The 219,388-nt window shown below is 50.9% G+C and overlaps 1 protein-coding gene and 1 long non-coding RNA gene across 17 annotated transcripts; one reads left to right on the top strand and one right to left on the bottom strand.

The window, feature by feature from the left end:
• Window positions 1-8,374: 8,374 nt before the first annotated feature.
• Window positions 8,375-180,923, bottom strand: Dab2ip (disabled 2 interacting protein). Of its 16 annotated transcripts, none has more exons than NM_001114125.1 (17): window positions 180,757-180,911; window positions 95,378-95,481; window positions 77,744-77,877; window positions 31,568-31,721; window positions 30,457-30,555; window positions 28,997-29,551; window positions 26,359-26,503; window positions 26,119-26,263; window positions 23,864-24,100; window positions 22,097-22,298; window positions 20,431-20,609; window positions 18,628-19,516; window positions 17,956-18,108; window positions 16,147-16,340; window positions 11,856-11,943; window positions 11,241-11,311; window positions 8,375-10,258 (listed from the first exon to the last, which is right to left on the bottom strand). In NM_001114125.1, the coding sequence occupies exons 1-17, from the start codon at window positions 180,794-180,796 to the stop codon at window positions 10,249-10,251; spliced, it is 3,399 nt and encodes a 1,132-aa protein (NP_001107597.1). In that variant the 5' UTR covers window positions 180,797-180,911; the 3' UTR covers window positions 8,375-10,248. The 16 variants fall into 16 exon arrangements, with proteins under 16 accessions (NP_001107597.1, NP_001277566.1, XP_006498368.1 ...); NM_001290637.1 differs by lacking the exon at window positions 180,757-180,911 and adding an exon at window positions 156,320-156,529 and having other exon boundaries at window positions 8,375-8,945; XM_006498305.4 differs by having other exon boundaries at window positions 8,375-11,311; window positions 180,757-180,923.
• On the top strand, window positions 180,667-189,835 carry Gm13446 (predicted gene 13446). The gene is made up of 4 exons (NR_045894.1): window positions 180,667-180,913; window positions 181,001-181,135; window positions 184,177-184,948; window positions 188,953-189,835. It is a non-coding gene; the product is annotated as a predicted gene 13446 (long non-coding RNA).
• Window positions 189,836-219,388: the final 29,553 nt, after the last annotated feature.

Below are 219,388 nucleotides of genomic sequence, written 5' to 3'. Positions count from 1 at the left end.
CCCCTGCATGTTCAGATACCCAAGTCCAAGGCTGTTGAAGTCATGTATGTAAAATGGTGCAGTGCCTGTATAGACTGTGTACACACTACCCCTTCATGTTTCAAGACCCCATTACACTATCTACAGTGCCCAGCACAATGGAAAGAGTTGTCACATAAATTGTTTAAGGAATAAAACCAATAAATATATGTGGACAATACAGACATACTTTCCCCAAACATGTTTACATGTTTGATATTTGATAGTTAAATCTATGACTGTAGACCCAGAGGATCTAGAGTACCAATTTGATATTTGATACCCAGTACTCATACATTCCCATATTCTGTGTGTATGTTCTCTCTCTCTCTCTCTCTCTCTCTCTCTCTCTCTCTCTCTCTCTCTCTCACACACACACACACACACACACACACACACACACACAAATAAGAAAAATAAATCTTTAAAAAAATGGCCCTTCCTTTATTGAACTTGCTATGAACCAGGCATCACGTCAGGTGTTAAATACATAAAGTTAAATAAACTTAGAGATTAAGTAAGCCAGGCCTGACAACCTGACCGGCTGCTGCTGTCCAGTGAGTCCCTGACCCTATGTGAGCGTCAACATTTAACAGCTCATTTTTTCTCTTCTTAGGTTGGTCTCCTTTTTGTTCCTATTACTCAAACAGGAACAGCCAGGAACAAAGGCAACGTGCCTGCTATTGTCATTTGCTTTTCTAGAATTATTAGTGTGCATGGGCAGCTGTCTGTTTGCTTTGACACAAGGTCTCTTATAGCCCAGGCTGTCTTCCAACTCTGCGTAGCTGGAGATGGCCCTGAACTTCTTGATCCTTCTGCTTCTACCTCCCAAGTGCTGGGATTACGGGTGCAAGCCACCCCACCAGGCTCTTTTCTGGGCTACTTCTCTCCTGCTTTTCTGCTTGGATAATTAATGGCCTAATTTTTCAACTCTTCAGGCAGAGCTGGATCGCTTTGCACAAGTATTTTCAACATCATCAAAGGTGAGAGGCAGCTCAAGGTGACTGATGGTTTTAAGCAGTGTAGTGCGATACTGACGATGACCTTTGAGACCCATGAAGAGGCTTCCACATTCCCTGCAGATGCTGCCACACAAGTGCCATCCGTGGATGCGAAGCAAAGCACACTATTGCTCTGTGGAGACCAAGGATCAAGTGGGAATCTCCCTGAGATGTTGCATCTTCTCTCTCTCTCTCTCTCTCTCTCTCTCTCTCTCTCTCTGTGTGTGTGTGTGTGTGTGTGTGTGAAAATTCAGATACAACTGTAGACAGAGGAGCCAACTTGCAATTTCTACCAAGTGTCTCTGTAAGGACGTAGAATGTTCCTGATCTTGGCCAGTTAATGCCATTTCCCAAGGTTGCCAGGATGGAGCAGGGATGGAGCAAGGGAGGAGCCTGGATGTCAGGTCAGACAGTGAAGACACATTCAGAAACAACGCTGGGGTACATCAGTAGGCTAGGATACTGCTTGAAGAGGCCCCCAGGGACCACACCTGCAACTGTGGGGTAACCCTGAGGAATGAACTCTATCTCCAACAACAGGAAGCATCAGTCCCATGGGGACGGTGGGGAGGACCTTGTTGAGGGCCCAGTGTTAAGTGAAACTCAGCACTGGAAAGGCACCCTTCCCAGCCATCTCTGCACAGCCATCACTGCACGACCCAGTCAGCTAAGAAATGCTCCAGCTGCCGAACCCACAGGACACTCTGACAGAAGCCCTGCTTTTATGGCCTCTGTGTGCTGCCTCTCAGGCTGCTAAGTTACAAAGAGGGCAAAACTACAACTAAAACCAGCACCTCCATGAGTGGAGAAAGAAAAGGTGAAACACTGACAAGGAGCCTCACCAACCAGGAAAGACAGCCAGGCCACGGGCAGCGCGCCTCCAAATGTGTGTCTCTCCAAAGACTCAATATGCCCTGTGCAAGACAGCCAGAAACTGGTCCTAAAGACACACCAGATACACCCAGCTTTGTCTCCATTTGTTACTGATGTTGCTTTAACAAGGAGCCAGGAGTGTGACTGATCGTATTTCTCCTGTCATCACAGAAAAGACCAGAAAAGGCTATGGAAAGTTCCAGATTAGACAAGGTTAAAGAGACATGGCAACTGAATGCAATCCCTGACCTTAGACTTGGGTGTTGGGGGGAAAGAATATAGAAGGACATAACAGGGTCAACCGAGGAAACTAAAAACCAAGCTGAGAGCTGGAAACAGCACCAAGGTTTAACTGGGAGCGCCGGAAGCAGGGAAGGATCAGGGGAAGGAGCCGTGGTATGTAACTAGCCTTCAAGGAATTCAGGAGGAGTGTGTGTGTGTGTGTGTGTGTGTGTGTGTGTGTGTGTGTGTGTATGTGTGTGTGTGTGTGTGTGTGTGTGTGTGTGTGTGAGAGAGAGAGAGAGAGAGAGAGAGAGAGAGAGAGAGAGAGAGAGAGAGAATAATGATAAAACAGACAGGGTTAAACGTTCATGGCATTTTGGGGAAAAAAGCCACACAGTGTTCCTTGTTGTTGATTTCAACAGCTAATCTGTAAGTGTGAAATTATTACCAAAGCGAATGTCCAAAGAAACACAAAATCATTCAGAATTCAAGGTGTGAAAGTTTAAACCATCTGCAAGTCTAATCATTAAAAATAATAATAAAGTAACAGTGAAAGGTGATATTTGTAGAGAACTGTGTCCACAGTCTACTGACACGTGGAAAGAGCAAACCTGTTAGTGCAATACCAAGAGCGCATCTAATCAACATCGGCTACTCAGGAGGACTCCAGGCAGGGGCATCTTGAATGTGGTACTAGCCTGGGCATCATTTCAATTAGGATTTTTGTTGTTGGTGGTGATGGTTTTGTTGCTCTGGTTTTTGTTTTGTTTGGTTTGGTTTTGTTTGGTTTGGTTTTGTTTGGTTTTGTTTGGTTTGGTTTGGTTTGGTTTGGTTTGGTTTGGTTTGAGCTAGGGTTTGGTCATGTGAACCTGGCTGACATGCAGGGGTTTGTTGTGTATGCTCTGTAGACCACTAGGCTAGCTTCAAATGTGCAGGGATCCTTCTTGTCTGTCTCTACCTCCCGAGTACTGGGATTGCAGGCATGCCCAAACATGCTTTGCAAAACAAACCAATGAGCATATAAATGGGGGTGGGGGTGGGTGGGAGGGGAGGGGTGGGAGGGTGTAGCGAGGGGGTGGAGGGGAGGTGGTGGAGGACCTGGAGCAAATGCTCAGTGGTTAAGGGCAGGGACTGACCCACAGCACCCATTATCAGGTAGGTCACAGCTGCTTGTAACTCCAGCCCCAGGGCTTCTGTGCCATTTCCTGAACTCCAAGTGCATCTTTGTGCACATGTACAAAACACATAGGTATACATACATACATACATACATACATATATACATACACACAAAAACATAGACACACACATATACATACACATAACTATAGACACACATACATATATATATATACACATAGACACACACATACACAGAGACACATAAATATATGCGTAATTTAAATTTAAAACCAAACCCAAAACTATTGCTAGAGAGATGGCTCAGTAGTTAAGAGACTGGCTGTTCTTTCAGAGAACCTTGGTTTGATTCCCAGCATTACATGACAGCTCAAAACCATGTGTAACTCCTGTTCCCAGGGACCCACACCCTCCTCTGACCTCTGTGGGCACTAAGCATGTATGTGGTACACATATATACATGCAGGCACTCACCCACACTCATATTTTGTTTTTAAAAATAAACATTAAGGATCTTTTTAAAATTGATTAGTACATATCATGGTTCTAATTTTGCCTTTACAATACTAGTCTGGGCTATGCACAGCAGCGCACATCTGAAATTCAAGAACTTGGGAAAAAGGAGTTGGGGGATCTCAAGTTTGAGGTCAGCCTTAGCTGCATGCATAGTGAGACTTTGTCTTGAAATAATAAAATGGAAATTAGGTTGTATGGGCAAGAGCAAAGCTATCTTGATGGCTGTAAACAATAGATTTGTCTATACTGAGAGGGCTTTGTAGGCAGTGGACCCCTTTCAACATGACTTCATCCTGCTTAGTATTTGATTGTTTTAAAAGTTTTAAATTATGTGTAGAAGTAAGTATCTGTGTGCAAGTATGCGCACATGAGAGCAGTACTCATGGGGGCCAGAAGAGGGCAGCAGAGTCCCTGGAGCTGGAGTTTACAGGTGGTTGTGAGCCTCCTGGTATATGTGCTTAAATTGAACTTAAGTCCTTTGCCAGAGCAGTGTGTGCTTTTAAGCCCTCCAGCCCCCAACTTCTATTTTGTTTTTGTTTTTTTATTTTTAAAGCTGGTTTTAGGAAAATACATGAGATTTCAACATCGGCAAGGTGAGTTACAAGTCTCCGGAATCTGTATCCTGCTTTTCCTTGGCCTTGAATTCCTTTGGTGTAAGTTCTGAAACGATAACACTCTGTGATCTTTGTCCTGCAGAATAAATGGTGTCTGCTGGAGTGCCCTGGAGACAGACTGACTTTGCATCTATTTGTAAGATTTGTTTTATTGAAATTACCAATTGTCTGTACGCACAGCTCTTTGAATTCTCCTCTGAATTGGCTGTGACAACTGACTGGATTCTTCATTAATTAGTGAATTAAAAAAAAACACTAAACATATGTTCATCTTATATTTGTGTGTAAGTCTTGGTTGTCAAAAAAAAAAAAGTCTGCTTTCACACAATTGCTACTTTCTGTCATGAAAGGGTAAAAGCTGTAAACATTTTGTAAGAGACCTTTCTGAGACTGAGGCCTTCTCCCTCCAGACTCGAAGAGTGTGGAGTCCCCTGACCTCATGGGTCTCTCTGTGGGCAAAGCCAATCTTCACACATCAGCAATGTGTGGGCTCCCCCTATAACTGCAGGGCCCCTCTCTAGCCCTCAGGGCCTCGGTGCCAACCTTTTGGCTGGTGGGAAGGACAGGCAGAAGGGCAGACCTTGGTCCCCAGAGAATCAGGTGATTTGAGTAGCTGGACCTTTGAAGGGCTGTTTGTCTTCTTATTTCAAGACACTCAGAAATAAATGACAACCAGGAGTCACAAAGATAGCAGTCAATTCTAAACATGGATGTGGAAGACATGACCATCTTCCTATGAATTCAGCAGACAGTGTAATATAGCCATAGCTCAGGATTTCGGTGTGCCGCAGACCAGCAGACAACCCACCTTGGTCACAGGTCTGGTAACTACTCAATCCAGACAGTGTGATGCTCACTGGGTTGGTCAGGTTTGAGAAGCCCTGTATGCCCACCTCTCTCCCGCCGACACCAACCACGCCTTCCCTCCTGCCAGCTGCTGGGGAAAGCAGCATCTGTCTTGTATCTTTATTTTGTATTCTGCCACTTCCCTAAGCAAAGACCATTTGGGGGATGGGAAATTTTAAGAAAATCCCATTTTGTTTTGTTTTCTTGCCCGTGTCCCTCGGGAAGTACAATGAGCTTCTTTTCTGCCGTTTCTTCACCACCTCTTACTTCCTTCCCCATTAAGGAAGTGATGGGGGGGGGGGTCTAATGCTTCGCTTTTAGAGATTGTACTGACTTTTTTCAGTGCAAGGCAAGCCCTCTACCACTGAGCTCCAGGTATTTTTTAATTGGATTTTCATCATAAACACAAAAACATGTTGAGGGAAAAAAATGTAGAGCGCATACGTAAGCCAAGAGGACCACACTCAGCATCCCTAGGTCAGCATCTGATCCACATCTTGGCATTTCTCTCTTTGATGATCCCAAGTGTGACTTTAGGTTTTATTGTGAAATTATTCTTCTTAAAGATCTTATTTTAAGCCATGTGCTTAAAAGTGTTTGCGAGCTGCTCGATGTGGGTGCTAGGAACCAAATCGAGGTCCCCTGCAAGGGCAGGATGCACAGTTAACCATGGAGCCGTCTGTCTCTCCCGTCCTTGGAAATGCTCCTCGATCCTCCTATAGTCCTATAAAGACCACTTGTTTGTTCCTCAAATGCAGTCCTCCCTGAAGACGTCCCTGCAGTACAGGCACTACCTTCTTCATTTTACAGCAAGGAAACTAAGAATGGAGCGCTTTTCCATGATGCTAAGACCATGTTGCCAATCAATAGCCATTAAGGCTCAAAGCCCACTCTCATGCATGTCCAAACTCAAGCTCTAACCTACCAATTACCATTTCCCAACCCAGGTGTTATTGTGAACATGGTCTAAAACGCTAAACCAGAATCCTCCTGGACATATAATTCCGTTATCAGCGTTTACACTTAATACATTATTTACATCTTTCAATGTCATTTATTATTCTTCTACAAATTTAATGGCTGCACAGCGTTTCATTATATTGGGTATGTTTTATTTATTTTTAAATGGCTCCTCCGTATCCAAACGAGAAATAAAACTGGCTGTAAAATATTCAAACAGCACAAAGGAAGAAGAGAAAGCAGAACACTGACGTTTCCCTTCCCTCTCCCCGGAGCAAACTGCCACTGACGGTGGGGCACGTTGGCCTGTGGTGGGATTCATTGGCTGTTCTTTAAAAGAATGGGGGCACACTGATTGAGAGCCCACTCTTCACTCAGAAGGGCTCAGCAACGTCATTCTAAATCTGTGCACTTCCACTAAGGCCTGAGAATCGAGAATTCGCGTTTAAAGGAAGTCGCGCTTAGCCCTTGGCTTGAACAAACAGTAGAAGAGTTGTAACCGGGGGGTGGGGGGTGGGGGGGGTGGGGGGGGTGTGCGCTGAAAAATGAGGAAAGGAACAAGTTTTAGAGGCTTCAAGCTCAAGAACTCTATTTCAGACAAATCAAGTTTGATGTGAATGAAATCCTCAAGTGGCAATACCAAGCGGGCACATGGTTCTGGTGAAAGTGCAGTGTGTGTGTGTGTGTGGGGGGGGCATTTACATGGAGCAGAGGGTGCGGCAAGGGTCCCTGCTGCTTCTAAAGAGAGCCTATGTTCATCTGTACTTTCCAGTCCCCTTCTCCACTGTCTCCAACCCTGGGTCCGCGTGTCATCCGCCCTGGTTTCTTGCTATGTAGCAGATGGCAAGCTTTCAATGGCCTCAGGGTCCTGGACTACACGTGCTCTCCGAGGGTGTACGCACACAGCCCGGGCTTCTTCTGGAACAGAAGCACTGTGACTCAGTCCTTTCATTGAGGAAATCTCTCTAAAATGAGCAGAAGGACCGAGGCCGGGCTCACTTCCCCTTTTCAGCCCTGTGGCTGGTGTCCCCAGGTCAGAACTCACTGGGTTCCATTTCTCCAGAGAATGATGGCCAGCATATAGTACCGTCCTTTCAGGGCTCTGCGGGGCAGCTGTCCTGGCTCTGACTATACGGTTGTCTATGCTTGGGGGCTCCCACCTAAGCCTCTGGGTAGGATCTGGGCAAGCAAACCTTTCCCGTCAGCTTCCAGTTGACAGTTAAGCAATTTTCTTATCTCCTCGGATCTCCTCCCACATTAATCTTGTCAGTACAATGATGTTTGGGGAGGAGACGAATCACATGTGATCAGGAATCCTCATTTAACTGCAAGACTCGTTTCTTTTAAAAAAAAAAAATCCTGGTAGTGTTATCTGCTTGTTTTTTATACATTTCTCACTGTAGCCTAAACTGGCCTCTGGGTAGGCATTTTCTTTATGTTTCGGTGTAGCCAAGTGTAGGCAATTTCTCATTTGCAATCTGACAGACAGATCTGTTCTCACGAGGGTGAATGCTTGATGGTCCTTGCTTATTAGAAGGCCTAAAAACCCTCCAACTGCTTTTTTCTTTTTCTTTTCTATTTTTTAGGGGTCTGGAGGTGTTTTTGTGCCAGTTTGCTCTGGGCTTCTGTGTGTTCTTGCCCTTGTAAGGCTGAACTGCTCATGTTCAACCCAGGGTTATCGCACATCAGAAGACAGGATCCCAAACACTGACAGATGCGGGACAAACCGCTGGGGACGCAAGGCACTCACTCATCCAGCAGGTACGGCTGAAGTGCTCTCAGTGAGTTCATTTCCAGCTCAGGAAAACCTGACCCTAAAAACCAAGCACTAGATGCGTGGGGTCAGCCAGCCTTAGCCTCCCCTCACTGGTAACCCTGGGCAGAGCAGAGCTCAGCTCTTCTCTCATCAGGTTGCAGATTAATAGGGTCGACCTAGAACCTCTGCAGCAGGAAGCATGGCAGCTCTCAGCTCCCAGGAATCACTGGGGCTCCCAGCCTGTGCAGGTCGGGAGGGCCTTTAAGAGGTCAGCTGCTCCACTCCCAAGCACAGGGCTTTCCACAGAGAGGAGGGGCAGTCCCAGGTCACCCAGGTAGGGGTCATGACTAGAACAACAGTATTAGGTCAAGATCCAGTTACCTGTAGGAAAACAAGCCAGGACACAGATGAAGAAAGGCAAGTCAGGCTTAAAATAGCTAAATAAATCTTTAATATTTCTAATTGCAAATGTACAGAAATTGCACAGCCACACGGAGTCTTCGAACACCAACAACTTCTCTGTACATTATTACAGGGTTAAAAGTCTCGACTGGAGGGAAGGGCTCCGGCCGATCCAACCTTTGCATTTTTCCTTTTCACATACTTACAAAAGGGGGAGCTGGGCACAGTGGGGGATCGGGTAGCCTTGTGGCCGAGTATATAGAAAAGAGGGGCTGGTTCCCTGGACAGTCTGGCTCCCAGACCTATGAGTATGAGGGAGGAGTGTCCCTCGGGCAGGTGCTGGGGTACACGTTGAGCTCTGGCCCTGGTCCCCACCCCTACTCCTGGGCAGTCAGAGGTCTTCACTCAGAGGAAGTTTGGCAGTTTCCTTCACCCTAACACACAAGTTGAACAAAAAGGTCAGGTGTCTGTGTTGGCAAGGGTGGGGCCGCTCTCTCCATCAGATCTTGGGTGTCAGTGGCCAGGGTCTTCCCAGAGCAGGGCCTCTGGCAACTCCAGCCCTTGCTGTAAGCAGAGCTCAGACGCCCCAAGCCGTTGCTGTGGGCAGGAGGATGCTTTACTGGCCCCACTGGGGCATTTGCCCCCATCAACCTTCCACCCAAACAGCATGCTTGAAAGCCAACGAATCAATGCCCCGGGCAGGAAACAGACAGACAGACACCTAGACTGCAAAGCTCTTTGTCCTGCCCAGCACCGTTCTCCAGGCTCTAATATCAACCGTGAGAGCAGTGTCCTGGCCAGCCCTCGCAGCACCAGGACTAAAGGACTATGTACATCCCTTGGGTGAAATAGTTCCATTACAGTCAAACACCAAGAACATTTACAAAAAAAAAATTTACAAAAAAAATATTGCAGACTTGCAATTAAGATAAAAATCTGTGGAGAGTCTGTACACTTTTACAGTTTTTGCACTAGGTAAATAAGGCTCTCGGCCTGAGAGCTAACAACCCCACCAGAGGGGGCCATTGCATCTGGCCCTGCGCTCTCCTGTCCAGGCCTGGGGACCTCCCCATATTGCTAGGAGGCGCTCAGACAGAGGTCACTTTACGAGGCATGGGCGAGAGTGTGGGTGAGGAGGAAAACAGGGCTCCCTGGGCAGTGGAAGGGCAAGACCCAGGCCAGGCCAGGCCAGGCCAGGCCCTGCCCAAGAGGCCACCCCTGCTGAAATGCATGGGAGCAGGGGTGTGGACAGGAGTGGGGCAGGAAGAGGCAGTGGCAGGCCCTCAGCCCCACCTCCTTCCTTCCTGAGGTCTCTGACCCTTGATAGCCACGCCCTCTCCCAGCATTGGTCTGCAGCCTAACTGGGTTCTTTTACCCTTGCCTGTCCATCGTGGACTGAGGACAGGGCGCAGCCTAGCTAGGCCACACCTCAGGATGTCCACGCTTTCTAGTGAGGACTCTAGGAGCATTAAGTGCAGCTTGCCTAGCCCCATTCTGCTGCCTGGGCAAAGCCTAGCTCCTGCCCTAGGTGACTCAGAACCAGGGCTTGGAATCTAGAGTGTGGGAACAGATGGGGACCCAAGAAAGACCCAAGCTCCTGCCCTTCTCTGTCCCACAAAGGGGGGGGGGGGAGGGACAGATATGCTACAGAACAGCCTAGAGCTGGGGAAAACCAGCCCCAGCTGTGGGGGATGCCCCTCCCTGCCTGCAGTGCCTGGGTCCTTGGCTGGGGCTGGGAGGGTGAGGAGAGGCGACTGCACACGGGGCCTGGTGCAGGCTGCTGCTGTCTTGGAGAGGGAGCAAGTCTAACATCCTCCAGGGCCGCTATTTCCCATGCAGTGCGCTCGCTCAATTTAAAAGGCCCCTGTGTTCCAGCAAGCGAGCAAGCGGGCTTTTGTTTCTAATGCATACTGTGAAAGGAAAAAAAATCACAGTTATCCACCTTCTCAGGGCCGGCAGGCTTTAGAATTCTTTCTTAAACTATCAGAGAAGAGAGATCACCTTTGCAGGGTGAGCACTGGCTGGCCTCTCCCCACAGGGCCACTGTGCAGGCCACACTGGGACCCTGGAGAAGGCAGCTACAACGCATGGTGCAACCTGGCCACCTCTGCCCAGCTCTCTGGCTTCTGGAGTTCCAAGAGCATGAGCCAGGCCCGCATGTGAAGTGTGGGAAGCTATGGCTCCTCCCACGGGTATGAGGGCCCAGCAGAGAAAGTGCAGTGCTGTCTGTTTGGCAATGCAAGGAAGGAAGGGAAGGAGGGTGGAGGGTGTCACGTCTGGGATGGGCATAGGACCGAGGTTCTGTTCTTCAGTTCCTCACCCCCTGGAAGGGTCCCTGACCAGCTGCATGCAGTGGCAGGGGCTCAGGGCAGAGATGAACAGGGGCCACTCTGCCTGTCAACTACTCCATCAGGTCCTGGGGGCCATGGGAAACCCACAGCAGTGGCCCCTAAACCTTCCTTGAGCCCTTTGCAGGTAGCTTCCTCCATGGGAAAGGGTAAGGAGGGGTACATGCACCTGGCTGCTCAGAGAGAAGGTGCCACATACCAAACTCAACAACCAGAGACACATTCGGCAGGCCTCCCTGCAGACTGGCCCCACTCCCCAGTGCAGTCTCCGCTGCCTCTACCCACACCCACTGTTCAGGTGGGCAAAGAGAAGGGGGGCCACTGTGCCCTCAGTCTCACGCTCCATCAGTCTTACGCCCCCTCCACTGCAGGCTAGCCTGCAACTGTGGGAGTCTCCTGACGGAGACCCTGTCCCGGGCCACCACAGTCCCCCTCTCCTCAGGCAGGTTAACAATTGCTGCTGTTTCTGAACTCGCCGTTCTCAGTAATCTGCAATTTGGTGGGGTTGGTGGGGGAGACGCCGTTACGGGCTTGCATGCTGTACCTCTCTTTCAGCTGTGTGAGGGCACTCATGAGGCGGGCATTGGCAGCATCCAGCGAGGCAATGCGCTTTTCCTGTGGGCAAAGAGGGCATTAGTGATGCTTGAGGTGGGCTCTAGCCAGCAGTAGCCAGCAGAGAGCACCACGACAGGCCAGAGAAGTGTGTTAGGCCCAAGCTGTGGAGTAGCTGGGCAGGTTCTGTGCTATCACAGACTGGGGCCTTATAATTTGCCTCCTACCTATACAAAGCTAAAGCGGAGCTATAGCACCTGAGCTCGAAGGCAGAGCCTTTCCTCTCACACTGTCACACACCCAGAGCTCCTTCCTAGGCTATGTAGCTTACACTCTAACCAAACCTGCCAATTCTTGGGGCATTCAGAGAAAGGGACACAGCTGTGAGTGAAGGGGCTTGGGGACCAGAGCCCTTCTGCCTAGCCTTCTTTCACCTTCCTAGTCCTGCCTACTCCACTTCCATAAGTCCCTGGTTAGCATCCTCAGAGCCCAGAGACCTTGGTTCCTGGTCCATGGTTTTTACACTGAGGTGTAACCAAGGATACCAGAGAAGCTAGTTACACTCGAACTACCCCAAACTCTGTAACACTGTAGCCAGAGCCCCAACCTGGGCATCGATGATCTTCTGTTTGGAATCTACAGCTGCTTGCATCTCTGCATGATCCTTCTTCAGTTCTTCTTCCACTGACATCAACCTGTGAACAGAAATGCAGAGTCAGGAGCACTAGGAGGAGGAAGTATACTGTGGGGCCTGTGGGAAACCATCCTATCTAGAACTGTCCCCCAAGCAGTGGCATGGCTGGGCTACCCTGTCTTGACCTCAACTCTCCCTCTGCAACTCTGCTCTCTGGGGCTATTTCCATTCCAGTGCACTTCTAAGACCCAAGGAATGTCATGTTATAGGATCTGTGGCAGAGGATATGGTGAAGGCTCTAGAGAAGGCTCTAGACCCCCTTCTATCATGTTTCCTGAGGTGGTATGGACTTTGTGAAGGCACAAGGTTCAGGGGCTCACTACACCAGGAACTTCACACTAGGTTGTAACTACAGCCTGCACAGCAGCTGTAGTGGGGTGCTGGTATCAAAGTGATGAGGGAGTTCAGGAAGGACAAGGTGGAGGACCTACAGGAGCTCCAGGCAAAGGTGGACCCTACCAATTCACCCCAAATCTCTGTAGGAATCCTAATTCTTCCAAATTCTACCTGGGAGCATCCCACAGGCTAGATGTGGGGGGAAAATGGGCCATAGGGGGCCATGAAGAATTCTGGGAAGGCAGCTACACTGTGGAATGGCCAGATGAGACCAAGTCTGAGGCCTTCAGGTCCCACCCTAGTGAAGCTCCAACGTGCCTGGCATCCCACCAGAGCTGCCAAGGATGCAGAGATATAAGGAAATAAAATCTACAACCAGGAGACAAATCAGTGAGAACAGCTGAGATGTCAGATGGGAAGTAGGTGACGCTGTGAGGCAGCAACTGAAGGGACATTCTACATGCCCAAGAGACAGTCTTAACCATGAGGAAAGTAGAAGAGGTTTAAACCACAGTGAAACTCTAGAGACTTGAAGGAGCAAGGGCTGACTGCAGGCACCGGCACCGCAGAAACGTTGGTATGCCATTCAGATCACATGTGAACCAGGCCTAGGCACAGGCCTGTAACCCTAGCTAGCTATCTGGGAAATTGATGCAGGAGGATGACAGCAAGTTCAAGACCTTTTGGGTTGTAGGCAAGTTCAGGGAGAGCTTGGAAAATTTACTAACAGACTGTCTCAAGTACAAAGGTTGGGGTGTAACTCAGTGACAGACAACTGTCTAGCTTGCCCAAGGCCCTGGGTTCAATCCTCACCCAGGAATATAAAAATGTATATAAAGTAAAACTCAGAGAACAATGGAAAAAGAAAACAACTGTGGGGGCTGAAGAGATAGCACCATGGTTGTGAATACCTTTTGTTCTCACAAAGGACCTGAGTTCAGTTCCTGGCACACACATGGCAGCTCAAGCGCCTCTAACTCCAGCTCAGGAGATCCGAGACAGACCTGCATGCAGGCAAATCACCCATCCATATAAAATAAAATAAAAGGGAGAAAGAGAAGGAAGAAGAAAACAATGAAGGAACAGCGAAATGGGAGACAGTACAGAGGAGCCCACTGTACCTGAGGGCAGGCAACGGGAGCCCTAGAGGAAGAAGTAGGAAGCAGAGCCATCCACCTACAGATCTCAGCCCAGCAAACCCAAGAGAACCACAGCAGGTGAGACTGTTGACAACATTTAATGAAAGGAACACTGTGAAGAGGCTTAGAGACTTGAGATTAATCTCCAGAACCCACGGTGGAGGGAAGCCTCCTGGATGATGTCCTCTGACCTACAGCCCCCCAGACACCTACATAACTATACAACCACACACACACACACACACACACACACACACACACACACACACACGAAACTGTCCTCTGACCTACACCCCCCCAGACACCTACATAACTATACAACCATACACACATGCACACACACATACATGAAGCTGTCCTATGGCTACACTCTCCCCCACCCCTACATAACTATACAACCACACACACACACACACACACACACACACACGAAGCTGTCCTCTCCTCTGACCTACATCCCCCCAGACACCTACATAACTATACAACCCCCACACATGAAATTGTCCTCTGACCTACACCCCCACAGACACCTACATAACTATACAACCATACACACACACACGAAGCTGTCCTATGGACTATTTACACATGCCTACACACCTAGCCCTACACACACATACATATATGCCCCAGTAGTAGATAACATTAAAAAAATTTCAATGTTATGGATCCAACCAAGGGTCTGTGCACGCCAGGCAAGCATTCCAACAATGAGCAAAGCTCTAGCCCAGGAGAGGTACCTTAAAAACAGCGAGAGAAAAAGGAGACTGTAAAACAAAAAACAAAACAACAAAAAACAAAGACAGGGCAATGTTCTTGCCACTGCAGCCAGGGAGGGGTCACATCAAGCCACCGCCTCCTCTGTAAGCCCTGACATCACCCAGCTCTGCTGTGAGAGCAGGTGAAAAGGAGCAGCAAGATCATGTGGCCTGCACAGCCCGGCACGGTTCCCACCTGCCCACTGAGGAAGACTGTTGACTAACACCCAAAGCACTGGGGCCACACAGCATGGAAGCCAACAGAGATGCTGAGGACTAAGATACAGTCCAAGGAACGCAAGAAGGAAGGAAGGAAGGAAGAAAGAAAGAAAGAAAGGAAGGAAGGAAGGAAGGAAGGAAGGAAGGAAGGAAGGAAGGAAGGAAGGAAGGTGCTAATGCTACATATAAACAGGAAAATAGCTTTAAGATTAACAGGCTTAAAATAATCACATTAAAAGTAAATGGCTTAAACGCTCCAATTAAAAGGCAGAAGTTGTTAGACAATAAACAGACCTAACAATAGGAACCTGTAAAATAAACTTTGTGCACAACGATGGGTACTATGGTCTGAAAGTTGGTGTCCACACTCAAATACATGTACACTGAAACTTAACCTCTACGGTGCTACCAGTTGTCCTCTGGGAAGTGATGGGTTACAAGATATTTCTGCCTTCAAGAGCACGGTTAGTGCCCTTACCAAAGGAGCTGGAAGGAGCTCGTCTCTAAGGACATGGCACCAAGGTATATCTATGAAGGAGAGCTACACTAAATCTATTGACACCCTGATCTTAGACATGGCAACCTTCAGAATGGTGAACAGTACATTTCTCTTGTTTATAATCACCTGGTGCTGATATTTTATCATAGAAGTAGAAATGGATCAAACAATGGTTTAAAAGTATATAGGACAGAAAATGATACACTGTGCTATCACCAGAGAAAGAGTATCTACACTAGAAATAAGATGGAGGAAAGAGTGTAATTAAAAAGGACAGTTTGTTAATGGTACATGATAATCCTAAAAGAACACCCACCCAGGACTAGAAAGTATCAATGAAACAAAACCAACAGAAATAACCCTGGAGAATCATGATCAGATAGCTCAGTACGGCTATCTCAGAAGCCGACACAATAACGCAAGCACGCAGGCAAAGGAGCAGCAAGGACATGTTAGACCCAACTGTCCTGATGATGTTCACATCCCCGGACACAGGGAAGAGGTGATGGCCAGGCACCAGGGGAGCCAAGAACAGAGAGGGGTGCCAAGCAGCTGGCAGGCGTCCAGCCACCTGGGTTCTGCTCTGCTAATCATCTGTAATGAACAGAAGCTCAGGACAGGACACAGCCACCAGGCGGGCAGAACAGGAGATCTGGGAAGGGTTTGTGCTGTGGACAAAACAGAAGGCTAAGGGGGAATTCCCTGCCTACCTCACACCTGCTCAGTCCCAGGTCTCAGCCAAGGATCAGGCTATCAATCACACTCCTTACACACTGCTGTGAGGTAGATGCTCCAGGACTGGGACATAGTGAGTGGCTTAGATACTGTACTGCCTGTGTGCAGACTCCAAGGACAGCATGCCCACCCCATCGGGGCAGAGATAGAGGGAAGAAAGCTTGTTACCAGAACCAACTGACCTCAGAAACTCTTCAGACAAACCAGACTCTGGAAACCCAACAGACCCCATTCACCATACTGGCATAGCTCCGCCCCTCTTTCCAACCCAAACTCCTCCCTACCCACAGTGGGCACCCTGACACACATCCAGATGGCTGTCCATTTTCCTGCCCTCAATGGCTTCCTCACTGTCTTGCTTAGCATCTCAAATCATTTCCCAATTTCCCTAGAGCTTGGCAGGATGACTCAACTTCTTTTTTTCTTATAGGAGCTCCCCTTTCCCCACCGCCGCTGCCGGGCACCGGCTTTCCTCTCGTCCCACAGAGGCCCTGTGGACAAATGGGCAGCCTGCTCACCTGCTGATGATGCCTTTCATCTGGATATCCTTGTCTTCCTGCTGCCGCCGCAGCCGCTCCTCACCTTCTTCCAGCCGAGCCTGATACTCCAGCACCAGCTTCTGCGTCGTCTCCTCCTGGCACTTGAATAGGGTCTCATACTCCTCCAGCTTCTTGGTGGAGATCCGTAGCTTGTCTTGTAGCACTGCCAGATCCTGCCAGCAGGGCAACGAGCCATGGGCCAGCACCCAGGAGAGAGCATAGCCTCATCAGCCTGAGCAGAGCACAGGCTAGGTACGAGCTAACAAGGATAAGATTCAACTCTGTGGCTGCCAAAGACCTGCCCCCTCCTCTCCCAGACCAACCTGTGCATCAGGAGCAGGGTGAAGACTCAACCCAAGTCTCAAAGACTGAGGGTTTAACTTGAACTTGCTTTTTTAAAATTTTAGATTTTTTTTAAAATTCATGAGTGTTTTGCCTACATGTGGGTATATGCATGGCGTCGTGAGTTTAGAAGAGGGTGTCAGATCCCCTGGAACTGGAGTTTCAGGTGGCTGTTAGCTATTATGTGTGTGCTGGGAACTGAACCCTAGTCCTCTGCTGTAAGAGCAACACATTCTCTTAACTGCTGAGCCATCTGTAACAACACTGAACTCTTTAGAGGAAGCCCTGGATGTATGGAGAACACTTGACAGTACCCTGAGAGCTGGTGGCACTGCAGGAAGGACATGAGGCTCAGACAGGTCACATAAGAAGCAACTGCCCAATGAGATGAGCCCCCAGGCACTATCCGAGCACAGGAGTGGGGTGTAGTGTGGGCGGCAGTGGGAGCGAGGGGGAGGGGAGGAAGCAAAACAGGTGTCTTGGGATCTCCAGATGTGACTCAGCCTCTGGGGAGAGGGGAGGAGGAAGGAGTCTGCAGGAAGCTAGACCTCCTTGCTCTCTTCCTCATCATGGCTCTGGTGGCACCATGTTCCATGTCCCCAGGTTCCCTTCACATACTGGGGAAAGCAGGTGGATGCAGTGAACCAGGAATGGTGGCAGGTAGCAAATGTAGCATGGAGATGGGTTCCCTCCAAGTAGGGCACAGGGGACACTGCCACCCTGACCAAGGGGCTGCTCATGAGGCTGCATCAGCTGTCCTAGGATTCCAGGGTAAGGGGGAAGTGTTTGCGGTGGGCTGCTCTAGCACATCCATCTGCCTGGGGTTTGGTATGCAGGGAAAGGTAGGGACCACCATGGATCCAGGGCAGCTGCCATGAGTACTCAGGACTGGGGAGGGCAGCTGAAGCACACTATTGACCCAGAAACAGTGGATACATGGTGAGCTGAGACTGGGAACTGTAGGAACATCCATCCCACTGGCAATATGGCTTCAACAACTATGCTGTTCCTCCCTAAGCTCTAGGGAGGCCTAAACCCAGGGGAGGAGACTGGGTGGGTGGCTCGCCTATCAATCATGGGACCCCTGCCTCTGGCTCCTTATTCCCAAGGCTCTCCAAGGGTCTTTAGTGGTCCCCTGGCATCTTGTTTCCAAGCCTCAGCTCATTAAATGTCTAGCAGCAAGGGGATCTCTTCAACCTGTGTCCCAAGGCTGCATACAAGCCCTCTCCAGGTAAGTGATGTGCAACCTATAAGGGGAACCTTGGGTCCATGCTAAGGTCTTGCTGCTTTCCTTCCAGTCTCCAAATGGGCAGGGGAGTGGCATTACAGGACAGGAACGAGTGGTGTCGCTCCACTAAGGGCTCTGGAGAGACCCCCATCCCAGCACTGGTGGAGGCAGCCCGCCCCGCCCTCCCAGCCCAGGTCCAGGTCTAGGTTCAGTTTTACCTTTTCTGCTTGGCTGAGTTCCTCCTTACTCCTTAGCCTATCCCTGTGGGGGGGATCTGGGCCCAGACCCTCGTCTTCTAACAACTGCGCGTTCATGGTCAAGAGCCAAGCGGCCGTGCGGTCCAGGGCATTGGGACTGACGGGTGAAGGGCCCTACGATGAAACACAGCTGTGAGGGGCTGTGAAGAGGCAGAGATGGTAAGGCAGGGATGGCCACTAGGGAGCCACAGGTGGGAAGGGAAGGACCTCTGCTGCCAGAGTGCCTACTCAAGGACATGAGCCTTCTAGACAGCAGCCAGAGCCAAATGAAAGCCCAGGTGGTAGCTATGTCAGGAGCAGGTTCAGCCTATGTGAGTGCTTCAGGAGTGAGGCCAGAGCAGGACAGGTGGCCTCGGGGTTTGGGAACTTCACTAGGCCACACTAGAGATGAAAAGAAACAGCCCTTGTTGCCTTCCTGGCCTATCCCTGGGGAACTGGTAAAGGAGCCTGGCTTTGCTTGAGGCCTTAGAGGTCCCGAATCCAGAAAAAGGAGTTCATATGGTGGGCCAGTGGATGGGGCGGGACGTAGCCCCATTCAGCATGGGATGACAGCTGGGTGCAAGTGAGGTGAAATGACCGAGGCAGAGCATGACAGACTGTGAATCTAACGAGAGCCCCGCCCATGGTGCTGACCTGCTTGTGCATGGCTCGGGGCTTCAGCTCTGGGCTGTCTCCCTTGGAGGAGGAGGACTGTTGCCGCAGCCGGGTGCCAGGGCCAGCCCAGTCGGGGGATGCTGATGCCAGGGTTCCACTTGAGGGTCGTGGGTACTGTAGGGTGCTCAGCAGGGTAGGAGGTGTCCTGCCCCGGGGAGCAGGAGGCGGTGGTGGTGGTGGCGGTGGCGGCTGGTCAATCCTCCGCTGGGGACCGGCACTATTTTGCCTCGGCACTGTGGGCTGCCCACCCTTCTCAGTCAGTGACATCTGCCTCCGTGCCAGTTCTCCAGGCCGCCTTGCCAGCTCCTCTGCAGCAGTGCTGAAACTTCCTAGTTTGGCAGCGGCTGCCAGCTCTTCACTGTTGCTGTGAGAGCTCAGGGAGCTGTGGCCTTCAGAGCCTGAGTCACCAAGGCCACGGGGTGACAGTGGCAGGCCGGCCGCCATCTGGTACACAGGATTCTGGAAGGAAAGTGGGGCCAACAACTGGGGCCGTCCTGGTGCACCCTCGGAGGTGCCTGGTGTGGTTGGTGTTGGCACTGCCCGCCGCACTGTGGCCAATCCTGCCAGGCTCACTGGGGCTGCCCTGGCTGGCCACCCAGCCAGCAGCTGAGTCGCAGGCACCTGCCCGTCAGCAGGTAGGGCGTCTGGGCCCACTGGGGAACCTGCCTCCCCATCCAGCGTGCGGGCGTCCTGGAGGTCCACCATGGACAGGCTCTTGCTGCCATTGGCCATCTGCAGGTCAGGTTCATTGGCTTCTGAGTAGCTTGAGCTGCGGGCAGGTGAAGGCTGGACCCCGGAGGACCTTGTGACAAAAAACAAGTCCTTGTTTTCGGGGGTTGGAGACGGTAACCGGGTGAAATCTATCAGACTGCAGGGAGACAAGCACACACAGGGAAAGAAGGGAAAAACCGTGAGTCCAGACCAACAGCACCACCATCTGCAGGCCTGGCAGCCTCAGGCAGGTCTGCAGATATGGCTGGGTGGCAGAGGGGCTAAGAGTCCCAGGATCACTGGTGAGGTAGCTGGTCCAACAGAACTGCTCTCTAGGGACCAGCCCTGCAGGAGCATCTTGGGACAATGGCTGTCAGGGTCTAGAAGTGCCCCACGGTTAAACCTAAGCCCACCCTAAACCTAGCTTAGTATCTCTCTGCTATCCCTGGGCTCTGAACTGTATCCCCATTTTCACAGTTACCGAGGCTCCCTCTGCCTCCTCTTCTGTTCCTAGCCAGCCTGGTAACTCTAGTGGGGGCCTAGTGAAACCTCCCCTGCCCTGCCTCCTTATGCTACCCTTTTTGAGTGACAGGCGGGGGCTGACATTCCTGGCAAAAAACAGGGTATCAGAGGAGTTGTCAAGGACACGAGAGAAGCAGGCAGGCCTGAATCTCTGCTGCAGGCCATACCCCCTCTCACAGCAGTCCTCTTGCCCTGCCTCCCAAGTATTGGCACCACCACGCGCAGCAAGAAGGGGTATTTTTAAGAAGCACAGGTCCCGAGGAAACGTCAGGGATTGGGGTCAGTAATTATCCCTAAACACAGACTTTCTCAGCCCTCTGCTCGGGATCGACCCTGAACCCAAGAATGTCTTTCCTAGACATGCACCTTTCCCAAAGAGCAGAGGCATTCCTCCTTCAAGAAGCCTGCTCTGATTTATCTCAAATGGAGCTCATCTCTTAAGTTTGCTCCACACACTCAGGGTCTCACCAGGCTTCTTGTGAGTGCATGTATGGGCATCATTTCCTTGCTGGCACAGCTACCCCGCCCAGCACAGCCCGCAGCTCTTACCCAGAGAGGTCATTTTCAATCACCATCTTCTGAAGCCCAGCAGAGACGCTGCTGCTGCCGGAGCCCGGGGTGGAGGCCAGGTCATTGGTGCCAGGGAGCTGCCCACTGCCAGGAGTGCTCAGTGCTGTGTGGACATCCCTCAGGATACGAGGCAGAGGTCCCAGCTTCGACACAACGCTCTACAAGAATGGAAACAGGCAGTTGTCACCTATGTCACAGAAACTCAGAGCCCTGACCCCCACCGGTCAGACCCAGCAAGAGAGTACTGCAAATCTGCTTTGTCATAGCCCCCAATCTCCCAGCCTACACTTCCCTACCCAAGAGGCATCTCTGGTAGCCCCTCAAATTACCTACTTCATCAAGGAGGTGGGCTAGCACCCTCTGATGCCTGAGCCTGTAGAGGCCAGATACAGAACAGATGCAAGGTGCTGGTCTAAGAAAGGACAGTGCCTAGGCCCAAGAGAGGAAGGCCTAGTGCCTTCTGAACCTCCGTGTCACAGCACAGATGTGTAGAGGATTCCAGCTGAGCTGAAGGAGCGGACACTACCATGCAGTGGAAAGCCCTGAAAGAAAGAGCTGGCAACCCCATGGCAGAGCTGTGGGGGCAACAGTTCCATCTCACATTCTTGTCACACCCTATTGCCTGTGTGACAACACTGATCATTTTCTGTACTTCCTGCCTGGTTCTGAGACCCATGGGACAGTGACCAGCATACTGGCTCAGGAACGGAAGGAGGGAGGAAGTCATGAGCAAAACTGCATTCCTGCAATTTCAACAGCAAGAGTGGCAGCGAGAAGTGGGTGAGATACAGTGTTCCCACTACAGGATACTCCACTGCACTAAAAGGCCAGAGGTAGTGGTGAGTAACGTGACATGGGAAGACACTCACAATGTGGATGAGAGGTACAACAACCATGTACAGCTAAGTTCTCACTGGAAAACAAACTGAAAGGCAGAAACCCACATGTACTTGTGCCTGAATGTAAGGATGTGTCTATGAGATGGCAAAGCAATCACCTCCAGGATGGACAAGAGGCGGGTACCAGCCTGGGGTCAGCAATCATCACTTGTGTAAAGTGATTCCCTAGCGCCCTGGAAAGCAAGGTGAGTTAAGAAGTGGTTCCTGGTAAACACAGTAGGCTACAGCCACTGAGATCAGCAGGGCTCCAGGCTAGGGAAGGGTTTCTTGGGCCAGGTAACTGAAGCAGCGTCAGGCATGCAGGGACTAATCCTGTCCACTGACAGCTAATGGCAATTATGAAACAGTTTCTTTTTTTTCCTGAATTTAGGACCAAACTCGGGCCTTGTACATTGCCACTGAGCTCTAAGTCCTGCTCTACAGAGGTTCCCAAGTCTGATCTGTCACATGGAGGACCTCAGTATCCTTTCTTTCTCAGTACCTACAAACCAAGAGCACGGGCTTTTTCAGTAAAGCAACTAAGTCAGACCCTCTCCTCTCCCGCTTGGGTAAGGAATGAGCATCACTGTGTACCTGGGCTATCAGAGCTGAGCACACAGGGGTAGACCTGGACCTAGTACGCAGAGCTAACGGCTATAACGGCTGGGGAGTGAACATCCAGAGAGAGCCCCACTACAAGCTGATTGGCCCACAGGTGTAGGGCCTCCAACCTAGCAGATATACCATCTAACCCAGGCAACAGGCACCTGATCAAGCTGGCTGACAGCTTCCCAGAGCAGGGAGTGCAGGCTAGAGAGCTCCCGGCCCAGGTCTATGTAGCCCTCGAAGCCTGCTGTGTTGGAAAGGGTCTCGGGGTTGGAGATCTCCAACAGGAAGCGCTGCATGTTGGTCCACTCGTGCTCCAGGAACTGGTTCATGAAGGACATGTATTCTTCCTTGCTGCCAAACCTGGACAGAAAAGGGTGGCCAAGGTGAGGCCCTTACCTGAGTCAGATCTCATCTCCTTCCTCACCATGGCTGCTGCCAAGCAAGGTTCGGAGTCACTAGGGCCTTCTTCTCAAGGCCAAGACCACTCTACCCTCTTCAGAACGGAAGTCACTAGAGTTTTCCGTGTTTCCTCTAACACTGCCCATTATGGGCTCCTGCCTCTTCTCCTCCAGATTTGCAAGCCAAGCACAGAGGTCAATTTCAGATCCACACTTGGCTCAGGGTTTTAGTCATCAGGAACACCCCCAAGACCAGTGCCCTCCTCCGGATTCCCCTTTCTCAGGGAAGAGACCATCATCCACTGGACAAGTCAGAGGTCTGGCAGTGCTGTCAGCTCCCCTTCGGCCTGCTGACCTGATCTTCTAGTCACCTACTATCTGTCCCTAGGCCACTGCCTCCCCTCCCCCATGCCTATCATTTTTAACTGAAACCTGGCTATAGCCTCCCTCAGTCTCTCTTATCAGCCATACCATGTTCAGTGGAGATCCTTTTCAGGATCCAGAAGAGGTAAGGGCCATGTTGTGTGGTCCATCTCTGCACCATGTGGCCTTCAGGTTCCTGTGGCCCCCATGGGTTACTTCTCATCTCTCCTAGACTCCTTTGGTACCAGGCCCTTGCCATCATGCCAGCCTCTGTTCCTTATCTGAGCTAGATGATTGGCCTTCCTGTTTTTTCTCCCCACAAGCCTTTGCTCCCCTGAGACTCTGTCATTCGTCTTGGTCCCACCCTTTTCTCTACTGGACTTGCCTCATGCCTGATCATGTCTACAGTCAGGGCCCAGCTCAGACAGACCTGGGCAAGGGCTCAATCCAACTATGAATTAATTATAAGACTACCCAGCCCTGCCACTTTAATCTACTCTGTCTATAATGGCAGCCAAGGGGTTCAGAGAGATGGCTCAGTGGTTGAGAGCACTTGCTGCTCTTGCAGAAGACCCAGATTCAATTTCCAGCATCCACATGGTACTTCACAGCCATCCCTAATGTACTTTCTGTGCGTCTGATGCCCTCTTCTGACCTCTGTGGGCACCAAGCACTCATGTGTTATACAGACAGACATGCAGGCAAAAACTCACACATAAAATGATTAAATCTTAAACAAACAAACAAACAAACAAACAAAACTTCTACAAAACCACCAGAAGTGCTTTACAGGCAATCATTTTGGCAGCATTAACCCAAGTGCCCAGCTACTCAGGAAATCAGCCATTCATTGCAAAGTGGAGCTTGGTGCTAAAAGACATACGAGAATCCTTATGGCATATTATGATAATATGTTAATTCAAAAAAGCAGAAGGAAAAAATATCTTCTCTTCCCACCTCTGAAACCCAAAGAAGCATACCAAACGGCACTGCACCACTGGGAGGGTGGCTGTGGGGGAGGGTTTATTCTGAGGTAAGTGGCGGGGGAGAGACTAAGGGGGACAGAAACAAAACCAAGGCCTACTTCACTAGTCCAGGCCAAGGTCACACATGCACCAAGTTTCTGTCCCTGTGTACTTCAATCCCATGGGACACAACACTCACTTGGCAAAGTTGGCCAGGTTCTGGGTGACTTTGGCAATGAGCGTGAGGGTGCGAGCCGTGCGGTCGTCAGGATACTCCTGAAGCAGGTTGAAGAGCGAGGGTGACATGATGGCAGGGCACAGGAAGCGAAGGAAGAGGGAGGCGCTGATGAGCCGTTCACTGATATCTGGCCGGCCTCGGCTGCTACACTCCTGCCGCCATGAGGCGAACACCTCCTTAAGCTCCCGTGGGAAGACGCTGCATAGGAACAAAGATGGGCCTGGGGGTCAGATCTGTTTGAGTCACATGGAACCCTGAGTTCCAACCACAGCTCTATGTTGATGGTGGAATGAGCTCAGGGCTCTGCAGCCACGAAATCTCAGACATTTAAGGAAACAGCCAGCCAGGGTGGGCAGAGAGGCTGCTCAGCAGACAGGGTAGACTCTCAGTGAAGGGTCCAAGTGTGCTGAGCGTGGAGGCGGGTGGAACTGGCTCCATGCCAATATAAATAGCAAGAATGCCACTACAATCGCGCTCGTCCTCCCAAGGGGAGCACCTCTTTCTGCTCCAACAATAGGCTTCTGGGTCTAGAGGCATGAAGAAAGCCACAGGGCAGGCAGATCGCTGTTCCTTGGGCTCCTATTTCTGGCTATCAAGACTCATCCCTCTGCCTGAATGATGTCATAGGAATCTGGGTTTCCCACAGAGCTCATGATGACTGGACAGGGAGTCTCCCCAGCTAGCGAGAACACAGTCTGTCATGAACTAGCTGGGGAGAGAAACAAACTTTCCTGGGGTGACAGTTAAGAAGGCACTAGCACAGAGTTCTTGGCTCCATTGAATACCCACTTTAGGTGAGTTTCCTACCTTTTCACCCCAGGGCATACCAGACCCCAGTGCTCCTTGGACCTAGTCTACTACCGACTCTGTCCTGAGCCCAGCAGACAGGACGTGGGGCAATAAATGAGGCAGAGTCAGCAAGGCTGCCTAGTGAAATGGGGGTAGGCAGTCTACTGCCAGGTGATGTCTACTGATGGTCTTGTCCAGAAGAGAAGTCTCTTCTAGATGACAGAAAGAAGAGACTCCTATCACAGAAGGTCTTCCAATGGAATGGAGAGCAAAGGTTGAGAATGCAGCTTAGTGGGGAGATGACAGTGTGTTCCGAGGGTGCTCAAGGCTCTACAATTGTCCCCTTACCCCAGAGAAGCATCGCATGCAAAACAAGCTGAGGGACCAGGACAAGTGGGCACTACCACAAGCACTGGCCACACTGACCCCTTCCTAAGGTCACGGTTTACCCAGGAGGCCTGCCTTTGCCTATCTGTTGGGAAAGGCAAGCACTTCCTGTGGCACCTCTGAGCTAGTGCTTCTGACTGCAAGGGTATGGACGATTAGGTTACATGTAGGGCCAGACTATGTAAGATCAAAGGAGACGACACGGGAGAAAGAACCAGACAAATGTGGAGATATGGCTTTGGAGTGGCTTGGGCAGGACGAGCATAGCTCTGAGCTGAGATGATGGTACAGGCACCTAAGTAGCTTCTCTCATGTGGATACAAACTCAGCACTGTGGCTGGCAGCAAGGCCTACAAGGTCAGTCCCATGTGTGCTAAGCACAACCAGGGTTAGCACCAGGCCAGCAAGGCGTCATAAATGCAGCAGGTGCCTAGGAAACCGGCCTTAAGAGAAGCTTCCCAGGAACGAATTCCAGCCCCATTTGTAGCCCCAAACAAGTAACTCATTTCTACTGTAATACTACCCCTTTCTTCTCTGCTCTGTTTCAGTCAGAGGACTAGCTAGTGCTCCCTCAGTTGATACAAGGGTAATAATCGTCAGGGACAGGCAGATGAGGAGCCACTGGAGCAGTGCCAGGACACCAGGGCTCTAGCTCCATGTTGCACCGGCGCACTGACATTCGCCTCTGCGTGTGCAGGGTGCTCACCAGTTGTAGGTAGAGAAACAGCCATTTCCAGGTTTTACACTCTCTCTCTCTCTCTCTCTCTCTCTCTCTCTCTCTCTCTCTCTCACACACACACACACACACACACACACACACACACACACACACCTTACAGGTATTCTTGAGTGCTTTCCTATATTTAAGAACTCAAAAAGGGGCGTGACAGGAACCTGGCCGTCCAACAACCCAGTGGAATCAGATGCTGGCACCCAGGGCAGGAGTGGGGGCATTCAGACAAAAAAAGATAGTCAAGATGAATGGAAGGGAGGGATTAGGCCAAAAAAGGAGCACACAGCTCCCAACAGGTGGCACTAACCAGTAGGAGTTGATGATCTTGCAGAAGGCCAGCTCACAGCACATCTTGAGGTTGCCCTGGTGCTCAGGGAGGTCAGCGGATGAGCACTTGCTTGGGTCCACTTCACAATTTTCATCTGACTCATACAGAGCTTTGATGAACTCACCTGTGGGCGGGCGGGTGAGCATGGAGAAAGCAGTGAGGGTCTGATGAGCACCGCCCAGCCCTTGCCACCTGCTGGCCCTGTAATGTCCCCACTACCTAGTGCGTCCTGCAGGTACTTCTGGCCCACAAGTTTGAGGTATTCCTCGATGGCCTTGGTGGCCAGTGTGTTCTCCCGGAAGATGAGGTGCTCATTGTCCCCACAGCGGTCCACCTCTGACATCATCAGGTCTGTTAGAAAGTCCTAGGGAGGCAGAAAGGGAGCAGAGTGGAACTGAACTGAGCTGAGCTGGCAGAACCATCACTGTCCTTGGCTGCTGGACAGCCCAGCTGACCATGGGAAGACACTGGCAGAGGAGCTGAGCTGTACCTTGCCTCTGGCTGTGGTATCTGACAGGATGAGAGCTCCCTTCCTCTCAAGCCCAAAGTCTACAGGGCAGGAGACGATGCCCAGCAATCTAGCATGGGCCAGGGTTTCTGGAGTTCTCAAAACTCATTTCAATGTGCCCAACTTTTGAAGATCTTTTGAAATACAGAATTAAGACCTTAATCCAGGAGGCCAGATGACCAACAAAAGGAAGGGCTGAGAGATAGGTGGGTCCAAGAGGAAGCTATGGTTGACAACCCCCACCCCCACCCCACGCACATCTTGGAAATACAATCAGAGGTAAGGACCCATCCCTGCTGAAGCAGCACCATGACTTCTATCCAAAGCCACCATCTTCCTGAAGTTCTGTAACAGCTCTGGACCTCAGCACTGGGGTAAGACATGAATCCTAAGAGGTGGGCAGCAGAAGAGAGAAAGCAAGGCACAGAGCAGATAGACAACCTGCCCAAGGCCCCACAACCATCTGGGGTCACGTTCTGCATCCAAGATCACAGAAAGTTCACTGAGAGGGGAGTCCTAGGATGGGAACTGGAAAAGCACACAGCTTAGACAAGCAGGACCTAAGAGCGAGCAAGAGGTGTCAGGACTCAGGTCTGGGGCCCTCGGAGTGCAGCTACATTGGGAGGGCAGTGTCTCACAAACAAATAGTCTTCAGCATGAGTTCTATCTGGTTCAAGAATGCCCTGCTAGTTCTAGATTGTTCCTGAGGCAATAACCCAGAGACATCAGTTACTTCCTACCCCTTCATTCTCTGTGTGCCTCTTGGCTACTTCATATATCAGCTTCCCAAGCCATAGCAGCCCTTGGGACTGGGAGCTAAAAAGACTCAGCAGCAGGGAAGGTTAAACCTTCCAGCTTACTCTCTTCAAACTCCCCAGAATCTCTAGCCCACCACCACCAGCAAAGCCAAGCCCGGCTGTATGGGCTGGAGAGCTGGTTCAGCAAATAAGAGCACTGGCAGCTCTTCAGAGCCAGCTTTGACTCCTAGCACCCACATGGTGGCTCACAATCGTCTGTAACTCTAGTCCCTCTTCTGACCTCTGTGGGAAGCAGGCATGTATGTGGTGCTCAGACATACATGAAGGCAAAGCAAAGTCCCTGTACATATAGAATTTTAAAAATGTAAAAACCAGACTATAACAACAACAAAAACCATGCAGTATTTCAAGAGTTGGCCTAGCTGGCAACCTACCCAGCCAGCCTGAAGGCAGGCATATGGGGAAGAGGGTCCTGAAGACATGGAAGAAGGCAGCACTCTCCCTAAGGAAGTCCTTTTCCCTCCCTGTCCTTCTGCAGGGCCAGTCAGTCCAGCAGCCAATGGAGGATGCAGAGGACAAAGGGCTTCCAACCAGGGCCTCCCCCTGCCAGGGCCTCTAGGAAGAGGTTAAGAGTTGATCAACGGTTCATGGAGTCTTAGACCACTGAGCTCTGCCCACTGAGCATCCAAACCCAGTTCCCCTCTTGGGCCTCCCTGACTACAATAGGCTGGGGCTTAGGACATTACCTCAAAGTGACCCTCTACTCCCATCCTCATACAAGCCTTCGTTCTCAAAACTTTATCATTCCCTGGCCCGTTACCTCAAGTCTCCCATAGTGCAGGGGCTAGTAGAGCTCAAGTCCTTTCCTCTGACTCTTTGTGGACAGCAATTCCCAAGGGACAATGAGTGGTGACTGGAAAGCATCTCACCACACTAGCAAAGCCCGTTAGAACCATGCGCTACTGAAATGGTGTGCCTCCTGGAGATATTCCGTTCTCTAGACCAGTTAGGTGGAGCCAAGCTGTGTCCTTTCTGGACCATGATCAAGAGTGGCAAGCACTAAAAGGTGGCAGCAGCAGCAGCTGGGTACCTCTGGCTCTGAAGCAGAGCCCAACTGCACGGCTTTCTAATCCCTATTTCTACAGTCACCAGGACCATGTCTGGCTGTGCATACTTAGGAAGTGTGCATACTTGTACACCTGTGTGTAAAGCTCCATGTGAAGGCGTGGGTTGAGACCAGGGCTCTGAAGGTAGCTCATCTGTTGGGAATAGCTGCCAACCGGTATCTCACTGGTATGTGGGTTTGGGCTTACATGCTGGAAGAGTCCAGGCACACTCCAGCACGAGCACAGCAGGGGAGCCCACTCAGCGCTACTAGTTCTGGTCTATTCTCTGTGCAAAGTGCCTTCAGGGCGCGGCACTGCTACTGGTAGAGTACAAAGTTTTCCCAACGCATGGCACAAGGCTCAATTTTAGGGAGCCCATGTGGCTGAAATGGATATACCCCAGTCCTCCGAAATGAAGCAGATCATAACACCCCAGATCCATCAAGCGTGGACAGCCGGCCTTCCTGCAGCAGCGCCACACTCACCTTCACCTTTCCCGTGCTCTGCAGGATGTGCACCAGAGCCGACGCCATCTCCTCCTTGGTCTTGGCACTGAGGATGGGTTCCAGGGCTGCGCACAGCCCCAGGTAGTGGTTAGTGATGTGCTCCGCAAACTCCTTGTACATCTCCATAGGCAAGATGCTGACGGTCTGGTAGCGTGCCTTGATTCGGATCATGGGCCCAGGGCCTTTGCCACCCTTGGGGTTGGGTGTCACCACTGGGTACCACTTCTCCACAAACTGCCGCCCAGCCACAGAGGCGGCAGGCAGGCTCACCAGGCCCAGGTAGCTGTTGCGTTCCTTTTTCTTTTTCTTGTCAGTCTCCCGATACAGGTGCACAGTGACTGTGCGTAGAGGCGGCAGGTTATGGAACTCAAAGTGCTCTCCCCAGAAGACATTGTCCGTCTTGAGCTTGCTTGTGGTACGGGCATACAGCACATCGTCCAGGCACAGTTCACATAGATACTTCTTCTTGGCCGGCAGATCCTTGGCCTCAATCACCCACAGCTTCAGGATATGCTCCACACGCCGGCTGTTGTCCTGCATAAGAGGGGTCTGGAGTGGTCAGTTGCGGCTGTTACCTATCTACCTGGCCAGCCCAGAGCCTAGGATTCCTCCAAATTCCAGGATGAACTGAGTGGTGAGATGTATGTGGCTTCAACTTGTCTGCCCTCCTGATCACTAGCTGGCTTACCAATGTAAGCCCCCTGGGCCCAGGCTTGCTTTCCCAGAAAGCAGTACTAAAGTAGCCCTGCCTCCAGGTGAGACAGGGGAAGGAAGCCAGCACAGTGCTTCCCCCTTACAGGTGGTGGCACCAGTTCCTCAGCCTCCTGGTCTACAAAGCAACTTTAGAGATGACTGCTGCTAAGACCCCTTCTTTAGTGATGTCATGGTAACCAGGACTTAACTTAGACCCACAGTCATCTGGGAAGGTAAGACACAGGAGCCCTAACAGCCTGGATTGCAGTTAGGACTCCAAGCAGATGGAAAAGTCCAGGGACAGTAGGATGTAAGAGGACACAAGGGGCACCATGTGAAGAAGGGTGTGAATGTTGGAGCTAGAACAGAAGTACTGTGGTTGGCTAGAAGGAAGTGGTTCTGAGGACCCCACTTCTAAAGGGAAACCCAGCTGTCAGAAGTACCTAACAGCTGTCATAGCTCAGCAACTCCAATTGGTCCCAGGCCCGCTTGCCCCCTGCCCTACTCAGGAGTCATACCCGTTCCTTCGAGTTGCCCCTGCCCCTACTCAGGAGTCATGCCCGTTCCCTCGAGTTGCCCCTGACCCTACTCAGGAGTCACACCCGTTCCCTCGAGTTCCCCCTGCCCCTACTCAGGAGTCATGCCTGTTCCCTCGAGTTGCCCCTGCCCCTACTTAGGAGTCATGCCTGTTCCCGAGTCTGGGCTTGGCCTCCTCTTTCATGCCCCACAGGAGCAGGTACAGGTACCTTGTTGGGGTGCACTGCTCGCCTCAGGTTCTCCATCCACTTATCGCGCTCAGCGGCTGACCGGCAGGAAAAACACTTGCTTCCTGATGATGTTGTCACCTGTCAAACAAGATGGTGTTAGAGGGGAAGGGACCACAAGGCTGGACACCTACAGAAAGCACGAGGCCACCATGACTGCATAGCAGCCTAGCAGCCACAGGAAGAGGCAAGGAGGAGCTGCCAGAAACCCCATGAACCACAGGTGGCACACTGGACCCCACTGTGTCCCAGCAGGTCAGCAGTGGGAAAGTGGCGAGGCTTCTGCTATGGGCTTTGGGGCCTGCTTCCTCATCCCTGGCCTCCCTCTCCTAAGAGAGGCAGAACGGTGTGCCTGTTAAGAGTCAGAGTGCACACATACCCAAGCACAGCCTCCCTAAGGCAGACCATAGGTTCCCGGAGATAAGCAAGGGTCAGATTTATCTAAACAGACCCCTCCTGGGGTTTCCTTTGCTAACCAACAATGACAACAACATCATAAAATGCTAACAAGTGCTAATCTAGAGAAAAGAGAGCTGACCTTCACCCTCCACTGCTGGTATGAATCCTGTTCACTTCCCAGTTGCAACCCCAATGTTTTCCTGGTGTGAGGAATTTGGCCAGAATTGCCTTCACTGACCAGGCTACTCCCAGCAAAATGCAGGTTCCACTGGAGAAGGCAGACCCACATCTAGGCACTAGTAGGTGTGATCATTCTGTAGCAGCCTTTGCTGAGACAAGAGGGTAGACCCCAACCCTCTCAGGCTGTCCCAGATATGGACACTTGAATCCAGAGCCAGTGTGACATGGCCTGAGTCTTAACCCAGAAGAATAAAGGGTCACAGAATACAGTAGATGCCAAGAGGATTCCACATTAGACTCCACTGGGTTGTCATTACTAGGCTCATTCCTCTACCAGAGGGTTCCCCCCAAAGTATAATTATTGGGAGTGAGGACAGTATATAACTTGGAGTAAATTGTAGACTGTTCCCAAAAGCCTGTAAAGTCTATGACTGCCAGAGTCATAGAGCCCTCCAGGAGTCTGCGGAGCAGGCCTGGCCAATTTGAGTAGGGTAGAGCTGTGGTAGACACCCACCTCGAAGCAGTAGTCCTGACCCAGGATGCTGCTGTGAACGGGCTTGATAATCACCTCCTCCTCCATGCTGAGGTCCAGGGCCTCCACTGCGCTGCTGGGGCTGAGCAGGGACTCGTGTGACCGAGACTCCTTCAGCCTTGGCATCAGATGGGACCTGAGGAGGTGGTTAGCAGGGATGTCACACAGGGCCTGAGAATACCTGCATCAAACAGGTGTCCATCTGTCCCTTTGTCTTGCCTTTGCCTCCAGTGCTCCCAGAAAAACCCTTCCTCCCAACCCCCACACGCAGTCTTGCAACAGACAAGTCCGGAGGAATGTTACAGCTCCTTTACCCTCCACACTGCAGTCTGAGTAAGGATTCCTTTGTCAGAGAGCAAGCTGTTGAGGAGTCTGTGTCTACTTGGGTTAGGGGCAGGATCTGGCCAGGCTCTAAAGTGGCCCCACAAACCTGCAGGAAAGAGCTGTGACCTTGTAGTTTTCTGGGGCCTTTTCTACTCTGCCCTCTGTCCAGGCCTTTGTCACTGCCAGCAAAGCCCTTTCTCATGCACTGCCCCATCCTGCCAGCCCCACAATAGGCAGGGGTTCTCCCATAGCCTCTGGATAGCAAGGGCCTCAGTGTTCTATACAGCAACAGAAACACTGACTCTAGGTTAGGGTCTGTATACCACCTAGTAACAGGTAAAGACAGGCTCAGACTGGCTCTTGCTAGGCTTGGCCCTGTAAACGTTGTACATCTCTTATGCAGCCCCAAGTAAGCCATCTCCACTTCCCCAGACCCTTGCATGAAGAGCCATCCAGGCAACCCCAGGAGACCCACTCAACCTTTCTACAGAGACTCTCCAACCAGTAAAAACGTGGCTTTCTGGGGGCTCTGAAGAGATGGGCAGACCCAGAAGGGAGCTGAAGCAGGTTAAAGTTGGTCAAAAGTGTACTTCATGTTCCTTCAGCACTCCCCCTGGGGGGTGGGGTGGGGTGGTGACCTGGCCAGGCCCTGTCGCCCAGGACCAGAGGGTGCCAGGCTCCTGCAGCCCACCAGCATGTGCCTGAGAAGGCAACTGGGGCTCAGGAGAGAAATGGACATGTGTTTCTGTCCTGGACCTAACAGGTCCATCTTGTCATCCTCTCCTGGGATGCCCCATGTTACAAAGGTGAACCATGGTCTACCTGCCCTGCAATGCAACTCTCACGGCTTAGATGGGCTTTTCTTTAAACCTGAATCCTGGCTCCAAACCCTCACCCCAGCACTGACCACTGCTGTAAGTGGGCAGCCAACCTCACAAACCATGTAACTCCTAACTCAAGGGAGGATACCTCCTGTCTCAGATGCTGGGGAAGTCAGTTGGCCTAAGAAAGAACCAAGACCCAGCACTCCTTTGATCTGATAACCAGGTTGTAAAGCAGCAAGGTGAAGTCAGGATGCTTTCTAACCCAGCTGGGAGCCAGATATGATGATGCGGAGCCTGGTCAAGAAAAGGGAGGAGCTGGAGAGCTGGGATTACCCTCTGGTGCTGGAGACAGGAGTGTGAGGCATGCTTCACCACCCTATGCCTGCTCAAATGAACCTAGAGCCCAAGGAACCCAACAGGCCAGACCCTATAAACAACTAAGGCTAGACTCAGTGGTTGTAAAACCTTTACCTCCACCCCACTTTTATTCCCTGTGCTGTCCCAGTCATGATCCAGCCGACCTGGGCTGACCTGGGAAGATTCCTGGGGAAACAGAGCTGAAGGGAAGCTCAGGGCCCTTAAGGCTTCTAAACTAGTTCAGCCCAACTGGCTATAGCTGAGCAGTCCTGGCTTGCCTATCTCCCCAAAGGGTAGCCTGGAGCAGAGGTTACATCTCCAAGGCCTCCCTGGCCACCTGCTCCTGTGTAGTAGGGCCCTGGTTGGTGCTGGCAAGACTCAAATGACCATACATCTGTACTTCCTTTCCTCTGAGCTTGGCGTCAGTCTGCCCTCCAGGTTTCTAACACATACCGATCTCAGGTCTTACTCTACACAGGCCTAGAAAAAGCTGGGTGCTGCAACCAACTAAGGTATGGCTGCAGGGACAATTGGTAAAATGAATAGACATTTAGTAAGAGAAATACTCATTCAATCATGTCCTAGATCTGGCAGGACCATCTCATGGCTTCAGAGCAACCTCTCCAGGAAGCCAGCCCTGCCCTATGTCTGCAGCACCTCTGGGTACTTGTCCCATCAGTCTGAGCCAAGTCTATTACCCTACCATGCCTTCCACTACACACAGAGTTGGGCCAGTTCTCTCTCACATCCAGCCTCTGACATGCCAGGCTGATCAAGAAGTTGATCTGAGTCAGGGAGGAAATTCGCATCCCCAAATTACCCTGGCTCTAAGGGGTTAGTGAGTGGTCACAGCTTCCCCTATTGGAATACTCAGGTGAAAGGTGTGCTTAAATATGCCCCACTAGCCCAGGCTGGACACCTAGCTGGTTCATCTCACACACCCCTACCAAGAGCTTCAGCTACCCACCTACTTTCCAGAAGGAGAAGGTGGGCTCAGGAAGCTGTTTGATCTGTCGGAGGCTTCCCGCAGGAAGACCTGCTCACTCCGGTTCTCAGGGCCTCTGCCACTCCCCACTCCTGGCTGACCAAGCTGGGTGAAGCCAGAAAGCTGCCAGTGGCATGGCCATCTAGCTCAGGCTCGTGGTGACTTCCTTCCCTGACCTCTGTATAGTTGATGGGGATCCGAGCCTTAGTCCTGGCAAAGTGACTCTAGGGGAGGCAAAATGCCTCCAAGTGGGACACTGACCTGGGGATCAACTCCAGCCTCCAACTGGGCCTGCACCTGAGGACCAAATCCACAGTCCAGGTCTGAACATTTCAAAACAACAGGAATACTGTGTGTGGTGGTTTGAATATGCTTGGCCCACAGGAATGGTACTGTTAAGAGGTGTGGCCTTGCTGGATTAGGAGGTGTGGCCTTGCTGGAGGAAGTGTGTCACTGTGAGGGTAGGTTTTGAAATCCTCCTCTTAGCTGCCTGAAGAACTCAGTCTTCTGTTTGCCTTCAAAACAAGATGTAGATCTTCTCAGCTCCTCCAGCACCATGTCTGCCCAGATGCTACCATGTTTTCCCCCTCCCATGATGACAATAGACTGAACCTCTGAACCTGTAAGCCAGCCCCAATTAAATGTCCTTTATAAGAGTTGCCATGGTCATGGTGTCTCTTCACAGCAATAGAAACCCTAAGACACTGTGCAACTACACTGTATTCAAAAAAAACTTAGGTGTCTATAACAGGCCAAGGTCTCAAGCCATATGCCTACCTTCACAAGAGAAGAGCCAGCACCCTAGGAAAAGCCTTAACCCTGGGCTACCAGCCACATTACATACATCACCTCAAAGACTCTTCAAAAGCCCAAGGGACAATGCTGACCTCAGCCTACAAAGAAACAGAGGCCAAGATTCCCACCCTTGAAGTGTTCTCTCGTCCGTTTCCTTAGCTGAGAAAGGAGGGACTCTTGTCCCAAGAAGAGAACAACAGGACTGGGCACACAATGAAGAACAAGATGGGGACTCACTTCCTAGGTCTTTTGAGTTGTGATGGAGGTTAAGAGGTGTCCCCCTAAAAACCACAAGCTTCCGTTCCAGCCCTGGTCCCACACTCTGGGCTGCTGGCTGGCATCCCTCTGCCTGTCCCGCCTGTACAGGCCCACTGCTCACTGGCCTGCCCCACCCCAGGGACTCCTGCCATATGTCCTCAGCAGGCTTCCAATGCCTGACTACTCTGCCTTGGTTCAACCAAGTTCAACATCCAGCTTCAAGACCTTTCTTCCATCAAGTGTTTCTCAGATCCCCTGAGTAAACAGGGACATCTGCCAGGCCATGTTGGGAAATGTATCACGTTGTAGTTCCTTTGCCAGGTAGGGGACTTCCTGTGGGTAGGCTGTGTTTGTCTTATCTTAGCCCCAGTGCTCAATGCCCAAGACCCCAGCAGCCAAGTTCAGCCATATCTGATGGAGGACAGATCAGCTAAGAGAAGAACAGACCGCCTCAGTTCAGATGCTGTTGAAGGGGCCATTCACTAGGAGAGGTGTTAAATATGATTCAAAAGTAGGTGAGCAAGATACTCTTTGCCTGTTCAAGGCTAATTCCTAAATTTTCCCTGAAGCCCCCCATCTGAATGCTCTTTATCAAAGAGAAGACCCTATGGGGCTCACTGAATCTTCTGTGGCATTATTTTGGTCCATCCACCTGGTCCTTTTGAGACCTTTTCAAACTTGGCAAGTTCTGTTGCCCCACAGTAGCTCTAGGAACAGAGCCTAGTCAATGTACATTCCATCGAATGGAGTCACACACTTCCTGGGAAACAGATCTTCAGTCGCTCACGGGCTAGCCAGATCACATAAGATCTACACTGAACTTTGCTGCTAAGCAGGTCTGACCAGGGCCTACAGCCTTCAGGGAAGAAGAAGGGAGTGATTCAACAGCCATCCCCACCTGCAACAGTCTACTGAATTTGCTCTTCTACCTAATATGGATCAGTCCATTTCCTCCTCTCTCCCCTCACAGCCCCTGTGCTAATCAAGCCCCATAGGTCCCAAGCTAATAGCCAGACACACATCAAAAATCACTTTGGCAAATGAACAAGACACCTGCTACCACTCTTCCTTCACTTCTAACAAAATCCTATCATTTAACGCCCAGCCCATGTAGTCTCTAATCTCTCTAGGCAAGCAGCCCACATCCATGTTGCCTATGGCCTATCCACGGCACAATGCCTGCCTGTGTCCCTCTAATTCTCACCACGGCCTTGTCAAGACTAAGGCACAGCACCCTATACAAGAGAAATAACTTGCCTAACTTCTTGTGGGAGATCCCACTATAGCTCAGAGGAGCCCAAGGTTGACTCTGTTAGTATATGCGACGGGCCCAGCCTGGCCTTTCACTCACTCCATAGAAGCCATTGGGCACTAGGGAGGACAAAGGCAAGAGGCAGGGCTCACCGCTATTTGTGAGCCACTCATTCCACAGTCCAGGAAACGTAGGCATGGGCAAGGGGGAGCTGCTGTTGCAGGCAGAACCAGCCCCAACAGCAGCTTATTGTAAGGCCCAGAAGCAGGAACAAGGGGGCATTGTCTGGCTCCTGGGGCACAGCCTTATCCGATAGCCTGCCCGCCAGCCCACAAGCTGTTTTTCAACTCTGATCTTTTTCTCTTAAAAGGTTAAAGACACAGAAGTTTCCCATTATTTCAATGAAGGAGGGGGGTCCCAAAAATGAAAAACAAAACTTTTAACAATTGAGAAGGTCACTTGACCAGGAGTAGGCTCATTGGCTATGGGGTGGGTGGGTTTACAGTAAGACTGTTGGGTAAAGGGGGGAGGGCTCAAGGTCACCTCCAAACCTAAAAGGGACAGAGAAAGCAGTTGTGTGTGACCCAGGACATAACTGGGATGGGGAGAAGCCAGCTCAGTGCAGGCAGGCTGTCTGCAAACGGGGTAGTGAGAGGACAGGAGCAGGCCAGGAGACCCTTTAAGACATTGACAGGGGCAGGAGAGATGCGTCAGAGGTGAAGAACATTGGCTGCAATTCCAGAGGACCTGGGCTCAATTCCCAGCACTCACATGGCAGGCAGTTCACAATCATCTGTCACTTCAGTTTCAGGAAATGCAGTGCCCTCTTCTGACCCCCACTGGCACCAGACACACATGTGGCGTCCACTTATGCATGCACATGAAATACTCATGGCGGAGCAGCACCTGCACTACCGGGTAACGGGGCAGACAGGTAGGAAGTGAGCCTGGGGGCAAACATGCCCACGTGAAGGAACACTACTGGATGCCAGCGGGCAGCACAACTGGTCTGAGGATCAGCTGCCAGCTGTAGCAGCAAGCCCCGTCCACACCTAATAACACTCTAAGTGCCTAAGTCGTTTGACCTGCTAGACCTGCTTCCCATCTCTCAGTAGGGGACAGACACAACACTCATGGAGGTCACTCTAAAGTCAAATGAGACAGTACAGGGGGTGTGCTCCAGAGAACAAGCCAGTGGCAGGAATCGCCATCGGTCACTTGTAGCCATCCCCTCTCTTTACCCACCTCTCAACCATGCAGGCTTCAGGAAATGAGTGAAGTCAATTCCAGGCTGGGCTACCCTTCTGGCATTTCCCAAGCTGTTACCTATGCATCCCTAACCACACAACTTCCTTACTTCCTCATCTGAGGAAAAGGGCCAGCCTTAGCTGACTAAACTCCAAGGATGCCTTTAAAAAAAAAAAATTATTTTTTTTCCTGATTTTTCGAGACAGGGTTTCTCTGTGTAGCCCTGGCTGTTCTGGAACACACTCTGTACACCAGGCTGGCCTCGAACTCAGAAATCCACCTGTCTCTGCCTCCTAAGTTATGCCTCCAGAGTTGATGCCCACCCAAAGATTAGAAGCCTGACCAGTTCTGGAGTGAGAGAGCCCAGCAGACTCTCTTGCTATCTGTGTAGCAGGCAGGCCCAGGCTATAGTCCTGGAGCGTGTCAGGACAAGGGCACTGAGCTCCTGGGAATCCAGGGCTGGACATAAGCCTTGTTGGGGACATCTCTTCCCAGCCCTGTTAAGCCTGAGAACCAGCTAGCTGCTGAGGTCTGATCCAGCAGAAATCCCAGTGGGGGGGTGGGGGGGGGGAATTCAGCTGCCTGGTGGCTGCCTGGGTCCTGGGATAACAAACAACACCCTAAAAAGGCAGAGGGGTTGGCCAGTCAGCCTGGGGAATTTCCTGGGAAGAAAGCCTGGAAGAAATTGTCCCTCTCAGGCCTGGGTTCTTCTAGCCCAGGACTTGAAGTAGTAGTCATCAGGAACCTCCCTTTAGATACGTACTGGGCCCTAGCCTTCTGCTTCCACACTACTCCTAAGATCTCCTCACCACAGGGCTGAGAATGTAAAGAGACCGCAACCAAAACAGGACAGTCCATGACTGGCTACAAAGCAACTAAGGCCGGGCACCAACAGTGTCCAAAGGATGCTGACATGCTTATCCCAGTACACATATCATCTCACAACCTTCTCCAACAACCACACACAGAAGGTGGCTTCCTAAGCAGACAGCACAGCAGGGCTTCAAACAGGCCCAGTGAGCCCAAGCTCAGTGGTAACTGCCACACACCAAGACTCAGACAAGGCATGGCTTCACAAGTCCAAACAGAAAGCTGTGAAAGTGGTGGTCTAGTCACCCTGTCATCCTAATGTCTGTACCTCCCATCTCACACAGCAAGGCAGAGAACCAGGCCAAGGAGCTCTGGGTTCGTTCCCCTTTTAATTCCACCCTTAACTGACCTGAGTCCTCAGGTCAATCAGTTTTCCCTCAGGGCCTACAAACCCTAAACAAGGCTCTTCTCTGGGTTGTTTTCCTTATGTGCTGAGCTAATCACCCCCATAAGTAAACGCAGGAGATGGTCACCACTCCTGGGGCTGCGCTCTTGCTTCTATCAGCACCAGTGCTGCACTAAAGCCTCCCTGCTGCCTGGTGGGGACTTAGGCCAGTGTAGCCAACAGACTCCATCCTACCCTTCCCAGGACTCAGCATACCCAGTGGAGGCTGCAGACCTCTGAGACCACATTTGCCTTCACAGCTTACTGCCTTGATCCCGGGATGGGGCAAAAACAGAAACCTTTCCGTCTAATCCCCCCATCATCCTGCAGTCTGAATAATTTTGGGTTTTTAATCAATAGCTGTCAGACTTGTCAAATTACTTTGGGGACCACAAAGAAGTTTTTAAACATTCATAAACCTCAGTAGAGCAGCGAAGTGCCCTGAATTTTAAGAGAAGCCAAGAACACTCACGGATCAGGAGGAGCAGAGCAATCCCAAGGAGAGCTGAGGCCCAGTGGCCCCTGCTGCTTAAGCTCTGCGCCCTCCCTGGTTCCCTGGAGAAAGCGCCAGGCTCGGTCTGCCACTCAGAGACCAGCGAATAGGGCATTTCCAACCTCTCAGCCTGCCTGTCTCCCCAGAGAAAGTGTCTCCACCTGTGTCCCCAGGCAGAGTCCAATATCCATGCATGGCACAGCAGACACCTCAGCTTGTCGTCCTGCTGCCACCATCTCCTCGGACTGTTCTTAACTCTGAGTGAGCTCAGGGGACCACAGGTATGCCCAGGGATACCTAGGTTTCCCTTTAGTCTGGTGTGGGATGGTTCCTGATTGCCTCCCAACCCTGCTACAAATACTTCCAAGAGCAGCCTCTGTGGCCCTGGAAATGAGAACGCTCGTAGAGAATGATCAAAAAATAAAAATCAACTAAAAAGGGAGTATTCCCATTTCATAGAAAGCAGCTTAGCACCTTGACTAACCCAATCTGCAATCCTTCACATCTGGGAGGCCTTCCCTCCCTTATGATGGACTATGGGGATGCAGACAGCATCCTCCGCCTCATCTTCTCTACTCAAGACCCAGGTGCCATTCCATGTGGTTGGTTGCTTCATTAGAGTGACAGTTAAGCTGAGGACTGCTGCTCTCTCCAAACCATTGGGCCATACTTCTGATAACTGGCTGAATGTACTGATCTCCTGCAAATCAGACTTGGGCATGGAAGCACAAGCAATCCTAGAACTTGGGAGGCAGAGGCAGAGGCAGGTGGACCAGGAGCCCAAGGCCAGGCTCTACCACATTAAAAAGTTCAACAACAAAAACCAATAAGCAAAACACCATGACCTGGCCCAAACTAATAAGCCAAGTGTTACCATTTGGGCCCTGTTGTTGCTGAACAAGTTAGCCAACAGTGTGTTCTGGGTCTGTGGGCTATGGTCAGCCCTGAGGCCTCTATGCCCTGCTTACACCTGTCCACTTCTCCAGCACTTCTCTGATGCTCCTGGTTTCCCCTGGCCCACTGACATTTCCAAAAGTCTTTCTCTACTTGGTCCAGATCTTTCCTCCCTGTTCCTACACCAAGGATCCTAAAAAAAGCTTCTTTCCCAGACAACGTCACCAGCTCTGCTCCCTCACTCCCCGCCACTAGCCACGTATCAAAATAGGCTGAAAAGGACAGGTCACCTTGGACAGACATCGTAAAGATTTCTATTTATGGAGGACACATCTTGGAATACGCATGTACACTGAGACTCCAGCCACCAGTTCCAAGCAGGCGCCTCTTCAAGTCTAGCCATCACCAGGGATGGAAGACTTTGTGGCCACACAAGCTCTGTCAACAGCCTCGAGGAGACAGATGCAGCAGACATGATGGGGAAGGAGCAGAATGAAGGAAATGTGGGCCAGCCTTCTCACCTATCAAATGGGCTATCCTATGGTTAAACTGCACTGGCACCTATCCGTTCTGAGCAGAGACTACAATAGCGGAATGCCTCCCTTATATCATCCCTGAGCCTGCAGATCCCCAGAGGACAGAGCTACCACACCTCAAACTCTAGGAAGAGGCATCCAGGAGCACTCACTGGTAGCAAATCAGTAAGAGGGCAGCTATCAGCAAGCCATGCTCCTACACTACAATCAAGACTAGAAACTCAGAGGGAAAAACATGTCAAAGAAAAGCAGGGTGCTCTCAAGTCCCTACAAAGCCATTTGCTGCTAAGCCACAGGCCTAGGAAGTACACCAAGGCAATGGCTTCACATTCCTTTTGACTCTTATATACCTGACCATGGTTAAGCAAACTGAGGCTTGGAGATGGCCATCACAGTTCCTCTTTTTCCCACACTAGGGAATGGATACACTTACATGGCCATTTGCCACCTGGTCCAAGGTATCCCAGCAGATCAAGCCAATCCCCTTAAAGCAGGAAGGTGTATACCTGGCCAGCAGCTGGGCCAGCTCAACCCTTCCAGTAACCACTCTATGGGCAGCCCACCTGTGCTCACGGCGAGCCACTCCTGGTGGGTACACTCATTTCCTGTCTGAGCCCTGTTGAGTGGGCACTTGTCCAGCACAGTGGCACACACTTGTTATCCCAGCACTCAGAAGGCCAAGGCAGGAGGAGTTTTAGACCAGCCTAGAATATAGGCTACGGAGCAAGATGCTTTTGCAAGAACAAGAGAAAAAAGAAGGAAGGAAGGAAGGAAGGAAGGAAGGAAGGAAGGAAGGAAGGAAGGAAGGAAGGAAGGAAAAGAAAAAAGGAACAAACAAACACAGATCCTACCATTTCCACAGGCCTCTCCAATTCACACTGAAATGTGGCTTTAGCCAGTATCACAGTACACAGGCACCACCAGAGCAGGGGAGGCTTGGGTAAATGAGCTCCAATCCCAACTCTTCTCTGCTTGTCTGCTGATGCATCAGATTTTCGCCAACCCTATAGAAACCGTGCGCTGAAATGTACCAACTATCAAGTAACTACAGGTAATAACAGGTCCCTGCCCTGTCACCTGGTAATCCTATCTGGAACACAGAGAGAAGGCTATCTTGCAGGAGTCTTACCTGCCCCTAGCATGGTAACAAGTGGGAGATGAGAAGGCTCCCACTGAAGACTACGACAGCAACAGGATCTGGTTTCTGACAACCTCTCCAGCTGCAGCCAACAAACTCAGCACTAGACAAAACACAGGAGCCAGGCAGAGGGAGCAAGTCTGCTGGAGGGGAGATGGTAAGGTCCAAGTGTGAGCAAGCTCAGCTCCACCCAGCCCAGCTGGACAACCAGAGCAAAGGCCAGACTCCTCAGGGATCAGAATGCTCCAAGCAGTTCCTGGCATTCCCTGTTCACAGGCCATGGGGCCTGCAGAAAGCAGCACTGCCACTCTCATCCCTAAACTAAAAGCAGCTGCAGCAGCAGTAGCAGCAGCACCAGGCCCACCCCACCCCACCCCACCCCCTTGTTGGTCTCCTGCTTAAGCCAGACCTATCCTAACTGCTTCCAAGTTCTGGGCTAGTAGTAGTGCCTATCTGGGTGGAGCTGCCATTACTGGAAACTTGAGTCCCTCCCAGGCCGGGCTTCTGTGACAATCAAACCATCTAGTACTGGTAGCAGCCCCAACCCATCCAGACCTCTTTGGGCCCAGGGGGATTAAATGGCTCCCTTCAGCTCAGCCTCTGCTAAGGCCACTCACCAAGTGAACAGAGGCTAGAGTAGCCATCTAGCCACTGGCTGTTCCCTGCTAACCTCAGTCAGTCCAGCTCTGTGCTCTAGTTCAGACACAGCACTCTAATCCTACCCACTGGGACCAATCATGGCTAGTTAAACAAAAAGCCAAGTTCCAACTCTCTGTAATGTTCTCTTAAAGGGCCAGTATCCCAATCCGGTCTGCAAGAACTTAAAGGTACAGATCCCCTTTTCTTTACAGGAAGCAGGAAAAGTGAAATAATAGCCCATGAGTCATGATCAGATTAGCAGCCTTAGGCTTCTAACAGAGACTTCAGGCAACACTTGTAAGAGTCACAATCTAAATTTCACTTAAAGGTTCCAAAGCATATGAAACAGAAACAGTAAAACTAATTCTCGTGTAGAGACTATAAATGGGAGGGAACACTGCCAGTTCTGAGAATTCTACTTAGCACAAGACAGCACTCCTAGCATTGCCTGCTTCGCTCCCCACAGAAGGCAGCAGCAGCATCCCAACTCCCAAATGAACACCCTGAGGTCCAGAGGAAGCTTCTCCAGGATCCACCGCAGACGTCAGACATCGGCTCGCAGTGAGCCGAGGCCCCCAGCCCTGCAGCAGCACCCTTCCGAAAGACCAACTCTCTCCTGTCCCAACCTTAGGTCCCGTGAGACCACAGCCTTCAGTACCTTTCTCTTCTACTAAGAAAGTATGGCACTAAGTCGTGTTTCTAAAGTGCCTGGACACTGGGCTTTCAGGTTGAGCCATAAAACCCTGAAGTCACTTCTGCTATTTCTTCTATCTTACATTAGACCCAAAAGGAGACAGATGCCGGGCAGAGAGTCACAAAAGGGAAGAGGATGGGCTGCGGGTTCTGCAGATGCGTGGGCATCCTCACAGACCCCCAGTTACTCCACAAACAGGTTGTGTGGACAGAGCAAGAGGTGAGAGCCAATGTCTCTTTAGCCCAAGAGTCAGACACGGAGTCGCCCATGGGGATGGAGTAGAGCCACAGAATGGGGTGGGTGTGGGGGTGGGTCTCCAGCTTGGCTGAAGGAGCTGGGCATGTTAGGAAACACAGGTCGGGGACAAGCTTCCAGGGCAGTGACTGGGGCAAGGCATTACCCCCTTGGGAAAGAATTTTCAGGGACCCCTTGCAGGATGACTACAATAACTGCCTTTCCCTGGAGACAAGAAAGCCAAATCCTTTGAAGCAGCAAACAGCCCGCTTGGTGTCCAGCCCAACTGAGGCCCAGTGAGTAGGCAGAAGGGAAGAAGGAGCTCTAAGCCTGGGGCTTTGGGGGGTGGGGCAGGACAGGACTTCACTTCCCCAGGTGGAGCCTATCTCATACCTGACTTTTGGTCTTAGATCAATTAGTTGTACATATAAAGTGCTTCGTAAGCCACAGGAGCACAGCCTAGAGCTGTTGGGCATAGAGCCTCCCTCACAGCCAGGGGGCCCTTCAACACAAACACCCCAAGGCCTGCTGAGCTTGAGGTCTGAGGCTCCTTGGAACCGGATGCCTCTGATTTTCGTGTAGGGCAGATCCAAGGTAGCAGGAAGGCCTCCATTCCTCAACTGTGGCTGATTCCTGAACCGCAACAGGAGACTCAGCACTTGACTCGCTGGTGAGGGCCTTTATGGCTCAACCACAACTCTGGCCATATTTCTTCCTTAGTAACTGCAAGCCCTTCACGTTCCGGTGACTCAGTTTCCTCGTGTATAAAATTAAATAATACAGCCCCACCGGAGGACAACACAGGTAAAAGCAATGGTATAGCATATGTAGAAAGGCACTGGACCAAGCAAATAGATCCCAAAGACTCAGACATCTGTTATTCACTCTACAGGCACTGAGAACCTACCAGGGCCTGTTGCCCACTAGGCTACAGGCTGTCCCTCACCCTGCACAACCAATCAAACACATCCTACACTCTCCCCAGAGCCAGCAAGGCCTTGGGACAGAGGTAAAGGAGCTAGCAACCAAAGTCTGTAAAGACCTCAAGTTCAGCCGGAAGACCTCTGCAGAGAGCACAGCTGTAGCAGGCCCAGATGGAGGCCTGGGATCCAGGGGAAAGCATGGAAGTAAAGAATGCGGTGAGGGGCAGGGGCTTAGTGTCCTTGCAGCTAGAGAACCAGCTGGAGAGCAATGAGAGCAATGAGGGCAGGGGAGGGAAATTTGTTGTTGACACTCGGGGGTAGTCTGCACTAGTCAGGCCACTGAGTAGAGTTACATCACCTGAAGGACACAGGTAGGAGTCATTTAAGAAGCCATCAAGCTTCCCGCTTCCTGCTCCCTTTTCTATTCAACAAATCAGGCTTCTGACCACCAGAGGTCTTTGGGTCGCTATAGCCAACATCAGGCCTTTGCCCACACCAGGGACCCTCATTCTCCACATGTCCCTTTGTCCTAACTGTCCTCCAGTCTCTTCAGGGCTCTGGGTTTGGAAGAAGATGCTTCCCTGTGGTGATGTCATCCACATGGAGCTTTAAATACCCCAGAGTGCTCCTAACTCCAGCTCTGTGCCACATCCTCCCAGACTCCTATCTCAAGTGGGAGGGATAGCTTCATGCCTCAGAGAACCTCGGGCCTAAAAGGCCCCTCTATAGGAGCCCAGAGAGCCAGTAGCCTCTCTGTACTAGACTTCCCCACTCCACAAGGAAGTCAGAAAGCTCACTAGGAAGGCAAAAGACTCTTCCAATGGGGGCGAGAGAACTGGCTCAGTGGCTAAGAGCTCAGTCGTCCAGTGCTCTTACAGAGGACCCAGATTCGACACCCAGTACCCACATGGTTGCTCACAACATCTGTGACTGCAGTTCCAATGAATCTGGCCACTGTGTACACCAGGCACATGGTGCACAGACATTCACTCACATACTATGTGATAAAACACTCACACACATTAAATACAATCAAAGTAAAACGACAACAGAAACCTGGTGATTCCTGGATAACTGCAGTAGGACCAGGCAAGCTCTGACCCTTCCCCAAGCCAGAGGGGCTGAAGTCTGCTCTAAAACCCTTTACTTTTTAATAGTGTGTGCCTATGCTGGCCTTACCCAGCAAGGCTGAGGTTCTTGGGTCCCTACCTGTCTTGAGGATGCTGTACCTGTGATAAAAGTTTTTACTCTTCCCATTTTCAAAATAGACTGTTCTTGTCCTGTTGGAATTCACTCTCCTTCCTGGACTCAGCCCGTGCCAGGTCCTGCCCTGCCTCCTCCATCACTCCTCAGCAAACACCTGGCTCATTTCAGAGCATCTTGTGCATTCGCCAACAAATATTTACTAGGTCTTAGCTGTGTGCCAGGTCCTGTTTTAGGCACTGGGATACAGGTGCTAAACAAAGGCAGCCCCAGGCTTGCAGCCAGGTACAGCTTACTTATTTGTACCTATGTCTTCTATAAGGGAAGCTGTGTGTGTCCATGGGCCATGGTTGTCACATCTGTCCTGAGAGAGTGCTTAATATGATGTAAACTCTATTTATGAACCACCAGATGCAAATCAGTTCCCAGAGTAGCCAAGGAACCAAACCCAGAAAGCCAAAACATGCAGAGCCCACACCACCCTCAGGCGAGAAGGCACACTTCAGAGCTGCAGAAGCTTGGTGGCTCGGTCCTGGGGGAGGAGATGCACGCGTGGAAGCTCCGTCTAGCTGCTGGAGAAAAGGGCACTGCAGGCCAGAGTGCTCAGAGAAAGTCAGTCCTAACCCTCAGCCTACGGAAAAGGAGAGAAGCAAACTTTTGTCTTAGGTTCTGATGTTCTTTGCGCAAGTAGGTAAAGGAGAGTCTCTGCTCTGAGAACCCTCTGACTTCTTGTTAGTGTTTTCATCAGAACAAGTTTCACAAGTAAAGCTTCTCTCCTCCAACACTGACCACAGAGACAGACTAAGACTTTTAAATCTGTCTCCAAGAGGCTACAGCAGGGAGAGCCGGAGGGGCTGGGGGAGCGTGTAGCTTCGCTGAAAGCCTTGGAAGAAGCTGGTCAAAACCTCCTTTTCAGAGGTTGCCTTCCCAACCTGCAGCTTCTCTGGACCAGGATCAAGAGCCAGGGCATAGGGCACCCGACTTGCAGGTGCCCCAAGCTTCACCTGCTGGTTTCCTGGTCCTTGTTCCCGGAGGGCAGGGCTTGGCTCTTAAGGCATGAGAACCATCTACCCAGCAACCCCAGCCCCACGCCTATTCTCTAGTGCTCTCTGCCAGATCAGGCAGTATATAGAGAGATCTGGGTTAGGCCTCAGTTCTCCATTGCAGTATCTGCCGACCATTCCTCCTATGGCCACACCTTCAAGGAGAACTAGCCCTCAGCCTCCAGCCCCGCCCCACACCCCACACCTGGCTGAACGTACAGGACAGGGAGCAAGAACCTGTGTCCTCTTCCTCCTTCCCTACACATCCAGTCACAGACCTTGGCAACGATAGGAGTGTAGGCCTCTCTGCTGACCTGGGCATCTGAGGCCCAGCAGCCAGATGAGGCTTCCGAGGATGGCTGGGCCTCCAGAGAGTGGCACCTCCAGACCAGCACAGGATCTTGCCAAGGTTGTCACCGAGGAGTCCAAGGCCACAGAGGCCCATTCCCAAGGGTGGTGCAGATCCAGGTGGCCAGGGTGGACATTTAAGAGGTGAACCCTTTGGGTTCCCCCTTACCACAGAGCACACACTATGTCTGTGTCCACCACGTTGAAACTCTCAAAAATGTCTTAAGCACACAGAGGCGACAACATCTAGAGATTTCCGGGTTCCCCAGAGAACAAGGAAAATTACAGTCTTCCACACAGTAGCCTCCAGGTCCAAGAAGTTGGAAGTTGAAAGTAAGCGGCTTCTCCTGGCCAGCGGCAGGAGCCTTCCAGGGCCTGTGGTGGGTGCAGGACTAGCAGGAGCCACTCCAGGAAGCCAGGAACGTTGGCCCAGAGGTCCCACAAGCACCTCCCCTGGAGTGCTGGCTCTGCCCTCTGGAGTCCCGCCCCTGGCCTTTGTGCTAGCCAATGCCGGGCAGCTCCAGCTGGATGCTGGTCTCAGATCAAAAGATCAGTGTTGGGAGGGGAGGGCTCTCCCCACCTCCTCCCCTCAGCCATTATCACCCTGCTTCATTTTCTTCATAGCAGGGATCTGAGGTAATCCTGCTTTTTTGCTGGAGTCCTCCCCTCCCCCCAGCCCCGCCCCTCCTCAAGAACCTTACCAGTTCAGGCCAGTAAGCCCAGAACACTAGAACACCTTGCTGGGCAGCTGCCAAAAAGCAGAAGTTTGATAGGCACTTGGAATCTATTTCCCTAGCTGGTCTGAGACCTGCCAGCCAGAGCTAGATTAAGGAGTTGGAGCAATCAGAGATTTGAGGGAATCCCTGGACCTCTCATTCTCTCACCCCACCCTCAGGAAGTCCAACTTCCACCAGGCTACACTGCTCCCAGGAACTCTATCCAGGCCAGAAGTAACTGGCCCCGCCTTCTCTTCTCCTAAGCCTCAAGAGGGCTTTTCCCCTCTTCCCAAGCCAGCTGTCTTCTGTTGCAACTGGCTTGAGACATGTGGCTGCCCTCCAAAGCAGGGGGAGATGAGGATGGGGACAATTTGGAGGGAATGGGGGGGGGGCTGGGAACTGGGGCTTCATCCCCATGTGTCCCTGCACCCTCCCCAGGCTCCCGTCCATCCCAACAGCACTTTTCAGCTACTACGCAGCTCCAAAACCATAGTCTGAATTCTCAACACTGCAGAGGGAGCTGAGACAGACGCGGGCCCATCCTGGCTCACACCACACAGCCAGAACAGCCAGGCAAACACCCCTGTCTCTTCCACTGCTTCCAGTCAGACATCTTAAAAAAGCAATACAACAATTTGGAGAAGGATAGGGAAGGATAGGGACCACAGTCACTGGGGACAGATGTACAGAGGAGAAGGTTAGTCCCCAACCTCTGCCGTGGACGTAGTCAGGAGCCCTCCAGTTGAGAAGTCTACTGAGCCTCAGACAACTGTCTTAGACACAAATTCTCCTTTTGGGGTGGTTTCTCTACTGCAAAAAGTATCTGGCTGGGCCCACAGGGCAAAGAGAGAGTTAAAGGCAGGCAGGCAAGCTGGAGTACAACTGCCACCATTCGGAGGTGTATCCTCACACAGGCCTCACTGTAACAGGTATCTCTGGGAAGGTACCCTCAGTAAGCAGACATTTTTGCCTGGATGACCCTTTCCCATACCTCAAAGGCAAGCCACAGAACCAGGCTCCACCTATTAAACCCCTAGTACCAATAGGTCCACCTTCTCTTTCCCTCAGAGCCACCAGGCAGGAGGGCTTATCCAGTGCTTCCTCTAGCTTGTGCTTACAGCTCAGGACTTCAAGAGCTTCCTCGACCAGAAGGAAGCTGACTGGGGAAGGCCCCTGCCCTGGCCATGGACCCTATAATCAACACCACCCCAGTTCCGTCCCTGACAGTCTGCCTAGACTGTCCAGCATCTACTGTGCGCAGCCTCTGCAGAGACAAGTGCAGGACTGGTGAAGAGGCTGTACTTGGGCCCCAGACCTGGCCATGTTCTGGACATGCTGGCCCAATGGCACCCCATGTGGCCACACCTGCCCATCCCTCCAACTACACAGCAGGAAAGAGTCCTATCCAGCTGCAGCCTTCCTCGGCAGCCTAGGTCTGCTCTCTCAGTTTCCAAGTCTTAGTAACATTTCCTTGTGGGGAGAGGTGACAAATTACTCACACAGAACATGGGACCAGAAAAGGGCTCTTGGTTTCACAGTGGCCAAGCCAACAGGAAATGAGCAAACAGAGCCCATGGAGTCCATGCTCTAAGCAGCAGGGTGTGACTCCAAGACGGGCCTTCTACCACCAGTTTCATGGTCCTGCATGGGGCAGGCAAGACAGCCACTTCCAAACTACAACTGAAAGCAGATGTGCTTCATTCAAATGCTCCTCCAACTGGAAGCCCTCCTAGATTTCTTCCAAGCAGGAAGCCATTCCCTGACAGTGGACTTGCATTTTTGTTCTGAGATAAGACCTCAATCTGTAGCCCAAGCTGGCCTTAAATTCAAGATGCCACAGCCCCAGGCTCTGGAGCATGGCTTACTGTGGACACAATGAGCTCTTGCCGCCACTTGTGCTTCTCCTAGTCATCCTATCTTCTTGTAGCAAACAGGGCCCTGGGGCAGGACTATTTGCTCTGTGTGACAGTCACAGGATGGGGTCACAGCTAACAAGAACAGTGGCTGGACTATGTCCTAAGTTGGGTTCCCATCCCCACCAGCTATCTGGCCTTGGAGAAGCTGAATCTTCCACACCCTCCCAACCCTAACTAGAGGTGCACACAGACTTAAAACAAACAGTCCTGAGTACCCAGCCTTCCTGAATAGGCCCTATCTACCTCAGCACTGCCCTCACCTTCATAGCCGTGTCAGCAATTCAGGATTCTTCCCTTCCTATGGCCACACCCTCCTGCCTGGTTACTCTACCTTCCAGAGGCCAGCTTGGACCTTCCCATTTAAGGTAAATCTTCCCCATTTCCTGGCCCCTAGCCACAAGAATATGCCAATACCCTCTCCGCTACCCTGGGTTCTTATGGGGCCTGCATGTTACTTCTTGACCTCCAGGTCTTCACTGAGGGTCTATCCATCTCTGGTTCAAGACTAAGAACTCCATACTACACACTGAACACCCACACACCCCCTCTAGGCCAGGCTTCTCACTGGGCTTGGGGCCCTGGCATCATCTGAAGATGGCCTTACCGACCAGGTAAGGGTCTCTGTAGGACTCTGGAAAGCACCAGCAAGAGCTTCCCTTTGCTGTGTGACAAAAAAGTGAAGGCACTTCGAGGTCCTGCCTTATCCTCGTTGTCACCATGAATAGACTGGGACTGCTGAGGAGGTGCACCTCTGGGTAGGTGGATATTTCCAAGGAGGAGGCACAGAGGGAGAGGAAACTGTCCCACTGGCAGCCTACAGAAAGAAGAGGGAGCCATCTCTTGTACCTGCTTTCTAACCGGCCATGAAGCAAACAACACTCCCCTGCCTGAGTCTATCCCTAAGCCGAGCTTGTCAAGAATCCAGGGGCCAATGTCCAATGGCAGACGTAATACATAATCCGTGACCTCTTCCTCTGCTTGTACCATGCATCTGGTCACAGCAACAGAAAGCAGCCCAGTTACCTATGCTGCTCTTCTTCCCATGGGCTGTTCTTTACAGACAGGCAACCCCTTCTGGAGGAGACGCTGCTACAACCTGGGGACCACCTCAGGATGAGTCTACAAGTCATGCAGGTGAGCACCAGCGAGGGACCCCTGCAGAGGAACCAGCCAGGCTGGGCTGTTCCAGGGCAAGGGCCTCATAAGATACTTTCTATCTACACTCAGCTCCTGGCAGGACGAGAGCTTGATGTTAGATGGAGGGCCGACTCCAGGAAGCAGTTTCCACACACCCCAGCTGTTAATTTATGTGAGCACACCCATGCATGTGTGGCTTTATCATCACCAACAAAAAACAAATGTGTCCTGGCACCTACTCTGTGCCAAGCCCAGAGCGAGGTATTTTACATACATTATCTCCTTACACCTCCAAGGGCTCTAAGCATGGGTACCCACACAACACCTGCCTAAAATGAAGCTGAAGCACAGAGGCATAGGAGTGATACCCAAGGTCACACAGATAGTTACTAGTGGGGCCTATTGTCTGCCTCCAGACTCCCTTACCACGAACTGTGTGGGAGCTTAAGGAAAGTCGGCAGTCTACAGCCCTGAATTCCTTTCCTCTTAGGAGCCCCATTTCCTCTAGAGAAGCCCAGCAAGCTCACAGCCTCTGGCTGCCTCTGCCCCCCACCAGCCTGAATGTATCCCTCACCTGCCAGGCCTCCATATAGGGCTTTGTGGTGATCACTGTGGCTGGCATAGAAACCTGGAACCTTTCCCTCCGCTGAGATTTTAACACATGTTGGCTCTCTAAATGTAATGTTTCCATTAAAGGCTTTCGTGGGAGTAAATCCCCACCCATGTGACACCTCTCCGAAAATACAGAGTAAATTTACTTGAACAAGCCATGAGACATGGTCAGTATTTCCCTTCCTTGGCTGTCACATTGCCAAGTGCTGGGCAGCAATGCACGGTGTGCCAAGGATTAGATTTTATCATGAGGCAAAGGACAGGGTGACCATAATCTATTCATAATGGCTGTGCTACTACCATTCGGTGCTCAATGCACCCCATTCTTAAGTCTGACTAGTGCCTCACTTGTATCCCTAAGTCAGCTGTTACTCAGTCCCCAAATCCTGTCCCTAACTCCACTACTGTGGGTCCCAACCATCACTCTATGTCTACACTAGGCTACAAGTCAAAGTTCAAACACGCTTATTGAAATTCCAATCCCTTAAGCTGTGTCCTTATCCCCAACTCTGGGACCACAAGTAACAATACTATGGGGGTGCCAGGGCAAATCCTGTCACTCTCTCAGGTCTGGTGGCTGCCATAAAGAGTCATTCATCTTGGCATCACTGCCTGGGTCCATGAAAGACAGTGCCCTGCTCCAACACTGGCCAGTCAGAGCTAACGCAGAGCAGTTGTGTGCTGTGTGGCAAACAGACAAGGGCAGGGGACAGCTACAGCTCTTCTTGCTGCTACATGTGGCCAAACAGCTGGTCTGCAAGAACATGGCATTCGGTCTCTCCCAGGACTCCATGGGGCCCTGCCGTCCGTCAGACACCCCTCTTCAGGAGATAGAAAGGCAGCCTGGGACCTGCCGTTTTCCTAGGGTTTTGTGAGTCGTGTGCCACAGGCACTGTGCACAGTGCTGCTGTTAGCTGCCAATGACCACTTAATCAGGAAAGCATCAGAGAGGTATGAGCACCTGCCACCCACCCCATGCACCTCCCCATTTACGGATGAGAGCACAGCTCCATTAGACGAACAACCTGCCCAGGCTACCTAGCTAGGGTTCCAAGCATGAGGGAGCCACCTGCCCCTGCCCTCAGAACACTAGCACCTTAATGGAAAGGTACCCTAAGTTGGTGCAGACTAAAACAACATGACAGACTATGGTCCCAAAGAGACAGCGTCAGTGTCCAGGTATGGGTCTGACCCAAAGAAGGTTATCAAAAGTATGGGGACACTGCAGTGCTGGGAACAGGGAACTGGGATAGGTTACATGGGAGTGGGAGGTCCAGCTCATCCGAGTCCGACGACTCCCTCTAGACTCTGTGCCTGGGACATAGGACACTTCTCAATCCCAGCCAATTAGCCCAGGCTGGCCACTGACATGCCACATCCTGTTTGCAGCAGGACAGTCAGTGCAGCCCTAAGAGGTAGGTGCCCTGGGTGATGATGCTTAGGGCCCCCTCTGTCTGACTCTATACCCAGAGAGTGCTAAGCCTTAGCTTCCCCATCTGCACCAACTGGATGCATGGCACCTGTGTCCTGGAGGTCATGTGCTTTGGGAACCTGAATGGCACCCGTTCAGTGGTTTACGTATCTCTCTCCGCCAGAGCTAGGCTTGCTGAGGATGGCGAACGTTATGGAGCCAGAATCAGCAAGCTTGGTGGCACAGAGCCAGCAGCAGACCCAGAAGTGATGGTGTTGCAGCAGAAACAGCTGAGCACAGCAAATAGAGCCATTGACCCAATTCAGCTCCAGTCTGTCTTCAAGAGAATGATCGCGTTAAAATGAATAGGTCCCCATGTCCCCAGTGGCTTTGGAGGGATGGAATGGAGAAGGAGAAACCAAAAATGGCTCCTGGACCCACTGTTGGTTATTTCTGAGTCATTAGACTAGAGAAAGGCTTCTTGCTTTCTTTGATGGCCAGCAGGGGCTGGACACAACTGGCAAGCAGTGACATGGGCTAGACAACAGGATGGATACCTGCTTCACCAGCAGCTTGATGGGTGGCCCTGCTGACCTCCTCTGATACCTGGGCTCCTTACCTCTAGAATGGGAATCCTACAACCCCCACCTTCCATCACCACTCCCACAGAAAAGGAAAAGCACGCCAGGGAGAAAGGGTTCAGGTGGACGGGATACAGGCGCAGCGCGGCCGAATGTTATTCCAAGGGGATCCAGAACTCTCAACCCAAAGCAATGGTTAAGGTGAGTGGTTCAGGGATGTGGACATGCTTGCTGGGAACCACTGAAGAGAAAACCAGGAAGCTAACACCATTCCACACCATCAGGTAAGACCCAGCCTGTCTGTGGGCTACAGCTGGTCATGAGCCACTGTGGGCCACCTCTAGTTAAATGACAGCATGTGTAAGTTAATCTACCCTGTGACAGTGTCCTCCCACTGGCTTACTGCCTTATCATAAGCTCAGAGGCCAGGCTAGCCCTGTCAGCAGGAGAGATGACCTCCCCCTCCTCCTTTCTCCAGCTATAGGTAGTCTCCTTCAGGACCTGGGGAGAGGGGCTTCCGAGGGGCTGACCCCCACCCTCCCTTCCCCTCCAGATTGTAGGGAGGAGGGCTTTTGCCTGGCCTGGTTTTACTTTAGAAAACATGGGGCCTACTTCCCTCCTAAGGCAAATCTCAGCTTCTTTTTTACTAATATGTAGGCTTCTGAGAGAGCCAAGAAAGAGAAAAGGCTTAGAGACAACAGAGGAGCATTACCAAGTGCCCCGGAAGAAGGAGTACTCAGAGCACAGGCACCTACCTGTGAGGCAGCATTACCCTCTGGGCTCCTAACTGTGCGAGCCCAGGAGTCACCTCACTGCCTCACCACCTCGCCGCTCTCAGCCTCAGCCTCAGTTTCGATACTCTGTGGGACCCAGAGCGCCGCACAGATTAAACGAGATGATCCCTGCCAAGAGCTTGGTAGGATGTCTGGCACATAGCAAGGGATCAAAACCCGATAGGTATTATTATTCCTGTTGTGTTATCTTTAGTGAAAAGCATGCCAGAAAATTCTGAGTGGGTGACTACAATAAAGTAGTGCAACCAGGCAAGCTTGTTAGCAGCTGAGGCCACCTATAATTAGCAGTCATTACATATGCAAATATGCTGCTCTGCAGCTAGAACCAGGATTGTTTGAAGAGTGTTTAAATAACCCTTCCCCTGGCTGCCCACCCTCCTCAAATCTTGCTTATACTATTAATTTCATTAACAAACATTTACTTCATAAAGGCACATAGAAACTCATACATATTTGAATCACAGGTTTTAAGGAGCGGGAATGTGGTTAAGTGATAGAACTACATGCTCCAAAGCTTTCGAGTTCTCCCCAAAACAAAACAAAACACTAGAAAGGTTTTAAAGGTTGGGTGCCTGCTCACCCTCATTGCAGTTATTTGGAGGATCTGGTTCTGGGTTCCACGGCTACCAAAGTCCAGACTGACAGTGATACCTTCCACAGCCTAGATGGGGTCTACCCGAACGAACACCTACACGCATCTGTCTCTTCCAGCAAGGAGGAGCCTTGGCTGGATACAATTCCTAATCACTGATCTGACTACTTGCTACAGGTTAGTGGGCCAGATCTAAGGATGACCCCATGAAGCAGAGTGTCTTGGAGATAGCAGGTCAGAGTACAGCCACCAACTGCTCTCCCAACCGTGCTCATTGGGGGAATGTGAATGGTGCCAGGCCCAGTCTTCCCATGGATGCCTTACAATGGCTGTGTGGAGAATCATAGGAGATGAAGTCATCACTGCCAGAAATAGACTGATTAAAAAGACGTGAGGGCAGTGCAAACAGCAAGGCTGGACGGACACCCCCCACCCCCTCCCCCCCACACACACACATTTCTCTGTCCTGAGAAGCCTGGCCAGGCCTGAACTCCTCTGGGAAACAGAAAATGTGCCAGGAGCCAGAGCCAGCACAAGGAGCCTGAGGTGGGTGGGCAATACTGCTACAGCTTTGGGGTTTTGTTGTTGTTGTTGTTGTTGTTTTTCTAAAGAACAGCTGGCACCTAGGAGAGATTTCAGGGACCACTCTGCTGGGTTCTCAGTCCTAAGCCTCAATAAAGTCCCTAAGATGCAACCTGCTGGCATGGTCAAAACCCCACTTTTTATTACTTCCTCCTTGGCCTCAACCTCTCATTCCCAAGGTAAAAACCTCACCCACCTCTTCTGGGACCCTCACATTGCTATCTGTTCAAGAGGCAAGTCTGACCAGCTGGTGGCTGGGGGCAGGAAGGGTTCCTAGTGGCTAAAAAAGAGCTTTAAAAGCAGGATACTCTGCTCATACCCTACTGTGTGCAGTGAACCCACTTCTCTGAGATCAGTTTCTTGGTCTGTAAAATACAGAGAGCATGTGTCTATCTCAGGGGTAAGTTAGATGAACTGTTCATTCACTGACACCACACCAGCCCCTCTCCTAGGTACCAGAGGCACATGAAGGAGCAGGATACAGCCTATTCTCTCAGGTCCTGGTACAAACGCACAGGGAGTAAGTGAGTGACCGAGAGGACGGTGTGGGAGGAGGTGGGAATAGCAGAGACAGATGCAGCCACTCCTGCAGGGACCAGGACCAGTGTAACCGAGAGCACAGAAAGGCATTTAAAGACTCATCTAATGTTGCCGGGTATGGTGACCACACCTGTAAGACCAGCACTTGGAGGCAGAGACAAGAGAGTGGAGAGAGCTTGAGGGCCCCTGGGATTTTTGCAGAGACCTTATTCAAAAATAAGCAGCCCGGCATGGTGGCGCACGCCTTTAATCCCAGCTTAAAGGAGGCAGAGGCAGGCGGATTTCTGAATTCGAGGCTAGCCTGGTCTACAAAGTGAGTTCCAAGACAGCCAGGGCTATCTATACAGAGAAACCCTGTCTCGAATAAAACAAACAAACAAACAAACAAAAAAACCCAAAACAAACCAACAAAAAGCAACAACAAATATAATCAAAGGAAAGAAGTTCTCATGCTAAGACAGAGTAGAAGGGGAAGTGGGGAGACTAGCCAGGGTCAGCTACAGGCACAAGGCGAATCTTCTCTCAATCTTCTTCTTATCCCTGTCATCCACCACTACCCACCATCCATCCTCAGCACCCTAACACTCACCCCTCCCCCAAAGCTGCGAGGCTGACCCCCCAGAGAGCTCTAGGAATAGGCTGGGCTCCAGTCCACCTTTCAAATGACAAAGAACTTTGCTGAAGCTCTAGTCAGGGCAGGCAGGACCACAGAGCCTAGCCTAAGCAGACATTTAAGGTACACCCCCCCACCCCCCCCCCCCCGTGCGCCAGCCCCCACCCCCAGAGCTCCGCTTCCTATCCAGCTGGTCTTAATCCACACCCATTTCAGAGCTCAAGCCAGGCACTCCTGGGAACCTCAACCTGTGACTCTTCCTCCACGGCCCACCTAAAGCCCAGGCCACCTCTGCCTGGGCCTGGCCTCCTCCTGGAGCAGCAAAGGCCCGGGTAAAGCTGTGTTGAAAACAAACCTCCTAAGAGCACCAGGTACTGCTCCCACACCAACATAGGGAGGGACCACAGCTGATTTCTGTCCTTGTCCCCAGGGTACAGCACAGGTGAACAAAACAGAAATAATTCAATCCTAAGGATCCCTTGAGGGAGTTCTGTCTGCACCAGTGAATGAAACAGGCAACCTGCCTGCCTTGGACTCTGTGAAACTGCTCCAAAGCCATGCTCCAGAACCCCCGCCACTCCTGGACGGACTAGAATACCTAGAGAACGTCCCCAGCCCAGCTGCTGTGGGCTGTAGGCGAGGCAGGAATGCTCACTGCAAGGGTGCACAAACTGCATGGCCTTCCAACCAAGTAAACTGAGGACAGGAGGATGGCACCTGGTCCAGGCACAGGGACAGTATTTTCTGTGAGCCCCTGCAATCTTTCTCCAGAGGAAAGGGTGGTTTTGGTGGGGTGGGAATCTGCTGAGTACTTCTGGTTTTAATTATCTCTGCATTGAAAAAGGCTAAGTGAAGATAAAGAAAGAGAATGGGAGGGCAGAGATGAGTGCTCTGATTAAGAGCTGGCTAATATGGCTCTCATCACCCCTGACCTCTGCCTGACTCAGGTCAGCACCCAGAAGGCAGGGCTGGGAAACACTCAGGAGCCCCACCTCAGATACAGGCATTTGGGAGTAGTAGACCCTTCAAGGCCATACAGGGGCAGTGGTGGGGTGCTCTCCATTCTCCTCCTGCTTCCGCACACTGAGGATGAAAACCTGGCTGTAGGGGTTCCACCAATGTATTAGTCAGGGTTCTCTGCAGTCACAGAACTTATGGGTAGTCTCTATATAGTAAGGGAATTTGTTGATGACTTATAGTCTGTAGTCTGATGCCTTGAGGGTCAGCTGCCTCTGACTCTAGCCCTAAGGCTTCGCATACACTATAGGAATAATTAGTTTCTTAAGCCTGGAGGACAGTCTGAAGGACCAGGCACCAGGTGATCTTCTGTAAATCAAACACAGATTACAGAAAGTGTGACAACCAATGGAGAAAGACAAAAGGGAAAGTTATGCCTACAGGCCCGGACAGGCCTTAGCCAGGCCAGAGGTGATCTAGGCTCTGAGAAGCAGGAACCTACAATGGAAGGTGGAGAGCACGGGGCACAAGGTCCCTGAGAAGGCTCTCCTTAGCAGCACAGGAAGGGCCTGCCCTGCCCTGTTGGCAGGTGCTAACAGCAGCAAGGTCACATGTGTGGACAGTATCATCCCACAGCTGTGTAGCTGCACCACTGCCTAAGAGCAAGATACAGGTATCACCAGGGAGTCTCTTAAGCCACTTTTCTTCTCTGGGCCCTTGTCTGGCCAAAGGGGCATTTATGTAGTAAGGCTGGGGAAGTACCCAGGGGGCAGTGAACATGGCTAGAAGCTCTCAGGGTGGCACTGCACACCACTGGGACCAAGCCAGCTCACAGCCGGGCAAGCACAGTCTACTAAATAAACGGTAGCGGGTTCCGTTGTTTCTGCCCTGCCCCTCTACGAGAAGGCCTGGCCTGGTGCCGTCTAGCCTCCTGGACTCCAGCCAACCATACCATAAAGGATTCTTACTGGAGGGCAGGCTGTATTTGGTCAACATTCATGTTTTGTTTAACCACACAGTATATGACATTTTTAAATTTTGAATCAATTGCCAACATTTAAAGATGCGAAATTTTCAAATGTCACAAAAACCAAGTTTAGAACTTTCTCTTCCATGCCCAAAGTTCTGCCACCAAAGCCCAGCAGCCATCTCTGACCCCAGAAGGACACAACCCTACAAACTGTTGAAATTGTCACCACAGCTGTGAAGCGCCTCAGCTAGGGTTCCTATGTCACATGGGCAAAGCAGGGCCCACAACATACCAACCCTCTCCTAGGGTCACAGTGGGTTCTGACACACAGCAAAGACCTGCCAATGTGTGTGGATAAAGACTAAAACGGCAGATAAATAAGGTCAGCCCCAGCTTTACCCGCCCAGGATATCCTGATTGCAACACTGCTTCCTTGCAAAGCCCTGCCCCCAGCCAGTACAAACTGATTCACTTCGATCCTAGGCCCCTCCCACAGGTGGGTACTCTGACAGCAGGACATATGAGTTGGTAACGTTCAGCCTGTGTGTAGGTCTCTGAGATCATTCACTGTATGACCTTTGTTTAAAGGCTAGGCCTTTGGAGTGTCCAGGCAAGGTTAGCAGTGATCCTGGCATCTCTGCAACTCTGGCCAAGCCAAACAAAGATCCCCAGGACTTCTGTCAAGCTGAAAAAGAGAATTCAACAGCAAGAACTCACAAAGGCAAGGTTTCCACCGATGCTGCTTGCAGGACGCCTGCCCTGCTTTGAAGCTGGTAACCAATTCTTCCCTCTTTCTTTCCACTAAATGAAGCTCCACGGGGTTTTCAAGGTCAGAGCTGCATTGGCAGAGGCGGTTCTCTTTGTTCTTCTACCTCAGACTTGCCCCAAACACAGACAATTGTCCCCAACAACCAATTCCTGCTGGGTGGAGACAAGGACCAGGCAGGTGCTTCCTGTGGCCCCAGGAGTCCTGCTCTCCTGGATACGGATTCTCTGTGGGCCTGGCTTCCTGAAACTCCATCTCAGCATGTAGTTTTGGGAAGAAACAGCTGCGAGTCCCCAGAGTATACCCTCAACCCAGGGAGAGGTCAAGGCTCAGGATGGGCTTGGTTCCTTGCTGGTGGCTGCGGGTGTCACCTCAAAGCCACTCTCCTCTCTATTTCAGTCTCCTTACTTGGAAAACAAGAAAATAAATATCCAATTGGAGAGATTCAACCTCCTAATGAGATCCAGAGGAGCCGTGGGAAGCATGAAGTGCCCTGCCAGAGTTATTATCCCAGCACCTGGCACGGTACACGGCGTGCAGTAGGTGCTCAATGGGTATGCAATAGGTGCTCAATGAATGTGTGTATTTGGCACTTGGGCTGTCTATGAGAGGTCTGCCCTTCAGGAGCTACAGAGACAATGGTCATGGGCAAGGATTTGGGTCTAACAACCTCTACCTCTGGCCTAGTTCAGCAGTGGCCAGGCCCACATGAAGGCTTCACTTGCACATCTGTGTCATCAGTGCCAGGGACCTAGAGATGCTGCAGGACTCTATGTGTCGTGCTCTCTTGGACACTCAGTAGTTCTTACCCATGGTTAAGAGAACAGCCTACCCAACCCAGCCGAGAGGAGATGCCAGCCAGTCCTCAATAGGCTGTGTCCACCAGAGGACTTAAGAGCTGTGAGGCTGGCAGTTCTTTTGTACTAGCCTCAGGACCTTAGATAAGTACAGCAAGCCCTCTACACCCTTTACCCAGCACTGAAGCAAGCTTGCCTCTTAGACTTCTGATTCCGAAAACAAAGCACCTGGCACAAAGAGGCCCGCCATGGGTCCATCCTCTTCCTCCCTCAGTCTCTTCACCTCTCCTTATCCCTGCTCCTGCCTTTAGAACTGCTCCCATTCTCCCAGTACTGAGTTTCCTCTGCACCTCCCGCAGCTTGTTCAAGAACACAGAAGGGCTCTAGACCTCTGAAGCCCTCTGCTCACCCACGGGATTCCCTCTGTCTGTCTGTCTCAGTGAACTGTCCCTGCTTTGTCAGCTGAGAGACTTATTTCTTTCAAACCTCAAATGCTATCACTGCCTCACACTTGACTCCTGAGAGCTGACTTGTCACACTGTGCCACAGCTTGTCACACTGTGCCACAGAGAGCAGTATGAAGCGGCAGGCCAGGTGCTCTAGCCCACTGAGCACATCCCTTCCTCACTTGCCCCCCACCCCCAGCTCCTCTCGGTGGGGCTAATCTCTACAGCCTATAACTCAGCTATCCAGACTGGGGCAGAGGGCCTTCTGTAGGGCTGGCTGCACTCCCACAGTGTCCTGAGGAAGCCCTGCTGTTGAGGAGCAGATCCAATGAGGACTCAAATGAAGAGCTAAAGAGGCTGGGCAAGGGGCATCATGGAAGCAAGCTCTAAGTAAAAGGGTCGGGGATTTGAACGATGGGTAGAGCAGAAGGCATCTGGATAAAAGGGACACAAGGGAGGGGAACACAACATGATAGTGTCCTTCTGGTCTCAACAGCCTGCACCCTGCTGTAAATCTCATCTATTCCTCTCTAGAGGCACTGGAGAACTGCCATCATTCTCATCTTACAGGCAAATGGTAAAGCTGGGTTTGACAACCACCCTCATCTGCATGAGTAAACAGGGGAGCCCAGGGGACAAGGTGGGGGACAGCAAGGACAAGAAGAGTCCGGAGGCTCCAGAGGCCTGTTAAGCCCTTGAAGCCAGCTGTTGTCTCTGCAGATGCACCCTAGTGTACACAGAAGCAAGCCCAGGGGGGTCCTGGCCAGGGCATGAGCACACACATTCTAGGCAGACACACACAGTCTGACGACCCCGGCCCCTCAGCTTTCTTTCACCATTTGCCTGAAACCTGAAAGAGGCGGCTGCTGAGAAGCTAGAGAAAGCAGCCAGTCAGGAGGCACGCTCAGTGGCCACACCACAGGCTGGCGTGGAGCTGTTGCCAGGGCGGCTGAAGAGTCTGCCTTTAGAGGCAGGGAACTTCAGCACATGCTCTCTGTGGGCTACCAGCACAAGGGCCAGCAGCGGCATAGCAGCTCTGTCCTCAAGCTCCTGAGGCAGAGAAATCTAGTGACCACATATGGGATGCCTGCCCCTTCTGCTGGGGTGCTGGGGCGCAGAGGAAGCAGAGCTGAGCAGAGAGTGAAGGGAAACAGGCCCCTACCCAGGTTCCTACCCGGCAGACCAGACTGGCCCGTGGGGTGGTTAGAGTCCCGAGTGCTGCTGTGGACTGTGTATGCAGTGTAACCTGACACAGGAAGATGAATTCCAAATGCTGTGGGAAACATGTGCATCTAGACTGACTCCACCCAAGGGCAGACTCACAAACCCCCTCAAAACTAGAACTCCATGTGCAGGGGTAGCAACCAGAGGGGACAACAGTTTTCTTTAGTGAACTAAAAGGATGTAGCGTCCCCGAGAAGCCTCCCACTGACCGCACAGGTGCTACTACCCTGTCTGAACCTGCCCCAATTTCAAGTAAGTCAGCAAAACTAGTGCTGCCAAAGGCATTCAGGTCCTGTCTGGAGTACTGTCATTTAAACGAAGCTTCTGGCCCCTGCTATGAACACACTGCAGCATGCTAGGAATGAACTAGCCAACACTTGGCGCTCTCCAGAAGACAAGCGCACACACTCGCGTCCACAGCAGTCTACCTGACACCAATGCAACAAGGATCCCTGACCTCGCTGTGTGCCGAGTTCCTGCTCCCTACTCATGGCATCTTCAGAGACTAGAAATTCAGCCACTCTGACCTGCCAGTGAGAGAGAGGCTACTCGGGGCACCCTGAGACCAGGCTCTGAGGACAGCCCACTGCCTACTTGGATCTATACATATTAGCACGGTGTCTGGATTGCTCGCTGGGACAGAAATAGAGAAGAAAGAATCTCAAATCCTCTCATGGTCCAAAAGAGAAGCCACAGAGATGTATGTGGTTGGGTGAAGCCTTGCCCAGGTACCTTCTACTTCACCTCTTCCTGGGTTCTGGCAGGCCCAGGCCTGTCTGCCATGATGAAAAGCCAGAATATGCCTAGGAAGAGACTCGAGATTGGTACCCAGATCAGAGCCGCTATGTGATCTTAGAGCATCACACAAAGATGCCAAGCTGGCTGTGCTGCTTAGTTATTGTCAGCCTGACACCCTAGAATCATCTGGGAAGAGGGAGCCTCACTTAAGATGATGCTTCCCTCGTTCAGTCTGCTCTGTGGGCAGTGACACCCCTGGCTGGGTAGATGTGGGCCTTGGTTATAGTAAAAGCAAGCTGAGTGAACCAGAGAGCAAGCCAGTAAGCACCGATTCTCCATGGCCTCTGCTTCAGTTCCTACTTGCAGGCTCCTGCCATGACTTCCTCCCAAAGCTGCTTTTGATCAGTGTTTATCAGGAGAGGGAGAGGCCTGGCTCCAAAGAGGCAGGAGCAAGACCAGAAGGGAGCCCTTAAGCACCCCTCCTATTTACGGCAGCACAGCAGCACACAGGGGTACTAGGCAGGGCGGGGCAGTCCCACAGGGAATGCCCTGTGTTTACTCAAAGAACTAAGCAGAATATGGGGGAAATGAAATGAGAGTGGGACAGAGCCCTGCCTGGGCTCTTTAACCAACCACATAAACACTTAGCCTCCAGCCATGGAGGGCTGCAGTTCACAGTTGGCAAGGGGCAAAGAACAGCTAATCAGATCCAAGTCTGGGCTGAAACTTGGCATCTAGCCAGCAGCAGGAACCAGCGTGCCCAGCAAGTTCCCACATCTTCCAAAGCTCGGCAACCCACCTGGCTCTGGCCTACTACCTGCACCCACAGGGGTACACTGAGGCCTGCCTCCCAGCACACCCAGTACTGGGTTAGTCTGCAGACTGGGAATTCGACATCTAGGCAGACCAGCATATGACACCATCATTTCCCATCCCCCAGAAGCCTGGACTGTGGGGGAGGAGGAAGGCAGGACTACTCTCTGGGACCCTGATGCTTGAGCAGATCCCTGAAGTACTTAGAACTTACAGGGGATACACACACCAGAGCGGACCTCAGACACGAGGATCTGACCTCCCAGGCTGGGGTTCTTTGCACAGTTCCTCCAACATGAAGACATTCAACTATCTCCAAAAGACAGGGCAGGCAGCATGGCCTCTGGTTTCCTCAATGCCTCTTAATCAGTCTCATAGGAAAGGTCCATTCTTCCCCAACTGCTCCTGCCACTTCGGAAACCCTGGGGAGTCCAGAGATCTCCAGCCATAATCAGCAGACCACACCGCCTCCACCACCTCTGCAGACAGACAGACAGCCCCAGGTGAGCTGGGGTACTCAAAAGGAGTAAACCAATAGGCCTCATGGGAGGGGGAAACATGTTACATACAGAGCCTTTTCAAGACTCCTTAATACACTTGGAATTTATAACATCACAAAACTGTCAGAGGAAGCAAAGACCTAGTAAGGAAGAAAAGTCTGGTTTGGGGATATTGAGGTCAACACTTTACTGGCACATCCTACAGACCCCCAGTTCAACAGTCGTGGGCAGCTAACTGCCAGTCCTGTTGCAGGAATGAAGTTCTTGACTCTAGTTGCAGATGCACCTGCAGGTGCCAGCCTCCTGCAGCAGAGGAGCATCCCTTTGGACCTGGGGATATACAGGCCCAGGTCTAAAGCCAGCCTGTCTTTAAGGGCTGTATCATTCATTAGCTGTCTTCAGCCTTGGTTTCCATACTTGTAAAAAGCATATTTCCTAGGCTGTCAGACCATGGGAGAGGCATAAGCTCTTGTACCTGCCCAGGATGTTTTAGGAACTCTCTGTTTCTACCCTAATCCCACCTGATCAAACTCTGCAGGTCTGGACTCACTGCCACTGGGCAGTGTGACTGTAATTTGCCTGTGAGATGCGTTAATCCCAGCGTATCCCTTGCTAGGGAGAGACGAGGTTCGTTTTTGTACCATTACATCTTCCCACCTCGCTTGATGCCTGACAAATAACTATACCTGAACAGTGCCCCTTCCCTCAAGAGCAGACCATCAAAGTGCCTATGCTGCTGTAAGGCTCCAGTCCCCGAAGTGTCCTACCCAGCAGGAATCTCAGACCTCTCACCACCCAATAGCTGCTGATTCCCTTTGGCCTGAAACTTAGCCTTGTACGACTCTCCAGATTTCTCATAGTAACACCTTCTCAGAGTTTCGGAAGCAAACCAAAGTCATTTGCCAACTATTTTCTCCCATTAATCTCACAATGCGTTTGCTATTTTCCTTCCATAATGACTCATTTAGCAGCAACAGAGCAATTAGGCAGACCACAGAATATTGATTTTCTAAGTGGAAGAAATGTCAGCACAAACATCATTTCCTGCTTGTCTTGGGCCATGTCTTCCTACATGATGGGGTAAACCCTGGGGGTGCTGATGCGGATCTACTGTCAGGATTCTGGGGTCTCAAACACCATCCACTACATAATGAGATAAAAGAATGATAACACAATATGACGGAATGATCACATATGAAATTTCAGGTAGAACTTAAAACCCCAGGGGACCTGTCTCATCACACAAGAAAATGGGGTTTGGTCCAGACACAGGTCTATGTGTCAAAGCAGAATTTTGCTCATCAGTGAGGCCTGGTATGGCTTGTTTTCAACGGAGTGAGGATAGAAATTCCATTCCAGTTCCAGATATATGAAACAGCTGGTCCAAATCCTGACTCATAGCTCCACCTCGGTGCAATCCCCATGCCTAGCCAAGAGCATGTCCACCTCAGGCTGCCTGTCCAACCTCTAGGTTCAGAAAGGGCTGAAGGAAGACAAGCCAGCTGAACATTCCTCCTTTCCCTCCCACCACCATAGTCTAAGACACATTCCTCATAGTTTTAGGATACCTCAAAACATCTGACCCATCCAAAACACAGGGCAAGGGGAAGAAAAAGGTAGATTGTCAGGAACAGCCGGATAAGTAGGGCATCTGGTAGCCTTGTGCTCACACTGATACAAGGTGCCAAAGCCAACCCCACAGTGGGAAAACTATTAAACGGAGATTTTGCTAATCTCCCAACCCTAGATACTCCAAACAAGTGGAGAAGACAGCTGGAGAAGCAACAGGTCCCTACCCTAGCCAACAGACTGATATTTATCCAGGGAGCAAATGGTTCTTGATAGCTACAAGGGAAAGAGCCTAAGGCCCAGCTGGTGAATGTAAATTTGAAGTGCAAACTCTGTGCCTTTGGGTGTGGTAATTACTCTCTCTGGGCCTCTCTAGTTCATCTGTAAAATGGGATGATTCCTGATCTGCCACAGCCTGAAGGGAGGGGGTATGAAAGCCAAGAGGTGAATGACCCTGTATGCGCACTCGCACTCTTCCACATCCCAACACACACACACACACACACACACACACACACACACACACACACACACACACACACTGCAAGCTCAGAAAAGGAGTAGGGGTTTGCCAGGGCTGGCACATTCAGCTATAGCATGATAGCGTGGTCTGTTCCCTATGAACAGGGTGTCCTATTCTAGGGATATGCAGATGGATACTGTGCAGTCAATGTGGGCAGAGGCAAAGCAGCCTGTATTCCCTCTTGCAGATTCAGACACACATTAGCACTTCAAGTTGAGGAGTCGGTGCCTTAAAGAAAGTTCCTTCCTCTGGTTCACTGGATGCTGCCCAGCCTGCTGGCACAATGGGATTCCCTCAGCCTAGCACACTTTAACACCTGCAAGATGGGGAGTCGGGGAAGTGTACCCAGGCTTGCAAAAAAAAGGACCAGGAGTGTGTCAGGGCAGTTCAAAGCCTCAACTTCCATTTCTAAGGAAGAAATGGGAAGAAGCAAGAAATCGCATACCAGAAGGAATAGAGGCAATAAAAAGAACTGGAAATCTCAAAAGGAATCTGCTCCAGGCGACTTTGGAAGTCCAGAGACTGGGAGACTGGAATTCAGGAAGAGGATGCCATGCAGGTATGTCTCTCTTCCTTGCCTCCTGCTTAGAAACTCAGTCCTAGGCATTAGTAAGTATCATGACCTTTCAGCTTCCAGAAAAGGGGGCTAGATCCCCACAACAGCTGGTTGGTCACACATCTGAGAAGACTGGACAGAAACAGAGACACCAGACCGACATAGACACAGACACATGACCCATGTGTGCCAGAGCTCTCATTGTGGGCCCCAGAAGCAGCAAGGCCGGCCTGAGGGCCATGTGGGCAGAACACTGGCAACTCCCCAGAACACTCAGTGTCCCCATTTTTCTCTTATAGAGGGGGCTCCTTGAAAGGTCAAGGACTCCAAGAACCACTCACTGGGTCCTCTGCAAGAGCTCCTGACAAACCCTTCGTGGCAGACCCATCCATAATGGCGCAGATTTTGCTCCCAGCAAGGACAGTGCTTTATTAATTATTCAGAGGACAGTACAATTATGCAAATCTGTGGACAGCCTCTGCCCAACTACTTCCTTCCACAGAGAGCGCTTGAGGGGGATGGGAGACCCAGAGCCAGAGCAGTTGTGTGTGTGTGAGCCACTCATCCCACAAAGGGACAACAACTCCCAATATCCTAGCTAAGATTAGAACTGGTCAAGCCACTAACTCTTGGAAGACAGACAGACAGACAGACACACACACACACACACACACACACACACACGAGACTTGGAAAGTGCTTTGAAGAACAACTCTGAGGACCTTATAATAACTTTTTCCAACACGTCACCCTGCCACTTGAGCCAGCAACGCCATTATGCAAGGCTCATTCCTGCAGGTCCTGAAGGCAGGGAATGCATCCAAAATTCCGTCTTAAAAACATGCTTCTGATGAGAGGGAACACCTCAAGCTAATGTTTACCAAATGATGTTCTGCAGAACACTCCTGCAGATGTCTCCAGCTGCTCCTGGGGCTGGGGTGGGGGCAGGAAGCCCAAGATTAAATAAAGTAGAACTGCTGTTTTCACTGCAGGGGCTCTCAAAGGCTCTAACCTTGAGGTAAGGAAACAAATGTCCCCTGCAGAAGACAATGTGTATTCCCATATTTAGGAACCTCTGGAACCAATTTTGAGGTCATCCCCCCAACCCCAGATGGCTTTTGGCTAGGAAATACCCCATCCCCAACCCATTACCACCAGCAAGAATGTGGAAGTCTTTGGAACTAAGTTTGGGAAACATTCCAGTGGGCTCAGAGTATGGCAGACAGAAGAGCAGGTCCTTCTCCTAGTCTGAAGAGACAGTATATTTCACCAAGACCACTGTAGGCAGCTAGTCACAGCCTGGGAAATACCTTGGAGTAGGTTTTCATGAATCCTACCCAGAGCACCAAAGCTACACATCCAGACTGTAGGGCAAAGATGAGACCACTTCAGGTAAACTGGACCAGGCCTGTGGCCTGCAGCCCACTCAGCAAGCCCTCAGCTCTGCACCCCTCTCACAGACCCACAGTCAAGAGGCTGACTATTCACCAGCACCACATTCTCTGCCCTGATCTTCCAAGGCAGTAACCTAAGTCACATTCATGTTCTGACTTGGAGAGTGGGGTACTGTGAAAGCCTATTACCCAGCACCCCCAACCACTACTGTTAAAATCAGTGCCATCCTAAGAAGACAGGAACCAGGAAGTTACAGACACGCAGGACAGTGAGGTGGGGATAGCAGTGGTCCCTATCCCTGTGCTTCAAAAGGATGAAACACAGACATACTTAACAGACCAAGCAGGGCCAATCTAGAGTAGCTATTCAATGGTGGTGGGTGGGGCCATCCCAGCACCAAGAAAAGCCTGCTGTGTAGACAGCAAGGTCCCAGGCATCTGCGTCCTGCCCAGCTACAATGGTCCACCAAGCTCCAGGGGATTCACGACCGACCAAAGCCTAGCAATGACTTCAACTGCAGGCCCTGCCAGGGTGCTTTATTAAAACAAGGAATTTGAGGCTAGGAGGGAAACATCGGGTGACACTGGGGCCTCAGAAAGGCTCCTGACTCCTCAGCAAGTGCTAGTGTGGGAACTGTAAGGGGCTAGAGCCTGAGGTAGGCGGCCAGGGTCACAAATTTCAAGACCCTGCCTCTAAAGGCAGATCCCCTCACCCTCACCCTCACCCTCACCTACCGTTCATGGGTGAGCTGGGGCAGTCTGCCCACTGGCAGCCACACTCCCCCCCTTGGCTGTGCTAAAAGAGCTCTCTGGTGAGGGCAGGACAACCCTCCAGCCCTAATACACTGGCTCATCTTACCCCAGGAGCTTCTGACTTAATGGAACTAGGCTGGAATTACATGGCTGCCGCTTATCCTGGTAAGTGAAGTCACTTCTCTGCACCTCAGCTTCATACCTAGAACCAGAGCCGGAGTAAGCAGTGAGCTCAGTGACTGGCAAGGGCTCAACGCTGGACCTGGAGACAGCGACAGGTACAGCTCCAGGTTTGCTCTCCCCTCTCTGAGCGTACTCACTGGCTGGCCAGCGTCTCAATGCCTGGCCTCATCCAAGCACCTCCAGGCAGCCCAGAGCACTGGCATAACTCTGCTTTCCAAACAAAGTGGGGGGTTCAATAGCAAATACCAGTGTGAGAAAGTCACCACAGCAGAAGAGCAAGCGCCCTCCTGGCAAGAGGCACAGTCTGCCTTGTGGAGACACTTCCACCAGTGCCGGTCTCGTTGTTTGTTTTTTTCTTTTTTTACCCTGAGCTTATTTCTAACAAGAGGGTTTATGGTTTGGGATATTCTTTCAAAAAGCATTACTGCCTTAAAGCAATTGGCAACTGCCAATAAAATCTTGGTTCTGTCTGGGCTCTGGCCAAGGAATGAACTTTGTGAGCAGGGTGCCCCCCTCAAGAGTGACATGAGGCCACTCAAACATTGGGCTTTAGTTCTACACATCTGTGAAATGGGAAACAATCGCCCACCCCCTTTCTGTGAGGAATCAAAAACAGCACCAGGCATGTCAGATGAGCCACCAGTCGGGTCACAATCACTGCCCCTCTACAGTGGTTCTTAAGTTTGGCAACAGTTCTCAGACTTTGAGGAAATGCACTTACCCAAGAGTGTCATCCAGCACGTCTCGGGTGGGGCCCAGAACCTGTATTTTAGCAGATGACTCTTCCTTTGCATGGAGCATCTATGACAAGTTCCATCCCAGCCACTTCTGGGACTGAGTTTCCTGACCACCTTCTGGGGGTGGGGGAGGGGTGGGGCTGCAAAGAAGGCATCAAGGGAACAGGAACAGGGGGTGGGACCAGGAACCATCCATTAATAAATCTCCCCAGCCAGAAACAGTAATTGTTGAGGCTTGGCCATTCTTCACGTGCTAACAATCTGCAGCTGCAATACAACGCTCTGATTATGAATGTCAAAAAGACAGAGCATGAAATTAACTTCCCCTTAGTCAGTGGGCACAGGGAGATGCTACACTAATTCACTGCCCTCAGCATGAAAACTCCCTACCACAATGTCGCATCTTATTAGGGTGTGTGCTACCCTGGTATCATCTATATCTCTGCCCGGTGTGTTCTTTTACAATCAGGCTGGGCTGACTGTACAATCGAGCGGGTCTCTACTTGTTCAAGACAAGTCAGAACAGCAGGCAGGAGGGGCCAACAGAGAAGGGGGAGTTGCCAGGGCAGCTGAGAAAGGGCTGAAGAGCACCCCAGCTTCCTACTGGGAGTTTTCCCAGTGGATAAAAGAGGAGGGAGACTGAGACACTAGAACAACTCACCTTGCAGGTAACAGTGGGAGATGTCTGTTATTACACCATGGGCCACAAGAGATAAGAAAGCTGAACTCACTCACAGCCAATGCCTGTGAGGCTCACAGCCCCTGTCCACAAGCCCCAAGGTACCCACGAGTGCCAGCAGGTGGTTAGCAAAGCCTCTCAGGTTACCTTTTTGGGGGACACCACAAGGAGCAGGGCCTTGAGGCTGTCCACGGCCCCATCTCTCAGCATGTGCCAAGTTACTCACTGGCAACAGTAAATATTTCCATTCAGGACACAGCACTGTTTGACTGCTTCACATCAGCAACCCCCACCCCACGCCCCACGCCCCAGAAGCACTGTCAGAAGCCAGAGGCACGCAGGCCTCCTGAGCAGGCAAAAGCATTCCTGGCACTGTCAGAATCAGGATTCACCTCCAGCTTTGGGATCACTTAGCCAGAGTCCCCAGGAAGGGTGTCAGGTTGGACACTCTCTTCCTCCTCTCCTGGGATCTTACTCCACTACTTGCCTAGCATAGACAGGACTTGTAGTGCATAAGTGATGGTTTTCACAAGTACCTGCATCCCAAGTTCCAAGAAAAGTGTTTAGGATACATACAGAACAGCACATGAGGTGGACAGCCACATGCCCACAAAGCTATGATGCTCTCTAACTCAGGAGGAATGGGAAAGCCGGTCCAGCAGGGCTGGGAGGGGAAGCTTCCATGTCACACGCATCACAGAGTCACCTCTGAGTCTTTCTTAGGTAAGAGGCACATGGGATGGTAATAAAAGGGGCTACTGAGGAAGACAGCTCATCTACAGGATCCAAGGGACAGGTGATAGCACGTGATCAAGTCCAGGCTCACCTTACTCCGGGACACCACACACAGGTGACTCCACAGTTTGTACTGAAGGGGTTTGAGGGCAAGAAGCTAACTAAGCTCTTGATGGTGCTTGGCCACGGCACCTACCTAGACTCTGCTTCAGGTAACAGAAAGTACCCCTTGCATGGGATGACTAGGAAAAGGGCCAGTATCACTGAAGAAACTCAAGTGAATACATAGAGGGCAGGTGTTAGGCATGTCACCCGGGGGCTCGAAGGATGGGATAGCTTCAGTTCAACCCAGGCCTGCTGCTCACACCCACTCGCAAGGCTCTTACCCAGTGGGATGCTGTTCAGGGGGCCCCTTCTGGACTCATGGGCAGCAGAAATCTGTAACCACCAGCACACCTCTGGGGAAGGGGCATTTTGTCCTTCACACTCGCAAAGAGAATAGGGCTGACAACTCAGACCGGGGAGAAGCTTATGCTGCCGCCCGGGAAGGCACCATGCCAACCAGGGAGGCACATGGCTTTCCTTCTTGCCTTTTCAGTCTCTCTATGATCTCCACTTTGCTTCTGTGGTCTTCAGAAATAGCCGTTAATTAGAGCCCGGTAATTAACTTTCTGGTTCAAATAATATTTTGCAAAGGAATTCCATTAAAGAGTCGATTTGCATAGCCTCTGATATGGGGCCTAGAAATAGGCAAGGCTACTTGGGGGAGAGCAGTCCCATGGTACCCCCGAGGCTGGCTGTCACCAGGACCTGGGCTCTACATAGCAAGTGAGGCTGAGAGGGAGTCAAAGGGCTGGGGCTTGGTAAGTTACCCCCAAGAAGTTAGGCAGCTTGTTCACAAATTGAGCCAGCATGTTTACATGCCCAGACAGAACTGCATGTGGACGGGAACATCCACATGGGCAGACAGACACAGAAAACACACACACACAGAGGACGGGGGAGCATACACACACACACACACACACACACACACACACACATACACACACACACTCAGTAAACACAGAATACATACCTGGATACCACAGAGTATATGTCGACAACACAAGAAGAAAAGACACAATAATAATACAGTAGCCATCACTTACTGAGTATTTAGATTGAATCATTTGCCTATATTTGACCTATAAAATCTTAAAACTTTAGATGGTCTAATCCAACAGGATGTGAAACTGATATGTTGCAAATGTTATATATATGTGTGTGTGTATGTATACACATGTATATACATATATATGCTTATTTAAAATACATATACAAAAATACTTACATGCACATACACCTTCATGAGGACAAATGCATACTTGCAAAATATATAAAGTATGCAGACGTAAATGTGCTTGTTCAAAGAAAGGCTTACCCAGCCTCTGACACTTCAGCTGGGCAGCCTGGGGCTGATCACTAGCTAATTTCCACCATTCCTTAAAATATTACCCAGCTCAGATCTCTAGAAGGCACACAAGGGAGCTGCGGATATAAAAGGAAGGCAATAAAAATGAGAAAGCAAAAATAAATTGGCTGTTCCATGCACCCAGGTTGCAGTCTGTGGCTTCCCTCTCCTCGGGAGACGAGGCTGAGAATTGCGTCCATGGCTCTGGTTAGGCCTGGTTGTGCTCAGGAGACCCCAGGTAAAGCGGTGCACAAGGAGGAATCTGATTACAACATGCCTGGCCTCAGTTTCCCTGGACCTTTCAGCCCCTTCTCTGCCTGCCTATGCTGAAGGACAGATGCCCTAAATATAAGCTTCTTCATAATGATTATTGGTTTAGAATTAAATCTGATTCTCTTATGTTGGGGGAGGGAGAAGGGGAGGAGGAAAGAGATGAGAGCCAGGTGAGCCTTTCTCACCAGGAGTTAATGAATTTCCCATTATAGCTCATATAACATGGAGGGCCCACCCACACAAGGCCTCCCAGTGCTAAGGAAGGCCTGACAGGGCAACTGAAAGTCCTGCAAAGGGCTGTGTGGGAAATGCAGAACACAAGGACAGAAGAGATGAGTCTGCAGGAAACAGCACCACTGGCCACTTGACTCAGGAGAGCAGCTAGCACTCAGCCACTAACAAGCAAATTAATGCGAATAAAGAAATGTCGTTTTTTCCTGCCTCTCCAAAAAGAGAGTCCATTTTAATGACAGACAACTCATCTCTTAGAGGGTATGAAGAAACGCCAACAGGTGGTCACTCTCAAAGCTCACTGGCAGGAAATAAGCCATTAGAGGATTTTGATATGGTGTGTGTGTGTGTGTGTGTGTGTGTGTGTGTGTGTGTGTGTGTCAAAAACTTCAAACTCCATATTCTTTGGCTTAGTAACTCTTAAAACATTATGCCTAGAGAAGATGAGAGGGATGCGGATGGGTAATGCACAAGGCTTTAAATTCATAAAGAAAAAGTAAACCTAAAGGCTGATGGCTCAGAAGGAGCTGGAACAACAGGCATTTAGAATAGGTTGGTAAACCACATAGGGAAGATCTTCCCTCCCAGGCAAGGCTGGGAAAAAGGCCCCTTTCCTAGGCCTCTGGCTTTGCTTTGTTCAAGGTCAGCATCCCTCTTCTCCATTACCACTCAGCTCCTTCTACCAGGAGCAGCAGCATCTACAAGCTCTCTAGAATTCTGGAATGATACCACGTGAGTGACTGTTAGTCCAGTCTACAGATGAGAAAACTGAGGCCTACCAAGCAAAATGGCTTCCTCCTGCCTACCAAGCAAAATGGCTTCCTCCTGTCGACACTTGCTGAAATACTACAGTTAGGCTAACTTCTTTCACACATTATGTTTTAACTTCATCAAATTTTAGAAACATTTATGAAATGTGTGAGACCTAGTATTAAATGCTAAGGAAACTTCATGAAATGAGACAGGAGTGTGTGTGTGTGATTAAATATTGAATGTATGATACCAGTATCTCCATCATAATTTTCATTGTGCTCACTTTGCAGATGTATAAAATAAGGCTCCCAAAGCCTGGGTGACTTGTTCCAGGGATGGCTTGGAAGCCAAAGCTCACACACATATGCCCATTATACCTAGTAGCTGTCTAAACTGCATCTCGCAGACCCTATTCTTCACTGACCAGTTCAAAAGGAATGCAGACAAGGACCTGACCTCCCATCCCTGTGCTTAGCAGGACAGGAATCAGCCCTGAGACTGCAAAGGCCCAGCATCAATCAGCACAGGCTCTGTCTTCCACCTGTTCTTCACCCTGCTTCCTGTTTCTTCCTCCACGGATGCCCTCACCCCTGGAAACAGAATTTATATCTGCCTACTCAGGGCCAGGGAGGTCCCTGTAACCACCCCCACTCCCAACTTCCAATTACCGCCCCTCCCTGGTTCTACACACCTGGAATCCCTCCCTGAGTAACTTTCAGATGTGGAAATTGAGTTCTGCAAATTCCCTGGAACGGACAGGGCAGCTCTAACTGCACACACACCAGCCTTGCCTAGCTGCTCCTGACCACCCACCCTTCCAAGCTATGTGCTGCACTAGGCCAACTGGCAAAAGTGAAGAGGGTTCTGCCATTTCTGGAGTACAGACAGAAAATGGGGGTGGGGTGGGGGCACACTTACTGAATTGAGTAGGGGGCCAGAGTCACCTAGAAATGGTGTCAGGAGAAAAGGGGGATAAGGATGTCAGCTGACCTCCTAGCTCAGAAGCATAAATAAATGAGCAAGCGACTTGATTCTGGGAAGGCAGAGCCATGGTATCTTTTATTGCTCTTACCAACATTAAAACCAACCTGTAAATGAAGCAGCAACACCTCCAGCAAGCAAGAGGAAGCGCTCTGCCAGCACCCTGCTCACCTGGAAAGCGCTCTGGCCAGCACTCATTTCTGCTACCAGGAGAAATGATTACCTGTCCTGTCGCTGGTGCTCACTGCCTAAGCCTCCAAAGGAGAAACGGGTGTCTGAGAGGCCCAGGGGTCATGGAGACCGGTTAGGACCCTCCCCTGGAGCCATTTTCAGTAGAACAAGTAGAAAGGCTCAAACCTGTCCTGTAGCCCTGAGCCCTCAAGTCCCTGATGGCATGACCCAAGCCTCACCACCAAACAGTAGCAGCCCACACCTAGGGCAGACTTCCTTCCCAGGATTCCCAGAGATTCCGGCATAGAACCACCTGGTTTCCAACCTGTAAACCAGGGAGGGTTTGATCTACACATCTGGGTGGAGGATTCCAGAACAAAAAACGACCTGTCCAACATAGCAGTCACAGAGTGCACAGACTAACATGCAACAACACCTCCTTAGCAGTCATACAAACCAGACAGATTCACCCAGTTACACTCACAGGAATAACCAGATAGTCCTAAATTGTTCATCCCATGGGAGGGTCACTGGGATCAGGGCTCATACATGCAACCTGGAAGCCTCTGACCCCTCTCCATCCTTGCCCTCCATCCACTCTCTGCTTGGTGTCTCTGTATTTATCCCAGGGGAGGCATGGCAGTCAGAGGGAGAGCCTGGAGAGGAGGCTCAACCTCTCCTTGCTCTGTTCCTTCTACTGCACTTGGGCAGCACAACACCCACAAGAATGAAGAGGCACTGTCCACTCACCCAGGTTTGATCATGAAATTAGAGGGTGGGGGTGGATCCACCACAGTTGATGTCACTCAACTCCCAAGAATGATGACTCCAGGACTGCCCCAGAGAAACATCTGCCCACTCACCCAACAGCAACCAGCAGATCAATTCCTGAACAAAGCAACAAAACAAGACCCCAGTCCTGGCAAAGCCCATTTCAGCTTCTAGACTGGGTAGAGGGATTCACACCCAGTCTGCCTGACTGTTCGAGGGAAATCTGAGCTCCCTTCTGGTGCCAGAGAGGCCACTAGGACAGATTGTTTACAGAAAAATTTAAAAAGACAATTCCACACCACTGCCAATGACATTCAGCTCTTCTTGCAGCCGTTCACATTTCCAGAAATGGATTTGTAGTTTCTCTGAAACCCGACTCCCCCTCCCCCTCCATGTAACACAGCTAACCTGAGACCAGGGGCCACGGGATGTTTCTGAGGTCACCCTAGCGAAGCCCCGACTCTGACTAGGGTTGCTAGCCAAGCAACTGCTGGCTTTTTGGTGCGGGCTTCCCAGCGGTGGAAGGTAAACACGACATGCATGCCGCTTGCTCTCAAGAGGGCAGACACACTCAGAGACCTGGGCTGCCTGCTTTCTCTCCTGCTCCCGGACAACCGCCACATGCACACAAAATGGGGTACGTACACAAGCCCCCGCATGCGAGAACAGAGGGTCCGGACCCCTGCCAGGGAAAGCGCAGAGAAGGGCATGTTCTTTGGGGGAGACAGCCGGAGGTGGGGGCCGGAGAGGAAGGCAGCAAACCGGGTGGCCTGCCGCCCAGACAGACAATAATAACAAAGATGGGAATGGAGATGGAGATTTTCAAAGACGCAGTGGCTGCACCCAGCACCGAGCTCTGGCCTGGATGCATCTTCCTGCCAGGGAACGCCTGGTCCCCTGGGGCACCATAGCCATCAGTGAAAGGTTGGGGGTGGGGGGTCCTGCCTTAGGCTGGGCTTGGCAGCCGGGGCGGGAAGCCAGGTGCAGACAGTGGTGGGGATGCACTGAAGAACAGCTCTAGGCTGATGGAAGGTCTAGTGGTTCTAATTGGGATGTGGGAGGGGTGCCCTGGGGTAGATGTTAGGTGTCAGTTAAACGTCACACCACCTTGGGCAGGAGTTAGGATAACTTGGACTCCTTGCTTGCTGGAACCAAGGAGGAAAGGAAAGACATTATCATTCAACCTGTGCCTCCCACACAAGAAGTGCCAACTCGCCAATGGTAAAACGGACACAGACCCGGGAAGGCAGATGCCAGGAGCCTAAGATGTTGGGGCTGAATGCTGAAAAGGCTCCTTGGAGCCTACTGGTTCCTTCACCTCCACGACACGTTCTAACTGGCACAGGAATCCATCACTGCTTGTGCCTAAGTGGAAAGGTGCCTGTGGCTGACACGACTCAAGGATGCGAACCAGGGCCCCCAGAGGCTGTGCCCGCCCAGTGCCCCCGCACGGACAGGATGGCTTGCCCTTGCGAGCTGAAGCCTGCACGTTGCCAGTGACTCCAAAGCAGGCTCAACAACCTCCTCCCCTCCCCTTCGCCCCACAAGCCACCTCCCCCTGGAATTTCCACACCTGCTCTCAGCTTGCCCAGAAGGAAGCAGGGAACAGAAGACACCCCTGGGAGCGGGAGGTAAAGAAGGGGAGCAGCTGCCCAGACTGTAGGGGGAAGGCCCATTTTCCCGGGTCTTAGGTTATACCCATTAACCGAGCGCCTGGCCACTGCCTGCTCGGCTCGCCCCAGCCCCCAGCGGAGCACGTGCCCTACTTAGCGCAGATGTGCCCCCTAAGCGGCCCAGCCCCCTGCTCCTCCCCTCCAGATGTTCACCCTTTTCCGCGCCACGAGCGCTGCCGGGTCTGGGCAAAAACCAGCCGAAAATGCCTTTTGTATCGGACAGCGAGGGACTCGGTAGGCCGGGGATGGGTCCTGAGGGTGGAGGCACCACTTCCGTCCCTACCTCTAGGCACAGCACTGCTCAGAAAACAATGCCCACCTCGGCCAGGCGAGGCAGGACCCCACATGCCCGAGAGGGCACTTGCTGCCCGGCCTCACCCCGGACCTCCAGCACCCTCCTAGGTGCGCCGGTGAAAGCAACGAAGGGTACAGTCCCGGTCCCCCAGCACGACGGGGGCCCCGTTCCCGGAGTTCCCGGAGGCTGGCGAGGCGTCACTCCCGCGGGAGAGTGCCCTGCCCGGCTCCGGCTTTGTCCCCGCGCCCTCGGGGCGCAGCCGGGGCGGCGACGGGCTCACCTCTCATTGTCCGCGGCGGCGGCGGCTGCGCTCCGGAACCCCGGCAGGATGTGGCGGAAGCTGTGGTTGCGGTCCAGTTTGGGCTGGCTCTTGGTGCGCTTGATGGAGCCCTTGAGGCGGCGGCTGAGGAAGCCCTGCGCGCGGGGCGACAAGAGGGGGAAGGGGAGGCGGGGTTAGCGCGGCGGCGGCGGGCCGGGACCCGCACCCTCGCGGCCCACGGCGGGCCGGGCTCGGCCCCAGCAGCTCGCGGCCCGCGCCGCCGCCCGCCCGCCGACCGAGCGCCGACGGCCCGGCCCGCGCAGCGCGGCCCAGCCCACCCCGCGCCGCCCGCCGGCCGGCCCAGCCCGCCACGTCGCCCCCGCCCCTAAGCCGCCGTTGCCATGGCGACAGAGCCGAGTGCCTCCGACCGTGGCCGAGGATGCCCGAGCCCCCCCCTCCGCCCCCGGCGCTGAGAGGGAAGGGCGGCAAGGCTGGGGGGTGGGGGCGGGTTGAGTGGCTTGCGCCACCAACAGCCCCTCACCTCACCTTCCTCTGCAACCAGGCCACACCCCCCAACCTCCAGGAGGATTCCTCACACCCCGCCCCGTCGGGGGGACTGACAGGAGCGGTTACTCAGATGAAGGAAAGAAACTAAGGCTGGGAGAGCAGGTCCTCCAAACGGCCAGCGCGCCTACTAGCACTCTGGCCATCTAGACCCCCTAAGGCGGACAGGCAATGGCTGGATGTCAGGATGGAGGCTGAAACGCTTGGATCCCCCCCCCCAAAAAAAACAATCCCCATAGGTACAGGATCCTCTAGTGACCCCTTAAGGAGGGGCCCAAGGTGTTGAAGGGTTTGCTGAGTGTCCCCAATTTGGGGACACCTGTCTCAGATCATGCATGGATTCACCAGCCATTCCCAGCTCACCACCTCACCCCACTCAGAGCTTCTGGACTAATGAAGAGGCAGGTGAGGAGCCAGGCCTCAGTACCTGCAGGTTGGACAGAACACACTTGACAGATGATGAGTAGATGTGAGGCTCAAGGGGAGCTGGCTAGTTTTATGTAAACTTGATACAGGTAAGTCATTTGAGAGGAGAAACTCCCAATTAAGAAAATGCCTCCATATGATCCAGCTGTAGGGCATTTTCTTATTTAAGGATTGATGTGTAAGGACACAGCTATTGTGAGTGAGGCCACTCCTGGGCTGGTGGTCCCAAGTTCTATAAGAAAGCAGGCTGAGCAAGCCAAGGGGAGCAAGCCACTAAGCAGCACCCCTCCATGGCTTCTGCATCAACCCCTGCCTCCAGGTTCCCACCTTGTTTGAATTCCTATCCTGACTTCCTCCAATAATGAACTAAGGTATGGAAGTGTGAACTGAATAAACCCTTTCCTTATCATGTTACTTTGTCATGGTTTCTCCTAATCCTAGCATTAGGAATTCTAAGACACTGGGCTCAGAATCTGCAAGCGCCTTGAGGGAGAAGAACTGAGAACTGGAACTCCCTGAGGAAGGCTTGTACAGAAGGGGTGCTGGAACCCAGCCACTCAGCCTTGATTCTGGGTGACCCGAGGACAGACATAAAGGGGTGTTAACTTATTTTGAAATCGGTGTTGTCATTGTGATCTGAATTTTGAAGTTTTTCCATCGTAGGAGGGGTGGGGCTGATAGAAGGTCAGGTGCTGCAGCACCACCTCTTGGACATGACAACCTCAAAAATGGGCTGAATAAATCCTCTTATGTCACCAGCACACAGGCAAAACACCAGAAAACCCTTATCTGCAAACTTTATTTGCAGAGAGATGAGGTTATCCTCCAAGGACACCCAGCTCTGAGAGCTATTGCCAGAGCTGTTCCCACAGGACACACCCTCTTTTACAATGCCCAAGCTATCCCTCCTCCTGCCCTTTCCCCTCTACATTTCCTTCCTCTTCAACCTCTCCCATCCATCGTTGATCTCTTCCTGTTGTCACCTGTCAGCATTCCACATGTCCTTCTAGGCCAACTAAAATGTCACCTCACCCAAAGACCTTCCCAGGTAGTAGTGCCAAATACACCTGACCCCTGTACCCACATCCAGGTTTTCTTTTTTGTTTGTTTTTGTTTTTTTCAAGACAGGGTTTCTCTGTGTAGGGTTTCTCTGGCTGTCCACTTTGTAGACCAGAAATCCCCCTGCCTCTGCCTCCCGAGTGCTGGGATTAAAGGTGTGCGACACCATGCCCGGCCACATCCAGGTTTTCAAACGCTGTGCAGCTCAATAAAACCTCTTGATTTAAGGGGTAGATTGGAGGGACCCTTCTCCAAAGGTGTAATCCACAGGCAAGACAATGCAGACTAAGGGAGGTCAAAGCTCCTAGGGAACAGCAGGCAGGCAGGGGCCTAGACCTCCATATAAACCCTGGGCTCTCCCAACTCAGCCCTTCCTGAGGAGTCTCCCCAGCAGGCTTGGATTTTTGAACAGATTGCACTCTATGGTACAAAGAACTATATAGCCCATTTCACAGGTTGTGGAGCCCATTCCATAGCAATATTGTCAGTTTGATCCTATTTCTGAGTAAAGGAGGAAGAGGAGGAGGAGCAGGAGGAAGAGGAGGAAGAGGAGAACTATTCTCCCTCTAGAAGAGGGTTGGACTCTTGCCACTTTCCAGCATTCCAGCATTTCTCCTCACCAGGCTCAAATACCAGATGACAGACATCTGTAACTTCCTTTTGAAAAATCAGTGCTACCTGCTACCTCCCCTGACCCAAGCTGCAATGACCTTGGAGATCAGTACTCCAAGAGTCTGGTACACTAGACAGTGGGGCCACAACAGCCATGGACACTATGGGGTGACAGGACAGGGCGACGAGTGTTGTCTACATTTCCAAGAGGCCATGGGGAGATTCTTCAAGGAACCATTGAGAACTCCTGTTAGTCCCCACCGTACCGCAATCAGCCCTACAGACCTTGTATCCCAGCTCAGAGTCCCACAGATAATAAATACCCCCACATCCTAGCTGGATGAGGCCATGGCCTCATGGCCAACAAGCTGTATTACCGAGGGTGACAAAGGGGTTTTCCCAAGATCAAAGGCCCTAAACTGCACTCCTGTGCTCTGCCAAGATTCACAGTTTACTGTCCTTCACAGGGCTAGGGAGTCAGGTGGTTAGTCCCTGGCCCTGGATGAAAGGAGACAAGCCTTGTCTCTTGTCCCTTCCTGGGATCAGCTAGAGCCAGAATTCATGAGGAGTGGCTGATTGGTCTTCAAGCCAGGAAGTTATGCTAGACCCGAGGCAAAGGGTGGGAGGTGGCTCAGGGGTAGAGCGCTAGCTGCAGAGTTTGATGCCAGCACTGAGAAGAAAACAAAGACCTAAGCCAACTTTTAACCAAGTGGCACCAGACAAGGTTCCTGTTCCTTCTAGCTACAAGTTGTGGCACATTGATCCCAACATTCCAGAGGCAGAAGTTAGCAGATCTTTGTAAGTGTCAGGTCAGCCTGATCTACATTGTGAGTCCCTGGCCAGCCAGAGCCATGTAGTGAGACCCTGCCTCAAAAAACCAACAGTTCCTTCTTTCAGTAGATCAGAGTTCCTGATAGCCACTTTTGGGCTGTGTTGGAGCATACTGACAGCCAGTGGCTAAGAGCCGAGAGGTGCAAGCAGGCACACATAGGCCTCAAACTGAGCTGTACCAGACACGTTAGTCTCAGGGTTGGTGGGCAAGGCTTGTCACCTCACTGTGAAGTGAGCTGGGGAGGGACACGCAGAGAGTGTTAAATAGGACACATAAAGCTGAACAGAGTTTAGGTTTGGGGTATAGAACAGAATATCCAACAAAAGCCAAATTTATCCGCACAAGGAACCCTCTCAAATACAAAGGTTTCATTTTAAAATCTGCAGCTTGTAATAGCATATGCCAGGACTAGCTCATCTGTGAGGGCTAGACATGCTTTCAATAACCACTCCATAATCTCTCCTTTGTCTGCCCCCCCCCAACACACACACACACACACACACACACAGTCTGAGTTCTCACATGTTCTTTCTCCTTACACACAAGGGATCTGTCCTTGCTAACCCTCCCCTGGGGCACCTCAGGCTTTTTCTAAGTGCCTGGGTTCAAATCTCTTTGCTCATTTGTTTCCTGAGAAGGCTCTCAGCATGTAGCCCAAGCTGGCCCTGAACTCATGTGGAGGCCCTCAGCCTCCTGAACTGTAGGATTACAGGAATAGCACCTTCACACTTACTTTCTGGGATAATTTTTTTCCCAAGGGGTGGGGGATTATGAGACATGGTTTCATGTAGCCCAGGCTGGTCTCAAAACTCCTAATCCTTTTATCTTCTTCCATGTGCTGGGATTATAGGCATGCAACACCATGTCTGATCTGGATTCCAATCCTAAATCAAACAACCTGTGTAGAAACGTCACTCATGCCCTTTCCGAGCCTCCGTATCCTATCCGTAACACAGGCTAACGATGGAAGCTGCTTTACGAGATGAAGGAAGGGACTGTTGTTAGGTATTAGAGGAAGTCAGCAAATACTTAAGCAACCACATGCTTTAGTGTCACTAGTACTGAGACTGGCTCAAATGCACAGAAAACCGTCCCAAGGTGTGGGTGACCAATAGACATAGGAGTCTACCTGGGCCTCTGAGGAGTCTGCAGGCTGCCTAGCAGTGAGGATAGGGCCATGAATGAAGCTGCTTGCAATATGACCCTGGAGCCACAGAGTAACATCCAGTTTAGAAGTTTTGAACCCTTTTAGTGCTCTCTTCTGAAGCAACCTCAGAGACTCCCCATGTGCACAGTGTGCGGCCACAGGGCTGCTAGGCTGCTCAGGTGAGGCCTGAGCTTTCATCCAGGGAGCAGGGACTGAAGTGTAAAACGCAGCGGGCAGCCAGACAGTCCAACCACCAGCCACCAGCCACCAGGACAGAGTCGGCTCCACCCCGTGAGGCACTGGCCCCATTAACACAGCAGGCAGCTGTGCCTGTGCACTGGGCTCAACTAAGGCCCCAGGGCTTTATACCAGGCTGCTGGTTACTAGTTCTTGCCTCTGCCTTCTTTGTGAATGCCCCCCACCTAAAAGGACATAACCACTCCCAGCTGGTCCCCACTTTACCACTGGGCAAAACCCAGAACAGACCAGAGTGGTCTGGCTGTAAGGATGAGTTGTCAGGGACCCCCACCCACAACCCTCCACCTCAGTTGGAGCCATTCTGTCTTAACATCTGGCCCACCCCTGCTCTTCTCTGGAAGGCTCTCCAGCATCACTCAGACCCTTTCAGAATTCCAGATGCGTGATTTCTTCATTCACCCATTTCAATCAATTCCAAGTGATGAGGAGGAGGATAAATGATGAGTTATTGAGCAAGCTCCTGTTTTGCCAAGTTGCTGTGTCCGTGAAAATGCAGAGCGCAACGCTCAGCAGGGAGGGAGCCAGCCTAGGAGGCTCAAGGCCTCCGCTAAGAGTCCTTGGGGGAGTGTGGGCTTCAGTTTCAGAGTGGGAAGTGGAAGCTAGGAGAGATTAAGATGCTTGCTCCAAGTGGCTAGGTTGTTATGCGGCAGAGCTAGGACAAGGAGAGTTCGGAATGTGGGGTGGGCAGAGTGGGGCCCTCCTTTCTTACAGAGACAGCTCATACACAGCTCTACACGCAGGATTCACAAGTGACTTGAAGGCTCAGAGCTTCTTGACCAGTCCCATCCTCCCATGCACTGTCCTTTAGAGAACTGCAAGTGTGCATGCCACACCACCCTGGAAGCTCCTTGTCACCAAGGGACTCCAACCTGCTATATCTCCTACAGTGTGACGTACTGGGCCCAGGCCTAGTAGACAGCAAGTATTCAGTCAAGGGCAACATTCTCCTAGCCTCAGCATCCATCTATCCAGTCATACACCTTCCACCCAGGCCAACCTTCGTCGCCTTCTCCCCCTCCTGCAGACTAGCCACTGAAAATGTGCAAATGGCCTGGCCGACCTCTGCCTCTCTATCTGTTCACCCTGGGACACTAAGATTGCTCAGGATGCAGGCAGAACTCCATGGATTCACACTGGGTGGACCCATGTCCTACCCATGCCAGTTTTAAAAGCTCAAACCCTAACAGGAAAGCTTTAGGGAGCGAAGCTGTTTTCACAGACATCTCTCTCAATGCCATTTCTGGGCTCTGTCTGAATGCCAAGAACACATCTAAGCAAGCAAGACAGATAAGGTAGGGGAAGATCCCAGACAGATACAGCTACCTCTCGGCCCCAGGAGAGGAGAGATGCTGGGCACACAGGCAGGCAGGCAGGCTGGGACAGGCACTGGGATGGCAAAAGACTTATTTCCTAGGTGCATAGGTGAGATCAATATACCCACATGTTACAAACAAGACACTCAAGGCCCAGAAGGTGGCCAAACTTGTCTAGAATAACCAAGCTTCCAGACTCTCCCGGGTGGCTGTGTGTCCTTTTCCAAGCCTCAGTCTTCCCATGGAGAACACGTGGAGCTGGGGGAGTGAGCATGGGCATTTCTCAGGGCTGGCACCTGCCAAGTCTATGAAGTTAAGATCAGTGACCGGCTGGGTTGCCTGGCTCTCCCAGGCTTGGCACTAAGTACCAAAGCATGCTCTGGCTTTGCCCATGGCCTTCAGATGTGCCACTCCTCCGGTCCTCCTCCACCATCAAAGGTGATCCAAGCTAGGGAGTGACTCACTAATGAAATGATGGCATGGTGGCAGGTGAAAAGGAAGAGGCGTTTAAGCTGGGGTCAACAGCTGGTGCCTTTCTGATGGCCACCCACTTGTGGGCCACGTTATGCCACAGATCCGCCTCTGACACATGACAGTATTCCCTTAAACATGAAAGTCCTTCATAGTCCACACAAGAACAGGACCGTAGGCCATGAGGTCTCCCAAAAGTGTCAGGGACAGTCAAGGATAAACTCTTGTCTTAAAATACTAAGTGTCCAAGACTACTGGCACACTAGAAGAAGTGCAGAGGATCCTGAGGTGGAGGCCAGCCTCGGCTACTGAAATGAGACCCTGTCTCAAACATACATCCTGGCCAGAAAACTGCACATAAACATATTCTCACATGGAGAAATATACAAGGCTGAAACCATATTCACGTTCAAGGACAGACATGCCAACGATGCCCACATAAAAGGTACACCTACAAAAGAAGGCAAGCAAAACATCTCCTCAGTAGCACCATGCTCACAGATGCACATGTATGTACACACAAGCACTGACAACCAGCACACACACACACACACACAGACACACACACACGCTTGTTAACAGCCACAAACAAACTGGCACAAACGCCAATCACAGCCAAGAAAGACAATGATCCGGAAGCCCAAGATTAAGTCTGCCAGCACCATCTTCCCCCTGCCCTGGGCGGGAAACATCACTTTAGAGGTGTCTCTGTGCACACCCTGTTTATTCTTCTTTATCATCCCTAGACATATGGCTGTCAGGGTCTTGCATCTTTCTCAAGAGCAACAAACCCCTGCCCCAGATATGTCTTTCTGTCCTAAAACTTAGCACACTTGGAAGTCCCCACATGGCGCAGCCACAAGAACATCCGGCATTCACCACCGTCTTCCTGAAGAAGCAGGGAGGAGAGAGCACAATACCCTTCAAGAGCTACGCTGCCTAAGCCAGTGGCTGGCTGTCATGGCTGCCTCCTGGTCAGTAAAGGGGGAGAGTAACTATTGCCTACTGTCCTCACCATCGATACCACTTTCCCTAACCTGCTCTTATTGCTTCCTCTAACCAGCAAAGACTTCATTCAAAGGGCTTCCTAAAATCAAAGTCCCCTTTTGCTTGGGGAATCCAGTTCATCCTTCTAGGTCCCTCCGCCTAGGCTGGGCCTCCCCAATGCCCTAAGTCTTAGTCAGGTTCCTCTGTAGACACTTCTACCCACAAATGAATGTGTTTAATGCCTCCTATCCACACTGGGCTGCCGAAGCCCCAGAACAGGGGCCGCAGCAGCCTGGCAAGTGAATTAGTATCTGTGATACAAAAGAAGACTTTTTAAGGAATCCCACTTAGGAGTATTCTGGTGGGCTTACCAGAGGTGACAGCTTTTGAGACATTTTGGAAGTACTGAAGATGAGATACAGACAGGTCTACTGAGAGCAGCCATAATGGTAGTGCAGGCAGACTCTGGGCTCAGGATATGGTGTGGGACAGGCACAGCAGTGAGTCTGCCTGCTCCTGTAGACCCCTGCCGAGGCTGCAGAGCCTCCTGGCCTCCAAGTTCCACACCACCAACCCACCCTGGAGAAGGGACACGTCATGAGGACATGCAAGGCAAGGGTCCCTTAAGAAACCTAACAGCCTGGAGAAAGGGTGGGGATGACACAGGACTCAGAAAGGCTACATAAACATGGCCCTCTGATACTCACCCCGCCCCTGCTCCTCCTCCCCAGGCCCGAGCAAACATCCATGTACAGAAATCAGGCAGGCCTCTCTCAGGTCTCAGGCACTGCTATGACAACAGAGAGCAGTCAGGGAGTGGCTCGCTGTTCTATAAAGCCCCAAGCCTGTGGACACTGGCTTTAACATTCAAGTGGCTTGGAAGCCTGAAAGCCACATTTCTAGGCAGACCCTAGGCTAGAGTTTCAGGAACGCCACCCTACCAGGGTGCCTCCCCTTGCATTAGCCTCTCAACCTGGTCCTACAGCCTCAGGGCTAAGATCCCATGGCCAGGCTGGTGGTCTAGTGACTCACAGCCCTTCCCCCTTCTGGGTGAGCAAATGCTCTTGGCAGAGTCACCCAGCAGAGTGGGCGGGACCCCCCATTCTTATACCCATGTAACCACATGACAGGAGCTGACCCAGCACACGCAATTCAGGAAGCTTCCACCAGGTCTTTTGCTAAAGCTTTTCACGACTCCTTTGATCCTCATAACCCACTATGCAGATGGGGCATTAGAGGCTCAGAAAGGGAAAATTTTGCATAGGGTCACACAGCCAAGAAGAAGCAGTGTTGAGTTCAGCCTGTGTACACACTCCACAACGCAACCATGAGGCCCTGAACCTTAGCCATTCTGTGACTTGGTTTCCTCATTCCTGCAATGAAAGCTGTTCTAGAAGCTAGCAAACCTCTAAACCCTCTATTTCTTGGGCACACTCCCCCACCATACCAGTGGAAATTCATTTGCTGTGATAACAAATGAAAGAGACCTTTTGAGAGCAGTGGCTAACCCAAAGATGGTCAGATAATCCTAGCCTCCCAGACACGCAACAGTCTGGGCTAGCCCTGGAGCAAGGCCGGGAGAAGTGCTAACCAATGGGGAACATCCCAGGGGATCTCTGACTTGAGCGGCAAGAAAGCCAAACTGCAAGGGCAGCAGCACCCGGAGTCCCAGGGGCAGCAGGCAGCGTGGCTACATGCCTTTCCACTAGGAAAACAGACGCACTTGGAGATGGCACCACGGGCAATTGTCCTCCCACAATCTGGCAGTTGCAGGTTGCCCTGGGAGTCGTGGCCTCAGAAGGATCAGAGGCAGAAACAAAGTCTGGGCAAGAGCTGATGTTCTTCTGGGGCTCCTAGGAGCTGGTGGGCCAGCTAGACCTTCATCTCAGAGTTGGTAGTCACAGTGGCCACAGACGTAGATTTGAAGAGGTAGCTGCTCCCCACTTCATCCCCATCTAATTAATTTGCTCCCTGTTGCCCCCCTCAACTCCCCTTCACTCCACCAGCCCCTAGCAGGTGCCCGCAGCAGGAGCTGAGGATTCCAAGGAATCAGATGCCAGTCCTGCCCTTGAGAAGGTCATGATCAGCTGGTGGAAGGGAGGCACGTAGTGAATCGTTAGTGACAGAGCGGAAGAGAGGAAGGACATGAGGACACATCCTGGAGCTGGGAAGAGAATGTCTGCCCAGGAAGACCAAAGCAAGGGATGGAAAGGTGGCAAAAAGATCAACCAGTCCGAAGTCAGAGGCTGAGGCAGTCCTTCCAGGCCCTGGATGCCCGGATGCCAGGCTGGAGAGAGAAATGGAGCCACCTGCTCCCACTAGAGGCCATCTGAGGCACTAGGGCGGGGGAGGGGTGTGGCTTCTCTAAGATGTTCTCTAAGCAATCCACAGGCAGTTATTCATCGAGACGTTAGACTTGTGTACGAAACAGATGTCAGTATCTGCCACCTCCACAGAAGGCCTCCTGGCTTCAGAAACAATCCCTGCCCAAGAACTCACATGTAATTACATCTGTAATCCAACCCCAGTGCCATGTGATCACTTTGTATTCACAGCAGGAAAATGTGAGGGAATGAGGGGTGGAGGGTGATGTGGTTCAGTGGTACAGTGCTTGCCCAGCCTACACACAGTCTTAAGCTTGATTCCCAGCACGGTATAAGCCAGGCATGATGGTGTATGCCTGTCCTCTTAGCACTTAAGAGGGGAGGCAGAAGACCAGGAGCCCAAGGTCTGGTCAGTGAACCTAGACACCAGTGAACTCTAGGCTAATAGTGAGAGAGCCTGTGTCTCAGGGAGAGGAAGTGAGGGGAGAGAGGGAGAGAGAGGGAGAGAAGCTGAGAAGGGACCTCAAAGTCAACACACATGTGCACACAAACAAACACTAATGGATACACACATGTGCACACACACAAACAAACACTAATGGATACACACATGTGCACACACACAAACACTAATGGATACACACATGTGCACACAGACAAATACTAACATATACACACTTGTGCACACACACAAACACTAATGGATACACACATGTGCACACACACACAAACACATACACACAGAGAGCAAGAAAGTGGAAACAGGAAGGCGGCATCTGAACCTTACCTCTGTCCAGGCTCCTGATCCAGGAAGGGGATAGGGCCTGCAGGACCACAGGTTGGGTACAAAGAAATAACCTCTCAGGCACTGTGTTGAGCAAGGGAAAGCGGGAGAGGGGAGCATGGATTCCGATGTCAGCTCTGGCCCTTACTGTGTGACCCAGCACAGTGTGCCCCCTCTCTGAGTCTATCATTCCTCATCCATAAGGAGGGGACTAAAAAATGATACTGGCTAGCACAGACTGGCCACAGGCAAGCCATTAAGGTCCATGACTCCTTCCACATCCAAGTGCTGGAGGAAGGAGCTTCAGCGGGCCCTTCCACTCTGCTCAATGTAGTCATCTTAGAAAGCAAAGTGTGTGTGGCCTGGAACTGTAAGGAGGAAATGAACACCACTGCAGTCTGCCTCATGGACCTGCCAAGAACAGGTTTATGATCCTCTACCATGTCACCACAGTCAGTATAGTCAGCCATGCTGAGCTTGGAACCCCGTGCAGAGAACCTGACCCACCATCTGCCTCACCTGGAATGCCCCCCTATTCCCTCCCAAAGTGGTGGAGAAGCTAACAAGGGGCCCAAGGAACCTCTAGGCAATTCAGTATGGCAGGGTCTAACCATTTAGTAGGCCCAGCCTGGTGACTTCAGGGCCCTAACCCTACTTGTCAGCTCACACACTAGCCTTTCACCCTGAGCCTCTCCTGATACAAGCCTGCTGTGGCCCCAAACCTTGGTCCTCCAATGACCCCAAGGGCCACAGTAGAGATCCAGCTCTCTGAAGAAATCGGGCCAAGCCAGCTCAGCCAGCCCCAACTGTCATTGGTCAACCGGATGTTCCCTGACCAGTGTTACTGTCACCACAGATCATCCTGCAGCCTCCATAACTCAATGGCTCCCTGTGGTCAGGGGTACAAACTAAGACCTCAGCTCTCACTAAGAGCCACCCAGATGTCCACTCGCTGCCCTCTGCTGCCTCCCGCTGGTGAGAAAACAGCCTGCAGACAGGCCAGCTCTACCCATGCTACTGTCCCCTTAGAACACTAGCTCTGGTTTCCTAAGCCTCTCACTCTCTCATCTCTCTCCAACTCCTAGTCCCAGCTGCACCTCAGAGCTCTATCAGGGATGCTGTTGCTTTGGGGCAGTAAGGGACAGTGTGAAGGGGGAGAAATAGGCCCCGCTACCTGGGGTTCTGGGCAAAGTATGGGAAGGGTGGACCCTGAAACACAAGCAGCAGGGTTAGACACCGGCTAACCGCCTACCTGCAGGCTTTGAAGCCCTCACAGCTGCCCTGTTTGGAGATGAAGAAAGAGGTCTGGAGACAGGTGACTTACCCACAGAGGGGAGCAGTGGCCCTCCCAGGTGCTCTGTGGGGAGACGTCAGCACTGTCTCCCTGGAGCACAGGTCGAGAGGAAAAGCCTCACACCATTCCACCTCCCCTTCACTGAACCCAGAATGCCACCCTGAATGAGAACGCCTGTAAGGAGCCTGTGACACAGCCCAAGAAGCAGTCTTCACACCCTCACGGTCATAAGGGAGGCCCCGGCAGAGACCAAGGGACACTCTGGAAGGTTCTAGAGCTGCAAAGAAGGTGTGCAGAGCTGTGTTTGTTCCCTTTCTTTCCTCTCCATGTCCCTATCCAAGCTGCCCAGGCTGGGCTAGTGCTTCCTGTAACTGACCAAGCAGGCTCCCACAAGGGCATGTAAGCTCAGGGGATCAAGGCTTAGGTGAGAAGAGCAGTTGGCTTGATCCTTTAACCCATCCTGAATGGCACCCTGACTCCCCGAATAAGCACAAATCCTGTTCATTCAGCCAGGAGATTGTTGCTGCCCCCTAGACCTGCACATCCTGAACAACTCCTGCATCTGGTGGTCTGACCAAAACCTACCTAAAACAGTCCCTCTCTAGAAAAGGGCCTCCTTCTGCAGAAGGCACACATGGCCAGATTGGTAGATCCTTCGGCCACCTCATCCACCTTCTACTCGCCTGTTCACACATAGGGAGACTACGGTAGGGAGAGGACAGAACAGCTGAAAACCTCAAGTGGGTACAAAGTACAAAGGCTTCTGTGCTCCCACTAACGCCCCTCACATTTCTTCTCCCTCAGCTTTTCCTTCCTGCTTCCAGCACGTCACTCGGGACCATTGGTCTGTTCCTGTTTGGGTCTATCTTCCTCTAACTATTGTCTCTTTTGTTGAGAAACTCCTGCATGTCCCTTAAAACCCAGTCATAAAGGTCCCCACTGTAAGAATTCTCTCATCTTCTTTTAGCCAGAGAGCCTTCATTCTGGGTTCCCACAGCACCCCAGGCACCGTCCCTGAATCAGAAACACAGTTTGTGCACAGCCCAACACTAGTGAAAGTGAACCAAGAAGACCTGCTTCTAGAAGCATCCACGCTCAACACAATGCCACGTTTATCTGCAGCTTCTGCAGTTCCCCCACCCCCAGCCTTCCTCTCTGACACTTCTCCATCTCACAAAATATAGCCCTGAGACCTAATTTCAGCCGAACCTTCAAAGTCTCCACTTTCAACTTCCCAAGGAGGGATCAACTGGCTTCCATGTTTCATTTCCCAGACCCTCTGCCACCTCCCACCCCAACCCTGCTAGACTGCTCAAGGTCAATGCCTAGGTGGACAGAGGAAGGAGGAAGGACTGAGCCCACACCTAGAGATGGAAAAGGCCAATGGGCCATCCAGGGTACCACAGCTATCAGCATTTCCTTGTCTCCGGTCAGCCTGATTCTTGGGAACACACTAGGAGACTGTGGCCCAGGAGGGCTTGGCTTGGGTTGACCCTACACCTGTAAACCCCACCACCTACATGGCCTTTCATCTTTGTCTTCCCCCTTCCCAGTACAGAGAAGGCAGACCTGGGTGGGAATCCCAAACACCTCCCAGAGAGAAACAGGCCACTGTGGTCACCTACTCTCAGCCCCTTCCCTATGGGATCTTTATCCCAGGTCCCCTGGGGAGCCACAGCCCCATGCTCACTGCAACTGAGAGTGGAAGCCATGCAGGAGAACAGGGAGGACCCGCAACTCGATCAAGTCACAAAGCTGGCACCAGGCCTTGAAGCCACATTAGAATATTAAGCACAGGGCCATCATCTTCATTTCACACAAAGAAAAATACTGAGGCTCTCTCTAGCCCCACACTCTAAGAGGCTGTCACCCATGTCCCACTTAGCCACCCATGCCCTATGAAACAGCCGTGGGGATAGCGCCTCACAGAACGAGTGAGAACCCTGGGAGGGAACACACAACCCAAACTGGAGATCCACTCTCAGCTGGGTGGGACCTCTGTCAGATCCAGTCCTCTGCTAGTCCTTGAGACCATCTACTCTGACACACAATCTCCCACAGGGCACCTTCTGTGAAAGATGGTGACATCCTGTCACCCAGGTTTGCAATGGCAGCAACAGTGGCAGGTTCATTACAGCCTGTGGTATCTCACCTGCCTCCCCCAGGCAAAACCATGTTCCCAGGCTCCCTCAGGGCCTACAGGGAGCAGCTGCAAGCTGGAGCTGAGGATGCCACGGCCGGAGAAAATAAGTGTTCAGGAATGGGGTGAGGTGGCTCTCCTCCCGATACCCCAAATGCCGTATCTTCTGTGCCCTAGTACTAATCCAGAGTCGGAAAGAGAAACCCAGTTGGGACTGTGGATCCAATGGATGGATGTGGTTGGTCAGAGTGCATCCCATCAGCTAAGTACCTGCTGCAGGGCCAGGTTGTTGTTTCACGCTTTACTGATAGAGATTCTAAAAGGCTGGGTGGCTAACCAGGTCACATCATAGCTCAGAAGTGCTAGGATTTGAATCCAGATCTTGTATCCAAACACTTCAGTTCATCCAGCCCCAGGCCAAGAGAGTCTCCACTCACAGCCCTGTCTTTAATGGCTACACAGAGCCAAAGGACCAAAGTGCCTAAGGGCAAGACCCTGACCTGGCCAACCGCCCTATCAGTACCTGATAAGTCAAGGGCTATGTGACAGAGATAACGACCCTGAACCCTGCCTTCCTCAGTATGTGAAATGGCAACACTTAGTGACACGGCACAGAGTGGCCAGAGGGTAGGTAGACAAATGGCTCAGGAATGTGCCCTGCACCCTGCCAACCACCTGAGCGCAGCAGCCTGAGTGCATTCCTGGGAGCTGCAGGCTCACAGGCTGGCACTGATTTCCACCCTCAGGTGGCTTCTGCCTGGGGAAACAGTGAAAATACAGCAGGAAAACCACCAATCCCAGCTGGCAATTACCAAGCCACGGATTATAGTAGCACGAAGGTATGACGGTGTGCACGCTGGAGCCACAAATAGAGGAACTGGCAGGACACACGACAGTCACACTCCCAGTCCTAGGAAGCCACACTCAAGCCCTGGGGCCAGACACACCTGGGTCCCATTCATCAGTCTGAGCTTGAGTGATGACTTACTCCACGAGCCTCAGTTTCCCCCTCTGTACTGAGGCGATCAACAACAGGGCTGCCTGAAGCATTACAAAAGTTGGTGGTTCAGGACAGCGGGCATAGTGCCAGCCACACAGTGTGTACTCCATCAGTGGCAGGACCACAGTAATCCCAATCATTGTTCCAAGGCCCCCAGAGATTCTCCCGGCCCACCAAGGCGCTTGTATTCAGAGAGGAACATCTACCTTCTGCTCTAACGACAGTAATGAGCTCACCTTTGTAGAGCCCCCCAGAAAACAGCTGGGTACATCTAGGAGTATGACCCTAGGCCCTCCCTGCCAGAGGCTAACCCTCAGCCCTCAGTCTGCATGACCTCTTACAGAAGTGTATCAAAATGTACATGCCCAGGTCCTGCAATCCTGAAGGGACCCCAGAACCTAGTTTTATACCATACACAGAAGCAGGAAGGTGGATGGCCCTGGGGAAGGCCCTATCCTTTCAGTCTGGTAGCCAAGGCTCCTCCTGGCCCAGCCTCACCTCCTACCCAGTTACTCTAACCCCTATGACCAGACTCCGCAGCAGCAGTGGGATGTCAATCCACACCTTTGCTGCATCCACCACCACCACTCCTGCCGACTTAGCCAGTTTCCACTGACCCTTCTGAGCCTAGGACATTTCTCCTACCCTCTAGGGACAGTCCAAGTCAGCTCCCCTGGAGCCCCTGAGTCACATAATGACAGCCAGGCCTGTGTTCTTTCCCTGTCTCTCTCCTCCACCTAGTTCCCTCTGCCTGTCTGCCTACCTGCCACAAGACTGACTGGCACCTCATCATCTGTCCTCTAGCTCAAACATCACCTCAAAGCCCAAGTGTCATGGACACACCTGTAATGCTTGCACTCAGATAGTAGAGAAAAAGAATCAGGAGTCCAAGGCCACTATCTGCTATATATAATATCTGAGGTCAGCCTGGGCTACATGTGATTCTATCAAATAAATAAATAAATAAATAAATAAATAAATAAATAAAATCCCCTTGAGACCACGTCACCCCTAGTGACACCAACTCAAAAAAAAATATATATATATATATATAATATAATATCTGAGGTCAGCCTGGGCTACATGTGATTCTATCAAATAAATAAATAAATAAAATCCCCTTGAGACCACGTCACCCCTAGTGACACCAACTCAAAACTGTGGGTTCTTCAGAACTCTGCACACCGCACACTGGCTTGGGGCACTCTGACCCTTTGCCATCCCTAGAATGGTGCCTGGCCCAGAGCAAGCACAAGGGAAGCCTTGTTGGCTGGATGGCTGGAAGGCTGGCTGGATGGATAGATGGATGCAGACTGAAGATCCCTGGAGAACACAGGATGTATGCTTTACCCAGTGCCAGGTGCCTGCCACAGCACTGAACCATCACGTCTGCTGTGTGAGGAGGTACGTGCAAATGTGTGCTTGAGTGTAAATAAAGAGAACAAGAATACACAGAGCTGCGCCTAGCAGGGCACACCTTTAATCCTAGCTCTCACAGGCAGAGGTGGGTGGGTCTCTATGAGCTCGAGGCCAGCCAGGGACTCCTGTCTGAGGGAGAAAAGGAAAGAAAGGAAGGGGGTCTCTGAGGTCCACTCCTGCAAAGTCACTTAGGTTTTGGTGTACACATATGCACGCAAACCCACATGTCCATAGATGAGCATACAGATGCACATGCACAGGAGTGGGCACTTGTGTAGAGGCACAATTCCAGGTGCCATTCTGCAGGGTGCCATCCACGGTTTTTGAGGCAGCCACTGACACAGATCTCACAAAGTAGACTAGGCTGTCCGGCCAGCGAGCCCCAGGGCCTGCCTGTCTCTCTTTCCCATCTCTGTGATTACACATTCCTGCCACAGCACCTGCAACTTCATTTTAAACACAGGATCTAGGGGTTGAACTTACATTATTATGTTTTCAAAGGAAGAACTTTATTGGCTGAGCCATCTCCCCAGCCCTCATTTAGGTTTCGAAAAAGAGAGAGGTGTGCATGCCGGCTGTCTCAACTGAACAGCTATGCAATGGTACACATGTTCTGTGTGAGTCCATTTTAAGGCAGCATCAGCTAGAGAATACAGAATTCCTCTCCTTCCCATCAACACAGAATCAAATTATGACATGCCCTAGACTGTTCTATAAAAGATACCAAAATAAGGGGAGGGTACATTGTGTGCACATGCCAGACAGCTCGAATCCAGCCTCCTCTCCCGGCTCTGGTGGCCCCCTAGGCTCTTTCCTCTACCTGCCCCCTCCCTCAAAGAATGGGGCCCCCTGTGGCCCCCAGGGAGCAGGGAGCTGCCAAGGGATCGGATACCTAGAGCAAGGGAGGCTGGATGTTCTCCCGGTCCATGAGGCTCCAGGAAGGGGGGTGCGGGGTCGCAGAACAGCCCCGCAGGGCGAGGTGGTGATGGTGGTGGCAGTGGCGGTGGTGACGCAGAGATAGTTACCGTGACCCGGAACGGGGTTGAAGCCGAGGGCTCCATGCTGGGGTTTTTCTCTGACATGCTGCCGGGAAGGCTCCGCCGGGAGCCCGGCCTTTCTTGGGGCGACTCTGTCAAAGAAGGAGAGGGAAGGTGAGCAGGTTCCAAAGCTCCGAGAGACTGTAGCTTCTGCCACCACCCACTTCCTAGGACTGCACAACAGATACTGTAGTCACTGTGGAGAAGGGTAGCAGTGTGCACCCCTAAACTACCCAGGCAGTTAACTACTGTATACACAAAAGGACCAGAAGACCAGATTTAAACATCTGTATGAAATGCTGACAGCAGCGCTACTCCCAACAGGCACAGGGCACACACAGTGCATTTGCCCATCCGGGTGATCTATGAACACCTTAAAACATCATTTACATGATATGGATGAACCCAGAAAACATCATGCCAAGTGGCAGAAGCCAGAAACCAAAGGGCAAAGACTCTTCTAGTCCAACAATGAGAAATACCCACAATAGTCAAATTCATAGCCAGAGAGTGGGTCAAAGGTGAGCTGCCCAGGACTGTTGGGAAGGTGGGGGTTTGGCTGCATGGTGTAGGGTTTCTCTTGAGGAAGATGGAAAGGGTTTACAGACAGAAAGCTGAACGAGTGCATGTTTGTACACTTAAGATAATTTAAACAAAGCTGAGGAGATGCTCAGTTGGCAGAGTGCTTGATGCACAAGCGTGAGAACCTGAGTTCGGATCCCCAGTGCCCACAGAATGCCAGGTGCCCTTGTAATCCTGGTGCTGAGGAGACAAAGACAGAAGGACCCAGAAGTTTGCTGGTCAGGCTATAGCCAGCTGCAAGGTCAGTGAGAGCCCTGGCCTCCAAAAGTGATCAAGGAAGACACCAGAACACGCACGCGCACGTGCACACACACACACACACACACACACACACACACACACACAAACACGAGGGGGAGGAAGGAAGGGAGAAAGGGACAGAGAGAGAAAGAGCAAAAGAGGGAAGAGCAAGAGAGACAATCAGACAGACAGACAGACAGACGGACAGACGGACAGAAGGGCAGAGAGACAGAAATGGCAAATTGCATGCATTTACTACAATTCTATTTTGAGACAGGATTTCACGTAGTCCTGGCTGACCTTGAATTTGCCATGTAGCTGAAGATGACCTTTAACTCCTGACCCTTCTCCATCTCCCAAGGGCTGGATTTTTATGGCAATTTAAAAAACTATTTCATTATCATTGTTGTATATCATAGATGTTTTGCCTGCATTGTATGTATGTGCACCACACCCATGCCCGGCACCCATCAAGGCCAGGAGAGGCATTGGATCCTCTGGAACTGGAATTAAAGACAGTTGTAAGCTACCATGTGGGTGCTGGGAACAGAAACAGGGATCTCTGTTCTCAATCTCCAGCCCCTCACAAGCTCCAGCCCCTCACAGGTGTATTTTAAAGGCTCCTGAGTCTGGACTTAAGCTTGCAGTTGTGTGTGCAGATCAATGAGCCTCTTCCTAGAATGTCATACTTGACGAAACTCTGGGCAGCCTGCCTCCACGGTCCCGCCAACTAAGATAATCTGGGACCTCTGTCTTCTAATTTGGGCCTTCCTTTCCAGACGCTTTAGAAGTGGGAGGCCTGCTGGATGAGACAGTAAAGGGCTGAGGTGGTAGTGGCTGCACAACGCTGAGGAGAAAGGGGCGAGTCTACAGCCTCCATGGCTGCTTCTCCCAGCCCTCATCCTCTCACCTCCTCCCCGGAGACAGGGTTTCTCTGTGTAGCCCTGGTTATCCTGGAACTCACTCTGTAACCCAGGATGGCCTCGAAACTCAGACATCCACCTGTCTCTACCTCCCAAGTGCTGGGATTAAAGGCCACCACACCTGGCTTCTAAGTCAAGAAACACTCAGATTCGTAACACTCAGGGGACAGTCTGAGGTAAAGCAGGGAACACATTTGAGACGGGCCTGCACACGCCTACTTAAGACCTCAGTCAGCTCAATCCAGCTGCTTCCTGCCTGCTCCCTCAGACCTTAGTTGCTATCTCTTTGCCTGCTCCCCTATGGTCCCCCATAGAGGACTTCCCCCAGATTCTCCCACCAGCGTAACTAACCAGACAGCCATGAAGGAGATCCCTAGTGACACCTCTGCCTGTCATTTTGCTGCTGCTCTATGGAAATGGCTGAGTCTAGGAATATCATTGCCGTGTGTGTGTGTGTGTGTGTGTGTGTGTGTGTGTGTCTGTGTGTGTGTGTGTGTGTGTCTGTGTCTGTGTGTGTGTGTGTGTGTGTCTCTGTGTGTGTGTGTGTGTGTGTGTGTGTGTCTGTGTGTGTGTGTGTGTGTCTGTGTGTGTGTGTGTGTGTGTGTGTGTCTCTGTGTGTGTGTGTGTCTGTGTGTGTGTGTGTGTCTGTGTGTGTGTGTGTCTGTGTGTGTGTGTGTGTGTCTCTGTGTGTGTGTGTGTGTGTGTGTGTGTCTGTGTGTGTGTGTGTCTCTGTGTGTGTGTGTGTGTGTCTCTGTGTGTGTGTGTGTGTGTGTCTGTGTGTGTGTGTGTGTGTGTGTGTCTGTGTGTGTGTGTGTGTGTGTCTGTGTGTGTGTGTGTGTGTGTGTGTGTGTGTCTGTGTCTGTGTGTGTCTATGTGTGTGTGTCTCTCTCTCTCTCTCTGTGTGTGTCTCTGTGTGTGTGTGTGGGTGTGGGTGTGTCTGTGGGGACACAACTCCCAATGCCCACACTGCACCTCTACAGCCCCTGCACCCACAAGGAGCCTGGTGTGTGTGATGTTTAGCAAAAACCTGTTGACTCCTAAGGAAGAAAGGGAAGATTACCCTGGCACATGGGACACACGGGGACAGGGGATAAGAGACTTCCCTGGCAAATGTGTGTACACAAATTCGGTCACATAGATCCTCCCACACATACATCACAGGGGATGTATGTAGACACAGGATATAGGGGCTCACAGACGCAGGCGCCTCAAAGGCGGGGCGGTCTGGAACATCCTACCCACACTACCTACCTCCTCCTCTCCTGATTGGGGTCTTCCCAGTAGTGTGAAAGGACAGAGCTTAGCCCCTCGCTCAACTACATCAGTCTATTTCTGAGCCCTGGCCAAGGAGCAAGCAGGCCGTGCCCTGGGCCACCTCTGCCAGACTAGTTCCTCCAGTCAGGTGGCAGGCAGCCATCTCCATGTCTCCTCGCTGTGTTTCTGCTTAAAACTTTCCCCGCCCCATGCTCTGCTACTCAGTCGAGAGACGCCCACGCTTTCTGGAGGTTTCCCTAGGAAATCTCTTCCCACGCTCACCGTCTGCCTTCAAGTCTCTTCCCCCAATCCAGCCCCGGCTCCTGTTCACTCTCGGTGGCAGCACACACATTCTCCACCTGGACAAAGATCCTAACGTGCTTCCTAATGGCATGTGTCGTCCACATCAGGCACATGTCCTATGAGCTCTGGGACAGTTTACTCCACAGTCACCTCTGAGTCCTGGGGGAGGCACTACGTCAGGCCAAGCAGGCAATGGAGGCCCCACTTCACCAGAGTAGATCCTGAACCTCAGGTCCCATCCCTAGGAAGTAGGTGTGTCTGGACCAAGCCCCTGGGCCTCAGGACCAGCCGAAGGACTGGACATATGGATGGCGCTTGGAGCTAAGTTCAGGGTGCAAACTTTAGCTAAGGCAGGCTCCTGTTATCAGTCACCTTTCCAAAGACAGGGGAAAGGGTCATAATAGGAGCTCACAAGCCCGGAGTGATCAGACTCCAGCTAACTATCTCCTACCCCACTCAGTTCCCTCAAGACAACATACACTTTAACCTGGTTCCTAAGGTGCTTTTCGATGGTACCCCTGAGTGCTGCCTCTGCCATACTTGCCATGAGGCAGAGATGCCCCCCTCACCCCTACACCCATGCTGTCTCCTTGTGATAGACGACATGACCTTCTGTGGGATACAGTCATGTTCTGAGAGGCCACTGTTCCTGTTGGGGCTACCCCATTAGTTTAGACATGACTCATGCCCACTCTCCATCACTGAGTCTTGCAGACCTACTAAGTCTCTCCCTATTTCTCATAGTGGGAAGGAGAATGAACACCTCTGTCCCCAGTCCTGTTGAACCAGGCATCCAGCAGCTCTGGGTCAGCTCCCCACAACCCCCAATCCTGACCATCATCCTTCCTCCACCAACTCTACTAACCCATATAGAGCACCCACTTCAGCCATGGGCCAAAAGCTGGCAAAGCCAGCCTCCTCTACAGGTCTTACGATCCCTAGGATCGATAAAAGGGGCTGAGGACCCCAGAGAATGACTGGCCTCCAAAGATGCATGTGTTCACGTGTGGGAAACACACGGAAGGGCACATGCACATGTACATATACACAGACACTCACAGAGGTGCACACACACATTTACATACAGGCATACACATAAGCACACAGACACATACACAGAGACATACATCCACATAGAGATGCACACACAGAGAACACACATATACACAGGCATACACATACACGCACAGAGGTGCACTTACACACAGGTGTGCTCACACACATACACACACACACACACACACACACACACACACACACACAAACATAGCACCTGTCCTAGTGGAACAAGGGTAATGGGAATGGGGGCTGCACCCTCACCCAGGTCTGAGATTGATGACCTCCGGAACCTCCCAGAACCTTGCTTCTTCCCTGATCTAGAAGCTTCTCTGGGGCTGCCCAACCTCCCATTTTACCCCAAGTGATATCCCTGGGAGCCTTCAGGGAGCCAGATGTCAGCCAGCACTGAGCTAGGCACAGACCTCAGCCAGCACCGAGCTAGGCACACAGGCAGCCTTGCACCTCTCGGCCTTTGCTGCTGTGTGCTGCCCCTCAGAGATCTCCTCAGGCTCCGTTCTCTCTTGCACCCACGTAAAATTGCAATACTAAAGGTAGATTCTTTTAGGTGCTACACATAAAAAATAATAAGATTTTTCCATCTCCTTGGGACCCAGCTTTGGCCAGCTTGTATATAATACTGCCAACAATATTGATTCTACTGAGAACATGTGTTGACAGATTGCACAGCCATGGCATCTATCCCTTTCCAGATGAGGAGACTAAGGCTGCAAGATGCAAAGTTAACTAAGTCCCTCCAAACAATGCTCCCCCAAAGAACTCTCACTTAGAACCTCAGGAAAGGGAGAGTAGAGGGAGGGGATCTCCATTTAATCCTGTCTGTGCTGCGTGACTCCGGCCCAATGCCTTTCCATCTCTGAGCTCAGGATTGAACATCAGTTCAGTGAGTTGAGTAAAAGACAGTACTCTCCCAGTGCCCTCCCCCAAAATAACCTTTATTTTATTCCAGAAAAACAATCAGGGAGCTGACATCCCTTCTGCATCCCTGGACCTAACAGTGTCTCTACATCTCGGGATCTCAGCTCAGAGCTTTACATTAAGCTCAGGGACCTCTGTCTCTGGCTTCCAACTTGGCAACACAGCTTTTTCCATGGTAGGGAAAGCGGGATCCCAGAGAGGTTCAAATCACTAAGATCACCCAGCACTGAGAAAGTATCAGGAAGAACCATTTGAGGGAAGGGAGAGCCAATCACCTTGGAGTCTCCCTCAGAGGACAACCCAGTAGTCCTTCTTCGTCTCAGACTTGATATGACCTCCACACAACCTCCCAGTCTACAGAACTAAGCCTTGGCATGTGTGTACCCTGAATCTCTCCACTGAAAGGAAAAAGTCCCTATTTAAGCACAGAGACCAGGGTACCATCCACTCTTGGAAGCTACGGTCAGAGTCAGGCATCTTAACCTTCATGAGTTCGCAAAAAATAAATAAAGTAAAATCAGTTTCATTCAAATGCTGCTGGCTTGGTTGCCATGGATACCACCTAATCATGAAGGATGACTGTTACTTGTTCCCATGGAAACAGTGGCTGGAGGAACATCCTGTAATTTCAGCTGTCGGGTTGCACCGTCCAGATCTTAATGGTTGGAGGCAGGTGGAGGTGGCGACAGCGAGCATGGATGTCGGGAGACTCCGGGTCAGTGGAGGTGTGGAAAGATTGCGTTCTGGGGAAGTGATGGGGGTTCTCACGGTGATTCGAAAAAATGTAAATCAGAACTGCCAGATACCAATTCACACTTTTCAGATAGGCTTTAGCCCAGTCCAAAGCTGAAAAGAAACTAATTAAAAGAAATTAATAAGGAGCCAGTCCTGAAATTAAAATGAGCAGTGACTCCCAGTGCTGGCAGAGATAGAGGGCTGCTCATTCATCTCTGCTGGTGGCAGGAAAAGACTCTGGGGAACAATCAGACAATAGATAGTCTAAACGCGAGCACGGACACACGGACACACACACACACACGTCCAGCCCAGAAAAATGGTTCATCCCATATATGCTGCAAAAAGACATTTGTAGCTGCCCAGCACGTAGCACAGAAGAGACACAGCATAAATGTCCAGCAATAGGGCATGAGTGAGGGCATCTTGGACTAGTCACGCAGTGGAATACTACACAGCACAGAAGAGGACATGGCTCAGGTGGACTCTACATGGAGCACAAAGGCATGTCATAAAATCTAAACTTATATAGATTTAACACAAATAAAACAGGAACAGGATGTTGAGTGGGAAAAAAAAAAGACCAGTTGCTAAAGAAGATAGAATGTGACCCTCTTATAAACATTTTTTCATAAGTGTGTTCAAAGAAGCTTTATAATAGCCCCAAGTAGACACAGCCAAGCAGCCTTCAATGGGGAATGATTAAGCAAACTATAATTCATTTAAAAAATGAATAATGACCCCCAAAGAAACCTGTACCCAGATTCCTGGAGCCTGTGAACGAGCCACTCTGACAGAGAGGGACTCTGCGGCTATGTGCTCGAGAACAAAGAGTGGGAAGCAGAAGACTCTACCCTGGGGACAATCCCTCCTCAGGAGCCCTTGAATGTGAGCAAGGACAGTCAGGACTGGAGCTAGAGCCAAAGCAGGGGGCGAGAGACAGGAGAGACCGCCATCCTCCACGGCCGGCATGGTCTAGAGTGGAGTGGACGAGCTGGCAATCCGCAAGGGACCGGGCGTCAGTCCTACAACCACGCCCAGAGAGCTGCATTGTGCAGCAGGAGTGGGCCGTGGCTCAGATTTCTTTTTGTCTCTTTTGTTTCTGTTTTTGAGACAGGACCTTGTTGTGCAGTCTAGGCTGGCCTCGAACTTCCACTCCCCATGCTGGGACACAGGTTACAGTGAGCTTCTCTCTAGGGTCTTCAGGAGGGAAGGCAGAGGGAAGGCAACCCACTACACCGTGACTGAGTCTGGCCAGGCCAGCACTGGAATTCCATCCAAACTGTAAGACAGCATCTGTGTGTGACCTCTGACAGATTTTAATATGTGCAGCAACAATAGAAGTCGAATATTGGGGCTGGAGGAGTAGTGTAGTTCAGTGGTAGACACTTCTGAGCAGGTGTGAGGCCCTAGATTTAGCCTAGGAGCAGGGAGGGAGGGAGTCAGGGACAAACTGAAACTGCAGAAGGAACTGTGTGGACTACAGAATACTAGTCAGCTATGAAAAAGGAATGCATGATCGATCCACTCGATGTGGATGGATCTCAAGGGCATCCTGCTACCAATGAAAGCCAGCATCAAGTTCCACAGCACTGACACAAAGTATGGCATAGGGACAGAGGCTGTAGCTCAGTTGGTAGAGCGTTTGCCTGGCATGCAATGCCCTAGGTTCAATCCCTGGCACCCATGAACTGGGCGTGATGCTGCACACCTGTAATCCCAGCACGTGGGAAGTAGAGACAGGAGGGTCAGCACGTTACTGTCCTGGATATAAGCAACCTCTCAGGATGGCAATCTTTGTCAGGGTGACCCCAGGACAACAAAGTGACATCAAACAAGGTTGTTTCCTGTCTAAGCAGTCCACAGAGACAAGGCAGCAGTCATCCACAAAACACCAAGTTCCCTCCTCTCAGCAAAAAAAAAAAAGGGGGGGGGGAGCATTACTTCATCGATTACAGCCGGAGTTGGCAGCTTCTGAATTGCCTCTCTCAAGAGACAAGTAATAGGTTACCTGGGGTGGGGGTGGGGCAGGATCTCAAGTTCAGGACTAGCCTGAGCTACACAAGTGATCTTGTTTCAACTAACCACAAGAGAGGCCTTGTGAGACCTAGTCCTGCCTTCCTCCGGTGACAACAACCAATCAGCCACTAGCCCCACCTCCCTAGACTTCAGGCCACTAGCCAATCAGCCACTAGCTCCACCTTCCTAGACCTCCCCAGGGCCAGCCCAGACCATAAAGAAGGTTCTTCCCGACCCTGGTGTCCAGTGTGTGCCTCATCACGTTGAGTAAGAACTGTAGCTCTGTTTCCAGAATGTTCCTGGTGGACATCCCTGCAGAGCACTGTTATGCAAGCAGCCAAGGGGAAGCTGTTTGCTCCAGGCCAGTCAGTACGGTTTGAACAATTGCCCGAAAACCTGAAATCATTTCAGACCAGAAACTGAAGCTCTCGGTGGATCCTTCAGGCTAAAATGCATTTGCTGTCCACATGACTAAAACAAAGACAATCTCCGTCCTGGGCATACGTGCACACAGCCACATAGGGAAACAGCAGAGCGATTCTCTTTGGAGAATTCAAGGGTCTGAGAGTAGAGGCAGGTGACACACAGTGAGAGAGCATGACGTCTTCTCAACACTAACAGTAAAACATATACAGGTGACAAACCATTCCCTCTGTGTCTGTCTAAAGAGAAACGAAATGAAGAGAAAAAATAAAATATAAAAGACCAAATCAAGACTAACAGCAGCTTACATGGCCATGGCAAAACTCCAAAGAGCATGGCTCTCAAGTGGGTGCTAGACACACCTGGGCCGTGGCACGAGAACTGAGCAGAGAGCCTGGGTGAAGAGTTATAGGTCTGTGTGTGTGTGTGTGTGTGTGTGTGTGTGTGTGTGTGTGTGATATCTATATGCATGGTGTGTGTATTTGTGCCATGTGTTGTGTAGGAAGGTGTGTGTGGTGCATATGTGGTATGCATGATGTGTGGTGTGTACATCATGGTGTCAGTATGCATGGTATATGTGATGTGTGGTAAGTGGTATGTGTGTGTTTGTGTATGTGTGTGCATGTGCGTGTGTGTGTTAGGGAAGCATATGAAATCCATTGTTCTGTTCTCTGGAGATATTTGTGAAAATACCACAAGCTGCTAGTCTCCTGCCTCAGACTGCATGCTCTTCCCATCTACAGTCAAGTAGTACTTAGAGGTTGCTAGCCCTTCCCCTCCCCCGTGAGGCAAACACTGGCTCCCAAAAAGCCACATCTGGAGGCCTGGAGCCTGTGAAAGTGTTTCTCCATGTAGCAATCTGAACTCTTCAGAAATGATAAGGACCTTGAGCTGAGAGGGAAGACCACGCTGCACACTGTGACAACAAAGGCTTTACTTTTTATCTAATTTGTTTATTGAGTCAGGATCTTGCTATGTAGCCCAAGCTGACCTTGAACTCATGGCCCTGCCGTCTCAGTGTCCCGAGTGCTAGGTTACAGACTAGTGTTACCATGCCCAGCCAGAGGAGAGAGTAAGGTGAGAAAAGACAGAAAACCAGCGTCACCAGGGAAGCAACAGTGAGGCAGAGGTGAGGTAACGAGCCCGGAACTGTAGGCAGACTCCAGAAGACTGAAAAGGCAAGGAAACACACTGTCCCCTCAAGGATCACAGCCGCAAGACCCTCTGATTAGCACACTGAAAGGACTGCAGACTTCTGACCTCCAGATCTCAGATTACACATCGGTTGCTTTAAGACGCAGTGACCCTTTGTTACAGCAGCCACGGGTACCAACATGTCCACCAGTCAAGGTTGAGGTTAGTCTAACTACATTAAAGGTGGAAGGCCAGGATCACTGGCCCATGCAGGGCTGTGCATTTCCCTACCCTCCTAAAGGAGAAGGGCTTCCATCCAGCAACACAGTGGCATGGCAATTAAATGTGGATTTGTTAGAAAATGACATGTGAGGCCTAGAGATGACACAATAGAAAGAGTACTTGCTATGCAGGCCTGGGGAGCCATTCCTCAGCACCCACAGAAAAGCTGTGCACGGTGGCCACGTCTGCAGCCCCATCACTGGGGCAGTGGCAGAAACCAGGGGCTAAATAAGTGAGCTCTGGGTTCAATGAAGAGGTGACTGATAAAGACATCTCAACACTAACGTGCAGTGACCGCACGCCTCCCACACGTTCACCCCACCCTCACCCCCAGGGACACATAAAATAAAATCTGAAACTCACAAAACAGGTGCATGCTTCACACCTAGATGCAAAAAGTCTTTCATCCACACCCTTCATATTTTGAAAAATTATTTTATTAGTGTGGATGTTTTGCAGGCATGTACACCACTTGTATGCCATGCTCTGAAAGGCCAGAAGAGGGCGTCAGAGTCCCTGGAACTGGAGTTACAGATGAATGTGAGCTGCCATGTGTGTGTGCTGAGAATTGAACTCAGGACCTCTGGAAAAGCAGCCAGTGCTCTTAACCACTGAGCTATGTCTTCGACCCAATATTCTTTGTATTTCATCCTTACAATACAAACAAATTACTGGCAAACAAACTTTAGGGCATGAAGTCCCTGATTAAGACACGCCAAAGGGCGGCAGCAACACTAAGTTCACCTCCTTTGCACTTCATTCATTAGAAACTATTTCTTTCTTTCCCCCAAAATCGCACCTCGGTACTTAATGTTCTGTAATGCTTTGCACCTTTGTTTAAAAATTATATCATTACATGCGATTGCTATGGCTGTGCGATACAGCGGGTTTATCTCTCGCAGCGAGCTGAGATAAGCATAAAGCTAAGTGTGTTCCTTCATGTTTTAGAAGGTTTTATTTTTAATTCTGTATATGTGGGTATCAGTGAGTGCATGTGAGTTTGGGTACCCATGGAGGCCAGACGCGTCTGATCCTCTGGAGCGGGAGTTACGGGCAGTTGTGAGTGCCAGGAGTCAAACTCAGGTCCTCTGCAAGAGCAGCAAATGCTCTTAACAGCTAAGGCATCTCTCCAGCCCCTAGATATCTATTTTTATACTATGTTCACACTTTCTTACCCTTTCTGTATTTAGCAACCTGGAATTCAATTTTAATCATCTCCAAATTTGTTTGTCTTGTTTGCTTTTGAGATAGAGCCTCATAGAGCTCAGGCTAGCTCAATTCCTGCTACACTTCTCAAAAGCTAGGATTTCAGGCACCCGCCACATCTGGCTCCAAGTCCTGATTTAATGATGTCATCCTGTCACAGGGCTGCACCTCAATCCCTTGTGTAAGTTTTAGCCTAAGGAGCAACTGACTCATAGATTGTTTATCAGAACCTGTTGGGGACATGAGGTTATACTGGAAAAATCGCAGGGCAGAGCAGCTTTTGTTCAAGAATAGATTCTTCTACAAGCTGTTCTTGGTACCTGGATGGAAGGGGAATTAATGGGAAAGGAAAGCTCAAGCCAGGGTAGGCCAAGCGTCTGTCCTCTAGCTCAGATTCAGGAGTGTTGTGCTTTCATGAAACTCATCAGGCTAACTTGTCAGGCTTCGAGTACGGTGAACTCCTAGTTCCTGCAAGGTGATTAACATACATACATGCACACATCCACATGCATGCACACACAAAAGCACACACTCACATGTACATACTTACACACACACACATGCTTAGACACGCACATGCACCTTTTAAAACATTAGCTCATAGGCTGGAGAAGTGGTGACAACCTGAGTTCAATGCTGGACCCCACAGGAAAAAATAAAAAACCAGCTACAGTGGCTTGAGTCTGTAATCACAGCACTCTTACAGAGAGCGATATGGGAGATAGAGAGAGAAAAATTGTCCAGAAAATTGTTCAAGGTCCAGTTAGACTAGAGTATGCAGCAAAGCAGAAACCAGAGACCCTGCCCCAACAGGGCGGGAGAACCAACGCCTGAGAACGGTTTTAATACCTCTCAAACATGTCGACAATCACAACTCATTCTCTCTCTCTCTCTCTCTCTCTCTCTCTTTCTCTCTCTCCCTCCCTCCCCTCCTTCCCTCCCTCCCTCATCATGCACACAAACAAATCACACAAATACATATTTTAAAAATACATACAAGATTAATAACCAAAACACATGGCTGAAAGATTTTCACTTTTAATCTAAAGAGAAATGAACAGCAACGCCACGCTGCTAAACCCAATACTGTTCAGGTGCCATTTGGCCCAAAGTGGCCTAGAGATTCAACAGAATCCTAGTCAAAATCTCAAAGATTCTAACAAGCAGAACGTTAAATTCAGATGGCAAAGCCGAGGACTCAGACTGCCAATCAAACTAGAAGACTCGGGGGAGGGCTGGGGGCTTCTGCTGCTAATGGGTTTCAAGACACAGTTTAGAGTCTGGAAATATCTAATGTAAACAAGGCTGTGGCATTAGCATAAGGATAAGATGTATAGATCAATGGATCAGGATGGAGTCCAGGAATAGATCATATGCATATGGTCAATTGACTTCTGAAGAAAGGGCCAAGGGGAAGGCAAGTTTTCTCAACAGCAGTGCTTGAACAGCCGGCTGGCTGAATGTAATAAAAACAGGCCTCCAGGAAACAGAGAGCAGCAGTACCCGTGCGGTGCCGCTCTGACTTCAACAAAAGGAAATCAGGTCTGATCATGGCCATGCAGTGAGGGACAGTGAGGCAGGACACACACCTAAGGGATCCCAGAATCTGAGGTGCAGGCAAGTGAAGGTGGATGTCCTGGTCCCTCCAGACTCAGAGTGTCCTCCCTGCTGGGACCCTCTCCACACTCCCAGGGCATTCACTTTCTAGCTGAAAGGCAAGAGTCTGGTCATGTTCAAATGCACATTTCTTTTTTTTTTTTTTTTTTAAATTTTTTTTAAAGATTTATTTTATTAATATATGTAAGTACACTGTAGCTGTCTTCAGACACTCCAGAAGAGGGAGTCAGATGTTGTTGCGGATGGTTGTGAGCCACCATGTGGTTGCTGGGATTTGAACTCTGGACCTTTGGAAGAGCAGCCGGGTGCTCTTACCCACTGAGCCATCTCACCAGCCCCCAAAGATTTATTTATTTTGTATATGTGAATACACTGTTGCTGTCTTCAGATCCCATTACAGATGGTTGTGAGCCACCATGTGGTTGCTGGGAATTGAACTCAGGACCTCAGGAAGAGCAGTCAGTGCTCTTAATCACTGAGCCATCTCTCCAGCTCACTGAGCCATCTCTCCAGCTCAAATGCACATTTCGAGTTCGTGAGGCTGATCAGGTTTGGGGAAAAGAAGGATACACGGGGTTGGAACTGTCCCTCCCGGGCTCATGCCCTGGTTGGTGGCATTATTTTGAAGCATGTGAATAAAGACTTTAGGAGGTAGGGTTTGGCTAGGGGAAACAGGTCAACTAGGGGCAGGTCTTTGAAGGCTATTCCCACTTCTGGTTCAAGCCTGTTTTCTCCGCTTCTGTTCTTCCAGGAAGCAAACAGCTTACACAGGTTCCTACCATCACAAGCCAATGTCTTCAGAGGGTGTGTGTGTGTGTGTGTGTGTGTGTGTGTGTGTGTGTGTATAGCCATACGTGTAGCTAGTTCTTAGACTCTCTGGACATTCCACCTCACAGTCCACCCTAGAATAGAGCCTGTCCAGGACAGGGGAGGGTCTCGTTTCATTCTGTGACCTCCAGCAGGCCTCACTAGAGATCCTACAACTGTGTTAGCATCTGTAGACTACCACAGAGGCTTCTGTATGCTCCCCCTCCTCAAGACAATAAGCAATTGCTTTTGACACCACATGCTTCTGCCTATGCCTCATCCTGAAGGTACCATGCTTCCAACGAGGTTCCCAGGCCTCCAGAAATCTCTGGGTACCCTGTCTGCTCTCCACAGATTAACTAACTACCCAACACGTTACGCTCACTCCCTGAGTCTTCCTTGCTAATCTCTCAAGACCTCTGGTCACTTCAGTCTGCAGGTCACCCTCTCCTTTACACAGGTTCTTCCTGTCTTCTTTGCAGCCTCAGGGCCTATTCCAGGCTGCCAGGAAAAGAAAATAGCCATCTCCTCTGCATCCTTGGAATTTGGGGAGCAAGGGAGCTCTCTGGTGTTGTGTTCTCGCCTCCCTTTGACCTCTCACCCTGTCCAGTCAAGTGCTAAAATGAGTGACCATCATCTCCTACTTCCTAAGAGCAAAGGTCAAAACATAAGAGTCTGGAGACTGAGAGATGGCTCCGAGGTTTAGCACACTTGCTGCTCTTGCTGAGGATCCAGGTTCAATTCCCAGCACCCACATGGTGACTCACAATCTTCTGTAACTCCTGGAGCAGCCTAGGGGATCTGATGCCCTCTTCTGGCCTCCTTAGGCAACAAGCATACATGTGCTGGACAAAACACACATGCAGCAAAACACAAATGTACACACACACTAACACTCACACACACATTGAAATAAAGAAGTAGATGCCAGGGTGGCCCTGTTATAGTGGCACTAATATTCACAAACCAGAGACCAACATGTCCGGCCCAACACTACTCCACAAAGGGGTGCGCCGCCTCTCATCTCCCCCCACTCTGCCTTCATAGCAAGCAGCACCCTAGAAAACAAGGGGTTGAGTGACCTGCTAGCCTCCAAACCTTGTCACCTCTGGCTCCTCCCCCCTACACTTCCTTGAAGCCTGCGGTTGCCACACTCCCCAGACTGTTCCAATCCTTCTCTCTGTGCCAGTCCAGGCCCAGTGTGGAGCCTTTCCTGGCCTACGGCTACCAGGGGTGCCTGTTCTCAGGGACACTCATTTTCCTCCTTTCCCCTGCTCCCTGCATTTTCTCCTCCTCCCCCCCCCCCCCGCCCCCCCCCCGAAAGTCCCGCTGCAGCTCTCAAGTCATCTTCCTGCACCACAGCCCTGAGAATATGGGGAGGCTTTCTGTGTACTTGGCCAGTCTGAGCCTTGGTTTTCTTCATCTCCAGGGTCTGTGAGCCCCAAGACTGAACACAGTGATAGACTCCTGCTATGGGGCACATGCTCAAGAATAGAGGCTGCCACTGTTCTCATCACATGTCCTTTTCCAAACCTTCCCTTGGCTCCCTGTGCCGCTAGGGACACTCCTCTTGCCTCACTGCCAACCTTTCTGTCCATACCATCTGCTGACCTGGTTACATGGCCCTCCCTAGTTCAACTCCTTCATCACTAGGGCAGGGGCTACGACATCACCAAGGCAGCCCCTGCCCACAATGTGCACAGAGTAGGTAGTCAACTGAGTGCTGGTTACACATCTAGCAGTCCCTGATGGGAGGGGACATCATGGAGATAATTCCGATCCCCACGGATGTCACACTGTACTTACACATCAGTATGACAGAGTTGTGACTGAGACAAACGAGTGCTAATGACAATACACACACTCAAGTCTGTGACATATCTATCCTACATTGTCACAACTAGGTTAGGCCTGCTTTGGAGCCCAAAGATGTCCAATGATTTGTCTGAGATCACACAGCACCTCAGTTACACTCCTGATTCAAGTCCAGTGTCCTCAAAACAGAAGTATAAATAAATAGAAAATCAATGATGTCTAAAACAAGTCCAGATTGCCAATTTATTGATTTTTAATTTCTAAACCTCTACTCCTCGGGGCAAGCAGGAATTTAAGGAGTCCCACTGGCCTGCCAGCTTCTCAGGGTCTCAGCCCCTCCTTCCCTCCCGGGAGCGGGGAGCGGGCACGGAGCCTCTCAGTCCCATCTGCCTGCCTTCACTATGCTTTTCCATTTCACAGTCATGTCAAGCTTCACCTCCAAGGGCCACAGAAAAAGAAACCACACAGCTCGGGTGCTGACAGCCCTCTCCTGTCTGTCAGGAGAGGGAAATAAAAGCTAACAAGACCTCCAAAGGCAAAATCCCCAAACTTCCATTCAGTACCCAGCAGCTGTCAAAGAGAACACGGGGCTCGCAAAAAAAGGAGAACCCACCCCAAACGAAAAACACAGCTGCTGCAGGTGTGAGCATCGCAGACAAGCAGACCAAGGGTGTCACAGGCACCCTCGGTACCCCTGAAATGGGTAGGGCCTGTCTAGACGGAGGAACCAGGCCCAAGCTCCTTCCCCCATTATTATTATTTAGAGGGCTGTTGAGATCCTCCTGCCTCCTTATTTATGCAATCAGAGGAAATCACAGCACAGACCTACTTCCAAACTCAAGGCCACGTGGGCCAATTTCAGATGGATAATTAAATATTGAACAAACGCTGAAATGCCTCTACTGGATGAGAATAGCTAAAAATAGCCAGCCACCACTCTGAGAGCGGTACCTGACACTTGGGCAGGCATCACAGCCGCTCCTTCTCAGTGCCCCCTCCCCGCACAACCTCCCAGGGGCCGGGGCCAGGGCCGGCAAAGCGGAGCAGGGTGGGGGCTGACTCCCTAAATATCTCCTGAACAGAAAACAAGACTTCAGCTCCCAGCAAGCTCTGAATGTTCCTGACCAGGAAATACTCTCCCTTTCCTGACATTTAAGCAAGTGGCCCCAGAGGAAGTCACTGGAGAAGTGTCAGCCTCTGCTTTTCTTTTTTAAAACAGTCAAAAGGCTTCAGGTCATTTCTATAGCAAAACACGCGTGTGGTCCAGGATGTGGAGGAGTCTGAGTCGAGACACAGGGTTCCAACCTCCATTTCTTCCACCAGACCCAAAAAGGAGCCCAGCTGCCTAGGATTCCTGCAATGAGCTAATCCAGGAAAAAGCAAGACAGAGCTAACATGTGAATAGATGCAAAGAGATCTAGGGTCCAGTTCTAAACTGCAGCTCTTATCAACATTTGCAGGTAACCTTGGTAAGTGGCCTTGGTGCCGGGAGGGAGCCTCAGTTTCCCTATTGGGGATATAGTTGAGAGTGAACTAAGTAAAGGGCTCCAGCCGCTCCTGCAGCCACTGAACAGCGCAGGCTCCTCCTGACTGTGTGCGCTGCGGGCCTCAGTGGGCACAGAAGTAACTAAAGATGTGACAAACTAGGTGCCCAGGACTCAAGCTCTACCCTGACCCACAGAGGTCAAGAGCACACTGGTCAGACCAGTGCTCAGTCGCACCAACCAAGGAGAGGCCGGGGCTTGCGGTGTGGTTCTAGGGGAGCTTTCCAGCTCTGTGCCCCCACCACCAGTTTCATATTTTACTTCACCAGAGTTCAGGCTCCCTGCCTGCAGATGGAAATAACAATGGCCTACTTTAATGAAGGGTTGAGGAGTTAGACATGGGACATAAGCAGGGGAGACCCTCAGCAGGGCACCCACATTCGGATGGTGAAAGAGGCTACCTAGTTAGTGAAGGTGATGAGGACAGGCAGGAGAGCAAAGGCCAGAAGGCTGACATTCCAGCAGATTAGCCGGGCCTCTGGCTTCCCCCAAGGACCTAAAGAGCTCTGCCTAAAGATGGAGTGGGGCGCAGCATACCCGCCTGCCTCTGAGGAACTCACCTCCCACTGTACACCGAGCCATCCCCACTGAAATACTTAGAGGACAAACTGGGCTGACGTCCTGAGACTTGAGACATGTGACCTGCCAGTCAGACAGGTAGGGGCAGCAATGGTGGGTACAATCTGTATAGGAAGAGAAGCCAACTGGAAGGAATGGTGGCTCCACACGAGTGCCAGCAGGGCTCTGGCTTGTAGGAGATGCCAAAAGGCCCTGGGGGCAATAGTCTGAACCTTCAAGCTGGACATGCCTGAGTCCAGCTGGGAGCCTGGGAGCTGGGTGGACCATGTGGCCCCCCAAGTACTAAGAAGTACCCCTGGGAACCAATGGTATGCTCCGGTCCTTATCTTGCGGGAGACCTCTGAAATCCAATTTGTTGTTTATCTTCTCTCCCTCCCTCTGTTCCTGCTGAGGTACACAGACCCTATGGTGGCCTTTGGCCCCAACTTCTCTATCTTGGGGTCTGGCAGGCTCACTCCCTTTTTGGGGTGCGGATGAAAAGTGTTCTGCGTGCTTTGCTTCAGTTTGCAGAGTGCCTGGTCTGTTCCAGCAGTGAACTCGGAGCTCACCTGAACACATCAGATCCACAGCAGTGCTAAGGTTGCATACCGGTATCATCTTCACTTTACACAGGAATAAACTATAGGCCAGAGATGGAGAGCCCTGCCCGAGGCCACACAGCTCGGATGGTGGAGCCCAGCTCTTCGAAACCCCACACTCTGGTCTCTGCCTTGCTATCCCACGGCCAGGCAGAGCTGGAGGTCAGGCTTTGGCTTTCTCCCATAGTGCCCCAGCCCCAGCCTTCCTAGTGGTGGAGGATGGGGTCCCTCTCTAACAGCTGCTCCCATGAGAAGTCAATGCGACAGGCCACACAGGCACAGCCATGCTGCCATCTGGAGTGCTGGTAAGCCTGAATCACACACCCAGCTCAGCAATGGTGTGCGGCACCCATCTGGACTCCAAGGGTAGATGACCCAGATGCTATGCTCTAGGCTTTAGTGTGAGAAGCCAACACTCCAGGGGTCAGCTCCAGACCTTCTCAATATACCTTCATTCTTCAGAGCATATTGAGGGGTTCCTGGGAGCCCACTCCTGACACCTCAAAGATGGACTCTAGGAGTCCTTGCAAGCAAAGAGGCCCAAGTAGGGCTGGGACACACAGCAGCATTCCAGGAAAGTGAAGATGAATGTAGACGCTGAGAAAAAACCTGGTCGCACCAGAAGGAAGTATTGGCCAAATATCTGGCACCTGGTAAGGCCTAGCATAGAACAGCTGTCAGGACTGGCATTCAGAAAGCCCCAGAGCTCCCTGGGCATTAGTGTGGGCACCCAGAGTGCCCAAGCTTATGGGGCAACAGTACAGGATCCCTTGACGGAAGGGAAGAGGTAATGAGCCTGGAATGGACCCAATGTTACCAACCAGTTCATACAAAGTAGACCGAGGACTAGCCTTCTCAAGCACTAACCACTGTACTGTCCGGAAAAAGAGCCCTGGGTTCCAGGGCCCTCGATGAGCAGGTCTCTCCAGCAAGCAGGACTCACTCCTGTTAAGTCTGGAACAAGCACCACTCAGCTCCATATGCCCTGTGACGAGGCTTGGATATTCTGAATGACAGGACAGGCTTACCTAGGTGAGAGGAGTGCTCTATTTCTCTAAGGAAGCTGCTCTTTCTCCTGATACCAGTAAATGGGGAAGTGAGGTACACTGACAAGTAGATAAGCCACCCAAATCCACAAGCCAGGCTCAGAACCACACAGCACAGTATGACTCTTAGATGTCTCCATCCCTCACTGCTTCCACACAACTGCAAGGCCCACCCCATCCAACCTTCAGATAAGGATACCAAAGCCAAGAAGAGAAGACCCTTCTCAGTGGCGCACAGTGCATAACCCTGGGATGCTGGAGACACTGTCTGTCCCTCACAGCCTTGCCAAGAACAACATGATGCTCTCGAGGGCAGTGAGCCCTCCCCCAGTAGGAGGCGGTAGCTTAGCTAACTAACACCTTTGCCTGGCCATCTGTGGGTCTCCACAACCAGCTACCAACTCCTCCGGGCACTCTCCTGTTTCTGAACTCAGAGCCTATGTTCCTTTCCCCTCCTTGCTGAGGACAAAAATGAGGTGGGGCACAGATGGAGCTGGGGGGCTGCCACCAGCCCTGTAGGTAAGGCTTCCATTAGGGGACCAACCCCTAGCCATGCCAAAACTAACACCAAGATCAGAAGGGAATGGTTCAATACTTCAGGGTGGCTTCCTAAAAGGAGGCACACCCTGATCCAACCTGCCCCTGGGTCAGTGGAAGAAGGACAAGGAGCCCCTGGCCCCCTGCACGCTGACCCGCAACTCTGCCCACACCCACAACTGGTCACGACTGAAGGCCCCTTCTCAGGTCCACACTGCTGTCTCTGTCCTCCATGCAGGATGAACTCGCTCTACAGGACTGCTGTCCTCTGCTCCCATACAGGATGAACTACACCAAGGGCTTTTTCCTTTTCCTTCTCTGGCATACGTACAGGCTGTCCCTTCCTGCCTGCCGGGTAAAGGACAACAGTTCACACCTAACTTGTCTGAGCTGCGGGCACAGGCTTCTAGCTTCCCAGGCAGGACCCTGTTGCCACTGCCACTATTTCTGAAGCTCAGAGAGACAGCTGGCAGAAAGACAGTTTTCTCGAAGTAGGACTTGGACCTAGGGCCGAGTAGGTCACTCCCAGCAAAGCAAATCCCAGCAGCTTAGCAGACACATTCTCAATCAACGTCAGCTCCTCTCTGAAACCTTCCTTAATTTCCCCAACTAGAATTCCCATCAGGGCTGGTCTAACCCCTGACTTTCAGCAAACCGTGAGTTCCTTCCAAGCTAGCACAGAGCTGGACGCAGCTGGGAGCCAAGCTCAGACGAGTCTGATCCATTGAACATCGATCGCTGCTGGCCTCATTCATTAGCTGACAAGGAGGCAGAGCTCTGCTCCTCTGGAGCCTCTACAGTGGGCACAGAAGAGGGCACCATCATGCCAGGCACCAGAGCACAGGAAGGGCAGGAAAGGCCCTGGGGGGCCAAACCCCTGAACCTTCATCCCAAACCCATCCTCACACCAAGAATCTGTCACAATGGCAGATTCTTACAGCTGAGAAAAACAAAGGCTCAGGAAATGAGGCGATTCATGCTTGAACCTGGGTCTCTGGTTGCCTAGACTAGGCACAGGAACTAGCCAGAGGCCACTTCAGCAAAGGCCGGGATATCACATGCTTTGGGGAATCCTCAAACTAAGTTTACAAACCTGTGGGCAGAGTCAGACAGCTTAAACTTGAACTCTGTGCACAGGGAACTCAGTACTTCCTAAATAAACCCTGTACATTGTTACTTGGCTCTACCGCTGGGGCCGGAACGTCTTCTCCATTCTGGGGGGAAGTAAACTAAAGCCTGCCTGCTTCACTGACCCAAACCTAAAAAATAAACAAGGGGCCACTCTCACACCTCTCCAGGCAGGCTTGGCACATTCTGCCTGTGGTGAGGCTGGGCCGGGGCCAGGCTTCCCATGCCCCAGATAACCTTAGGATGTAAACTAAGGCAGCTTCTGCATCACAGACACCTTCAGTGGGCCTAAGCCACCGAAGCATTATGGCCTTACACAACCCAGGCCTGGCAGAGTCTCTGTGTGGAGCCCCTGACCCTACTTACTTACCAGCCCAGCACAAGTCAGCATGAAACGTTAGGGCCTCTCTAGCTGAAGATCTTATTACTGGCTCGAAGAAAGGCTTGCATTTCTCCCTCCCCATTTTGAAAGAAGTACCCTTCCAAGGACCACTCAGAGTGGCTCCAGGCCCCTACAAACCTGGCTCTCCCCACAGGAAGCCCACTCAGCTCTCCATCCAAAAGATGAGGAAGCAAGACAGGACTGGAAGCACGCTAAGCTTGAGTAGCAGACAGTGGAGGCAAGTCAGGATCCACTTCGACTACTTTACTACGGCCTGCGCGCTGAGTAAACTGATGCACAGTGGAATGGGATTCGGAACTCAGAAGTACGGAGGAACTGCATATCAGACCGACCCCTTTCTCTTTGGTCCTGATATAATGGGAAACATTAGGGACCCCGCTTTCCCCCAAGAGGAAGGACCCTACAGAAGCTGGGGCAATGGGGATGGGACAGTCACGGTAGCTCCAGATAAGGAGCCATCACCCATTGACACAGGAGCCTCAAAAGCATCCGTTGGTGGTGCGGGGTTGCGAGGGACTAAGGGTCTGGGGTCAGGGTGGCGCCTACCCCTGGCTGGCCGGGTCCGGCTGCGGGAGCGGCTCCTCTGTCGCTGCAGCCGGGGCCGCCGCAGCAGCCGGTAGTAGTAGGATGGCCTCCCGGTGCTCTTCCTGGCGTTGCCGCCGGCGGACATGCTGCCGCCCGCCGGGCACCGGGCCAGGCCTGGGCGCTCACACGGGCCCCATCGGCCGCTCCGGACCGCCCGGCGGGCGCCCCGCACTCTCTCCCGCGCTCTGGTGCAGCAGCAGGCAAGACCAAGGCTGCCCTACAAAGTAGCTCCAACTCCTCCTCCTCCGCCGCCTCCCCCGCCCCGCCCTGAGCAGCCGGCCCCTCGGCGGGGGCCCGGGACCGGGAGGCTGGGCTGGCACCCGCCCGGAAAGTCAGTGCGGGCAAAATCCTGGCCTGGAGTCGTCCGGGCGACGCGGCCCGAGAGTGCCCCTGTCCCGTCCGAAGAACCCCAATAACAGCATATACCCAACAGCCATGTCTAAACTCCATATCCAACTTGGGGTGCCTGGAGCACCCTATCCCGCCACAGGTGCAGTGGTGCATGTATATATGCATACACACCAAGGCTAGGCACCTGAAATTAGAGTCTGAGGAAGGGGGTGACTGGACTGAAACATGGCCAGACCAGAGCGCCCCACAAAGCTTTGCACCTACCCCTCAGTCAGGTCGGAGTTCTGCCTGTCTCTGTTGCCTAAGATACTTAGCTACTCTTTACAGAAGGCAGTCTCCATCTGATAAAAATATGACTTTCATACCATTAAAATTATTGTGTGCATTTCAAGCGCACATAGAATACAAGGCACACCTGTGCAACCAGAGGGCTTTGCTAAGCCACTTTGCCCCATCCCCCACATAAACCACCAGAGGTGCCTGAATTTTCCCTCCCCTCTGACATTTTTAGTAGCATTAGTGAGTTTCTGAAGGTAGTAAGATCTCTACCCTACAGTGGGAGTAGAAACTGAGGCTTGGGAAAGGAATGACCACCTGCCTCTACTACCACAAGCTGAAAGACTTTCTCCAAGTCATTCTGCAGTTCCAGAAACTTCCATGGCTCCCCCGATCATAATAGCTACAAACCCAACCATCTCTCTTTGGTATTTGAAGCAACAGAAATCTTGCAAAAATCAAATCACTGGCAGCCTCACGCCAACCACCCATCCCCCCCTCAACCCTACTTGCTGCTGGCTCTCATCTCTGTCCTTCTCTTAAAATGGCCAGCAATCTGCCTGCCTCCTTTTCCCCTCCTCTTAGGTCTACCCTCCTGGTCCTAGGTAACCTCCATTTCTCTCCCCTCTCCCCAAAGCAACATTCAGACCACACCACCTACCAGTTCAAGTCAGATGGGGAAACTGAGGCCCTAAAAGATGTGTGCTCAAGTGTGTGTGTGTGTGTGTGTGTGAGAGAGAGAGAGAGAGAGAGAGAGAGAGAGAGAGAGAGAGACTTGCCTCGATCACACAAAAAGTACAAGGGCATATGGTCTTGGCCAACGGTTGTTGCATGAACTCTTATGGGAAATGGGACAGGCTAGACACTGGAGGAACTTACGGCAATCTCGAGTGGGGTAGGGTAGCCTAGGTAACAATCCAGGCCAGGTTTTTCTCCTCACAGGGGAAGCCCCCTTCCTGGCTCCTCAGTCTAGGAGGGAGGGCCTCCAGGTCAGTGGAGAGGATGGGGGTGCTGGATCACAGCTGGAGGCCAGGCGCCATCCTGGGACTTTGGAGGGTAAGGGGGGAGGGCAGGTCTCCAAACCTAGCTGCAGAAGGGTCCGCTGCCTTTCAGTCTTCTGGTCCCACTTCCCATAGCACAGGCCAGCCCCACAGGAAGCTGAAACAGGGTTGCCAGCCAGGGGACTACTGGGATACTACTATAATAATCTGCACCCAGTCACCAGATTCCAGGCCCAGTTGTGGGCAGAGTCACCCTGCTACACCTTAGCATTTCGGGGGCGGGGCAGGGGTGGTGGTGGTGGTGGTGGTGAACAATCTCCACTGCCATCTTTGCTAGTTTTAGAAGCTGAAGTCTCCACCTGCAAAGTTCTGGTGTCCATGCACCTGACCCACTTACCTTCCCTCTGAGCCTGTGGTCGGGGCTACAGTCCAGAGGCTGCCAGACTAGTGCTGACCAATGCTGACCTGTGGAGATCAGGCTCTGACCTAGCCCACAACAGGCAGCCATCAGGACTGTCAGGACGTGTGTGGTAGCCATGGAGGAGCAGGTCTAAAGTTTAGAACCCCAGTATGCACACAGCAGGATTCTAGAGGTTCAGCCTGATCTCCCCTCAGTCTCTCAGGTCCCCTATGCCTTAGTTTCCCCGCTACAAGGAGACACTACAAATCTCCCACCGGCTCAGAGTCATCCGGTGAACCACAAGCTAAATTCCTAGCCTTGGGAAAGGAGTCCTCATTACCAACTGCCACCATGCCTGCACCTCTACAGGTCATGGTGGGTGCTGGGGACATTTGTGCTGGGTGTTGAGAAAAAACTGGTGGCCAGGCCAGAGCTCAGAGGCTAGGGAAAGACCTGGCTGCCTGCCAACCCTCCTGGTCTCAACCCTGGAACCACCAGGCAGACAAAAACTGCTTCCTGCATCCCAGAAGAGCATCTGGAACCAATCCTTCTCCAGAGCCTGCAGCTTCAAACTCCTCCTGTGAGCAGGACCCGTGTGGTCTCCTCCCCTCTAAAGAGAACAGCCCCCACAGGCAGAGACCAGACTGGAGGAAGGGCACCTGAAAACTGCCCACCTCCTTAGTGGGACTGTTTCCTGAACTGGCAGAGGACTCCCACCACCCAGCAGGGAAGTCCTCAGGGACTGCCTAGGGTGGGTAGATGATAGGCCTCCCAGCCCCCCACCCGCAATCCAGAAGCTTGGATACCTAAAGAAACTCTGGCCCTGTACTGCCACCCTAGCCCGCTTCCAGAGGGACTCCTGGGTGAGGAGATGACACACATCTCTCCATCGACTGGGTGCTAGTGCAAGACTGTAGTCTCCAACTCCCCCAGCCGATAATGCAGGCCTCCCATAAGGTGCTCCGTGGAGTAGATATGGATGGAGCCTAGAAATGAGCCCTCTCAGTGAGTGCCAGGCTGGAAACAGGACACCCAATTCAGATCTCACACAGCCGCACCACCCTTTTCACCCTCCCTCAAGAGACCCACCAGATGGCGCAGAGTAAAGGCCATTGCTGCCAAGCTTAGAGACCTAAACTAGATCTCTGAAACACCCCCACCCTCACCCCCGCAATAGAACCAACTCCTGCAAATTCTCTGACTTCCACACCTGCAGTGGCATGCATGGGTCCATACACACACACACACACACACACACACACACACACACACACACTTATGCACACCATGAATACACGTAAAAGGAAGAAGAAGGAGAGAAGAGACCCCGAGGCACTCCTAGAATACCAAGTTCATCATCACAAAACAGCCATCCCTCTTCCCACCTGCCTCCAAAGGCTCTTTGCCACTTGCCCCCACTGATAGAATGACTGCCACCAGGCTCTTGGGGGAAGCCCTAAAAGGAATGGACAGAAAGAATCTATTCCTTTCTGGACAGAAAACCCGACAGCAAATTGCACCCCACCCGCAAAGAAGAAAGGACGATGGCTTTAGAACTGAGCTAAAAGGCGGAGCACACTGAGCGGCAGGTCAGGGCCAGCTCTGAAGAGGAGCCAGCCCCTCACAGTCCTGGGTCTTACTAGGACATTAAGATTGAAGGCTAGAGACAGCAGGGGAACATGTGACCAAAACTACCATCAAAAAGCTTAATAATGAGCTGGGTAGTAGTGGCACATGCCTTTAATCCCAGCACTTGGGACGCAGAGGCAGGCAGATTTCTGGGTTTGAGGCCAGCCTGGTCTACAGAGTGAGTTCCAGGACAGCCAGGGCTGCACAGAGAAACTCTGTCTTGAAAAACAAAACAAAAAACAAACAAACAAAAAACAAACCAAAACAAAAGCTTAATAATGCCAATACTAGGACAATGGAATGCTAGGACAAATCACTGGGTATATCAGAACGTGCAGCAGAGGGACCTGGCTTTCACAGGGGATCATTTTGCAAAGAGGGAAACCCTGCCACCAAGAGGAGGTTCGGGGGCTGGAGAGCTCTGCCCAGCCATCAAGAGTGTCCGCTGATCCAGAGAGCCCACACAACCATCTATAACCCTAGTTCCCTCAGACACCAGTCATGCATGTGGTACACAGTCATGCAGGCACTCCACCATACATGGAGGGGAGACCAGAAACTGCAGGGTCTGTTGCTCAGGGTCTGTTGGAAGATGGAGTCTGGATTTATGCTAACTGTGGTAGCTGACCCAACCTTAGCATCCACAGCAGATCCTGCACTCAGCATCCCTCACACATTCAATCATTTGGTTTCCCAGTGACCCTAGCAGGCTGGTTCTCTAAAACAATGTTGGAGACAAGAGAAAGGTCCTTGAGGTCACAGGGCTTGCAGCAGGACCTGAACCCAGTGGAATAAGACCCAGTCGAATAAGACGTATGTGCATGAGGGCACGCAACAGCCCAGGTCTTCCCTTCAGAGCTAGCATTTTCCAGGACAGACCTGGGCACAGAGGAAGCGAGTTTCTCACAGCGCCCACTCCAGGCCCCACACAATGGTGTCTGGAGAGCTCAGACCTGTCAGGTTTCCTGTCTACACCAGGGTAGGCAGCACTGACCAGGGGAAGTCCCTAGGCAGGCAGCCCTGCATACATCAGTCTCCTAGGCCAGGGTCTACCTCTAACTCTTCAGAGCCTAGGCAGGGTCTGGAGGAGGTGCCCGAGTGCTCACAGTTAAGGTCACAACCTCCCCTTCAGGATGCTGTCTATCTAACAGGCAATGACGGTTTCCTGCATCCACTGTTTACTCAGGAATGAGGCTGGACCAGGAACAAGAACTCTGCTGGAGACATGACGGAGAAGCAGAGCCTGGTTCCATCCGCACACAGGAAGGCACAGGCTATGCACCGAAGGAGGCTCTGCTTCAGCACCCTAAGCACCCACTATGTCCCCCAACTTCTCTCCCAAAGAGCCACCCACAGACTTAATGGCCTCCTTTCTAGGAAATGGCTGATACAGAGCAGGTAAGGTCCCAGGATGGAACAACCCTCCCCCTCTCCATACAGGAAGAACTAGGGACCAGCTAGGCCTGGACTTTGGAACTCACACAGACAGGTTGCCTCAGGAATATGAGGGCCTTTCAAACAAGTTGCCCAACACTGACCAGGGTGGGGTTCTAGAAGAGGCCCTAGGTCTAACCAGAGCAAACTGACAGGGTGTGTGGCCTCTGTCATTATCCCTGAGCCTCATGGAAACGACCATAGCTAGGGTGAACCCACACTCCCAAGGCTTTATGGGTATCTAAAAACATTCCCCTGGCTCTAAACCACTTCCTAAACTCCTGCTCTCCATCCCTGCCTATCCCTGTCAGCAGCCCACTGTATGCCTATCCTAAGGTGCAGAAGGTAACTGCACGGTGATTGGACCTGGAAGCTGAAGCTCCCAAAGGAAGGCTCCGTTTAATCTACAGGCACCAAATCCAACACCCAATCCCCAGTCACTTAGGGATATCTACCCTCAGTTCACCCATACAGCAGCAGGCTTCAGTCTCAGTGGAGTAAATGACCTGCCCACATTGGGCTGGAGCTTTCCCAGAGGACCCCCCTCAGCTACCCAAGTTGCTCTTCATTCTCTGGCAGAACCAGAATGCTAGCAAGTGATGCCAGGCTCCCACTTCAGAAGCACCCCCAAAGCTCAGGCTTCAGTCCTATGGCCCAAGAGAGGCTGAGAGTCACTCTCCACCAAAAGCCCTGGCCCTCACTGCTCCCTAACCCTTGAAGTCTGTGTTTCCTGTCAGCCCAGATGGCCAAGCCTGAAGCTACCTCCTTCTCTGCCTTGCCTTGACCCAAAAGAAAAAACAAACCTGCCAAGCTCCAAGTAGGCCCCAATTCAGCCCACATGCTCTCTCCTCTCAGCCCCACCAAGGACCCAGATTCCGGGGCTCCAGCTTCTTCCTCCTGGTCCTGTCCAGGGATGGGTGTAGACCACCAGGCCACCAGAGGAGGCGCCATATGGTCTCTGTGAGGTCAGAGCACTCCACCTTCCTCAGGCATGCCTGCTTGATCATCTGTGAACTCTGGTAGGACTGGCACCAGGGCTGGGTTCCCAAGGGAGAGACCTCACTGCATCCCTGCAAACCCTGAGGAAAGGGACAGCTGAGCCAGCCCTGTAGTTGACCCTGAGCCCAAGTGGGAGGTGCAAGGACATGGGCTTCAGAATAAGGAGTCAGCTCATCCATGCTGCTCGTAAGAGACCCACTGCTGGGAGGGAGAGCTGAGGGCAGTTCTTCACCTTTCTGGACTTCCGAGGAGAGTCACAGAGAACAGTGAACCACACATTCATCTGTAGGCTCCTCCAGCTCAGATCTCAGCCTCAGAGCAGACTCAAGGTTAGGAGAGATGGTGGCAGCCCTGCAAAGAGTAAGACTCAACGTCCGAGCAGAGAGAACTGAGATGGGGAGAAACTCTGGAAGGCCGTGGGGAGGTGTTGTATGCACTGAGCTAGAAGGCTATATAGGAGCTGACAGGGAAGACGGCAGGCAGGGTGTATTCTGGGAGGGGGAAACAGCATGAAGAACAGGCCCCGAGGAGGAGCCAGTGAAACACCAATGGGGATCCTGTGTAGAGCCAAGTCTGGAGCAAAGGATGAGGTGGGGACTGGGGGCAGACCTGAATATCTGAAGGAGTGATCAAGAGAGAAGACAGGGAGAGTATGCAAATAAGGGTGGGGCCAGGCTGCACTGCTTGGGGCCCGGGTATTACATCCACCCTTGAGGCTTAGTTCTGTCACTGGATGGCTGGGCTACCATAGATATATTACAGGCCCTCTCTGGTCCCCCCTCTACAACTATGGAAGGGCTGGCTCTCATAAGGTAGGCCTGAAGGTGTGGGGCTGCCCACTCAGGAATACATTCCAGCGTCCAGCATCACTGAATCACAGGGGATTTTTTGGCAGTGAGAGGGGGGAAAGTGAAGGGCTAGCACATGCTATGCCTAAGAGCTCTATGAATGTGCAAGAACTCCAGCCCACTATTTATTTCCCCACTAAAATTATAGGCTGTCTGGCTATGCAGCACAAGCTGGCCTCAAACGTACAATCCTCCTGCCTCAGCGTCCTGAGCAGTTAAGATCTCATAGGCACGCACTCCCAGCCATTCCTCTTTTTCTATCACTGGCCAGCTCAACTCAGTTCGCTCCAGGTATACACTGGTCCCTCCAGCTCATTCCCACTAGGATGAATCTTCTCTAGCTACTGTGCTCTGCCTCGGCCGGCTGGCCGGCACATAATCCCTGACTGCCTTAGCTCAGGTCGGATTGCCCCAGTCACCTGGAGCTTCTGCTCGATTATTTTCTTCAACTTTTCGAGCCTTCTGAAACCCTCTTATCTGTGTATTTGGGCATTTCCTAATCGCTTCCCTCCAAACTTTAATAAGGGCTGTGGCCTTATTAGCCCCACTTCACAGTCAGCTCCCAGTGCAGACAGTGCTCAGTGTCTGAAGAATGTGGCAAGAGAAGGAAGCTGGGCTCAAAGCCGGCATTCTCAAAAGGCAGCTGCAGGCCCAGGGGCAAGTGACTTTGCCTCTCTTCTCAGGACCTAGGCTTTCTTCCAGGTGACATGTGGCTGTCCCGCTGGAGGGCTTATGTTCCCATGGTAGCCTGGGGCTGGTTAGGCCAGGGTACATTCCTGACTCTTTGTAAGATTGATTGGAAGTCAGCATTTAGTGAGTGGATGAATGAATGAATGAATGAATGAATGCCTTTCCTTTGCCATTTGTCTTTGATCAGATCTCCAGGTCAAGCTCTTGCTTCCTTGTTGGTCAGGCTACACTTTGAGGGCTTGTGAACAATGAGTGTCTGTGTTCAGTCTGAGGGAAGTAGGTAGGAGCCACTGAAGGTGCTGAGGCAGGGGCCAGCTTCACAGGAACCACGACTGTTTCCTGGGGATGCCCCTGAGCTCACAGCTGGCACAGTAAGACCAGGAGGGAGTTAAATGCAGCTTCTTGCCTCCTTCACCCCTCAAGTCCCCTTGAGAGTGAGAACAATGAAGACCTGCCCCCACCCTGGGAACAGCATTTTGCCTGGAAATTCTACCAGGGGTAAGGGGAAGGGCGGGCCCTACAGTTTCAGTGCCTGCTCAAACAGGAAGAAGCGGAAAGTCTGGGGCCAAGGAAAACAAGTTCAAGGTCACCCTGGAAACCAGCAAGCCCATGGCTAGCCTTGTACATTTCCCCAGATGAATCTCTTCTAGTGATTAACACTTGACACACATGAATACAAAGAAAGCACGGTTCAGGACCACCCACAAGGCACGAGAGAAGGTACAACTTGCCCAGCCACTTCTGCCATACCTTCAGAGCCCAGAGACTCACTACACCGTCTCCCAGGGAAGGTTCCACACACAGAGGCTGAAAAGGGTCTTGGGGGACTTGATGGCTATCCCACCCTCCAGCCAGGGCACGGGACTGGGGACTCTCCAGGGTCCTCCCTATTCCCAGCAACAGGCCACAGATGCAGGCTCCACAAGGAGGCAGCCAGTGGTAGAGACAGGCAGGTGTTTGGGCTCCCAACCCACCATCAGATCCCTCTTGACTATAATGCTGAGGCAGGGGGCTGACCTCTGGCTAGCCTTCTCTAAAAGCCCAGAAGACAAAGGCAAGAGCCCTGAAGCAGCCTCAGTGCCACTGAGCCCCTTTGCACCAGGGACATATGGGTTACAGACACCTCAGCACGGCCCCTTAAACACCTTGGCTCCCTTCCTTTTCCCCGGGAAGCTGGAAGGTAATGCTAGAGCTCTCTGAACCTGCTCCCTCTGACCTAAGCTCTGTGAGTGTTCCTCTCTGAGTCCACTTACACTGGCTCTATGCATATACAGTCCCCGCTCTTCTCTGCAACCTGTGAGCTCTTTCACAGGCCAGCCAGGACAGCAACTACTCAGCAGCCAGGAACATAGCCAGTGTGTCCCGCCCCTTGCCAGGTGTGTCACCCTAAGACGAAGTCCTTGTCCAGTTCCTCAGTCCTGGGGCTTGAGGGTGGCCTAGGGGAGAGTGTTAGAACGCAGATGCCCAGGCCCACCCCAGAGTCTGGTTTAGCCAGTCTAGGGAAGGGTTCAGGAATATGACTGATTTTTTTCCCCTCTTTTAGACAAGGTCTCCCTCTGCAGAATGAGAACTTCCTGACCCTACTGGAGACCCTGCCTCACTGCTCAGGCACTGAGAGTACAAACACAAGCTTCCATGCTGGGTTGGGGACTACCCGGGGTCCTAGACTCTCCTGCAAGAGGAGATGGGCTGCTGGAAGCTTCTGAAGGTCACACCTGTTGCCGTCTAAGTTCTGTGTAGAGCTCTCAGCAGAAATGAATTTACAGCATTTTCTGTACCTCAGCACCCGTATGGCCAAGCAGATAAGGTTTCTAAACCTCACAGCGTAGAAGGACCAAGTGAAGCTTGCAACAGTTTGCAGGGCTCCCCACTGATGCCCCAGGCTCCCCAAAAGTGGTTTGGAGGGAGGGGCCTAGCAGGTCAGCTCAGGCCAGGAAGCACCCTGACTGGCCCACATTGTCCTGGTCTCTGTGTTCCCTGACTTGACCAGGTCTTGGGCTGATTAAAATATCCCTTTACAGCTCCGATGGGCATGGTGTTCCCTTACAAAACTAGGAGAAGCACAGGCTCACGCAAGCACTGCCAAGCAGGCCATGGACCCTGGGCTCCTTCCTCCCGAGATGAACAGAGTTGGCTCAAGGGAGGTCAACCTTGCCAGGAGAAACCAAGGACTAGCGGGGATGCCATGAGCAAGGTCCCACAGTCCACACTTACGAGTCCAGTACAGTACTCACTCGCTGCCAGGCAGTGTTTATTCGGCAAGCCCTTATAAGGCCCTCTGGGGTGGACACAGGACTCTCTCAGTCATAGGCAGAAGGCTAGTGAGTAACAGAAACTCGGTTTCTACAGCCTGTCTCCTGCTAGAGCTCCGTGCTGCCCGATAACTCTTGTCTTTTGTCTCCAGGTTACTAAGCTGCGATGAGAGTGTGGCTGCTTGCAAATCCATGTTTTTTAGCAACAAGGCTGAGGGTGTCCAGGTCGGGTCCTAGCCAGTGCTCATTGGGAATCACCACAACCAGCTTCCCCACAGCTCTCTGTCCTTCCACCTGTCCCAGCCCCATCGGTCAGTCCCTCCTGCAGTCTCCCTGTGACTCAAGCAAGGTTCCTTAGATGTGACTCTTGCAATCTTGACTAGCTCTGTCTATGAACCTCTCCACTTTCACAGAAATCACCCAGGGCCATGGCGGCACCACATCTTTCTCTTCTTGCTCTGGAGATTGCCATATCCCTCAGTGATTCCCCACACACAAGCCACCCTCCCCCATCTAGAGTCTATTCTGTATTCAGCAAGCAGAGTGGGCGGGTGTGTCGAACTCTCTTGCCAACCCCAGGCCTGCTGGGGCATCTTTTCTGGCATACCTCTCTCAAGTGGCCTGACTAATCCCAATCACCCTTCCTTTCCACAAAAGCCACTGCTGCCTTTGCCAGCTCCATACCAGCCTCTTCTCCCAGGCACACTCCCTTCCTCAGCGCACTGTACAGAGAGACTCTACATCTGTCTCTGCTGCACATCTGTGGTTCTCCTTGAGGGTCAGGTCCCTGACTACCTGGCAACTTCAGGCCCCAGTGGTGAAAGCCACGTGACTGATGACAATTGGGAGGTGAGTGGGCCTATTCAGTACATGTGTGCACATGTCTGTGTACTTTGGAGCCCCTCAGCCCTGGGCATCGTGAACCCCCTGAGCACTCAGCAAAGCCAGGCCAGAGGCTCTGCACCACCACCCCAGCTCAGAAATTATCCGTTTCCTCCTCTCTTTCCATGATTCATAACCCATCAAATACACCTCCCCACTATCTTCACAAGAGTGCCGCCTTTCTGCCATTTAATAATGCATTTGGCTCGCTGCTCCTCTCCCAGGAGAAACCGAACGCTTGGCTCCCATTCCGCACAAGCCAGGAGCCATGTGTCACTCAGGAGCTGACTTCAGACCTGAACCTTGAGCCCCTCATTTGGGCTCCCTGGGCAGGGCCCTGCTGGTCTTGCAGACCCCTTGCCTTCACCTATCTGCTGAGAAGTCCTGGTGCCCACAGGTCTCTCAAGGTTTGCTCTGAGGCAGGAGTCTGACTCCAGTTCTTCCTGCACCAGCCCCACATAGGCCAAGGCTGCGCTCTAGGTTCAGATGCGGCAGAGACATAAGGCATTGGAGCCAGTGTCTAAATGTATGGTCTCATTTCAATTTCACAAAACCCTTTAGAAGCCAAAGGGCCAATTGCAACCATTCTACAGTAGGGAAATGCCTCTGAGACAGACAGCTTCCCTGAGGCTGTACTGCAAGCAGATGGTGGCTTCCTGGGGATGGGGGTGGAGGCACACTGGAGGGAAGAGATCTAGAAGTTGCAGGGAGCATAGGCTCCAAGCTGAGCAGTGCAGGCAGAGAGAGCCCAAGGGATTAGGGGCTGGCAACCGAGGGCTGCAACCTCACCTTTTGTGTTATATGGGGCAAGTCCCCTGATTCACTGGCTGGACTCCCAACTCTGCTCCACAGACAGGCTTCCTCCCAGGACTAACAATCACGTGACTAGATGAGGCAACACGTGGGAAGCCGCCTGTAAACTGTCCAGTCCCAGGTAACGTCATTTTTGCGAGTCAGGACGGCAGACTCCAGACAGGATTATGAAAAACCTGCAGGGAAGCCCTGGCCTCTCCAGGTGACAGAGGACCCAAACGCTCAGGCCCCGGGAGAAGGTAAAGCCCCCTCCTCAGACCACAAGCAACCTTCCCCACCTTCACCCCCTGCTCAGCACAGGTCCCCGCCCCCTGTCAGTCACTGGGTCTGGTCCCCTCCCCCTCCTGCTCTGTATGTAAAGTTTCTGCTTCTACTTTATAGTTTCCGTGGCAACCACCTCTCATTTTTATTGTCTTCCTCTCCTCCTACACTTTGACATCTTGGGCTCAAGGGAGAAGAGGAATGAGGGGTAGGGGGTCTGGACAAGAGAAAAAACATAGCAAGATGCGGGGCTGGGGATGACCTCTGACCTGAGGACCAGCCTGGAGAGGACTCACAGAGGAGCCTGTATTGTGCCATGTATCTGAGGCCCTGCAGGCATCCCCACTGGCCTCCCACTAGTGTGTCTTCACTCATGAGACACCCTGCCCTCTCTACATCAGGACACCTTCCCTTCACCAAGGCCAGACTTTAAAGCCCCCACTCACAGAAGTCACTATTACACCAGCTGTCCTTGGTGTGCCTGCCTCTCACCATCCGACCTCTCTCAGCCTCCCTGCAGCAGGCAAGGCTAACAGTTTCTCCCTTCATCCTGTATCTCCAGAGCTCTTCAGGAGCCAGCACACTGTACGCAGGTCCTCAGAAGCCTGAGGATTCCCATCTCCATTCTGTCAACTCCAGCCTTGAGCCTCCCCACATTCGACTAGAACGCAGCATCCCTGGCGATAAATCCAGACTAAGTTGGAACCCACTTCCTCATGGGCTACGGGAGGCTGAAGTGAGTTCACGGGGCTGAAGGAGCCTGGCATGTTCTCTAGCGCATGTGGGATCTGGTATTATTTTTAGGCACTGAGTCAGGGCCATCTAGTGAACAGCCCAGAGGCCTCCCTGACCCACATGCTCTCAGTGGCTCTCTCTCTCCACCTGCTGATCTCCTGAGGCATCGATGCCAGCCTGCAGCCAGTTCCAGAGCAAAGCTCTGCCTAGCTCCGGCTCTGCACACAAGCCCCCTCCCACTCACAGGCACGTGCCTACACTTAGGCACACCCACATGTTCATACACGGATACACACCCGTCCACCCTAACATTCACACTCACGTGCATATGTATGGGTGTGCATCCACAGGCACACTCCATGGCTTCACCAGAGCCCAGTATGAAGCTCTCTAGGGAGGGACAACACTCTGAGGCTCCCGTAAGCAACAGCAGAGGGTAGCCCCACCATAGGGTAAGCATGCTGACAGAAGCTTCTGGAAAGCTGTAGCACCGGGATCCTTCCTCCTGGGTCTCCCCACCCCACATCCACCAATGTAAGGCCTCCCTCCTTCCCCGTGGGGCTGACCATGAGTCCCAACTTCACGGCCAGCCCGGACCTGCACATTATTCTTTCCAAATGGCACACTTGCCTAGGCTTGTGCTAGGACAGGTGTGGCTGGTGACAATGCACAGGGGTTACCCAAGGCCACAGTGTCTCAGCTTGGGGTTCCTATGCCGAAGGAATTCCCCCCCCACCCGCAAAGACCTACTCTGTCAGGCATTAGCAGAGAGAGGGGGAAAAACCTCAACATGAAACCCAATGAGGTCTAGTCAGGCCAGTCACAGCCTCTGCCCCATACTTCTGTACTCATGTGTGATCTCTCTCTCTCTCTCTCTCTCTCTCTTTCTCTCTCTCTCTCTCTCTATCTCTATCTCTCTCTCTCCTATCTCAATGCTCCAGGATTCCCACAACTGCCCTTGGGATGTAGTACCTACCCTGAAGTAAATGGGGGGGGGCAACCCCAGGACCTGGTACTTGAAAGCCCAGGCAAGTTCTAATATGGTCTGGGAAGGGAGATTATGTGTCCCCAAGAGGAGTCCACTATAGTCCTTGTCCCTAGAAAGCTGACACTTTAGTGGCATATGAGGGTTCCCACAGGTGTAGGCAGACAGGGACAGAGGCTGAGGAGACAAAAAAAGCAGAAAGAAGTAACTAACAACTGTTCACGTGGGGGTGGGATAGGATGGGGTGGTAACCCAGGAAGGCTTCCCAGAGGAGGTAGCATGTGAGCTACCTGGCTAGGATTCTGACAGGCAGTTGGCATGGGATATAAGGTGAGCATACTGAGATTTCTTTTTTTTAAAATAGGCTTTTATGTAGCCCAAGCTAGCCTTAAATTCATTATGTAGCTGAGGAAAACCTTGAGCCTTTGGATGCTGGGATTATAGGTCTATGCCACTAAGCCTGGTGTTGTGCAGTGCTGGCAAGCACTGTATCCGATGAGCCATCTCACCAAGCCAGAGCTGAGGTCTGCAGAAGCCTCCCGGCAAATGTCCCCTTCTAGACCGCACTGACGATTTGGGCTTAAGGGTGCTAGTCCGGTCTCATTCATCGGATCACTTAGACCACAGGGGTGCTAACTGTTCCAGAAAGAGGCATTTTCAGGCCAGGTCCTGAGGCTGCCTCTGCCACAGACAGTAGCCCAAGAGTGTCACCGTAGGGTAGAGCCTGACAGGTTTTCAACTCCTACAGGAAAGAGTGTCTTTGAATTACCTGTACAACCTATTCCCGTATTTCACACCACGATGCGGTCAGCCAGGAAGTTCTTCCCCATATCTAACCTACATCTCTCTTGCTGAAATGTACACCCACCTTGCTGTGGAGACAGGAATAACAAAGGCCAGAAGCTGAAATGCCTCACTGGGCAGTCAGACAGCAAGGAAGGGGGTGGGGGTGGGGTCAGTGGGCAGAGATACAACCCCTGGCGCTGAGGAGAATGGACAAGGCCCTCTTTGTGTGCATGATTAATTTATAGGCCTGGGGAGGGCCACGGGAACGTCCTGCGCTGGACCTCAGAGGCTTCCCTGACCCAATTTAGAAGCTGTGTTTATTGTGTCGCTCATGTCAAACCTTCCCGAAGAGGTCTCTATCCCCAGCGTGCTCATGAATTTTCCGGGGGTTTAATCATGCACAATCTGAGAGCAATTTATTAAGAAGATTAAAGCCCCCAAATATGCTTCCGCATGGCAAATTGATCGTCCACCACGGGCAGACGTCCCCCGGCAGAAAGGTCCTTCCGCAAAGTGAATGTGGAAGGCTACAACCAGGGAAGAGGGAGAGTTGTGGGGTGTGGGGTCCCCAAATCAGAGTCGAGGCCAACTGTGTGGGAAAAGGGCATAAAGGACTGCAGGCCAAGGACGTAGCTCACTTGGTACGGGGCTTGCCTGGCATGCATGCGATCCTGGTCCCATCCCCAGCACCTGATAAGCCAGATCCATCTTTGGCCACACAGAGAGGTTGAGGCCGACCTGGGCTACATGAGGCCCTAGCTCAAAAACAAAACAAAAACCAAAACAAAAGAACCCCAGAAGGAAAGAGTGTGAGCAGTGCTCAGAGCCACATCCTGGATTTAAAGACAGTCCATCACTCACAGCCAGTGTCTCCAGTATTTCTCCTCCATGAAGCCCTCTGGGCCACTCACAGTAAGACGGGGATCTAATCCCTCCTTGCAGTTCCTAATGCCCCATCTGAGCCCCTTACTTTCCCACCCTGACCCTGAGCCTCCTGGAGGAGAAGCCCAGGGTTAGGTCCCCCTACCAGGAGGGGGAATTTTCATTCCCACCCTTCCTGGGATGGGGAGCAGCATGGGCCTCACTACAGTAAAGCTGAGTAGAAGACAGGAAGGAGGGGTGGGGTCCCAGCTGGAGTCCTTGGAGGCTTTGGGGAAGATGGCTGCTAAAACCCTGATCTGACCTCAGATGCCAATCGTGCCGCCACAGCCTCAGTGTTTGTCTGATACCTCAGGCCTGGCCTCGCCTCTCCTGACCCTCCTCTCATCTAGGATGCTACCCAGCACATGTTTGTTTCTCTCAGATAATGAATGAGCTAAGCTGAGGGAAACCTGAGCATCCTTGGAGCCAGGTTCTACGCTGAGCTCTAGTGCCCATCTCTGCGCTCGCATACAACCCTACAGGTTGTGTGCTGTTTCCACCTTAAACCTCCCACGAATAACTGATGTACCTGTGCCAGGAAGCAGAGAATGGCTCAAACCCAGAGCCTAACCCAGTACCTCCCACCTTAGTCTTTAGCTGGGACGCCTTTGTCCCCATGAGGACTGTTAGTGGGGCTCAGATCCACTCCAGATCTCTTAGCTAGCCTTCTGCCTCAGTCCCTCTTGTCCTTTCAAGATCAAGGCGTGACCTTGACACAAAAAGCCTGGTCCCCGGACTGCCAGTCCAGATCCAAGCTTCTCTGCCTGGCTTTGGGCCTCCACCTGGCCCCCATGACCTCTGTGCTTTCTCTATGGTCTTCTCTGTGCCAGCTGCTTTCTGGGATCTAGTTCTTCGGTTAAATATGCTTATCACCCCCATGTTCTCATTTCCAAATCCTCAAGATTCAAATGCAATGCAATCTCTGCAAAGCCTTCCCAGGACAGAAACCAAGTTACTCCGGGAGGAGGGGCCTCTCCCTGTTCTCACTGTCTCCCTTGAAGAGTCAGCAGAATGCAGGCCCCTGCTGTACCGCCATCCCACCCCCAGCAGCCCCCAGCAACTCCTGGAAGACAATGTTGTTTGCTCTTAGCAATCAGGTTCATGAAGCAAGCTTATATGGTACCTACTGTGGTCTACCTGACAATGAGACATAGTCCCTGATAATAAGGGTGACCAGAGAAGCCTGTGCCAGCCTGTGGACACAGTTCCCTAGTCACAGAGAGAAGATTTCGTCTTTCTCCCTATTGTGAACCACTTTAGCCTCTGATAATGCCTAAGGACATCTTTATAGAAAAACCTATTTAAAAGGTATAAACTACTAGGGACTGGGACTGGGGGCTGTGGGGTGGTTCGGCACATACAAATATTTGCTGTTCAAAACCAAGAACCTGCATCCTGGTACCCAGAAACCATGGGAACGGGGTGCAATAATGCAAGCACAAGCTTCTGTAATCCCTGCGCCTCTATGAAGAGATGGGACAAGAGGTGGAGGATGCCCAGAGGCCCCTGTGCCTACTAACCTATTGTGAAGAGACCCAGAAACATGCTCATCAAGTCAGCCAAGGAGAGGTGAGGACCCACACCCGAAGGTATCCTCTACTCCCCACACAAGGGCGGGGGCACGTGGGTACCCATACCACCCCTGGCATGAACAAACACAAACAAGCACATATTCATACCACTCATATACTCACCACACACACACACACACACACACACAGCGCTGAAATGTGCTTATCACGCCCTCTCTAAGAACACTGTAATGATGTGCAACTTTTTGACTTGTGTCAGAAATCCCAAGATCTAGAGCTCATAACGACTGCCATCTTCTGAGGTATGATGAGCAAAACCAGTATCATTTCGAGATATCCATAGCTACCCCACGACACGGAAGCCATGATTTCTTATAGAACTACTGCATGGGGAATGCTAGGGCGGCTTATCGCCTACAACGATAATTGCAGGGATTGCGACGTGTAATTGTAATGAGACGTTAGGGGAGTGAAGGCGGGGTGGGATTCTTTCTCATGCTCCAGGGCTTAGTGCTCTGGAATCCATGCAGAGACTCTCTGGGACCCAGGACTCGGGATAGGAGCCCTGAGGTGTCATGTGGAGTGGGAGTGCACTTGTCCTGGACCAGATTCTGGCTGTGTGACCTGCAAGTCTCTGTCTCTACTACCACAATCCCAGCACCAAGAACCCGCACCTCTGTTCATGGGTATAGCTGATCATGGTCGCCAAAGCCCCTCAATGACTCTGGCAAAACCATCCCTCAGAGAAGCTCTGCCCGGACAGCCCCTGCCACTCCTTGGGGAACTTGTTTTATGTCCCAAACAAGCAAGGCTGACAGGGGATAAATTGCCAAGGAAGGCTGGAGTGGGCTCTGACGGTCTGCACGGCGCCCGCCCAGCCGTCCCTCTGTACCGAGTGCTGTCTGCTCTGTGGAGAGAGGAACGCACCATCAATTATCTGGGGAGAAAGGGCGCCATAAGGACTCGTCCAAACACTGCACAGGGAGCGTGTCCCTGGCCCCTGGGATGTCAGGCTCTCCTCCTCCTTGATTCCAGCAGGTCACCTTCCAACCTGGGGGCCTGCCCATATCTCTAAGCAGATGTTCTTTACCAACGGACCGCTTCCCCCAGGGAAGGGACATACACACACCTCCCCCTCACCAGGCACACACCTTGAGCCTGTTCTGAGCCCTATGAGTTGTACTAGAGCTGTATCTCTGGCTCCCCAGAGGCTCCACTGCCCACCCTAGCCTTCACCTTAGGCCCAATTAGGTTACCTTCACAACACCTCCACAAAAACTGCCTAACACAAATGTGTCTCAAGCAACCCTCCTACCAGCCCTGAGGAAGACACTACAGTTACTACATTTTTAAGAAATAGAACTAGAGATATTATGTAACTGGCCCAAGACAGCACAGCTGACCTGTGACAGAGTCAAGGCCTAAGCCCAGTTGGTCTGGCTTCAAGTCTCTCCATTAGCAGCTTCTAATTAGAGCTTCCCTTGTAACCATAGGCAGCCAGAGTGTCCAGAGAAAGTGCACAGGTCCTTCTACCCAGCTCTGCTAAGGGTCTCCTTGGAACCTAGAGACCTGGGCCTTCATACTTATACCTCGAACGGCCCCAGTCCTGCCTGCTCCAGCACATGCCCCTGCTCTTTAACCTCCATGTGACCCAGTATCCCAGAGCTGCCCAGGCTTCAGCAGACGTCAGGACAGTCATCAGCACTCTGAACTTTACCTCATCATCTCCCTCCTTACCCACAGTCAGACCCAAGCACCTATAGGTGTTCCTTCAAGCCAAAGGATGTTCTTGCTGGCAGGTGAGCCAGTGTCCTTGATACCTAATATCTGCTTTGAAATTGTTGGGATGGGGGTCTACCCGAGCCATACCACCCTGATGATGCCAAGTGAGCCTAGAAATGGCACCACGGATACCGCCAGCATCAGGGACATCCCTAATGCAGAGTCTCAACCTCGCCACTGGAGCTCCTCTGCGCTCTCCCAGGGCTCAAGAAGAGCCCAGAAAGGCCAGGCTCGAGGCCAGGAAAAAGTTTCAGAGGGTAAAGCACTTGCTGCCAAGCCCAACAACCTGAGTTTGATCCCCAGAACGACACGGTAGAGAGAAAGAACCAATCCCTGTAAGTTGTTCTGACCCCCACTGCATGCCATGGCATGCACACATGCATGCACTCACACAAAATATTGTTTTATGTGCTCAAGTTGCAAGAGCAACTTCTACTCCAACACAGGGCAGGGTTAAGGTCAAGGCCATTCCTGGTGAGTTCCCTGCAGTGGCCACTCTTCCAGACAGTGGGACACTGATGCTTGAGTCTGATGAGACCCAGAAGGAGGATCCCTGAGACACTAGGAGGCTGATCAACCTCAGGCTGCCCGACGCTCTAGACCACACCCACAGCCACAGAGAGTTCCATGCCTGAACTAGGAAGAGGTCTCCAAAACATCTCACTGAGGAAAAGGTACAACTTGCAGGAAGACTATTATCCAGTAGGAACCTTAACAGAATCACAGCTATCTCGTGATTTTATATGCCCATGAAATAGTGAGAGCACATGGAGAAACCTTCTCCAATGCCTCTCATGGGATGGGTTCTGCTTGCAGGCTCCACCCAGGCCCTGTCCAGCCCTGGACCAGCTGCATCCTCCTGTACAACTGACAGGGGCAAGAGCAGCTTCAGCTTCTGTGGAGGGCAGACAGGCAACACACTAAAAACCACAGAACAAGGTAAAGTGTGATCCATAAAACGTGTTATTCGGAGAACTGGACATTTGGTGCAAGTCTGTGACTCCAACACTCACTCATGAGGCTGGGTAGGGCAGGAGGATCATTAATTAGTAGTCTGAGGTCAGTCTGGACTACATTGTGAGACCCTGTCTCAAAAACACCAAAGGGGAGAGAAGAAAATTCATAAATTCTCTTTTACGTGCTATCCCTTGGGTAAACTCTCACAACCATATGTACATGTGTAGGGACGTCTGTGTGCTCCTCTGTATGGTAGCAGGGGAAAATAAAATAATGACTAGTATCCAGGTCGCTAATATTGGGATCATTCCTAAGAAGAGGACACTGACCACAAAGTAAGGATGCATGGAGCCACGTACGCCCCAAGGTAGAATGCACACTGTACTTCAGGATATGTGGCATGAACACCAGGCTGGACAGGCCTCAGGATAGGACTTACAGGAAGAAGTTTGGTTTCCAGTTTCTAATTTTTTTTCCCAGTTCTGGGGATTAAGTGCCAGGTTCTATGCCTGGTAGGCAAGTGCTCTTTCTACCAGTGCCTACAGCCCCAGCCTCAGCCTGTACGGTTCAATTTGACTTTAAATAAATAAGTCGTGGAAGATGCTAATTTTCTATACCAGAAATCAGACTTTGATGGGGATGCTGATAGTGGCAGAGGCTATGCATGGGAAGGGCAGAGAAGAGCTCTCTCCATACTCTTAGCTCATTTTTCTTGGGGACCTAAAATCTTTGTCAAAGTAAAATCTATTAAAAGTGAAAAAACCAGGGGCTGGAGAGATGGCTCAGCGGGTAAGAGCACACTAACTACTCTTCCAGAGGTCCTGAGTTCAATTCCCAGCAACCACATGGTGGCGCACAACCATGTGTAATGGGATCTGATGCCCTCTTCTGGTGTGTCTGAAGAAAGTGAAAAAAACCTGGAAGTCTTTAGAAATTAAAAACACAGGGCAACACTCTCCCCAAAGTCAGGGCTGCTGGATTGAACCCCCAAGGGTGGAGATTTAGCATTCTTTGGGAAGCCCCGAATTCCAGACTAATTCCAGCTTGGAGAGGAACAGGAAATTGGAATCTTACCTAAAGCTGAAACTGGGGTCCCACTGAGGTCTCCCTGGAAAGCTGTGTCTAGCGTATTTTCCATTTGTCCTACTGGAATGCCTCACACCTTCCTATGAAGCCGTTCAGTGTTGCTCTCTCCAAACCCCATTCCGATCAGAAGCCCTCTGCTGTGAAGCACAGACTGCCTGAGGACAGTGCGCATCCTGCTCATGGATCTCTCTGTAGCCTCTGGAACTGGCCAGCGCCAATGGATGCCCTTCAACTCACAGTAGTATCTCTCAAAGCCACTGAAGCCCGTCTAGACATCTCCCTGGGGCCACTCATCTGGCTTTGAGTTATAATACCCACGACCACGTTTGCAGCTCCTGAGCCTACACCGTGAGGTGGGCCGCCAATCTCATAGCCCACTTGGCTCAGAAGCATCAAAGCAGAGATGAGTCAGGAAGGGAAGAACAGAATCATGGGAAGTATGACCCCTGCCCAGCTGATACAACCCTTGATGGCCATCAGACTGGCTGGAAACCCCATTTAAAAGAAGCTGCCAGATTTGAACGTCAGGATCTTATTGCTGTCATGTAGATAACTGAAGACTAAACAACAGGGTCAGACGGTAATCCAGCATTCGGAAGGGTGTGGTGAGATTTTTGAGCTGGATGCAAGCTTAGATGACATGCCCAAAACCCTGTTAAGAGCTCTTCCAGAGGTTCTGAGTTCAATTCCCAGCAACCACATGGTGAAGAAGGGGGAAGGGGAGAGGGGAGTCAGTCAGGCAGGCAGACAAACAGACCGGAGAGATGGCTTAGGGCTCAGTGGTTAAGGCCACTGGCTGCTCTCCAGACCCAGGTTCAGTTCCCAGCACCATAGACGGCAGCTCACATTTGTTAAATTCAGTTCCAGAGGATCTGGTGCCTTCCTTTCTAGGCCTCTTCAGGAACCAGGCACACACACACATGCTGTACAGACGTATACAAAGGCAAAACATCTATACTCAGAAAATTTTTTAAAATTCTTTTCAAGACAGGCTTTCTTCTGGGTAGCCCTGGCTGTCCTGGAACTTGCTCTGTAGACCAGGCCTGCCTCTTCCTCCCCAGTGCTGGGATTAAAATATACACCACCAATCATCCGGCTTTTTTTTTTAATAAATAAAAATAAAATAAAAATAAACAGAGCTGGGTGTGCATCAGAGTGACAGAAACACTTGCCCAGCATGGTTGAAACCTTTGGTTCCATCCCCAAAGGACAAGCAGAGAGAACAAACAAACACTACGCAGCCCCATGACATAGGGCTACATTATGCCTGATTTAGCCCAGACTCTGGCCAATGGTAGTCTGGGGGATGATAGCTCAGAATCCTGAGCAGACACCGTTTAATTTGTGTGTACTAGCAGGGCAGGGAGGGGCCTCTGGCTTGACAATCAGGAGCTGGCCTTGGGCATGCCCAGCCATTACCATCTGCAAAACAGGGCTGAGAACTGCTAGCCACCCACCTAGCAAGGACCACACAAAGCTCAAGTTAAGTAGACAGGCCCCAGGTGCAAAGCATCTCTCCAACACCAAAGCCTTTTTTGAGACAGTTTCCTCATGTAGTCCTGGAAGGCCTGGAACTCAATATGTAGACCAAGATGGTCTCAAACTGGGATTAAAGGCATATGCCACTTGAAACAGCCTCAGTGCCCCCAAGAGAGACACTTGTGCCTAAGGCAGGGTGGTGAGACCCACTGACATTCTTCTGGTTTGGAGACTCCAAGTTCTGTGTCCTGAGAACCCCTCCCTCCTGGCCTGGCCATCCTAGCCACGGGGCTAGCCTTTCTGAAGGTGAACTCACCTGACAAATGTTTACTAAGAACCTTGGGCAGGTAGAAAGCCAGGCAAAGAAAGACTCTCAAGAGCTTTCATCCCAGTGGGAAACACATAAACAAGCCGTAGGAAATCAGAAAGGAATGATGTTTCCAGAACAGTGAGGTTCACCAAAGGAGCCTGGTGTGGGCCATAGAATTCTGAGCTACAGACATGGCGATGGGATGGCCAGCTCAACCCATTCCCTACCCTGGCTCTCTACTCCTTTCCTTAAGGGGAGGAAAATGTTTTAAAGTAATAAATGGGTTTCTTATCATTCTGTGTTCATACAAATGAAAACTCACTTTGGACTTGAATCAGGAAAAGTAGCTAAACCTGAAGTTATATCTGCAAGGAGAAATGGTATGCATGATATAGTGTACTGGATATATATATATATATATATATATATATATATATATATATACATATATACATAAACATATACATATATATATTTGCATGAGGATTTGGTTTACTGTTTTATAAATAAAGGAAATATCTCTAGGTAAATATGTACAACTATAGACATGTGTATGTGTGTGTATATATGTGTGCAAGGTACAAGGAAAAATCAAAGTTTCATGCAGAGACTAAATGGAGAAGGATCACTGTCTTTTACATTTATTTTATTCCATTGCTTACTTTCTTTGTTTTTCAGACAGGGTTTCTGTAGCCTGGGCTGGCTTCCAATTCATGATTCTCCTGCTTTAGCCTCTCAAATACTGGGGTTGCAGGTGTGTACCTGGCTGGGTCAGTCTTTTTGACATATGGTCAGGGAGCCTTCCCAAGGGAATATTCAAGGTGCAATTGCTATCGGACATAAGGTGGAGGGCAGGGATCCAGGGAACAGGGTAGAGAAGGAAGACAAGCCGGAACACCCCATAATCCTGTTTAACAAGAGTTTCCTGCCTGGCCCTCGGTGAAGCAGGGTGGTTCTCACCCCAGGAAGACCTCCAAGAGTTGAAGTCAATGGGGACCAGTGTCCCTGGTAAGGCAATTATCTTCTCCCACTACCCCCCTCACATCCACAGGACTGTCACTCTCCCAGTCCTATCTGTCCCATGCTTGCTGTGAAATGATCGCTCCTCCGGGGTCAAGTGGCCATTTGGCTTCTCTCCTGGGGGCTAGAGTTGGGGAACAGTGGTTTTCCTAAGCCACTAACAACTGACAGCTGGTCACTATTATTTGTCTGCTTCTGTTTTGCTTTCATTTACATTACTTAATGTATCTAACAGTCCTGGTCCTGAGAAGGGGAAATATCATCTCCCAGCAGAGAGGTAATTCGGGCTTCAAACCCCTACTGTAAACAGAAGGGGCCCTGAGCCACGAGGCCCAGACCATCTGACAACACCCACATGGCCATCCACATGGGAGCCTGGGAATGCAGAGCTTAGCCCAGTATCAGGTCATAGGGCCCTATAGCCACCTGCTTCAAGACCCACCACCACCACTGCCACCAGCACCACAGCCACTGCCATTGTGGAGGTACCTACCCCGTGCTTAGGAGGTGGCTCTCCTCATCAGGCCAGGCACTACACAGGCTCGGCTTCCTGGATCAAACTAAATCATACAGAGTCCATACATAATGGCAAATGCTCCCAGGAGCCAAGGGGGGAGTAAGAAATATGATCAGCCAAGCTCTTCTGGCTGCAGGCAGGGGCTAGACTGAGAAGCCCTGTGTTTCTGCTGCCCCTCACCCCATCCCTGCTGTCTTTGCAAGGGAACTCTGAAACTGTGGGGGCACTCAGCTTCCTGGGACTACAGAAAGAACCTGAGGATGGAGGTATCCTAGTGGAACTCGGATCACTTGAATATTGACTGAGTGGTACGGACTACAACTGATGAACACAGGGTGTCCCCCCTAAGTGACACAAGATTTGCAAAGTTCCCTTGGATCTGTTGAGGGAGATGGGGAACTGGTAACCTGAGAAGGGGCTGAAGCTAAGCTATCTGCCAGGGGCCACTAAGGTCAGGCTCAGAGATACAGGAGATGGTGCCCAAGGGAAAGTGGCTGGTTTGCAGGCCAGGACGGAGGGGAGGAAGGAGAGAGACTCCCTGGCTGAGGTGGAGCAGGAAGGGAGGGGAGGGGAACCTGCAAGAGGGGAGCTGTCCAGAAGAGAGGAAGTGGTCTGCAGGGGGAGCTTCCCAGTTGTCCATGGTCACTTGTCATGTTGGTCATGTTTTACCTGACTTCAGAGGGATCAGCAGAAGGGAATTAGAAACAAGAGTGGGAGGAGTCTGGGTTCAGAGACTCTGGCACCCTGGGTGTGAACGGACCTTCCAGATGAGGGCTGGAGAATAAGAAGAGAGCACCAGAGTAGGCCCTCTGTGTGAGGAGATAGAGCCGACAGGTGTCTGAGAGGCTAATGGGAGCAGTGGCTCCAAAAGCAAGAAGCACCAGGAGCCATGTGGGTACTCAGCCTGCAGAGGCTGCCTAGCAAAAATGGCGGATACCACGAAGGTGGTAGTAAGGACCTGAGACATATTAGCCAGCTACAGATGCGTCCAAGAAGCCAAGAGGCTGCTACTGTCATCCCATCTTACAGATGGGCAAGTCAGCAAAGAGCATCAAACTCAGCTGAGCCCACAGACCCATTTAAACACCTTGGAATGGTGCTGCGGGTGGGGAAGGGTGGCCAGCGTTTGCTACCTGGTCTGTTAGGTCTCCTAGGGGGCAGAGGTGACCAGGCAGAGAGTGACAGCCAGGCCTCCAGCTGGGCAGGGTAGGAGGGAGGGGAGTCTGGCCCAGGATCCAGCAACTTCCTCTAGCAGCTGGCCCAAGAAGCCAAAATAGGAGCCTGCCATCTGAGCAGAAGGGTCTGGAAGGCTGCGACGAAGGGTGGGCGGGAAGGACCTTTAGTTTTTGTTCAAAACAATGACCAGCCAAAGGATTTGGTGTCTACAATATTTGACTGTGCTAAATTTGGCACACAGGGTGGGGCAGGCACAGTACATAGAGCCCTGCTAACTTTGATTTCACATTCTGGTCCCCTGTTTAGCTCCTTCTAGCTGCACTCCTACACAACAGGGACCTGTCATGGGAGAAAATCAAGTTACTTCAAACCCACAAAGGTTTAGAGGTCAATAAGATAACCATCCATTATCCTATTAGGACTTCACACCTAAGCCAGAAAAGGCTCAGTTTAAAATCAAGGAATTTAATCACTATTTCAGAAACCAAGGATGAATTACCAGAGCTCATAAAGTCATGACCAAGACCACCATGCCACAGGCTACCCAAATGTAAAGACGGGTCAATTCTTAGCAAACCCTTGCTAAGAAAAAGAGAAAGGGGAAACAAACAAACTAACAACAACAACAAAAATGCCTCAGTTTCTTGCAAAAGCGTGGCCTTGTGTGATCCAGCAGGAAAGTCTGTAGATCTGAGCCACAATAGCATCAGCATTTAGTAGACACTCAGTGGACACAAGCTGGCGGTGTCATCCCAGACAGCACCTCTGTCCTGTCACAGCCTGAGGACTCAGAGGTACCCCTGGCCTCCTCAGAATGGCAGGGCCACTCCTTTGGGAAGCCATCCACCATCAGTTAGCACTGAGGGTCATTTCTCTCTCTTTACAAACAGAGCCCACTGTATAAGCCCTGATGGGATAAAGCTCACTACACAAACTGAGCTGGGCTTGAACTTGCAGTGATCCTCCTGCCTCTGCCTCCCAAGTGCCAGGAATATGGGCACGCACCATCCTGCCAGGCAGATTATTTCCTGAATCTGGAGAAAGACAGGATTTGGTCAGTGGGCTTCCGGGCACCGATGGTTAGACTCAGAATCGGTCTACATTATTTAGTTTTGACTCAACTGTTTTCAGCCCTTACAAGCACGTCCCCACCCCCTGGTGCTGGGGGTGGAGTTCAGGTCTCTGGCACGCTGTTAGTAAACACCTTTCCCCACTGAGCTGCATTCCTGAGCCTGCTTAAAAGCACTTGTAAGATAGCACAGTTCAGACAGGACTCAGCTAGATGCACCCACAACCAAAAACAAAACAAAACAAAACAAAAGGCCTCTGCCAGAGCAGCAAGTGCTCTTAACTACTAAGCCATTGCTCCAACTCCAGATCTAATCACTATTCTGAATGTGTTTCTGGGCCTCCTGTATTTGTCCCCTTCCTGCTAGGTTTGGTACCTTCCCTCCCCAGCTTAATGGAGAAACAGAGCTGGGAGAAGGTGAAAGCAAGATGAGAGAGGCAGTGAGGCAGTGAAGCAGTGAGGCAGGCAGGCAGGCAGGCAGGCAGGCAGGCAGACAGACAGACAGACAGACAGACAGACAGGTGGACGCTGACAAGTCTGGCCAGCTGATCTGAGGGAGGCTTTGGTCTCTAGTGGCAGAAGGCCCTCGTGGACCCCCATGCAAGCACTGAGTTGGACAGCTGAACTGAGTAGTGTCTCAGGGCAACAAAGATTCCCAAGTTCCCAGGGGTCTCTGTGGGTTCAGGAATATCAGTCCAGAAGCTGAATAGACACATACTCAGGTGACTGGGCATGGTGCCAACTTCAGTTGAGAGTCACACAGAGCCAGAGAAACTGCCCCTCCCCAAGCACTGAAGATTACAGGGGCCCTACATCAGGAAACCCAAAGGACTCTTCTGTGCTACAAAAAGGATCCACTTCCTCATGAAAAAAGTAGAGGTGTCCAGCTGGGCATAGTGGCCAACTCCATTAATCCCAGCCCTCAGAAAGCAGAGGCAGGAAGATCTCTGTGCGTTCAAGGCCAGCCTAGTTTACAGAGTGAGTTCCAGAACAGCCACGGCTCTGTAGAGGGACCCTGTCTAAAAAGCAAAAGCAAACAAAAGGGTAGGTATTCCAATGCCATGTCATGCCCAGGCCACAGCCCATGAACAGTCTCTAAGCCACATAAGGGAGGATGCTCTCTGTGAGAAGGAACAGGACCTGTGGGCCTGGGAGCTCCTTTTCCTCAGTGAGCAAGACAGGGAGAAAGAAGAAGACCTCTACAGGAGTCCTTCATGGGACCTTGAGAGGACAGAGTGAGGAGTTTCCACCCCAGCTCTGCCTCCCACATCCGTAACAGCAGTGAAAGCAGGGGTATTCGCTGGGGACAGACTGGAGGGGAACTGCACCCTCCGGCCCTGGCAGAGCTCTCCACTGGCATCAAGCCCTGCACAGCCCCTGTGGAGTCAGATGTACTGGTCAGCCCTCCCCTTCCAAGGAACTGCCATGCCTCCAGCCACAGGTCCAAGGCCAGCGTGTGGGTCTGCCCAGGAACTGAGGTCAGGTTCCCTCCGGAAAGATGCTTTCCTTAAGGCTCTCCTCCCAGGCCTCCTGGGAGACAGATGGAGAGGGCCAAGGCCAGGGTCAGGCCAGAGCCAGTGCCCAGCAGGGATGATCCTGAAGCCCATGGGAGATGACAAGCTGCCTTTCACTCATTGCCCACAGGTGACCTGCCCAGGTCTGCGTAAGAGAGCGCTGTGCAGCCCACATATGAATTCCAGGTCTAAAACAAAACACATTATCCATGGTCTCCATTCTGGCCCCTCTCTCAGCAACTATCAGCAGCAACGCCTTTACCAAGAATGGCTTGCCAGGTGATCCCTGCCTCTGTGGCAGCACTCTCTGTTCGGCAGCACCAAATTACCCAAATCAATTACTCCGAGGAAGAACTCCAGCAGATAGACACTAGAATAAAAATGGCAGGTAATCCCCACAGGCGGGTAATTGGTCCCATGAGAATTTCAAATAATAAAAGCAGAATTGAAAAAAAGGCATTTTCCCCTAGAAAGTCAGCAAGAGAACACGTGTGGATAAACAGACTCCCCCTCCTAGCTGCCTTCCTCTGTAGGGGAACCACCACAAAGTTACCGTGGGCCCATGAGGCTGAGGTGGGGTGAAGTGGGGACAGTTCTAGGGTGCTCAGGCCTGAGGGGACACTCGATTCTCATGTCTTGGGTTCAAGTGGCAGTTCATCTCTGTATTCCAGGTGACCTGAGCCTCTCACTCAGGACAAAAGCTCTCCCGGAGCAGGACCTTTCCTGTCATCCCTTCCCTTCCTGCACCTGACTATGGTACAAGGACCTGCCACGGCCTCAGATGGTGATGGAGGAGCAGGTCCCTGTGTACCTGAAACCAGTTGTTGCACACACACACCACATGCCTCAGTTGCCTTAATTGTCACACTGGGGCTATGTCATCAAACTGTTATATAAATAAAAGTGGCCTACAGTGCCACTTCAAGAGTGTTACAGATGGGGGGGCCTGGAGAGATGGATGGCTCAGCAGTTAAGAGCACCAACTGCTCTTCCAGAGGTCCTGAGTTCAATTCCCAGCAACCACATAGTGGCTCACAACCATTCATAATGAGATCTAATGCTCTCTTCTGATATGTCTGAAGACAGCTACAGTATACTCACATAAAATAAATCTTTTTTTAAAAAGAGAGTTACAGAGCCTGCTTGTTGGCATTCCATGGAAAGGTCCTATAGTCAGGATTTGGAGATTTCTGGAATACACAAAAGTCAGCCACAGTAGAACTTCTCAGAGCCTTTTAAATCATTAATGCAGATTGGCACTCTACCAGGGTGGCCTTTTTCTTACCAGCCAACCATTCATAACACAGGCTGGGCTGACAACGATGGCAGGGACCGGGTCCAGCAAGGACAGAACAAGGCATTACAGGGGGTCATAGGAAGTTTTCAAAATGGCATACGCTCCTAAGAAAAGGACGAGACCTGTGGGCAGACACAGGGTAGCCCAAAGGGCGGCCAGCACGGGCAGTATGACCCCACTTGGTTGTGGCTGTCAACTGCTAAGAAGGAGAAAAGCTGAATGGAAGAGGGCTTCGGGGTAAGGAACATGGTGGGAACTTTTCAAAGTGCCTGGCTAAAAAAAGGTCTCAAGTAGGACTCTTTTCCACATGCCAGGCATTGTGGGAAACAGCTCTCAAGCTCTCTCCTGTCCTCTGCTCTCTATCCAAGCGACGTGGTACTTCAGTTCACAAGTGCTAAGTGGCAGAGCAGAGACTCAGGATTCCAGTACAATTTCAGACTAATGCACTTAACCCCTGCATCCCTCTACCACCACCCCCAGTCATGATGCAGAGAGGGAGCTAGAGCCACCAACACCATCAGGATGGACAGGAGTCACCGATCCCCTGCCATTTGAAGCCTGCTTGATTTTTAATTTATATCCCCACTGAGCAGCACTTTCCAAATATCTGCATAGGTCACTCGTTTTAAGTATTTATAAGGCGCCTTCTCTATGATCCATCCATGAGTGAGCATGAAAGCCCAAATGGGAAGCTGGCACTGAAAGAGACGCGTGGCTGAACCCATCAATGCTCTCAGCTAGACTGATGCTTTCCCAGTGCACGGCTGCTGTGATTCACAGGGCCTGGGAGCTGTGCTGTTGTAGATGGACACGGACCTGGGGAGGCAGGGCGGGGGGGTGTCACCCTATCATCCCAAATATGACACCGACAGTCACTTCCATTAGAAGGAAGAAGTCACCAGACCCTTTCCTGTCCCTGTACTGGAAAGGAAGCAAAATTATGTGCCTTAATTCAATTAGGTAATTAAGTAGACAATGCGAAGAGAAATTCCAGCAAGGATATAAATACTCTAAATCACAGCCGTGGGTGAAGCAGATGTCAACAACAAACAGGAACTCTGGGAGAGAGGAGGACGGACAGAGGCGGGGGCTGAGGTGTGTCCCCTCCAGGGTGGTTTATAATTACCCAGGCCAGCCCTGATAAGCACTTTGCAAGCCTTACCTCACCTAAACCTCAAAACAACTTAGTGATGAAAGTGAGGCCATTTGAGGGAAACTGAGGCAGAGGTGTCAAATGGACCTGCCTGCGGGCACACAGGAGCACACAGGAGCCTGCAGGATCCTTCCTGTCCCTCCGCTCCGGTCCTCAGAGCGTGACTAAGATAAAGTGGGCTCTCTGGCTGTCTGGAGTCAAGCAGAAAAATGTGGCAGGATTTAAGGCCTCCTGGGCTCCTCAAGGTGTCCCTGGTCAGGCCAGGCCTGGGGGTCTCCTTATCCCAGCACTCACAGCTGAGGGGTGGCTGAGTCCAGGCAAACTGGGAAATACGATTTTGGACAAGCCTACGTGCTGCAGTTTTAGCACAGGTCTTGGCATGGCTTAAGGCCGTCATCCTCTGGGAAGCCCCCCGACCTCCCTGCCCCACTGTCTACACCAACCACAAGGCCCTCTACAGGCAGAGCATGCTCTCTCTATAAAGGGGAAAAGAGAAAGAGGAGAGCCAAACCTCCGCCCACCTCTTCCTCACAGCTGGTGGTCTTCAACCCACACATACATGGTGCCTTCCCTCACAGCCGACAGGGGCAAAGGTGGACACAGGCTCCCGAACTTCAAGCTCCTTAAAGAACCTTTGTTAACCCCCTTCTCTCCGCACCAAATTCATTCCCTTGAAAACCCACATTCACAGATCATTTAGTTGGGCTAACTTAACCCTACCCCAACCAACCCATGTATAACCTAAAAGAAAATGAATATTATATTTAAAAAAATAAAATCTTTCAAACTCAGAGGGTCCTGCCCAGAACTTTGCTGGGGGTTGGCGTAGGGGGGCAAAAAGTATGGGAAAGAGGCGTTGGCTAGAGTATCCTATAACTGCTAAGACATCTTCTTTAAAATAAAAACGTCCCTGGGGAAGAGCAAGCAGGGACAGAGGCCCTGATGTCCATCACAGTCACATGCTTATACTGTGCACAGTACACTGTGTTCTCTCCATGTCTACTTCGAACCTAACAATCGCCCCACAAATAGGCCAGGCTGTCCCTAGTTTCTAGATGGCTACTGAGGAGGGAAGTGAGGGGTGAGGTCAGCACAAGCTGCAAATCCAGGAACAAACCCTGACCACCCTCCATTCCCAGTCCCTGGTGGCACCTTTGAGTACTCCCCAGACTCCTTTGTGGGGACAAAAAGCACCCAAGGACTGTCACAGAGCTCATTCCAAACTCAAATTAACACCTTAGTCCATGGAAAACGCAGTACCTTCCTGAGTGCTGGGTACAGAGACAGGTAAGGGATTGACACCAACTGTCCCCAGAGCCAGCAAGCTACCGACAGACAAGAGAGGGGCTTGGGGCTGACCCACTCATTCTCCTCTGTTCCCACCCTGGCTGCTCAAGGACAGTGTCAAGAGGCCGGAAGCAGAGAAAGCGACTACTGAGAGAAGGGACTCCCTGCTCACCCTGCCCTGCTTGCTACCTCTATTTCTCCTTTCACAGTCCCTCGTGAGGCCATCACACAGCTATTGGATGGACAGGACACAGCCTTATGCTGTAAGCTGTGGCGTCACAAAGACCTGTATTCAAATCCTGCCCTGGCACTTCTCCACCTGGCGACCTTGAGCAAGTCCCAAAGATCTCTCAGTCTGTTTGAGACCCAATGAGCTGATACTTAGGAAACCTAGTGTCCGGCCCGTAGGAAGTGCTCAGAAAGTGTGAGCAGCTGGTAGTTATTTGTATTATAGCTCAGAGAGGTCGGGTGCCTTGCCTGGGCTCAGACAGCCAGCACGAGGCACAGCAAGTGTTGACATTGGGTTCCAGGTCTGATCTAATCCGTTTCTTGACACAGAGCCCCTGCCCCTCTACAGGGAAGCTATGAGAAAGCATAGCCCAAATATTTATTATGCTTCAGTGGGTTCCCTAGGCCTACAGCTCATAGGCTGAGTACAAAGTCCCAACCAACAGGTTTGTTGTTCTACACACACACACACACACACACACCCCAGTAAGAGGCTCACAGTGGAAGTTCCCAAACCTTGGCATCATCCCCAGTCCAGAGGTGAGCGGTGAGCTCACGCCTGTGACTAAGCCACACTGACGCCAGGAGCCCTCTCTGGGAACCCAGAGACTTGGCTTCTAGCCCCAGAAGGAGTCACGATGCAAAACCAGGGTGCTTCCAGAGGTGGGGATCCCCAGCTCCTGTTGCTGAGATTAGGATGGTCCTGCCAAGCAGGGAGGCCTTGCAGCCAAGGGCCAACAGGGGCCTGGAGGGCAGGAGTTGAATTCCAGTTCAGACATGAACTTAGTGAAGTTTCAGGCTAGCCTGGCCTCTGATCACAGTGGTAAGGATAAGTGGGTACCAACTGCTTCTGGTGGCCCATCCGCTCAGATCCTGCTCATCTGTGACCACGGCTGAGCTGGAAGACGCTGAGCTCATGCAGGTACTGAGAAGTAGAAACTAGTGTTGAAGGAGGGGATTGGGCAGGCAGCCTGGAGAAGGCGGCGGGGAAAGGGGAAGTTAAACAAGCTAGGATTCGAGGCTGGAAGCCTGTCACACGGGAGTCCGGCAGAGGTCCCCCAGAGTCAGGCCAGGAGAGAACGCCTCTGGATACAGCCTCATCCCTGATGGCTTCCCTTCTCTCACCTCTGAGAGTGGAGATGGACAACCTAGACCACCTACTTTAAAAACTAGAAAGAGCCGAGAAACTCTTTCTGTGCCGGCTTTCCCCAAAGCTGGCTCTTCCTAGACTTCACAGGCAGCGGAAAACGAGGTCTCCTGATGTAAGGAGATGTGGGATGTGAGCAGACTTTCATACAGTCAACCTTAGAAGAGTGCCTATACCAAAGACAGAAGAAGCACTGTGTTCCTTACAGATCAGGGCACCGCCATGCTCTGTGACCCTCAAAGGCTCCCCGTCGTCCATGAAATCATATTCACAATCCCTCTGGGTTTGCTTTGTTTTAAAAACAGGGTCTCCTCTCACTCAGGCTGGCCTGGGACTCATATGGTGCCTTTCCTCAGCCTCCTGAGTTTTGAGGTCGCAGGTGTGAACTTGCAACCCCTAACCCCCAATCCTTATTACATCACTGAAGGTCCCCAATTTGGGGTCCTCATGACACTTCTCTGCCTCAGACGCGTCACCACCTCCCGGTTCCCTGACCTAGCAGGACACAGCTTTCTGCTGTTCTCTGGCCTGCAGCCTTTTCCCCTGGAGCCTAGACTCATCACTGGCCCTCCTGCCACCTTTAGCACTTGGCTGAAAAGTCTGCCTGACCCCCATCCCCTCCTCAGTCTGTGACTTGCCCTGGGTTCCTTAGAACGCAGATAAATGAGGCTGGGGACCTGCGTGGATTCTGGATGCAGTGTCTGGGTGCAGCCAGACACTGGGTGCACCTTCCCTCTGTGTACTCAGGAGAGCAGGCAGCCCAGCCCCCACCCACTTCAGCAGCAGCCGCAGAGCCACTCAAGGGAGATAATGGAGCCAGAGGGCTCTGCAGGGCTTCAAGTGTGACTCGAACCCAAGGGATTACAAGGACTATTTTTAACTCCCCACATCCTGACCGAAAAACAAATCCCTCACACACCCCGCCAATTCCTATCAGGGGGTGACAGGGCCTTTTAAGAATGTTCTCCTCCTGGAAGTAGCGCCAGCCAGTGTTGATGGCTGATGGCGGTCCCTCTGCCGGGAAAGGCCCTGAGGTCTCCGCTCCAACCACTGCCAGCTTCCACTATGTCTGGCCGGGTCTCCACAGCTCCCAGAAATAACGGTTTGCTTGTGGACACGGTTGTCATGTATTTTCCAGGATAGCCAGATGTGATCACAGCAAATGCTGAGAAAGGCCACACTCGTTCCTCTCCTTAGCCCCTCACCCAGTGCCCTCTCCTGGCCCTGGCCCTTCTCAAATAAGTGAGCCCCGCTAGAGCTCACCTCCAGGGGTCAAAGCTGAGGCACCTCTACCACAGGGAACTGGCTCTGTGGGAGCAAAGGCAGATAAACTGGGAAGGCATCTGAAAGGAACATTCATTAGCAAATATGGAGAGCTTTGCGGCTTCAAGGGTTCCTAGTTGCACAAGGGAATAGGGGGAACATTGCCCCTATCCCCCCAGTATCCACAAGACAGCTTCTCATGGCAACCAACCACCATGACCACAAGGAGATGAGAGTTTCCTCCCTCAGGCCACACTCTGCTTGTCACCAGGCCCACCTGCGTGGGTGTCAGCGTCTTTCTTTTGTATCTCCTGCAGAGGATGGCTCCCAAGGCTTCATGCATGCAGGCAAGCGTTCTACCTCACAGCGACAATCCCTGCTCTAAGTTCAGTCACTCGCTGTCCACCCCTCAGTCTCACCTCAGCAAGTGCCTCTGCTCGCATTCACCGTCATCACGAAAATGGCCAAGAGAATGGTCCACCAGGGGTATCTCAAAGGACAGACTCTGGTTGTGTTCCCAGAGTATTGCAAACAGCCTCTCCTGTGAGGAGCATTGAGAATCAGGAGGGAAGCAAGAGAGTGGGGGAGATGGTGGGATGGGGCATCTAGGGGTTCCTTTATCAGCCTGAGTGAGCCAACCATGTGTCCCCTTTCTCAGAGCCTCAGCTTCCTTAGCAGAGAAAGTCACCAGGAGACCGACAGAGGCCTGGGTAAAGCCAGTCCCATGAGATAAATGGACTTCACAAGCCAGGAGGTTTAAACAAATGCTGTGTTCAGCATAAATCTGTCTGCGGCTTTGTTTCTGCTTTGGCCTCTAGGGCTCCACAGCCTTCTTTCAACAAGACAAACCCTTTCCAGGGAGGCTATATAGCCCTAGAAAGTCATGTGACCTGCTTGGTGCCCCTAGGACAACATCTGTGATTCCAGAATAATCTCCCAAACCCCAGAGGAACCTTCATAATCCTTAAATGCTCTCTTGAGTCTAAAGGTGGTTAGGACTCTCATTTGGGACATGAAGTTCAGCCTGCAGGAAGGCTCTTCTAGACCTTTTCCAAGACCTGTCCATCTTAGGTCCCATAAAGCCAGAAGTGACTTTTTTGAAAAGCATTTAAGGACTGGGGTGGGGGAGGGGACAGTGGTCTAGAGGCAGATATGTGCCTACCACGTGAAAGGTCACACACACGGGGGGGGGGGCAGTATAACAGACCCAGAATAATCATAAAGGGACAGACATCTGTCAGTGAATCCGAAGCATCTGTCTGTCCTTCAGCAATGGTCAGCCCAGCCCACGTGCAGACACAGAGGCTCCTGCTGGGCTGTGCTAAAATACAGGATGCAAGAAAAATGCTCTGGGCCAGAAACGTTGGCAGAGCATTGGCTAAGCTGGATGAGAGTCACCAGGCATCAAAAGGTCCGCGCTGGGCTCACTGGTCCTGTAGATACTCAAATGAGAAGTACACAGGTCTGTCAGCTCCAGAAGTCCAGTGCCCACCTTGGGAGACAGGCAAGTCTGCAAGCTAATAGGAGCTACAAAAGCCAGGGCTAGGGCATAGCTGGGAAGCTTCGTATGCATGCAACCCTGGGTTCGAGCCTCAGCACAGCATACAGAAGGTATGACAGAACATGCCTGGAATCCCAGTATTTGGGACATGGAGGCAGGAGAATCAGGAGCCTACAGCTGGCCTGGGATACAGACGTTAGCCAGTTCCAAGCAGGAGTGGCTCATACTCATGTGATGAGACCCGGCTAGGCAGTCAAACAGTGATAGAGATGGAAGAATCGCCCCAAAGCTTCAGGCACAGACCTGGGTGCTGGAAGCCTAAAGAGCAGAAGGGAGTTAAGTAGAAAGGAAGCCCAAAGCCACACACTGTAGCCCAGGGATTAGGCCCTGGAGCCGTGGTGGGGCACAGGCAACCACTATCAACGGGAAACAAGATTCAGGACGGAGTCAGGAAGCTGAAGCTCACAAGGGTTGCTTCAAGAAACCTAGCTGCGGGGCACCCCAGGCACACCGTCCAGGCACAGTACAAGGAGCCTGGAATCACATCCACATGGAAGCGGTCAGAGCACTGGGCAGGGGCACCAGCTCAGAGAAAGAAATAGAAAAGGCTAACGAGAGATAGAGGTGATGACTTGAGAGGTGCTATACACTGCAACCAAGGTCTCTTAGCCCAGGCTACCGGGCCCTGGGAAGGGGACTACAGCTGGGTTTGTTCCAGTCCCAAGCTCCCTTTGGCTCCAAGTCAGGAACCCCAGTCACTTTCACGGTCACTATCTTGCAGTGTTCTGTATGTGAAAGCCTGTTAGATTCTGAAGCCAGCAACCTCATTGGGCACTCATTGTGGTACCCTTCCTCAGAGATGCTAGGAGAGGTCACAGCCATTTAGCTGAACAGCTCCACCTCTATCCCCTTGACATCCGAGGAGCCTAAAGATAAGAACTCTGCCAGCCTAAAGATCAGAACTATACCACAGGCCCTCCATCTTCTGGACAAGATCTCTAATATCAAAGCCACCACCAGGTGGGCAGGAAAACCACAAAAAGTCACGGTGCTAAGAAGACTGAATGTATAGTTAGAGGATGAGAGTTCAAGACTTGGTTCTTCCACTTTCTGCTCATTCTTCCCATAATGTATGTGGGCTTTGAATGTTCGATTCTCTTGTGGACTCCTGGGACCTCACGCATAAAATGCATGCAATTTTACCCGGAGCCTTCAGGGGGATCAAAGGGTTAAAAGGCAGAATAAGTCTCGGTATGCCACAGAGCTTGGGGGCCAGAAATGTGACACTGGAAAGGTCCATGTGAGACAAATCCCTAGAGATGCCCTCCAGGGAGGACCAATTTAACAAGAAACAGAACTCCATCATGCCCTCCTCCAGGGATCCAGGCACAGAACCTTCTAGCTGGAAAGGTCCCAGCACCCACACTGCAATGAGGAGAAGAGAGAGGTCACACTCACCTCTCCAGCAACCCTACCTCTGTAACTAAACAACTGAGCACAAGGGTCTCAGCAAGGTGTGCCAATCCTTCAAGAAAGCAGAGATCTAAGGTCTGCCCTTATGCATGCACACTTTGAGGGCATCACTGAACTGCTCTCTCTTGCCTGCCCCCTAGCCCCTGAGTTCCATCACTGGCCACATACTCTCTCCTCCTCAGAGTACCTGAAGGTGAGGCTTCTCAAGCTGGGCTATACAGAGAGCCTGGGCAGTTGTCACAGAGATGATCCCTAGGTCAGGAGTGGAGATGAGGAATTTGCATTTCAATAGGTACCCTGGGTGCTTGTGATAAAAGCATCCTGGCACACATAACAGGCCTGGATGTAAGTGCACACACAAGTATACACACACACACACACACACACACACACACACACACACACACACACACACATCATAGTAGGCATTCAAAGAGGGTCAGAAAGTAAAAAGTAGAAGCACATACTCTATGGGCTGCTGCTGAGTTTGGGGTGCAGCGCACCCCCATCACTGCCTGTATGACCTTTGGTAAGTCTCTTCTTCACACTAAACCCATTTCTTTATATGCAAAGTGAGGATAAGAAAGGACACAGCCTCACAGGGTTCCCTTAATGCAGTGACACATGTGTAATGTCCCCAGCACAGGACCTGGTACAACATAACAATAAATGGTGCTGTTGTCACTGCCAAACTCAGTTCCCCTGCCCCGAGTGCCTAAGGGAAGGCACTGAAAGTCAAGACTCGGGGACCTTAGAGGATACTTGAGCCATTAAGAGATGCCCAGAGGTCTGTGCAAACATCTAATGGGTAGAAGTATCTGGACATAGATTTCTACTCTGAACAACAAGAATGTTCTAGCTGGCTGGAGATGTCCAGTCATAAGGCCAGAGCCTCCAGAGTTCCCTGTCCTGGAGAACCTGAGCTGAAGAGACTGCATGTGTACCAGCTACAGATATAGCCCAGGGAAGGCACACTGGAGGCTGGGTGTCGGAAGCATCACCACTGTGGCTAGGCTCAGGTTTCTCTCCTGCATGCTGGATGGCTGGGTCCTTCGCTGTTCCTCAGTGTTTATAACTGTCACCTCCACTTTCAAAGACACAACTCTCTGACACACTCACAGGCAGACAAGGGAAGTGGTGAGGCCATTTGAAATCTGGGACCTACCGCTTCTGCCCTTAACACAGTATGTGCACCTTTCTCAGAACCACGCATGCCTCACTTCATAAAAGCCTCACTAGATCTCCCATGCACAGACCTTTACACTCAGGGGGTTTACGAAGGCATGGTGAGCAGAGGAAGCTGATTATGAACCTGTGTTTGGATTCTGGAGCCGGGTGTTGGGTCTGGTTAATTCTGAGGCACAGTCTTTTAGGTCAAGAACATGGAAAGTTCAGATGGAGGAAGAACAATGTTTCCTATGACGACTCTCTCTCATTGGTGACCGCTGGCAGTTGAAACTAAAGCGCACTCCCCTGACGCCACCTCAGCAGCTGAAGGAGGTGGGAGAAAGCTGGGCAAACACATCACAGAAAGCTCACCAGGCTGGGCCTTGGGTCTCTCTCCCCATGCTCTCAAGGTGTGCTCTGTCAGTAGAGGGTGGGGTTGGAAGCAGGCCAAGGAAAGAGGAGAGACCTCTCTGAGTTCACTTGTGTCCTTAGTAACAGCACTAGCTAACAATAACCACAAACGTCCCAAAGTTGGAGTGTGTGTGTGTGTGTGTGTGTGTGTGTGTGTGTGTGTGTGTGTGTGAGATGGGGTCTTAAATTTGGGAGTCACAGGAAGCCTCTGAAATTGATAGACTGGAGAACCCTGTACCCCAACTCCTGTAGATGGCTAGCCCCAGCTGAAGGCGCTTCCCTGGTGACACCTGCACTCTTCTTTCCAGAGGAAAGCGTCAGCCCTGCACCGGGCTGCGAACAGGGATAGAAGCAGAAAACAGCAAAGTTTAAAGGGTCTGACAGGCTCAGAGGTCCTGATGGAGAGCCGAAATGAGAACTAAATAAAGCGAGACTGAGGCGCACTCCTCAGCCCTGTAGCTCTATAGAGGTATCAAAACTCTCAAGGTCTTCAAGAAGCCCCTGCTCGGATCACTGCAGGTGTTGGGGTACCCTCAACTTGACCCGTGGTCCTCAGCCATTACCTCTACGTGCCGGCCTGGACGCTGAGCGCTGTGCAGTCGGAGAAGCCCAGGGCCAGGGTCCCGTAGTCACCAAGTCTCCGGGTCGCAGGGCACTGTGCTGCCAGTTCGGCCGTAGGAAAGTTTCCGTGGGGCCGGCTGGGCCGAGCGGAGCGGGCCGGGCTGGATGGAGCTCCGGCCAGCTCCGCCGCCTCCCGCGGCGCCGCGGCTCTCTGCTCCCCGGCCACCGGCCTGCCCTTCCCTGCCAATCGCAGGCCCCGCTGCCGCAGCTCTGCCCGCCCACGGGCCCCAGCGGGGGCGGATGGGGAGGGGCGGGGGCGCACCTGTTTGGTCAATCGACCCCACATCTCCACCACCCGCCGGGCCGGACTGGGCAGGGCGAACCCCTCGGCTGCCAGCGCTTGCCCCCGCCCGGCCTTGGCCAGGGTCCAGGCTGGGCCACACGCCTCTCCTCTGGCCCTACTTAGCCAGGTCCAGCTCGCGCATGGTCTCAGCCCGCCCTCCCAGGTCCTTCCCTGCCTTCTTTGCTGTAGCCCAAGGACAGAGAGATGACCGAAGCTTCTCTTTCCTTACTCCCCTGTCACCTTCTAACTATCCCCGCCCTGCAAGCATCGTTCCCCGCGCGCTGACTCCTTCAATTTTCCCATACATCCAGCACCATCTCCAACTTCAGGCTTTGAGGCAGGTACCAGTGCCTGAGAAAAGGACCGTAGCACCCCCATCCACTTAAACTCCAGGACATCCCGATCTGTTCTGCTCCATGTTCCCCAAGTTCCTTGGCCCACACAGATTTCATCGCCCCATTTTCCGAAATGGAAACATTTGAGACCAGAAGGGGGCGAAGGCTTTTGCGATCGTTTGGCAGGTGAGTTGACAAGAGTTCGCTTGGCTCTTATCCCCGAAACCCGTGGATGCCTGGGCCCGCCCCTCCTGGCCCCGGGGGACTGCGAGTAGCCTGGAGGGGAGGATCGCGGAGGAGGCGGAGGCCCGCGATGGCGCGCGCCCGGCCTTACCTCTGCTGCAGAGCGTGTCCCCGCAGAGTGCGCCCGCGGGAGGCCCCAGCAGCGGCAGGGAGGCCCAGGCGAGCGCTCGGCCGGCCGAGCGCCCAGCGCCCATCCCGGCAGGCGTCGGACCTGCCTCCCTCCGCGGCACCTGTGGCGCCAGCGCTGCGCACCCGGCCTGGGCCTCGGGGGGTCGGGCCCTGGCGTGCGGGCGCTCCCCAGGGCTCCTCGTGCCGTCCCGGCTCCGACTCCCACGGCGGTGGCGCGGGCCCGGGCGGGGAGCAGGCCGCCCTGAGCGGAGCTGCTATTTTTAGTGGGAGCTGCTCTCCCAGTCGGACAGACAGAACCAGTTAATTCGGCCGTTGAAGAAGGGCCTGTCGGGGAGCTCCCCGGAAAGACGACCAGGGCCCTGCTGAAAGCTGATCCTGCGCATTCCTGCCTCTCGAGGCGGGAGGGCGGGAGGACGCCTGTAATTCCAGGGGGAAGCCTGCGTCCTCTCAAGCTGCGCGCCTTGGGCCCAAGTGCACGCCCCGAGAGGGCTCTTGAAACTGACCTCGGAACATGGCCCGACTTTCCTCACCATCACAAGCCTCAGATGGAGCATACGTCTACCTTACTTAGAGTCCCTACTTCTTGTTAGGAAGAGGCCCTACGAAATGGAGTCTGAGCCCCAACAAAGCACGAAGTCATCACTCTGAACTTTCTCGCTGAAGGAAGTAGTGAAGTCAGATACAGTGCAGTGATGTGCTCTGGATGGACCAGGCAGCTTTGAAAGCCCAACACTTTTCAATAATGTGGCCTTGGCAAACCACCTCAATTCTGGATCTATCTCCTCGTCTTGCAAAAAAAAAAGGGGGGGGGGAGTTTTTAAAGCCCTAAGACAATATCTTAGAAAACCTTTGTGAGCAAAACCATTACCTACATGTTCCTTCTATGAAGATGTGAAGACTCAGACAGGATCTGCACACACGGAGTTGTGGGAGGAGCCTAAAGAGGTGCATGTGGTGTTAAAGTAAGGGTAAATAAATAGGGTGGGGGATTAGAATAGAGGCTGCAAAAATAGACTCACACATGTATGGAAATTTAATATTGGCAGGAGTGGTACTTGAGGTCAGTGGAGAAAGAGTAGACACTTCTATAAATGGTGCTGGAGCAATTGGATGTCTGTATTAGAAAAGAAAAATGGAATCCCTATTCCATACCATCAGTGTCAGGTATACAAAAGATTAAATATGAAAACAAGCTGGGCATGGTGCCTCACATTAGTAAGCCCAGGAACCGAGAGGCTGAGGCAGGAGGACTGTGGTGAGTTTAAGGCCAGCTTATATTACATAGTTCTAGGCCATGAGCCTGAACTACACAGTGAGCCTTTGACTCTAAGCAAGCAAACAGACAAACTTTTCAGAGGGCAAGATTTCTTAAAGACCCACAGAACATCATAGTAAAGATGGATGCATTTAATTAAACTGTGAATGCCATGTTTATGAGAAGATGTATGGGAGTCAAATGCAAGCTGTACAAAGGCCTCTGACAAACTGATTTTCAGAAGAGGAGGTAGAGGGCTGGGGGTGTCGTTTAGTTGCTAAAGTGATGGCCTGGTGTTTGATTCCCCCAGAAGCACATAAACTAGGTGTGGTGGCTAAAACCTGTGATCCCAGCCAAACGGGAGGTGGTGGCAGGAAGAGCAGAAGTTCAAGGACATCCTGAGCTACAAAAAGACTTCAAAGCATGTACGATCAGGCACCTGGCAGAAGGCACATGAATGCCCATTAAACAGATGCAAAGAAAGCCTTACTGTAACCAAGGACACACAGAATCAGGCCTCTGTCAGGAGAGTGTCACATCATTCCTGTCAGATTGGCGCCCAAACAAAGGGGAGACAGTGGGATACAGAACACCCATGCCAGGAGGGAAGGTGGTTACAGCCACTCTGGAAAACAGCCCGGAAGCACCAAGAAACACCCAGCTATCCGGTCATCCCTGAGGGACACGCCTAATGAATGTGTGTCCCCCGCAAAAGGCAAGGCAGCCTGTGACCATCTGCAGACCGCACAGACCCATTGCAGAATGCTCTGAGGGTCTCTGCCGCAGTGAGGGGGACTAGCTAGAGAGTCTGGGAGTCTCCAAGGGAGGGAGAAGACACAGCAAGTTGCAGAGGAACAAATGGCATGATATCATTCATTTGGATTCTTTAAACACGAAAACCCAAATACCCATATATCACGTGAGTATGCACAGATGCAAAAGCAGAAAGCATGCAGAGGCATGATAAATGCAGCTTTCAATAAAGTGTTTACCCCGGGGAGGAGGAGGGTGATGGGATGGGTGGGAGGCAGAAGCTGCCCATTTAGGCAAGGTTTTAGTTTTTTGACTGGAGTGGTAAGTGCATAAATGTCTGTCTCGTGTGTGTGTGTGTGTGTGTGTGTGTGTGTGTGTGTGTTATTTTGGGAGATTGAACCTAGGACCTTGTGAGTGAATGCTACACAATCACTCTAGACCCCAGACTTAAAAAAAAAAACCCAAAAAACCCAAAAAACCATAAAGAAAGCCTGATGGGAATCCCTAAAAACAATCAGTCCTGATCCAAAGGGATACTTTTCTCCTCCTCTCCCTCCTCCTCTTCCTAGTCTCCCTCCTCTTCCTAGTCTCCCTCCTCCTCTCCCTCCTCCTCTTCCTAGTCTCCCTCCTCCTCTCCCTCCTCCTCTTCCTAGTCTCCCTCCTCCTCTCCCTCCTCCTCTTCCTCCTCTAACTTCTTTTTTTGAGATGTATGAGAGTACACTGTAGCTATACCCCCAAAAAGGGCATCAGACCCCATGACAGATGGTTGTGAGCCACCATGTGGTTGCTGGAATTTGAACTCAGGACCTCTGGAAAAGCAGTCAGTGCTCTTGACTGCTGATCCATCTCTCTAGCTCTCCTTTCCTTCTTTTAATGATGTCATCGTGTCTAAGTGCTGACGGATGAACATAGCCCAGCTTGCGGTGAGGTACTCAGGAAACCCAAAGAATGCTAATAACTTCCTAGAGCATCTCCCCTGAAGCGCTGCTCAGCCTAGACACAGTCCGCCGTGCAGGCTAGGCCTCCAAGGCATTTGCGCAGGCAGCGTGTCATCCTGGCTTGCTGCTCCCAGTCTCTGCTTCAACGCTTGTATGATACAGTTCTGCCATGGGGACCCTGGGTGAGCTGGAGGGTCCTTATCTATTCCTGAGGCAGCTCCCTAGCACCTGTCCTTCACTGTCCATATCCTCACAAGACAGACGGTGGCACCTAGTTTCAGATTTGTCTCGAGGCAGACTTTATTTTAAAGACAAGGTCTTGCTACTGTAGTTCATGCTGGTTTCAAGCTTGTAATCCTCCTGCCTCAGCCTCCTTAGTACAAAGATTATAGATGAGTACTACTACAACTTCTCATATTTCACCTTTTCTGGGTTATCACTGCAGGCTCCCCCTCTGCACAGGGACTTAACTAGGACATAAGAACATAAATGTTGGGCAAATCCAAATACTCTGAGACCCAACTCGGAGATCATGCCAGACTCTCAGAAGGAAAACAACCCTATCACCTGCCCGATGGACTGCTTGGTCTTCATGACTGGTCTTGAGAGTAACATGAACTTTGAGGTCAAGAGAGCTGCAGTCAGTCTGGGCTGAACCAGTTACTAGCTGTGTAATCTACCATACCATTTCATTCATCCGAGCCTCACTGTTGGGGTCTGCACGGCCAGGATATGGTGAGGCCTGTCACAAGGAGAGATTAGGATGAGTATATGAGACCCCAGAAGCCATATGCGCGGCCCTCTTCTTAGGTCAAGCAGCAATTATGTGAATGTGGGCTAAGAGGAAGATGTTTGCAGAAGAGGGTAGAAGGAACCCAGTTGGGCCACTATGCAAGTAGAAAGCTGGTTTAAAAACAACAACAACAAGGGTGTGAGCCAGTTCTGAGCAGAAGTATGCACCTGGAGGCTGTCTGGGGAGCTGGAAGTGTCAAGAGCCTGCTCTGTACCCTTGCCCTGTTCCTCCTCCCAGCATTCCACTTTCCAGGTGCCCAGGTGCCGAGCTGCACAGCACACCAGCCTTGAAGACCTTCCTCTTTGTCTCCCCATAGCTGCTCTGCTCCCCTCCAATCTGTTCTCACATATATCCCAGGGATCTCAATCTGGACCTGTCTTTTTCCTTGCCAGCTTCCATCTGTAGGGGCGACAGAGCCCGTGGTTCCTTCCCCAGGGACGCGTCTGAAGTGATTTACCAAATACATCATCTGTACTTGTGTATGCAAAGTCTACATATGTCCTCCTGTTGGGAGCTTCCGTCAAGGCAACATGCAGGACTGGGAATTGCTCATGGTCCAGACTCTAGAAGATGAGTCTGCCAGAGTCACATGTTCTACATGCAGACAGAAGCATGACATTGACAGAGCTGGGTGGTCACTGGAAAAGAGCAGCCCTGTGCACTTCAAGGGTTCTGGAGAGAGATTTTCCTAAGCTAATAAACCAGTCCCTTTGATTTAAATCCCATCGCACAATGTAATATCCCCAAGATGACATACACATTAGTCACTGTTGGTCCTTTGTCTCATGAAAATGGCTGTGTAAGGCAGGAATCCCACACAACATATAGTCTGCCACCCTCTTTTTGAAGGAAGGGTCTCATGTGTTCCAGGCTAGCCTCAAACTTGCTCTGACTAAGGGCAACCTTGAGCTGGTGACCCTCCTAACAGTGCCTCCTTCCCAGCTAACCGCTAGGATTACAAGTGTGCACTACCCTGCTCATTTTTCTGTTTGATTTTGGGTATATATGTGACTTTGTGGGATATGCTGAGAATCAAACCTAAGGTACTGTGCATGTTAAGCCAACATTCTCCCAACACCCACATCCGTAGCCCCTGTCATCTTTTCTAATGGCTGTCTAGACCATCAGTGACCTCCCTATTGGCAACATTAAAGGATGTTCTTGTGCCTTCATCTCCCCTAACCTCTAGCAATCTGTGATTCTGTGGACAGTCCTGGTCCCTTCTGACTCACCACATTCCCCCAGTTTCTCTCCTAATTTTTCTGGGCTATTCCATCTTACTCCTTGGCCATATCAATGATAACACTCTCAGAACCTGATTGCCCTTAATTTTCTGAACATAACATTCTGATTGCTCATAGTGTTCCAATGAAGGAACCTAGGGCGTCACCTGCTGTCCTTAAACAGCAGGTGCTGTGGTCCTTTGCCCAGGTTTCTGTGAGCATCAAGCTACTTCCCTGCCTCTGTGCCTTTCTCCCTGTGGATCCTACCCATTGGTGCCTCTTGAAAGATTGACAGAACACAGATCCGATCAGATCTCTCCTAACCCCGCTACAAAAGCTTTCAAGGGCTTTGCACAATATTGTATTTGTGTGGCTGGTAAAAAAGCAAACCCTCCAAGGGACGTCCCCAGTTCTGGTTAGCTTCTTCGTTAGCTTCTTTCAGTGGTCATTGAATGTCACTCCCTCAGAGCAACCTCGCCTTGCTTTCACTAGACACCTATACCTAGCACTGTTCCCTCATGATACTGACTGCGGTTGGTATTTGGGGATCCTGAGTACAGGGGTCACCATTGCATCACTGCTGACCCTCAGCAAGGGCTCTGGCACATAGTATGTGCTCAGTGAATGTTCGCTGAAGGGATGAACCCAGGTCTACTAGCACACCTCCACAAACTGACTCTCATCCTAGGACACTGTTGGTTACCAGAATTTCCACCGTTTCTCTGAATGCCTGGGCAGGTGACTGTGTATTCTCTCACTCAGTTCTCACAACCTGCTCTAAAGAGGTTCCATTTTGGATTATGTATTTCATTTATTTATTTATTTATTTATTTATTTATTTATTTATTATACAATGTTCTGCCTGCGTGCCAGAAGTGAGTCATTTATTTATTTATTTATTTATTTATTTATTTATTATACAATGTTCTGCCTGCGTGCCAGAAGTGAGCACCAGACCTCATGATACATGGTTATGAGCTAGCATGTGGTTGCTGGGATTTGAACTCAGGACCTCTGGAAGAGCAGACAGTGCTCTTACCCTCTAAGCCATCTCTCCAGCAGTGGAAATGGAAGTTAAGAGAGTGTGAGCAACTTGCACAGGAGCATACAGCCTGAAAATGGCTGAGCCAGTATTCTAAGCCTGTTTGGTTCTAAATTTAAGTCTTATAACTGCTGCCACATCTTTCTGTGTACTGTGTGCTATACCTGAATAAAATAAAGAGCTTATGACTTAGGCTCTTCCGGGGGAGGGGAGTCAAATGCTTGTTAGTGGAAGTGGGATTCAAAGTATGGTGGAGACACGGCGTGGTAGAGAGTGTTTGCCTAGCACCCACAAAGCTTTGTCCTATATCCAACATCATCATATAAGATGGATATAGTAGAGCATGCTTGTGACCCCAGCACTTGGGAGGTGGAGGCAGGAAAGTCAAATCAAGATCATCCTGAGTTACAGAGGGAGTTCCAGGATAGCTGGGGATACATGTCTCAAAAAAAAAATAGACAAGGGCTGGCGAGATGGCTCACTGACTGCTCTTCCGAAGATCCTGAGTTCAAATCCTAGCAACCACATGGTGGCTTGCAACCACCCGTAATGAGATCAGACACCCTCTTCTGGTGTGTCTGAAGGCAGCAACAGTGTTTATAATAATAAATAATAATTAACAGTATTTATAATAATAAAAAATCTTTGGGCTAGAGCAAGCAGGGTTGACCAGAGAGAGCAGAGGTCTGAAATTCAATTCCCAACAACGGCATGAAGGCTCACAACCATCTGTACAGCTGCAGTTTACTCATATACATTAAATCAATCAATCAATCAATCAATCTTTTAAAAAAATAGACAAACAAGCAAAAACCCATGGTCCAAAGCATTCTCAGATACTCACCCAGGCTCAGGTTCATGGTACTCCTACAGGAAGATGGCAAGGCATGGTGGAGAGGGACGAGGAAGCAGGCAGGAGAAAGAATAAAGTGGAAATGTACATTTGCCTTGGTAGGGTCTGTGAATTCAACATTGGTGTGAGTCCCTGGGCATGGAAGAGGGGCTGAGTGATGCCAGTTCAGGCTTGGAGAGGAGCAGTCCTGTGGGAGTTTAGTCGACCTCTGCAGCTTCTCCCTATTGTTTGTGTATTCTCTGAGTCAATGATATGGGGGCCCCTCTGGGCAGGCTCTGAGCTGAGAGCTGGGGACAAAGGTGGAAAGGCCAGTGAGTTGCTCCCAGGTACTAGGGAAAGAGGTAGGCTATGGTGTCAACAGAGCCACCAGGAAACTTCCCTGTGGCCCATACAGGAGTCCCTCCCATTACATACTGAGCATAAGCTGGTAAGCTAGTAACTATTGAGACAGAGGAGGGGGCTGGGTCCCTAGTGTTAGCCTGAGTAGGGGATGCCTTCCAAGGAGGTGACCTCTTAAAGCAGAAGCTACAACCAGGCAATGAGGGGACGGCCCATGCTAAAGCATGTTACAGCCTGATATGCTCAGGATCAACAGTTAAGCACCCCTGGGCAGGCATCAGCCACAAGGCAGGAAGATGAAGAAAGGCTGGGTTCCTAGGACCCTAAATGCCATGCCCAGAAGCTTGGGTTGCTTGGAGAGGCACTGACTCTGATGATCCTGGGCAGGGAGGATCTATAATCTGGAGAAGGAAGAAGATTTAAAGGGAAAGGCAAGAGACTATCCTGGGGATGGTCCAGGAAGGGAACAGGACGTGAAGACGGCCCAGGAGGTTCAGCCAGAAATGAAAGGTCCAATATGGATGCCTACTGAAGGGAAAACTCTGCGGGAGGGTATGTTTCAAGCCCTCTTCTAGAATGAAGAACTTCTCTCTGAGGCTGGGGAAATGATCTGGTGGTAAAGTACTTTCTGTGCAAGCATAAAGACCTGAATTTGAGTCCCCAGGATCCACATAAAAAGCTGGCACCTGCAATCCTGTTGCTAGGGAGGTAGAGACAAGTGGATCCGCAGAACCCAACTCACTGACAGTCAGTCTTGACAATTTGTAAGCTCCAGGTTCAGTAAGAGATTCCATCTCAAGAGATAAAATCGGGCTAGAGAGACAGCTCGGTGATCTGAGCATTGATTCTCTTACAGAGAGCTCAAGTTCAATTCCCAGCACCTACCTGGTAGCTCACCACTATCTATAACTCCAATTTCAGAGAATCTGACATCCTCCTCTGGCCTCCAGGAGTACCAGGCATGCACGTGGTGCACACACAAGCATGCAGACAAAACTCTCATACACATAAGGTAAACAGAAATTCAAATGGAAATAAAGAAAAGAAAAATGCAAATGGCAGAGAGGAAGAAGTAGGTTAGCCTGAGACAGACGCAGAAACTGGAGGTAATTTAAGAATGAGATGTGGCCAGGAAGAAGCAGAGGAGGCCGTGGCCATAACTTTTCTTTTGCCCCCAGAAGAAAATGAGGGCAGATAATAAAATAACAACCAGAAAACAATTATCATAGCACATGATAAATATCTGCACAGCAGGGGTGAGGCGTGTGGAGCTTCTTGTGTATAGGAATTTGCCAGGCTGTGTGCCCATAGGAGGAGGTCAAACTGGGGAGAGGGCATGGCTAGCTGGAGATGTGAGGGGCTGTGGATAGGACGGCCAGACGAAATGCAGGATGCCTGATTTAAAGCGTTTATATGAGCGGTGACCGCTTTTTAGTGTAAGGATGTCCTCTGCAATATTTTTATATACTTATGCTAAGACATTCTCAATTGTTTACTTTATCCTCTGTGACTCGGTTGATAGAGTGGTTGCCTAGCACATAAGAAGCTCTAGGGTTCATCCCAGCACCATGGAAACTTGACTTGGTGTTGCATGTCAGTAATCCCAGACCTCAGGAAATGGAGGCAGAAAAATCTGATCTTACTAGCTTGAAGCCAGCCTGGATACCTGGAGGCCTGCCTCAGAAATAAACAAACTAATGGTAAATAATAACAAAAAGGTGCATGATATGTGTACTGCATAGTTTTATGTCAACTTCACAAAAGCCAAAGTCATGAGGGGAGGGAGCTTCATTAAGAAAAATGCCTTCAGGCTGGAGAGATGGCTCAGCGGTTAAGAGGACTGACTACTCTTCCAGAGGTCCTGAGTTCAATTCCCAGCACATGATCATCTATAGTGGGATCCAATGACCTCTTCTGGTGTGTCTACAGTATACTTAAATACAAAGCAAGCGAGCAAGCAAGAAGTCTTCATGGGGCTGGAGAGGTAGCCCAGTGGTTAAGACACTGGCTGCTCTTCCAGAGAACCTGGGTTCAGTTCCCAGCACCCACATGACAGCTCGTAACTGTCTTAATTCTAGTTACAGAGGATCTGACACCCTCACACAGACATATGCAGGCAAAACACCAATGCACTTAAAAATAAATCATTAAAAAAGAAATGCCTTCATAAGGTTGGCTGTAGTCAAGTTCAGGGAACAAGCCAGTAAGCAGCACTCGCTCGTGCACACTCAGTAATAAGCCTGACAAGGACAGCACTGCCCCTCTGGTGTTTTCCTGAAGCATCAGAATCATTCTTGAACTTGATAGTGTCCCAGCCTGTGGCCAGAACCCTGCCTGGAAACTGGAACATTACACCTGTAAGCTTGAATTAGCTAAGAGATCCTGAGCCTCTGTTGTGTGCCTGCTTCTTAGAGTGATGAGTCCCAAAAGTGTGTATACAGATCGGAAGAGAGGAGCATACAGCCACTTTAATTCCAATTGCAGAAGGGGTTTCTCTCCCTTTTGACAAAGGGCCCTTTTGGAATCAGATATGGCGCCCAGCTTCTGCTGCAGGAAATATACACTGCTCACATTTCTGTTTCAAGCTCTTCCAATCCCAGACTAGAAAGGTGATTTTTTTAAGGCCTATTAGCATAATTACCTGCCTGCAACACTATAGAGAAGCGATCAGATGAGCCTGCAAGTTTCGCGGTTATTTGGAGTAAGTCACCTGAAGTTCACCACCATCAGGAGTCATGGCTGCCTTGTGTAATCATGGGGAATTATTTAGTAATAGCAGAGGTAGCGTGATCTAATTTAGTTTTAATGCCAGGAGGTGCCCTCCCAGAATTATCAGCCTCAGAGCAATTCTGACTTCCAGGTTTGTTTCACTTTCTGGAGAGGATTTGACTCAAGGCACCTGAAGTTGCTTCTTTGTCACCCAAAGTCATCTAGGGTTGAAACAGATTCTACCTCCACGCATTGAAAAACAGTACTGAGAGCAGCCGGGCCACAGGAAGCGAGGGTGGACACCCAGCTAAGTGGAAGCGCTGGGTGGAACTTGATCCATCAGGTATTTGCTGGGAGAGCCCTAATTTCCCTCCTACTTATTACCTCCTTCTTCAGGCAGCCCAGACTCTGCTGTTATGTGGGTAAAACTAATGATAGTCATAGATGGGAGCCGATTTTAGCTATTTTAACACTTTACCACACATCGCATCCTGTGGAGGAAGTGGCGGCTGCCGAGTGTGCAGATGGGGACACTGAGGCTGAGAGGGTGAGGCATTCGCTCCGGTCATACTGTGAATAAGAAGACTGGCTGGGATCTCAACCTTCCCGAATTCATACTCTGTAATAATCCTGAGCCAGGCATGGCGGCACCTGCGGGTGATCTCCAGCACCCCACAGCAGAGGAAGACATAGCAGACAGAGTTCAAGGCCAGCCTGGTTTACACTGCGTTTCAGGCCAGTCAGGGCTTTAGAAAGAGACCCTGTCTCATTATGAAAGAAAAGGAGGAAGAGGAGGAGGAGGAGAAAGGAGAGGAGAGGAGGGGGAAGAATCTTGAAGCGTTCAGTCACTTTAACCCCTTATAATCAACCAGAAGTGATTGCTACTGTTTTTTCTTTTTTCAGAAGAGGTCTGTTTGGCCAAAGTAGATGTAGTGAGGAGATAGAAAAGTCAGGAATGGAACCACGAGTCTAATTCTAAACCCAGTGCAGCCTTGGCTGGGTACCAGGCTCTCAATGAGGCGTGCCCAGCTGCCCAGCTGCCCAGCTCTGGTCTTTGCTTGCAGCTTCTGCACAGAGCCTCCTCCCTGCACCCACTTCCCATTCAGAAGCCAGTGTCTCCTGTTGTCATCCTGCGTGCTAACAAAACCTACTTTGAGATGCTTATTTGTCCAACACTATCCTTCCGGCAGAGGGTGGCCTGGTTCCACAGGAAGGGTCAGGAGGTGGACTGGCTTGTCACCATTCTCCCTGGGGACTGAGGCCACACCCAGGTCTCTGTAGGCTTTGCCTTTCCATCTCTACAGGAACAGCAGGATTAGGCTTTCTTATTGAATTTGTGGCCTGGAATTCAACAGTCCTCTTGACCTGTCCGCACTGGGATTAGTCCCCATTCCCAGGTTTTAAAACCAGCTCTTTAAATCGACAAGCTGCAGAACTCTTGTTTCATCTCATTTTGTGGGGAGGATGTGGAGGGAAATTGTCTGTTTGTTTTGAGCCTGAGTCTGCCTTAGTCACTGCTCTATTGCTGTGGAGAGACGCCATGATCAAGGCAACTCTTATAAAAGGAAGCATTTAAGTGGGGGCTCGTTTACAGTTTCAGAGGCTGAGTCCATTGTTACCATGGTGGGGAACATAGCACTGGAACAAGAGCGAAGGATTACATCCTGATCTGCAGGCAGAAAGAGGGTGGGGAGAGCGAGGGGAGACAGACAGACTGGGCCTGACATGGGCTTTTGAAACTTTAAATGCCTCCTTCCAGTGATACACTTCCTCCAACAAGGCCACACCTTTTAATCCTTCTAATCTCTTCAAACAGTTCCACTCCCTGGTGACTAAGCATTCAAATCTATGGACCTATGGGGGCCATTCTTATTCAACCTACCACAGAGTCTTATGTAGCCCAAACTAGCATCAAACTAGGTAGACAAGGAAAACCTTGGACTCTTGATCCCCAGCCTCCGCCTCTCAAGGGCTGGGATCATCGCCACTGTATTCAGCTCAGAACTCCCATGTCAGAAGAAAACCGCCAGTTGGAAGGAAGCTGATCTGCTGGGAGTTGGGTAAGTAAAAGAGGTCTCTCCCGCTCACAGCCCCGCATGTCTCCTCAGTGAAGGCCGATGAGACCTGTGTGAACTAAGCTGTGCCTCCCTGGGTCCCACCTCAGAACACCTGACTGTCCCTGCGGCAGTCTAAGAGGAACCTCAGCAAAGCCAGCTGGACCTGGTTGCCACGTGACCTGTCTGGTAGTGTCTGTTCCCAAGCACCAACAAGTTCAGTGTGCCCTGCACATGCCGGGTGGCCAGGACAAGCTGTGCCCTGACTACTTATCCACTTCTCTGTGTGTCATTTAAATCCTCCTGTCCTTTCTCACCACCTTCTAACCAGTGACCCCAGTTACCACTTTCTGTTGCCTTATAGTAGACACCCCTTCCCCTGGACAGCTGCCTCCTGACATGGTGGACACCATCGACACTCTTGCTATTGATACTAAGCTTCCCAGAGGATATGCGCAAAAAGGGACACCAACTCAGAGTAGGAGCTAGTGGGGTTAGGCACTGCGTGTGAAGAGGAAGCAGGCTCTCTGTGTCTCTCTGTGTCTGTGTGTGTCTCTGTCTCTGTCTCTGTCTCTGTCTCTGTCTCTGTCTCTGTGTCTGTCTCTCTCTCTCTCTCTCTCTGTGTGTGTGTGTGTGTGTGTGTGTGTGTGTGTGTGTGTGTGTGTGTGTGTGTGTGTGTTTTGAGACAGGGTTTCTCTGTATAGCCCTGGCTGTCCTGGAACTCACTTTGTCAACCAGGCTGACTTCAAACTCAAGGATCCGCCTGCCTCTGCCTCCTGAGTGCTGTTTAAAGGCGCACACCACTACACCCAGCCTGGAAGCAGGTGTTTTAGGCCCAGAACTGATAAACAGGAATTATTGGAGGAGCTGTTTAAGGAGCTGTCAGCCACTCAGCCTGACTGAAACCTGGCTTGGACTTGGTGACCCTTGCAGGTAGAGGAAGTAGCTACCCAGACTTGTCAAGGACCTTTAGGGACAATTCAAGATCTGTTTAAGATCTGGAGATTAATCTTGAGGACTCTGGAAAGCCAATGAAGGTGATAGGCAAGATCTGCATTTGGCAGCTCATCTGACCAGACACAGACTAGGGGCCTGTGAGCTTCATGACCCATCTCTCCTCCCAGTCTCCCTCACACACACACAGACCAGACAGCCTGGTTCCTTCTGAGACACAGCACATGGACATGGGTTAGGGTGCTCCAGGCTGCGTTGTCCTTTCTATGCTGACTGGTCCCAGCCTGGAATGTGGTCTGTGGTCTCTCATCTCTCACCTTAGGGCAGGACATCAACACCATCTCCACTGGGTAGAGCTGTGGTTTGAAGTCTGAGACACTGCTCTCCCCACCCCTCAGTTCCTTATCTTGCTTCTGCTCCTCACAGCCATTCCTCAGCCCTGCAACCCTCCCTTGGTCCTGGCTAATGGTCCTCTCTCCAAATACAAGCTCTTTTGTTCATCAGGCAGCTTGCTTGGCCCTCAGCCGTAGCTTGATCTTAATGAGCCCAGGGTCAACTGAAGGATGAGGCGGCTCCATTAGACTGTTGCTGGCTACAGCTTGGTACTCTGTCCTTCCCTGCTCAAACATTCCGTCTGTAGCCCTTTCTACTCTAGGACAGTGAGGGTGGTGCTCTCTCTCTCTCTCTCTCTCTCTCTCTCTCTCTCTCCTCCCCCTCCCTCATTCCCTTCCCTCTCTGTACCTATCCCGTAATTCATGAGCCCCTCTCCTGGCCCTATAGCCGCCTGAGTGTTGGGAGCACCACCACCCCGTGACAGGGGTACTTAATTTGGCCATGACTGGGGACATCTTTGTCCAGCTGGACTCAACAAAGTAGTCTGTAATTCACAGGTCAGCACCACCCCACTCCAACAGTTACCATGAACACCCGTTGAAGGTTAAAGGCTTCTGCTCCAGGCTGAAGCTTCTCCCCACCAGGGTTCCCTCCAGCCTCTCCTGCTGTGGGGCCCAGGTTTCTTCGAACCATTGAGGTGGGCCTCACTTCTGTCGGATGAAGCTAAGTTCTCTCTATGAAGGCTCCAAAGGCTGCTTAGTACCGCCCCATGTGCTAGCTTATCAGAAGAGGCTCACCTGAGGCCCTTTAGAGCTTGCAAAGTCCTTTTTTCATTGCATTAAGTCTTTCAGCCAGCCACTATTTACTCAATACACATTCAAGGGAAAGTGCTCCGCCAGAGAGTTGAGGCTCCAAGGTGTGAGCAGCAGGCAAAGGCCACAGAGCATGGCAGGGTGGCCTTGATCCCTGAGCAGAACACATGAGGGAGATGGGGCTGAGGCATGTAAGATCACACAGTAGAAAGGCCCTCTGGTCTAGGGCAGGATCTGGGGGAGAAGGACCCCAATGGAGGCTGGCAGAGATACAGGGATGGGGGGATGGGATGGGGGGACTTCAAGGGGAAGACTGACATGGGTTCCCCAGGCAGAGGGCACAGAGCCCAAAAGCAGAACTAGGTACTAGGAATAAACGGTTGTAAGAATAGACTTATGCCCCACTGTGCTACTGTTGCTTCACACAGTAGGCCTTCAACAAGGAACTGCCCCTGTGTAGTGTTGAGGGAGACATACCGCTCCATGTCTAGGATGCCTCCATAGCAAAGGGCAACATGAGACCACGCAGTGCGTGAGTCCTGGGGTGCTCTGGAGACAAGTGCCTCGGCCTTTTCAGCAGCCACGGTGCCTTGGTCTGGCCATTCTGAACAGACCTGGCCATTAGCCTGCGGGGGCTGAGGTAAGCAGAAAGACTCTTACACTCCTTCCCATGCTCACATGAAGGTTTCTGCAGCCACAGAGTCCTCTTCGCTGGGACACCGTCCCTCTCCCACAGGCCCTGCTCCCATCTGTCTGCACGTGGAGGAGCTAGGGGAATGTAGGTCACAGGCAGGAAGTCTGGCTTGTGGTGATCCAGCTGCCCCGCACAGCCATCAGATTGGATGAGCATCCCTCCACCCCTTCTGCCCTGCTCTCCTGGGTTAGTGTGACCCAGGCCACCCTGCTGCCCAAGTGAGGGCAAGGCAAACCTCCTAGTCATTGGCCTCTTCTCTGTAAAATTGTCCCTCTACTGGACAAGGTAGCCTCTTCAAAAGATGAAGCAATCTATCTGCCTGAAAGCATTTTCAGACATAGCCCAAGGGATATCCCAGAACGAGAGGAAAGCTATGACCATAGTTGGTTGGGCTGGCTTTCCAGGGGAGGGGTGTGAATTATGAATGACACATGAGAGCCCCATCCCTCCATGCTGAAATAGGGGTCTCATCTGAAAGAATTATCACAAACACCCCATAAAAAGCCACCACATGGCCCTGCAGACACAGACATCATTCCCACTTCCATTTAGAATCTGCTTTACCACTGTGTCCTGCTTCTCAGCATCCCCTGCAACCAGGCCAGAGGTTTGGGCCCTTTCTCACTCCACCATCTCAGACTCAAAGCTTTTAGTCTGGCTGGCCAGGCAGCTCGCAGCCCAGAGGTGGCACCTGACAGAGTGGCAGCTAGACTCATCAGCATTAGAAGAATAGCAGGAAGCCCAGGGTACCCAAGCGGCATCGTCAGAAAGCATTCCCGGAGGAGGCGTCCACATACGGGTGGGACAGACCAGAGTCAAGGTGAACGGGGAGAGCTGAGATGGAGACCACCCAGAGCGAAGGCGAGGAGGACACATGGAGTAATTATGGTGGCACCAGCAAGGGAGAGTGTGTGGCATTGAGGCCAGAGTCAGGTGTCATCTTAGGGTCAGTCCCTGGCCCACCTTGAGCCCTGTCGGTGTGTTTAGATTTTATACTACCACCATGGCAGACCAGCTGTACATAGAGCTGAAGACATGAAGAAGCCCAAGAAGGGAGTGAGGCAGCTGCCTAGGTGTCCAAGGTTAAAGTGAGGTGGGGCTAAAGAGGGAGAGGCAGGGTAGCTCTCTGAACCTTTATAAAGCAGGCAGAGGTTTCAATGGATCTGTTTTGTCCTTCCCTGGCTTCCATCTTTCCATCATACAGCATGCCTGTCAGGAAGCTCTTAGTAGATCTTTCCCTTGGGTTTCCACACTCCTAGGGCTGTTTACCACCTACTCCAGACTCACTGGGCTTCCAAGGGTGACTTCTCGAGAGCAGTCTCCAAGCTTAGGGCACAACTGTGGCTTCAGAAGGTCTAGAGTAGGCTGGCCCACAGCTTTATCTAGGAAGCAGAAACAATGTGGTCAGGCAGTGGGGAAAGGCTGGACTCACAGCCTAGAGAGGCCAGTCAGAAAGGAGGGCCTGGGTGGGAATCAGAACCTGTCCCTTGTAGGGCAGTGCTAGAATGTTGTTGGCTTCTTTTCCTTACTGATCTTCCTTCCTGGTAGCACCACAGAGGATAGCAGGTGTGAGGGGTAGGACAGGTGAGCAGGACAAGTGGGTAAGACAGGTGGGCAGGATAGGTGGGTAGGACAGGTGGGCAGGACAGGTGGGTAGGACAAGTAGCATTGCTGTCTGCCTGCCCTGCTGGGAAGACCAGAGGCCACAGTAAGGCTGGCCTGAGACTTCCTGGGCGATGGAGAGAGCAAAGTGGATCAGAGGCTAGGAGACCCAGGGTTAACAGCAGCTGAAAAGGGAAGAGAGCAGGTTAGAGTCTATTGTTATGGGAGGACACATAGCAGGAACTTGATGCAGTTAGCCCCATCCACAGTCAAGGGCAGGACACATGCATTCCCCTCTTTGATACAGTTCAGGACCTGAACCCAGGGAATGGCGCCACCCACTTTGAGGCTGGGCTACCCTCACCAGTTACATAATGAGACTGTCTCAGTCTCCCCACAGACCAACTAAGTCTAGATAATGTCTCACTAAGACTCTCCTCCCCGGAAATTCTACAAGTTGATAAAACTAACTGTTACGGTGTCTAGGAGTCCTAGGTTCGAGTTACAAGTCCCATCTGTAGCTGTGTACCTTGGGACCCTTTGGAGCCTAAAGATCACTCTGACCATAGTCAGGGGTTCCCCACTGCTCGATTGGAAGTCAAGGGTTCTATCCTTGAGTATTCAGGACACAGCCCAGGGACATGTCATTCCCCATAAGCCCGCTTACAGACTGAGCCTAGAAATGGAAGGATCTGGGGCCAGCGAGATGGCTCAGGGGATAAAGATGCTTGCAGTTCAAGTATGACAACCTGAGTTTGATTCCTAGAACCCATGTAAAGATAGGAGGAGAATGCTGGGCGTGGTGGCGCATGCCTTTAATCCCAGCACTTGGGAGGCAGAGGCAGGTGAATTTCTGAGTTCGAGGCCAGCCTGGTCTACAGAGTGCGTTCCAGGACATCCAGGGCTACACAGAAAAACCCTGTCTAGAAAAACAAACAAACAAAAAAAGATAGGAGGAGAAAACTGACTCCACAAAAGTCATCCTTTGACCTTCACGTGTACAGTGTGGCACACATGCACAGGCACACACACACAGGACACACAAACACACACAAAGAGACAAATAGATACACACACACATACACAGAGAGAGACAAATAGATACACACACACAACTGCACACATGCACACACACGCGCGCACACGTGCACATACTCACACGTGCGCACGCACACACACACACACACACACACATACGAGGAGCTGACTGTGCATTCCCTTCCCTGATTCAGGTACACGAGGCTACATTGCTGCTTTACCACAGATCAGGAAAAGGCGGCTTGAGGATTCCCAGGTCTCAGCCCAGGGCCTGTTGAGTATCAGAATCAGGAACCGACCTGAGAGGCACAGCAGCCTTCATTAGAGCCTCCTAAGCCTGAAGTGGCAGATTCAACCAGGGAAAAGGACCGCATAGGCCCAGCTTCAGAGACAAAGACATATGGCTCTTGGTTTGACTGTACCAGCTTTGTGTCTTTAGGCAGATTGCTCAGCCTCTCTGAGAAGCCCTCTCATCTCCAGCATGAGGGTTGATAGAGAGAAAACGAGGTGATGAACGGAAGGGGGTGGCTGGGCACATCTGTGATCTTAACATTAGCCTCACTCCTGGCTAGCCCTGGACAGCATCTACAGTCTCTCTGACTCAGAAGAAGGGACCAGGGCATCATGACCTCAGACTTCTGACAGCTTTGAGCCCAAAATAGCTCTGTCTTTAGACCAGTCCAATCCTGTCACAGCTGTGCCTGCCTTTTGCTGTCCCCTGTTGAGCTGACACAGGTTCTTGCCATGTCACATAGTCACGCTCAGTCCTGAACTGGCTCAGCAAACAGTTCCCAGAAGGGGAGATTTTCCATAGTGAATGGAAGAGCCCACGGTTGGCAGCTTGAGCCCAGCAATGGCTCTCAGACAGTGCAGCCAGAGAAAAGTCCCAGACTGCACACCCATCTCCCTGGGTTTGGTCACTGCTCTTCATGTGTTCCCTCAACTCCCTTGAGCCTCAGTTTCCCCTTCTATAAAATAGGCTAATAACAGCCTGCAAGTTGGTTATGAGGATTCAAGTAGACCAGGCACAGCGGAGACTGTTCCTAATACCCGACTCGGAGCAAGTACTCCAAAAATAGTGCTGTTAGCTGAGCCTGGTGGTACAGGCCTGCAGTTCCAGTTGCCCGGGAAGCTGAGACAGGAGGATTGTTAAGTTTGAGTCCTGCCTGAGCTACTGAATGAGTTCAGTGCAAGCCTGGACAAATAAGTTATAGAGTCCCTATTTGAAAATAAAAAAACAAAGAAGCTGGGGGTGGGTGGGTACACGCCTAGAATCCCAGCACTTGGGAGGCAGAGGCAGGTGGATCTCCATGAGTTCAAAAGCCTGGTCTACATAGCTAATTAGTTCCAAGCCAGCCAAGGCAATGTAAGAAAGACCCTGTCTCAAAAGGAAAAAGGGATGGGGTGGCTAAGGGTATAGGCCTGTCTGTGGTAGAGAGCTTGTCTGGTGTTTGAGGCCCAGGGTTTGATCTCCAGTACTGGGGGGAATGTGTTGTGGCTACTTCATCTGTAACCCTCAGAACCCAGCAGAGGCACAGCTGTCTCCTCACCGCAGGGATCTTAGTGACCTGGGCAAAAGCAATTACTGGTGACCAGAGGAACCGGGGTATAAGCCTGTGTCCCACCCCCAGGAGGCACAAAACAACCGATGCCTCCCAGGACATTCACATGTCCTACTCACCTGTGTGAGCCATAGAGCCAAAGGGGGTCCCGCTGCACTCACGTTCACTTTGTGTTGGGAGTACACGGGCAACTGGGCAATCAATTCGAAGAGCAGGACTGGACTTGCCAATTTGTCTGCTCAAGAAAATGAGGCTGAACCAGTAGTAGGGACTGGTTCTGGAATGCCTGGCAACCCAGAATGCCGATTTGTATCTAGATGGTTAGAACTGGAACATTCTACCGTGGAGACCAACTTCCATAAGTGACTGTTACCCAAACAAAGAAGGGGAGGAGGTCTGGGTACAATGGGCCAACAAGAGGTCCAGCTGCTCCCATTCACTCATTCATTCATTCAGTGATGTGAACACATGCCCTCGGGAAGTGCTGCTAACACAAAATTACAAGGAAACAGTGCAAGCAAGACAGGCTCTGCCCTCAACATCCTATGATCTCAGATAGGAGTCAGGATAGTGACCAGTGTCTTGAGGGGACACTGAGAGCCCAGAGCAGGGTGTGGTGGGAGAGATAACAGAACCAGGAGAATCCCAGAGAGAGAGGTGGCAGGGGGAGGGGCTTCCCTCACTGATGCCCACAATCTCTTTTTCGTCCCTGTCTTTGACACTCATGAGGACTACCAGAAAGACTTGCTGTTTTGAAGGATAGACCTTGGCTGATACTTGTTCCCATTTACAGATGAAAAACTGAGGCCCATGAAAACAGTGCACTGGTGGCAGGCCGTGCACAGCTTCTAAGCTCTCGTCTTCCTCTGTTCTTCTTGCCTCTAATAGCTCTTTGACTTGCCCTTACCCCCAGCCGTCCTTGCCCTTGCCCTAGACCTAGGCAACTCTCACATTTTTGTTTTTATTAATCAATTAATCAGTCTCTCTATGTATTTATTTGGAGACTAGTTGTCCTGAAACTTAGTATGTGGACCAAGCTAGCCTCAGATTCATGGAGATCCACCTGCCTCTGCCTCCTGAGTGCTGGGACTTAAAGGTATGTGCCACCACACCAGGCTTAGGTTCACTTCTCAACCTCTGCTGTTTCCTCTGTGCACATCGGTACTGATGGCTATGATTCCACTGCCCAGGGACCAAGCCCCTGAACATGAATGGAAGCAATGTTCAGCATGTCTGCCTTCCAGATGGGAGGGAGTCTTACACAACTTCAAGAAAGGAAAGCCTAGAGTTCCACCCAGCTTGCATACATCCAGCTTTGTTCCCATCAGGTTCCCAGGACCCTTCAAGAAGCTTGGTGAGAATATCACTGCAAGGAGAGAACCTTCCAGAGTGCCTCTGCCCCAGGCCTTTGCACCGCCCTTCTGTCTGCCTGGAATGCTTTTCTTTGCCTCTTTCCCCAGGTGAGCTGCATCCACTCAGCTCATTGCTCACACAACAGCATATTTGGACACCCACTAAGGCCAAGCAGAGAGATGTGCTCTGGGGATTCGGAGAGCTTAGAGATTAGAGAGGGCTGCATAGTTAATCCCATACCAACAAAATCCACAAAGCAGAACAGACTGGACAAGAGACAGCAAGACAGTGAGGTCTGTTTCAACGGACTCAGGAAACATGAAGGCTTCTCAGAAAAGACAACTTTCCAGGAGCCAGGACAAAAAAAATTTAGAGTTAAATGGCTGAAGAGATGGAGGGGGGATGCCCCAGACAGAAGGAACAGCCTGTGCAAAGGCCCTGAGGTGGGTCATGCCAGCAGAGCTGGTGTAGGGGAAAGGGACAGAAGTATAGGTCTATGGCTCAGACCTAAAAGGCAAGCCATGTGTGTACTAGTGGGGAAGGGTCAAGAAACAGGAGGAAGGCATGGGTGGTGGCTGTCCCAGAAGCCAGGGGAAAGAAATGGTTCAAGGAGGGAGTCATGGAGGATCTGAGTGACCTGCCCACACTCCCGTGGCTATGCTTGGTCATAGAGCCTCCCAGGAAGAAACCAAGGCTCCCTGATCCAGGAGCATCACTATCGCTATGGGAAGGGAACCAGACTTATCTTTTCTCTCCATATGCCCAGACTGAGGCAAGACCACGTGGACTCAACAGAAGGGAACCATCCACAGGCTAGGAGCAGAGCCCTCAACAGAAACCAGAAATCAGGTCACCTGGAAATGGTCTTCCAGCTTCTGGGTCGGTGAGGATGTGATTTCCACTGTCAGCCTACAGCATTGTGTCGTGGGCATCCTCACTCACAGGGGCTATCAATGGCACAGAGTTGCCTCTTTCAGAAAGCCCTCCTTGACATGGGGGAAGGGGTTCCATGGTGCCTGGGCTTCTTCCTTGGAGGCCTAACTGGGCTTTGTACTAACCTGGGAACTGCATAAAGGCAGCAGCAAAGTTGGGCTTCTTGCCCCCCATCCTCCTACCACACCCCCGGCTCATGACCTGAGGTAGTGTGGACAAATGAATAAACAGATGCATGGTAAGAGCTGGAGAGGGGGCTTCCTTTCTCGTCCTGACCCGGAACGAGTTTCAGCTATAGATTTCTGAGGCTGGCTTGGTGGGAAGCCAGTCCCTGCTCATCTCTACTGAGAACAATCCCAGAGAGAATAAGAATACAAGGGCTCTTCCTCTGCCCTTCCTGGCCTTGCCTGGAGTCTCCTCTGTCCCAATGCCTCTTTCCTTGATTCAAGACACACACTTCCCCGCCATAGCAGAATCCAGGAGATCAACAGGCTAAGACAGGGGTCAGGTTGCACACCACTGAGATAAAAACTGGCTCAGTTTCCAGCCTCGTCCTGCCCAGAGGTTGCTGTTGGCAAACACAGGGGACTGAGAGAGGGGCTCCTGAGATACCTCTGGATGGGAAGGGGCTCCAGGGAACTCCAGGGCTCTGCCCAGACATGTTGATCCCTGCAACCACTCCGCACATCCACAATTTTCCAGGTTGGATCGGATCTGTGCCTTCCTGGAACAACATGAAGGAACCTTTATGGGTCATGCCCAGGCCATGCCACGCTTGAGATGGACAATTCTGGAAATGCCAAGCCTATCTATCTTACAGCCCAGACTCTGTGTCCTCAGGCTCCCCTCCAGGAACATATCCCTCCAAAGCAGGTCTGGGGATTCATGGGTGGCCTCCCGTTCCAGACCAAAATTTCTTCCAGAACAGGAGCTGTATTCCTCCCTCCTCCCTCCTCCCCTCCTCTCCAAGGACGGATTGTTACATGGATAAAGTGTCCCACTGATCACACAGGATACAGTGCCCTGTCGCCTTACTGTCTGAAGACATCAGGTTCACAGTAGGGCCTGGCTCAGCCCCACTGGGGGCTGCAGCTTGAAGCATGGCAAAATTCTTCTCTCTCTAGACAGAGCTGGGCTGCTGTAGGAGGAAGGGAATTTGGCCTTGACTCTGGGCCAGGCAGCCAGGCCTGGCTGGAACAAGGGAGTCTGGAGAGAGAAGAGCTATCTCATTTTAGTGGAGTGTGTGGTCTCCAAAGGGCCACAACCCTGAGAAGACTTGCCTAAGTCGTTTGCCATGGAAAACCTCCTTGGCTTACAGTACCTTACCTTACCTAAGGGCCCTGTCTCCCCAGTAAACCCTTCATCCTGCACTCTCAACCTCCTCCTCTCATCTTTACTCCTGCCCTCCTGCTTCTCTCTGTTGCTGGGAGACAGCCACCATATGCCAGCATCCTAGCCAAATGAGCTGCAGCCTGGCCAGCCAAGTAGCCAGTAAGCTTGAATACCTGTGTCCCTGGGGTCCCAAGCCTCCTGAAGCCCCCCTAGAAGAACCATTCTGTGGTTTCCAGACCACAATCCCACTCTGCCTGGGCTCTGACCACAGCAACTTTTCTCCAGCATTTTGCTTAGGGCTCCCAGGACCCCAGGGGAGCTGAGAAGGATAGCTCCCCAATGGCAGCAGCCTGGGGGCCTTGTGTACCAGAGAGGAAAGCGGGAGCTCTCAGCTCAGCCCTGGCCTTTAATTACAAGGTACATTCAGTTGCCTGCTCATTTCTGCTTCTCTGCAGACCTCACTAATTGAATTTGCCACAGCAGCAGGCAGACCTAGGGGACTGAGAGACCAAGGAGCAGGGGGCTATAAACTTACTTCCTTTCCTGCTTGGCCAAGAGCAAAGTACAAGAAGCCAAGAAACTCTATCCGGTTACCGGACCATGCCAGTGCCACGTCTAAGGGGACCCTTCAGCCCCATGACCCAAGGCCCAGGGCACCCATGTCTGCCCTAAGCCCAGAGACCAGGTGGCACCCAGATGCCTGCCTCCCCCGACCCATTTCAACTCTGATTCCCAAAGCTAAGCAAAGTCTGCTGGAGCAGTGGGCTAAAATCCCAAACTCTGCCACTTAGCCACTTAGCTGGCGCGGCTCACCTACCGTAGGAGTCGCCTGGGTCCAGGAGGGAGTCGGGCTCCATGGCGTGTGGGCCCCTGGGCCGTGGCCCCACCTGATTTATGAACCGAGGCCGTCTCCATGAGCGCCTGCGCTTCTCCTTTTGTATTCCATCTGGCGGCTTCTCCAACTAGATGACTGGGTATTCCTGCAAGCAGGCCCCTTTCCAGCCCTCGCCTTCATACAGTACATTTAAAGTAGCAGTAACCTTTTTTTCCTCCCCCCGCAGCCTGCCTGGAAACATTAGAAGGGACAGAGGCGGCGAGATGTCTAAAATAGGAAGACGCTGGGGACGGCTGGCCTGGCTGCCCGCGTTGCTGGCTGCAGGGATCTGGTCCGGCTGTGCAGATGGAAAAGCTAGAAGGTAAGGCTGACACGGAGCTTAACATCTGGAAGCTGGTTCTGGGACCTCAGAAACCCGTGCGAATGGATGGGGAGGCTGACCTCCTCGTGGGAGGGAATAAGGGTGTCTGCTGTTCACCGCCTAGCACCCCAAAGCCCAGGGGCTTCTCCCAGGCCTTGCAGGAACCTCCCACTCAAATCTGTTCTCAGACATTTCCTGCAGTGTGGGATGCAGAAATTGACTCATCCATCCATCCAGTCACTAAATATTTTTTTTTGAGAATCCAGTCCTTGCCAGACACCGTGCTGTGCTGGGTCTGCAGCAGAGAGCAAGGTGAAATGTCTGGCCCACTGCAGGGGCATCGGCACCCGGCTGTGCTAGTTACTGCAATGGAGCATGCAGGATCGTACCCCTGGAGCACAGAGAATAGGGGCTCACTGGAATGAGCGAGATGGTCATGGGTGCTCCCTGGGGGAAAAGGCACGTAGCAGTTAGCCGGGTAGAGAAGGATGAAAGGCATGCATATGAGACATTGGGTAGTCGTCAGATTTGTTCTAGTGGTTAGAACGAATAGATAGAGCTGAGCAAGAGATGGAGAGGGAGTTCAGAGAGGCTGGAGTTGGACATCTGGTTGGTGACATGATTCCAGTTGCCTTAAGAAGACCTCTCTGGCCATTGTGTGAAGGATGGGGCAGGGATGGACAGAGCATGTCTATAGCTTCCACAAGAGCAGCTGTGGTCACACGGGGACAAGTTGTTAAGCCCACCCACTGTGGTACCGTTTGGAGTGTTTACCCACCCGTTTCCCAGGAAAGTCTCCCAAGGGTGGCTTCTGCTAGAAACCCATTTCATAGACAAATACAATGCAGCTTAGAGATGTGTCCAGGCCACAGCTTGTGAGTGACCACCTGGGCAGGTCTGGGTTCCAGAGAGGTCACAGCCTTGGCACCAGGCAGTGGAAAGACAAAGAGGCTTTCATTAGCTTGGCATCACCCTGGCCCAAACCAGTGCAGGCCAGTACCATGGGCTCCTAGCAAGGAGTCCAGGAGGGGAAATGCAAGCAGAGTGAACCGTGTCCAAGCTGATGCAGAGGCAGGAGCAGAGACCTGTGCTGACAGGGGAGTATCTGGTGGGGAGCAGACAGACTGTCACGTGACTAGAGAAGGTTCCAGTGAGACGAGCACAGAGATAGAGCTCAGAGGACCAGAGGGACAACTGGAGTGCAGGCTTGCTCCAGGGGCCACAGGAAGCATCTGTTCAGACAGAGGCTGACCTCCTTTCCAAGGGGTGCCTGGGTGTCCCTTTGAGCAGCCCTTTCCCAACCTCCCCAACACACAGTGCTGCCTGCTGAAGAAGAGATACCTTTGGCCCTCTGCCTAGCTGAACGCTGAGATCCGAGCCGTCATTGGCCTGCTTTTTTGGAGGAATGGCTGTGGAGTTGGGTAGAGAGATCAAGAGGAGAGGGATGGGGGACATACGTCTACAGGACTCAGATCAAGTTTTTTCTGCCCTAAGTCCATGGTATGGGCTTGCACTGGCTTGGACCAGGGTGATGCTGAGCTAGCGGCATCCATACAGTCTATCCCAGCTGCTACCTAGCGGCTCCCAGAGAGCCAGTGGCTGCTGACGTGGTCAGCCTGGCCACAGGGAGGTTCCTCCTGCTCCTTCTCCCCTCCTCCACACTTTGAATGACAGGATCCCGGCTCCCAGCCTCCTGCTGCCTTAATTACAGGGAGGCCAGGCCCTACCCAAGCCTACTGTGGGCAGCAGGCTCCCTGGATCTCCTCATTAAGGGTGCCTGGGGAAGGGATACTGCAGGGGCTGGGGGGAGTTAAGTATAGGGAATGGGACCATGTTTCCCCAGCAAGAAGGTGAGTTCTCTCCGGTCCTGGGGCATCCTGGGGGCTCTAGGACTCACTACAGATCAGCAAACACTGGGGAGACTGAGGTAGGAGGGTAGTGAGTTCAAGGCCAGCCTTAACCACATTAGTGGGAATCTAAACTGGACTGGGGCAGGCTGGCAACAAGATGCTAGCTTAGTGTTTTGGTAAAAGCACTTGCTACCTAAGCCCGACAGCCTGAGTTTGATTTGCGGAAATCACAGCAGAAAGAAACAACTGAAATTTGTACTTTGACCTCTCCATGCTTGTAGAACACGAGTGTGTGTGTGTGTGTGTGTGTGTATGTGTGTGTGTGTGTGTGTGTGTGTGTGTGTGTATGTGTGTGTGTACATAAAACTCTACATTCAATCCCCAGCAGCACGTTAACCAGATGTGGTGGTAATGCCTACAATTGGGAGACAGAGGCAGGAGAATTGGAAGTTCAAGGTCCCACAGCTACAGAATGAGTTCAAGGCCAAGTTAGGCTATTAGAGTTCTTATTTTTTTAAAAAAATGATCAGAGTGCATTATGTGGAATTCCTAAATAATCAACAAAAATATGTTTGCTTGTTTGTTTGTTTGTTTGTTTGTTTTTAAAAAGGGTAGTCCCCTTAGCTAATAACTAGACTATGCCCTTAGCTGCTGGATGACTGGAGTAACTGGACCATCCTTCAGGGCTAACACTAGGCTAGAAGGAGAAGACAGCCTAGGGCCCGGCCCATCTCTCACAGTCAGTGGAAGGTATGGCTTCTCCCTCTCTCCAGCTCTGACCCTCTCCACAGCTTGGTGCAGCCAATGGGGAGAGCAGAGGCCCGTTCTCTAGCCAAGGAAGCTGAAGGACTTGACAAAGCTTTTCACAATGAAGTCCAGGGCAGGAAGTGAGTCTTGGTGTCTGTACCTCCATCATGGGCTGCTACCCTCCCCAGCTTCTTTTCCTTTTCCAGACAAGGAACAAAGCTTGACTCTCTGGCACTTTCTCCACCCATAAGTAGACATGTTTACAGATGCACCCAGAGTCCCTGCTCTCCAGGGCTCCTTTGTAATAACTGTGTCGCCACCACACTCTCCCTTTCTTTGGTGACATCAGTGCTCTTGGCTGTGACTGTTGGACTTGCTTAGCATTACTTCCGGTTGTCATACAATCAAGCAACCTTACAATCAGTGTCCTTCCTTCTTTTAAAGACAGGATCTCATGTGGCTCCCCAGCTGATGAAGAACTCACCGTGACGCTCAGGGTGGCCTTGAATGTCTCCTCTTCTGGCTTCCACCCCTTGAGTACTGGATGTACAGGCGCGTGGTACCACGATGGTTTTCACCTCAGCGCCAGGCACTGAACCCAGGATTGCATGCATTCTAGGTGAACGTTCTGCTGCCTGAGCTACATCCCCAACACTGTGAGGAATGTCTTCATGTACCCCACTCGTATCCATCTGATGACTTCTGTAGGTTAAACTGTAAAACCACAGTTGGTGGAGCAGAAAGGCCTGCAGGCTCAACATTCTACAAGTGCTGACTTTGGCCTAGCCCTGGTATGAGGCCTGGTGTAGCCAGCATTCCCACTGTTGTGTGTTTATAATCTAGCTGAGGGGAAACACACTCTTTCATCAAAGATAGATGCTATTGAGAAAGCAAATAGAGGCCCAGAGGAATCGGATCTGAACAATGGATTGATGGGTCCTGCTGTGCAAAGTCCAAGGGGCCATCAAGCATGAGTGGGCAGAGCCACCGCAAAGGCTGATGGGTAGAAGGTTCAAGATGATGGCCAGGGTGTCTAGAGTGGGTGGACAAGTGAGAGGATGGCTTGGGGAAGAGAGGAAGATCAGAAGCAGCATCATGGAGAGCTCTATGGGCCGGGAAGTATGAAGCCCATGGCAAGGGGTGGGTCCAAGAGGCTCCTTGGCTGCTGCCACAAGTGAACTCAGAGAGGCCACCTAGGACATTGCTATCACTGAAGGTAAAAACCCTGGGAACTCCAGCAGGGGGTGGGAGTTGACGGAAAGTGCATAGATTCAGGACACCTGAGGGGATCTTGAGTGGCATTGCAGGGCCAGCAGAGAAGCAGGGTGGGGGTGGGGGTCCAGGATGACCTGGAGGCAGTTGGTCTGCTCCAGGGAGAGGAAGAGGGCTTGGGCGGGGCACAGAGAGCTCTGCTGTAGCATGTGATGATGGAGGAATACAGGCAGATGCACAGAGATGTCAGAGAGCTCAGAGCGGCAGGAAGGATGGGTTGGGGTAGCATATGATGTGGGTCTGAGACCCACAGCTCCCCATGAAGTCTGTTAGGCCAGCCCAGCATGAGATCTTGCTCCAGTCACAGTTGCCTTAGGCACAGAAAGGAGTTAAATAGGGGCTGTGGGTGTAGCTTAGTTGGTAGGGCGCCCAGCTAGCATGCAAGAACTCCTGCTTCCATCCCTAGCACTGCATTATAAACAGAGCATGGTGATCCTAGCACTTAGAGATGGAGACAGGAGGATCAGAAGTTCAAAGTCACCCTCTGGTACACTGGAAGCCATTCTGGACTACAAGAGACCCTGTCCCCCCGCCCCCGCAAAAAAAAAAAAAAGTGCATAGAAAAGAAGGGAGAAGAAAAAGTAAAGGAAGAAAAGAGTGGAGTGAGACATCAATCAGAGTACTGAGGGGCTGGGAGCCCTGCAGGAGGCATGAGGGAGAGAGGACGTGTGCCTGGCAGCAAGCTTGATCATTGCTTGCCTCTGCAAAGGTCAAACTACCAGCCCAGCATGGAAGTAGTGCTGCCTCTGTCAGGTCCTGAGCCTGGCCCAGCCGGAAATCCAGATGCCCAAAAGGAAGACTCAGAGCTTGCAATCTGAGAGCAAGAAGAGAGTGAAGTAAGAACATGAGGGCTAGTGGTCAGCTCGGCAGATTCAAGAAAGCATGGGGAGCGGGGCTGGCCAGGTAGGACTGTGACGGATGAAGAGGAGTTCACAGGACCGGAAGCAGGAGGCGTGGGAATGCATACACTGAGATAGTGTGCTCCCACATCCTTCCAGTTGTCTCTATGCCCCAGATTTTCTGCTTGAACTTTCCTAAGGCCAAAGGGAGGCCAGGAGGAGCCCAGATGCCCTGCTCCCACTGAGCTAAGTGCTGTGGTGTCTGGCCAGGCTTAATGCTGCCTGGACACTGCCTGGGCACAGGTGGCAGAGCTCAAGACCAGGTGCCAATCTACCTGCCTTGGTCCAAAGCCCACTCCATCGCACCCGCTGAGCGACCCTCAGCACTCAAGCTCCCTTTTCAGTGACTCAGTTTCCTCTTTAGTGCCTCTGGAGCGTGAGGGTAGGCCCTGGAGGGCTGCTGGGTAATTCATAAATTGGGCAGTTGAGGATACCCTGACCTCTGAAGACCATAGCACAGCCCCCAGGAATGTGTGTGATTGGCCCAACGTGGCTTCGTCCCCACATTCTCTTCATGTCTTCCCCTTCCCTCTCCCCCCACTTCTTTCTCCCTCTGTCTTAGTAACCGTTCTGTTTTGTGAAGAGACATTATGACCAAGGCAACTCTTATCAAAGGAAGTATTTAACTGGGGGCTTGCTTACAGTTTCAGGGGGTTAACCTATCATCATCAAGCAGGCAGCATGCCTGCAGGTAGGGAAGCATAGGGCTGAGGGCTACAATCTGATTCACTGACAAGCAGGCAGACCGAAAGAGAAAGACAGAGACAGAGACAGAGACAGAGACAGAGACAGAGACAGAGACATACAGAGATATGGGGGCATCCTCATTCAAATCACCACACCCTCCCACCCCAGCCACATGGCAGCCTCTCGGGCTTTGTTTTGGTTTAGAAGAGAATATTGCTATGTGGCCGTGCTGGAACTTAGCATCCTCCTGCCTCAGCTTCTGCAGTGCGGGGATCACAGGTGTGTGCCAACATGGACTTTGGCACTCTCCCTCCCACCCCAGGGCCGCAGCAGTGCTTCTGCAGGAGTAGACCCTTCCCCCAAACCTACCCCAGTCCTTGCTCTGATCACAGACTGTGGTCCAGAGCCACCCTGTTCACCCCACCCCGGCCCCACAGTGATTTCCTCCGCAGACCTCCAAATGGTGCATACTCTGCCAGTCCCCACCCTCAAAGCAGGTCCATCCTGTACTTAGAGCATCCAGAGGAGCTCCTAGCAAACCCCAACAAAGCCCATGATGGGGGGAAGCTCAGCTGTCCTTTTTCTCCTCCTCAATTTATTGGGCACACAATGCAGTGAACCCTTGGACCTGAGGAAGCGTCCCTGGAGTATCCTGTCTGTGACAGGTATCTCTCATTTCCCTGGCTTTTCTTAGGTCTTCTATTCTCAGGAAGACTCTGAACACAGGGCCACACAGATAAGTACTCCAACGTCCCCTTGCCCCAACTCAGCGACTGAGAAGTGGTCAAGCTGGGATTTGAACCCTTGCCTCTCCGGTGGCCTCATGGAAAGGAGGTTGTCTGGTGTGGGCAGTAGAAAGGTGTGGAGATGGAAAGAATCATCTGGAAGATCTGCTGTCCCACCAGCCTCTGTTCCGATTCCCAAGAGTTCACATCTGGAAGCCCTCTGAGCCATGCCGTCCTGTTCCTAGATTATGGAGTTTCTTTTAAAGGCCTCAAGTCTCATGGCCAGTACCATCTAACAAGTCCTGGGCCATACCAGGCTACCCTGTCCCTGATGGTAGAAAAGCAAGGGAATGCCACAAACAGATTGTGAGTTCCTTCAGAGGACAATGGCTCCCATGGCCTGTGAGTTAGCAGTCTCAGGGAATCCCACCACACTGTCCCATAAAACCAGGGATCAGGAAAGAAGAGGCAAGCCACTGCCTCCAGGAGTGAAGAGGGAAGAGTTCAGTCCAATTTGGACCCCAGACGTCCCAGTCCTGGGCAGGCAGATGTCTCAGCTGGTAAGGTTCTTGTCATGCAAGCATGAGGATAGGAGTTCGGCTTCTTAGAACCTAAGTGAAAAACCAGGTAGGCAAGGCAGCTTGCCTATAATCCCAGGACCCAGGGACAAAGACAGAGGATCCTTGGAACAAGCTGGCTCACCACACGGTAAAATCTCCAGGGTTAGTAAGATGTTTGTGCTAAGTAAGAAACTAGGAAGTTAAGAAAAGGTGGAAAGACTGATCGAGGGAGACAGGTGACATCAGCCAGCCTGAGGCTTTCGTGCGCCTGTGCACACAAGCATGCATACATGCGTGCACTCGCACATACACATGCAAAACAAAATTTTCTCAAAGAAAGAAATCAGTCATTGGGGTGCTGCTGAGAAGGACCAGTCACCATCCTTCCCAACTAGCTGATCCCAGGGCCGGCTCTCGGCCACAGAGCAGTGTGAATACTCTCAATCCCAGAGCAGTGTGAGCACTCTCAGCCACAGAGCAGTGTGAATACTCTCAATCCCAGAGCAGTGTGAACATTCTCGATCCCAGAACAGTGTGAACACTCTCAGCCACAGAGCACTGTGAATACTCTCAATCCCAGAGCAGTGTGAACACTCTCAGCCACAGAGCAGTGTGAACACCCTCAGCCACTGAGCAGTGTGGAAAGTCCCAAGTCCTTCCAGAAAAGCTGGCTAGAGAGGAATAACTAGAGTTTGGGGCTTTAAGTATTTTCCAGGGTAAGTGGCTCAAAATGGTAGTCTGGGGTCCTCAAAGATCCCCCAAATCACAGTGAACCAGGAGGCCTGCCTTGAGATCCCAGGATCCAGCTGGACTTGTGTCCTGGAAAGGAAACCCCGGCATAATCAGTGACAGTGAGCCTGTACATAGGTCATCACAGGAATGGTGCAAACGTGGAGGTCCTTTTTCTCATCCACCAAGCATCAAGGTCACCATCCAAGACAGTCATAGGTGTCCCCAGATTAGCAACCCCTGGAGACCCCCTCCAGGACATAATCCCATGAGCTAGCAGTCTCCACGGCACACTGTCCCACACATAGCTAGATTACCTGCCAGAACAAAAACTCTGCTCTCTTCTAGGTGGTACTGGACAGTCACGCCGAAGCCAGTCAGGAAAACCCACAAGAAGCCTGCTATGTTTCCCAGATGAGCAACAGTAGCCGTCTGTGCGATTCAGCAAATGCTGCCTGAAGACTATGCCAAAGGAATGACCCAGGGATGAGTCAGCCAGAGTACTAGCCATGGGCATCACCAGCCATAGGAGAGAGGCTCTCAAAGTGTTACCAGGTGAGGAGTCTGCCCACCGTTGCGAGAGACTTAAAATGCTCTTTTACTGTGGACCTTTGGAAGGCTGGACACACGAAAAAAAAAAAAAGTTCCGAGTGCCAGACCACATAGCTGACCCATTGCAGGGCAGGCAAGTTACATGCTGGAGGGGCCACGCAGTAAATATTTCAGACTTTGTAACTCTGCTCAGTTCTGCATTTGTAACTGGAGAACAACTTTGGGCAGCTCCCCAATGAGTGGATGTGACTGTGGATCAATCAAACAGAACTCTTGGGGGCAGGATGGCTCAGAAGTTAAGATCATTTGATGTGAAATTACGAGCAGCAGATCCCAGCACCGTCTGTGGGACAAGTGGACCATGCCAGCAGACAGAAGAACTAGTAAGGTTGAGCAGGTTTAAAACCCCAGGGAATCTTAACATTGAGAATAGCAGGCTTGGAAACAGCTTCCTGCCAAGCTCTTCCTGTCCTGGAACAGGTAAGCATGACACCCCATTGAGAGGACCTCAATCACATAGGGACAACACCTGAAGTCCTTCCCCACACAAATAGAGCATGCCTAACATCCCAGACTGAGCTAGCACGAAGCATCTAACTCTGGACCCCTCCTTATGCCTGGAATGTATATGTTTATTCCTATCCACATGGATAAAGTACACAAGTTATTTCACTGAGAATCATCTGAGAGTGGCTGTTTTATTGAGCTGTAAGACTCTGGGGAAGTTTTCTCTCCTGAAGCATTCATTGCTGGACCTCGGATCTGCCCAGCAGGCTGGACTCTCACCCCTGCTTGCTGCTGCGGCTACTAGCTGCCATTTGTTGTTAGTCATAGCCACTCCCCACCTTGGCGTTGAGATGATGGCAGTGGGAGAAACCCTGACACTGCATGAGCTTCCCTTTGGAGAGCTCTAACACTTTGGCCATTCCAGCCAGTCTAAAGCCCCTTGGAGCCTTTCTTTCTGTCCAGGTCAGAGATCCTTGGATTGCGTTCTGTCTCCCCTGAGCTGCTTGCCAGCAGCTCTCTGGTACCCCAGTGGTGAAGCAGACACACAGCCCTTCACCCGTCTAGTAAAGAGGGCATCCCTAGATGCCCACAGGTGCCTGTGACTCCAGTGCCGAGCTAAGTGGAAGTAGGAGGGTTGCTGGGACATGCTGGCTTCCGCCAGCTTAGCTGAGAACCTGTGAGCCCCAGGTTCAGTGAGAGAACTGCCTCAATGGAAAAGGAAGGTATACAATATCATCTTCTAGCCTTTAAGGCACCCTTACCCAGGCATGTACACACACACACACACACACACACACACACACACACACACACACAAACATACAAACCATTACTTGACACCAAAAGTGGGCTTTCTTATCATTTTCTTATCTAGTCATAAAATAGTAAAATTTTTTGGAGTTTCTCTTCAACCAGTTGAAGCTGTAAGGATCACATGGGTTGTAGTTTGCTGACCTGTGTCTGTGTGGGGATGCTGGGAGACTGGTTAGCCTTGAGAGGACAAGAGCCTTCAATGTCAGAGTGAGGCTTTTGGGTCAATGGGGGTTGGAGGTTGAGAACCGATAGCATTCACCACTCAGCTGGTGAATCAGCTACCATCCATTCGATCTGCTCTCCTTTCATTGCCCTGAGGACCAAGCCATTGCCCACTTCGAAGCTCAGGAGCAATGTGTGGAGACCAAGCCCTGACATAGTCACAGAAACAATTTTTAAAAACATTATTATGGCTCATATGTGTAATCCCAGAACTAGAAAAGCTGAGGCAGGGGCATTACTATGAATTTGGGGACTTCCATAGAGAGGGCTAAAGATGAAAACTTAAAAAAAAGTTAGGTCAATAAAGAACATAGTTTTCTTTCTTTGGTTTTGTGTGTGTGTGTGTGTGTGTGTGTGTGTGTGTGTGTGTGTGTGTGTTTGCTTGCTTACTTGCTTGCTTAAGACAGGGTCTTGTAGCCCTGGCTGTCCTAGAATTCACTGTGTGGACCATGCTGGCCTTGAACTCACAGAGATCTACCTGCCTCTGCCTCTGGGGTTCTAAGATTGAAGGTATGCTCTGCCAAGCTGAGCAACATGAGTTTTCCTTTAAGCCCACTCCCCACTCTGGGGTCACCACCATTAAGGGGTGGCTAAGTATGAGTCTAGCAGGCTTCCAGTGCACACAGCTATAGACCCATAGATACACCCTCCCATCCAAGGCTCAGCATTCTCATGGCTTGTGGCTTAGTCCCGTGCTTTCCTGCAATGAGGATTTGTCACTGAGCCGTTTAGCAGCATCTTCCTTTTTGACATTTGCCTCCTTGCTGTCACATACCTTACTGGTCCCCTCTACATGATGACACACAACACCATGGAGTCTCACATGTCCTTTCACACCTGGCACTAGGTTCTCTGCTGGGGAGTCTCAGAAGCAGACTAAGGCCTGGAAGCTCGGAGTGTGGGTTAACATGGTACCTGGAGCCATTCTCTACGTTGCTGGGAAGAGGCAAAGCAATTCTCCAGAGCCCTGGGAGGATCCTACCAGAGACATACTCAAGGACCGCTATTGCAGAGCACCTGACTGGTCCAGGGAAGCAAGCATCTCCAGAGAGGATAGGCCTGCCTACTCCTGCATGCTCAGGCCAGAACACGTGTCCAGTGGCAGCCCTTGGAGACAGTCAGTATCCTGGCCCATTTATCCAGTCACTCATGCACGTAGTTAACTAATATTTACTGAGCATTTCTTACGACTTGAGTCCTAGGCTATGGCGGTAAGCACAGGCATGCCCCTGCCATCCTGTTCTTCACTGCCTGGTGAAAGAGGATTTGGTTATCCATTCGTTTGGCTACTGTTTATTGAGAGTCTGGCATCTGTCAGATATTGTTCTAAGCACCGAGACTCTAACACAGAAGAGCACAATAGGGGAGAAAATCCCTGCCCTCCCAGACTTAGAGTCTGGGCGAGGAGACAGATAATGAACACATAGACAAGGGCAGTGTGTCAGAGGCGATGAGTGAGCCAGGGAGGAGATGGAAAGTGCTGGGGAGTGGCTTTGTAGCTAAATTAATCTGGGGAGACCTCACTGAACAATGATCTAAAAGAAGAGGTGAGGGAAGGTGGAGGGGAAAGAAACAGGATCTTTGCAGACATGGGGACATGGTCAGAAGCCAAGGGGAGGCCCACTCAAGACCCTAAGGTTGTCTACGGAACAGTAGAGACCAGGCCAGCTCCTGAGCATCTAGCAGTCCAAGAGGGACCCAGTATATTCTAGGTAGGGAGATGGCCCAGGGGAGGCCTAGAACAGAATGAGGATCAGGGTCCCACTCACAGGTGGCTTCCCCATTGAGAACAGGCCTCAGAGGGGCAGAGTGGATGTCAGGAGGATGGGAGAAGGGAATTGAACTTGACCCAACAAGAGATCTAGAACCAGGTAGTCCCCATGGGGATGTGAGAAGTTGCGGGACTCTGACATGTTCTGCAGATAGCCACGGGCTTTCCTGATGGGTTGGCTGTGGGATGGTAAGAGGAAGGGAAATGGACACCAAGGTTCCTGTTTCCCAGGGCAAAGGATGTGGTCGACGGTGAGGAGCAGAAGAGTGGCTGAGCTTCAGGCTAGCTTTGTACTCTGACAGTTGGGCTACAGTAGAGAGGCTGGTAGCTGGTGTAAGGCTGAGCCTAGGGTTGGGGGCAGGTTCTCGCCCTTCAGGGACGGGTGGGATTGAGATACAGGTGCCTAGAGGAAGTGCCAGGAGACAGAAGGAGGAAAGTCTAAGGGTGAAAGTCTGGCCTTAGAAGATGGGAATGAGAAAAAACTGCCCAAGAAGGGGAGTAAGCCAGCATGTGGCAGGAGATGGCTCAGGAGCAGGGGACCCCCAAAGCTGGGGGATTCAATAAGGATAGTGCACTTGGGGCTAGGGGGTGGCAAGAGGCCATAGAACAAGGACTAAATGCCATCTTCAATCAAAAGGCAGGGCATGAGCAAGGGCCACATAGTGTCAACAGGACAAAGACAAAGAGGTTCAGCTGATTGCAGGAATCCCAAGGAGTGACACCAAGTCAGAGAGGGCTTCCTGGAAGAAAGGTGGTATAAACAGAAACTGACGGAGTTTACACTCATCCCCTAGGAACAGAGGGGGTTGCCCAGGCTGGGGGAGCAAAATGAACTCGGGACAGGAAGAATGGCTGCAGCATGTCATTTGAGGAACTGACAAGGAGCAACAGGGAATGAATTACCTCACAGGATCCTAGGAGTCACCAAGCCCTTGATGGCAGGTGGGTGATGGAGTCCACCCTGAGATAGATAGACCGTGGAGACGCAGGTGGGGAAAAGATACAAAGTCGGGTGACAGAATGCAGGGACATTTTCTGGAAGCTATCACCAGTGAGTCAGGAGGACATGCGGGGTCTGGAGGACAGTAGCGTGTGACAAAAAGAGACCAGGCTGATGGGGACCTATCTCATGTGGTTGACTTCAATCTGGTCCAGCTAGAGCTGTGTGCCAGGGGCCCTGGCAGTACCTTTATCATGTCTTCTCGTTTCCCTAAAGGACCCCTCCCCCCACCGGCCTACCCCCCCCCAGTCCTCCAGCTCCCACCCCCAGCCCCCCCAGTCTCCCCCCACCCCCGCGCCCCCCATTCCAACCACAGCCGCCAGTGACTGCTCTCCAGCCTTCTTACACAGTGCAGGGACATGTGAGTGCCTGCTGGGTGCCCCAGGTCCTGGCACAGGAGAGAGGAGATGATCCAGGCAGACAGGCTCTGGGTTCCCATGGGGCCCTGCCCTACATATGGCCCGAATCAAGTGTAGTGTTGGGAAGGGAAGGAGCTGGAGAGAATTCTAGAAGGACGCAGTATTTATGCTACAGGAAGTGAAAGAGCGTTTGCAAGAATGGAAACAATGAGGACAGTGACAGGCAGAAGGGAAGAAAGGGGTCCGAGGGGGTGGAGCATGGGCTGATTGCCAGAAGCGCATTGGAACTTGACTGAGGGTGGTAGGGAGCTGTGGAAGGCCCTGAGCAGACACCACTCGCTCAGAGACTGAGGTCAGTGCAGAGAGCCATGACCAACCACCTCACCACAGACCCCCTTCTCTTACAGCTAACTCCCGTGACAGGTGAGACGGGCCACGACAAATCGGGCTCCTGCTGGACTTTAAACTCTATACCTCTAGAGCAGATCCTGAAGGCCATACAGGCTTGACCAGGGTATCCAGGCTGGTCATGGGGAGATGTGAAGCCATTCGACTCACAGCAGCGGGAGCTACCCACGGGGACGGCTGACTTACTGAGTCTGTACTCCAGATACCACCTATTGAGGTTGCCGGCAGAATGCTGAGGAAATAAATCTGTTCACTAAGACATCCCACCCCTTCCCTGCCAAGGTCCGGGGCTGGAAGCAGCCGGCAGACTAGCAGCGCCACCGTGTGGCAGATGTGGGCCAGCACAACAAGGCGGTTCCACTGGGAGCCAGGAATAACGTTTGTTTGTTTGTTTGTTTGTTTGTTTGTTTGTTTGTTTGGATGGCTGTCCCAACCAGGAACATGCTCTAAGCCCTGGGCTCCATTCTCAGCCCTCTTTTCACTTTCCTTTTCCTTTTTATTGAAAAAAAATTTGAGACAAAGTTTCCTTAATTTGCCTAGGCTAGATTTGAACTCACTCTGTAGCAAGGCCAGCCTTGAACTCAAAATCCCCCTGTTTCAGCCTTTGGAGTAGCTGGGGTTTCAGGCCTGTGCCACCAGGCCTAGCTAAGGACACTTGATTATATACAGCCTTTCATGATGTATTTTCAATTTACTTCTACAACAACATCATTGGTCTGTTGGAGATTGCCAATTACTAGGTAATACATATCTAATGAAAATGTGTAAATGACATGGATTCTATATGTGACAAAAATAGACAGGTTTTTTTTTCAGAATTATCACCTCTTATCCTGCCAAGTTAAACATGGATTGCACTTTGTCAAGTAAGCTTCAGCACTTTTTCTACAGAATGTGGGGTGTGTGTGTGTGTGTGTGTGTGTGTGTGAGAGAGAGAGATGTGGTATGTGCATGTGTATAGTGTGTGTGTATGTGTGCACATGGTATAATGTGGTATGTGTGTGTGTGGTTGGTGTGGTATGTGTTTGTGTGGGGGGGTGTACGATGTGGTACATGTGTATGTGTGCTTGTTATGATGTGGTGTGTATGTGTGTGTGCGTGTGGTACGATGTGGTACTCATGTGTGTGTGTGTTTGTTATGATGTGGTGTGTGTGTGTGTGTGTGTGTGTGTGTGTGTGTGATATGACATAGTATGCATGCATGTGTGTGAGGTGTGATGTGGTGTGTGCATGTGTATAGTGTGTGTAGTGTGTGTGCACATGGTATAATGTGGTATGTGTGTGTGTGGTATGATGTGGTGTGTTGTGTGTGTGTGTGTGTGTGTGTGGTACGATGTGGTACTCATGTGTGTGTGTGTGTGTGGTATGATTGATGTAGTATGCATGTGTGTGTGTGGTATGATGTAGTATGCATGTGTGTGTGTATATATATACACAAATAAGACCATATCATGCATGACTTATATTCTGAATTTTGTTTTTCTCTTTGCTAACAGTGGAGCAGAAACTAAAAAATATTTTACATATGTAGACATGTGTGAATCATGTTGAATAGAATGTTGTGTGCTTACTGTCTAATTAACGTAAATTTAAAAAATGTATGTGTGGGTCAGGCAGTGCCATACACCTTTAATCCCAGCACTTTAATCCTCTGTCTCTGTGAGACAGAGGCAGGCAGATCTCTGAGTTTGAGGCTATCCTGGTCTTCAGAGTGGCAAGACAAAAATCCTGTCTCAGAAAAAAAAAAAAAAAAAGTATGTGTTTGGGTGTGTGGTATGCAGGCAGGTGTGTGTGTGTGTGTGTGTGTGTGTGTGTGTGTGTGTGTGTGTTCCCATATGTGGGAGTGTTTATCTATAGGTGCACATTTGGAGATCTAAGGCTGACATAGGGAATCTTCCTTCTCATTCACTGAGGCAGTATCTCTCAGATGAACCCACAGCTTGGCCATATGGTAGTTCGTTTAGGCAGCTTGACCCAGCAGTCCCCTGTATCCACCCTTGGAGCCCTAGGATCACAGGCAGCCCACCAGGCCCACCTGGCTCTGAGGGCTTGAGCAGCACCCTCACACTAACAAGCAGGGGCTTTATCCACTGAGCCCCCTTTACATCCAACAACTGAAGTGACTTTTTAAAAAGCGATTTATTTATTTATTTTATATATGCGAGTACACTGTTGTTCTCTTCAGACACACCAGAAGAGGGCATCAGATCTCTTTACAGATGGTTGTGAGCCACCATGTAGTTTCTGGGAAATTGAACTCCAGACCTCTGGAAGAGCAGCCAGTGCTCTTAACCACTGAGCCACCTCTCCAGTCCCAGTAGAAGAGATTTTTATTAGCATTTAAAAAAAATTATCTTTGATGTTTCCTTATGCTTCATATTTAAAAAGTCAAAATGTATTCTACACACACATACACATCCTCTTAAAACTTCATTCCGGGTGGGTTTGGTATTTATATTGATCATATCACTGTGTTATTAATTGTTAGTGTCCCTTTCTATAAGTGGCAATCCTAAAGCCAGCGCAGCACAGCGCACCTTGACTCGTTCAAGTCTAACACTAATGAATGTCGTCACCCTCACCACTGATGCAGGTATGAGGGACCTCGGGCCATTTAAAACCCTATTTACCCCACCTGATTCATGTTCTGGTGTCATCTGGAACCATCTGGTATTTGAGTTCTTTCTATATATCACTCTCCACATGGCATTGTTATTATTATTGTTTTGTACAGACAAATTTGTTTAAATTAAGCAGATATTTTCCTCACTGACGTTTATTCCTTTCTTATCTCCACGTTCCTGGCTGGAACTGTTTCTCAGCCCAGCTCATCACTAATTGTGGCGCTGTGCTAGCGATACATTTGTTATTTGAATGAAAGGTCTGTATTTCACCTTCGCTTTCCATTTTGTATGTATGCACATGTGTGCAGTGTATGGGAGTGCGTGCCTGTAGGAGGATGAGCATGTAGAGGTCAGAGGTCACCATCAGAAGGCTTCAGTTCTCATCATAATGTTTGAAACAGGGTTGCTCACCACTCTAGCCAGCACTCATCGATTGGCTAGACTGATTGGCCTGTGGGCTCTGGGGATCCACCCCGCACTCAGGTTGCAGAGATTTGTGACCGTATGCACGCAGCCTTCATACTTGCATGCTGGCGATACAAACTCATATCCTTGTCCTTGTGGGTCAGGTACTTTACCAACTGAGCCACATCTCCAACACTTTGGAAAGGCACTTTCTTTATGCAGCTATATTATTCCAGGGTGTTAAGAAAGAGAAAAAGAGAACAATAGCGGAGAGACAAAGCCAAATGCACGAACGAGCAACTGCATTACATGTAAGCAGACTACATACTACACTAGAAAGACAAACACCGTCTTATTAGGTTAAAAGCAGCAACAATATGTGATGCTTATAGTGGAGGTGTAATAAGCATGCGGATAAAGAAACAGGGAGAGTGGTGGTGAGCAAGCCTTCTATCAGGCAGACCCCAGCAACAGACCCCCTGCTGAAGCAGGCTATGAAAGAGGAAACCCCTGCTAGACCAGGGAAGAATTGATTTATCAAGTAGATACAATTCTAAATTTTCACAAAACTAGTAACATAGCCTCAAACTATATAAAGCAAAAAAATAAAATAAAATAAAATAATAAAATAAAATAAAATCAAGGGAACTAAAAGAAGAAATGAATATACCTTCTTCCACTGACCACTCTCACATTAAAAAGTAATAAAATCTCACATATCTTTCCGGGCATCATTGGAAATCATTCAGGGTTCTTTAGAGGTTCAGAAACAATGGAATGAATACATCCTTGTATATATTACAGAAATTAAGTCAGTTATATTGAAATGCCAACAATTGTTGAATCTTAGCTGAGAGGCTGAGTGCCCAGCAGGGGCTCAGTCCTTGAGGCTGGATGTCTCCCTTGCTCTGCTCAGAAGCTGGGGGACTCCCACAGTGACTCTCACTGGGGACTCTGGCAGAAGTTGCTCACTCCAAAAGTCAGAGTCCCCATACAGCCTGGAGAGCCACTGGTCCCTAATCAGCTATGGAAACCCTGGCCTGATATCAGTGAAGGAAGCAGGAAGTGGGGGCTGCTGTGAGGAGGGCAAATTCACTGGACAGCAGGAGAGGGAGCAAAGAGCTCGTAATCGTCTTCTCCCATGCTCCTTTTCGTCTGGGCTGCTGCCAGCAGATACCACCCACAGTAGAATGTTCACACCACCACCGGGTAGGGGGACACCCCCACCCCCCAGAGGAAGAATTCATTTCTTCTTTTAGTTCCCTTGATTATGATTTTTTTTTTTTGCTTTACATACTTTGAGGCTATGTTATTAGTTTTGTGCAAATTTAGAATTGTATCTACTTGATAAATCAATTCCTCCCTGGTCTATGTTTAGCAGGGGTTTCCTCTTTCATAGCCTGCTTCAGCAGAGGGTCTGTTCCTGGGGTCTGCCTGATAGAAGGCTTGCTCACCACCACTCTCCCTGTTTCTTTATCCGCGCGCACGCGTGTATGTGTGTGTGTGTGTGTGTGTGTGTGCGCGCGCGCGTGCGCGCACACGCTCTCACACTTGCACAGGAGGCCACTTTGCAGGAGCTTTGGGGGTTTTGTTTGGCTGGCTGGCTGGTTGGTTTGGTTTTTTTGGCTTTTCAAGACAGGGTTTCTCCTGGCTGTCCTGGAACCACTCTGTAGACCAGGCTTGAACTCACAGAGATTTGCCTGCCTCTGCCTCCCCAATGCTGGGATTGAAAGCATGGGTCACCACCCGGCTGGTTGGTTTCTGTTTTGAAACAGAGCCTGCTATGTAGCTTAGGCAAACCTAGAGCTCACTTGTAGACCAGGCTGGCCTCCAGCTTCACATAGTCACCTTGCCTCTGCCTCCTGAGTTCTAGAATTACAGGCAAGGGAGATGGGCTGTTCAGGACCAGAGGGTCTTCCTGCCCAGCTCAGAAATTCATCTGTGGTTAGGCCTGGAAGATCCCCTGGAGATAATTCCCAGGGCCATAGGCAAGCACACCACATGGGAGCCTATCAGAAATGGGTCAGGCCATACTCAGACCCTGACTCAAAGCCTGCTTTCAGAAAAGATGTCTAAGTGACTCCTGCATGAAATTCTCGAAAAATAAAATATTACATTTGTAAAATAGAATAAATCATGTTAATTTAAAAAAAAAAAAAGGTTGAGAAGCTTGCCCTAGTAGCCCTCCTCCCATTTTCTAGACCAGCAAACCGAGGGACAAGACACCTCCCAGGACCAGAGCCTCATCCTTGGGACCCTCATTACAGTCCCAGGCTTCCCTGCCTCTCTGGTTACATGCACTTCAGACTCTTCCCTGAGATTCTTGTTCGGTCTTTGCAAGGCCCACGCGCGCCCCCTGGTGGAATCAGGGGGAAACTTCCTGTCCGAGCCCAAAAGTAGGTAAGAGACTTGGCCCCTGGTTTAAAATCAAGGAATGAGGGCAGAGACCAGAGAACAGCGGGGAGCCTGCAAGTCGGGAAGTAAGTAGAGAGATAACTTTTAGTTTGAACAAAGACTGCAGGGTTGAAGTTGGTCCGAGCATCTTCTCTAAGCCTCTGGGGGATGGGGGCGTCCCCCTACCCTGTGGTGTGAACATTCCACCGCCATGGCAGGAAGTGCTTAATGCAAAGACCGAGGTCATAGCTGCAAAACTGGAGCCCAGGGCCCTGCCCAGGCCTGAGCCACTCTTAAGAGGGTTTTCCCCTCCCGCTGTGCAGAAACAGCTTTAGAGCCTTTCCTTACAAGGAGCCAAGAGGCCCAGAGACTTGTGTATGTTAAAATGCCCAAACAGCTAGTGATGAATGGTCCCTTCCAGGTCTGAGTATGGCTGTGACCTAGTTGTTCAGTAAAACACTGGGTTCCATGTGTCCAGGTCTGAATCAAGGCAGGCCTGGGGCACAGGCCTGTAATCTCAGCCCTTGGAGCAAGGCAGGAAGACTGTGAGTTAGAAGCCAGCCCTGTTATATCCTGAGGCCTTATGCAAACAAGGAAACAAAAGAATTATGCTTAATAAGGGCAGCATCTATGCCTACAAATATGACAACTCTGGATACCTCATGTGAATGAAATCATGCAATATTTACTAATCTGTTTGCTTCATTCCAAAGGTTTGCCCACATTAGAATGCTGTGTTTCCCTAAGGCTGAATAATATACCTGTGTGTGTGTGTGTGTGTGTATGTGTGTGTGTGTGTGTGTGTGTGTGTGTGTGTGTGTATCTTAGGTAAGTGTGTATGTTAGGTGTATTAGTTAGGCTGTCGTTGCTGAAAAGAGCTGTCCATGACAGCTCTTACAAAGGAAAACACTTAATTGTGACTTGGATCAGAGTATCAGAGATTCAATCCATGACCACCATGGTGGGAGGCATGGTGCCATGCCAGCAGACATGGTGCTGGAGAAAGAGCTAAGAGTTCTACATCTTGATCCACAGGCAGCATAAGAGAACTGTGAGCCTTCAGGGCAAGGGCTTGAGCATCTAAGATCTGAAAACCTGCTCCCACAGTGACACACTTCCTCCAATAAGGCTATACCCACTCCAAAACAGCCACACCTCCTAATAGGGCCACTCTCTATGGACCACGTATTCAAACACTCGAATCTACGGGGTCCGTTCCTATTCAAACCACCACAGTCCACACCCTGGTCCTTGTAGACTTGTAGCCATATCATAATGCAGAAATGCATTCAGCCCAAATCCAAAAGTCCTCATGGTCTATCACAGTCTCAACAATGTTTAAAAAGTCCAAAGTTCAAAGTCTTCTCTGAGATTCATGCAATCTCTTGACTGTAATTCTGTATAAAATCCAAGTAAAAAAGCAGATCACATACTCCCAACATACAGTGGCACAGGATACATATTACAGTTCCATAAGGGAGGAAAGCGCACACAGTGAGGAGATACTGGACTGAAAGCCAACTGGGCAAACTCCAAATTCTGCATCTCCATGTCTGACGTCAGATCTCCAACCCCTGTCACCTTCATTGACTGCAGCACACTTCTTTTCCTTGGGCTGGTCCCCTCACTGTGAGCAGTCTTCTCGACAGGTATCCAGGGCTCTGGCATCTCCAACACTTTGGAGTCTGCGAGGTAATCCAGGCTTCACCTTCGAAGCTTCACACAGTGGCCTCTGCTGCACATGGACACCCTGACACATGTCTGACCACAGTGGCTTTTCTTAGCTGAGGTAGCCTCTTTCTCTTCTTTTTGACTCTAAAGCTAGAGCCACGTGACTGAAGCTGCAAAGTTCTTCTGCTTGCTGGGGTTGGGACACGGCCCCTCGTTCAATGACATCTTTACCAGCTTTCTGTTTTCAGTGGTTTCCTTCATTGCCTAAGCTTGGCTGTCTTGGAACTCACCCTGTAGACCAAGCTGGCCTTGAATGCAGAGAATCTGCTTGCCTCTGTCTCCTGAGTGCTGGGATTAAAGGCAAGAACCACCACACCTGGACCTAAACTCTTCTTTAATTCCTTTTTCACAAGTTGGAAGTTTAGCTGGGTGGGAGGTCACCACTCCCTTTATTTCATTTAACATCAGGCTTTTCTTTAATCTGTTTATCTTCTTGAACACAGGATTTAGCTCCATTCCACTTCCTAGTGCTTCTTTTCTCTGAAATCTGTAGGTTTTTGTATTTTTGCTCAGCTTGCTCCTCGTTATTTTAGCTCTTCATAGAAGAGAACACTAGTAATCACACGACAGAGTCTATACTAGGCTATTTTGAGATTTCCGTTGCCAGTGCAATTAATCCAAAACTCAATTTGGCCTCAGGGGGACTTTTTCAAACAAGGGCAAAAACAGCCACATTCTTCACCAAAATATCACAAGAACAGTCTCTAGAATACTAAGATTCCTTTTCTCTGAAACCTCTTGAGCCAGGACCCTACAGTTCAAATCACCCTCAGCATCACTGTCTTTCATGGTCCTACTAGGCTGGCCCTTTAAGCCCCACTTAAAGCATTTGACTGCTTTTCTGATCCAAAATCCCGAATGCCACATTCCTCCAAACAAAAGCATGGTCAGGCCAGTCACAGCAATACCCTTGATACCAAATTGCTTAGTTAGGGTTTCTATTGCTTCAACAAAACACCATGACCAAAAAGCAAGTTGGGGAGGAAAGGGTTTATTAGGCTTACACTTTCCACATTGCTGTTGATCACCAAAGGAAGTCAGGACTGGAACTCAAGCAGGTCAGGAAGCAGGAGCTAATGCAGAGACCATGGAGGGATGTTACTTCCTGGTTTGCTTCCCATGGCTTGCTCAGCCTGCTTTCGTATAGAACCCAGGACCACCAGCCCAGGGATGGCACTACCCATCATTGGCTGGGCCCTCCTCCATTGGTCACTAATTAAGAAATTGCCTTACAGCTGGATCTCATGGAGGCATTTCCTCAAGCAAGGCTCCTTCTTCTCTGATGATTCTAGCTTGTGTCAAGCTGACACACAAAACCAGCCAGTACAGTACAGTAGATGAGGAAAAATACATTTTATAACACTGAGGAACTAACCCAGGTCTATAGTAAGCAATTGTTGTACCATGAGACACATTCCTCCCCTGGTTTTCGTGTGTGTGTGTGTGTGTGTGTGTGTGTGTGTGGTGTATATTGAGGGTGGGAGGAGTGTGTACGAATATGTGAGCACATGTGTGTGCGTGCATGTGGAGGATCAAGGCTGACATCAGAAGTCTTCCCTTTAGTAATTGAGGCAAAGTCTTTCAGTTGGACCCAGAGCAACAGACACAGTCAGTCTGGCTTGCTCCAGGGATTCCACCTCCACCTGAGTGCTGGGATCACAGACTAAGCTGCCACCTTCCCCAGCATTCACGACTGTTCTGGAAATCCAAACCCCAGTCCTCACACAGGGCAAGTAACTTAGCCACTGAGCCATCTTCTCAGCTTGCCATCTTATTTTTTTTTTTTTTTTTTTTTGAGACAAGGTCTCTCACTGAATATGCAGAAGACTATTTCAGCTAGACTGACTGATCAGTGAGCCCTTTGGATATGCCAGTCTCTACCCCATGTGGTGGTTTGACTGAGAATATATACTCGAGTACCTGCTGCTCAGTTGGGAACAATTTGGGAAGGATTAGGAGGGGTGTCCTTGTTGGAGGAGGTGTGTCACTGGAGGTAAGCTCTGAGACTTCAAAAGACTCACTAGATTATAGTGATCTCTCTCTCTCTCTCTCTCTCTCTCTCTCTCTCTCTCTCTCTCTCTCTCCCCTCTCCTTCACCCTCACTCTGCCTCCTGCTTTTAGATGAAGATGTGAACTCTCTGCTGCTCCAGCCAACAGCATGCTTCCAATCATGGACACTACCTCCCCTCCCCCAATCAAAAGTCCAGTGGAACTTACTTCCTTTGTAAGTTGTCTTGACTATAGTGCTTTATCACAAAAATAGGAAAGTAACTAAGATGTCCCCAACACAAGATGTGTGCTACCTTGCCTGGATATTAAGTGGGTGTTGTGATGTAGACTCAGTTCCTCGTGCTTGGCATTTTTGTCAGTATTCTGTCTGTTTCATTGTTGTGAAAAGACAGTGTGGCCATGGCAACTTTTATAAAACATTTAACAGGGGCTGACTTACAGTGTTAGAGGTTTAGTCTATTGTCACAGTGAGGAGCATGGTGGCACTCAGGCAGACAACGTGCTGGGGAAGCAGCTGATAGTTCTACGTCTGGACACAAAGGCAGCAGAAGGAGACACTGGAACTGGCTTGGGCTTTTGAAACCCCACAACCCATACCCAGAGACACAATTCCTCCAGCAAGGCAAGGCCACATCCCCTAATTCCTCTCAAGTAGTGCCACTTCCTGAAGACCAAACATTCACACATACGAGTCCATGGCGTCCATTCTTATTCAGACCACCACACTTGCACAGTGAGTTCTGTATGGGCTGCTCCTCATTTCTACTGTGTGGTGACCAAAAGCGATTTGAGAAGAAAGGGTTTATCTGAATTCCATTTCCATATCACAGTCCATCACCGAGAGAGCTAGGACAGGAACACAGGGTAGGAACAAGGTCAAGAACAGAAGCAGAAGTGATGGAATGACACTGTTTACTGGCTAACTCTTATTCAGCCTGCTTTTTTGTATAGCCCAGGTCCACCTGCCCAAAGATAGTACCCCACAATGGGCTGTGGACCCCACATCAATTAGTAATTAAGACATGCCCACTGGTTACTCTGATGGAGGCAGTCCCTCAGTGAGATTCCCTCTTCCCAGGTGTGTATTTGGGTTTGTGTCCTGTTGACAGCTGAAGCTAACACTGAGCCATCTCCCCTGCTCCCTTTCTGTTCCCCTCGGGTTTTTTATTGTTATTGTTTTGTTTCCCTTTCAGACAGAATCTTACTATGCAGTCCTGGTTGGCTAGAATTTGCTATGTAGACCAGGCTGGCCTGGAACTCACCTCTGCCCCCCACCCCCACCCCCTGCACCCCATCCTAGGACTAAAGTCATGTCCCACCATGCCTGGCCTTTCTTTGGCATCTTAAGACAGAGTCTCACTCTGAATCTCAGGCTGGCTCATAATTCTTCTGCCTCAGTTTCCCAAGTGCTGGGACTACAGGTGTGTGCCTCATGCCTGACTTGAAAGATAGATTTTCTTTCTAACTTTCTAAGTTCCCAACTGGGCCACTCATGACAGAGGGCAGATTAACAAGAGGAACATGCATATTCATTTTATGTAAATTTTATATACATTTGTGTGTGTGAGAGACATGGGCAGGCTGGTTAAGGAAATGAGGAGCTGAAGAAGCAGGCATGAGGTGTGTGCTGAGTCTGGGGGGAAGGTGGGGAGTCATGGAAGAGACTGGTGGGATGAACGACCGGTCATATGTCACCAGTGGGGAAATGTCAACAGGCTTGTCCATTCTGGCTCCTCTCCGTGTCCCTCTGTCTTAAAAGGGAGGCCAGGAAGGTTCCTCTCACAAGGAGTTTCTGGGAGTGGCTTCAGAAGAGCAACAGGAGGTCTTTCCTATAAGGGCCATTTCACAGTGGCTTTCGGCTTCAAGTACTCAGGGGCCACATTAGCAGGTAGTATGTCCTGCACCCCTCAGTGTTCAGCATGTTCTGCCCCGTGATGGGCACATGGATTCACTTCTCCTCTGTGCAATGGAGGCTCGGTTGTCTGCAGTGTCAGTCATCGGTAGGAGTGGGTTTGCAGGATCCCGGGGCGACCCTGCTTAACTTTCTGAGCCACTGCCAAATTGTTTTCCACTGGGATTTGTGCTCAGCATCCTCGGTGCGTCATCTGGGGAAGCTGCCAGCTCATGCTTCCCAGGGGGTGGCCCTGCTCTTGGCTCTGTTGCACAGGGGACAATGAGACTCAGAAAGATGGAGCCTCATGCCCCACACAGCCTAAGAAGCACAGAGCTCGTAGGGACTGAACTGTCAAGAAGGTTCAATGGGTGATTACTACCAAGCCTGAGGACCTGAGTTCCATCCCCAGGACCCGCAGGACAGAAGGAAAAATTGACTTGTGCAAGCTTTTCTGTGACCTTCACATGTGTGCTGGGGCACAAGTGCTCCCACACATAAATACATAAACATTAAATAATTCTTTTAAAAAAAAGAAGGGGAGAGAGATGGCTCAGTGGTTATGAGCACTGACTGTTCTTCCAGAGATCTTGAGTTCAATTCCCAGCAGCCACATGGTGGCTCACAACCATCTGTAATGAGATCTGATGCCCTCTTCTGGTGTGTCTGAAGACACTGACAGTGTACTTATATACATAAAATAAATAAATCAGAAGAAGAAGAAGAAGAAGAAGAAGAAGAAGAAGAGGAGGAGGAGGAGGAGGAGGAGGAGGAGGAGGAGGAGGAGGAGGAGGAGGAGGAGGAGAGACGGCTCATTGGTTAAGAGCACTGGCTGCTCTTCCAGAGATCCTGGCTTTCAATTCTTAGCACCCACGTTGTCTTAGGGTTACTAGCGTTGTGATAAAACACCATGACCAAAGAAACTAGGGAGCAAAGTGTCTATTTTGCTTACACTGCCACACTGAAGTCTGGCAGTGAAAGAGGAACTCACACAGGGCAGGAACCTGGAGGCAGGAGCTGATGCAGAAGCCATGGAGGGGTGCTGCTTTCTAGCATGCTCACCATAGCTTGCTCAGCCTGCTTTCTTATAGAACCCAGGACTATCTGTCCAGAGAAGACAAAATCCAAACTGAGATGGGCCCTCCCCTGCTGGAGACAGCATCCAATGACAGGGACTGCCTTCAGTAGGCTGGGATGGAGACATCTCAGTAGCCTGCAACAGCTCTTTGTAAAAAACAATTGTTCCCAGTTCTCCTAAACTTAGCCCTGGACAACGGCTGTATAGATTTCATTTGTGAGTGACTTCTTTTCAGCTGGCCTTGATGTGCATAACTATTCTATTATATCTGACTTTCTTACTTCTTTCTCCTTCTGCTCTGGTGAATTCTGTGAAACTAGATGTTCCTTGGTATAATGATTCTTAAACAATTAAAAATTGAGGCATAGGACACAGCAGAGCACAGTCCTAATGGCCCAGGTGTATGCTGTGTGCTCTCATCTTGGACACAATGTAATAACTGCACATTGGTAGTTACAGATTAATGCATGATATGCAAAGAAAGTTTGAAGAAATTATTAGAAAATTAAATAGAGCCAACATTGGGATCCCAAGAAAAGAAAAAAAAGCTATTAAAGTTTTGAAATAAGTTTTGCATAACATTTGAGAGTGGTTCCTGGATAAGCAAGTATAGAATATGTAAAATCTTATATTAGTAAAATTAAGTCAAAACACTGGGTCTCTTAGGAGAGTCATTGTGTGCAATGTACAGAAGCAGAAAGCTAGCAGAACTACTGAGTTAAGGGTTAACTGGATTCTTTCTGGCCATTGCCTGGCAGCTTTGCCCATGTCATTTATCATTAGAGCTTCACAAGAAATGCAAGTAGCTGGCCTCGGAGCTCTGAGCTCTGAAGTATAAAAGTTAAAGTTTAATTAATGGTAAGTTTGCGATTATTATTATTTTGGCTATAGGCCTGGGAGTAGGGAAGCTTGAAATTTTGGGGAACAACTGTAATTCTTGATTTTTTGTGGGACGTAGTTATTCTTTTGAATTTGATTTGGCAATGGTTGTACAATGTCTTTTTTTTTTTTTCCTTCTTTTGGAGTATCAATAAAAGACCGGGGCAAGAGAGCGAGTAGAGAGCGAGTAAGGAGTATGTGAGGTGAATGTGGAGAGCGAATGAAGCGTGAGAGAGAGAGAGAACATGAGAAGAGCATGTGAAGAGTGAGTGAAGCAAGAATGTGAAGAGTGAGTGAGGAGAGAATGTGAGGTGTGCACAGAGCATGTGTGTGTGTGTGTGTGAAGAAAGAGTGCATGTGGTATGTGTGTGAGATGTGTGTGAAGAGTGTGTGTGAGTGTGAGAGTTCAAGGAAAGAAAAGCACACAGGAAAAAATCAGAGAGCACAAGAGAATGCAGAGTGTGTGCAGCCTCAAGCTGTGAGCGAATGAGCGAGAGAGAGAAAAAGAGCAGAGAATGAGAGAGAAGAGAGAGAAACTTTAAGCCTTGAAAGATTGCCTGTCAGCTTGTACCCCAAAAGTAGTCTGTGTATATTTATTATGCACCTTCTGGATAGCTCTGCTTCCAGTTGAGAACTCGAATCCTGTGTCCAGGCTGGACCCCGTCACTCCCCCATCAATCACTAATTAAGAAACTTGCTATGGTTGCATCTTATGGAGGCATTTTCTCGATTGAAGTTCCCTCCTTTCAGATAACTCCAGCAGGGGTCAAGTCGACACAAACCCCACGAGTTCCCACATGGTTCCCCATAACCATCTACGACTCAAGGTCTAGGCGGTCCAACGCCATCTTCTGTCTTTGAATAGCAGGCATACACATGGTGCAGAGACATATGTGTACAAAACACCCATACACATGAAATAATTTTTTTTTTTTTTTGGTTTTTCGAGACAGGGTTTCTTTGCATAGCTCTGGCTGTCCTGGAACTCACTCTGTAGACCAGGCTAGCCTCGAACTCAGAAATCCGCCTGCCTCTGCGTCCCAAGTGCTGGGATTAAAGGCGCGAGCCACCACCTCCCGGCTGAAATAAAGTAATTTTTAAAAAATTAAAAGGAGGAGGGGACCAGAAGCCACAGACCACATGTATGTGTTTCCTGTTTCTCCCCATGTGATGCCCTATGCCACACTGGGGCTCTTCCACTCTCGGGGGGGGTGAATTAGAGCTTCGATCACGGGTTATGCTAGGGTCAGTGCTGGGGCAGCTGGCTGCACAGTCAAACGAGGTCAAACCCAGTCCACAGCAAGGCTAGCATCTGCTGCTTACTGGCTTGAAGAGCTGGGGCAAATGACTTAGTTTCCCTAAGCCTGTCTTCTCACTGCACAAGGGAAGGGTGAAAATTGCCTTAATGAAGAGTCAGGTGACTAGGGCGCAGGTCAGATAAATGCTGTGCTACTGCTACTGTTAGCAGGTAACGGGAACAAGCACTGTAAACCTACCGCATCTTGCTCTTCTTCTCTGCATGTTGGAAAGTTAGGGCCAGTTTGTGCATGACTTGAGGACAGTGGCCAGCTTAGAAGATTTCCTTACCACGTGGGCTGCTGAGGCTAGGGAATTCAGGCTTGAATGGCATTCTCACATTAGCCTCTGTCCAACACCCCCACCCACCCTCCCCAGGCACTTCCCTGAATGAAGACCTTCTAATAACAGGGGTCTCTAACCTCTGAGGAAGTCCCACCTCTCCTGGGCCTGCTCAACTCTGCCTTTCGCCAGGGCTCAGAGTCACCCAGGAGCTGAGCGTACTCTACCTCCCCATCTCCTCCAAAGGGCACTGCCAACTTCTTCTTCACTCAAAACCCCTTGCAACGTTAGACTCTGGACCTGGTGAGCAGATGGCTGCAGGCATTTTCTCACAGTACAGGAAGGCAGGGAAACTACTTCCGTGGAGGTGCCAGGATTTGCCCAGGAAGTTGGAGATCAGTGTAAGATGTTTGTTCTGTTGATGCCCGCAGCCAGAGCAGCCAGAGCTCGTGTTCTCAGAGGCACTACATGTGTGGTTGTGGTGCCTGCTATTTAGAGCAGTAATTACCGTGGGTAGCAGATGGGGGAGTAGGCTCCAAGGGCTAGGTGCCAGTCAGCCTGGGAACTTTGCTGATAGATGAAGTTTTTCCCTTACTCAGATGTTCTGTGAGCCCCTGTTTAGACTAGGTTCTGTGTTGGGAGCTAGAGATGCAATGAACAAGACAATGGTCAGATATTTGTACTAGGCAGCAGGGCAGTGGTGGTGCATAGCAGGCGAGTCTTTGAGTTCAAGGCCAGCCTGGTCAACAGCCTGAGTTCCAGGACAGCCAGAGTTACACAGGTAAACCCTGTCTCAGGGGAAAAAAGAAAAAGTAAATACAGGGCCAGAAAGCACAATGAACTTATTGTCTCTGGGAGCTAGGAAAAAAATGGCCTTTATCCATCAACCTACCCATCATCCACCATCAGTCATCATCATCATCATCATCATCATCATATCACCACCATAGTCACCATCACCATCATCACCATCACCACCATCATCATCTGTCTATCAACCACTCATCCTTTGGTCTATCCTTCTGTCTAACTCTGTACACTCATGGTGCTTATCCCTGTCACTCTACTAATAATTACAGTAGTGACTGACAGACTCAATCCAATCAACAGCCTTATTAGATTACTAATAATTTATTTACAGGAAACATGAAATGGCCAGAGTCAGAGGTTTCCAGAATCAGGACACAGCAATAGTTCTAAATGTGTCTTATCTTGGCAGCCCAGCTCCTATGCTCCTTGCTTGGGACAATTATACTCTGATTATACTCTGGAAGGGAGGGGCCTTGCCCCAGGCTGTGTGATTCACAGCAAACAAACTGCTTCTTCCAAGGCAGGGGGAGGATGGGGTGGTGTGTGTGTGTGTGTGTGTGTGTGTGTGTGTGTGTGTGCGCATGTGTGTGTGTTTAGAACGTCTGACTGAGGCTACACCAATCCAAGTTTTTCATGATTTTGTCTCTGCTAGATACCTTGATTTTTGTTTTTCTATTGATATGATAAAATTCCCTAACAAGGGGTTGGAGAGATGCCTCACACTGGCTGCTCTTCCAGAGGACCTGGATTAGATTTCCAGCCCCGACACAGCAGCTCGCAACCCTCTATAACTGCAGTTTCAGGGGATCCAATCCTCTCTTCTGCCCTCTGTGACTACCAGGTATGTGGTGAACATACATGTATATAGTCAAACACTCATACACATAAAATAAAGTGTTAAATACTATGACAAAAACAGCTTTGGAAGGGGCTGGTGTGATGAAATGGGTGAAGGAGCTTGCTATCAAACTTGACAACCAGAGTTCAATCAGGGAGATGTACACAGTGGAAATGGAATGGCTCCGTCAAATTGTCCTCTGGCCTCCGCATGCAAAGTGCGGCCTGTGCATACATACAAACATTGCTGAGGCCATTTGAGGTTGAACCAGAATTTGATTTCCTTGGTGGAGAATCCCAAGGCAAAGTACCAAACTCTGTTCTAGGAATCAGAGGTTAGGATGTCTCAGCTAACTTTTCTTAACTTAGCTTATTTTAGTTAACTTACCTTAAATTGTCAGCTTCTGCACACACACACACACACACACACACACACACACACACAAATAAATATCAACAAAACAAAACACAAAAACCAAAAACCTTAAGGGAGAAAGGGTTTATTCTGATCTACCTTTCAAGGGTACAGACCATCACAGCATGGAAGTCAAACCGACAGGAACCTGAAGCAGCTGCTCCCGTGGCATCCACAGGCAGGAAGCAGACAGGAGTGCAAGAATGCACGTCTCTGGTTGACTTCCTTTCTCCGTTTATGCAGTCCAGGATTCCCCACGCAGGGAATGGTGCCACCCACAGTGGGCAGGCCTTCCCACATCCCTTAAACTAATCAGAGCGATCCTCAATAAACTAGCCCCAAGGCCAATACCCAGAAGGCTCTAGAGTCTGTTAAGATGCTGTTAACCATTACAATAGGTTCATCTTTTTAGGCCTGTTGAGCCTCTACCTCATGGCTGTGGCTTTAACAGAAAGGGAAAGCATTTTCCTTCCCACTAGACTTGCTAGGGGTAGGGACTGTTGGGGGCCAGCCCCAGGGTTCTGTGTGATGGGGACGACGAGTTACATCAGGCAAGGCAGGTGACCACAGTGACGTTTTCTGGTCATAAATAAATTTATATCTGAGGCTAGGCTATTTTGTGGGCCATTTTTGGTTTAAACCAATCGGTTTATGCCATGTGTCAGGAAGAGACCACCAAAGTTATCCACGATCTTCTCAGATGACCTGGTTGTCAGCGGGTCCCCAGTTTCTGCTGCCATTCCCCTGCCTCCTACCATAGTTCCTGGCCGACTCTCCACTCTGTCCATTAGCCAGTCTCCAGGCATCCAGTTGGGGACCTTCATGTCTCCTTAATTCTATCTGCTTTTCTTGTTGATCCCAAGTCATGGGGCAAGCTTTACTTGTGTGACAGGGAAAGACTATTATGAAATATGTGGCAGTGGCAGGGTAAAGGAGTACCTGGCAGGCCCATGCCAAGGTGTCCCCCCTGAGAAATCACGCCATGCGGCAGACCTGGTATAAGGGAAGTTTATTTGGGGGGAGGTGGGGGGCAGACAACAAGGACAGAGAGAAGGGAACAGAGACAGACAGAGCCACAGGGCAGAGGAAGGGAGACAGAAGAAAGAGAGGTCGGCTAGGAACACATGGGAACAGAGGGAGAAGAAGAGGAGGAGGAAAGAGGCTGGGATAGTGAGCAATCCTTTTTTGTTTGTTTGTTTGTTTTGGGGGATTTCTGTTTGTTTGGGGGGGGGTTTCGAGACAGGGTTCTCTGTGTAGCCCTGGCTGTCCTGGAACTCACTCTGTAGACCAGGCTAGCCTCGAACTCAGAAATCCGCCTGCCTCTGCCTCCCAAGTGCTGGGACTAAAGGCACGCACCACCACTGCCTGTAGTCCTTTTATAGGCGGCAGCTGCTGCATAAGGCAGACAATGGCTGCAGGTTATGATGCAAACTGTTGCTAGGTCCCTGTTGCTAGGCCCTTGGGAGGAGCCTGATGGAATCCATTCTAAGCCAACAAAGACAACACAGAGCCTCCTCCAGTTTGTATCCTCGCTGAGGCTGAGGCCCTTTTGCGTTTAACTAGAATTTGCTCTCCTTGACAGAGAATCCCAAGGAAAGTTACCCAACTCTATTCTAGGAACCCGAGGCTGTCCGGATGTCCTGCTAACTTATCTTAAACTGCCTGCTTGGGCAGAGCCTCCTCCAGCTAACCACTTATCTTAGCTTCTGTTAAACTGCTTAGTTCTGCAAAACTCCCCTGCCGCTGCCGAGGAAAAGCCACGCTCTGGATGCTCGCTCGTGGCTAAGGCCCTGACATCTGAGTGTAGTCCCAGTCAGGTGGAGAAAGATTCTCAATTGGCTATAGTGTCTAAGTGGTCACCGCTGGTGGGCTCCCAGTAACACTGTTATTAGACGCGTTCTCACGACCGGCCAGGAAGAACACCACAGACCAGAATCTTCTGCGGCAAAGCTTTATTCTTACATCTTCAGGAGCAGAGTGCAAGAAGCAAGAGAGCAAGAAGCAAGAGAGAGAGAAAACGAAACCCCGTCCCTCTTAAGGAGCATTCTCCTTCGCCTCGGACGTGTCACTCCCTGATTGGCTGCAGCCCATCGGCCGAGTTGACGTCACGGGGAAGGCAGAGCACAAGTAGTCATAAGATACCCTTGGCACATGCGCAGATTATTTGTTTACCACTTAGAACACAGCTGTCAGCGCCATCTTGTAACGGCGAATGTGGGCGCGGCTCCCAACATCTCCCCCTATCCTTTTAATAAGAGCAAATAGGCCACCCATATTAATGAGAGTGGAGATAGAGGTCAAATCCCCAGTGTGTAGGTAAAGGAGCCATGTACAGGATTAGCTCTTAGGCTTACAGGCTTTTACCCAGAGCAACCCTGACCTGCTCCCGTGTCGTTTTGCCTGGGGGAAGGGAACTAGGACACTGAACCTTCATGAAAGATGACATGTCTCCCTAGAATAGGCTCATATATGCCGCAGAGCCTTTCCATTGCAGTGCTTAGCCTTGCAACTCTCTCGGGCTGCTGAAGCACACTCACTCTATCCCGTGCAATGAGTCTAGCCTCATGGGATATAAGAGCTGAGTGGCCAGCGACCTATTGCCTAAGCATAGATATATCATATATCAGGGGGAGCTCCATGTTCTAGTCCTGCAAGCGCCTGGGCAATAACCACCTTGTCTCTCCTAGTTTAGGCCTTAAGCTTACAGACCAATCAAAGAAGCAACACTAATCCACAGCAAAGTGTATCTCCAAATAATATTAATCCCACCCATTTTTTAAAGAAAGAAAATGCTGAGGAGATCCAATTGGGTAATCCTTTGGTCAGCGACAGGTCCAAGCGCGTGGAGTTGACCTGAAGTCTCAATTCCCGAAGGATCTGTTCAAATTCAGCCATCCAATTCTGTAACATATACTGAAAAAGACCTTTTGACAAATTAGCTGCCCTAGTAAATTTAACATACTGAATGGAAATAACACACAATCCCGGAAACTTTTGTTCACATCCCAGCTGAGTTATTTGTCATAATACATCTAGTTGTATCTGGACAAGATCTATGAGTTGATTAACCAGCATGAGACCTCTCTGTATCTTGACATTAGCTGAGGCCTGTTCATCTATGACTGTAGTCACTGAGGCTGACAAAGTGTTAATGGTGTCAGTCGTCTGGACCTGTCCAGACAGAGCCAAGGCTGTCTGAATTAAGGCCAAACCCAGTTCCTAGTTAGTGGTAAAAAAGCAGGAGAATACTTGAGCATTATACATCACCGTCATTGGGAGTGGAAATGTCGACATTATCCCCCAACGCTGCTCTCTCTTTATTATTGACGCCCTGGACATCACCAAGACGAGGGACATTAGTATTCCCTTGGTCAGTCTGGATTTTTCGGGTGAGTCTTTCTGGTATCCAAAATGGGTTGTCTTCATTCTGTGGGAAAACACAGATAGCTCCCCTGGATCTTATCAAAATAGGATCCGGGCCATACCATTTATTATCAAGGACATTTTTCCATTTAACCATCTCATTGGGCCTATCTGGCTCTGTACAATGACGTTCAGCCGCAGTATGGCCATGAGCATCAATATTTAAAAAATTGAGTGTAAAGAGTGCCATAGACACCGACACTCTTGGTGCTCGGGGTACAGTCTCCTCAAAAGTTCCCCTCTTCTGTTTTATAAGATAGGTTTTGAGGGTGCGATGCGCACGCTCAACAATACCCTGTCCTTGAGGGTTGTATGGAAGTCCAGTCAGGTGGGTTACGTCCATCTGACGGCAGAACTGTTGGAATTTTTGAGACGTATAAGCTGGTCCATTATCAGTCTTAAGGAGTCTGGGTTTCCCCCAAGCACTCCATGCCTCAAGGCAATGTTGAATCACATGTGAGGCTTTTTCTCCGGTTAACGGAGAGGCAAACATGATGCCAGAACATGTGTCAATGGACACATGGAGATATTGAAGTTTTCCAAAGGAAGAAACATGTGTAACATCCATTTGCCAGACCTGTAGAGGTCGAATACCGCGTGGGTTAATTCCCACATGAGGAACTGGCAAGAACTCACAGCAGCTTTGACATTGAGTAACAATGTCACGGGCTTCTTTTCTTGTCAAGGAGAAACGACTGCGTAATGTTTCAGCCGTCACATGAAAATTGTTATGAAAATTTTTTGCAGCCTCTACCGGGGATGATAGGGCAGCAGCCACCACTTTAGTGGCCTTATCTGCCAAATCATTTCCCAGAGCCATGGGGCCAGGTAGGCCTGAGTGGGCTCTAACATGAGTAATATAAACAGGAGATCTTCTAGATAACAAAACTAATTGTATCTGCTGAAAAATATTGGCAACTCTACTGGAAGGCTTAATCACTCCAGCCACTTCTAAAAGATTTACTGCATTAACCACATAACAGGAATCTGACACAATATTAAGGGGTTTTAAAAAGGTTTTTAAAACTTCTAAGACCACTAAACATTCTACCACTTGAGGTGAATTTTCATTATACTGTTTGGATACCACTTTACCATTAGCCACATAGGCACCTATGCCAGTTTTTGATCCATCAGTATATACCACAATCCCATTTTTAAGTGGGTTTCTTACTGTTATTTGTGGAAACACAACAGATTGATTTTGGGCAAACTGTAAGATTGGATGTTTTGGATAATGGTTATCTATTTTTCCTGAAAAGGAGGTAACTAAAACTGCCCAATCATTAGATGTGGCTGCCAAGGTTTGAACCTGTGCAGCGGTATAAGGTACAATTAAAAGATATGGACTTCGCCCAAAGTGGGTGATTGCTGCTTTTAGACCTTTAAGGGCAAGCTGTGCAATTGCATCAGGATACCAATCTATTATTTTAGCTGGGGATACGTTTGGATGGATCCACAACGATGGCCCATTCTGCCACAAAACTGCAGTTGGCAATTGTGCTGTCTTAAAGACACACAAACTGAAAGGTTGCGAATCCTCAATACGTTGTAATTGTGCATTCTGTAAGGCATTTTCCACTTTTTGTAAGGCCTGGTTAGCAGCTAGAGTAAGAGTCCTAGGGGAGGAGATATGAGGATCTCCTTCTAAAATACTAAACAAAGGCCTTAACTCAGCGGAAGGAATCTTTAAAAAAGGTCTGAGCCAATTAATATCTCCCAACAGCTTTTGAAAATCATTTAAGGTATGGAGGTGATCTCTTCTTATCTCTACCTTTTGGGGCACAATCTTATCTGGGGACACCACAGAGCCCAAGAATTGTCCTGTATCAGAAATTTGGACCTTTTCTGTGGCTATCTGTAAACCCCACTGACTTAAAGTTTTAAGTAGAAAAGGATATGCCTTTTGTAGCATGGTAAGGTCTTTATGGCACAGGAGGATGTCATCCATGTAAAGGAGCAAAATTAAAGAGGGGAATTGTTCCCTCACTGGCAAAAGAGCTTCTTGCACATAAAGTTGACACATAGTAGGACTATTGGACATTCCCTGTGGTAAGACCTTCCATTGATACCTCTTATCAGGTTCCATGTGATTAATAGAGGGGATGGTAAAGGCAAATCTGGGCCTATCCCTTGGACACAAAGGTATAGAAAAGAAACAATCTTTAATATCTATAATAATTAAATTCCAGCCACGTGGTAAGGCGGAAAGTACAGGGAGACCCCTCTGTACTGGGCCAAATAAGTTCATTTGCTCATTAATGGCTCTGAGGTCATGGAGCAGTCTCCACTTTCCTGACTTTTTCTTAATTACAAAAATTGGAGTATTCCAAGGTGAGGTAGAGGGTTCAATATGGCCTAGTTTTAATTGTTCCTCTACCAGTTGAATCACAGCTTCTAGTTTTTCAGAGGATAGGTGCCATTGAGGAACCCACACTGGGTCCCCTGTTTTCCATGGTATGGGTCGTGCTGCCCCAATGGCCGCTAAGGAAAACCCAGACCCTGTCTGTCTTGGTTTCCATTAGGTGAGATGGGCTCTATCCTTCCCTGTTCTTGATGTCCTAACCCTTTTCCTTCTTTATAACCCATCTTTGCCATGATATTTTTTGCTTTAGCTGAATACCCTCCTGATGGGGCGTTTTCATTGGACAAAATAAGGCCCAAATGCTGCATAATATCCCTTCCCCAGAGGTTAACCGGGAGTGGGAGCACATAAGGTATGAATTTCCCTTGCTGTCCTTCAGAGGATTCCCACGTCAAGGCAACGGAGCTTATAGTGGGACATGATTGATATCCTAGGCCCTGTAATGAATGAGATGACTCTGTGGTGGGCCATGCTTTGGGCCACCAATGTGTAGAAATTATACTTTTATCTGCTCCGGTATCAAGGATGCCTTCAAACTCTTTTCCATTAATCTTAAGGCGGAGCTTAGGTCTATCATTTAAAGATACAACCAAATAGGCAGAATCATTTCCTGAGGAGCCCATTTTCTTTATCTCAGGTCCTGCAGATTTCTCCCTGGTATTATCAGGGAGGAGCAGCAGCTGAGCTATCCTATCTCCTTTACTAATAGAAAAAACGCCTTTAGGGCTTGAGCACAGGACCTGTATTTCAGGGGAATGTTGACAATCCATAACTCCAGGGTGGACTACTAAGCCCTGCAAGGTGAGTGAACCCCGGCCGAGAATAAGGCCCATGGTTCCCGGGGGCAAGGATGGTATAGGCTCCACTGGCACCGGCTGAATACTCATTTGAGGCATTAATAGGAAGTCGGAGGCGGCACGCAGGTCCACCCTTGTGGGTCTTCCTGGGTCGCCTCTCTGACTGCTTCCTGGGTCCTGACAAACCGGTTCCCATATCTTTGAGGGCCCTGGGACCGAGGGCCCGATGACCCGTTTTTTGGCACATCAGTTGATTGACTATCAGGTGGGGGAAGGACTCTGCCCTTTATATCCCTCACAGAGCGACACTGGTCAGCTCTATGATAACCCTTGCCACACTTAGAGCAAAGAGTGAGAGTCCCTCCCTGTTTACCTGGAGCTCTGCAATCTTTCTTAAAATGCCCAGGCTTTCCGCAGTTAAAACATGTCCTCTGATTATTTCTGCTCATGGAGCGGTTTTGGGATTGAAGGATGGCAGCCGCTAAACCTGCATTGCTGAGAGGTCCCCCAAGCTCTCGACAGACCCTGAGCCAGTCTTGTAAGCCTTTGTTCTTTCTTGGGGCTATGGCCGCTCGGCACTCCTTTGTGGCTTGCTCATAGATTAGCTGTTCTATCAGAGGCGCAGCTTGCTCTGACTCTCCAAAAATACGCTCTGCTGCCTCTGTCATTCTGGCCACAAAATCTGAGAAGGATTCCTGAGGTCCCTGGATTATCTTTGTTAACTGACCAGTGGTTTCACCTGCTCGAGAGAGCGCCTTCCAGGCCCTAATAGCCGTGGAAGAAATCTGGGCATAAGCTCCCCAATGGTAGTTTGTCTGATCAGCAGAATAAGCTCCCTGACCCGTTAACAAGTCAAAAGTCCAATCTCTCTGCTCTGGAGTCAAAGCAGCTGCGTTTGCTCGGGCCTGCGCTTGTGCAGCTTCGTGCCAAAGCGCTCTCCATTCCATATATTTGCCCATACTAGGGAGAGCGGCTTTTACAACCGTTTGCCAGTCAGCAGGAGTTAGTGCCATGCCGGCGAGCCTGTCTAACTGCACCAAGGTAAAATTAGCATTGGTTCCGTATTTACGAACCGACTCGGCAATTTCTTTAATTTGTAAGTATTCTACCGGAGCGTGGACACGCCCACCCTCGGCTCCTTCAAAGACCGGAAATGCCTGTTGTATTTTCCTTTGTTCCTCTCTGGGAATGAATGAGTCTGCGCACTGCCTCTCTGCGCACTGCCTCTCTGCGCATTGCTGACGCACTACGCAGGGCGGGGACTCCGCATAGGGCGGACCTTGAAGCCGATTGCCCTGAGGCCAATCAGCAAACTGGCCTTCGCCAGCCGCTTTTGGCTTTTTTCTTGACCAATTAGCTGGCTGGTAATGGGCTGCTTCTTCCTCCCAGTCTGTTTCCTCAGAGGAGAATTCTTCATCTGCTTCAGAACTACTAAGAGCTGGCTTCCTGAGCTCATCTAGTGACGAGTATCTCCTAGAGACCTCCGCTAATTGATCTTTCTTCTTTTCCCTTTTTCCTCTTTTTCTTCTAATCTCTCTCCAGGTATTCTTACCTGACCTAAACTTTTCCTCGGGTTCAAGACCCTTGGAAAGGCCTGTATACTTATTTTGTGTACCATATTTTCTCTTTGCTCCTACTCTCTCTCCCCGCTTTACTTCTGATAGCTTGTCCTGAATTTCATCTAGAATCCGCCCTATCTTAACCACTTGATAACATGTGAAAAGGAACAAAAGGGCTCCTAACACCAGAAAAAATTCAAGGCCAAACATATTCCACTTTACTTCTGATAGACTGTCTTGAATTTCGTTAGAAAGTTCAAGGCCAGGCTTACCTCGTAAAGCTGTACTCACTGGTACTCTCGTTCCCCAGCTGAAAAGTTCTGAATTCATACAGTTGAATCCTTCTTAACAGTCTG

The sequence above is a fragment of the Mus musculus genome, chromosome 2 (assembly GCF_000001635.26).
Source record: "Mus musculus strain C57BL/6J chromosome 2, GRCm38.p6 C57BL/6J".
Classification (NCBI taxonomy): domain Eukaryota; kingdom Metazoa; phylum Chordata; class Mammalia; order Rodentia; family Muridae; genus Mus; species Mus musculus.
The sequence above is the reverse complement of the archived record's forward strand: the minus strand, read 5'-3'. Positions and strand labels throughout refer to the sequence as shown.

Coding starts and splice junctions, on each gene's coding strand:
- Dab2ip (NM_001114124.2), bottom strand. CDS start 117,209: ATGTCCGCCGGCGGCAACGCCAGGAAGAGCACCGGGAGGCCATCCTAC. Junction 30,556..31,567: donor GTCAGGACTACTGCTTCGAG/GTGGGTGTCTAC, acceptor CTTGTTTGACAG/GTGACAACATCATCAGGAAG. Junction 19,517..20,430: donor ATTGAAAATGACCTCTCTGG/GTAAGAGCTGCG, acceptor GTCTCCCTGCAG/TCTGATAGATTTCACCCGGT.